The following is a 265,502-nucleotide window of genomic DNA, read 5'->3' as shown; positions in this document are numbered from 1 at the left end:
AGTTTTTGTTTTTTTTCAAGAGTCCGCGCCAAACAAAGCCACTCCGCCACCGCCCAACCGTATTACCACCAGTCATTACAATTGGGGAATTTCTCATCATGGTTTTGAAAGTCATAGCCAGCGTTGGTCATAAGGAGCGTAAGAAATCATGGAACGGTCGTGTATGTGTAGGCCATCGAAAGTAGAGTTGGTCACTTTCGGTTCTTCTTTTCTTTTTCCTGTTCGGAAAAGGCTGGCTCGTGGGGGTGCTTAGAAAAGAGCCATCAGACCAAACATACCAGCAAGCAGAGCAACTGCTGGCTTGTTCTGCGAGTCGGCACCAGCGGTCACCACCGTTGGGGAAGAGCTCGAGGTGACCGTCCCGGCAGTGGTCGTCCGCGTGGTAGGAATGAGTGATGTCGTCGGCTGCAGCGACGTGGTTAAGTAGGCGGTGCCATTCTGTGTCACCACATAGGTAGTGTAGGCAGACACGGTCTGGCCCGAGCCTACAGTGACCTCGACAGTCGTGTCAACTGCCTTGGTGCTAGTCACTGGGTAGACTTCGGTTGTCGCGTAGACTTTGGTCACGGAGACGTAATGAGTCTGAGTCACCTCAACCACCGTCGTGGATCCTTGCGCCACAGTAGTGTACGAAGTGACGGGGTAGGTCTCAGTCACATAGGTTTCAGTCGTCTCATAGGCAGTCGTCGCGGATGTGGTGTAGACTGTGCTGGCTATAGCCGTAGGGACCTTGGTCACAATCGTCTCGGTGCTAGTCAGGGTTTGCGTATAGGTCTGGCCACCTTCGGTAATTGTTGTGTAGTAAGGACACAGGGAAGTAATAGTGGTGTACGCAGTGGCCGCAGCTGTCTCAGTGTAGCCTGGAAGGGACTCTGTGGTATAAATTTTTGTGGGCACTTCGGTGACGATTGTCTGGCAGCGGTGTTAGTGAATCAAGGACTTATTTTTGGTTTCTTCTTTTTTGCTTCTTCTTTTTGCTTCTTCTTTTCTTGAGAGTGTATGTAATTACCTCGGTGGAAGTCCAGGTAACAGTCACAACCTCACCACTGAGTGTTTTGGTCTCGGTGACTGGGCAGAGAGATGTCAAAGTAGTATAGTCGACGACGCCCGTCTAAATCACGTTTAAGAAGGTCAGCATGGACACGGAATGGACGAGGAACTGAAGCTTCGCACTAAAGACATACCGTAGCATAAGATGTTGGCCCTGGAATGGTCGTATAGTACGTGGAAGGCACAAGTGTCTATTTGCAAGGTCAGAATATAAGACAGCCGTCATGAAGCCCTAGATGCGGTATGGAACTCACCTTGCAGACAGAAGTGGTCGTGTACGTTTGGGTGTAGGTGGTGCCGGGCCCGGTCACGGTCTCAGTGACAGGACACGTTGTAGTGTACGTGCTGCGCAAAGTTAGAGGACTGACTAATGGAGTATCTGGACCACCTGAGGGGCAACTTACTATTCGACATCCGTGGTGGTTGTATATGCCGTTGGGCCCGGAACGGTCACGCCGCCGCCGCCGCCACAGTCACCTCCAGGGCAACTAGTGACCACGATAGTGGACGTCGTGTAGTCAGTCCACACCTTAGTTGTCCCCTGCTCCGTAGTAGTCTGTGTGATAGGGCAGACCGTGGCTGTGACTTTTATCAGCTTCTTGCTTTTGGCGCGACAGGTAAAAATTTGTTTGGCCAACTCATAGAGAGCAGACTTCCAGAATCGGAGCAGGGGGTCCATTCTAGCCCTGACAATAGACTGCTGCGTTGGAGGATATTCCACGCCCTGAAAGAAAAAATCCAGGTCACATACTTGTAGTGTAAATGATATCGGTCGTGGTGGACTTGTCACCCCATCCACCGCCGCCGCCGCCACCACCACCGCCTCCGCGAGGCTGAACATCCTCGGCCAGCGCCGGAGCAACAACGGCCACCAGAAGCGAGAGATATGCCTTCATATTCACAGTGATTTCCACTCAAGATAGGTGGTGTTCAGAGTGTGAGATGGGGTGTAAAAGCTTTGAACACGTTGAGACAGCAAAGATCTCAAGGGTAGACTGGGGTAGCGAGGGTATATGGGTGACCTGATATATAAGATGACTTGATAGAAACCTAATAGCGAGAGGCAAAATATTGAGAAACGACAGGTAGCGTGCACTGGAGGAGAATAAAACGAAAAACAGGAGGCTGGCTGGAGTCTTATACACGGACAGCTCACACCTTATATATACTTGACCAATACTTGGGAGGGAGGAGGGGGAGTGGGGAGGGGGGGGGGTAGGGTGATAGAGAAGGAAGAAGAACGTGCAAAGGCCGATGAGTCGGCTGTAGTCCAAGATCGTCATCCTCTGCAGAAGCAGCACCTCTGTCGCTTCACCCTAGGTTGTTTGTCCCGCCCTGGGGGGGGGGGGGCATCAAGCAAGTGCATCATGTACCTTCCCGTGCAGGCGGTGGTGCAGTGGAACAATAGTGACATGTTCTGGATGGATGGTGCCCTGGAGCGGCTTGGCCTGGGAACACCCCAGGATGGACGAGGTTGGCAGCGGACTTTGGCGGCCACGACAACCACGTCGAGGATAGCCCAACGGTGCCGGCCCTCCCCCAAGGCTCAGCTCCATGGTTACGACAACGAGAATACCCCTGCTAGACAGGCGGTAACCTTAATTGCCATGCGAGGGATTTGTGACCGGCCTGTAGAGCGTGCCGCACTTTGCCTGGATCTCGGTGATGCGCAGGGTTTTCTCTCTCTCTCTCTCTCTCTCTCTCCAGGACCGCTGTCTGCACAAGCTTGCATGACGAGAGCACTATGTGCCCAACATATGGCTGGGGACGTAATGCAGCAGCTACACCCCGGCTGCGTTGTCATGCAGCACAAGCGAATGAGAAAAGTTGTGTTGGCTGGTTTGCTGCAACCGAGGACATTGGTGTGGCAGCCGAGGGGAACCCCTGTTGACTTAGCATCGAGGCTGACATCCAGTCGTTTCCCATGACGACAGGCCTCTTCTTGACAGGACATTTCGAATCGACAGGATAATGCGTTCAAGGCTGCCAGGGTGACAACAACCACTTCTTCTTCTTCTTTTTCTTCTTCTTCTTCTTCTTCTTTCTTCCCTGTCTTGTGCGCTGGCAACCACTCTTCTCCTCCTTCGTAAATACCACCCCCCCAATAGCACTCACTGCTAATACGAGCAGGATAGTTGTGGGTTAGTTTGTAGCAGGGAATGGACGGGTCACACACTAGAGCGCTGCGTGTCTCTGAGTTGCGTCTGAGACTATGATAGTTTCTCCTCTCCAGTTCGGCAACTTTGGTAATGGACTTTCGGTGAGATACCTCGAGGTGCGTGCAGACCTCAACGTCCTCCTATAGGGATGGGGAGAGGCTGCAAAGGACGTCAGCGGTGACCGCGCTGACAAGCTTATGCAGGTCATCATCCAGCCAAGCAATTAGCTCCAGCGACGGCTCTGCGGGGTGTGGTGTGGAGGATCGTAAAATGGCACAGGGTTGGTCAACGTTGAGAACTTCGTGTTGAGCCAGACTAGGCTCGTTCGATTCGCAGATTCTAACAAAGCCTATATGGTTAGCGTCTTGACAACCAGGGGTACGCGATAGTGAGCGCTGCTTTTGCATGCTTGAAGCCTGCAGGGGAGAGACCGATTCGTGCGTGATCTTTGGGTACTTTCTTGGAAGTCAGTCACTCAGTCATACTTGCGCATATTGTTCGAAAGCGCTAGCTACCCTCGTCAACTCGGGCTACGGGTCAAGAAAGGACATCTCCAAGCTTTATCACGCAGTCCATTGAAATCCTCCGAACTACTGTGGGGGCCAGGGCGGCCCTATTCTCGTGTTTCCCTCTGGTTGCGCCGCTCGAGGAAAACAAGGCAACGTGACCAGGAAAGCAGACTGCTGCATGGCGCTGGCTTATTGGGGCTTCGAAGGTGATATGTTACGCTTGTGACCGAGCGGCACGCCGTTGCACGAAAGTGATCCCTTTGCCCAGGCAACATTCAGGCTCGGCCGGCGCAAGAGGAAACCGAGCATGTTCCCAGCCATGCTCCTAGCCTGGTGGCTGGTCTTCAAGGTAGTGCATCTGGTAGTCCTCAGTCAGCACCACCGCTGACATATGACACATGATTATCATTATTATGTTGGCAGGACGAGTCCGCGCTATCGGTACCCGACATGGTTCCATCCGATTGCCTGGACCGTAAAGCCACACAGTGAGTCTTTTGTATGCCACAGCAGCCTTGTGGGAATCCGCCAGATGCTGGAGGCGGAAGCTTTCGAGTGTCCGCAACACCAGAGCGGCACATGCTTTCATGCTTGTGGCGCCCTTACTTTTGGAGGAGGCAATACCAGCCTACGCCACGACGCAACAATTTGTGCCCTGATGCGGGGTCGTTCCGAGAGTGCGAAACCAGCCAGCTTTCCGAGTTCCACCATACTCGTGCGTGAAGGTCCCGGATGGCTGCCTACTATATGCCCTGTCCGCCACAGCTACCGTCCCAAGGCTGCCCAAGCGACTGTGGTGCTGTGGCCTTATCAAAGACGACAGACAGGTCAGCTCTGTATCTAGGGAAACTTGGTACTCAAGGTTGTGTTGACGGGTTGTCCGTCGTACCAGCAAGCTCTATCACATGCAAGAGCAGCGCCAGTGACGCCATGTTGGAATGATATGTCCATACCAGAGATGATCCCAGCAGTGATTAGCTCAAGTATCGTATGATATCAACCAACGGCGAACGCCATCAGAGCTGGTAATATGTCGCACAAGAGCGGAGGCTAAAGCGTTGACTGTAGATCCCATGGTTGAGGTAGGACAGGAGAAGCGGAAGTGCTTATGCGTGAGTGAACGCGGAAAAGGTGGGCTGGAAAAGGACCGGGCGAATAACGGGACATTTAACGCAGCGGGAGGAGAAAGGAGAAAGGTCTGCCTTCCGAGGTATGGGCCACGCCTTTTGAGCCCCTCCTCGCCTTCTCCTTCCCTCCTTCCACCAAATGGTCGACAGAACCGGCTGATTCTCAGTGATCGTCAGTGCTTGCCATACAACCAAAAACAGGCTGACCTCTTCGTCCGTGACCTACGAAGCCTCCCTAACTGCACAAGATACGAGATTGGGAGCTTGTAGGCTTTCTCGCCTTGGCATATTACCTGAGTTCTAGGCTCTGGCGCATGTTGTGTGTGGCATTGGTCAGGCACTCGAGAGTATTCTTGTAAAGTGAAAGCAAGATGTGCATTCGGCAATCGAGCCTCGGATTTGACAAGTAACTGAGGAGCAGCTATCATGACTGAAAATCTCCACACCGAGAAACGTTCGTGACAATAGCCATCGTTTGTTATGACCTTGGTCATCTGAAGAACGGCACCGTGTTGTTCAGAACGTGGTCGATTTTCACCCCACTAACACGCGGAAGTGGCTTCGCCTAGGGCAAGCATCCCATTCACAGCAGGCGTTGTGAGCCAGGCGCTTGGGGTTCTCGAACGCTCGTTCCATGAAAGAGGAAACAAGACGACAAGCGTTCTCCATTTGAGCAGATGGGAGCATGCCCAGAGGCCGCCTTCGCCGGTGAGTACGTCGTACTCTGCGCCTTGTACTATCCGGTAACTGGGCATGAGCGTGTCGAAACATCGGGCTCACAAACCGTCCACAAAGATTCTGCAAAGGGAAGTGAAAAGTGCCAACAGTGATCGATGGTTTCCTCTACCCCTAAGCAATCCACGATTCAAATTTTTTTGGTTCCTCCAACCTGAACGCCATCGCTAATGCATCCTGCGACTCTCGTGAGAGTGACGCGCCGTGAGGCCACACAAGAACTAAGCTCTCATGGTGTATGTTTGTAAGTCTGCCGGCTCACGTTCACTGAAGCAGTTCCTCGCAAGTCCAATCCTCGTAGCTACGGAGGTCAGCACAATCCAGCGGCCGAGGGGATGTATATATTGCGACGTACTATCCATCAGGCATATATCGGCGAACGATCAGAGGGATCTTCTTCTCCCGCAGCTCCTTGATGGCGATCTGCAGCGGGTCGGTTTCTCCTTCGAGATCGACGAGGACGGGAGCGTTCATGCTATGACACAGTTGTATTAGCAACAACCCTCTTGCCGTGTCCGGCCGTACTGCCCTTTCTGCCCAGTCGTACCTGATTTGAAGAGCCCGAGTGCCCAGGATGCGTGCCTTCTCGTATTTGGTCATGTAGGGTGTGGTGATGCGCTGGTCATTGGGAATCTTCTTGTCCTTGTGTGATTTGACGTTCTCCTTGGCCGCGGCAGAGGGATCGCCCGAGATGATCACGTTGTCGCCCTCATCGTCGCCGTTCTGGAGCTGCTCTTCCCCTTCTGCCGGTTCCGGCTCGTACTCCTCTGGAATCTCCTCGTCCTCGTAGTAGGGTACCTCACTGTAGGCCTTCCTTCAGCATTCGCTGGCCACGAGGGCGCACAAAGGTCCATTGGTTGGCCGACGATCCACTTACCCTTCACCACCGCCGACTTCATTGCCAAAGTCGTCCTCACCGCCGTAGTCAGACATCTTGGTCGATCCTTTACTTTGCTTCTTCTTCTTCTTCTTCGTCCACGGGAGAAATGGATGCTGTCGGAAATGTTGGATCAAGGACGTTTCGTGCGATGAACAGGCAACGGAAGCTGTCCTTCGCGCGCGAAAGTTCCATAGTTAAAAAGAGTCGTAAAAACTTGAGGTACTGCGGCCGGCAACGTAAGCAGGGGTGCCTCAGGTCTAGCCAATCAGAGCATAGACCTGGGAGAGATGCTGCAGTCCACACTCGCTACGGACCCACAGAAAAGTTCGAGCGACTGCAGTACGTCGTACCTGACCGCCCGAGACTTGCACTTATTGCTTGATGCTCTTCGACCTCAGAGCAATACAATTCCTGCATTATTCGCTCTCTTGCTGAAGCCAAACCCTGGCGCTCGCAATATGAAGCGCAAAGCAACTGATGAGACCTTTGAAGCCCCAGACAAACGTCTTATGGCGGCAATGGCGGAGAACACCAGCACAGGTACGAACGACACCCCTAATCCTCAAGACGCCGAGATGGCCCTCTTCCAAGATCTGGTTCGCCTCGTCCTCGGCGTTAAAAAGAGTTCCAGCTGACCATTCTCCAGCCGAAGAGAGCAGTTCCCAGATCAGTCACGATGACAGTAGCACTATCCAGCCCTCGGCCGACGCCCAGACTCCTGCTACTATCGTAACGGATGCCTCGACCACCGCTTCCGGCCGTCGCAAGTTTCCCTCTCAACATAAGACCATCCCCTGCACCATCGCAGGCTGCACCAAGAAGTTCAACAGGCCAGCGCGCCTCGTGGCGCACATGCGGTCGCATAACAATGAGCGGCCCTACAAGTGCACCTACGAAGGCTGTGACAAGGCCTACAGCGACAACAAGCACCTGAAGGTTCACATCGTTTCCGCCCATACCAAGGAGACCAAGTTCGTCTGCCCGCAGTGCGACAAGGGCTTCGCAACAAGTCAGCGGCTCAAGGCGCACGCCCTCGCCCACCAGGGCAAGGAGCGCTTCCGGTGCCGCGGCTACCCACCCTGCGACCAGTCCTTCCGAAAGCACCAGACCCTCCAGCGACACGTCCTGAAGGACCACCTCGGCCAGAAGCCCTACCCATGTACCCACGAGGGCTGCACCGAGTCCTACGACACGGCCAACTCCCTCAAAGCACACGTGACGCGCGAGCACGGCGAGTTGCGTTTCTGGTGCGACGAGTGTTCACAGGCGGCAGCGGGGGACGGCGACGAGAAGAAGCCCGTAGGCTTCACGACGCAGTTCCTGCTGGAGCGTCACATCCGTTCGGAACATGTTAACTGCATTTTCTGCGACGGACTGAAGTTCAACGGGCAGTACTTGCTGGAGCAGCACATGGAGATCTACCACTCCGGGCTGACGGTGAAGGACCGCAAGACGGTGCCGTGCGACTTCGACGGCTGCGACAAGAGCTTCACAAAGAAGAGTAATATGAAGGTACACTATCGCGCGGCGCACGAGGGTCTGCGGTATGTCTGCGGCAAGTTGGATACGAGCGACAGCCTCGGCCTGCAGGACTGGAACTGGGCTGAGGAGGGCTGCGGAGAGACCTTCACGACCAAGGTCGGGTTGGAGATGCACGTCACCTATGTACATCTGGGCAAGCAGCGACCCTTGTACGAGAGCCCAAGCTATGCAGAATACGATGCCGCTCCCGGTTCCCACAGCAAAATGGCCACCCTGGACGACATTTCGGGAGTGGCAGAGTACGAGCGTCGACAGATTCCCTGTGCGGTCCCTGGGTGCATCGCCCGGTTCATCCGTTACGCCGAGCTGAGCGGACACATGCAGGCTGCGCACCCTGACCTGGCCACCTTCAGCCAGCCTGCTGTTCCGCATGTGTCTAAGCTGGACCTCGTCGCCAAAACTGGATTCGACGGACAGCCAGGAGACTGGGACCAGGAGGACGCAAATGTCATGCAACTCCTCAACTTGGACGGCGCTCTTGACCCTGAGTTGTTCGTTTAGGCTTGTACGCACCACCATACATGGATGGCGTTCGGGTCTCTAGAGGTACAGGCCAACAACAATGCCTTTTACTTACAGGCGAGAAGGAAGCGGTTAGCTTTTCTCCTCTGGTTTTCCATCTTTTCTTTTCTTCCAAAGACCATTTTATAACCAGCATCTTACTTTTTTTTTTTTTTTTTTTTTTTTTGCGACATATGATACCCCATCATGATTTGGCACGGCGTACTGGGCACAGGGAAGGAGACATAGAAAAGAGCGACATAGATAGGAAATTCCCAAAATGGCAAAGGATGTTCCAGAGGTTTTACTTTGTACACATTCATGAGGGGCGACGATAGACCTACGTGGAGAGATTTTCGCATCCAGAATGCAGACGTATGTTAAAAGAACAAAGTGTACTAGGGCCCGGAGCACAAGCGCCAGAGAAGTCGAGGTTTGTATAATGGATGTGAGGTTTCCTCTCATCTACCCTGCGTTAGTTATCTATGATCGTCTAAGACGAGCGTACGGATAGCGTCGTAGTCCATCGACCAGGTCCAAATTTGTCCTGTGGCCACTCTTCAATGCATCTTTCCCCCTCCCCTCCGTATCCGATGACCACCTTTTTCTCTCTTTTCTTTTCTTTCTTTGCACCTAAAGCCAGAAACAATATCCACCCTAATGTCCGAAGTCGCCATATAGTAGTAGTCAAGGGTCCAGTCCGGCAATACGCCCAGGAAGAAAGGAAAATCCAAGCCAGCCGACCATAAGAGACCGACCTCATTATAAACCAAATACAGAAGTCATCCAGTCCATGTCTTTGGTTAATGCCATCAAACACATACTTCCAAGCCATTCGTTACTCGAAGATACTCCGTGCCATGCCAAGCCGTGTTATACCAGCCATACAATTATCAAAGTAAAGATCAAATCAGTGCGAATGCCCCGCGACGGCATTGCTCACCCCCAGTAACACCATGCCCAAGAATGCAAAGGCGATACTCAGATTTCGGTTGTGGTTGAGGCCCAGACTCTCCACAAACAGCTGCAACGCGACGCTGGTCATGATGCCCGCGGTAGCGGCAAACAGCGCCGCGTAAGCGGTATTGTCAATTCCAATGGTACCTGACGGGTGTTCTGCATGGTTGCCAACTAGCTTGAATACCAGCCATGCGATAGCTGCACCCAGCGGCTGGCTGAACCCACCAAGCAGACTCGACCATGCGATCGCCTTGAAGCGAGAGCCCAGCGCCATGTACAAGGGCAGTGCCATCGAGAAGCCCTCGGCAATGTTGTGCACGAAGAGTGCCATGAACACGTTGAAGCCCAGCTGGGGGTTGGCGTGGTTGGTGGCATACGTGATGAAACCCTCTGGGAACTTGTGCAGTGCGATAGCGATGACCGTCTGCAGGCCGATGGACAGGAAGGCGTTGGTGGGGACATGATGGTGGTGGGCAGCGTCCTGGGCCTCAAGGTCTAGAGACATCTGATCGCACTCGGGCTCCTCGGATGCGTGCTCGTGGCTGTGCTCATACTCATGGTCGTGCTCATGGTGGCCATGTGCATGCGGTGAATGGTGCGTATGCACATCACTGGCTCTGGTATGGCTGAGGGCAGGACTCAGCGGCGATCGTGTACCGGAATCGACCTCACTCTCAGTTTCGGGAACTGCTGCAAAAAGCGGTGCCGTGGGTGAAAAGGGCGAAGTCCGCGTCTGCGAAACGCCAAAGGAGCCCCGCCGCGCAATGGAAGACCGCGAGCTGAGGTGCTTGAAGCATCCCTGACCGCAGGGGTCACTGTAGCCAAAACAAGGGCCGCCTTCGTCACAGGTAGACTTTGTGTCCTTGACGAAGGACATGACCCTCTTGCGCATCTCCATCATCGATGGGCGGCGGCCGAGTCCCAGCCTAGGGGCGTTGAGAGCGTCACTCGCAGCAGCCGACACTGCGCTCTGACGAGGCTCAGCAGATGACCGTCCGTTGGCTTGAGACCCAAGAAGTGGTGAGGCTTCTGTAGAAGCCCCGTGATGCGTGTGACTGTTCGATACCCGCCTGCCCATCCGCAGTTTAGGCCTACCGACCCGCGAATGTTGACGACCCTCCGCATGAGAATGTTTATGATCCTCCTCGTCAGGGTCGTCGTGGGCATGGGAGTGATCACAATCGACGACGTGGGAAGGCATGATTTGGTGCAGCAGTCTTGAGATGGCCTGAATGCCGATAAATCCGGCGACAAAACAGGCCATCATAATCAGACCGGCATTGGACTCGGACCAGTCATCCTTCTTGAGATAGTCCTTTGACTCGGGCAACATACTAAACAGGGCCGAGAAAATCTGTGCGTGGTGGCATCATTGGGTCAGTCCATCGAGGCAAAACCACCACCACCACCACGACCCAACAACAACAACCGGAGACGCAACCAAAACTCACCATGACACCGAAGCTCAAGCTCAGCGAGCATGCCAGGAAGGGATTGTTGTCTTGTATGCTGAAAGTCTCCTTTCCTGGTATGTGGCGGATCAATAAATCGACACATATCACACATGCACCGATGATGCAGGCTGTAGGAGAGCAGAAGTCAGTCAGTGCGTGAGTGTACATCACAAGAATACGGTGTTAGATGCACACGAGGCAGAATCTCAGCCTCGCGTGTCAGGATTGGAGCGTCGAAAAGACGGAGGAGAGAGGTCGGTCACCTACCTAAGCCGCTCACGATGCACATGATCCACCCACGAGTGTCATTGCTCACACCTGCCGCCTCCATGGTGGATGGCCTTCAGCCCTGTGGCCCTCTCCTGATGGTATGATTAGATCTGGTGCCTGCAGTAGCGGGTCAAGTAGAGTATGAAGTCTGCAAGAGAAGAGTGTGTGAGGAAGAGAATCGAGATGAGGGTGTATGTCGGTGATAGATGATGGAATGACAAGTCAAGAATCGCAAAATTTGGGGGTTGAAGTCCCAAGAAGGAGGGTGCGGGACGGATGGTTTGGTACTGTAGCAGTAGTGGCAGTGACGCTAGTAGATTATTTGCGTTGGTGTCCGCTGCCGAGTCCCTCCTCTTGTAAGGCTGGATGCCCTTGTCCCTTATTTAGTGGAGATTGAGGCTCCAGTTGATGGACTGAGGATGACAGCCCACAATGCCTTGAGGAGGGCACAACACACCAAGACGGGTACAAAGAGCGTTGTGCAGGAAGCTTTGTGAGGCTGCAGGTGTCCAAAGGTAGGCAGTGCTGCAAAATGCAGGTGAGTGAGATCGGCTTGGAGGGAGAAGGGTAGCTAGGGAGTTCTGCAGGGCTGAAGAGGTGATTGACTTATGGTCGAAAAACGAGCCTCAAGGTCTGTTGTTCAGCCAGCCAGCCAGCCAGCCAGCCAGGATAAGATATCGATGTCATACTTGCCGTTCAAATATCCTGGTTGGACCGGTGGTCCTAAGCCCTCTTTTGGGAGGTGACGTCTGTGCTTGTGTACCGCCTGGGTGTTGATGGGGACGCTCCAAGCTTCTGTGGGCGAGAGCAAGCCACTGACAAATGGCAGTGGCCCCTTTACTCAGGCAGTCAGGCAGGCTTAAGGCCCAGTGGGCCCACCCCTGGTCATCAACCATCAAGGTCCTCAGCCTTAAGTTGATCACTAATGCCTGTAGCCGCAAGGCAGTTGGTGCATACAAGGAAATGGTCACCACCACAATCATAGCATAGGAGAACACCCGTGACCCAACACAAGAGAGAAGAGACACTCCAGACCTGATTCTTTACATAAACCAAACCTGGCATGAAAGGACGATCACCAATGTTTCTCTCCATAGGCTCCACGCGAGGACAAGAGCTGAAAGGATTGGTGAGACGAGGCTGTCTTGGCATACTTCCACTTGTGACAGCACGTACAATAAGACTTGGGTCAACAGATCTGTGCTAGTGACCTCGTCCAAGGTTCCGTAACGGCTGCTGCAGTAGTGAGGTACCACGCTTGCTATGGTACTTACACACCGGTACTAGCACAGTTGCATTCTGTCCAGCTGGCCGCCCGCCGAAGCTGCACGTGCTAACCAAACAGGGTAGTGATCATTCGGTAGAGCTCACCCTTGCAAGTGCCCCCCGCCCACGCCAGAAGCTTGACGACCCGGGACCCTGCCTGCCAGCAGACGTCTTTTCTCTCGCCGTCTAAAATTTTCCAGCTTCGATTCCTCAATATAGCTTCTCGATCCGCTCGAGACAGGGCGATACGAGGCCCCAAACACACGAGAACTCACGAGGCTGTCTCTCCCAGGCTGCTAGCCGCGTGGACAAGGGCATTTGCTCACCTCGGCTCCTCGCCTGACATTGTCATTGTTCACCTTCTCTTCCACCTTGTGTTTTTCTTTTGGGTGACCGTATAAAAAAGGCTTTTATCTGGCGCAGGGTCTCCCTTCATTTCCCCCTCTACGCCCACTCAAGATGTCGAAAGCTACTTTTGCCATAATCGCAGCTGTGAGCGCAGGTACGGGCGCCGCCGTCACTGCAGCCATGATGCGATCAGACAAGAAAGACGTACCGCCCCAGACCATAACGACGACCACTACCACCGTACAATCAGGAACCCGTACCTCTCCCCCTCCTGCCGTCCCCGTCCCAGCCTCCCAGGTATTTGTACCACAGCCCACCACAGCTACGCAGGCAGCGGCCCTCACAGCACCCGTCAACCCTGCTGGGCTTTTTGAATATGGCTTTCCCGGCCCTGTCTCCGACCTGGCCGCCCGCTCCGCCCTTGTCTCCTCCTACGACCGGCGCCTGCGCAACCCCCACTGGGTTGTTGAGCACATCACCCCTGCCTCCCTCGCCCAGCGCGAGGGCGACCGCAAGCACAGCAACTTTGCCGAGGACAGCTCCGTGCCCGAAAAGTTCCGTGCCAAGCTGAAAGACTACTTCCGGTCAGGCTACGACAGGGGCCATCAGGTGCCCGCCGCCGACTGCAAGTGGAGCCAGCAGGCCATGGATGACACCTTCTACCTGTCCAACATGTGCCCTCAGGTCGGCGACGGCTTCAACAGGGACTACTGGGCCCACTTTGAGGACTTCTGCCGCCGCCTGACCGACCGCTACCCGAGCGTGCGCATCGTTACTGGTCCCCTCTATCTACCCAAGCGCGATCCGGCGGACGGGAAGTGGTACACAAAGTACGAGATGATTGGCAACCCGCCGAGCGTCGCTGTGCCCACACACTTCTATAAGGTCATCTTTGCCGAGGACGGAAAGGTCGGCGGCAATGTCGCCCTGGGCGCCTTTGTGCTGCCCAACACCGTCATCCCTAACAACAAGCCCATCACCGACTTCGAGGTGCCCCTCGAGGCCGTCGAGCGCGCCAGTGGCCTGGAGTTTGCAGAGAAGCTGCCTGCTGCAAGGAGGCGGAGGTTGTGTGCCGACTACACGTGCGCGCTGGTGATCAAGGAGTATGCGGAGCGGCAGAAGGCTTTTGGAAAGGAGCCCGCGAAGCCGGTCCCTGTCCCGCAGAGGTGAAAAACCAAGGGACAAAAGAAGGATAGAATGGCGACGGGTGTGGGAGGTCATATGATGTGTGCAAAGGAGCGGGACGTGTCACCCAGTTTGGGATCTCGTGCTGCCCACTTCCACACACACACACACACACAGACACACACACCTCTCTCTTTTGGAATGAATGACAGGATTTTTTTGCCTGGAATCCTCTCTATTCACTCCTCAATGTATCTTGCTCTTTTTTATGGGAACAATTACCAAAGCAAAACAACAAATGATGCGAAGGACGGTGAGGCGGACTGAAGCTTTTGTAGCATATCACCATAGCATTTCTGGAGAAAGGGAGGAACGGGCACCGAGCCCGAAAATCATGGTACGGGCGCAGCGTGTGTGCATTCTTGAGTTGATTGCCTTGACATTCAGCATGGCACTAGACAGATCGACAAACCCAATAACAGTCAAACATACTTATACATACGAGGCCTTAAAGCCCTACAGACGGATGCTCTGCGATTTTTGCGTCCAGTGGAAATATCACAGGAGAGATCTGGTCAGCCGAGCGACCTTGGTGAGTGCTGAACCCGCGTTTATTTTAGAAGGGGCCCACTTTCTGCCGCACGCTCGGGCCAAAGTAGGCACTTGGGCAATATAATACTACAAATTGTAGCCTTGAAGAAGCCTTCGGGGTGGAAAAGAATTGACCACGCTGTGTAACCCAAATGCGCCTGCTGTGATTACCACGTACCTCCATCTCATGCCATTGTTCGACCCTCCCATCGCACAGAGTTAGAATTGCTACGAAATCGCTCCAAGATCATGGATCACCATTCGATGCAAGATAATGGTATTTCGCTCTCGGCAGCCAATGCGATGCCCATATTGCCAGACTGCTCGAAAGCCAGTCGCCAAGCCAACACTCCTCCTACCCAAGAAGGACTTGCATGCTGTGAAGCGCACGCGTCAGCCACCATGTATGTGTCTTGACGCATACCCAGATATGGTTTCTCATACGGTTGCGTCAAAAGCTCTTCGAGTAATAGTATACGGGAGCCTTCGATAGATCGGTCCACGCTCCATCGAAGCCCTGTGCGTGTGAGGTTTCCGTCTGTCGGACTGTTTGCAAAATGAAGCGCCGGACCTTTCGAGGTCTGAGAAGTAGGCTACTCCAATCGAGTCCTCTTTTCAAGGCGTAGCAGGATGTGAAGCAGGAGCACATCCCAGCTCCTCAGTCCCATTTGTACCTACGCCTTCGTCATCCCATTGGCAATCAGCGACCCATCCTGATGATGCTGAACAAAGCATTTGTCCTCCCAAGACTATCAGGCCGTTGGTATCCATCGGGATGCATTCCGACTCCCTTGGATTTCTAATGGTAAGCTCTTGCCCTCCGTCGATTGCTCTTTTTTCGCGACGCCTGCTGATTCATCGTCTGGAATCCACCGCCTTTGCGTGCCGCCTTCTAGTGAGCCCGGGTGTAATGGCCCTTCCGCTGCTCCATCTTGAGACTCTCCTCCTGGCTTGGCAACGGCGCTCGTCTCCGCGCTGCGATACTGGCTGCATCATTTCCCATATGCGCCCCAGCGTCCATTCCAGGGATCGGTATTGGCGGAGGCACAAAACCGGCAGGAAGTTGCCCATTCGGTAGAGGGGGGATAAGACCAGGCGGAAGAAGACCAGGGGGTGGGGGGGCGATTCCATTCCCAGGGGGTGGGGGGATTGGTATGCCGGCTCTTTGCATCATCTCTGCAATCTTGGCCATGTCGGGTGGGTTGCCCGGATCAAATCCTGGAATGGGTGGAGGCGGTATCTGTCCATTCAAGCCTGGAGGAGGAATCGGAAAAGGAAGGTTTGGCGGCATTGGCGCGGACCCCGAGGCCAGGCCAACTCCTGGAATAGCCGAAGGCGGTACACCACCACTTCCTGGCAAGGGCAGGCCCGGAATACCAGGGAAGGCGGAAGCTGACTTCATAGGCATCTTTTGATCCTCCAGGCCGTCCATCTCATCCTCGGCCTCCTGTGCCTCTTCCTCCTGCCTCTGTCTGCGATTCTTGGACCCCACAAAGGTATTGTTTGCCATAGCCGCGGCCTCACCAATATGATACTGGTCTTTGAGGTACGACGTATCACCGGGTCTTGCACGGGTCCAAAACCGTGTGAGACGGTCATTTGATCCAGAAGCGAGGATGTGGCCGAGAGGATGCCAGTCCAGCGACCAGATGGCCATGTCATGGGCGAATGGAAGCCTATGTGCCGGATAGATTGTCTGAAGCGGGGCTGACTCGGGATCGGGGCTGTCGTAGACGGCTTTTGCCGCCGCCTGACCTTCGGGGGCATTGGGCTCGTCTAGAAGGTAGTGATGAAGAGCGCCATCACCGCCTCCCGTACTGAGGAGATTGGTGTGGATTGGGTGCCAAGTGAAGGTGGTGACGTCCTTTTCGTGTCCTCGGATCAGGCAGATGTCTCGCATCATTCGCAAATCAAAAATCCGGGCGGTGTTATCGCGACCTCCTGTAGCCAGGCACATGCCATTGATCCTCTCAAACATGACCTTGGTGACAGTGTTCTTATGCCCGTGTAGTGTTGTGAGGCAGCGACCTGAGCGGGGATCCCAGAGTTTGATCAGATGATCCTTTGACCCGGAGGCGATGAGGCCCTTGGTGGGATGCCAGTCGCAAGTCTTGGCATCCCAACCGTGACCTGACAGAGTCATCTCTGCCACCCCGCCAGCAAAATCAAACACCTTAAGGGTGGAGTCATCGGAAGCCGTGACGAATTTGAGATCGGTGGGGGAGATGGCAAGGTCTCGGATAGGGTCGTGATGGCCGCGTATGCTCTCAACGTTGTTGAAGTTGGGCTGCCAGTACTTGATGATACCGTCGTGGTCTGCAGAGATCAGCCAGTCGTCGGAGTGGGAGTATTCGAGGGCTCGGATGGCAGAATCATGTGCCTGCATGATAGTCTCGAAATTAAAAGCAGTGCCGTTCCATAGCGTAAATTCTCCACTGCTCGAGGCCGTCAGGAGACGGCGGCCTTCGGGAGTCCATCGGACCACATTAACGGGATGTTTGACCTTGTTGAGAGACTGATGCACCCAACGACCTGGTATGGAATCTGCTGCATTGGTGGTCCGGGCAGCAGGCGGAATCATCTGCAAGCACTGTAAGTAGGGAAGAACCCGGACGCTGTCTGAAATTCATACAACTCACATCGATCAGGTAGCTGGGGCTTGGCCGTTCAAGTTCACCTGTGTAGGCCCCTCTGTACTTGGTGTTCCGGTGGCGCATCCAGTGAGTGATAGTAGCTCCATAGTCTGTGACAGGGCCTGCAATGTTTCCAAGTGTTAGAAAGGGAAAGACAAAAAGGAGTCAAGATGTACGTACGTCTGCCCTTGGCCTTCGCAAAGCCATCATAACCTCCATCCTCTCCTCCTCCCCCTCCGCCAGCACCACCACCTCCTCCTCTGCCACCCTTGTCGAAATCCCGCCTGGGGATGTAGGACATGTTTGTTAAGTGGAGCTCATGAAGTAGCGAACAAACACCATCAGAGAATGAGGTCAATACAACAACAAGAAGACAAGAGCTGATGTAAGATGGAAAAATGCAGCTAGCTGTTATGGTGAGGCATCCGGTGTCAAGAGTAGACCAGAGGTTGAGAGATGAGCTTGGGTGTTGAAGTTGTTGAAAGGAAGCTGATGTGCATTGTTCCAAGGATGTCAATTTACTCAGTTGGTTACTGAACAGCCTAAGGGGCAGCAAGTCCCACTGAAAACATTATTGAACCAATCAAGATGTGGTATTGATTAGTCGCCAGCCTGCCGCCAGATGTACCCCTGGCACCTTGTCGTGCCTGGTACTTCCTTCCATGCCTGCCTCACTTCAAGAAGCCACCCCCCCCCCTCCCCACCATGATCTTTTCAATTCCTTCAACCTTTGTAAGACTTTTATGTGTTGCCATCACTTTTCAAGGCCGCTTTTGCCCTCTGAGATCTCAATGTGAAAGAGAGGCAGCTATGCATATGCATCGGGCATGTTCAGCCTGCCGATTATTCCCGGTCCCCTGGTCCTCCCAATTGAAATCCGAGCTGGATGCCTTGCAGCAGGTAGAGAGCCTCCACGACTAGGTTCCTCTCACTGCGAAGCAACAACGCACAACCTATGGGCATCTGCAGGCCTTGGAAAATCAATTTCTGGGCTACACCTTATACAGTCAAATCATTGAGGCTCGGTAGCAGCGGTGACTACATCACTAGTATCCCTTTTAGCCGCCTCTAAAACGAAAGGACATCACCACCATTGCCAGGTCTGCGCTCATGGCTCCAATGTCTTGCATTCCGGATCATCCCGCTAGGGACATAAGATCGAAAATTCACAGCCAAAGGGCCTCTTTCTTTCTCCCCCCACATTCCCAAAAGACGAATGATTTCCCCAGCAATGTCGCCTTACAACAAGTCTCCATACCAAAGCTGTCTATTTTGTCATAAAGGGTGACTTGGCACCTTTTGTGCATCGAGTGGGTAATTCAAGGGACTACTGGCCCCGCAAACTCTCAAGGGCAAGCAAGCGAACCTTAAATTCCAGTCTAGTCCGGACCGTCATTTTCAACCACTGCGTCAACAGGTAATAAAAAGAAGGGCAGTCAAGTCCATCCCATCCCAATCACAACCTCACCGCCACGTCTATCTTCTTCATACTGTTCAATGCAATTGGCTTCATTCCGGCTCAACAACCTCAGTTGCATTCTGTCAGGCAAGCACTGCACCATTATCAATCAGAGAGGCTGGTCCACTCGCCCGCAGAGCCAATTCAGGCTCACGGCGCCGGTATTTATATCACAGACCATGGACCGAGCAGCCTCGTCAACAGGCGTCCAGACCACCACTACCAGCGATGTCTTCCGCCGTGGTCATCCTGACCAGCAGTCTCACCCCCAGGCCAAGCTGGATGACGTACCTCGGGACACCAAGGCACTGAAGAGGGCTCTCACGAGTAGAAAATACCGTCACATAGCCGCAGTGCATCTGGCCTCGAGACCCTCCACTCTAAGCCACGACGCCACAGCCACGCCCAGCTTCCTCGGTTTCAGGAACTTGGGGCTCATCGTGCTCATCGCAGGGAACTTGCGCCTGCTGATCGAGAACATCCAGAAGTACGGTGTGCTCATCTGCGTCCGATGCCACGATTTCAGGAAGCAGGATCTTCAGGTTGGCTTCGTTCTGTACACCCTCGTGCCGTGCTGCCTCCTGATCGCATATCTCATCGAGCTCTTTGCTGGGTTCGAGGCACGGACACAGCGGCTGCGCATGTATAACAGGCGCAGGCGTGGTGATGCTGGAAAGGAACCACAAGAGGGCCGGGGCAGTGATACCATGAATAAGGAGGATGAGGGTGTGAAGGAGGAGAAGGAGGAGGAGGGGGATAATGATGATGGCAGCATGTCGCCCACCGAGGACCAGCAGGCCCGCTTCCGCATGACCTGGTACATCATTGCCGCGCTGCACGCCTGCAACATCTCGCTCGGGCTGGTCATTACATCCTGGGCCGTCTATTACTACATCAACCACCCGCTCATTGGGACGATCGTTGAGATGCACGCCATCATTGTCTGGCTCAAGACGGCCAGCTACGCCCTTACCAATCGCGACCTACGCCATGCCTACCTGCATCCCCGGACCGGCGAGTTCGAGGCTATCCCCGACTTGTACCGTTCGTGCCCGTACCCCGAGAACGTCACCTTCGGGAATCTGTGTTACTTCTGGTGGGCGCCCACCCTCATCTACCAGCCCGTGTACCCCCGAACGGACAGGATCCGCTGGGTCTTTGTCGCCAAGAGGCTGCTTGAGGTTGCCGGCCTGTGCGTGGTCATGTGGTTGCTCAGTGCCCAATACGCGGCGCCGACCCTGCAAAACTCGCTACGTGCCTGGAGGGAGTGGGATGTCGCCGCCATGGTGGAGAGGGTGCTGAAGCTGTCGACCATCTCTCTCGTGATCTGGCTGGCGGGATTCTTTGCGCTGTTTCAATCCTTCCTGAATGCCTTGGCAGAAGTTATGAAATTTGCCGATCGGTCCTTCTATGATGACTGTAAGTCTATTGGGCCACGACCTCTAGCAAATGTTCTTGGTGCTGATTGACTGACTGGGCGCTTTCTTTTGCAAACTAGGGTGGAACAGTGACAGTCTCGGGACGTATTGGCGCACATGGAACAAGCCTGTGTCGAATTACTTCCGGCGCCACGTCTTCTCACCGCTGATGGGGCGCGGGTACTCGTTTCAATTCGCAGCGTTCATGGTGTTTTCTTTATCAGCTTTCCTCCACGAATTGGCTGTGGGGATTCCCACACATAATCTCATCGGTGAGTGACTGACTGGTTCAACATGACGTTGCCCTCGCCCGATGCCACATAAACAGCAATTTACTGATACCTTCTTTCTTTTTTCTTTTGCTCCGCCCAGGCGTCGCTTTCATAGGCATGCTCATCCAGCTGCCCCTCATCGCCTTCACCAAGCGTTTTGAAAAGGCCAACTCCCCAACCAAGAAGATGATTGGCAATTGTATCTTCTGGGTCACGTTCACGACGTTTGGTCAGCCGTTTGCTGCGTTGTGTTACTTTTATGCCTGGCAGATCAAATTCGGCAGCATCAGCGAGAAGTGGAACTCCTCACAAGGGAACAGCTTCCCGATATCTCAACAATAATTCTGGATGTGAGTATGGCCTGACATAAGGAGGACAGAAAGGGGGCAGGGGGCGCAAGCAAGAGAGATATCTGGCCCCGTCGCTTCAGCCTTCGGTTGAGGATCTCGGGCGTCGGATTGTTGTTCGTCTGTCAGACACCGAAGGCATTTTTGCTCAAACTGGACAGCTTGGATTGTAGATTGCTATGATGCCAAGACTCCCTCTCCTCCGTCTCTATCTTTAGGTGTTGTGATCTAGTTGCTTGTACAGTGTTTCTTTGCCAACTATAACATACCCACACACAGCATCCCAACGCCTACCCATACATCAGCAGCATCAAAAAGCTTATCTAACTCATGTATGTTCAACGTGACGTTTATGTTTACCCTCCAACCTCTCTTTTCAACCCTGCACTGGTGCCCCAGAAGTCCTCCTCCACCTCTCTTCGTGATTTTGTTATTCCATACATACATGCATACATACATACATACATACACGGCCCTCTCAAGGCACGAATGGAATCTTGGTTCCCACCCTTCGCCTGTAGCTCACATATTCCTCCCCAAAGAACTTGACTAAGAAACCCTCCTCGACTTTGATTCTTGCTGAAAAGAATTTGCCCAGCACCGCAGCGTAGGCGACAAAGCACACCACATTTCCCATGACGAGCTGTGTGCCCAGCCCCCACCAGAAGAAGCCGAAATAGCTCGGATGGCGCAGAGTCCCGTAGATGCCCGTGGTGACGAGTGTGTGCTCGCGGCGCTGCGTGTGCTGGACGATGTGATTGAAGCTAGGGCCAGCCTGGACCATGGCTGCGGACCGCACGGCCTGCCCAACAACGACGCAGGCCAGGCCGAGTAGCAGGCCCACGGCGCCGAGTGGGGCGGGGGCCCAGTGGCGGTGGGGAAAAAACACGCCGGTGAGGAGGCACTCTACCGAGGCGGCGGCGTGGGCGATGGCGTAGGCGGGCCAGTTGGCAGTTAGCAGGAAGGACGAAACGTCGGCCTCGCGGGTGTTGTAGGCGGCTGTGGTCCAGAACTCGAGGAAGTGGAAAGTAGACAACGCGGTCAGGAAGAAGGGGAGGCGCCAGAGCGGGCTATCTGTGAGTGCGAGCACGGTGGCAGTGCCGACCAGGCCGGCGGTCAGGGCAATGCCCAAGCAGAAGGCTCGCAGTGCGATGCCAGAGAGCGACTTGGGCTGGCCTGGGAGGTAGGGCTTGTCCGGGCTGTAGGCATCGAAGCGCGACTCCGCGAAGGGGCTGAGCGTGGGCAGGGTGTCAGCAAGGGTGGACGACACAGAGCTGGAGCGCGAGTGGGCGCGCAGGCTGGCTTGGTGGGACGTCTGGACCTGGGACTGGATGTCCAGCAGGGCGACGTGGCCAAGGGAGCGTCGCCTGTTGCGCGTGAGGCTGCTATCACGACCTGGGGTGCGCAGGGAGGAGGAAGAGGAGGAGAACTTCCGAGGACCGTCGTCTCCGTTGAGGCGAGGACTGGCCTGAGGGAACACGGGGAATACTGTAGTGGTAGTGGAGGCAGGAGAAGACATTTTGATTTCTTTTTCTCCCTCTCTTCTTGTTTTGTTGATTATGTGCAAAACAGAAGAACAACAAGTCGCGTACGTGAGGACAAAAGACGGGTTGGGCAATTATATCAAGTGCTGATCGATTGCCTGTTTGGGGAACGAGTCGAGGGAGAAGAAGTATTACTTTCGGTAGTGAGACAAGAAAATCCTCACCTCGCGCGGCTCTGTGTTCCAGGAATACTGGCGTTTTCCATGACGTCTGGTTCGCGTGCCTGACGTGCTTATCTCAGTGAGTCTAGGTCGAGAGGAGAGGCGACTTAATCGCAAACTTGTGAATGAGAGTGAGCCTGAATAGGATTTGAATAGGAGAGAACCTGTGTGAACGCTGGCGGTGACAAAGGAGGAGGATCAGGTTTGGCGTTTCTTTCTCAGCTCATGCCATTGGGCCAGTGCGGGTGAGCCCGTTGAATATCTAGGGAGCCTTCATATATACAAGTACGCCTGAGGTCAATGAACAAACCGATAAAAGAAAGAAAAAAACCGTCCAGAACAATAGGAAGTGTTGGTGATATTGTCCCATGTACTTGCGTAGGTGCAGCTCAAGGGGTCTTGACAACAGGGCATCAAATCTCGAACTTGCTGTGCCGGAACCGACGTTAGTACTGTGGCAGGACCCACAGGGCAGCTGTCTTAACTGGGCAAGTGGGCCCCGCTACTTCCCACACAGTATTTAGGAACAAGCTGCTAGGGTCTGGCTGAGGACACAAGGGCTTTACGTGTTCATCAACATCATTAATGGAACTACTATGACTACCTATGTATTATCTATCCATTTTGCAAGTGGTTGTGATCACACCCTCAAACTACAATAATAGATATACATACTATTACGCAAAGCTCTGCTACTATTGTAAAGGATGATTCTCAAACATAAACAAGAAGAACAAAGAGCACACAGCTAGGTTCCAGGACCCCGTCTCAAACCAACTTGACTTCCATTTCCTCAACGTCTACAAACAGCCAGATTGCACTCTTGATCCAGCAATGCTTCAGCAACCTCTGTCATAGATCACGAAGTCATCAATCTGCACGAGTCGGCGTTCGGAAGTCATTGGAGCATCTCGCGCTACCTGCTTGCGCACATTACCTGCAAACACTACCTTCACATACTACCCGGGAACATACCTGCGAAGTAGGGAAGATGAAAGACTCACCATGGACACAAATCCTCGAACCCGGCAGCTTGCATTGTATGAATCTGCAAAGTTCAGTTTCATCTCCACGCCATTCATCTTGCGACCCGCAGAGATCAGATGCCTAAGGACCTGCCCTCCCTCCCTAGATTTCCTACTTCTCCCTCTTCGTTCATCCTTTCAGTTCTTGGTGTTGTTCTTGACAATTTTTGTTTCCAGCGCATATAGAGCCAGGGGGGTCGGGTCAAGGTGAGGCAGCGGAGCTCTCATCCATCAAAGTTTCAGCTAGCGGGTCCTTTCCCTATAGCTGCCATATGCAGTATACCAATATGTGTTGAATTATCAAGAAATGAACAAATAGACAAATTGCCATAGAATTCTTAACCCATAGGCATTCTGAGTCTCTTGTCGCTCTTTTGTATTCTATATTGTACCCGCCTTCCTCCCAATACCCCATAAAAAAATCCACCGAATCTTGAGATAATTAGTTGAACAAAGAAGTGGGGAAAATATACCTAAATCCAGTGCTTTGCAGCTGTTCCGTCAGCTCCATTCACAGTGAAGGTGAAGAGTCAGTGGGGGCTGACGTAGCAGCAGCAGCCTAGCCTAGGCCTACTATGGGTACACCGGTACAACGCATGACACGATACTGGACACTTATACACTGCGCCCCCCCCCCCTTCCCAACAATACATGCGGTGTGTCTAGATTCTGCGTGAGGATGGAGCTTCTGACTACCAGACCCAGGTGTATAAAAGTCGTGTCTTGACTGACATTTCAAAGACCAGTTTCTTGTAGCCTCTGCTAAATTTCTGCTTTTGGTTGAAAAAGAAAACACGACAACGCTCCCGATTTCATTTTGGTCTCTCTTCGCTTTGACCAATCCGTCCCCCTTAACTTCACCATGGCTGCACCAGCGGTTGACGCGGAGGAGAATAAGCGCAAGATGCAGGCCGGCGAGCTCTACTATGCATTTACCCCCAAGCTCTTAGAGGAGAGGAACCGGTGCAAGATGGCACAGGTTTTGTACAACAAGTCGGACGGTGTAGGTCGTCGAGAGCAGATTGAACTCTATCAGGAGTAAGGCGGCGCCTAGAATTTTGCCCTTCTTGTTGTCCCGAAGCCCCACGACTGTAGCGACACATCAGTGTGGCTGGCTACTTTAGTCTTGTCAAGTTGGCTAACGCAGCGTATGTATGTCTGTATGTGTGTAGCCTCACGAGCGACGAAACGCCTCTGCCCAAGAAGCACCACACATCTTCCCAAGAAGAAGATGAGGCCCAGCTCGAAGACTTCCCAGTTCTGATCCCACCTGTCATCATGGACTACGGATATAACGTCAAGTATGTGTAAATCCCCCCACCCCCCAAACACACGCAAACATCCCATTTGTGTAGTCAAAGTACACGTCGTCAGTCTAGGAGTTTTGGAGAGCTCAAACGTGCGTTCGTCAACAGACTCGGGGCCAATGTCTTTGTAAACACCAACTCGACCTGGATCGACACCTGTCCGATCACCATCGGGGCACGCACCTTGTGCGGCCCAAACTGCTCCTTTTACAGCGCCGCGCATCCTCTGGACCCAACCGTCCGCAATGGTACCCGCGGCCCTGAATCTGGGAAGCCCATCAACATCGGCGAGGACTGCTGGCTCGGCGGCAACGTCATCGTCCTGCCCGGTGTTACCATCGGCAAGGGAAGCACCGTCGGGGCCGGCAGTGTTGTGACCAAGGACGTGGATGCGTACACCTGCGTGGCTGGCAATCCGGCGAGGGTGATCCGCAAGATCGAGGTTGCAGGGAGCCTTGAAGAGGCTGCCAAGACGGGTGGTGTTGAGGTTCTGGCCGGGGAGGACGCCCCAAAGGTCAATGTATAGTGTAGCAGATGACACATATGACGCCTGTACTGGTGGAGCTGTTCATAAACCGCCCGAGATAGAGAACGAAGAAACGACCAGTACAAAGACGTTGGCCCAGCCCCAGATGAACGGGATCCACGTCGTCATATACCATCCGCCAGCTATGTAAATAGCACCGACCCTATTGTTTTGTTTAGAAAATCCGCGTGAGCAAGATGACGTCTGTGATGAAGGAAGTGAGTATACGAACATTGCACCCGTTACGCTGCCCGCGATCAGCGCCTCAAATGCCGCTATCACAGAGTAGATGATAGGAACTGTCCACAAGTACTTCCAATTCGTCCGCCGCTTGCCGATCTGCACGAACAGAGCGATCCCAACGGCAGCCCAGTGAAAGGCAGCATACATGACAAGCGTCCAGAACACCGTGAACCGCACCATGTCACCGAGGCGGTACAGGACGTAGCGGTCCTCCAGCGGAGGCCAGAAAAGGGACGGCCATCCAGGAGGACTGTAGTCCGCTGGTGGGTAGACCACTCGATGGCTAACCCCTCATATATTGGTCAGCTATGATGATATAGACAAATATCGATTTTAATATACATTGTTGTGACTTACGTTGAGTCAGGCATTGAGAATGTCGAAATCGATGTTGTCTCCTTTTCATGTGGTAGTTGGGGCGGGAGATTGGCGATCGCGAACACATGGGAATGAGGTCAGGGCTCGAGCGTGTCAGCGCTATGCCTCGGCAATTTATGCTTTGAGCACAAGGGTAGGTACGCTGTGGTACAAGCGCTTTAGCACTCCGATCCACAGGGTGACCAAACTTCAACATTTAACATCTCGACAGCACAGCGCATGCATACTTTTGCAGGTTCATTTCACATGCCGCATGTAGGAAGATGCTATGATTTACAGATCTGAGCAGCACATTCAGATGACATAGCAAAATCTCCTTTCTACGCCGCCCCACGATGCCGGCCGACCGTCTCCTCAACCAAGTCCTCGCCGACTACCAGTCCATTCGCGATGAGCGCCATACCGACCGTCTCTTCGGCACGACCCTCACCCTCCTCACCGAGCTGACCAACCCTCTCAACCTGACCCTCCTGACATCCCAGTTCCTCACCGCGCCCGCGATATGGCACCATCCTCCCTCTCCGCACGCCGACCCCCTCCGCGAGACCTGCCTGCGCGTGCTCTCCGTGTTCAACACGGCCGCGATCCACGTGCGGCACAACGAGCTCGATAACGCGGATAAGCGCACTGCACTAGGGTTCGGCATCACGTCGAGCCCGCCTGTGGGCGGCGGGCTGACCAGCGAGGCGTGGGCCAGAGCGGTGGTCAAGGGTGCAGATGAGAGGAGCAGCCGGTGGCAGCACCTGCTGGTACTGGTGGGGATACTGATGGGCTTCGAGGGGAACGACAGGCGGAGCTTGTCGGGATCTATGAGGAGGACTCTTGAAGGTGCTGTTGTCACCGCCGCGAATCTTTCCCTGCGGAGTTTGGACAGAGAACCGCCTGTCGCGAGACCAGCGGTTGTGTTGGCTCTGAATTGGGCCTTCCCGTTGATGTCAGAACAGGCCAGGTTGGATGTCGATTGCGATGCGCTTCTGCCTGTGGCTCTCCAAGCTCTGGTCGGAAGAGACGGGTTTCAAGGAGGAATGTTTCTTGGGGTGATTGGAACAGATATCAGGCAGATTGGCTCAAGGCTCGAGTGGCCTGAGACGTCTGGCTCGTTCATGGCGTTACAAAGGCTCACGTCGAAGCCCCTGGTGGAGACAGCCGGTCCTTTGTCCCAATTGATTGCGTTTGCTGTCGAGAAAGCGAGGGACCATCGCCTGGTCTTACAGGCCCAGGACGACCTCGTGAGCTTCACTGCGACGTTACTCGACCAGTGGCGACACACGAGACTCGCCGAGATCGAGGCCTCTGACGAGGAGGCGTTGTGTCTCATGGAGGCCACTTTTCAAGTTCCCTGGCCGGCTATATGGCGATTTCTCACAAACATCCTCTTCGCAGCCGTGGCCATCTTGCGAGGCGTGACAGCCAGGGGTCTTCTGGACCCTCACCTGAGACACGATGCCATGGCTCCTGTCGTGGCAGCAAAGACGCTGCACATCTACCGAAACCTCTACTTCATCTCTTCAAGAGGGAACGACAGCTTCCAGGTGTATACCTTCTCATATCTCACGTCTATTGACATTCTTGCGAGGTATGCGGCTCCCGCGGTCGCCTTCCTGAGGGAGACAGTGCCCATGATAAGCACAGGTCCCATACCGACACATGCCCTCCAGAGAACGTTGGACCTCTTCTACCTGAACACGGCCGAACACCTCCCTCTCAACATATCACCAGAGGCCTGCGAGAGCCTCATCGTTCAGCCGGCCACAGCATACCTCTCCCGCACGGCAATACAGTCACAGCGCATGACCGAGCTCTTTGAAGCAGCCCATGCCGCCATCCTCTCTGTCCTCTCATGTCCTCAGAACGGGCCCATCGCCGTCAAGATGGCCCCGTTTTACGCCGAAGCCCTCCTTGAGTCCTTCCCGTCACACATCTCCCCCCGTCAGTTTCGACTCGCCTTTAGCACCCTCATGCAGATCCTTTCGCCTCCATTCCCTGTGTCAGGAACGAGGCCAGAACTCGGCGAGACACTATTAGAAATGGTCCGGTTTCGCATCCCATCCGCCGGCCAGGGGTTGCTATCACCGGCGACACATGATCACAGCCATGCCGCACCTCAACCAATGTCTGAACAGGGTGCACTGGTCCTTACACTGATCGATGCGCTCCCTTTCCTGCCGCCACCCATTGTGGAGGAATGGATGAACGCCATCGGTAGGGCACTACATGAGATCTCGGATCCATCCATGCGAGAGGCTGCCAAACATAGATTCTGGGAGATATTGGGAAACGGGGAGATGGATGTGGAGAGGGCTGCCATCAGCGTGGCTTGGTGGGGCACTAAGGGCGGTCGGGAGCTGGTGCTCTTCGGCCCTGAAGAAAGGAGAACGGCGCAGCAGGATATGTTCATGATGAGCGGCGCCCTTGGTGACGGGGGCGGCTCGAGCAAGTTGTGAGACGCGCAAGAGCATCTCCAACGGGGGCTAGTAATCTACCTCCTTCTCACGGAATAACGAGAAGCGGGAATATCAAATCTTGGCTGCTGTACGACGGCCAAGCCATTCGTGTCGCTCTGATTTGCCCGGTACCGACAACCTTTGCTTTTTTGGTGCGAACCACGCCAATGAGACACATTCCGCCGCAGGCCATGCTTTGATTCGTGCCCCAAGCTCGAATGACGTGTGTGGCCTAATACCAGAGCCAGGTTTCAGCAAAACCCCCCTAAGAAGCTCATCGTCGTTCCTTTAATCTCGAAGGCGCCATTGACGAAATCGTGGCGAGACGCGGGCACGCGGGGTACAATGGGCAACGTCTTGAAAAGTGGCCGTAATGCCAAAAGGCACCACCAGCGCCAACGGCCGAGCTAGCGCCCCCAAACCACTATTGGAGGCTGCTGACAGCACTAAAAGCAGCACTGCAACACTACTATGAACAAACTACATTCGGCAGCACCTGGAAAACTTGGCAAGGGAGAGCTTAGCAGGAAAGAGAGAGGCGTGAGCAGGGGTAGCCTAGCACGTGCTCACCCTAAGCCGTCATGGAACATGTGCAAAAGCTGGCCAAGGCTGGCCCAGAACATCAATCAATGCTCTACACTGGCGGCAGCTATGCTATGCAGTCAACCACTACCTCGGGAGGAAGCCAATTCTTGGAGAGCTCTGCCAACCGACCATTCCATCTCGATCTTTGACATGTCCAATGACGCCATGTCCTTCCTTCCGGACTCTTATGTGGTGCCGTGCGCCGCTGACTTCCACTATGAGACGACGCCTGTTCCGTTTGGGGAAAAGTTGGCTACGATCTGGATGGCGATAGTCTTTGTGTGATGTTGCGGCTAGTGGTGTTGCCTTTTTGTGGCCCGACGTACTGGGGTGGAGGAGGAGCCTTGTTCCTCTCTGATCCTATATACCTGTTTTTGGTTCCTTTGTTCCTATACATTCCAGATACATACACCCTGCAACGCAACACACAACACATGACATGACGAAATGTACCGACGCACGCAAAGCACAGCCTGGATTTACGGGGACGAGGACACTTGAACAGGTACTACGTACCAGACGGCCTTGGATCGGACCATCAAATCACACACCAGCCTCCTTGCCCGTGCACCACAAGAAGCAAGGCTATAGTTCGCTGCCGGCATCCCTTAGGCTGAAGAAACAGGCTTCAAACCTCTCCTAGCTTAGTGCACGTCTGCATCCCACATATGTTGACGAGATGTTACTACTCTAGTAGAAAGGAGGGGGCCTCCGGTGACGTAGCTCTCATGGAGAGGGGGTCGAAGGGAGAAAGGGCACGATGCAATGTGTAGTGTTGTATATATATATATATATATATATATATATATATATACATTCGACGCTTGCCTTGATGCCGAAGAGTGAGTCTGGTTTGTGTGCCTCAACTACTTCTACTCTCCACCACATTCATATCAACATCCCCCCCCCAAAAAAAAAAAACACCCCCTACCACAAATCTGTTACCATGTCTTTCGGTGGCAACGACGATGTAAGCATCCACCCCTATCAATTGTTGTTCTCTTCATCCCCCATAGCCATACTGACTTCATGACAGTCTAACTACGGCGGCAACGACTCGAGCCTTGTAAGGATGATATCCTTCATCACCTTTCTCTCTACTACTACCTGACCTTGTCGTCCGCGGCCAGTGCAACCCAATCATGCTGACCTTCCTTCTTCTTCTTTCAGGGCTCGGGCCGCCGCGGTGACAACTTTGGATCAGGCAACGATAGCTACGAGCAGGGATCCACGGGCAACAACCTCGGCAGCGACTCGCTGTCCTCAGGCCGTGACAACTACGGCTCCGGCGGCCAGGGTGCGGGCGACTTCAGCTCTGGCGGTGCAGGGGGCGGCAACTTTGCCTCTGGCGGCGAGGTCGGCAGCAACATCGGCTCGACCGGGCGCGAGAAGTTTGGCAGCTCCGGCGGGCGCGGAGATGAGTTCGGCTCCGGCAACACTGGTGGTGACACCTTTGGCAGCTCGGGCCGCTCCCAGGGTGGCTTAGGTGGCGACGACTTTGGCAGCTCCGGGGGTCGCACCCAGGGGGGCGTAGGTGGTGACGACTTTGGCAGCTCCGGAGGCCGCACCGGTGGCGGTCTGGGCGGCTCTGACAGCTATGGCACCTCTAACCAGGGAGGTCTCGGTTCTGACTCGTACGGCAGCAGTGGCAACCAGAGTGGTGGCTACGGCTCCGGCAACACCGGCAGCGACAATTACGGCAGTGGCGGCGCCGGTGGCGCTACGGGCGGCGGCAGTGGTGGCAAGGACAGCACGCTGGGCAAGCTGATGGAGAAGGTTGGCGACAAGCTGAACAACCAGGGCCTGGAGCACAAGGGCCGCGAGAAGCGGGAGGAGGCTTCCGGCTTGGGCTCGTCGGATAACAACTACTAATTGTCTTGTCTTCTCTTTTGACTACTAGGGCTCCCGACTAACGCAAGTGGCTTGCTGCTATTATTTATAGTAATTTAGTCAATGAATGAACTCACGAATTAAACGGTCTATTGATGCGCCTAATGTTTGTTTCGTTTTGGAATTCTTATAGATGTCTTATAGATGAAATGTTGAAAGACGATATCGTTATGATGTCAGGAGGGGATGGTGAGAGTTCACGAGATGTCATCTTCCAGTCTGTAGTTGGCCTCTACCTTTGGGATATGGATAAAGTGATAAGAACTCTTGTCATTGGTCCTGTGGCCTAATGGTAAGGCGTCAGATTTCGGTTGTAGCAGGCCACCTCTGAAGATTGCGAGTTCGAATCTTGTCGGGATCGCGTTGGTTTCTTCTTTTGCTATTTGGATCTATTCAGTTACAGCAGCCTTTTCTACTTCTCCAACAAGGAATTTCTCTTTTCGTCTTATTTTGTTTTCTTCATTCCCCTCTTGGAAATGTGTGTATGTTTTAGCTCTAGCCCTTGACTATTTCATGCATGCCGTTTCGGAAAATGAACAGACATGAATTCTCTCCCCCCCCCCCCCTTTTTGTAGCCCTCTCTTCTTTTCCACCCGTGACTTCAGTAAGTTGAATGAACTGTAAACAGTGAGAAGAGAAATTACAGACAAGTCTGGACACATGTCAGCCGACAATAATGTCGGAAGCCCGAGCGCCAAAGTGTGACCCCTGGCGCCTGTGCCATGGCAGTTCCCTCCCCCCCCCCCACGACGAAAGGGTAGGCATCCGAGACACGACCTGTGGTTCTCGAACTGGAAGGGAAGTGGGCGAGTCATCCGCTGCCATACCTCAATAGGCTGCGCGGCATGCGATCAAATCACTTTAGACGTTTGGTGCCTGGCCGGCCAACCAGGTGGTTTGGCATCGAGTCAGACGGGCCGCGGCGGCTGACCACCGTACCTGATGGTCACGATGCGCCATACGCCTCACGAGGTTCGAGGCCTTCATCGCCAGAAATGGGCTCACACGGTATATGGCACCTGTTTGAAAGATGCCACGAGATAATTAAACAAAGTATAAAGATATGTTCTCGCTAAGTTTCTCTCTTTTTTTTTTTTTTTGGCAGGCTTTTCTCAGCAGTACCAAATCTCCAAAGTTGTTTTCAAGTTTCCAAAGAAAACCCCAGCGTCAGCGCCAAATAATTAATTACCTCTTCAATCGAACGCAGCACTGAATTTCAATTCATCACCACCATTGGAGTCGGTCAAGTCTTGTAGTAGACTATTCGAATTTCCTTTCTTTCTCTTTCCCTCTTCAAATCCTCTCACACGATACAACATGTCTATGTGGACGAATATATTACATCTGTCGTCTGACTCGACGCCCCTCTTACAACACAACGGGTCCAGCAATAGTCATGACATCAACCGACCAAGTATGAGCAGCACAGACTCCAAAGAGGACCATGCTGCTGGACCCGAGAGGACCAACTCCGGTCTGAGCTACGGGGCACTCTGGTCTGATCCGCTGGGCGGCCCAGCACGCGGCAACAACGACGAGCACCTCCTCATGTTTCGTCGGGCGGTGGGCATCAACAGCGAGGCCTCCTCGGCGGAGGACCACAGCACCCTCGAGCAGGGCCGGGCAAGGACAGCCACGGGCATCTACCGCACCGTCGTCCGGGAGCAGCGGCGGAGACAGCTCCTGCACCATACCGTCAGCGGGCTGGTCTGGGGCTGCCACGGTATGCAGATCGTGGTGGGCGCCACGCTGACGTGCCTTGGGCTGCGGGAGGACGACTTCTACAAGACGGTCACCGTGCTGGGAGCGGTGAACACGGCCATTGCTGGTGTGTTGACGCTCATCAAGGGCAAGGCGTTGCCGGAAAATCTGGGCAAGAGTGAGGCCGACTTCCGCCAGCTCAAGGCGTGGATCGAGGAGACGGAGTCCTTGCTGGCTCTGGGGGTGATTGGGCGGGATAGGAAGGAGGTTGGGCTGTTGATCGAGACAGCCTTCAGGCGGTACAACGCTTGTTTTGGACGGTCTTATGAAATCGGGGCGCATTTGGATCGGGATTTGGATAGTGTGGACTCGGGGGATGATGAGGCAAGTAGTATAGCGAGTGGTAGGCATCGGTTTGATTAGTAGTCATTATAGGTAATTGATGGATCTGCTGCATATATTCAGACCTTAACATCTATAACAAAAGGCCAATGTATAAATGTTTGGATTAATTAATTTTAATATCGAACTTCACTTTGACATATTTCTCCTGCCCAACATTGCTTTGTGAAAACAAATTTATGAAGACATTGTCTCATTATCATTTTTCGTAATAAAAAATATCCTTAAAAGTATCGGTAATTGAAAATGACAACTTGGTTGACATATCTGTTGTCTTATGAGAGAAAAGAGAGAGAGAGAGAAAGTCACATTATAAAGATATAAGCTTGAAGCCAGACAAAGGTGGGTCAGACTGCCTGTAGTGTGCGGCGTGGTGACAAGGTTTACAATAAGTGCTAAATCCAACGGATTGTAATTAATCTCTTTCTTACCATCAAACATCGCGGCCGGTTCTGTGTCGTTGTACTTTAATTGTACGTTGGAAAGAGGAGCTCACGCTAAACCTTAAGTACATAAACGACCTCGGCGACCCATACATAAGTAGATAGGGCCATCACGACTCCCGCAAAAAAGACAGTGGGTCCCTCATTTACTCTTTCCTTTCCTCTTCCCTTCTCCAACTCGTGTTTCTATCGAGTGGCCGCTGCGTTGAGTACCTGTTTGCAGCGTGGAAAAGGAAAGAACCTCGGCCATGTTCTCCTTCCTGTCCTCTTATCCCGAGGTGGATGCTGCAAAGCTGGATGGGAACACGTACGACTACATCGTCGTCGGAGGTGAGTTTTTTTATTCTATTTTTAATTTTCCATAACCCCAACAGGAAAAACCATACACTTGGGCGTGTCTCTCGAAATCTACCTCTCCTCTCGCTAACAAACAAACCTTCTTCAACATCAACACAGGCGGCACAGGAGGATGTGTGGTAGCATCCCGCCTCTCAGAAGACCCCAGCGTCTCGGTGTTGGTTGTCGAGAGGGGCCGAGTGGGCGACATCCTTCTCTCGCGCATTCCGCTCCCCAGCCAGGCGATCTTGGATGGCCAGAGCAGACAGGTCGTGGACGACCACTTCACTGAGCCCATCCCCAACGCCAACGACTACAGGGCGAGGCTCTGGACCGCTCGTGGGCTCGGTGGTGCCTCGCGCCTCAACGCCATGATCCTGACCCGCGGGCCGCCTGCTGACTATACCTCCTGGGCCGACGAGGGGCTCGACGAGTGGTCATGGGAGCATGTGGAGCCGTATTTTCGAAAGATCGAGAACGCTGTTGCACACCCGAACTCGAAGGCCAGAGGGCATGAAGGTGAGTAGCTCTGTGTTTGGGGCATGAAGAGACTCAGGGAAGGAAGAAGAAGATTGGAAGACTGATGACAGGTCATTACAATGTCCACAGGCCCGATCGAGTGCAGGCAGTTTGATGTGCAATTCGAATGGGGAAAATAGTAAGTTTTGTTTTGCGCACATACCCCATCTTCGTTCGTTATCCCCTTGCTTACTTTTCACATTCGTAAAGTCTCGAGAAAGCTGCACAGGCTGTGGGGCTGCCCCTGGTAAACGACGTCAATGACCCCTCAGCACCCGCCATGGGCTTCTACCGCGCCGATCTGGCGATAGACAGTGCTGCGCGCAGGAGGACCGCCTACCATGCCTATCTCAATAAGAAGATCGCCCTTGAGCGACGTGGCCACCTGACCGTCTGCACAGGGACGGTGGCCTCGCGCCTAGATGTGGACGGCGACGCAGGTGTCGTCCGGGGCGTCTACCTGCGCCCTGTGAAGAGAGCAGGTCCAGGGAGAGGTGGAGGAACCAAGAGCGGAGACGTCTATGTGAAGGCAAGACGCGAGGTGATCGTCTGCTGTGGTGGGCTTATCACGCCACAGGTGCTGATGCTCAGCGGTCTGGGCCCGAAACAGCAGCTCGAGCAGCACAGCATCCCCGTGGTCCGGGACCTGCCCCAGGTCGGCGCATCCCTGGCTGACCACTACGCCATCCCCGTGCAGCTCGACGTGCCCCTCAAGGAATCCGTCCACCTGTTGACAACGGCGCTCTACGGCCTGTGGCACATGCTGCTCTGGCTCCTCCTTGGCGTAGGTCTCCTGCGTCACGGCTCCAACGTCAACACCATCTTCGTGCGCAGTGGCGCCCTCGACAACGCGACCATGACGGTGACAGCGCGTGATCCGGACTCCAACGAGGACAACATGGATGTCACCGCGGTGCGCAACGTTCCGGACATCGAGATCATGATCATGCCCTGCAATTGCTTCAAGCGGCCCATTTATGAGCCCTTCCTCACCTTCTACGCCTGCCTCGTCCAGCCCTTCTCCAAGGGCCGCGTCGAGCTCGCTGACGCTGACCCGCTGACGCTGCCCAAAGTCACTCACCCCATGCTGCGTGACGAGCGGGATTTCCCACTCGTCCGTAAAGCTGTCCGCTTCGCCATGCGCCTGGCCGAGGCGTTTCAGAACTCGGGATACCCATATCCTACGCCGCTGGCCTTTGCGCCGGGGAACAGACCAGACCGTCTTGCCGAGTTCGAGCTGACGAGGAATGACCCAGAGTGGACGCTCCCCCCGCAGATGCACAGGGTTCCCATCGCCGAGAGCCTCACCAGCGGCGCGTCTGCAGCCGAGAAGATGCCTCTTCTCGACAATGATGATTCCCCCAGCTCAGTGACGGCGGCCACAACTAAGACCGACGGCCGCACGTGGGCGACAGTCACAGACGACGAGATCGACGACTACATCCGTACAGTAGCCACCACAAGCCTTCATACATCCTGTACCTGCGCCATCTCGCAAGACGCGCAGTCGGGCGTTGTCGACCAGCACCTGCGCGTGCACGGGGTGCGCAACCTGCGCGTAGCTGACACGAGCGTGTTTCCGCGCATGCCCAGCTCGCACACAATGTTGCCTACCATCATGGTCGGGGAGAGGTGTGCGGATTTCATCAAGGAGGAGTGGGGGCCTGGTGGGAAGAGCAAGAAGACGGTGTAGGAAGTCTGGTGGCTTCGGCTGACCAATAATGTTTGGACTTGCTCAAACGTCTGCCGCTTACCTACAACGGTGGGGGGTGGATCCGAGGACGCTTATACGGTTGGGTAATGACAACAGTGCAGGGCGCAGTACTGATTAGACTGTACAAAACATAAAAGCGCATGTATAGATATACATAGGTAAATGTTTTGTGGACATAGGTAGAGAACGGCTCATCATTTGTGTAGGAAGTAGATAGACCAGAAGACAAGCGGGACCCAAGAGACATCGGTATCGAAATTGGCGTCAACGTATCATAAAAGATGCGCCTCGTGTTTCTGTGTGTCCGTTTCAATTCTAATCAACATGCAGATCTAGATATGCCTAGATATGCCGAAGGGTTGATTTTTTTCTTCGTTCTTATTTTATTTTATAATGAGTTTCTAACACTTATGTGCACTTCCGCAGTGCGCTTCGCAGTGTCCCTTTCCAGCCCTTCCTCGCACTATGTACGTAATAAAGGTCTCTGATCAAAAACCCCCTAGACTCCATTGTCGCCAAATCCCCTGCTTCAGTCCTCCGGCTCTGTGTCGGTATTAGTAGCGCTTGTATCATCCTCTTCCTCCTCCGTGCCGCTCTCTTCTTCCGAGTCATCTTTCTTTGCAGGAGCCTGCTTTCTCTTGGGCGGTGGTGGTGCGTTGCCCTTGGCTGCGTTCATAATGCCGGCTATCGAATCTGTATCGAGTTAGTTTCCCCAGCTTCATCATGTGACATACGCTAGTATTGAAGAATAACAATCAAACAGAACTTACCCTCGTCAGGCTCGCTAATTTCATCCTCCTCCTGCATCTTAGCCGCTTTAGCAGCGTCCTCCACTACCAGGGTGACCTCCATCTTGGTATCAAAGCCAACATAGCTATCGCACACGACGTGCATGACAAAGGTGTAGTGACCGGGGCTGGGCGGCGCGGCGAACTGTGCCTTGAACATGACCATGTTGTACGTGGGCGTCTTGCCGTCTTCCTCAAAGATGGGCTGGTCGAATGTGTGAAACGTGAATGGCGGCACAGCCATCTTGCCTTGCTTCGAGTCGGACAGGAACACGTGCCACCGAGGAGAGTGCTCGCGGCCAAAGTAAGGGGCGAAGGCGAGCGGAGGCAAGATGGGCTTATCATCTCCGACTGTGACCGGCTTGCCGTCGTCTCCCTTGATGGTCCGCGTCTTGCGTCCAAGGATGGCGTCCAGGTCGTCTTCAGCGGGATCCACATCGACGAGGTCGAGCGCATTTACCTCGGGCACATTCTCAGAACCAGGCGGGATGATACGACCTTTGACGACGAGCTGGACCAGAGACGAGGGGATAATGAAGCGCTCGCCCTGCACCTTGAAGAAGGCCTTTGCGACACGGAAGTAAGGAAGCTGCTTCGCCACGCTGACCGCTGCCTGGTACTGCTCCTCGGTGAGGAGATCTTTCCCGACAGCAAGCCTTCGCCGCTGCGCATCTGGCTGGTCCATGAGCTTCTGCACCGTGGTGGGCACCTTGGAGTCACCATCGATAGCCTTGGCTATAGCCGGAGTGAGGTACGGGAGCTGGAGCAGAGGAGACGCCTGGGGAGACAAGGCCTGGATGATCCGCTGGCCGGCGTGGAAGGAGGCGAGGATAGGAGCAGTGATCTGGTACGCGGTTGTGATGGCGTTAAAAGACTTGATCAGGGACTCAGCGATGGGAGCAACCTCAAACTTCTGCTTCTCCAGCGTCGCATCGTCCAGCTCAACGCGGCCGAGGTAGGCCCATAGCAGGGCGAGCGTCTTCCTCCGCACGCCATTGTCGAGGTCCTCCAGCTTCTCCTTGTCCTTGACCGAGAGGCCGCCAGCGAAAGGCTGCACCTCACCGGGCGCTAGTATACGCGACTCGAGCTTCGACAGTCCCGCATCGGCCTTGTCGCCCTTGAGCACCTCGGCGAACTCCTTGCCAGTGCTAAGCGCCGTGATGACGCCGCCGACGTCGGCGTCCTGCTTGTACTCCTTGAACAGGCTGTTGGCGCTCTCCACCAAGACACCCTCCTTGGAGCGAGCCTGGGTACCGTACCACCACGAACCGACCAGGTAGGGCAGCAGAACACCGAACAGCAGGAAGTAAACGAGCACGACATATTTGCCGTTGCCGTCCGAGATCATGAGCTTGGGCAAGGCGATGCCGATCTGCGTACCCTGACGTCCGTCTGGGTGACCGTAGAGGAGATAGTTGTTGCGCACCTCCTCGTCCGTCAACGCCTGATAGGCCTTGGAGATGTCCACGTAGCGGTCGTTTAGCGACTCGATTGTCTCGTTCTTGGATGCGTCGGGCCTGATCTTGTCGGGGTGGAACTTGAGCGACAGCTTCTTGTAGGTGCGCTTGATGACTTTCTCGGTAGCGGACTAAACACGGCGGCAGCGGCAGCAGCAGCAGCCACGGGTCAGCATTCAGTTGGGAAAATCAGGTGGGAGCAGTCAGAAATTCCCCATAAGAAAGTAGGCGGCGCGTACCTCAGAGATGCCCAGTATATCATACGGGTTCCAGATCCGCTTCTCCACCGGCACCTCCACGTAGTAAATCAGGTACGCCGTGTACACCATGATAGCCCAGCCCAGGATCACAAAGAGAGTCAGAACCGGGCGTCGGCTCTGCTTCCGGTCCCTGGAGCGTTGTACATCAACGAGGTCGGCATGTTTGGGCCTGTAGTCGGACTGGATCCTTGTGAACTGTTTGGACGGATCGCTGAACCAGCTGTTGGTCAGGACGTAGGTCAGAGGGAGCGTCGCGATCGTCGTGACTGTGAATGCAAAGAAAGGCCAGAGGTTGCCCTCGGCGTCTTCAAAATATGGAAACTTGGTCAGCAACAGAACTGAGTGCCCTCCTCCTCTCCAAAGCGCTCGCTGGTCGAGCCATTGGGGGGGGGGGGGGGTTTACGCACCGTATGTGTAGTCGGAACTCATGATGAGCAGGAGGACATGTGGCGATAATGCAGGCTATTGCCAAGGTTTCGAGGGAGAAAAAGAGAAGGTAAAGGGAATCAACAAAGTCGTAAGGAGGGTTCAGGTCGTCTGTCTGGTCGATACCAAAGAGGAACCAAAAAAAATGAGCGACGTTTCTGCGAGACCGGGCGGCGCGCGGCGGAACACGCAAGGAGACAGAAACAAAATCGGCGACCTGCGTCCTCGGGATGTCGGCTAGGACTTGGTCCTATGGGAAATACTAGATAACGGTGAGGTTCACCCAGGAGAGAAGGGTTTGGCTGAGCCTTTGACGCTGAACTCGAGGACGACAACAACGGCGATATGCAAGGGCCAGTTTAAGCTTCCTAGAGGTTGTTGAACCGGATGCCAGGTGGCCTGGAAATTTTGGGCAGGGGTCAGTCATCCCAAGCACTAAGCCACAAGTACCAGTTGCGACCCCGGAAGTGAACACATGGGCCACTTTCCCGCTAAGGAACAACCCAGAAAAGGTCTGGGGCCCAAAAGAGCCGCCGCCGTCCTTCTCCCCACTAATATAGGCACCCCTCCCCAGTTGTGCTGACCCCCGGCTGCGTCACTAATTTAGGACTGGAATGTCTAATAGTCAGCCTCATCCTCACTGCACCTTTGGTAAGGACAATGGCAAGATCAACACTAGGCTCCCTACAGGTCGAAATAGGGAGAAAAAAATATTGGTGTTGGTGGCGGGGTGATCCAAGGGGAGGGAAAGAATGAACAAAGAGTATTGATTTTCGTTTTCTTATCACCATCAAAAGACACACGTGTACAAGTAACAGACTTTTTTTTCTTCCCTTTTCACTTGGTATTGAGCTCAGGGGCTCTCTTCTATCTGTATGGCCCCAACACAAATAGCCACATGGTAGAGTAGCTAAACAGGTCTGAACAAGTAGATGCAAATGAGAACACGAGCAAGCGGAGGAGGAACAAAAGAGACACTGGCCGTCCCTTGTCCTTGGCGGTCTCTGAATATCTTCATGCTCCATGAGTGAAACACCGCTCTTCGTCCCCAGCAGTTTTCTCCTGACGCCAGAGCCCCTTCCCCATGCAATGTTCAAGAAACAAAAAAAAAAAAATAAAGGAGAAATGATACCAAACCCGTCTATACCTGGTGGACAGTAGACCCAGGCCAGAGCATGGCTCCTCCTGTCTCCTGCTGCCCCGTTGTCTCTTTGGAAAAATGCTCCCGCTTTTGTTCTTTTCTATGCTGGATAAACATCATCAGGTTGCCCTATATCTTTGCATGATACACCTCAACGGATACGCCGCGCCGAGGACCAACAGTAGCGGTACCAATGTCTGCAAGGGAAGGAGGACGATGGAGGCGAGGACGGCCATGCCGATCTGGCGAAGCTGTTGGAGCTGCCTGTCGCGCGCTTTGACAGATGCGTCCACCTGGGCATGCCACCACGATGCCGCATTTCGACAGTATCCGCCGTCTTGTTCTTCATCTTGATCTTTCTCACATCTACTGCTCTGTTGCTGACCCTGCTCCTCGTCGTCGGAGCAGGCTGATCCACTCTCATCGTCGCCATCGTCGCCATCGTCGCCATCGTCCTCGTCCCCATGTCAAGAGAAATGGAAACCGCCTTGTGCTCCACCAAAGCCGCCTGGGTAGCCCCGTGATCGACCGCCGCCCTGGGGGAAGGAGAAGCCACCACCGGGAAAGCCGCCGCCGCCACCGAAGCCTCCGCCACCGCCACCAAAGCCGCCGGACTGGCCGAAGAGCTGGGAAAGGATCTCTGGGTCGAGAGGCACGCCCTGAGCGCCGCCGAATCCGCCTCCACCTCCGCCTCCAAACATGTCGGACATATCAATGTCATCACCAGCGTCGTATCGAGCGCGTTTCCTGCGTCGGCTGTTAGCTAGTGATCAAACCAATGGGAGAGACTTGTACTGCCGGGCTGGCAAAACTTACTGAGGGTCACTCAACGTCTCGTAGGCCTCGCTAATGTCCTTGAACTTGGCTTCCGCCTCGGCGTTGCCGGGATTCTTGTCGGGGTGGTGCTGGATGGCCATCTTCCTGTATGCCTTCTTGATTGTGGCGTCATCAGCATCCTTGGAGACGCCGAGAATCTTGTAGTAGTCCTTGCGCTGACTCTTCTTGTGCTCCAGTTCGGCCTTGCGGGCCTCCCTCTGGGCTGCAGTATCGGATGGGTCGGCCTCGACAATCGCCTTCCACTCCCGCACCGCATCCTCCCACCTTTCGGCACCGCCCAGGGCGTTCGCCTTGGTCTTGCGGGCCTTGGAATAGGCGGGGTCCAACCGGAGCGCCTCGTCACAGTCCCCAATAGCCTTTTCGTAGTCCTTGAGCTTGTTGTAGCAGAGGGCACGGTTCTGCAGGATCTTGGAGTTGGTTGACTTGTTTGCGGGATCCACGGCGAGGGCCTCCGTGTACTTGTCGATGGCCTCTTGCCACCGTCCGGACTTGTAGTTGGTGTTGCCCTCCTCCTTCAGCTTGTTCAGGTTCCTGATCACCTTCAGCCACTTGATGGCGTCTCTGAAGTCAGGGTCACAGTCGATAGCCATACGGAGCACCTGCATGGCCTTGTCGTTGTCGCCCTGCCCATAGAGCCCACGGGCCCTCAGCACCAGGGCCTCGGGGTCCTGGCTGTTTGTCCTCAATAGCTGCGTGGCAACATTCTGGGCCTCGCCGAGATTATTCTCGCCGCCCATCTTCAGATAGGCCTCGCCGCGCATCAACTGCCACTTTCGCGGTTTCCGCGCCCCAGGACCGAGCAGCCTCTCGGCCATGTCCAGGGCGTGCAGCACCATAGAGGGGCCAGATCCCTGTTGCAGACCCTGCCGGGCCGACTCAATGTACTGCAGCATATCCTTAGCTTGCTGCATGTCCTTGGCCGAAGGAGCGGGCTGGATGCGCTGGAAGGTGACCATGGCCTCCTCGGGCTGGCCAAGATTCGTGTAGATTCGTGCGAGGCGCAGCAAGATCTTGGCGTTGGTGGAATCCAGATCGACAGCTCTCTTGCAATCGTCGAGAGCGGCCTCGTAGCGACCATCAGCCATATATGCTGCAGCCCTGTTGCCCAGGTAAGTGGCCGAATCCGGCTGGAGTTCGACGGCTGCAAATGTCTTTGTGTTAGCTTATCAATGAAAAGAGAGGAGGGGAAGCACCCCTGCCGTGGGCCTTTTGTTGCGTACCTCGAGTGTACTCTTCAATGGCCCGCTTGTAGTTCTTCTCCTTGAAAAATTTGTTGCCCAGGGTCTTGAAGACCTCAGCCTCGTCAGCCGGCGTGGGAGGGGGGCTGTTTGGGTCGCTTGTGTGGGGTGGTGGTGCGGGAGCGTCCTCTTTCTTGGGCGACGATGCTCCATTGGTGGCCGGAGGAGGTGTCTGCGCAGGCGACCGCTCTGCTGCTGGTGGCGAGGGTTTTCTCTGGGAGGGAGAGGCCGGCGCTGAGCCGGCGCTGGGAGGATCAACGTCCATCCTGTCGACGGAGTCACGCGCGCTCATGGCTGATAAGGCAGAGAGCCTCCTAATCTCGTCGGGTGGGAGGTTGAGGGGGTGAGTGTCGGGGTCGACCTTATTCCGCCGGCTAGAGGAGGAAGATTTGCCCAGGTCGGAAGATACTCTGGAGAAGCGTCGGGAGGAGCGTTTTGACTCGGCAGCGGCCGCGGCGGCTGTGGCGGTGGAGGAAGAGGAATAGGCAAGGTTGGGAGAAGCCGGCGAGGCGGCTCTAACGGACTTTTTTGTGGGCGAGGCAGAGGCCGACTTTGACTTGTGCAGGGACTTCAAGGGCGATTTGGTCGAGGGAGTCGACTCGGAATGCGAATGATAATGCAGGTCGTCGTCGTCGTCCCGGCTGCGGTCGCGGCGCAGGTTGTGGTCCTGAAGCTTTGATTCCTCCGGGTGGGACTTTTTGGTTTGCCTCTTGCTGCTGCTGAAGAACTTCATTGAGTCGAATTTGGGTGGGCAAACAGGCGCTAGTGTAATCCGTAGTAATGTACAGACGGTGCTGGCCAGCGGGGAATCCTTCTCTTTTTTTTTCCCCCGAAAAAAAAAAAAAAAAGATAGCACTGAGCTGTGAAGGATTGACCTTGACCTTGACTGACTCGAAATGGTACACCCGACGAACCAACAATCAGTGAGTGAATGAGTCGACCAAACACTGCGCACTATTGAGGTTGCTGGACGCGACAAAGGGCTGCTCGACACTTGGTATATCTTGTTGTCGTCGACTCTTGATTCTGAATTTGTGGTTGGCAGGTGTCTTGTTGGCAGTGAGGGGTCAACCTTTTTCTTTTTTTCTTCTCCCCCCCCCCTTCTTTTTCTTGTTGCCACTTAGGAGATATGTAGCCCGGTCGACAGGGTACAGCTTGGTAAGCCACAATTCAGGCCTGTTTGTGTGAGAACGTAAATAAAAGGTCCCCTCAGCAGCGCGTAGCAATGCTCTAATCTTCGCCTCGTTTTCCCTCTCTTCTCTCTTTCTTTTTTGGGGGGTGAAACAGGCTGAATTCTGTCCCGGTGTGAGAAACGTGATGCTCGTATGAGTACTTCGTTTTGTGAGCACACACAGGGGTACAAACACACAAACAAATAAGTAAAATAAACAAATTCGTTTGTGAGGTGTTGAAGTATTAAAAAGACACGCGTCGTTGTTGGAGGGGCAAAAGAGGTGTTCAGTAAAATGTGGTAGTCGGTTATTTGGAGGAGGTTGCAGTAATGGCAGGTATAGATGCAATATGCAAAGGTTGTTGTAGACCACTCACTCCAGGCCGAGTTCCGTTAAAGTTCAACGGTCCACCGTCCTCACATTCAGCCTTCCCTCACTCACACACTCTTTTTCGCCGACTTTTTGGCGATTGTGGGCGCTGAGAAGAGGCCGGGGGGGGGGGGGGGGCAGCGCAGCTGGGCAGCTGAACGTTGAGATTGAGGCGCAATAGCTTCTCCCCTGTCTCTGTTCCCGCAGGCCGCAGGGCTGGGCTGCGGCTGTCTTGTCAGATCTGTCACAAATATCTTGGTGACTGACTCTTTTTCGGCCGTCCGTGAGTACTGCTTGCTGTTGATGGTGGCCACACAGGGTATGCGCTGGTCGGGGTGGAGGCTTTCCGCAGTGGACGACAAGCAAACGAAAGCTGGTACGGCAGTGGACACAGCAGGAAATATTGTGGATGTCGGCAGCAATAACAACAACAAAAGCACGGCCCCAGGACAGACTTAAGGATTATCGATCGCCACTGCTACTGGGCGAACAGCTCCGAGGTCGTATCAATGGCACTACACAGAGCGAGCGAGCGAGTAAGTAAAGAGAGGGGGAGGCGAGCTGTCCCTTCTGACTTGCGCCCTGTGAAGAGAGAAGCCAGAGTAACATGTAGAAGAACCTAAGGTAAGCAGCAACGCCTTGATACGCGCCTATCACTCCGAGCCCCCCTGCTCTATTGGTTTCTTCCAGTGCATTCTATGCGTTCTTGTTGCCAGATGGTGCAACCATCCGAGTGGCCCACTGGGTTAAACACGCTGTTCATCACCGCAGTTTTTCAACCACCTCCATTTCGATCGGCGCCAATAGAGGCCCCATGTCAACAAGAAAATCTCCACTGCCTAGCATCTGGGGGCTGTGCTTGCATCTGTGATGATGCGCAGACCACGTTGTGGTCATAGTAATTGATTTGGGTCCCTATCTTGTTTTCAATCGATTACTACCGACTTGAAAAAAAAAAAGTGTCTCCCACCATGTATCCTCAACATTGATCACTTTAGCATCGACAATATCATATCAACAAAGTTTCTGCCCAAACCAACCCCTCCCCTCACCCCTACAAACGGAAAAGTTAAAAGGAAGAGCGCGGCCGGGACCGAAGCGCCCATGCAGGGGACATAGCACACACGGCATGGATTCCCGTTGGTTGTTTCGTGGGTCCGGGGAGATCCCAGAAATGGTAACATTCCGTTGAAAGATCTAGGGTATGTATAGAATATGAAGAGCCTTTTGGCAGAGATACTATAACTACTGCAGTACTATTTATCGATCCTTCTGGAGGACATGTTGAGGGGACGAAGACGAAATGCTGTGAGGAAAGAAGATCGAAACTCTTTTACAATATACCGTCTGTTCGAGGACATCGAATTCATGACACTTCACAATGGGACCGTTCGAAAAACCTAGTCTCGAGAGATATAGCAGCATGCTTGTCTTGTTCTTCCTCACCTGCTCGGCCTGGCACAGGCTCTGTTCAGGACGCATAGGCTCAGCTACAGAAGACTCTCCACGCTCCTTGAATATTTATGCTCATGCTCGCCAAATATCAGTTACAATCATAAACTATGGTATCGTTTTCTTCCCTTCTTCTTTCTTTTCCCTTCCCGCACGTCTCCTTATTCCTCCGTCTCTTCGTCCCCATCCTCGCCCGGGGCGTTCCCATTACTCCCACCGGCAATCGAGGTCACGAACTCCTGGTATCTAAAAACCTCTCCCCTCTTGCCAAAACCGCCCGCGCCTGCTCCCTTCGCTTTGCCGCCAAATGCCCTTTTCCCAGAGAATCCAGACATGACCTGGTCTATCTCCGCAGCTGTGAGCGTCCTCTCGCCGGGCTCCGGCGCCGTATGCAACAAAGCGTCGCGCAGTTCAGCCAAGTCCACCTGACCGCTGTCATCATTGTCAAAGGCCGAGAATGCAGACAGCAGTTCCGAGCTTGGGGACAGAGAGGCCAGGCTCGTGGCGATGGTGTTGAGGAACGTGGCGAGCGTGATGGTCTGCGGGGCGGAGGGAGGGAAGAATGAGGAGACATCTGATGCCGTGGAGGGTAGTCCTGTCGTAAGAATGTTAGCGGCGGTCTGCTGGAGGTGTTATGTTGGTGCGGTGGCGCGGGGCTGCATACCAAGCTGGTTCAGCATGTCGGCGACATCCTCCCTGTTCACGGACCCATCACTGTCCCGGTCCAGTATCTGGTAACCCTCACGCAGAGTCCGCACCTGCGCAGGCTGCAGCTGCGACAGGGCATTCCCGTGCCCCATCGTAGAAGCCGCTGATGCATTTGACACAAGAGGAGGGCGCTGCTGGCCCCTTGGTGACCCGTACATTTCTTCTGAAGACTGCCGCGCCGCTTGGCCTCGTGGAGTAAGGCTATCTGCGGTTCCGCTCGGCGTCGACGAGCTGCCGCCGGAGGCGAACCTCGAGTGGCTGTTCACCTGACTTGCTTTCGGCGTGGACTGTCGCAGAGGAGAGGGCGAGGCGGGTGATTCTGGTCGGCGGAAGGGTGAGCTGCGTGGGGAGGAGCCAAGACTTGCTCCTCCTCCTCCGAAGGAAGAGGTCTTGATATGACCAGCGGGCATAGCCTGTTTATATTGAAATTGTTCTTTTAGCCTTACACTCTTGGCTATGTCGTAGTGTGTGGAGCAAGACTCCATCACGAATCATGGATTACACGTACCATCATGCGGTCAGGGCTAGTCGTCAACGTCCAATAAATCGTTGGGCTTTCAGGTCAATCATTAAGGTAACTTGATAAAGGGCCCGTGATTATTCGGGAAATGCAAAGTACTGTTGTTTGTTCTTCTTGGTGTCTGTGTAGATCAGATGTAGAATTCGGAAACTTTGGTTGTGTGGCTGGGAGTGGGAGCGATGATCTGGGATACCGACTCCAGTCACGGCGTGGTGCGTAAACAAGCTAGGCGGGCTAACCCAGCAACACCGGCTACAACCGACCCCACAGGGCACAGGTGGGAGTCCTTGTCCCTAGGCGGGAAGCTTGGGCAATGCGCTGCAAGCAACTCCTTTCACAGGATGGGCCGTCTCATGGGGAGGGGTGGCTTAATGAAGGGGGGCTCATGTCAGGGGTCAGGCTTGTACCTCTACAGGCCATTAAAGACCTCACTGCTCCAACCCACCCTTCCCAAACCCCCCAGCATCCCCTACAATACAGAGAACCTAGGCAACTCGCTGGCTTGATTCGACGCTTAATCGGCATCCTTGTCAGGGGGAAGGAGTGGAGTGGCAGATCGATAAGGGTCCGTCCCTCTTTTTTGCGAAACTGTCCCAGTGTGAGGGGGAAATAGAGCACTCTCTCCTCCCTGCGGTGGATCATGAACAATGTTGTACTGTAAGAGTGGAAGTGGGAGTGGAAGACGTTCAGCAATCTGATCTATCTATTCACCCATCCCATCCGTCTTTTTCGAATTCGGGCTCTTCTCTCTCTTCGAGTTGCAGATCATGTCTCGGTTTGTTAGCTTCCAACGCATTGACTCGAACCCAATGTCGTGACCGTTACTGTCCTCAGTGCGCAACGTCCAGACCATCCAGACCGTTCAGCGGATCTTTCGACGACTTCGACAGCCCTATTCTATGGGTTTATCATTCTGTTTCTGTTTTCGTTTCCAATCTTGACACCCAGTGCAACGTCGAGTTTTGGCCCCCGCGCAGACAACCCGTTGACAATTGCTCTTCGATTCGGCTGTTGGCCCTCCGAGCCCTGATTCTAAAACGCCACGGATGGTGAACTCGGCTCGTCTGAAGTCTTGTTTCCTTCTCGACAAACTTGGGCTCTCAACCGTCTGCCTCGCCGCCCTGACGAAGCGAATCGCATCAATTCTAATCCTACTTCGGACCAGCTACCCCTCAGACCAGCAAACCACACCAGCGATCTCAGGACAATCCTGTTTGCGCTCGACCGGCGCAGGAATCGCGACTATTGATACCCTCGACTCCTTCGCGCCGAGGAGTTCACGACTTTTATCAGGATTGTTTCGTCTTGGCTACATTGTCCCCTTCTCGTCCCGTCCGACTGCTCGGAGCCAAAGTGATATTACCAGGAGGACTGTGCGAACCAGAATTCGTTCAGAGCATCTCACGTCGAGAATTGAGTTTTCAGACTACACTTCCGCCCCCCTGCCTCATAAAAGGAAACGAGGGTTCCGATACCCCCCAGAAACACAACCTCGCCCGGTCATCTACTAGCCGACCCCAGTCCTCGAACCCACGAGCAGCTGCGTTGTGCCCCGGCCGACTGCAAAGAAAGAGAGAACAGAGATGGCCACGGCGCAGACGGCGCAGCCTTACCATACACAGAGATCTGGTCAGGCAAATGGGAGCTCCTCGACACTGGAGCACACGCGAAGGACATCGCTGGCCTCCATTATTCCCTCTTCACGCTCCGCATCTCAAATGTCGCATCACTCCTCGAGACCATCGCGGTCGCCCATACCGCCGGTCGTCTTCGCGGAAGGCATGACCTCCGAACCCGACCGAACCTCGGATCCAAGTTCCAAGTCCAAGACGCCTTCGACGGGCACGGGCATCTCGTCGCAGCATTCCTCGCTCTCAGGCAGCAGCATGGTGCACATGCCACGCTATAATTCGGAAAAGCACTCTCGGCGCAAGTTAAAATCACAATACCCACGCGGGTCGACGGAGAACCATGTCGAGTATATCTTGGTTGCGTCCTTTGATATTGACCGGGGGCCGGTCATGGAGCACCAGTACCCAGTGGCTATAACGGGCGATGAACACATGTTGGCAGAGCTTATGTTGCCCGACCAGGCGCACATGAGGAACCAGGATTGGACAATATTTTTCCTGCACAAGGACACAAGCCAAGAGGAGGAAGATCAAGAGAAGCGCGCAAAAGAAGAGAGGAGACGAAGGCGGCAGAGGAGGAGGGACAGAGCTGCGGGCATCATCCCTGAGGGGGCTGGGGACGACGGCGAAGACAGTGAGGGGGACGACGATGACGACGACCTTGACGACGACGATGAGTCTACAGACAACGAGGCCGAGGGTGGCGAGGGACCGCCCTTGGTTTATGTTTTGAACCTGGTCAACACGAAACAGGACAAGACGGTGAAAAGAGGAGCAATAGTGAAGGCAATGGCCATCTGCACGAGACATCCTTTCCTTCACATTTACAAGGTGAGTGGCAATTTGGGGTGTTTTCGGGAAAGATGTCCCGCATGCTCTTGGAGATCTATCTCCCGCACATCATCGCCCTTCTCATTTTATGGAACCAGCACTGACATGCCGCACAGCCCCTCTTATTATTAGCTTTGGAAGAGTACTTCAAGTCACCGGTGCCGGAAACGCTGGCTATGCTCTACGATGCGGTCAACGCCATGGACCTTTCCCTGATGCCCAGGTTGAGCTATCTGGAAAGACAGCTCTTGCAATCAAGTGAAAACAAGGATCTCTTTGTTGAGAAATTTGAGAAGATGGTGCAGATGAGGATAGAAGAGAATAAGGACACGGGAGGAGCCGGCAGGGCAGAGCAGTCTGTGGATAGCAGTCGTGACGCGCTGAAACGACCGCAGATATCTCGCGCTGGGACGAAGGCCCATCTCGAAGGAACGGGCCAGTACTCTGTGCCCAGGGACACGCACGAGTTCGAGACCAAGGTCATGTACAAGGGCATACCGATACCGATCAAGGTGCCTGTGGCTGTCATGCCCGAGTCTGTGGGCGACTTCTCCCTCATCAAGCTCATCCAAAACTTCTCAGACCCGCACACCAAGCAACCACAACCATTTCCGCCACACGCACACCTGACCACCAACGGCCCATCTACCCACCCGATCATCGTTCTCGCCAACGCACTCCTGACGCAGAAGAGAGTCATCTTCCTTGGCCACAACATGCCCTCTGGCGAAGTTGCTGAAGCTGTCCTGGGCGCATGTGCCTTGGCATCCGGCGGCGTGCTCAAGGGCTTCACGCGATATGCCTTCCCGTACACGGACCTGACCAAAATCGATGACCTCCTCAAAGTACCTGGATTTATTGCTGGCGTCACGAACCCAACGTTCGAGATGCACCCCGAGTGGTGGGATGTGCTCTGCGACCTGCCGTCTGGACGTGTGAAGATCAGCAGCAAGGTCGAGCCCGCACCTATCACCGAAGGGCAGATGTATTTCCAACAGCAAAGCCCAGGGCAAGCGTCTCTCGTCAACGTGCCCCTCTCGACATCCTCATCCGCTCCGGATCTGACAGGCGACCAGGCCTTTATCGGAGACGTCTTGAAGAGCATTGCCGCTCGTCACGGCGAGCGAGTGGTACGGGCCAAATGGCGAGACTGGGTTGCCAAGTTTACCCGTGTGGCGGCCGCGTTTGAGGAGAGTGTGTATGGCGCAAGCGCTCTGTACATTGGAGGCGATGACGGCGTAGAAGAAACCCCTGGAACCGGGCCGACCAAGTTCGGGACGAACGGGATCCTGAGCGGGCACGGGTATGTCTGGCCGGATGAGCTATCGAAGCAGAAGGAGCTGGCTGGCAACGTGACGAGGATAGAAGGCTGGAGAAACACTAGGAGTTATTACAGCTTCATCCAGGTAAGGCCTTCCCTAGGCTTTGTTAACGAACAGGGAGGATGGGACAGGTTGGCTAACAGAATACAGGACATGGCCAAGCTCTACACCATCCGCCCACTCAAGGGTCTGGACCTGCACCACCTGCACGATCGTCTCCGTATGCAGCGCATGACAGCCTCGCAGACGCGTGAGATCTACCTCTCCTTCTCGCGGTTTGTCAACAGCTACGACGAAATCTGCCTCTTCCTGTCGGTGGCACCCGAGTCCCACGCGGGGCTCTTTTACCTAGCCCTGGGCCTCTTTCACAAGGACAGGGAGGTGCGGATCAAGACAGCGGAGCTGCTGGACCGCATTGGCGAACATGAGGCGGGCCAGCACTGGTGGAGAGGCATGTCGCGGTTCGAGAAGCTGGCATATATGCGTATCAAGAGGGAAGCAGACGCCGAGGCAAAGACTAAATCGAACGGAGAGGTGCTTGTTCCTGAGGAGAGGAGAGCCAGCTGAGGAGAGATAAAGCCTTTCTGACACAGAGGGTGAGAGAGAGACTCGGAAGGTCTTTGGGGCTGTTACTTGGAGTTCAGGTCTCCTCTGGCTGCAGGAAGGAGTCTCGGGAGCGCTTAGGACATTTTTTTTGGGGGGACATTCGCTGCTATGTTGCTATCTTTTGTTCTCTGCATATGAACATTGGGGTTGGGGTTCATTCTTTTGAGCTATCTGGTTTGGACTACTGCGGACGTCTTGCTTGATTTTTTTTTTTTTTGTTTTTTTGTGCATGTATGTGTGTGTGTTGTTCCGCTCCAACCCTAAATATACCACTCTCGCTCGTTGCTTTCAGCGCTGAATGTTTCAACCTTGCAGAAAGGAACACCACGCAATCCGTTCCTCATGTGCACCTAGTTCGCAAATCTTGATGCCCTCTCCGTTCCCCCCCCCCCCTCTTCTTTTCCTCTCCAATCGGCTCAGACGGCCAAGAATTTGGCGGCATGCGCAACATGGTCATCGCTAAAGCTGGCCATGAAGAAATACGAGTGGTCATACCCCTCCTGGAACCTGAGCGTGAACCCTTCCAGGCCGGCCTCCTTGACGGCCGCCTCGAGGTTCTCAGGCAGCAGCTGCTTCTGCTTGTAAAAATTATCGCCGGTGCCGACGTCGACCAGCATATTAAGCGGGCCGTTCTTCCAGCCCTTGACCAGCTCGGTGGCGTCGTGTTTCTTCCAGGCGTCCTTGTCGGCGTCGCCCAGGTAGCCGGCAAATGCCTTTTGGCCCCAGGGGCAGTTGACGGGGTTGGCGATGGGGGCAAAGGCGGAGACGGACTTGTAGGCGGCCGGGTACTTGAGGTACAGGGTCAGGGCGCCGTGGCCGCCCATGGAGTGGCCGGTGATGGAGACGCGGTCGCGGTCGAGCTGGTCGGCGTAGGCGGCGAAGACGAGGTCCGGCAGCTCGCGGGTCAGGTACGACTCCATCTTGTAGTGGGCGTCGAAGGGCGCCTGCGTGGCGTCGAGGTAGAAGGAGGCGGCCTCGCCAAAGTCCCAGCTGTCGCGCTCGCCGGGGAGGTCGAGGCCGCGAGGGGAGGTGTCTGGGTAGAGGACGGCGAGGCCGTGCTTGCTGGCGGCGTGCTGGAAGAAGCCCTTCTCGGTGCAGTTGTCCGGCGTGCAGGTCAGGCCGGAGAGGTAGATGAGGAGGGGCACTTTCTTTCCGTCGCGGGTGGCGGCGGGCGGGAGGTAGAGGTTGAGGTTCATTGGGGTCCCCGTCGTGCTGGACTGGTGGCTGAGCTTGAGGAGGGTTCCGCCGAAGGAGGCGATGGTGGCCTTGGTCTCGAACGTCATTGTGAATGGTTGTTGTGGTGGTGGTGATGATGATGATGACGACGGGGAGGAGATGAGGTGCCTAGAGAGTTGGAAGAGTCTCGAGGAGGAGAAGAAGGTGGGTGTGTGTCGTTGGATGATGTTGTTGTTGAGAAATCTCATGAGCTCAAAAGAAGGGAGGGAGAAGAGAGAGACGAGGTTGAGGGGTATCATGTATGTATTTGACTTATCGTGAGTAACTTTAAAAAAGTAGATAGATATCCGTTACTGTTTCTGTTTGTGGTTCTTTTTTTCCCTTTTCTGTTTCTTTTTATCTCTCCTCCACTTAGCCAGAGATTAGAGAAGCTCATCCCGTATAAAAGTGAACCCCAATTGCCCATCCAATTCCGTATCTGCGATATCGATGACTGGATGCCGAGTAAAGTCCATGAGCGCTGTATAGTGCTGTGGTGGTAGTGAGGTAGAGCTTCCCCTCTTCCCCCTGCCCCCTCCCCCCCCTCCAAAACCCCGCCATTCAGCACCGGTCGAGGGCCGACCCCACTCCACACAGAGGCCCGGCAGCTGGCAGACAAAATAAAAACATGGGTCCCTAACGTCATTGAGGACAGGGATCCCGCTGCGACAGAGAGAGAAGTGCTTGGACGGGTTCCCCCCCCCTGCAACCCTCCTCTATCCCAAACGGTCGAGTCGCCATCCAATCTCATCCTCCCCCTTCTGCATACACTCTTTTCTCTTCCACCCTGTGCATTGCATTGCATTGCTGCATACCACACTCAATTTCACTCGCAACTCTCTCTGTCACTCACACACACACACACACACACACACACACACACACACACACACACACACACACACACACACATACATGACAAGGGGAAAGGGGGGGGTGGGGTGTGTGGCCGCGCCTCCATCGACGAGAAGAAAACCCCCCTCTACCTCAGATCTCAGGCGTCGCACCGCTGTAGCAAGTAAACGACTCGATGAGGTTGTTCCAGCCGCCGGCCGTGAAGTTGGTCTTGGCTGTTGTGTTGTAGGAGACGGCGCCGTAGGTGCAGCCTTCAGGGGACTTGCAGATGCCGCCGCAAGAGAACAGGTACGGGTAGCAGTAGAACTCCTCGCCGTCGGGTGCAAAGGTCGAGGTGTTTTGGTAGTAGGGGGCTGTGAGGTTCGTGCACTGGCCTACCTCTGCCACGAGGTGGGTGCACTCGCCTGTTGCGTTTATGCCGTTGCAGATGAGGACCTGGTTCGAATGCAGATGTGAGTACTAAATAGGATGTTGCAGCGGCGAGAAGTGCTGTGTTTGTGTGTGTGTGTGTGTGTGTGTGTGTGTGTGCGAAGGGAGAAAGAGGGGGGGGGGGGGAGACTTACACCGCCGACTTGACGCTTGAGGATGGGGGTGGCTACGGAGAGCACAGCGGTCATGAGGACCGTCATGTAGGCGAAGAAGTGCATGTTGACTTTTTGGTAGGAGACAGTAGAAGTAGCAGGCTTGGGAAACAGAAGTAGCCGCAGGAGATTTTGGGACGAGAGAAGAATTGGTGAGACAGGGCGGGACCGACTTCAAATATATAAACTCCGTGTCCCGAAGGTGCGAGCTGTGCAAATGGGGAAAAGAAACTAATGTAATCCGTAGCCCAGGTTTCTTTCAAGGTTACTCACACACACGCACAATGCGCACACAGACAACAAAAAGATAAAGATGGGACGAAGTGGGTATCGTAAGACACGCAGGATCGTGAGGCGAACAGGAGAGAAACAAGGGCCTGATGGGATCGTGCATATATCCGGAGGCTGGCTGCAGATAGGTTATTTGTGGGAAGACGCTTGCAACGCACCTATGGCATCCAACGACAGGACCTTTTTTTCTTTTCTTTCCTTTCCTTTCCTTCCTTCCCATCTTTTTTTATACGAGAAAAAGAAAGATGGAGGGAGAGTACTACATGAATCTACTACAGTATGTACTCACTAGCATGCACAAACACGATCAATGATCACCAATTCTATTCAGAATCAGGATAGTAACATCATAAACGCGTGAGGATAGCATACTAGTAAGGACCCTTGCTCCCTTTTCTCCCCCACGAAACCCCCCTTTCTTTGCTCGTCTGTTCTTTTTCTTTTCGTTTGTGTGACGTGACTACTCGGCTACTCAAGTATTGTGTACTGTACTAGGAATCCCTCGTCAATCATCTTCCCAGCTAAGGAGATGGGGGACCGGGGTGGCCACACACAAGAAAACGGCTGGGCCGCCAGACTATGCTCGTTGAACCCGGTGAAGATCGGAATTTAAAAGGGTACTGCGCTGAACAAAATCCAACGAGAAAGGAAAAAAAGGGGGGGCTCGATGGATGGGACAGACGTCACCGACCCATCAACCCTTTCCTTTTGGTGTTTGTCCAGTCACGGAAACCTTAAAGATCGACAAGCCAAGGGGGGGGGGGGGGCCGGTCCCCTTTTTTTTTTTTTTTTTTTGCAGGTCCCTCACTTTGTCGCAATCCGAGAGGACAACAAAACAGCCCACGCCCATGATAAGAGACCAGGGAGGACCAAACACATTTCTGGACGCGGGACGAGAATTGCAGAAAACAGGCGCTTTTCTCTCGTACTGCAACACAGCAGTAGTAAAAAATTGATGCAGGTCAGCCTTAGCTTGGCGCAGATACGGGATACGAAGAGGGCTGATCAATCCTCTTCCGCCCCTCCCTCCCCCCTTGGCCAACGTGCCCGAGGAACAAGGAGTCACACGTCATGACAGCGGCCAACTCTCTCTCTCTCTCTCTCTTACGTTGGCATGTTGGTTCTGCTATTATACAATGTAGTCACTCCTTGTTACCTCTGTTTCCACCACTTTCTTCCTTGTAGTAGCCCGTGATTGTTCCTTCGTCAAGGATGACCAGGCTCGTCTCTGTCATTCGCACCTTGTAACCGGGTTTCTTTTGATCTCTCGTTTCTACTATAGTACCTTGCTACTACCTTTTGCTGCCAGAACGACGGACTGGGGGAGGGGGATCCTCGCAGCTTTTTTTCTTTTGTCAGATTGCAGGATCGCAGCCCTGGCATGCGCGGACGTCAGTTTGTCTCTCGAGAAACCGGTGAAACGGTGTCTCAGGGTTTCGTTAGGTATAGCACAAAAAAGTTCCGTTGAAGCTTACAGCGCACGGCACACACGCAAACCCCCTTCTCTTGGCGCCTCTTCAGTTTTTTGGGAATGCACGGCAGTGATACAGTGGTAAAAGAAGAGGTGCTAACGAAACGATGATGTCGATTGCAACCCCACTAGGCAGCGAGAGGTTGTCCGTTGGACCGACCCGGCGTACCCCTCTCCTCTTGATTCACCCTGCTTTGGAAGATCCACAGTCGATCTATTGAATACATATATAATAGTACTTCTGCTATTGCTCGGATGCCCCCTTCGTTGGACCATTCATGGCCGTCTAGGCCAGGGCATGTGCCGCTGGCGTGGGCATCGTCCGAGCTTGTCTCAAGAACCAAGGGCCGTTTGATGTTGCTTCGGCTCGTATCCAACACACCCACACACACACATCGATGAATTATTAGTTAGACTCTCTCCTGCTAGTCTCCAAGCCATGATCAGATCCGGTAAGAAGCTGCCTCTTGTCTTTCGCCCGTGCCATTTCTCTCAGTCAAACGCGCCGTAAAAACGAAATGCGTCTTTGTCTATCGAGGGGTATCAAGATGCTAGGAGCTTCTCTTTCTTTTACTCCCTCCTGTCTTTCGCAGCTATGCAACGGGTCCGGCATGTGATAATCTCCTCTCTCTTCATGCTCCTGTAATCGTCTGTTATTGTCCGGGTAATGCGTCTAGGTCATCTTTGAATATAGGTACTCTCGGCTGGTCTCGTTGCTGACCGAGATCTAGTTTAGATGTGATCTTGCCGTCAGTGAGGGGATCTTCAAGATGGCAAGAACTGAAAACCCGTGCTGTCTGGTAGGTGTGCGCCTCTGTTAGGCTGTCGCTGTGGTCGGCATTCCTCATTGCTTCAGGTCGACACCACTAGCTTTCGCTGTCGATGCTGGTATGGGTGCCTCCTGACCACGGGCTTTATATGTGAGGTTGATAATCTCCTTCAGCATCAGCTCCCGCGTCCTCGTACAGAGTGCATCGACATCCGCTGTGGTCAGACCGGTGGTCTGAATAGGCTCGAGAACTACACACAAGGCAAAAATAAGGTCAGCTTCGCCGCGCCATGCATTCTGATGGCGTCTTTCGCCTTTACCTCGGGATAAAACCTACCTTTGCAGGGGATCCGGCCCGATTCGAAGACATAATCCTTGGGGTGCAGCACGTGGCTATAGTTGGCGGCCACAACAGGCACGATCGGGACCTGCGCCTGGACGGCCAGGTGGAAAGCACCCTTCTTGAAGGGCAGCAGCATGGGCTCCTTGGCATAGCTCCGGGTACCCTCGGGGAACATGTACACGCTCTGCTTCATCTTGGTCATCTGGTCCGCAGCGCCCTTCATGGCCTCGCGCGCGTCCTTGCTGTTCTTGCGGTCGATGAAGATGGACCCGCTCAGCGTCATGAACCAGCCCAGGAACGGCGTCTTCTTCAGGCTGCTCTTGGCCGTCACGCTGCAGTACTTGGGGAACATGCACCCCAGCATGAGCACGTCGAGCTCTGTCTGGTGGTTGCCGAGGAAGACGGCCGGGCGCGTCTTGTCCAGGTAGCCGTTGGGGTCGATCACCTCAAAGGTGACGCCCGTGGTCGCGGCCATGATGTACTTGAAGCAGCGCGCCGTGGCCCATTGCGATATCTGCCTCTGGCCCAGGATGCCGAGGACGATAGAGGCGGCAACGCCGTACAGCGTACAAAAGACGAGCGAGATGTAAGAGGCCAGACAGCGGGCGGCGAAGCCTGCCTTGGAGAACATCGGGGAGAGTGCGTAGAGGACTATCGTGAGAGCAGTGTAGCCTCCCAGGAAGTATCCCAGGTAGGTCAGGAAGGACATTGCTCAAAGTGGTAGAGATAGGAAGCAGTGGGTCGGTCGTCTTCGGAGAGGAGGATTTGCTAGGGGTTCTTGGAGTACCGCCCACAGGTCAGTTATATAAGGCCAAAACTCTGGGTTCTGATTCGGCACATGACCCCCTCCAATTAGTGCAGGGGAGACGGGGGAGAAGCATGTGAAATCTGTAAAATACCTTGTCTGTCGAACGGCTCTGGTGGGAACACCGGTTGGCGGTGGTGGTCAACTTGGTGTGGGCCCTGATCAGGGAAGCACAAACAGGTTGTCTGATTGAAGCCAAGTTCGTTTGTTAGCTGGCCTGTCGCTCTCAGCTTGGGGCAAGCTCAGGTCAGGTGCGAAAAGAGAGTTGTGGGTGTGTATGTGTGTGCGTGCGTGCGTGCGTGCGTAATGGCGAGGGATGCGTCAAGTCGGTCAGCTGGCACATTTGGCGCAGGTGGTGCACTTTGAGGACTCGATGGAGAAGATCATCAAATGACCCCACCAAAAAGTTGTCATGGCTGGGGCTGGCACAGCAGTAACTGGCCGAGGTGTCTACTCCCACGGTTTAGCGCTGCCGGTTTGTTGGGGTAGTGGGCAGCACCCCTGTATAGTACAGTACCCTTAGCAGCTCTCTCACCTTTCCCCTGGCTCACCTGGAAAGGCCCTAAGGGACCCGTGACAGTCCAAGCCTAAACGATACATTCGAGGAGAAAGGGGGGGGGGCTTTATCATAGTTTTGAGTCTCGATGCCTCTTACAATATGTACACAGCAGAACATAATTGTAGGTATGTTGAAGCATTTTCTTTCACCAATTCATATTTGCCAGAATCAAAAAGATTATGAATTCTTTTCTTGAACATGCAAAATGTTTTGTATGAGACTTGAACATGGGTAAAAACTTCGGAATCTGTATAGTAGACCCCTCGCTTGAAATCGGGACTGGCTTGGGGTTTGACGTGGGGAGCAAGTAAGCCCATAGTTCGCAGCGTTCTGTGGTAGTGGTGGCCTGACACCAAACCTTATCTGGACGTCACTTCATCCTCGAGGATGAGAGATACTGCTGCACTCTTAAAACCCCTGGTCTCGCAGGAATTACATTGTAACTCTGAATTGTTCTGAACACATTTCTATCTCTCTTGACGACGACAACGACGAATGACAAGGACTTTGTTGTATACTTCTTAAGATCCAACGATTCGCGCTGTGACATCGATTCTGCGACGTCTCTGGCCTGGGTGACGCGACCGCGCAGGCCCTCTCTCTTCTTTAAGATGATCCCATTGCGATAATCGAGATTCGAGACTCGAGACTCGAGACCGCCACCCTTCTTCTCAAACATCGGCCACCCACAATCTTCCAATCGCTCTTTCACATACGCAGCCATGGCAGCACCTCGAAGAGGGCCGCAAGCCCAGTCATCCTCGCACTACAACACCCTTCCCGACCTGCCCTCCATCTCAGCGCTGTTCCTCATCGACTTCGATGTCAAGGCCGGGTACACAATCATATGGAAGCAGTCGATCCCGGGCCTCGAGCTCGAGGGCGTGGTGGAATACAAGAGCCTCCCCTCTGGCCTGCACACCGTCTCCGAGGACCTGATCTACTTTGTCCATGAGGATGGCTACGCCGGCCTGAGCGCCTTTGTCAACGCCCCCACCGACGAGGAGGAATCCCGTCATGCCCGCATGATCGCCGTCGGCGTACTCGTGCCCCTCAGCTATGGGCGACTGGGCAGGGCATGGCGGCATGCGGATGCCCTCAAGGATCTGGCCGCTAAGCTGGCCGTCGACCGCAAGCAGACGTGGGCGCTGGACGAGTACTGGGACTTGTGCAGGACACGGGACCCAAACCATCTGCCTGAGCCCATCAGGGACTCGCCAATGGCATCGCCGGCGCTGGGCAAGAGGGCTCTTCCCAAGGGACACGTGAGGGACAGGTCTGCGTCCGAGGGAGGCGCGCTGATGCAACCTGGGCACAGGCTGTCGCCCTTTCATCCAGCCTGGAGTCTGAACAATCTGCTGGACACTTTTGGACCATTAATCTTCCCCATACAACGAGCAGCTTTGTTACGGAAGCGCATCTTGATCTCTACCCACACGCCCGTCAACGAGGCGTGTAATTTTGGTATGTTTTGTCTTCTCCTGCTTTCCTTCCCAACTATTTATTTCATTGTGGCGCGCCTGCTGACCATGCTCGGAAAGTGTACAATATTTCCGTCCTCGCCAACATACCATTTTCAGTATTCGACCTCTTAGATCCCTCCGCCCCAGCCCAGAGGCTTCGGCCCCTCTTCACGATCGGCGTTCATGATATTCCCTTCCTCATGGCCGACAGCGCCCAAAGGCCAGGCCCGACGCCCGAGCAGCCATCGAACCCACTCGGCAGCGCCAGCTCCGGCTGGGTCGCCTGTACGACCGACAGCATCCTCGCCATGAAAGACGACCTGTGGGACGTCCTCATCACCATGCCCCAGACACAGCCCACCAACACAAAGGAGAAGGTCTGGCCTACCGTCGAGTCCCCCAAAGGCATACCAGTCAAAGCCACCCAGCGCGACCTGCGGCGCTTCCGCACCCTCAAGGCCGGTCTGCGCCGTGTCGCCGCCGCCGCCGCCACAAGCACCGCCGTAGTCGACGAGGACGACGAGCCCACCACAACGAACGGAACCGAAGAAAGATCACCATCATCCGCCGCCCTATACCAACAGCGCCAGCCCCGCCTCTCTACCTCCTCTGTCAAGACAACCTCGTTCCTGCACAACGGTGAGGATTCCCACACCCTCGCCGACGCCGCCGACAAGATCGTCGAGCCTGTGACGTGGGCGGCCCTCGCGTACAGCGGGTTCATATGGTGGGCGTCTGCAGGCGAGCAGAGGCGGTCCGACGAGGCCGAGGAGGCAGCGCACGACAACGGGCTGCTGGCGGATCTGATACCAGGCCCTTCCCCCGGCAACCCGACTCCCCAGCAGAGACGGCCCAGCGGCAGCTTCAACGTTACGGGCATGAGCGGCGGGCTGGGCGAGAGCACAACTTCACTCACCGCGCGACGGGCCACCACCACAGCAGACGGGTCCGCGTCAGCAGGTGGCGCTGGCGCTGGCGCTGGCGCCAGTGTTGATGGCGCAGAGGCAGAAGAGGACCGCGCCAGGGTTGAGCTGGGCATCATCACCTACTTCCACCGCTTCACGGCCACCGTGCTCGGGACGCTGGCCGAGATCGTCGCCGCGACCGACGAGGAGGAGGAGGAGGAGGAGTACAACGACGACTACACAGATCTCGACACCTCGCGGACCCAGTCCGAGGTGGACGAGGGTGAAGAGTCAGAGCGTCTCCTGCCACTACAGGCGGCTCAAGACCGTGTCGCCGCCACTCCCACCGCCGAGGTCCGGGTAGACAGCGATGCGCTCGCGGCCATGGGTCTCGATGTCTGGAGTCACGCGGACGCTGCCTTTGTAAAGGAGATTGTCGCCATGTATTTCGACCGGCAGGCGAGGGTGGAGGGCAAGGGTGTTGAGGTGTGCGGATTGAGGGTCTGTTGAATTGGATGTGATGGATGAGGTTTCTTTTTCCCTTGTCATCTTCTCTACTGTAGTTGTATAGATGTGGGCGCCAGTAGAAAAAGGGTTGGGAGGGGGTGGTTAAGAGCATGGTGAAAGTTGCTTTCGACGAGGCAGCCAGAAAGAAGTTGGAGTAGGAGGCGTACTATGTGAAGAGTACAAGGACATGTAGATGTATAGCCAGCCACCCAATGGCGTCTTTTCCTTCTGCTTCCCCTTCTTTCTGACCAGACAACACACTCTCTTTCTCTCTCTCTTTTTGTGACATCAGCCTTCAACTCGAAGCGTTCTGCCATCATATCATACCACAGCCAATATCTCAAAGATACAACGCATCTGACAAATACCGGCTGAGATTAGTCAAAGTCTAGCTAAGACCTAACAATCATAGGCACACAAAAAAGTTTCCGTTCATGATTCCATCTCCCTGGGACCCCCCCCCCCCTTCAAAAAAAAACTGCTGCACGGGGCCATTCAAGTTTGATTTCACCTTGCCCGTACGTAGCCCAGCCCAGACCTGCTCACCCATAGAGTGTGCTATCTGAAGCTGAGAAAAGGGGCAAAACCCTCATCCGTTATGACCAGGAGCAGGAGCACAACGCGTGCTTGATCAAGAGTTTCCCCGTCCATTGCACACCGTCCTGGCATTTCATCCACCCTCAACCAATGTTTTTTTCTTCCTTTCTGATTCTTCTATACCACATCCGTCAGTGAGAATCCTCCCATCACATAGGTGGACCGACTCCGGACATTCAACAATGCCTCTCCCTTCCAGATCCTGCGTGATACGAGGTAGACTGCTGTGTCTCGAACAAGCAAGGCCTTGCAGTACCATCAACAAGAGCCCCACGGGCTCATGATATCATCAGCTCTGGGGTGACAAGATCGTAGCTCCACCGCTCTCCCACACATGCACGCACCTAACGTGCAACCTCGTCGATTGTACACCGATGCCATCGGCCCACGGTCCACAACCCAAGCCATCAGGGTCAGAAGCAGACCATAGCTGCAGCTTCTCAGCTTATGGAAACCTCTCATCGTGTATATGGTCCAAACGGTTGTCTTTTATCTGGGCGAGGCGGGGGGGGGGGTACCGGAGTAGACCCCCTTGCCAGACAAGCATTAACGGCTCTGGTAAGCAGCGCCCTCGGTGAGGTGCTTCGGGTCCGAGCAGTCATACTGCCAGACAATGGTGTCCATCCACTTACCGCCGTCGCCGTAGCCAATCTTGCGGGCCCTGTCGGTAGTGGAGACGCATGTGAAGGCTTCACTATCCAGGAACTCGGCGTACCACTTGGTGTCGGGATCTGTCTTGCCTTTCGAAGCAGTCTCCAGGAACAGGCGGGAGTACTTTCGAGAATTGAATGGGGCGACATCGCAAGCCTTGTTCTTAGTCGGGTCGTACCAGTCGTATTCGCCCATGGAGATCATCATGGTGGAGCAGCACTTGGTGAGACGGCAGAGGAGAGCTCGTCCGAGACCGTTGCGGCGACTATCGTGGGCCACATAAAGGTACAGACGGCCTTGGAAGCGACCAACGTTGTGGTGGACATCACCAGCGAGGCCCGCGTCAGGGATCGTGATGAATCCGAAGGCCAGAACTTTATCTTGTTCGCGCTTCTCTGGCTGATCTTGGTGGGAATTTCGCTGCATGTATGGCTGCATTCCTTGAGGGCGTGCAGGAACCTCCTTTCGGGCAACAGCCTCCTCAGCTGTTCCGGCAATGACGACAATGAAGGGAGTCTCGGAAACCTTGCACCGCTGAAAGATTCTGCGGATGTCCTGGACCACAAGGGGCTTGGTATCCATGGCTTGAGTGCCGTGGGCCACCTCCCAGTTGTAGATGGTCAGGACCTGTTCAAGGTCTCCGTGCTCAGCCGGGCGCAGGAAGCAGGGGATCTTGACGTAGGTCTGCTCGTAGTCGTCCAAGTTCGCGGATGCCATTGGCACAGAGGGTCCAGCCTGCACTTGCTGGCCCATCTGGCCACCTCTAGGCGCCTGAGCACTGTTGGCCGCCACGAGCTGGGCCTGCGGCTGGGCCTGCGCGGGGACCTGCGCGGGCTGGGGGTTGGCAACGAGCTCGCCGTGCATCTCCTCTGCGTTGTCAAGGCGGCGCTTGTTCTTGGTGTAGTTTGTTGCGCTCTTCAGGCTCGAAGAGTAGGTGAGTCGGCGCTTGGTCTCCTGCGGCTTGATCTCGTCCAGTGGATTCATACACGTCTCGGGGTAGTCCACAGGAGCATTCAGCCAGCCGTTGAAGGTATTCACGTCACAATGTTCGTGACGCTCGATGTTGGAGGTGAGGAACCAGACCGAGGGAAGCTCGTACTTGTTCGTGTTGTCAAGCCACGACTCGACAGACTCGGCAAACCAGGCCTTGCTGGGGCCCCAGGAGTCGTCATCGCTGGCGAACTCCTTGAACTGGCTCTGGTCATACCAACCTTGGCCATCGCCGGTGGGAGCAAGGTTAGACTCGTCGGCGATCTGGCCTCGAATGTCCTTTGTAGGCACATCGCCGGCATCACTACCAGTAAAGTAAGCGACGGGCTCGTCGTCGTCGAAATGCACGGACGAGACGGTATCCGGCAGTGACTGCGACTCGAGGTCATAGTCATGCTTGGGACGCCACTTCTGCTTCACAGGCTGGGGCAGGTGCTCGACCTGTGACACCTTTGTCTGGTGATTGCCCGAGGGCTGGCGATGAGCTTGCTGAGGGATGGGCGCAGGCTGAACGACGCGAGTAGGCTGAACGTTAGCAGGCTTCTTCTGGCCATTGTTGGGTTCCTGCACGTGCATGGCGGTCTCCTGCTGTGTGTTCTTGGGAGAATCGACACGATAAGTGCTCGCAGACAGTCGGGCTCCGTTGTCATGGTGAGGGCTGGCGGTAGTCTGCATCTGAAGCTCAGCCTCGGCCCATCGAGAGGTCTTCATACCCTTTGGTGCAGGACTATTGCCGCTGCGGTCGTTGGTAGGAATGAATTCGACGTCGTGTTGCATATCGTTTGTATAAGACGGGGTGGGCGGGAACTCGCGTTGAGGCGCGCCTTTGTTGTTTGGATAGACTGCGTGCTTTGGAGAGGGTTCGGGGTAGGCACGAGCTGGAGCCGCTGGTGGATGAGAGCTGGATGGCTGTTGATGAGTCGACCGGTTCATGCCAGCGGGGACGACAAGACTAGATGCAGGAGCAACAGGAAAGGAGTCATTGCAGGGGCGACGACTGACAACCTGCACAGCAGCTCCCGAGTGATGCTCCTCAGGCTGGTGGTCGTACGGGTGCTGGGGCGTCTGGGTTTGGGGTCGAGACTCGCCAGGAAACACAGTTTTGAAGCCATAGAAGTTGGAAGCTCGCTCCTCGAGGTACGAGTGGAGACGTTGCTCTTGGGGCTTGGAGACGCTCGCAGGAGCCGTGGTCGATACTTGCGTGTTCAAAAGACCAGTGGCGGGGGTTCCGACTGAACGCTCATCGTCTTGACGGAGCAAGTGGCGAGGTAAACCAGCATTAAGACCAGGCTCAGCTTTACCATGTCCCTTGTTTTTTCTGGCTATGGCATGGTCCTTGAGTTTCTCGAGAAACAGTGCTGTTCCATGGTCGAGATGCCGTTGCCCGTTCCATCCCGGCTGCTCAGGTCCGTCGTCACCATGGGAAGGCTTGCAGAACCGGTGGAAAGGCGCCATGATGATCCTTGTCAGGGAACGAAGGGTATCTGATTTTCCTGGCCTCAGAAACAGACGATTTTATCAGCTCAACTGTTCCAGAAATTGGGAATATCGGAGGCCTACCTGACTGAAGACTGTGGTTGGGTTGAGTGACTCACGAGAGTTACCCAGTCGCCCAGGGCTGATGGTCTATAACAAACTCGACCAGAGAAATTCGTTGCGAACCACAAGGAAGAACTCCTTGGTGACACCCTAATCAAATAGTCAAATAATGTCAGTCTCTGCCAAATTACAGCTTCGGATCACGCCTTTCCCAGCTTCAAGATTCATGAGAAACCTGAGGATCATGGCAGATCTGATCATAGAGAAGGAGGAGAGATAGAAGATGTGCGAATGTCTGATGGGTGAGGACTCACAGGGGAGTAAAAAGAACAGCTGCAAAAGGACAGACCTGGTCACAACAGAGAGAACTGGTATCTGTCAGTACCAGTCAGTAATCAGCTTCATTAGCTGGACTGACTTGAGGACAACCGAGGGGCAAGGGAGCTGCGTAGCAAACAAGAGATACATGACAGTTAGGTAGTTAGGTGCTGAATCTTGTTTAAAGAGGGAGGAATAGATAGATGAGTAGGACGTGTCATGGAATAATTCCATTCGAATCTCGTATGTTTTCTCCACAAGGCTGCTGGGATGTAAAGTGAATGTTTTGTGTGCCTGTTTCTAAAGGAATGAAGCTGGCTTGCTTGAAGGTTCTGGACAGTACACAGGAGTAGAGTAAAGAAGTTCTTATTGCCTTCTTAAGGAGTGTAATAGAGGAGGGGTTGGTAAAATGAACACGTTAAGGTGATGGGTGCTGGGCAATGGTGATGATGGGAACGTGTTGGTGCTGGGTGGTCAACAATGCAAGTGATGAAATCCAGAGATCAGATTGATACATACCAAGGGGGGAAACAGTACTTGATGCTGAAATTGATCAGAAGAAGATGAGGATATCTCAGGAGGACTTTAGTGAGAGAGAAGGGTTGGTGATGCTTGCTGTGCTGCTGAAAAAGAGGAAAGAAGAGAAGGAAGGATGGAGGGTGAAGAAGAGGAAGAAAGAAGTTGTAGGTTCAGACAGACAACAGCAAATTGAAGAAGACCCTGAAATAATTTTCGAGATCCCCGCCTCTTATGTCGCTATGCTGTGAAACTTTCCAGATTTGTTGATTTCGATTTGTGGGAGCTAGGGTGGTCGTCGTCGTGAGGGCTCATCATGGTGTTGGTAGGGCAGACAGCCGTGGTGTTCTGCTGCGAGGATACCCCGCGAGGAAAGAGGTCACCTGAGATTACTCGCGCAAGCTATGCAAGTCCCTTCCCTGGAGGAAATGCTGACGAGCATCGCAGAGTAGTTCTTGAAGTCATTTCAAAGGAGGCCAGGTCTAGAGGAGTTCAAAATTCCATCACTTTGAAGTAAATATTGCGCCCTCCAGACTTGCCAATCTGGAGATGAGCTGGATTTAGGAATTTGAGAGATGTTGTCCATTGCTTCTGGAGTACTTGAGAGTCAAGGCATCCTGGAACTGCTCTTTGATGGCCTGATGTCTAGAATGTCTTTCCGAGGCTCCAATGATCTGCTTTGCAGGCCAGTTCAGCCTCATAATCTGCCTATGTGCTGGTGAAGGCAGCAGGGAGGATTGTCTCCTAAGGGGAATGCCTCGACTATTTGTTGCCTTGATTGACCCTTTTCTATGATTTTGTCAGTCAAGGCATAGCAAGAATCACTTTTACTTCATTCTTTCTTCTTCCTTTTTTGTCTGTGGAGGTTGTGTGCAGGCATACCTGAGCCCATGATGTGTTGAAGTTGCCTATGCAAAATGCCGTCATTGGCGGGCAGCAGGGGAAGCTCTCTATGTGGATCACAGGCATGTGTGTGTGTTGCCCCGAACCCTGAAGGCTAAGGGTGCCCCCTCAGCAAATCACCTGTCCCATCGTTGCCTTCTACCAATCTGCAAACCTGCCTCGCTCAAGACTGCAGCCCTGCTGGCCTGGACAATATGCTTTCAATTTTGAGGAAGGCCAGATTGAAGGACAAAGAACTCAGGATATTGATGCTGTAAGGCAACCACCTGCCCTGTTGTCCAGCCGACAGCCTTTCCCCCTTCCTCCCAAATCGGTCAGCGAGGATGCTGACTATCCCGCCAAGAGGTCTCGATAATGCGGGCAAGACCACCATCGTCAAGAAGATTATGGGCGAGGACGTCAACACCGTTAGCCCGACCCTCGGGTTCATCATCAAAACCATAGACTACGAGGGGTGAGTATGGCGACGACTGCTCCTCCCTTCTCTGAAGTCTTGGGAGAAAAGCGGGCTGACCTTCTGCGCAGGTACAAGTTAAACATCTGTCAGTCTCCGAATGGCCAAAGCTCATCATTATGGGGTAGATACACGGCCTGACCACTCAAGAGAGACTGTAGGGGACGTCGGAGGGCAAAAGACGCTACGGTCATATTGGAGAAACTATTTTGAGAAGACAGATGTGCTGATCTGGGTGGTCGATGCTACGGACCGACTGAGGATTGAGGACTGCAGGGCCGAACTACACGGCCTGCTGCAGGAAGAGGTATGCTGCCGTCTAAATGCCGCAACCCAGCACTCAGGATGACATACATATTACGACAAGGCTGACTCCCAGATGAACAACAGAGGCTAGCCGGTGCTAGCCTCTTGGTCTTTGCCAACAAGACCGACGTTGAAGGGTGCATGACGGGAGATGAGATACTGGAGACGCTGAAATTAAAGCACATCCGAACTCACCAGTGGCACGTCCTGCGGTGCAGCGCCATGACGGGCGAAAACCTCGACGAAGGGCTGGCCTGGGTTGTCCAAGATGCAAAGGCAAGGCTGTTTTTGTATTGAAGCTTGACAGGCGCCGGTGTTCAATTCAACAGGTTCAGAGGAATTGATACCATCGATTGTTTCTCAGGGAGGGTTTTCTTGGGTCCAGACAGCCCTACTGCTGCTGCTCATGCAGGTGCGAAAGTCAGACACCACCACACCTGACGGAGGAATGGTTTCATCCCGCACTGAAACCATGAGTGAGAACGAAACAAGCCGGACAGTGTATGGTACAGTAATTTTGATGTTAGCGTATTTATAGCGGGTCACGCGGCTGAGGGGCGTGCTGGCCCCCCCCTGGCAGGCCCTCTGTGGATCCCCCAACTTCATAAGGCGGACGGTTGTTGCTACACACTTAGGGTCATTTTCAATTGGAACCCTCCCCCCCGGTCCCCCTCATCGCCCTAAGAAGTACGTACAGTGGGCACCTTTAGGAATTTGGATCCAACTCCTAGAGGCCCAAAGTTGGAACACACGGCGCCCAACTTTCGGATCCTTGGCTTGGACGCAACCTGACCTGCATTTGTGCCTCTTGATCAGGCACTGTCATTGGGCTGGTACGTGAACGCTAATGTAAGGTTCGACCGCTCGGTTTTTCTTCTTCCAAACACCAGACTAGAACCTGCAGAAAGAAGATCGTGAGAATTTTCCGTTTTTTCCCTTTCTGGATCTGCGCAAACCTTCAGAGACAATCTATCTGAGCGCGCACCGCCTAAACTGCCCCCGTCACCGCCACTACTGCGCGGCCCATCGGCTCTAGCGTACAGCACATCACAGCAACGTACATAACAAAACATAACACACACACACACGCGGACACGGACACGGACACGGTTGCACGGCTACTACTTTCGTCGTCAGCTGCACTAAGTACTGTTGTTATCGTTGTTGCGTCTTGTTGTATGCGTGTCAATCTCGTGTCACGCCAGTCTCAAGCTCCACAGATCCGATGTCTCTATTGGCAGCCGGAACTATCAGCCGACCCGTCACTACTGCCGCCGCTGCTGCTGTCACTGTCACTGTCACGTTGGATCCGATTGTTCCTCGAAGTCAACAATCCCAGCCACCTGTGCCTGCTGCGCCTGCACCTGCACCCGCATCCTCGCGCCGCCTCCCACGCCCCCTCCTAAGCCCCACGACGCCTCCCGACAATGTCAGACGAGGTCTCGAGCTTCCTTCGATCGGTCGAACAGCTGAACCAGGGACGTGACGAGAATGAGGAGGCCCGCTCCAGGGAGCTTGAGGAAAAGATCCTACAGCAGAGAAGAGAACGCCAGGCACGTCGCGCAGGTACGTTGTGTTGTATGTTGGGAAGAAAAAGAAATGTGACGACTCAGAGACACACACCTCGCCGAGCCGCAATTCGGTCAGGTCTTGGTCGGGTCTTTGTTTTTGTTCGGCCCCCTTCAACTCCCCCCCCCCCCCTTTGACGAGCATCTTTATCCTCTACACCGGGCACGATGGTCCGGGCTTGGACACCGCTTGCTGGAAACCATCCACACCCACCTCGGCCAGGCCGGTGCTGGGTCTTATCGTGCTTGCTTTTCCCACCCATAGTGCTACTACTTCTGCTACTGCTTCTTCTTCTTCTCTTCTCGATCGGTTGCTGACGAGCTGCGCCATGTCATACATGCAGAACGCGCCAGGTCTATATCCCCCCAGAAGTCCTCGCCTGCCAACACCCCACCACCGTCGGCCCGTCGCAAGGACTCAACACCACACGTCGCAGACGCACCACCGGCCTTAGCCTCGTCCCCTATTCCTGATCTCTCTGCTGCCCTGCAGAGCTATACGATTCCGTCTCCGTCAGCCGATCCGATGGACCTGTCGACAGCTCGCTCTCCCACCAAGGAGGCCGAGATGTCCCTCGATCTTGACCTGAAGCGTTCGAGCGCCAGCTACGCATCTCCACCACCCAGCGCCGGCCTGGCGCGGACGCCCACCCTCTCTTGGCAGAGACGACCGACTTCTCAGGGCCCTGGCCCGAGGTCACGACCACTCTCCATGGTCGCGGCCGAGAATGCTGCTGCCCGATCGTCTACTACGCCGCCTGCAGAGAGCACCTCCCCGGACCGAACCCCTACTCGAGACCAGATCTCGCAGGCGCTCGCTTCCAAGGACCCTACATGGTTCCGACAGACGGCAGACCGAGGCGCGAACTCGGCTGCCTACCGAAAGAACCAGGTGGAGGACTCTGACACCGTTGATGTGTCGTCTGGCCGCGCCCAGTTAGCTGGCATGTCGCGACCGACATCTATTGAACAGGAGAGTGATGCGGGCGGCAGAGACCGTCAGGATTCTCGAAGGAACTCGAGAATTGGCCCTTCTCTGCTGCTCATGAGCGAGGCGCAGAAGCTTGGTCCCCCGGCCGATATCCAGTCTGGCAACGATGCATCTGCGCCTACGTCAGGAAGTGCGTCGCCTACTCGACCTGCGTCGCCCACGAAAGGCATGGGCGGGTTCGTCCAAAGCGCCATGATGAAGCGGACAGACAGTGTCAAGAGGTGGAGCGTGACAACTCCTGGCCTGCATCGACATCCGACCGGGGATCGGAGCAGCTACGACAACAAGAGCGGTGCCAACAGTCCAGGACGTGAAACGACCTCGCGTCCTGTCAGCAGATCCAAGGAGAGCACGTCTAGGCCTACATCCAGACCTACATCCAGTCATGCGAAGGATGCACCTTCTTCTTTCTCCACCACCACCACTGACACAACCGCCCCAGTCAAGGAGAGCGTGGCGGCATCGCCCAAGCCAGAGTTGACAGTACCGGAGCCTGAGCCCGAGCAGACCATCCCGACGAGCCCGTCAAGGACAATGGACCCGCGAAGATGGAGTCCGACCAAGAGTTCCTGGCTCGACGCGGCCCTCAAACAGCCTGAGTCGCCCAAGCCCAAGCCAGCCGCCATGAGCAATCAGCCGGCTTGGATGGTCGAGCTGAACAAGGCCAAGGCTGCAAAAGCAAAGACCGGTAGTGCTGATATCGATCGAACGGGCACTTCTACTGTCAAGAAGCACGAGGTCAAGACGGGTGGTCTCGTGCGGCCCGCACCGCTAGGCACAACTGTTAAACAACCAGGTCTTAGCGGCATTACATCACCGTCCATTGGCAGCGACAAGCCCACAACACCAGGCCTGCGCAGTGGTGGTGGGTTCAGCAAGAGCCCCGCTATTGGCACCTCAAGCCCAACCACCGAGAAGCCCTTGACACCGACCCTCCGCAATGGTGGGTTCGAAAAGAGCACGGCGGCTGCCAGCCCAGGTCCGACCACCACTGAGAAACCGTTGACACCAAGCCTCCGCAGTAGTGAATTCAACAAAAGCCCAGCTCTTGGAAAATTGAGTCCTCCTACTGCAGAGCCTGATAGGAGGGGTTCTGTCGCTGGACACGAGCTTGGCAAGGAGAAGCCGGATGCGCCTCCGAAGAAGGACTTCAGAGCGGGTCTGCGCCAGCGAGGAACAACGCTCGGAAATGCTGACAAGGGTGACTCTACCAATGAATTGGCAAACGTTTTTGGCAAATTGCGCAAGACAACAACTCAGAATTACGTCGCTCCCGACGAGCTCAAGGACAACATCTTGAGGGGCAAGTCAGGGCTCAACATTACAGGCGGACCTAGGCCATATACAAAGAAGGACGAGTTCAAGGATGCGATATTGGCGAGGAAGGCAGATTTCAAACAAGCAAAGGAGGAGGGACGGGGTGTCGCAACGAATGCAAAGCCCCCTCAGGAGCAGGTGATCCCGGAGGGTATCGCAAGGAGGGCTACGATCAGTCGGTCCAAATCCATCTCCCACTCAAGAGGCCCCTCTGTTGTGGGATTAGCGCCCGAGGAGCCTGCAAGAGTGCTGGAGCCGTCTAAACCCGTCGAGCCCGCTCAGCCAATGTTTCGGGCTGTCCCTGACGAGGAACCAGCATTGAAAGCAAAGCAGAAGACGGATCCGGTGCCCTTTCCAGCACTATCCAAAGAGAAGAGCATCCCGGGGAAGCTACCGAACAAAATAGGCGGTAACGCTTTGGCAAATCGTTTCAATCCGGCCCTCGCTGGCTTGCTGGCACGTGGGCCGCCCGGAATGGGCGGTACGACAAATGATGTTCCTGGTACCTCTTCAAGAGCAACAAGAAGCACGTCAGATACGGGAAACGAACCGGGCCAAGGTCCCCAACTGACACACATGACCAAGAATCGTGCCCGTGGTCCTCGAAGAAAGGCTCCTGCGGCAAGTAAATCGCCTGCTTCAGGTGCCGGAGAGCCCGCTGCTGCAGACTTGGCTCCCAAAGATGAAGCGGCTGTGGCGAAGGAGTCTGAAGAAAAAGACCCATCGCCACCAGTGCCGCCAGCAGAATCAGCTGCCGTTCAGGATCAGTCAACAGCCTCGGCACCGGTCGTATCGCCAAAGCCTTTGGTAGAATCTCCCATAAAGTCCCCCATTGAGCAAGCTCCAGTCGCGGCAGCGGACAAGCCGCGCGGCAGTGGCATCAACTCACTGGTGGATTCCTCAAAGAGGAGATCCGAGGAGCAACGACCGGTGTCCTCTGGATCGAGGAGCGCGTTGAACATGGACTCCACGAAACCAAAGGCCGGGCCAGGTTCCCCTAACAAGATCTTTGAGCAAGTTGCTGCTATTGCTGCGAAGACACAACCCGTGGAGGAAAAGAAAGCCGACGAGCCAACTTCGAGAAGTCCCTCTCCCCGGAAGTTGGACGCGAGGAGGATGTCAAGGTTCTTGGACGAGTCAAGTCTGCCATCTCCAAAGAACGAGCCCGAGCCTACGAAGCCTATATCTCCTGTGAGGAAATCCTTCGGAGGCCCTCCATCACCGGCAAAAGTGTCAAGTATGGAGAAGGTCGATTCGCAGCCGACCATGTCTGTGAAGAATGGTGCAGCCGTCTTCGATCGATCGATCACATCCCCTAAGCCTCAGGAGCTGGAGGAGAAGAAGCCTGCACCGCCTCCCAAACCTGCTTTAGAACCACTAAATCTGCCTCCAACATCCCCTTCCAAGACGATTCCGGCAAAAACCGTACCGATCGAGCCCGTTGCAGCTGCGAGCCCGTCCCCATTGACATCGCCCACACGCTCTCCTTCCAAGAGCGGCTCAGATGTTTCTGCCATGCTAAAGGATTTCTTCGGCAATGAGCGACCCAGGCGAGAGTATCGCGCAGACGCTGCCGAGATCTTGATGAACCGACCCAGGAGCGGATCCACCGTACAAACGCAGAAGGCGCAGCTCTACCAGATCACGGAGCAAGGCAAACGAGTTCCCGTGCCGAACCACCATGAGCGCGTGCTTTTTGAGCGTGAGATGTATCTCTGCTCACACACTTTCACCAATGCTGCGCGCAAGAAGGTTCAGGAGGTATACTTCTGGGCAGGCGACGAGGTTCCGTTGTCGGTGATCGAGGACGCACAAGTCTTTGTGAACCGTGAAGCGAGGTCACTGGGCGGGACACTGATCAAGATGTCCCAGGGCAAAGAGACGGCCGAGTTCATCCAGGCACTCGGTGGTATTATCACCATTCGCCGCGGCTCTAGCAACAAGTACGACTCACTCGCACCAAACATGCTCTGCGGACGTTCATTTCTGGGCCAGATCGTCTTCGATGAGGTGGACTTTGCGCCGTTGACGCTGTGCTCTGGTTTTCCCTACATCGTGACCCAGTCGGGCAAGTGCTACTTGTGGAAGGGCAAAGGGTCTGGCATTGACGAGCTCAGCTGCGCAAGGCTGATAGGCATGGACTCTGCGCTGATGGGCGAATTGATCGAGGTCGAGGAGGGCAAGGAGCCAGAGGAGTTCTGGGGCTTGTTCGACGGCAAGAAGAAGATGAGCTCTGCAGATCACTGGAGACTGAAGCCGAGTTACGATAAGTACTGCGGACGGCTGTTCTGCTCCGATGCAGCCGATCCCAAACAGGTACGTAATTTTTCTTCTTTCTTTTTTCCTTTTGACATCTATCTGCATGCCCACCATACTGACTTGCACTCCAGATCAACGAAATCAACCCCTTCAGCCAATCCGATCTCTCATCAAGCAAGGTTTATGTCCTCGACGCCTTCTTTGAGATGTACATTATCGTCGGCAAGAACGCGCAGTCTGAATATGCCTCATTCCACAACGCACTCGACTTCGCGCAGGAGTACGCCATCCTTGCCGCCGGTATGGAGGACCGCCCGTTTGTGCCGGTTTCGACTGTGGTCCTAGAAGGCATCCCGCGGGATATGAGGAGCTGCTTCCGCAAGTGGCGGGACGACTTGAGTCCTACCCGGACGGCGCCGAGCAGCACTTCGAATGCTGCTGGCCAAGGTGTTGGAGGGCGGCCATCTGCCTTGAAGCGGACGAGGAGTTTGAAGATTGTGTCACTCGGACAGGCGTTGCAGGTGCTGGGCAACTCGTGATAGAAACTCCATTACTTGAGAGCGATGATAGGACGGTATGGGGAGCTCTTTGAAAGAGATGATAGAGGCGCGGCGAATGTTTTTTTTCTTTTGAAGCGTTCACAGCTCGAATACCCGCCCGTACTCGATCACAACAGCGAGGAGGGCGAGCTCGAGCTGGATGTTACAACTTTTCGCATGCATGGCGGGCGCGCATACAGATTAAAGCGAAGTATAACGGCGATGGTGCATCAAGGCGTACTGTATCTATGTACAAGTGGCTTTATCTTTGTTCGTCACGGTCACATCTTTGGCGGCGGTGGATTGGAGGGCAAGTGTTTCGTTGGGGTGGCTTGCTTGTGCTACTTCGTCATATACCTACTTGCATTGGCGGGGAAGGGAGGCAATGATGTGCGACATAGGGAGCGACGAATAGATAATTCAATAAAGGAACACTATTTGATATTTGATAGCTTTCAATGGGGGCCGACACCTCGAGGTTCCTTTTATGGGTTATTCTTAGAGGACCTACTCGTGGCCGCGTCCTGACGGTCACAATGTCTTCCCCGATCTCTGTCTTGGTTGTCTCGCCTCGTGTGGGCGGAACAGGGTATCACTTCTACTCCCAACTCCTTGAACTTTACTAAAATTGCAATCGAAGAAGGGCAGGGACTCGGTTCCTCTGATCTGAGTAACCATGCCGTGCTGTACGGCCACCGACTTCATGCTCCGAAGGCGTGGTCACTTTGTCCCCGGTGCTAATTGCCACCCTCTTTTTTTTTTCCTTCTCTCCAGGCGGAGTCCACAGCAGTGGACCGAGAGTCGTTTGATGGCAACCAGAGCGACCTCTCTGACCCCTCCTCGTCTTGCGTAGTTGCTGTGAGGGGAAATGTCGACTGCGTGTAATCCTAACAGCGATCAACGAATCGCCGCCCGTGGATGTAACAAGCTGGCGTGGACATGCCCCTCCCGTGGTATCACCACCTGCCGTGAAGTGAGTGCGCGCCCATGGCATGGTCTTCCGAGAAAAGATGAGCCTGTGTAGGCCAACCGCATGCCTGGCCTCAAAAAGACATACATACGGGATGGCAACCGTCAGTCGGAAGGTTGGCAAGAATCCCACGACTCGGCACACGCACGAGACATTGTCCCTTCTCCATCACCCATCCATTTTAACGGAACATAGCCTGCAGAGAAGTGATGTGCTCTGGAAGGATAGAGCCAAACCCGTCCTCCTCCTCTTCACTGCGGACCCTCCGCCTTAGGAGGCCACTCCCCTCCCGTCCCCACCACGACCCGAGCCACATCCTCCCGCAGCTCCGGGTTCGCAGTCGCAATCTCGCGTGCCAAGATGTCGCGGAACGAACCAAAGGCCCCCATCTTGCCCTTCATGAGCTGGTTCTTGCGGCGCACCAGCTCGACGAACTCGCGCGTGTAGATGTCCGGGTTGCGCCCGCCGTCGACGTAGGTGATGAGCTCGCGCGGCACCTCGGACAGCGAGCCGGCGGCTCCGGCCTCGGCGGCTAGGGTGTGGACGGCCTGTAGTGCGGAGGAGAGGTGGGTGAGCTGGGCGGCGAGGACCTCGCGCGTCGGTGGCGTGGTGTTGGTGGTGGAGGAGGAGGACGAGGAGGGGCCGCTGCTGGTGGTTGGGGGGAGGCGCGAGGGGGTTGCGTTGCCGTTGGTGGCGGTGGTGGTGGAGGGCCCCGTGTTGGCGTCATAGGTGGCGACCTGGATCATGGTCTCGTAGAGGATCTGCAGGATCATTTTGAGCTGGCCTGGGGAAGGGGCAGCCTTGGTGAGCATGTGAGGAAGAGGAGGCGAGGGGAGGGTGACTTACGCTCGACGGCGTTGTGGTCCGGCTCTATGGGCGCCATTGTTGCGTCTTGTGTGTTCTGAGGAAGCTAAGAGAGTACGACGTATCTCCAGGCTCGACAGCTGTAATAGGAGATAATTCTCAGTGGAAAGATGGAGAGGATTAGATTGGGAAGTCTGGTTGATGCTGTATTACTTTGTAGGGTTGAAAGTGGTTGTTAGCTGCAAAGGCATTGTACCAATAGTACTACAAGAACGGGTTGTGTGGAGTTGCATGCAAGGAGCTGGGGTGGTGCACTACTTGTCGACAAGGATATCCCTGCTGCCCTAAAACCCCTATAAGACCTCTTGACGTCTGTATTTATTTGCATGTGTTTTGTAAGAGGCCTTGGACTTTACCGTCTAGAGCTTTGGTGGTGTAAGTTTTGAAGGCCTTTGAGATGTAAAAGGTATCAAACTTGGGTTTTAGAAAGTTGAAAATATGGGGAGGAAAGAGATGGGAGAAGGAGAAAGTAATGGAAATAAGGAAAAAAGGAGACGCGGGAAGGGGTCTTCTTCATACGAGCCAATGTGCTGCCATATCATGTGCCCTGGAGAACGACGTCAACTTTACAGCCGTTGATTATTCGTTCTTAAATTGACTTGCTGAACGTAGTAATTCGTTCACTTTCCTGAAGACAACCAAGTAACTGTTGATTGTTTTCTCTGTGAGCCAGGGGGCTCGCTCCGTCCTCCTGTTGTAATTAATAGCTATCAGGTACACTTCTCTGTTGCAGTCCGAGCTGCGACGGAATTTGAGGATATAACTCGGACCACACGAGACATATCCCGAAACGACGATACTTGAATTGTTTTTGTTTTTTTTTTCTCTTTGCAAGGGCTCACGCGCCTTTCATACTATTATAATATTAAATAAACGATACTCACAACGATTATGAAACAATACGAGGTCAATAGAATCCAAAAACCCTCTTCAACTGGTCTTGAAACGTCGGTGGCCTCCTCCGTGAGTTCTCACCCGGCCCATCTGCACCAGCACGCCAGTTGCTGCTGGAAGACTTCACATAGTTGACAGGATCTCCCGAACCCTTGTCTGCATGGCTGTGAGACCTTGTGTGGCCGAGTGCTTGCTTTTGAGTGGCCGAAATTGCTTCGGCAGCACTGTGCTGGGGCAGCGTCGAGAATGGTAAGCGTTCCTCGTCATCGATCTCGTCGGCGCTTTTTCGGCTACTGTCCAAAGAGGCATTTGATAACAGTGGATGGTTGTCGACGCGTCTAAGGAAAGGCGAGAGGACTCTTGCATGGTGTTCATTCGCCTCTCCCGGTGGCGAGCGGATGGGCGCGGCAGACGATCTGACGTTTCTTGGAATGGAAACGTTGTATTCATCTAGATACTCAGCCGACTCGGATGGCGACTGGGCCGTGTTTCTGAGGAGTGATATAGGCGATAACGAGCCTCGTGAATTGCTGCCGAACCGGACATGCTTGGCCTGACCTGCACCAAACCTGGTGTACGACGGTCGCTGAACAGGTTCTTCGGCGATCAGGGTAAAGGGACGGGACTTCTGAGCAGGTGTGAGAGGAGGTGAATAGTTGAGAGCATTCGGACGTACAGGAACAATGTGCGGAGGAACTGGTGGCGGCAATGAGTCCTGTTCGTCGGTATCTAAGCTGACGGACTTGAGATTGGGTTTGGAGAGGAGACTGTCAAACACAGATGCAGGGTGCTCGAAGCGAGCCTGTTCACTCCGCCTATAGCTGGGGAGATACTGCATCCATTTTGGAATGGGTTTCGCCGCGCTGGCCCGGAAAGCAGGCTCGCCAAGGGGATCGTGCGAGGAAACGTAGATGGGAGATGGCGTGCGTCGAATATTTCCAGCAACCCGCTGAGGTGAATTGCAATGGCCAGCGGCCGTTGTCCGCTGATCTTTGTGCCTCGCCTCCCATCTCCGCCTCGAGAGCCCGCCGTCGAATCCCTCAATCCTGTCCAGGGCCAGAGGGATCAAATGTTCGTCGTCACTCGAGCCAATCCCAACATCCTCGACACACTGAGCACAAAGTGGGATCTCTTCAATCTCCTTACCTTTACTCTTTCCAAACATGTTTCCATCTCCCTGCCTTTCATCATCGGCAAGGAGATCCTCAACCTTCACGCCTTCCAAAATCTTTTTATCCCCACACATCAAACACCCATAGCATGCCTTATGCCAGAAACACCAGCCTAAGCTCACGCACTCATCGCCGCGGAACACAATCTCTCCGCATACCCAACACACAGCGAGATCGAGTAGCGCGCTGTAACAAGTCTGACAAGCGAGGCGTGCACGACGGCCGACGACCCTGCTGGGCGTGGTGGCGGATTGATGTGGGCGCCAGCAGAATGTGCAAAGAAAGGTATTTGGGTGCGCGGGAGGTGAAGATGATGGAAACTCGGGAGGTGGAGAGACTGGAGACTCCTGGTGACGCCAGTGCGCCTCGCCATTCGTGTTGTCGTGCTGAGGGAGGCGTGCGTCCGTTTCCTTACAAGTCCGAGATGCAGACGGTATGAATGGATCGAAGCGAGGATCGAGTCTGATAGTGCTCCTGTCTGGAGCATCGTGATCTGTATCAGGGCGATGGTATCGTGGTGGCACGTCAGCCATAGTAAGGGAGTCTGGCCACGAGCGATAGGTTGGTGCTGTGGAGAGTCTAAGCGAATGTGTAATGAAATCATAAACGACTGTTGAGGACCGCAAGACCAAATTCATGATATTGGTCCCTTCGTGGAGTGAGTGGCCTCTGCCGGTGCAGAGAAAGGACCATATCCGCGGAGGTCGTCTCCAGTAGCGGAAAAGAATTGCGGCCCATCAGCAGTCGTACCTGCCACAGCATACCACATTTGAAAAGCAGAACGAAGGACATGAGAAGGAGGCAGCCTGCCTCGGAGGCTCTGTTGGGCGCATCCATCGCAAAGCCTCAAATGAGCTGAAATAAATATGAACAATAAGCCTGAAGCACCAAATGTCGCCTTCATGATTTCGGTTCTGTGTTTACGATCCTACATAGGCCATGGCGGTCTTGTGTGGTCCTCCTCGATCTAATCAAGCATAAGAAGCTATCATCAACACCGGACCATCTGCCTTTTCTCCTAAGACTCCTTTGGCGTCCTGGTGACATCACGACAAAACTCCCATGTTAATTGCCAAATCCATCCTGAATCCTGTCCAAACGCCTCAAACGATCATCAGCATGCCGAAATGCAACCCGTAGCCCTGTATCTGAAGAGGTGCAATGCAGAGCAAGACGAGTGTGGTGGGGGGCAAGAAGACCACTCGTCCGCAGCTCTTGCCAAGCCTCCTAACTTCCAACACGTTGCATATGCCACACCCTAATAATCACTCCTAAGAAGTACACAGCCATGAGACTCGCAAACGCCGTGATATAATGCCCAAAGGTTTCCGGCACAATCAAGAAATGGGTTGTGCGAGCCCGAAGCAAATCGACCTCGTCGATCGAAGCCTTGTCAGTCAACGAAACAAAGTTCATCACAGCAAAGATGGCGTCTCTAGAGCTCGGCCCTTTCCAGGCCTGCCGCAGTGTTTCTGCTTCACTTACGCAGCTTCGGCTGCGCCAGATAAGCCAAACGGCTCATACTGATACCCGTCGTCTTTCGCGCACTACCGGGAGTAGCGGGAGCGGCGGGGGTCCGCGATTTGATGGGCGACTTCTTCAGAGTTTTGCTGGGGCTTCTGAAAGGGCTGCTTCTCTGTACCCCGGCCAACCGAGGTGCCATCAGAGCTTCGCCCTCAGGGACAGCGGCATTCTTCTGCTTCTTGGCGGCCCGCTCCGCAGCCTCTCGCTCTGCCTCCTGCTCGTCATCCTCGACGCGATATCGCTTCTTGCTCGACACGCCGTGGGAGAAGGCCTTCGGGTCGAAAGACCGCTGCATGTAGGGCGGCACATTCTCCTTGCCGTAGGAGCCACTCGTCTTGGCAATGTCAGCTGTGGGGAAAGCACCAGGCATAGGAGGCATGATGGAGGAGCGGACATGACGAACACTGGCCTGCCCATACTTGGCTCCGAACCCCTTAGGTGACTCGCCATCGAAGCTGATAGTATGATCACTGCGAAATGAGAAGGTACCAGGCACAGCGACAGGAGCCTGCACTGAGCTGCCGGACGAGGCCTCAACAACCATCGAAGTAGGCTCTGTCGGGGTGGCCGATTCCGACAGAGGACGAATCCCAGACAGGTTAGGGTATGAGACAGCATCACCTGCAGTGCCCTCCATGACCGTGTCCAGAGATGGATAGTTGACCACATCGGCGCTTACCTTGGACCGGGGAATGCCAGTCTTGACCGGGGACGGTGAGTTCTGCGCCAAGGCTGCGTGCTTGGGTGCAGGAGTAAAATCACCACGCTGCGTCATCCTCTTCCCTGGAGTCGTGAAGGGGGCAGCGGGAAGCTCGTTCTGCGCACGAACAGGAGCAGGCGTTAGAGAAGCCCCCACGGTCGACTTGAGAATACCGCGTTTCGAGGTGACCGGAGACCTGTGCTTAGTCAAGAAGGACCTGACTTTAGCAGACAGACTTGCGCTTCGCACTTTGGCTGGGGCATCCTCCGTTTGAACGTTCGTCGCATCGCCAGGATTCATGTCGGCGATGGTAACAGACTTCTTGATAGGACTAAAAGAGACCTTGGAAGGTGTTCTGAGTGCAGATCGCAGAGCCGTAGATTTTGCGGGGGCGGTACGGGCGAGGGACGACTGGGTGGGTGACATCAAGTGCGCGAGCGTCTTAGGACGAGGAATACCCCGAGAGTCCTTGCCGGGCGTCTTTGGTCGAGGGATGTTACTGCCATCTCGAGACACAGGGCGGTTGGTGGAAGCATCGTCTTCGAGGTGCTGTTTCGCTCTCTTGGCGGGCGAGTCTGTGTCCTTGCCTGGAGTATGAACCTTCTTGGACGATTTGGACGAGGAGGTCTTGGCTGGAGTTCTGATCTGGGGGGCCTCCTCGTCGTCCAGGTTGGCTTTGGATTGGGAGCGCTTGATGCCCTTGCTATTGGTAGCGGCCAGGGTAGCGCGACCTGGCGTGGCACGGAATGCAGAAGGGTGATTTGCAATAGAATCCATCTTCTTGAACTCGGCCATGTGAATCTCGGAGTATCGACCAGCTTTACCCTTTGGCTGGGCAATCTTGCGTGTGTTAGCCTGCTCATCCTCCAGACGCTCCTGATCACGCTTGGCAGCGAGCTCAGCCTTGATCTTGGCTGCCTCCACGCGTATATCATTCATCATGCGCTGGGCCTCGGGGCCGAGAGTTGAGTCGGCAGTCCTGATATTGTCGCGGTTGAACTGAAAGCTGAAGGGGGATGATGGCATGTTTGACTTGGAAGGGGTAGACTGGTGGGGACCAATGCCTGGCGCTGAGGGGTCCTTAGGCTTGATGTCGGTGAAGCCGAGGCGCAGAGCAGAAGAAGGAGCTGCCATTGTGCCAGTGTGGGCTTTGGAGGGGTGCATCTCGGACATGGGCGGTTTGATCAGGGTGGCGGTCCGGGGAGTATGAGGAGGCTGGTTTGGGAAGGAGACGATGGGAGGGTCGGGATTCTGGACGGTATTGTCGACTGCGTTGTTCTCTCGCTCGGCAACAGGCTCGAGTCCAACAGCGGGAGTCTTCTTAGACGTCTGTCACGCGTTGCGATGGCCGTGAGCGACGTGGCCACGGCGTCAAACTCTCAAAGGGGCTTTTGTTTACTTACCTTGGCACCCCCGGCCAGTCGAGCAGATCGACGACGAGCCATGACGGCTGGTAGTTTGGGTGTATTTGATGATTTGAGAGTAAGTGATTTTCAAGGGGAAATTAAGCACTCAAAGCGATTGTTGACTTTTGCAGGAATGATGTGGGCGGCTGAGGCCTGGAGCGAGTGGTATGACGTTGATGTTGATAGTGGGAAGAATGAAAGCGCGATCTGGAGGCGGTTGCGCAGCGGGAAATGTAAACAAAAACAGATGGCCCAAGCTTCGGGGGGTCCATAAATAGGGTAAGCCTAGATCCTAATTTGTGGGGCAAGTGTTGCTTACTAAGGCTTCTACGGATGAGCAACAGCCCTGCAAGCCAAACCTTGACGTCGTTTCTCGACTGTATGAAGATGAAGGTGACCGCATGCCTTGATTTGATGCCACTCACTTGGGTCTTTTTGAATGAAGGGCTTACCGGTAACTGGCCCATATATGATGAACAATTTCACATGATTGTATCTGCCCTGTCTGCTTTGCCCACCTTGTCAACTGACCCCCGTTCCTACCATGCCTCTTCCTCTTGCCGTAAGGCATGTTCTAGATGTTCTCTGAGGTGATTATCATATGTGTCTTTCTAGTGTGAGTCCACAGAGATGGTTTTTTGTTGGATTTCATGCGTTCGAATCACGCTCTCAAAAAAGGCGAGTCCTGTCAGAATTAGCGTCTCCCAATGGCAATCCTCGGCAGACGCGGAGGTGATTGATTGCAGAATGCTGCAGTCTAGAGCCAGCACTTTACTATGCGCCCGAGCGGGAATTTGGGAAGGTAACCATCTTGTACTTCATTCTCTCATGGGTCTCATGTCATGCTTTGATCTTCATGTTGGGGAAAAGGATGCTACCTGGGTTCAGGAGTCCATGATTGGTCCACGCCACTTCGTTCATCATTGCCAATGATGCTAACAAGGAGATTGAATCGATGACAGAAAGATGGTCGCCACAGAAAATCTCCCCCTAGACATTAAAATGGCAGCTAATTTTCGAGCTCGTTATCGAAGAGGCTTGTTTAGTCAATCGATTGGCCGTAGTTGAGTTAGCATGAAGCAGTCATCTGTAGTAAGGAAGGGGATATAACACAGTCGATGATGCGCTTGAAGCTGTCTTGGGTGCTCAAAGCATATTGGACTCGACCAGCAGCACTGAGTATTTTAAAGTGTATCGAACCTAGCACTTGGCACCGCTTGCTAATATGTGGCCCCCAAAGAGTTTGATATGAAGTTGACAAATTCAAGGTGTGTTTCAACAGAATATTGAACATTTAGAGATGAATCACAAGAAAAGAAGAGAAGCAAAAGAGTTCGGTCGTGAGACACGAGCTCACGACCTACGTCTCTCTCTGTTGTTGTTGTTAGTACATCGGTGGGGGTTGTTTGGAAGTTTGCCCCATCTTCCGTCGTCGAGTACCCAGTTTCTATTCCATCATTTGGTGGGTTGTTTGGAAGTTTGCCCCCAGCTCCCGTCGTCGAGTCCCCAAATTTCTCTCCATCAATTCGTTGTTATAGCGGGGTTGGTTGGGAGTTTGCCCCAGCTCCCGTCGTCGAGATTTCGTCCGATGGTTCGTAGCGAGGGGTTGGTTGGGAGTTAGCCCCAGCTCCCGTCGTCGAGAAATTTCTAAAATTCGTGTATTGCGGCGTGATTCGAACCCAGGGCTGGTCAGGTTGATTTTGTTGAAATGGAAGTCCACGTGAATGACCGTTGAGCTGCCCAGTCGATGGGTGACTATTTCGAATCGCAATTGGGACTATAACCCCTACGCCCCAACAGTGCACGCCTTGGGCGTATAATTTGCTGGCCACCACACACAGGTCTGATTACTATTGTGGCTGTTCACTGTCACCCTTAAAGAGCACCATCGCCATCCATTCCTTCTCGAGGACTTGTCATCCTGCCTGAGGCACCGCCACCCACCAGCTCGACTGTGATGATCGCCACCAGCAGAGCAGCTCATGATCCATCTTCAATCATTGTGGTAGCTGATCAATATGATTTAGCATAAGTCGTCATACCATTTCGAACATCATATCTGCCTAATTATGTCTCGTCTCAATATCATCGTCGGCCTTCTTCCCGAAGAACCGTCAACCAGCTCTTCACTGACATCTCTATCCTCACGAATAATTTCATGATTGTCCAGCTGATTACTTTTATTGGAGAGCTTTTCATTGCTCATAGCACATGTTGTTGCCATTGTTTCTTCTCATTACTCTTGTGAACGTGTTTCAACCGTCTCGCGTCCCTATGTCTCTATGCTAACTATGCGAGTGACGGGAAAGCAACACCAAGATACAGGAAAACACATTGATTCGAATTCTACCATCAACTTGACGATAAAGATAATTTGAAGAGCTGAAGGGCAAGCAAAAACCCGTACCTTCGAGAGAACGAGACTGAGTCAACAAGACAGCTGACCCGTTTTGAGGTATTGACGACACGATGCACTTCGAATTGCGAACGTCAAAACAACACGATGAATCATAACTCCATAATGCCAGTGATGCGCAGAACAATACTTCTCATTGTCACTGGCGTATTCTGCGGGCTCGGCAATAGCCTGTCAACAAGAAGCTGCTGTTGCAAATGTTTGACTGGATGTATGTCTGGGCGAGTCAAGCCTGATCACCGAGATACTTTCTTACCAGGCTCTCCGCAAGAGGAGCCATGACATTGCTGTTCATCTGATCAAGATATATGACGACGGATACAAAGTCAAGAACGACCGAGCGTCTGCATGGCAGAGCATGTTGGACCATTTCGGACACAGGGTCGGCCATCTAGGCAGATGGCACGGCGGAACAAAGACTGAGTTATTATAAGGTTGACGAGCATTTTGAAGATTTCCTCGCTAAATCTCGATCCATAATTAGGTCGATGGTTGGGCAATAGAGTAGAATAAGGCTTCAACACATAGTACTTGAAGGTGACCATCTCCAAGTCGACTGCTGCTTCCTAACAATACACTCTATCAACAGACACAGACACAGCCAGCCCGTGTCCCACAGAACGATCCGTTTTGCCCCTCAAAATATGACAGCTGAGTGGCGATCGTGTATATTGGGTAGATGGTGCTGATTGTACCACACTTCGTAGGGTAGATGTGAAAGATGGCTGCGCTAGACGTCTTCTAGAACACAATAATGTATCGCCACAGCCGCCTCCTCTTGACCCCTCCCGACTCTCGGTATGTCCAAGCTGATCTGCTCATACTGCTAGTCTGCTCCGGGACCGGCGAAGCAAGGGGATAAAAGAGTAGTTGCTCTGCAGCTGTTGGTGCTCCCCGGTCGGTATCCTGTGGCGCATGTCACGCACCACCAGTCCTGACTTTTGGTAGGCGGGCGATCTTGTCTCCGTACTGCGTACTGCATAATAGTACGACACAATAATGGGTCAGGGGGGCCGTAGTCATGCGGCTCGGGCTGCAGGCAGTGCGGGGCCTGCTGCACGGCTAGCTACGTTTTAACGCATGGCAGATCTGGGGGAGAGTGACGACGGAGTAAGTCCCTGCCTCTAGATCTACCGATGACTTGGCTGTATGTCTTGGTGGAAGGCTGTTGAAGACGCGGGGTACCCGTCTTTTGTCGACAAGGCGCACGCAGTTGATGCCACTTGGAACTTCCCATGGCACTCTGTACATGGTCCAGGACCTTTGGGATGTTGAAATTAGGCAAGCTCGAGGGGTCCAGAGCGATGGATCTCGCGCCAATTGGTCGAGGCTGGACTTGCCGGAGGGGGTATAGCCCAGAGCGCTAGCATCGATCACCCATCTAGCTACTGCCGTAGTGTGCTACAGGACCTGTGAGGACCTGAGGGTGCGCCCCACCTGTACTGGTCCCGAGGGGCCAGCCCCCCTGAGAACTTACTCTCTATGAAGACGCCACCCCTGAAGAAAACCCCGCCCTGGCCTCCGAGGAAATGCACCTCCCGCAGCAGTATGGCGGAGTGAGGAGGAGAACACACACCTTTTCAAGAGGTGGGCAGTTCGGGCTTTGCTCATAGCAAGCAAAACCAGCTCATCAACCAAGCGGAGCGCGGCACTTGCACAGATTCAGTCACCGAGGAGCACAGCCCATCCAGCGGCTGGAGGCGGGTAAGGCAATGAAACGTGCATCTCCAGGACTCGACAGCCTCTGAGCACCTGTAAGAGGACGGTCTAGCCTGGCATCTACCCCAAGAGCCCAGGCCACACACATGATGTGTGTTGGAAGCCAGCTACTGGACGACACCCCAGTAAGGATGATACATTGAGTAGTGACCTTCTCCTTCTAGGGACCGCATCGCGGCGTTGGCTCTGAGGGGGAAGAAGGGGGAGGGGCGGCGGGCAGGTCACGGGCCACGGCTCACCAACCACTTCCAGCTGGCGACTGGATCATGGCCATGACCAAGGATGGACAGACCGCTCCGTCGACAGCTCTGGGTAGCTCATCAAGCTGGGCCGGGGGCCGAGGGACCAACTCAACGGGTTGAGGCCAGCACGTTATGCATGCAACACTGGAGTTACAGCACTGTTTGTGACATCTTGGTCTACATGAACCTCGACGATGGCGTCTCGACAGGCACACCACAAATGGCGCGAGGCTTGTGGAGGACCCCCTGGGCAGATATAGATTTCGGGTAATTCTCTAGTAAAACAATGTTCGTCACATCCCACAAAACGGAGACGGACCGACTGATCAGCATGCCAGCATGCAAACGCCAGCCATGCCTGCTCCAGGATGGGTTGTTGCGGTCCTTGGCCGGGTCACGTACTTCTGCGACGACGGTGAGATACCTGGCCCGCATGTATCTCTCTCTGGGCGCAGACCCTTTTCATCTTGGACACACCCCTTGGCACGGCTTGCACACTGTCAAAAAAATCTTTTTGGAGCCCTGATTCCTTCTAGCGCACGCCTGATGAGAGAAAGAGAGCTGGCCGCTTGCGGAATCCTCCTTCTTGGACCGTGGCTGAGCGAAACACCCCACCGATATCGCTGTTCAGACCCACTCCGGGTCTGGGATTACTGCTTCGATCTTTTTCAAGACTGCCCCTTTCAATCTCGCAATGACGAATAAGACTATTTCGCAGACGACATAACCAGAAATAAATTTCTTCTTTTTTCCTTCTTGTTTTTATGCAATGAAGACTCGCATTGGATATCTATTGATCGCAAGAAAACCACAGAGTTCATCAGCCCGGTGGAATGCAAAGGTCGACGTGATTTTGGACAAATGCCATGGGCAATACAAGCTGTGACCAGGGCGCCTGCAACTTTGCGATGACGGACCTTCCTTCGCCGTTTATCGGCGAGCTCCGATTTATACCATAGTACCACCACAGCTCATTGTAACCTGCCATTCTGACGAACGACCCTGGGCAGTCTGGTTCCGGATTGAGCACACTGCAGAGTTCGTTCCTCTCAGTCACACAAACCGTATACGTACAGCACCGCTGAACTCAGATCACCCAGCAATCACAATGACGTCAAATCGCCCTAAGACAACAGACGAGCTTTTGCTTGTTGGACGATGGCCGAGGCTCATTGGACGCGACTTGCGGGTCGGGCACCCCATCAAATACCGAAGATCGAGAACCACAGATGGAGATGAGTTCCTGAGATGAGAGACGGAGGGACATGGTGCTGAGCCCTTTGGACAACGTCACGCCCAGGCGGACACTCATTTGTCTTGACCTGTGTGGATGAGAACATATACTATAGTACGTGATCAACCTCATCAATGTCCAGAGCAGAAGGGAAGCCCCCCTCCCCTTTGCATAACCACGCAGAATCCACAGCCCCGTATTCTCTCCAGCCAAGAGATCGCTTCCCATCCACTGTACTAGGCTGCCACACGCCCCCCTCCCCGCTTTCCACTTCAATGGCGGGCTTCATCGACTGCAGCCCTGGAAGAACTGGGCCCTCAATTCAGGGGAGTGCATCGACTCCTCGTCTCTTGAGAACTGGTTCCTGCTGGCACCTACTGCTGTTGCTCGACGTTAGTGCAGCATGATACGAAATAGAGACCGCGAGACCCGAGGAATTGGCCTGCATCCTTTGTGACAAGACGCACCGATGTCTTGATGGATGTGACGGCGATGATCGCGTGGGATGACAAGAGGCCAAAGTATGATGAAAAGCACAAACAGCCAGTCTCGATACCAGTCGCGTCCTGCAGCCAAGCCCTGCTCCAAAGGACCAGGATATACCCGTTTGAAAGCAAGAGTAGAATCGTAGACGGAACGATCGGTAAACCAACGAACGATGTAAACTGCCATTTCTCGCTTGGGATGTCATGCAGCCGTGATATAGTCTTTGAGGAGACTATAGGAAGGGGAGGACTATGTATATTGACAGCATTAGGGTGGTGCGACCTAGGGAGGGGGCAGGCAGGTCTGCAGCAATACGGATGTCGTCGCTGCAAGAGACTTGCACCGCAAGTACCGACTCGAGCGCGAGGAAAAATCCGCCCGCCCCAAATTTTTGCAGACTCCGCTCGCAAGGCCTTCGTCCTGAATAGTCCTCCGTGCCTTATTGGCAAGTCTCGCGTGGTCTCTTTGACAAAAATTTTCGCTCGTGTTGGATCTTTTTCTTGAATCTTGCTCTCGTCCATGAACAAAACAGCCTGCAGGTCGTTCCAGAAGACAAAAGCACGCAAACATCACAGAAAAAGTTGAGACATCCCGCCACCAAACGAGTCTCAACAGACACAGCGAAGCCGCCTCGACATACACCCCTTCAGGACGTTTGAGCGGCCAGTTCCTGCGGCCAAGGTCTGCTTCAGCCAACGATTCATCGTCTGCCAAGTCAGTGCTCTCAGATCGACTACTGTCGTGGAGGCGGGACCAGCCACCCCCATAGCGAGGCACTGGACTGCAGGATCACGAGTAGTCATAAAGAGACTCTTTTCCGGCGAATCTTGTGTGAGAGGTCATTCAAAGGGGGAGAGGGGAGAGAGAGAGAGAGAGAAAGAAAGAAAGAAAGAAAGAGAGAGAACAGAGAGAGAGGCATCGAAGTTCGGAGGGGCGAAAAGTCATTTTCTTTTCTTGCGACGGACTGACTACCTTGGGTCTCTGGTCACATCTCAGCTTTCGTCGACACCACCTGGCAGACTGGACATAGCACGGCTCAAGTTCTCAACTTTGTTTGAACCAGTTGTTCAACGGGTCAGCAGGGCTCAAGGCGACTTTTATACCCGACGACCAACTTATTCCGCTCGACTCAGCACTCAGTGGACCGTTGCAAAGATTTGGTCAACGTTACCTAAAAAGAAGTCCACTCCGCAATCAGCAAGTCGAGACCTGTCTAGCAGGTGACGGGCAATCACGCGCTGTGAGGGGACCCCTACAGGAGAAGGCGCACCCCACTAGCAGACGCTGCGCCGGCTGCAAAGTTGGTGTCCAGGCCCTTTTTTTTCTTCTTTTTTCTTTTTTTCCCTTTCTTTCCTTGCCTGCGACGTTAGCCCTGACAGGCATTGCGTTCCGACCTCGTTCCCCCACTACGATTGTCCCGACGATCCATTTCAATTACGTATAAACCGGCGGCCGTCTGCCTTTTCTTTACACACACAAACTCTGCGCCCTGTCACCGTCAATTTGCTTATCTCTAGGCCATCCAAGATTGACCTCGACAATCTATCACCCACGACCACGCTCTGATCCTGCAGCCGCCTGATCTTCCTACCCTCCCCGGTAAGGACCCGCCTATTCTGTATGTCAATCAGGGACGAGTGCCACTGCGAGGCCCAAACTGCCGGGTATGCAGCTGCCCTGCGGCAAGGCCTGGTGCCCTGATTGGCGCCACCCCCAGATTGTCCCTGAAACTTCCCCGGACCGTATCACTGATCGGGCATTTTACCCCCAGCTTTTCCGGGACGTTGACACCGCTACGAGCCTATCTACAATTCTCAGCCCTATCTCGTTCCCTCAGAGATAACGGCGCGCCTCGCTGTAGGCTACGCAACCAGTAACGGTTTCTGGTCACTGACAGGCCTGTCAATTGGGCACCCCCCAGTCGTCCCAGACAGCCGGTAGACAGGCTCTCGGTTAGATCCGGCGCGCGCGCCCCTCCCAGAGGAAGAAGAAAAGAAGAAGGGCTTAGCAGTTGCAGTCAACGTACTTGCCGTTGGTAATTATCTGGTGTGCCTATCGGCCGCCTCTGCGCTGCCAGCTCGGGTGGACGAGGAGGTTTCTTACTATACCGTAGGAAAGGAATTGTGTGGCGCTTTGTCGCCCCTTCTGCGGCAAACGGCTCCACCACCTCTACTCAAAGGGTAATGGCATCAGACAAGCTTCCTTCAGATGAAAAGAGAGATCCTATCAAGCAGGATAGCGAAGAGTCCCCACTAGGCTCGAGCCTCGACGGCGACGGCGATGGAGAGCCAGGTGACGGCCAGGCCAACCCGACACCGGAGCAGGCGCCCAAGAGGAAGGGAGGCCGCAAGCCGGTATGTTGCAAGCCTTTATGTGTTTTTCTTGTCTCTCTTTACCTGGTCGTGCCAATCATGGTTTTCGTTCTTGGATAGGATCTAACAGGAGTAGATTTATGCTACCACAGAGGAGAGAAAGCAGCGGAACCGACAGGCTCAGGCTGCCTTCCGAGAGCGGCGTACAGAGTATATCAAGCAGCTCGAGCAGACCATCAGCGTGCAGGAGCAGACGTTGGCCAACCTCAATGCGGCTCACCGCACGGCGGCGGATGAGTGTCTCATGCTGAGATACAAAAACTCCCTGCTGGAACGCATACTTCTTGAAAAAGGTATACGACAAGCTGCGCCTCTTATAATGGCTCTGACAGTCGTCAGTGCCCTCTTTCAACACCATACTGACGTGTCTATCCAGGGATCGATGTGCAGGCCGAACTTCAGGCCAAACATGGCAGCCCTAACTTTGGCCCTACCCACATGCCAGCAATGATACAACCGCCTCCAATATCGAGGACACTGCTTAACAGGCACCATAACCGACGATCGACATCCAGCATTGCCCCCAAGGTCGAGCCCGGGTTTAGCACCCTTCCTCCTATCCACGCCGGCAATCTACCCGCATCATCACCCAAGTCGCGGACCATGGCGTCTTCTCATGCGGCCTCACCGGCCACGACTGAGGGATTCGGAGTCTCACCAGCATCCTCAGAGAACACGTCGGGCTCGATGCGACCGGGGATGGCGTCTACTGGGATGAAGCCGCCGGCAAACCCGATGGGCCCTATGCCAGGCCCCTCTAGGATGATGCCGCCGATGCAAGGGGGCTTGGGCCAGCCATCTGGCCATGTCCCGCCCGCGGCCAGAATGGGAAATGCCAGCGGCGCGCCCTTTTACCAGACACCAGCATATCAAAACCATCTTGAGCAGCTAGGTAAAGCAATCTTCCACCTGGTCGACTCTACAGGCCGTGTCTATAGCCCATAATTATTTCTCAGGAGACTGACAACCTCGCAGAACAAGAATACGATGCAGCCGCAGATATGATGGAGGAGGGAACCGAGAACGAAGATGCTGTTTCGGGACCAGGTCCGTATCCAGGGACTAGTTATGCCGCTCACGCTGCCCAGCAGCAGATGAGTCCGACGACTGGTGGGCCCATGGAACCAAATGCCGTGACAGGACAGCAACAGCAGCAGCAGCAGCAACAACAACAACAGCAAGGCATGTCGATGACACATCTCCTAGACCCTTCGATGGACTGGGATCCTTTCGGTCTCAGCGCGAGCATGGCGTTCCCGTCCTCCTTCTCGTTTGACACGAGTAATATGAGATGATGATTCCATTTCAAAGGCGGCGCTGGTCTACTTTTTGGTATAACAAGCGTCGGCCAGGTCTTTTTGATATTATTAGTAGGTCTTCGCGGCGGCGCATAGAAAAGATGGGGGAACATGGAGTTACAGACTGGCCCAACGAATTCTGCGCGCAGCCTTCAGAATGATCATAGGGAGGACCACCAAAAAAAGTTTCTTGTTTTTCTTTTTTCATATCCTTTTCATATTTTTTTGTTTCAAATATTCGATACCCCCGGGAAACGCAACTGAGCTGCATCAATACGGCGGGAAGGAATATTTTTCACCGGGAAAAGCATCATGGACGAGAACGGCCAGAGACAAAGTGAAGAAAAGCCTTTTCGGGCACGCGCTGTAACGCCGTTTGAATGACGTTGGGTCTTGTGCGTTCTTGGAACAAGCCAACGCCCACTGCGGCGGCATGGATCTCTACTGGCTATAGCATACTGTGTACATAACACACCCCTTCTGTTGCATTTGAGGGCGTCAAGAAGGGGAGGGGCACCAAAAAAAAAAAATTTCAAAATCAAACCAATGGATCCGCCGGCTACTAAGAGGCCGAAACTGGTCGGTGGGCGGTGGACTGCTATCCATAAAAAGCTGAGGGAGTAACCTCAACTTCGACATATTTTTTGGATAATTATACAAAATAAAAGACAATTTTGCCTTGAAATCCTTTCGTTCTCCGTGTAATGTGAATACCGAGACCGATCGCATGCTCTCTTTCCTCTGGGTGACGCGAGGGCCGGACCTAGAGGCACATTCTTCCAAGGACACCTCGAGACAAGATAGGGGCTGGCTCTAAGTAAAGTACTCAGCAAGTTTGGTTGATTTGAAAAGGCTGCTTTGGTCTACGAGGCTGGAGCATCTGGGCTCAGCACTGAAGGAAGGGGGCTCGACAGACAGAGTTCCTCCTGCCGTCTTAAATATCGAATCTCATCTCACCCAGCCAACGTTTTATATACAAGCTGTTTCTGAGTGACAACAGCGACTTAAGAATTGGTGCGCACGAGAGTCCCCAGTCCTCAAGTTGATGCTGACCAGATGATGGTCAGAGATGGTGAAGACGACGAGAGTATTCATGGAGCATGGCAAAATACTGGCTTATGTATTTTGAACCGAAGGTTGAGTTACAATGCATCGTTCCACGGAGTATATGTCTGAGTGAGGGGCTTGTCAGGGACGTGTGCTGATGCTTGGTCGTGTGTTGCGACCCCGGAAGGAGGTACTTGCTACTTTGTGTGCCTTCCCAGATACTATGGTACGCAGAAAGTGTATACCTAAAATTGATTACATCAGCATAAGTACAGTACAAAGGTACTTCCGATAAGATAAGAAATTTTCTGGGCAAATGCTTGTGCAGTACACCTCCCTGTATGTAGTCAAGTCATTCGGCGAGGCTGCCTGTACTCGCCCAAAGACAAACCTCGCAGTCCACGTTTTGGGACACAAAAGAGGCGCTGAGGAGGAAGGGAAATGAAAGCTGTCGCGCATCTTCCCAGAATACGAGGAACCGCGGCGATCACCACACTGCGATACTCACCACCGCAGCAACGGCGAGCGAACCATACCCTGCCGACCCGGCTCAGCTTCGCCAGGGTTGAACCCGAGGAGAACGACTCCTCTGCAGCCACGCCGGCACCAGATTCCCTCGCGTTGAGCCTCTCCGACAGATTGCGTCCCCCTCCGACCCAGATCCACAAGCTTCCTCCCGGCATCTGGCGGAAAAACGCCCACTCGCTCCTCCTCTACCGCAAGCACGGCCTCGAGCCACCGTCGCCCATCGAGTGCCTTGTCGACGTCCCAGGTGCTGGCTTCCAAAGCCCGATGCTCCAGTACGTCCAGATCATCTCCGTCCCGACGGCGGACTCGCCGGGGCCGTGCGTGCTGCTGCACTTTGACTCCCGCCGCTATGTCTTTGGGCACATGTCCGAGGGCATGCAGCGCATCATGGCGCAGCGGCGGGTCGCCCTGTCCAAGCTCGACGAGGTCTTCCTCTCCGGCCCCACCACGTGGAAGAACGTCGGCGGGCTGTTGGGCATGATCCTCACCATTGCCGATGTCGTCGCCACCCAGAAGCTGCCTGACGAGAGCAACAAGAAGAAGAAAAAAAAGGCCGAAGGGAACCTGTCCACGATCGCAAGCCTGAAGATCTATGGCGCCGAAAACATCGCACACATGGTTGCTACCTCGCGGCGGTTCATCTTCCGCAAAGGGTTGCCTCTGAGGTTACATGAGATACCGCATGAGTCTGCCAGGGACCACCAGCAGGGTAGGAAACCTGACTTTGAGGATGCGAATGTACGGGTGTGGTATGTGTCTCTGAAGCCTGCTGCCGAGACCACCAAACCCCACGGCCGCAAGAGGAGCCACGACGATATGGTCGCCGAGGGTACACAAGGCCAAGGTCAGGTGAGCCCGATGCAGGATGCGGAGAAGAAGCAGGCTGCCCGAGAGCTGGTCAAGTCTGTGGTGGACAATATGTTCGACTCGGAATGGGAATTAGACGCTCTGGAGGAGAGCACGCTGTACCAGGTCAAGCTGCCGGCGGCAATCTTCGTCAAGGGCGAGGACGGCCAGATGAAGAAATACGAGGGTCCCATGCCTGGCGACGACGAAGCAGTCCCTGACATACAGGTTTTCACCCGGAGACCCTGGCCGGCAGTAAGGATTGCGGAACTCCCTCGTACCTCGCCCTCAACACAATCCCTCTGTTACATTGTCAAAGGACAGGCCAGGCGAGGAAAGTTCGATGTTCAGGCAGCTGAGAGGCTCGGTGTGCAGAGGTGGGACTATAAATTACTCACCAGTGGCAAGACGGTCAAGGGCAAGGACGACATGGACGTGACACCTGATATGGTCCTTGCGCCGGCTGTTGAAGGCCGCGGATTTGCTTTTATCGATCTCCCTGACGCATCGTACATCAGCGAGTTCTTGGCACGTCCTGAATGGAGCGACGACTCGCTCATGGGGACGCTCGACGTTATGTACTGGAATCTGGGACGCGGTGTTCAGCACGACGAACGAATCAAAGAGTTTATGGAAGCGCGCGGGGACATGACGCACACAGTCTTTTCGCCAGACACGAACCCCAACGGTATTGCCATGCACGGCGCCGCCAACAGCATGGTCAGGATGCACAGGATAGATCCTGATCGGTTTGGTCTGCCTGTCTTTGACAACAAACCCAAGGGCCCCGCCACTAAAGCCCTTCAAGTGGCTCAGGTCGGAGCCAAGCTGATACAATCACCGCGTGTGGAAGTCAAGGACGACGAGATCCTTCAACCCATGGACTTATTAGGGGCCGTGCAAAGTATCGACCCCAAGGTCATCGAGATGGCAGACAAAGCCAAGGCTAAGTCGGAAGACCCAGCTCTGCTAGCTGAAATCGAAGCAGCCGAAAAGGACATTCCAAACCGCGACCTCGAGGTTATTGCGCTTGGCACAGGCTCCGCACTGCCCTCGAAATACCGCAACGTGTCAGCCACCCTCATCCGCGTTCCAGGCTACGGCTCCTATCTCTTTGACTGCGGCGAGAACACGCTCGGCCAGCTTCGCCGCATGTACGGCTACGACAAGGCCGACGAGATCCTCGGCGACCTCAAGGTGATCTGGATCAGCCACCTCCACGCAGACCACCACCTCGGCACTGCGAGCGTCATCAGAGCCTGGAATGAAGTGACCACCACCAACATGACTCAGAATATCACCGCCGAGCCCACCCCCCGCCTGACCGTCGTTTCCACCCCGTACATGCTCGACTGGCTGCGCGAGTATGCCGACGTCGAGGACTTTGGCTTCGACCGCCTCCGCCTGATCAGCATCCGAGGACCCCAACAGCGCGAGGCTATCCAGGACCCCGTCATCTTCGACGCAACCTCGTTGGCCGGCAGGGACACGGGCTTGGCGCGGATCGACGCCTGCCGCGTAGACCACTGTTACGGCGCGCTGGCGTGCGTCTTCACCTGGCCTTCAGGGCTCAAGGTGGCATACTCGGGCGACTGCCGCCCGTCAGATGGGCTTGTGCGGATCGGGCGTGGCTGCACGCTGCTGCTGCACGAGAGCACGCTAGACGACGAGCTGCGGGACGACGCGTACGCCAAGAAGCACTGCACCATGAGCGAGGCGCTGGACGTGGCGCGGCGCATGCAGGCCAGGCGGGTACTGCTCACGCACTTTTCGCAGCGCTATCCCAAGATTGGGAACTCGTTCACCGCAGACGGGCGGAGCAAGCGCAACCGCCCTACTGACCAGGTGGTGCTCATGGCGTTTGATATGATGCGTGTCAAGCTGGGTGATTTCAGGAAGGCGGAGCTGTTTCTGCCTGCGCTGAGGAAGATGCTGGTGGAGAGCGACGAGGATGCAGATTGATGCGTAGTCATCCAATTAGTGAGTGGCATCAGCAGCCGATGTAATCCTCTTTTGGCTATTCGTTTGAATCACACGCGTGAGCTCTTGACTTCAATAGAATATCTGGAAACGTGGCATGCAAAGCAAATGTGTGGGAAGAGTCTTTGATAAGACGCATTAGTGTCGGCCTCTTTGTTAAGAGAGGAGATAAATAAACCACCGAAATTACTTTAAGCTATGGAAAAAAATGAAAAGAAATGATTCTTTGTTCAGTTGAGGTATGGAAAGTGGCCTCCACGCTGTGGACAAAGGAAAAACAAAAATGCAAGACATTTGTCGAGGTAATGAATGTGGTATGAGAAGTGACTATTGCCTATTTTTAATGCCCTCAAGGCTATCGATCAATTGGTATAGCCGAGGCCAGCAGGAACAGACGCATTTCAAGGCAAGTAACGATGAGGCCTCTCCTCGCAATCTTCCACAGCGCTTGACAAATCGCAATACGGCCCCTTACTCCTCCCCACCAAACATAGCCCTGGCCCGCTCCAGCTCTCCATTCTGCAAAGCCCAAACATACTCCCGATTCCCAATATTCGAGGCAGACTCTCCTGGCAAGACGGTGCCCTCGGGGATGTCTCCCTCAAACACAAAGAAGCCGGCGTGGGAGTAGGACCTGTTGTTGTCTGAGGAGGAGGAGGAAAACCTGTTGATGCTGGTGAGGGCGGTCCGGAACTCTTGGGGGGTAAGTGGCTGGGGGCCGTCTATGGTTGCGGTGGACTTGTTGTTCTGCTTGGACGACGACTTGTCTACGGTTTTTGTGGTCGAGACTTGGCGGTGTTGGTGTTGGTGATGATGACGGCTGTTGCCTCTTCTTCTTTTCGGCCTGTCAGTGGTGATTTGTTCGGCGCGAGGATACGCAGGCCAGGCCGTGATTCTCGACGACTTGGACTCGGAGCTGTGCTCGGCGACAACCTGCGATGCCAGACGAGGAGCACAAGGAGCCACCCCGGGGCTCATGAAGTTACTGCTGTTGTCCGCCCTGCTCGGCATCGCAGCCCGAACGTTGGATTGGACCACAGCCCGCGCGGGGGTTGGATGAGGCCGTACCGTCCAGTCGTTGCTGTAGACGCTGGAGGCCATGACTGCCCTAGGGTACCAAGCTGCACTCTGTCTCTGGTCATCAACGTCGTCGTCTTCATCGTCATCATCATCATCATCATCATCATCACCACCCAAGAGCGGGAAACGATGTTGTGGCGGGATCGTGGGCACATGTGGTGGTGGTTTCTCGGTCCTCCTCGTCTTCGTTGTTGTCGCGAGCGGCGGCGTGGCGGTTGTGTGCACAGAGATGTCTGTCCACTGGGTAGGGTCAAACACCTCCTCACCTCCATCGCCCTCTCTGTTCACGTCCAGCGGCGAGGGCACCGCCGACGCGGCAACCTGGCTCCTGAAAGCAGGATGCTGCTGCTCACCCACATCACTAAAGGCCTCCCACCACCTCTGCGAGGCTCGGGCGGCCTCCAGGCCCGCCACTTCGGACCTCTCGAGACAGTCGTCGTCGTTTTGGTCGTGATCGTTGTCGTCGCTCTCCTCTTCGATGTGGTAGCAATCTATAAGTTGCTCGATGGTGTCAGCGTACGACAAGGCGGTGTGAGCACGCGCGGCGGAGCGATGATGGGATGAAGGAGCAGTAGAAGGGTGGTGCTGCTGGATATGACGACCAGTGCGGTGAGGATGAGAGGTGGTGTCTTTACCACTGTTGTGACTATGGCTACGATGGCGACCACGAGGCCCGGATGGTGCGATTGTAGTAGTTGACGCAGAGAGAGTTTTGGAAGGTGAAGAAAGCTGCTTTTGCTTACCGGTGCTGAGGGCGCCAGATCCTTTGGGCTCGCTCGGCCAAGCGGCCTCGGAAAATGCACCCTCGTGAACACGGTCCCTCGAGCGCTGAACATCGAGTGACAGCTCGCCCCTGCTGGCACCAGAGCCATGTTCACCTGAAATCATGCCGCCGTGGCGCGATCCAGACCGATGACCACCCCGCGTCCAACCCTCAACGGCACGCCGGTGTTTCTTCTTGCACACAAGACGCCGAACCCTCTTTATCGTCCTCGCCAGCCTCTCGCTTTGCCGCATGACTTTTTCCTTCGTCATCTCCTCCTCCCTCCCAACCTCGTCATTCTCCCGAGGGAGGTTCGAGATCCACGCCTGCACCAGCCTCAACAGCGCCGGCTCCCCTTTTCTATGCGACCGCCCACACAAACCTGCCTGCAAGTCACAGAGCGCGCCCGCGCTGGCGCCTATGACAGCCACCACACAGGCCTCGCACCCGCCCTGAATCCTCGGGAGCACCCTCGCCCCGTCAGGACACCCGACCCTGTCCAGGACCTCGGAGCCCGTCGACAGGTTCAGCAGCGCATGCATGCGGTCGACAAAGTCCCTGATCTCGGCCACCGTGTCACTATCCAGCCGCTTCTTGCTGCTGTTGCTGTTACTGTGATCCTTGTCGTTGTTATACCGCCCAGGCCGCACAAGGTACTTCTCCAGCGAGACAAGCCCCGAAGTGACCTCCTCCGTGACAAGCAAAAACACCTGCCGCACCACCCAGGGGTTGAGGTCGTGGTGCGCAGGGCAGAGCACCGCGCACTCCGGGATCACGTCCTCGAGCGTGAGGTGGAGGTGTCTGTTGGCGGACATGTACAAGCGCGAGAGGAGGTTGTGGGGCCGGAGGAGGGGTTTGGGGAGGTTGGTGGTGATGTTGCGGGCTTGGCTGGCCAGCCAGAGGTCGCTGGGGACACCGGTGGTTGGATCTAGGAGGCGGACGGGGAGGGACAGGAGGCTTGCGAGGGCGGTTACCTCTTTTGAGGAGAGAGAAGAGAGGCGACGGTGGTGATAGACCATCTTGACAGCTTGATCGACGAGATGTCCTCTCGGGTAGTGGGAAAATGAAGAGTTGTTCCTCCTTTTTTCCTTCCTTTTTCTTCTTTCGTGCAGGCACAGAATGTGATGTCGTGGTAAGGTGTTGTTGTTGGTTCAGTTTACCCTGCCTTGTTGTGTATACTTGAGTCTGGTCCGTTAGCAGGATCAAGTCGAGGGCTCAACAGGCAATAGATGTTGCGACCGGACAAGAGAGAGACAGAGAGAGAGATGGGACAATATATCGATTCCCCCTGGGAACAAACGCCAGCGTCATGATGTTCTATGCCTAGGAGTCTCAAACAATGCCTTCAAGACAGAACAATTGACAACTCGGAATATTAGACAAGTAGAGACTTGTTCTCACTTTGATTTCCTTTGACAAGACTGTCAATCTCGTGCTGTTGTCTTATTCCCCCTCTTCCCTAGGCAAAGCATGAACCTTGGTCTTTGTCCTTCCTGATGCTCCTTAGACAATAAGGCTAGCATCTATGTGCTTTCACTTCTCAACAAGGGCATTGTCTACAAAACCGTCGCAGGATCCTGAATACCATTGTGAAAATGATCCGTCACTCCCTTTGGACGAAATGCTGGTTTCAGTGGACTCCGACGCCACTGCCGGCCGAAAAGATCCCTCTGATGGCTCAATTTCCATCGGTGGCTCTGGTGCTTTGGTTTCGAATAGATCATTCTGAATAGGACGAGAGCCTTTCATGAACAAAAAAAAAAAAAAAAAAAAAATAATTGCTGTATGCTAATGAGGAGAAGTGTGTCGTTGCCCTGCACCTCTCAACAAGGGCAAAGAAGGTTCGATGGTTCGATCGGTGTCGAGCGTCGCCGGTGCCACACGCTGTGACAAGCATATGAATGAATGTGGATCGTTGGCAGGGCCCTTGAAGACACACCCTGCTCTACTCATTTCAGTCGTAGTCGGCCGCCAGAGAGAGGGAGACGGTGGATGGTGCAGAAGGCTAGATAGATTTGAGGTTCGCCGTGTCAATGTATGCCCGTGCATGCATGCTTGCGTTCGCTCAGCTGGTAATAATAGTAATCCGTTTGGTGCCCATATCCTTCCCAATCCCATAAGAGAAATCGCAATCTGTCGAACAGGACGATGTAGATGGGATCTCAAAATGCGCCGACCGTTCCGAGCACCTAGCCACTAGCCTAGTCATCCCGATGTAATCCCAGATTAAGTATGTTTGAATGCCTCGATGCTGTTCCCCTTCAGCCATGTGCGCTGCGAGCTGCGTGCACCCCTTGAGTCCGCATCCTCTCCATTTTTATTTTGGCAGCCTCGGTGCCGTCATCAGGGTGGGCCGTCTCCTTGAACCAGGGGTGCTGTAAGGCTTGCTTCGCTGTGATACGATGTTGTGGATCGTAGACGAAGATCTTCTTGAGAAGATCCTTGAAGTTCTTCAAAAAAGCCGTATTGCTAGGAATAATGTCCTGCAGAGAGACGTTCAGTCAGCAACCCGTTGCTTCCTGGTTGAACAAGAGAAAGAAACAAAGGAGCTGCCTATCAACTTACATCCAACTTCTTCATAGCCTTGACGAATCGTCGCGACGCTCTGGTGGTCTCTTGTTGTGGATAGTCCAGCTTGCCTCTCTTGAAATATCTGATTGCATGTCAGCTAAAGCCTTGATTACACCCGAGAAGAGGAAAGGAGAGACATAAAGAAAGAAAAAAGGGAAAGAAAGGAACAGTGAGGGCATGACGTACTTCGAGGCTGGATTGCCACCGTTCCTGGTCATCCTGTTGACTCGGGTAACGAGGTACGAATCAATCCGGGTACCAACGACGTTCTCCATCATGGCCAGGTGTTCCAGATTTTCATGCGTCTGGAAAAGCGCATCACCTGTGAAGAACTCGACGAGGATACATCCGATACTCCAAATGTCACAAGGGAACGACCATCCAAGGCCGAGGATGATCTCAGGCGCTCGATAGTGCCGAGTCGATACCACGGACGAGTGGTACTCATCCTGGAAGGTTGCGGATCCAAAGTCGATGAGCCGGATTTCCGTGTCCAGAAGGACACGCCGTTGTGTGGCGTTCCTGTTGACCGAGGTCGAGGACGATGGAATCTTGCGGTTGTATGTGAATGTCTGATATGCACTGTCGTACAACAGGATGTTCTCGGGCTTGAGATCCGTATGTATAAGGTTCAGGTCGTGGAGGACTAAATATGATCAGAACACATCACGAGGAAAAGGGCGAGCGGCCCGGTGCAACTTACAAGCCACGCTTGTGAGGAGCTGACGAGCAAAACTCTGTATCTGGCTGTTGGGGAACGGGACGAAGGAATTGCCCTTGAGAAAATCAAAGACACTCTGCCCCAGCAGGTCCATCACGATGCAGATGTGACCTCGGTAGTCAAAACAATCGCGAAGGTGTATGCACCGGTTGCGATTGTCTGGGTCGTTGGCCTTCAGGGTCGCCAGAACTCGCAGCTCGATCCTCGACGCATCTCTATACTTTTGGACGGAGCGAATGATCTTCACGGCAACCAGCTCGTTGCGCCTTTGGTCGCGAGCCTGAACAACCTTACCGAAGGTGCCTTGACCAAGCATCTTCATCATTTGGTCTACAGTGGAGAGCGGGGTCAGTAAGTAAGACACGGTCGTGCAGAACGGAGCGCAGGAAACAAGAAGGCAGCTTACAGTTATCAGTCAACGGCGCGTCGGGAACGACGATATAGTGGCCGTCGTTGTCGTCGACATTTCCACTCTTGTACGACTATGAAAGATGAAGTCCATGATCAGCGGGGCTGTTCTTTACCCAGATGTTCCGGAGGGGAAATCGATTACTTACGTCTGGAATGACTCGGACGTTCACCTCGCCAGCCTTCTTGGGTGGGTACGGTGGAGGTTGGTAGCTGGGGAAGTTGTGGCCGACGATGGCGTTCTCCCTACGTTTGACCTCATTGGCAACCTGCTGTCGAGTCCGCTTCCTCTTCTGACCTGGCTGACCATCATAGTCATATTGACCATTTGATGACAGAGACCCGAGCGAGGTGGCAGCGGTGGTGTGAATGGCCGAGTCAGTGCGGCCGCTGGAGGAAATGGTCGAACCTGAAGGGGTCCCGTTTTGCTGCCGAGGGGTTGTGGCCGAACCGTTGAGCTTGCTGTGGTGGACAGGATCATAACGGGTGCCCAAGGTCGTGGGGACATCATCGTCTCGCTTCCGCCGTTTGGGGGCATGCCGAGCAGCAGATGTATTGGCACTCACGGGGGCGCCGCCATTGGTGGTGGTGGTGGAGTTGGTGGCGCCGTTTGCGTAGGCGTAGGGTGCTGTTGTCATTGCACTGACATTGAGCAGCGTCTGTTGTGAGTTGGAGACGGTAGAGACCGTGGCACTGTCGGGTTCGGGGGTGTCGTCAATGACGATGATCTCTTTGGGCGGCTGGCCGCCATAGAACTTCTTCCAGTCGACAGGGCTGTCTCGTCTCCTCTTCTTGTTGGACGAGGACTGTGCCTGAGAAGACGCAGCAGTAGTCGAGGGGGCCATGGCAGTGTAGTCTTGCTCGACGATGGCCCGCAGGTCGCCTAACTCTTGCCGCTGGGAACGGGCCAAGGAGGAGGAGTTGCTGGAGAATGAAGACCCATTAATGGTGCCGGAGGAGGCCTGTGTACTCGACGAGGGAGCGTAGTTCGAAGTCAACGCCGATGTGGGATACGACGAGGCACCGAGCCGGCTGGGGGTGGGGAGGAGCTGGGTAGCGGTCGATCGGAAGGCAGTGGAGGAGGTGTTCGTCGGGTAGTAGGGGAAGTGGTGTGAATGCGACGGGTGGTGGTAATGTGAATGCGGAATTGTAGCAGTCGCAGTTGTGGGAGTCGACATGTTTCTGACTTGATCTGCTATTGACCCGTTTGAGGAGAGGAGGAGGACAGGCCCTCGAGTGTCTTGTGTTGTGTGCTTGAGGTCAGGCCAAGTTCATCGATCCAGGTCGGGGAAACTTGGATTTCTGTGGTTGGGTGTTGTTGCAGCAGCAGTCCTTAGTTCCCCGTCTCAGCGTTACTGCGTTGGTAGCAGTAGTCGATTGGTCCCTCCTCTCTTGTTGGCTAACGGGAATCGAGTGGTTTCGATTAGGAAAACGGGTCTGTGGGGGTGAAGAAGAGAGGGCAGCACAAAGAAACTGCAGGGAAAGAAGCCGTGGTATGCAATGCAATGCAGGACAGGATGGGCCAGCACAGGAGAGGCAGGCCTTTGGTTGCAGCAGCAAGAGTGTGTGATGTGTTGCAGTGCAGTGCAGTTGAAGTGCGAGGGAAGAGGAGGCGGAGAAATTGCTGACAGGGAGCCCTCAACGGACGCCTGGCTGGCTGCTCAGTACCACTGCCGCCGGGGAGACCAAGGCGAAACAATAGCGATGCAATGGCAGTAGCAGTCTTGATATTACTCGCCGTGTAGGTGACTTTTCCTCCCTTCCTCGGAAAAGAGAAGAAACAGCGACTGCCTTCTCTGGGGGACGAGACAAAAAGCCAGTCGTGCGTGGGATCTGGTGAGGCTCCTCTGGCCAGGGCAACAGGGCAGGGTACGTCAGGCTTGCTCGCTCGCGCGCTTGTTCCGCTCGCCTCCTTGTGGCTGGCTGCTGCTTCTTGAGGGGGGGTGGGAGACTATTGGTACTGATTCGGTTCTCAAGTCCAGATCGGTCGCTCAACGAGACACACGCACACGTCTCAGACTGAGGCGGCGGTTTTTTTCTTCTTCTGGCGAGTATTGCGATGGGGAGAGAGAGGTTCGGATTGGAAAGTCGAACGACCTTCCCTCAATCGTGGTTGTGATGGGGGTCGTGATCGAAAGAATGGAGAATGACGATCGGATTGGGGACAGCGTGAGATTGGCCCCGACCAGTGTGTCTCCCAGCGGCCAATGCGCCCATCAATGTGCCGCTGTGGTTGTTCCTCTCGGCAAGCCGGGGGGCGTGGCAGGGGGGGGGATAACAAACTTGGTGGTATGCTATGCGACGCGGGTTGCAAAGGAGACAAGATGACGAAGAGTGGTCTCTCAGTGAGGTCAGTCGTGTTTTTGGGGGGGGGGGGCGGGGGGCAGCGCTCCAACCGAACCCAACTCCCCACAAAACGTCCAGTCACAGACACAGGGCACGCACAGGCGTGTGAATGACGCCAAGCTAGCGGTCCACCCACTGTAACCCGCCTAAAGGCTGTTGAGCTTCGGGGCTTGTCTTAGGTGGGCACCCGCCTGTCAGAAATGAGTGCACGTTGCCGGGTCTTCCCTCTTCGTACTCGCAACCGGGCACATAAATTGGATTTTGGCTGACGTCTTTGAGAAGCCGGAAGTCCAAGGCCTTGGAATATTCCGGGCACTTTTTACCATTGTTTTTTAAGAGAGAGGGGGAGAGTGCGAGGAGAGCTACTATTGTGATATCCATCCCAGCTTAACGATCAAAGCGTCCACACTGAATGATCGATACCTTCACTTGCTACCAAACAGGAGGAGATAGACCTTGAGGCGGGCAGTCAGTCACCGAGTCACTCACTGGCTTGACAATAAATGTGAGCGACAAGGAAGGGTGGGACTGGAGGCTTCTTTGAAGGAGGAACCTCGCCACCCGTCTGGCCCGAAACGGCCATTCGAGAAAAGTCCCGTCTTCCTGGAAGAACATTCATAAACCAAAAACCAAAACACCCTCCTCGCCCCTCGGGACTGATTAAGGATGAGCGGTGTCCAAGATTACGATCCAAGAGAGCAAGATAAAAGACCCCAAGATCTCGTTTCAAGAAATAAAATCAAAGGACAAAATTATTTTATCGTCTATGCTCGCCTGGCCCCCTGGTAAGGTAATCTTGTCCGAGGCATGGTTTTGTGTCGAAATCTCCCGTCCTTCCCCAGTCAGTCATCACTCACGGATACAGCACGATTCCATTATTATTTAAACTTTAGGCCCCAGCGTCTTGGGCCTGCAAATACACCTGCTACGATGGCAGTGTACGGGCAGACGTGTAGGCTTCGGTACTTTTTGGCCGGTGCTTTTACTTACTCCGTATGGATCAAATTGGCAACTATGAAGGGCAAGAAAAAAAGAAGAAAAAAGGGTCCCCTTGTCCCTTCTCTCAAGGAACACACATGTTACCTGAACGAAGAACGCGTGCATTGGTTAGCTGACAAGACAGATGACTGCTGTCTCTGTGTGAATGATTGGTGATTTCAGCGTGAATGCCTACCGTGGGTAATTCAGACAAAGATAAAACAAAATAAATAAGAAAGAAACAACTATACATTGCTAATTATTTGTTGACGTGCACAGAGTCATAATATTTCTTCATGATGGACCCGCGGTCCATTCCCGTTCCATCGCCTGTTCCTTCGTGGCTTAATGTTGGGACTGTACCCCGCTCTCCTGCTGATTTCCAAGTTGAGGAATGGGAAATTTGGCCGTGCAGGCGCTCATCAGTTCAAGGGCCAGACAGATGACAAACCAGACAAGAAGACAGACCAGATTTCTCATTGTCGAGGGAATTTCCTCAGGCCATCTTCAGGGCCCTTCCCTCCCTCCTTCATCCCCCAAGTTACCATACATAAGCGGACAGCGTCACACACCATCCCCCAAATGGAACTGGCCTAGCTTCCGATCGTTCCTATCAGACCCTGACGCAGGATAAACAAGTAGATCGAACAGCGTCTAAATCCTTGGCACACACAAAAATGCTCACACAGGCTTGGTAGGGATTCCTTCACTGCCGTCATTGGGAAACGTTGTTCTCTTGGAGCACACACTTGTGGACATGTTTTACCAACCAGCCTCGGCTTCTCACGATTCTCACAAAAAAATGGCAGTTGGCATAGTCTCTCGCTCCTTCTTTTCCTCCCTCTCTCTTTCTGTCTCTTTCTTTCAGAACGCGACGGAAGATCCGCAGTCCCACACCCATCAATCAGCCTTGCAGCACCCCCGCCGGGAAAGTTCATTCACAGGGGCCAGGGGTTGTTATGGGGAGAAAAGAGACCCATCGTATCGAACCCTGGGGTCAAAGGGCAACCGGCCCCCCAGGAAGGATCCAGAGGGGAGACTACTGCAACCACTATTCTCTCCTTCCCCCTTCCAGCCTCTCAGACTGCCAAGGTATCCTTTTCCTTTCTATTGCCACCTACCTTGGCCCAGTGCCCGGATCCTCAAAGAACAGGAACCGAAGCCGACAAACATGTGGGACACCCCCTCTTTGCCTCTCTCTCGGATCTCTTTTGTCCCTCCAAGACAAGCCTGAACGAGGAAAAGAAACACCGGAATTCCGAGTCATGCTGGACAGACTTCGCGTCGCATTTTGTCTCGCCCTGGGGACTGAATTGTAGGAGGAGGGGGGGGGGGGGCAGTGCTATAATAGCCTTCAGTTCATACGTTACTATGGTACAGTACATACTATTTAGTGCCAGCCAGGAAAGCAGGCTGGCAGGTCAGCTCCCCCTTCCCCACAACACAGCAGACGCCCTCCCGTGCTCGGGTTGCCATTCTTAGCTGCTCGTGGCGTTCCCTGATGCAACAAAGGGTGATGGTTTCGTTGCTCAGCCATGTGGTGGGCAAAAGACCAATCTGTTCGGCTGCGCACCCAGTCGAAACGTTCCCTCCTCTTCTCGGCAACTTTCATTTGCCTAATTCACAAGATCAGCGGGTTGGTTTGGTCTGCTCTGTTGGACCAGACGCGACTCTAGCTGAGACGAGGCGTACCGTTTCGTAAGCGATGCACCCCCGCCCCCTTCCAGCACCGGACCCCCCGCCCGGGCCGCGGCAGGGCACCCTCGAACCAAAACAAAATAAAATAAAAATGAGAAGGCTACAGGCGAAGATACTCTTTTCCGAGCTGGTCCTCTGGAATCCCCACTGGGCGCCAGCGACATGGTACTGCAGGTAACAAGCGCTGTGACCCGCTGACCCAGCAACAATACATGAGTACCACTAGGGCCAGGTGGGAATTTAGTGATTACCACGTGGGAAAGAGACAAGGTGATTTCCCCTCCGCAGTCCACAACAATCAAATGCTCCATTCCTCAGATTTTTCAAGTAGGTATGGTATCTACTACTGTACTATAGTATACAGTCTGTGTATTACATATACCTGTATGGAGTATGCAGTGAAGAAGAAGAGAAAGAAAATAGGCAGATCAATCGTCGCTGGCACATGGCACGGGGGGGGGGGGCTTCTTGCAATCTCGGACCATGCGTTGGCGGGCGTGGTCCCTTGATGTCGACATCACCATCATGACACCATGATCAGGTGAGTGTGACTTGAAGGATGTCTGTCCCTCCATGGCCTTTCCATACATTGGTATGAATTGAAGATTGTTATGTGATGGTAGATGTATATGAAAGCGGATTGGCGAGCTCTTCTATACTTGATCAAACTATACTTACCCTAGGCCAGGACGGAGGAGTTGTTAAATTCCCCTAGATTTTCTCACCTCTGGATCTTTTCAACTGAAGACAGAGTTTCTGCTCAGCCTGGTACGTTCGCAAGTGGCATGCACATGTAGTTCTTCATTCGGTTCGATACAACACCTCCGTCCTGGCACATGACGTGCCCAAATTGCACACCGACCCATGCCACCACCACAAAATCCAAACTCCATCTAACTCAGCAGCATACTACTACTTCCTAACCTTCTGCAACACTAATTCCCACCGAGGAGGAGGCTACTCCGCCATCATTATCATCGGCCCCCTCACGCACCCTGGTTGCTCTATTATTGTTTCGCCCATCAGTCCGCTCGCAATGGCTCCGGGTCGTTAATCAACCTGAAGGACAAGGGACACCCCTTGTGAAACACCAGTATCCCGGCGCTGGCCTCGTGGTGGTAGGGGTTTTGCCTTGAACTCTACTACGACTGCGTTGCTGGTCGTTTGTTAGGGCCGGCGATCATGCGTCTGAATACGGTCATGGTCACGGTGGTGCTATGACACTGGGATCTGCGAGATCTACACAGAGACGAGAGGATGCCAAGTTGCGCAGGTAGTATGCAAGATAGGGGGAAGGAGAAATACAAGAGGCCTGTTTGGACGACCTTTGTAGGTCAATTTTTGTGCTGGCCATCTCGGCTGGCACGTCTGTTGGGCTATGGCAGCTTTTGGCTCGTCAGCACACGACGGGACATTTTTATATTGGGAAATGCAGTACTTGTGATATTTGTGAAGCCTCTGTGATATTTTGCGCCCCTCCCACCCCTCACCTACCAAAAAAGCCCTTTCCCAGCGCCTTTCAAATGATGGCCAGCTTTCCTGGGCCCTTTGCCGCGCAACTTAGATGCCACGGTTAAACACGACCAAACCGCCCTCCCCTCCCCTGCCGTGGAACTCCTCCTCTAGACTCGCCGCATTCACCCTCTGCCTCTGCGGGAACGCCGCCAGCGCCAATGGTAGGGCCAAGTAGCTTGTGGCTAGAATGAGCCCCAGGTTTACAGGTGTGGTTAACCGCGGGTTGCGCTTCAACCACTCCGTCTTCTGCAGCCGCACCAATATTAAGGGCGGGAGCACCATAATTGGACTGCTATTCAGCACCCTCGACAGTGCCGTCTCGCCCACCGCCAGTGTCGCAGCCTTCTTACTCTTGCCCAGGCTGGGGACGTCGTTCTCCGCCTTGCCTTCGGCCGCGAGCCTCTGCTTGTCCGTCTCTGACAGGACGGGGTAGACATCGATACCGGTGCGCATCTCCTCGCCGCGCATGAGGAACACATTCAGCGCGCCGGCGGAGGCAACGGCCGCGAAGGGAACCAGGCGGCCAAGAATAAGGCGGGTCTGGGGTTGGAGGCGAGAGAGGCGGGGGACGATACTGTTCAGGCCCACGGCGACGGAGCACGAGGCGCCGACGGCCAGGAAATAGGACTGAGCGATCATGGACCAGGAGAGGGGGGTAGATTTGTTTGCGTTTGCGTTGTTGATGGCAACGTTGAGAGATTGATTGGTTATCTGCCAGAGTATGGTACCGGTGTTCTGCCGTGGGAGGATTCAGTCAGTTGACAGTGATTCGACAGTACCGGAAACGAGGAGCGAGCAAGGCTGTATATACCTTGAGTCCGGGTGTGAGCATGCCCGCTGTCACCACTAGGTTGGAGAGAACAAAGCAGGACATGCGGAAAGGTAGCAAGACTGGTTCGCCGGTGTCTGCAGATCCTCAAATAAGTCGATGCTCTCCGCCAGAGCCTACACCTTATAGGACCACCATACCAGGATGTAATGTCGAATCGACAATCTTTTTGGCCTGCCATAGCTCCGGAGTCATCTCCTTCGTCTGCCCCGTCTTGTACGATGTGATTGCCTGTTTGGCCTGCTCGAGTCCCTTCTTACCCACGAAGAGCGTCCTGGGGAACACCACAATAGTTAGCCAGAGATGCACAATGAGAACCTGCCCCTGTTCTTCCTCCTCCTTAGTATTCGCGGTTTGGGAATTCCTTGGTGAACGATTATGGCTGCTTACTGCTAAGATGCAGGTACCACACCATTTCCACTCTCTCGATGCGTGCTTGTCAATGCTCTCACCTCGGATCCACTATGCCAGCAGTCTGCCTCACGCGGCCCCAGTACGTGCTGAGGTCGTACTGCGAGTCGGGCAGCTCCCGATTGCCTGGTAAAGAGGCGGACATCTTTGAGGGCGTCGTGTGCGTTCTCGTGGTCTCGTAGCAAGGGTTGTAAGTTGCGATGAAGGGCGGAAGAGCTGACGAGCCAAGAGGACCTGGCTGCGTCAGTCGAGCAGCCAATTCGTTGGCCTGTTGTGCTCGCGTGTGAACTGAGTTAAAGGAGAGGGCGGGGAGGGAGTTTTGACGAGACTGACCCGTCGCAAACCGTTGACGAGTTATTAGCTCCTTGAGTTCGCAGACACCACCTCAGTTAGCGCTGTAGGATGCAGATAGAGACAGGTGGGAGATAGCTCTCGCCGAGCTCGGCTCCAGGTGCCGAAGAAAGGAGGGGCAGCAAGGCCTGGCAGGGATCGGTCCAGTGAGAGGTTGCCAGGTCATGGCGCGCAGGTGGTACTATGGCATGTATGTTTATGTCATCCTCGCCTCGTCATTGCTCAACCAACCACTGGCCTGGCGTGTTATTTCCCCTGCGCTGGTACAGGGCATCGACATATTTTTTGGGGGAGAGCATCCATAGGTTGCATGGTTTAGGCTATCGAATTAAGACGCTTGATAAAGAGCAGGGCGAGATAAAAAAACGGATGCTGCTTGACCAGATCATCCCAACGGGTCGTCAGGCTCTCAATTAGGCTTCAATCATCTGTCCGAACCTCCTCCCTCGGGACTCTTTCCTGTGTTTCTCCCTTGTTTCTACTTATTGCTGCATTTTGTCGCGCGCATGTGAAAGCTCGAGCTCGTCCTCCTCAGACAATTGTTGTCTCGGTATCGACTGACTCCAGCCCTGGTCCGCAAACGAGCGACAACAAATTCACAACATGGCGCGCAACATCTTGATGCGCCATCTGCCCTTCTCGGAGTCCACAACCACGGCGCAGGCTATTAGCTACCTTCTCGGGGTTGCGCTCTTCTCTATATCCTTCCTGGTCTTCCTAAACAGCAGTATTTCTTTTGTCATCACCGATCTGATAGGTGTTCATGATGGCGTGGGCGATATTGTCGGCACTCTCGGGTTCGTCGACGAGCTGGTGGCCTTGATCGCCTGTCCTCTCTGGGGCTTGATCTCGGATCGCCTTGGTGTTCGCTTCGTGGCTATGGTCGGATATGCCGTCATCGGCCTCTCTCTGTTTCTCTTCGTCCAGGCGTCGAATGTTTACCCCCAGCTGCTCCTGGCGAGGATTCTCTTTGCCATTGGCGCCACTGCTACGTGAGTACTATCCTCCCTCGTTCATGAGCTGGCCGAACTGACAGGACAATGTTCTCAAGGGCCACGATGGTCACGGCGACCCTTCCCTGCCTGACCGACGACTCTGATTCCTCGGACCCCGAAACGGAACAGCCCACTCTCGTCCCTGGCCACAATGTCCGGGACAGCGTCGCCCTTTCCGTCGAGTCGGAACTCACCATCACCCCAGAACGTTATCGTTCCAACGGATCAGACCTGCAGGGTAGCGATGACGCACGGGAAAAGCCTTCCATCCTCGCCGGCTATGTTGGCCTCTTCACCGGCCTCGGCGCCCTCGTCTCTCTGGTCGTCTTCCTGCCTCTGCCCAGCCAGTTCAGCAAGATCGAGGGTGTCGAGATCGGCGAAGCCGTCCAGTATTCTTACTACGTCGTCGGCGCGGTCGCGATTCTTGTTGCGTCCTTTGTGTACATCGGGCTGCGGAAGCTCAAGGGCGAGGAAGGCAAAGGTTTCCGGACGTTGTTCGGTCTGAAGAAGAGACGGCTGGCTGACGGGTCTGAGGCGCCGAGGCGGAGCTTCCTGCCGTACCGACAGCTCCTCCGTGACGCTATCGTGCTCGGGGTGACAGACTCCCAGATCGGTCTCGGCTACCTGGGTGGTTTTGTCGCCCGTGCCTCGACTGTTGCCATCTCGGCGTTTATCCCTCTATTTGTCAAGATCTACTTCCTCGACCATATCTCTGACGGGGACCAGCGGAAGGCGTATGTCTTGGCTTCCATTCTGACCGGTGTGGCACAACTGTTTGCGCTGATCTTTGCGCCTATCTTCGGGTACCTGTCGAGACGCCGGGGACGCTTCGATTACCCGGTCATTGTGGCCACAATCTTTGGCATCGTTGGCTATATCATTTTCCCACACCTGGCCAGTCCCGAGGTCAAAAACGTTGATGGCCGTGGCGGCTCACCGACTGTGTTTGTTCTTGTTGCGCTGATCGGGATCAGCCAGATCGGTGCCATTGTCTGCAGCCTGGGCTCTCTTGGCAAAGGCGTCTTGGCCGCCGACCCTCACAAGAAGGCCCAGCCTCCAGCAGACGATCAGGTTGTTGACGGCGTGGAGGCCAACGAGGACACTTCCCTCCTCAACGATGGGACCAAGCCGCAACCGAGGTGCACCCGGGTGCTGCTCAAGGGCACCATCGCAGGGGTCTACTCGTGGTGCGGCGGTGCGGCGATCTTGTTGCTGACAAAGTTGGGTGGATTCCTCTTTGACACGTGGTCGCATGGGGCGCCGTTCTACATGATGGCTCTGTTCAATGCCATCCTGCTCGTGGCCACGCTGGGAGTGAGTGTCGTGCGGCTGGCGAGGGAGCACAGGCACAAGCACACTTGAGGATGGTCGGCATAACATGGATGTACGAAGAAGATTGGCTAGATTGTAAGCGTTGGTGTGGAGTCTCTACTATTTGCACCCTTCTTCAGGTTTTTTGGGATCTCATTGTACATTTATTATGAAAAGGGCGGCTGCAGTCATTCAAAGTTGGGCAGGCGATGGAAACGTTCTTTAAGCTGGAACGCATAGATGGATGTTTAGTTCCTTGAAGAGAGCTCTCTTTTCTTGGTAACCCACAAAGGCGTTTTGGTAGGCGAGGTATCGACTGTGTCAACATCGAGAAAAACGTACAACTGGATCCCTTTTACTGATCTGGACGGTACATCTGAACAGTGAGGGAAGTCTTGTATGGCGAGTAAGTTGTGTGACAAGCCTTGCTGCATACCAAGTCAACAACGGGTGGCTGGTAGGTGGTGCAGCTCATGCGAGTTGAAAAGAGATCATCAAAGACTTCCCCTTCACAGAACTTCAGAGAAGTACACAGAATACACAAAGTTCCTGAGATCATTTTGGAGGAGCCTGGTTCCCAATCGAGGACGAACATCTAGCCTCCATACTCGGGATAATAAAACATGCAGTCATCAAAGAAGTATCAATTAACCAGGTGTCAGCCTGATGGAGCGTCGATCATGTACCGTTGTTCCATAAGTTTTTAGAAGAAAAATGAGAATGAATCATTGCTTTTTGTTTTGGTGGACAAGAACGATCAGATCCCAGACATTGGACGACCCCAGACCCAGTTGACCCATAAGAGGGGACAAAAACCCTGCCAAGATCGATTTAACTACAAGCCGATCGCACCCTGCAGCCACTCATGTCGTTTGATGTCCATTTTTTCTCTCTCTTTGTTTGTGCAATTTTGATAGATTAGACAAAGCGTTTCGAAACTCGAGACGGCAAGTCTGTGATCGTTGTGTGGTTGGGGGTCTGGAAGATCCCATTTTAACCCAGGCTGGGGAAGTCGGCAGCGCTGCTTAGGTTGGGGGCGGAAGCACCGCCACGACCACCACGAGGAGCACCGCCGCGAGGACCACCGCGGGGGAAGCTGCCACGGGGAGCACCATCGCCACGACCGCCACGGGGACCACCGCGGCCACCACGGGGACCATCGCCCCGAGAGCCACGGTCACCACGTGGGCCGCCGCCACGGCCTCCGCGGGTGTTGTCCCGCTCCTCACGGCCAGAGTCCTCCCAGAGGAGAGTCTCCTTGACCTTCTTGTTCTTGGACTTCTTGGACTTGCCACCGGTAGCGGCAAAGTAATCCTCCTGCTCCTCCTTCTGCACCTGGACACCATCAGGAACGTTGGACACCTTGCGGATGTTGAGGCCCTCGTTCAGGGCGTTGGCATCGCGCTCAGCATAGTAAGCATCGAGGGTAACCTGCTTGGGCTCGGGCTCCTTAGCCTCGGCCTCAGCATCTTCGTTCTCAGCCTCCTGCTTCTCGGTCTCGGCGATGGCCTCGCCGGCCTGCTCGTCCTTCAGCTCGGCATCGCCGTCGTTGGCGCCCCATGACTGGGCAGCCTGCTTCTCGGAGCCGCTGTGTAGTCTGTTAGATCACCGGCGGGAAGGAAGAAGAAACTGTGTTGTCAGGCATGAAAGACGTACGGAGCAATGTTCTTAGTATGCCGGTCGTCAGCATTGCGGTGGCGAGTAGCACCAGCGCCTACGAAAATGGAGGTCAGCATACAAATTCTCGTCTTCCCTTTTAAAGACCTCTTTGGTGTGAGGGTCTGAGCTGTGACCTACCTCCACGACCACGGGCACCACGGCCTCCTCGGGGTCGATCAGCAGTACGCTCCTCAGTGGATCTGGTCTGGTTGGCAGCACGGCCGACACCCTTGTCACGGAATTCTGCGCGTAGAGAATCAAGTTAATCGCAATGGACACTAAAAACGGATGGCCAATACCTTGGGCAGGATTTCACATACCCAGCTGGGTACGGCTGAACCCAGCACGGTTCTGCTGGCTGGGCTTGGTGCCGTCGGTGTTGGCCTTGGCAGTGGAGACGGTCGACTTGGTGACGGTCTTCACAGGCGCCTTGGGGGTCTCGGAGCCCTCGTCATCGTTCCCTGGAGGTTGGAAGCCGAAATGTCAATATACCGGTCTGGTCTCAATTGGAATAACAGTTCTGATGCGGATCGGGCCAGATATACCGAGAAGGTCGAAGAGGTTCTAGAACAGGTCAAGGTCAGCGACATGTCGTCGTCGTCAAGAAGGTCACTCCCGGATCGCAAGCTAGGCAGATAGAAAGAGTATATGGTACGGAGAAGAAGCTCAACGCGACACAGTCGTCATGCGCTTTTGGGCAGTGACGCTGGTGTCAATCATTGGCATTGAGGGGCACAGGGACACCGACGAACACAGCAGCCAACATGGGGAGGAAGCAGCAAAAGAGGCAAAAAATAACATCGAACCGAGGTGTGATGGAAGGTGAAGCGAACTCTGACTGACCTTTGAGGCGACCGACATCTTGTCGCCTGGCTTTGCGCCTTTCAGCAAGGCGTAAAATCAACGACGACAAAATCAAGTAGAGGAGGATTGAGGATTGAGGGTAGGTAGGAAGGTCCTAAATAGACATGTCCCAACCTAGTTCGTGGTGCGAAGTTTGGAGGAGAAGGGAGGACGTGGTGAGCTCTTTGCCTGGGGGGTTTTGGGCAACGCAATTTTTGCGGCAGACTAGGACCAGTTTTTGGCGGGTGCGGGCGTGGGCGTGGGTTTGAGGGAGGGGCACGGTCCACCCTGCAGCGCCCTCACTTACAGCTGGATCAAGCTCTAACACCAACTGAAGACGGCACGAAAGTACGATTTCGGTAGGTGTGGAAGATTATGTAATATGTACCAGATCAACCTGCCGCGCGAAGACCTTGGCCGAACCCCTTGCCTACAGGGGCGGTTTTTGGCTGGTACGACCCAATTTTGCGCCTTTACAGGGCAATTTCAATTTGGTGGCATTGATTCTCGGACCAGTTAGGGCTGTTACTTCACATACATAACCTTGGAATCCTTTCCCAAGCCAATCAGAATATGTTTCCCACAGACCGACTTGGTCCCATTTAATCAAGTATCTATTCAACACAATCAGGTTTTTTTTTTTTTTGTAACACCCAAAATGAGAGGAGAATTTCATGAAAAAGGAGGAGAAGAAGAAGGAAGAAAATCGCAGATGACTAGGTACAATAAAATCCAGAGTGTTGCTGACTGGAGACGGATCTTGAGCAGCCCTCGTGACAAGCTCGATCTGTTGATGCAATCGTCCCGCCTGGACCCCCTAACCTTGTCCATCTCCCTCACGGGGTACGTACCTCTCTCTCTACGAACTAAGAGTAGTCTCTAGTACTACACGTTATGTACTGCTACTATAGTATAGCGCCCTAGCAGTAAGGTACAGTCGTGCCTTCTGTGCGTATGATAATGCACCTGCACCTAGCACACCACCACCACCTCAGTAAACCGCACAGCGACATGTCAGCTCCCAGCTCCCCAAACCACCACATGCCGTCTTTCTCTCACATCCAGATTTGTCCAATACATCAAGTACTATTCTTTTGTCGGAAAGGCATTCAGTCACACGTGCAAATGACGTTATGCACGCACTACTAGCTCACTTGTCTGGTCTGATGGCCTGCACGGAAACGCGTGCGCAAGGCTGACTGCACCTTTCAACCACTGCTTATTTACCTCTGAGATTTATTGATACAGGAAATAACAGACGCTATATTCTATGAAGAATTTGTCTCTCCAGCCATTTCAAACAATCCGAGCGGCGGCTGCACGCCCGTCAAGTTCACCATGACCCGCTGAGCCCATTCATGCGGATGATTATTCTGCACCTCGCATATGTTGCCAATCAATTCGAGAGGAAGCACCCAGAACCCTACCGCATTCATGGTCCTTGCACGCTCCAGGCTATTCTCTGTATCGGGGTTCAAATGTCCGAACTCTTGGTAGACCCCGCCTTGTTTGAAGTTCCGCTCCCACGCAGCCTCCTCTGTTGCTCGAAAGCGGCACGCGTCCTCTCTGCTGGCGATGTCGTGCGGGTCGGGACTCGCGATTGGCGGTGCAGCGGCGAGTATGCGCATTCTCGATGCTGGGACTGGCGAGACGGCGAACGCAACCTCCATAGCCCGCCAGGCGCACACTAGCATACGGGGATCGTAGCCGAGGCATACCTTCTCGACATCTTGGTCGATAGGCCGCGGATCGGACGGCAGTATAGAGAAGGAGGACGCAGTTGACCACACTGGCATAGAGCGGTTGAAGCGTACATCGCTGTAAAGCAGGGATGAGAACATGCGGCGACTCTCACCCCTCGAGATATGAAGAAGGCTGATGCTGTGCAAGTTGCCCAGCGTACGAGAGACTGCAGCCTGCGCACAAGCATAGAGGGAGGAAGGGTCTAGGGATAGCGCATTGTTTAGTCATTGGCTCAAGCTTTTGACTGATCTATTCCCCGCTTCCAGATAGGACCTACCAAGAGGCAACCGGATCTCCTCAGGCACAAGGTGGCCCCCAATAGCCATGTGCAGGATCCCAACGCCTAGGGGGTCGTACGCTGATGCGTCATGAACAACATCAGCAAAGTACGCATTCTGGCCGTGGTCCTCGATTTGGAGATGGATCGTATCTGTCTTGGGGCAGAAACGCAAGCACGGCGTGCCGCCGCCGCCGCCGCCACCACCACCACCTAGCCCTAGCCCTCGCCCGTTGATAGGCATGCACACGCGATAGAATCTACAGACAGCCATGTTTGCGTCACGGTTCACGCGCAGCAATGGAGTGACAGATCCTGTTGAGCGCATACGCAAGCTATAGTTAGCACCGCTAACCACGTTTCCGAGAGCATTGAGCGCCTGATAAGTAGCCGGGGTGCTCTCCTGCCGCACGGGACCTGAGGCGGGGTCGGCGGCGACGATGTCCAGGGTGAGAAGTCGCTGGCGCGGTAGGGCAAGCTCCCAGATCTTCAGACGCAGCTCGATCGGAAGGTCTGGAAAGCGTGCGAAGCGGGCCTCGAGGCAGGGCCCTGGGCTGATTTTGTTAGTAGATGGATGAAAGTGCTCGTCGTTCAGGAAGCTGAACTCCATTGTGCACTCAGTCAAGGAGGGTCTGCGACGCCTTGCCCAAGGTAGAGGTTGATTGTCTGTCTCCGAGGACTGCATTGTGGCAGGTTGAATGGGTTGGTAGTTGTGAGATGCGCTGAAGAGATGGAAGTTCAGGGGTGGGCGGGTGCCCGTGCCTTGACTTAAACCTGGTCGCACACGTGAGCGAGATCCATCGCTGGTGGTTGGGAAAGAATATTCCACTTCAGATTAATTTAAGTAAATTATACTGTTGAAAAGCTTTGACTGAATACGGCTAAATCAGTGGTTCAAGCAGAGGATTCTAGTATTTCTTTGCTTTACTAGAAGATCCTGTGGATTCGGACATCCCAAGGGGGGTTACATGATTGAAACAAGTTCCTTAGGCCGTGCTGTACTCGCACGCCATTGTGATGCCAGTATCGACCGCTTCTCCAAAGCGGTCTGCCAAATCCTATATCGGGACTTCAGGCTCAGGAGTTGCCGTGCTGCTGGCCGACCAACTTATCCGCAGAGGTGAGTCTGCCATGTTGGGCCAAGGTCTCACTTTCACCCACTCCACGAAGCCAGGGACGACAGCACCCGGCCGGACCAAAAAGCAGACCTTTCTATACTCGTAGACTTGCCCGTCGCTCTCAACTCTGTTCTCCACCTCGTCTGTGAGATCGGCAAGCCGGATGCGTACATCGTCGGGCGGCCTCGGTTCTGCAGAAGGGTTGGGGTGGTCGGGCCGTGCTGGGTCGAGCAATATCCCGTGTTCCACCTCGATACAGCGGATCACGGCGCTGTACATGGCCCGTGTCTTGAAGAAGCTTTCCCTCTCGCACGCCAGCTCCAGCGTGTGGCGGAGGGCGGCGAGGCGCAGGTCGAGGCGGCGGCAGCTCTTGGCGACGAAGTAGAGCAGCGGCATAAAGCCCATCTCGAAGATGAACTTGGGTCTGGAATCAGCGGCCGTGCGTCTTGCGTCGATGATCTGCTCGGAGAGCTGCAGGATCTCCTCAAACTGTTCGTCGTACTCGTCGTATAGCATCTGGCTGTAGCTGATGCAACAGGCGGCCCAGACCCGGCCGACAATACAGTGCATCTCGTGCCAGAGCTGGGTCTCGAATGCCTCAGAACCAGGCAGCAGACCAGCCCTCTGTGCCTTGAACCGCTGGCACCATTTCGACAAGGCCTTGAGGACATATTGCTGCTCTTGAAGGAGGGAGTCCGGGACGACCTCGTTGATCAACGTCTGGTGACTGTAGACGGCGCCCCTTCGGATGAGAAGAACAGCTCGATGAACCAGCGCTTCCCACGCTGAGTTCTTGACCGCAGCATCACCGTCTCCTTCCTCCAAATCAGGCATCAGCCCGACCGGTTCAGGAAATTCTCCAACCTCCGTGCCAAAGAAATATGGCACCGTGGCCAGGCGGAGAAAGATGGACCGCAGCTCATCCTTGGCCCACCCTCCAGCCTCCGCCGGCAGGGCATTGCAGAGGTTGATCCCGTGACGACAGTGCTGCAGGCCCATGTCGGAATTGTCCAGTATGGTCTCGATCGTGATGAAGAGCAGGCACACGAAGAGGACAATATTCTGGTCGACCCTCGGCGCGGCCACCAGGCTCAGCGCCTTGTTGTACTGCGTCAGGGCGAACTTCTCCCGCGAGGTCCTGAGGAAGCCGGAGCTGGTGTCGCTCAGCCCCTCGTACAGCGAGCTGATGCATGCCAGGGCGTGCCGCACAGCTGGCTCCTGCTGCCCGACCTGACACGCCAGCTGCTTCCAGACGCCGCCGGAGGAGTGTCTGCTGAGCACGGGGGCGACCTGCAGCCGGAAGAACTCCAGGGCCCGCCTTTCTGTCTGGTCCGCTCCGTACAGCCCGATCGGTGTGCGCCGCTTGAGGGTCATCGCGGTCGACACCCCCAGCGTGAGGAGTTCGTCCCACGAGTACGCTGCCTGGCCTGTCGGTGGGGGCGGATAAGCACACGGGCGGCCCGTTGTTGAACATCTCCGGCAATGTGGCTTGGCCTCATCACATTTGACTTTTCGTGCCCTAGAATATCGTGTTCTAAAGTTGAGCCTCTCAAAAGGTCCTTCTAATCTGGCGCCGCCGCCGCCCGTTGGGGGGGGGGGTATTCGAGGTACGGGACTCACTTGCAAGTGAAACATCCAGTCTTGGTTTTTATGCTGCCTTTCCTCGGCATATTTTAATTCTTCCTTTCTTTCCCTAGGATATATTCTGCAGATGTGATGGAATAAGAAGCATGTGACCCGAAAAAAAAACCTGATAATTATTTGACAACACAACACGTACGGAGTGGATATTCATGGTCACAGAATTGCTTTGGATCCTGGATGAGAGTTTAGGAGAACATCGGCTGAAATATGGATCAGGGGGTCGACATGCTAGGCGCCCTTAACGCGGTCGTTTAAGTAACCCGGGGTGGGGGGGGGGAGATATGATGTGCCCAAGGAGTTAGTGCTGATGGCTCAGCCTCCCCCTAGTACTCGCTTAAATCGCTGCCTTAACTGCCTATAAGTAGGAACCCATGCATAATAGTGGTCATCAAGCTGAGAATTAAGACACTGTTCAAATTGTCGTGAAGGTTGCAGCGGTCAGAAAAACAAGGGTCCTCATCACATAATATAATTACTTTGAAATCAAGACTCTTTAGTCGCATGCATAAGCTCGCTGTTCTGGGAATGATTGATGTTGGTAAGCAGCGGGCTTCACGACGACTGTACTCCCCCCCCCAAGTACGAGATGACAGGATTACAGCCAAGGTAAAAAGCCAGGGGGCGTAGCATTCAAGATAGAAAAATCTAAAAGAGGCAGGGTGTTTGTCGCGACGAAAGGGAAATGAAATGAGGCTTTCCGGCAGGAAAGTAGGCTGATAGATGCGCATGAGCTGAGAGATAAACAAACTTGTGAATCACGGGCTTTGGGTAGAAAATTCAACATCCTTTCTGGATTTTTTTTCCCAAGACTTATTCGTATTCATAAAATGACGGACTTACTGATAATTCCCACTGTGGTATTTTGTCCTCGAACATGCCCGATGCCTTTCAAGTGAAGTAGTGCAGAGAGAAACAGAATGCAGCAATGCTATTTGATTGACAGGCTGAGTGACTCCTTAGGTGGATTGTCCTCATCCTCAATGTGCAGTCAGTATCAAAGATGATAAAATACTATCTATGTGACTACACAATTAGATTGACGATATACAAATGCTTGGTGCATTTGACTTGCGGGAGAGAGTGGACCTGCAAGTAAACGATAGAACGCCAAGAAGAATAAAAGGTCAAGTAGCGGAACAAAGAATTCGCGTTATTAATCAATTAGGACAGAAATTCTTTGCACACGTTTGGTCCTAAGGTTGCTTCATTACTTCTCAACCTAGGGTAGTCGTGCTTTGAATCTCATGATGAGTGCCCAGTTTCGTCCCGGTTTCTGTTCTGATGAGAGTTTTGAGTTGAACCTCTTGCTCAGTAGAGTCTTACCTACTAGTATGGCGGATGGATGCCAGTGAATGACATGGTTTAAATTCACAGGAGCCATGGTATCAAAGTGTCAATAATTGTCTGGGCGACCAGTTGGACCTTGACTTTATCCAGATGCCGAGGATCATTGAGAAAGCCAGGCCATTTCCCCTCACTCCAAAATTATAATTAATCCGACTCTCCCACTCTCTGAAAACTCACACGGTAGTTTTCGTCGATTCTAACCTGGCACATACGGAAATAATCAGTATGAACAAAGAATACAAAGACGGCGTCAGTTTGTAGACAACATGGCTTCGAACGCAGCATTTGGTAGGGTAACCACCGGCACTGAAGCTGCCGAGGCTCTCAAAGATACGATCAAGGGCAGAGTTGGTGTGTAAGACCCTCAAACCATTCATACCGTCAGGAAGTGTGGTTATGAGACACAGATCACATCCTAACGCCGTTCTGCAATTCATAGTGATCATCACTGGTATCAGTCCGAATTCTCTAGGTGAATCGATGGCACTGGCTGTAGCATCCCAGCAGCCCAGCGCTCTCATTCTGGCATCTCGCACGGCTTCCAAGGTCGACGCCGTGGCAGCGGATATCGAGCAGAAACATCCATCCGTGACAGTCCACAAGGTTCCTCTCGACCTGACCTCACTGGACTCAATCCGAGCGGCGGCCGCGACGATAGATTATCTGGTAGATCGCGTCGACGTCCTGATCAACAATGCCGGTCTCTGCACATTCAGCCGAGACGCCATCCAGACTCCTGGAGACACATTCGTCGACATGCAGTTCTTTGTCAACCATCTGGGCCCCTTCCTCCTCACGTCCCTCCTCCTCCCCAAGCTTCGTGCGGCGGCGAGGTCGCGTGGTGCCGGCCAAGGCTCATCACGGATCGTGAACGTGACCAGCCACGGTCACCGGCTCTCGCCGGTTCGTTTCCATGACTACCAGATCTATCATTACGTTTACGACGGCGTGCCAGAGAGCCAGAAGCCCCCCAGAGATCTTCCGGAGCGCTGGCTGAAGCTTGGCAAGGACTCGTACCCGGGCTTCATCGGCTACGGTCAGAGCAAGACTGCGAACGTCCTGTATGCTACGGAGCTCTCGCGCCGGCTCAAGAAGAATGGAGACAACATCCTGGCCCTGTCCGTCCACCCGGGCTCCGTAGACACAGGGCTATCCCGAGACATGGACGCAGAGGCCTTTGGCGTGATTCAGAGCACTCTTCCGGAGAAAGAGTGGCAGACCCTGGACCAAGGAGCTGCGACGACAATCGTGGCTGCATTTGATCCTAAGCTGGACGAGCTCGATGTCGGCGGCGAGGTGTTTGGCTATATGGCTGACTGTCAGCTTGCTGACCACTTCATTGCCGACCACGCGAAGGATGCCGAGAACGCTCAGATGCTGTATCATGAGAGTGAGCGCATGCTTGGCATGAGAACCGGCCTGTGACTATGCCCAAGCTGCAGCAATGTAGCGCGTAAGGATGACGATGGATGTATTTAGCCTTACTAAACTTGGAATCGCAACATTGAAGTTCACCGATTACGATACAAGCTCAGTTAGTGCTCTGATGACTGTCACTTTACCATCTTGCAGGACAAATCAGGTCAGACGGCTCAGTGATTATCATACCACTAGAAAGCATCGACAATTTTCTTTGAAGGGAAATGTGGAACCAGAATATGAAGTTCGATGTCGAGCTCACAGCGGCGGCTGTTTCACGGCAGACAGTTGGCCGGCTATTATACATTGTAGAGGCAAAGGAAGGAACATTATGGGCCGAATAGTCGCGAAACCAGTTTGCAATGAACTAGGTAGGAATTTCAGACGTCTAAGCTACTCGGCGTCCACGAACAAGTTTTGTAATGACTCCACAATGTCATCCCAAGAGTCTCGTCTTCGAAATTGCTCCATCATGAGCGACTGGCTACCGTGCCTGTCAAAGTCAAGCATCCACTTCATCGCCAGTCTGTCCCTCCTGTCTCCTTTCGATGTGCTGGATATGGCATCTGAGCTGACCCACTCCCAACCCTCGCGCAGTGTGATGCTTCAAGCCCTTGTATTAGCACCTTGACCTGGCTGAGTAATTCTAGGCAGTTCCTGTCATCGGAGCTGGAGTTCGGGGATCCAGCAAAGCTTTTGTTCACTTACAACGCAGTGAGTTCAAAATAGCCCCAGCCCAATGATGACTTGGTGAAGGGAGGCTTACGCAGCGTGACGAAGCGTGCATTTCGGAAAGTTCCATGTAGAATGATATCGACAGACTCAATTACTTGTGGTTGGGAGCTGACGAGAAAAAACGTCCAGTAATGAGTACGGACCATTCCAGACAACGGCGAGATGGTAGGCGGGACGGTTTTGTGCTTGTTCCCGATCTGAATTACCATGTCATTGATGGCACCACCATTATCTTCCATAGTACGCTTTTGGTATGCGGCAGGATACCTTTGTTGTAGCTGGCATCGTCTTGTCGTGTCTGGAAATGCTTTTGTCTCAGCTCTGCAAAGGGTGCATGTAAGGCTCAGCCCATCGATGGTTGGCTTGGCTGGTATCTGGAAGGACTGCTCGATGCGTTGTGGGCCATCATTTGCAAATGATATCCACGTCAAGAGACAGACTCTGCAGGTTGAGTGACCACAAGAAGTTTTGACTGGATCCTGGAGAAGATTGTGACAAATTGGGCATACATCTTCATCATCGTAGTCTGCAGTCATCCTGAAAGCCTAGCTAGACAAGTTTGGTAGTAGCCGGAACTGATGTTCTCATCCCATTCGAGTCAAGAAACAGTGTTTGTCATGAGAAAAAACAGGATGAAGTAGCAGAAGAAGTAGCAGACGAAGAAGCAAACGGAGGAGGGGAGCGATGGCTGTGGTGCTTGCTGTTGCCTTGCATGACCCCACTTTCAGAGGGTGTGTGTTGAGGCTGAGATCACAGCACATTGATAAACTGATGAATGCAGTCTGTGCCCCACTTGATGATATGAACAAATAGGTAGAGAAATCACAGTCACCAGGTATCAGAAAACATGGCTAGCGACTGCTTTCAATGATTGAAACCACAGCATTGCTGTGTGTCTTTTGCATTCAAGCTTGTTTATACAGAGCGATCATGAGGTAGAACGTAATAAAAGTCACGCGGGTATGATGTACGGCTGTGTTCTAAAAGTCCTGCTAGACACACCTGGTCTCTTTCAGCTAGACGCTGATGATCTATCGCAGTGCAATATATAAATTATCGTGAATATGTGCACATGAACAAATCCTGCCTCGTCCATTTTCCATGTGCTCCTCCTAGCAATGAAAGTCGTGCCATCATCATAAGAAATACAATCCAGCAAAACGCACAGAAACTGACGAGCCAACCCCTTGGTGCTGTGCTACTCTAACCGCGTCGAACGCAGATGCGGGATGCGAGCAATGTAACGAGATAATTAAGTCAAAAGAGAAAGAAGACAGAGTCAGCTCCACCGATGGGCGTTAGAGCGCGTTCCAACAAAACTGTGAGGAGAAACAAAAAGAGGAAAAGGAAAAATACTGCTACATCCACCGACCTCGAGCCTTCACGGTCTGAGAGGATGCCACACCTAGTAGCCCCTGCCTATATCATTTCGATCGACGAGATTCATTCCGGCGATGGCATCAGCGGCCCAGTCTTCGTCATTCTGTATCGATGAATTGCGGGCGTGGCCGCCTGCGCCGTCCTGTGAAACAGGGTGGCCCCGCCAATCAACCATCTGCCCGCTTTCCTGGAATTCGGCCAGCCTGATCTCGGGGGTCTGCTGGGTCGGCTTGGGACCAACACCTGGCGGTACATCGGTTGAGTCGAATTGGTTGAAATCGGGAAGGTCGAAAGCATGAGAATCCTGAGAGGCGCGTGGCCCTGTCGGTGTCATCTCGTCACGGCCGTTCGTGTGAGAATCACTGCCATGAGCAAGTCCAGTTCTCATTTCCTCAGGTGGAAGGGCACCCATGTGCTCGAGCTGTTGCTCCAGCTCTCTCTGCTCAAGTATCTGAGGGGCCGGTTCGACGTTGCGCAACGTACTGCCCACCGCCGCCAGGCCGATCTGTGCGCCACTACTGCTTCTGAAGCTGCCGTAGCTTGCCCTATGCCCGTCTGGGGCACCTTCAGCTTCGCCAGCCCCCAAGTTGGTGGAGGTGTCGCGGATGGCGAACTGTGCTATCGTCCTCATCTTGCGGGAAACCCAACCAGCCAGGATTTTGCCTCTCTGCTTCTCACCCAGGCGAGAGCGGGGAAAATCGCCCCTGTGGACAAAAGCAACAATATCGACGACCACCTGATGCTCGTTGAGGATGGCATTGACAATTACAGGGACAATGGATGCGAGATAAGCCTTGCGGCCTACTTCGACGATGACCACGACGAGGCCACCGGCTTGAAACACAGCGCTGTCGACATTTCTCGTTAGTCCACTTGTCACTCAATCGAATCTCACTGGGTGGGGCTTTGCTTACCAGCCGCCAGTCATGATATTCCGATGACTTCGTTCTACAGAAGCCTCGATATCCATGGGGAAATGGCTAAGCCCATTGATCTCGAATGTCTCGCCGATGCTGCCCAGCACAAATAGCACCTGCATATCCACCTGAGCACCGCCTGGGCCGATGGGTCTGCTGACGTTGTGAAGAAACCCGAGGTCTCCAGTACGGACATAGCTAATGTTCGGATCGCCGTCGATCGTCCGGCCATCGAACCGTTCGGCATCAAATATGTCTTTCGAGCCATAGAAGCCCTTGACACAGGCCTCCGAGTCGACCCATACCTCACCGTACTCGCCGTCTCCGCAGAGAAGTCGGCTCTCGGGGTTGACGATTGCTATCTGTGTTGATACAGGAACCATGCCGGAATCTTGTACGAGCAATGCCTTGGGATCGGTATCGACGTCGGTGGGTATGACAAGACCTCTTCGGAGGGCCTTGGTGTCCAGCCACAACTCGATTGGCTCTATGCACATGTATGAACGCGATGCAATCATCGGGTTCAGCACATGAGAGTAGACCGTGTTGATCGCTGTGCGGTCGAGTCCAGTTGCTGCGAAATGCAGTCGAACCTTCTGGAAGATGTCGATACGTGGGCGGCCCTCCGCGGTGATCATCATGTTCTTCAGCTCATGCAGGGTGAACCCCTTTCCGGGCATCAGAGCCATCGCGTGGTCGAGCATCTGAGGCGTCGCGTACGTGTCTTTGATCTTATACCGGGAGAGGATCATGAATAGCGACATGGGATTCTGTGCGAACTCCACCGGCGATAATATGTAGGTGGGCGTGCCAATATAGATGCCCATCAGGCAGGTGTGGATGAAGCCTAGGCCTGTGGTACTCCGAACACAGCCCAAGACAGGCCTGGAGCTAGTCATCTGACACGTCTCCTTCTGGACCTTGCACATGCCCAAGATCGTCTCGTGGCTCAGCTGTACAGCGAGTCTTCGCTGATCGGGAGTCCAGTACGTCCAAATGACGACCGGGTAGCCGGGCTGGACCCATGAAGGGTCCACCGTAATACCCAGATCTCTTAGTCCATTGTTCTGCTTCGGTGGCTTGGTGGTGTTGTAAACAGGCGGCACACCTATCTTCAGGATGGACGCAGACTGCTTGACATGCTGAGCTACCGGCTTCATCTTCAGAAGATGGTCAACGTCCTGGTTGACTAGTACAGCCCTGACATTGTAGTCGCCGACAAGATGGAGGAAAGCCGGCACATCTTCGGGCAGACGATTTTGATCCATCGGAGCGCAGGGAATGACGATAGCGCCAAGGTTGATGCATGCATGTACCGCGAAGACAAATTCCTCCGAGTGGGTGTACATGAGAATGATATGATCTCGAGGCCGGATCTTAACCTTATTCTTGAGATACATGGCAACTGCTGCCACCCTGGTATCGAATTTCTTCCAGGTAATGCCCTTGCCCTCTTTGCCCTTGCCGTCGATCGTGCAGTATGACAACTCTTCAGGTTGCCTGGCTACTCTCCACTGGATGAGGTCGGTAATGCTCTTGAAATTGTTGAGAGGAGTCGAAGTACGGTCGTCGATGACAACTTCTCGACGGTCAATGCCAGAATACTGTCTCTCGACAGGGCCTAGCACGTCGGCCCGTGACTCTGAAGCAAGGAGGGACCAGATACCACCCATTGGGTCGACACCAACAGGCAGATTCTGTACGGCATGTTCCACACCAAACTTGACGTGAACCGCAGGCAGGTTACCAAGGTCAAATTCCTTGCGGCAGAGCATGTTCCCGATCTCCCTACGGCCGTTCTTCTGGACTCTGGGCAGCGAGTTTGGTGCGGTGATCAATACGCAGTAAACACGCAAATGGTGTTCTTGCATTAAAATCTCCATGCACCTCTCCGATAGGGAGTCGAGAAGAGCCGTATCCAGCTGTCGTGGTGGGCCGCCGGAAGTTGCAGGTGCCGTCGACGCTGCTGTCGACTCGAGCACCACGACGGGCAGATGCTCTTCGTTGACAAATATGTCGAATGCTGAGCAGTCGAAAATCTTGGGGATGTTACGCATGATGCTGACAACGATGTGCTGAACAAAGAAGTACCGGTACTCTGCAATTTCGTGTCCATGCTCGACCCACTCCACCTTTTGTCTGATGCGGTCCTCGTATAGCCCCAGAACAAAGATTTTGCCCTCGATGACAGTGCCGAGAAGACCGGTTCGAAGGAACTCAGGCTCGACAGCAGTCGGTGTGGGGTTGCCTGGTTCAAACTTGAAAGGCCTGGCATGGAAGATCTGCTCTGTATGCTTAGGCAAAGCCCAAAATCCACCCGATAGAGAGGGAGAATCCACCCAGATCTCACCGATCGAATGCGGCGAGGAAAGCAGACCTGTCTCTGGATCGACAACGGCCAGTGTGGCGTCAGGTATCGGGTATCCGAAGGCTCCAACGCGGACCGTACTCGGGTCGTTGGCCTTCTTTCGGGCCTCGTCACCTATGGCAACGACCAGAACCTCGTTGGACTTCAATGCTTCCCTGTCGAGCAGTACCTCGCTCAGCTCGTTCTTGGCGCGCTCTTCTGTGACATTGGTCGGGCCGCCACTGAGGAGACTTCCAAAGCCATTGGACGGCTTTTCCTTCTCCTCCTGGACCTTCTCCTCCTCAGAATCTTCATCGTCGTCTACGTCCAGCTTGAGGGGGCATCCCATGCGCTCCTCACCCCCCAACCAGTCACGTACGCTGATGACCATGCCTCCATGTTCAGGAAGGCACAGCATGGGAGCCACAACTTCTCGCGCTCTCGGATTTCGCAGCGGCCGCAGCCATCGATCTGCCAAGACCTCATGAAACTCGCTGTCAACGGTGACGGTATCTATCAGACATAGCTTGACCGACTGGAAATTCGGTTCGGTTCCCTTCTTAAAGTTCCGAGTCGTCATTGGATCCTGCTGGTAGTTGTAGGCGGCCCGCTTGAGCCCAGGATAGTCGGCCACCATAAGTGTAGCCTTGTATTTGGTGATGAGATGCGCGTAGAGACCCGGCACCTCGACGGCCTTATTCTCGACCCAGACGGTAGTATGTCCGCCGTATACAGTGAGAAGGACCCCGAGAATCATGCCTATGCCCTGACGGGGATCCAAATACGAGAGCAGGATCTCGCTGCCTGCGCTACCGCCAATCAGCCGTCCGTTCTTGTCGCGCAGAGATTGACTGAAGGTATCTCCGGGAGAGTTGCCAGGTACTTGGGATACAATGGCGCTCAGGCAAGCCATCTGGTGCATGATGGTCCGGTGGCTCAGAACCACGCCTCTCAGGTCGCCGGTTGGGGCTCTGGAAAACTCGACATAGGCCAGGTCTGGCACGGACAGTGCCGGGGTATCGTCCTTCTTCTTGGGATGATAGCTGCCGAACTCGTTTGTCTTCCACCACTCGACGCCCTTGGGCCACGTGAGCTTCTGTACGGTGATGTCTCGCTGGAATGCCTTCAAGTTGTTGTCGGTCGTCAAGGCAAGGTGTGCTTGTGTGGAGGTCAGGATCAGGTTCAGTTTCTGGTAGTCTTGAAGCTCGTTGATGGGCACAGCCACGACGCCGGCGATAAAACACCCAAGCAAGGCGATGGCGAAGTCGATGACCTCAGTGTCGCGATATATCAGGGCGACCCGGTCCCCACGGTACAAAGAACTCTTGTCTCTTATGACCTGAGCCACCTTCTCCGCCCTAGAAGCAAGCTTATCCCAGGTTATAGATGCAGTCTCTTTCCCGCGGCTGTCGAGCACCCAGTACGCAGGGAGCTTGGCTGATGTGCGACCCCGATGGCGCAGCACGGCAGCTATGTTGTCGAACTGAGACATCTGGACGTGCGAATTGTGCGGGTCGGATATGGCAAAGGGGACCTCGCGAGGCTCTAGGGGCATTAGAAACTCGAGAATCTCGTCGGTGGGAAGGTCGTTCGTCGAGAGCATTGGAGGAGCCATTGCGGCTGTCGGGGAAAAGGCATCGCTGGCAGAGTAGCGCTGGGGTCCGCCATACTGCTCCGAGGGCATCTGATCGTAAGCCTGTTGGCCAGCGAAGTCGGAGAAGTAGCCTTGTGAGTCGAGCAAGGTGCCCGTCCTGCTGTCGTACGTATTGCGCCGCTCGGGTCCTCCGTAGTCGCCATGGCGTTCAGGGTTGAAAGCATAGTCGGCTGACGCCATCGTGGGCGACCGCGTATGGTCATCGCTCGCCTGGTCGAGGCCCGGCATGAGGAAGAGCGAATTGCGCTGTCGCATATCCGGGCGCGAGTCGGCGAAGGAGCCGCCAGGGGCTAACAAGTTGGCCGGGTGTTGTTCGGGAGGGATGGAATAAGGGCTCTGAGCCCGCTGCGAAAAGGGCGATGGCGCTCGGCCGCCGACAGGGGAGGTGAGGTCGGTGGTTGGTGTCAATGGACTGACAGGGCTTGGAGAGTTCGCACTCAGAGCGGCCAGAGCACCTGCTCTCGTGCCATCGTTGGAAGGATGCGAAGAGCTGTCGGCAGAGTGTATGCGCAGGCCGGATTGAGACTCTGTCGGAAGGGCACCGTACTGAGAGAGCAGTTGTGTTCTCCGCTTGTGATATCTGGAAGGCGAGGAGGTTCAAGACGGTCAGCGGTGAACACGCGTTGCAGAAGGGTTGTGATTACGAATGCGTTTGCGAGCTCGCGCCCAAGAGTCCTCGGCGGTAGAGAGGCAAGCGGGTGGAGATGGAGGGGGGGGGGGGCGAGAGGAAATGACATACCCCTTCTCAGTAATATCGCCTTCCTGCGTGGCAGAGCATATTGGTTAGCTAGCTTGTCCTGTCTCGCGAGAAGAGCGCTGGAATGCAGAATCTAAGGCGGCGGGCGGGATCGACATTCCCGTCGAGGTCCAGTCCGGACGTGAGAGTCGGGCGCGGGCGGCGGCAGTGACCAGGAACCCGCCGTGACGAACGTGATGGCATCCAAAGCGAGAGCCTGGAACTCACCTCCAATTCTTTCTCTAGCTCGTCCAACCTCTCCTGCAGGTCTGGAGCCAGCTCTGCCGCCATGGTGGGCTATGTTGTGGGAGCCAGGTCGGGAGCGAGAGTGTAGTGTAAAGAGCGGTTTGCTGGGAGCAGGGTTGACAAGCCAAGCTGGCAGTGCATGGGTGTGCGCGCCTGTGGTGATCGAGGTTGATTGGGGTTTGAGCAAGGAGGACAAAACAAAGTCGGTGGTGGTGGTGTGCGGTTGGAGATGGGAAATGTTCAGGTGGAGGTCGAGGTGCAGGCCGAGTAAAGAAAGACTACTGTCGGCCGACTGCCCTTGTCCCCAGACTTCGGAGACCCTGCAGTGGCGGCAGGACAGGGCAACAGGTATCAAAGATCAAGCTGAGAGCCTGCTGGACTGTGTACGTTGTGCAGAACCTGGCAGGTCTTGTTTTGCGTATGTGTTTGTGTTTGTGAACCTGTCGGTGGTTGGGACTGCAGTTCAAACCTCACCTCAAATGTGCTTGCTTGATCGCCCATTTGAGTGGGGTCCAGTGAGTGTGTGGGCTCAGAAGGTGGCTCAGTTCTCCTCAGGGCCCGTCACCAGGGAAATAGTCCTTATACAAAGCCCTCGAGTCCGGGGTTGTATCTTTCAGGGAATTTGAAGAGGTGTCAAAAGTAAAAGCCAGAGTTGATGGCTGTCTCGTGACGTAAGTGTTGTGCCCCCCCCCTCTCAGCGCCAATTCCCTGACCTCAATGCAAGGTCTCTCTCGGCTTAACTGTTCAGGGGCAGTTGAAGGATTGAGCCCAACTCAGGTTAGACGGTGCGGCTTGGCCCACCAAATTGGGGTCTTTCTCGGGTGACCGGGCTGATTTAAGAGAAGGAAGTGTATGCGCGCAGGTATTTGGACAGTAGCGCTCTAAATAAAGCAACACAACAGTACCATAGTAGTTTGTATACGTGAGAAGAAGTGTATAGAGAGCTTCGAGCTCTGAAAACCTGGAGGTTCGGAGATGGTGAAAGTGGCATGGCCACTCGGATTACCATAGTACATCGTACCTGCATACTTAAGTACTTACCGAAGTGCTCCGTGCTACAACGGGGCATTCGGTCCGTGCTATGGGATTTTCCACAGAGCCCAAACTGCTTTGTATTTATGATACTAACGCCCGATCCAGTTAGATCAACCCCAGACACGAGCCCCACCCACCTGGTTAAATCGTGGTGCGATTTTCTAGGTCCAGCTCGAGCATTCCTCACGCAAGTCAAAGCTGTTCATTTCCACGAAAGAAGTTTTCTGCAGACTTTGGTCACGATGACTACCATCAGCTCATGGCCCCAACAACGGATACTACTAATGCTTTGATTAGCACATCTGACGGCACTAGCAAAGACAGGTGTGGCTTTGCAATGTGGCTTTGCAATGTCTTGTCCCCGAAAGAACAATGCTGTGATACACTATCATGGCTAACGGGGGGCACGTGAGATGCCTCCAAGACAGCAACCGCGTCTCATCATGGTCAGTACATCACCTCCCTCCCTATCTGAACATACCCCGTATGATGAGAAATTTCGCATTCACAGACCTGTTCTGAATACTGCCCTGTTGATAAAATGCATTGAGCTCTCTTCTCTGACACCTTGCTTCATCAATCTAATTTCTATCCATCCGTCAGCTATATCTTTGGCAACACTGCTGATGTTGATGATAGGCAAAAACATGAGGAGCACTCTCTTTTCCCGTTTCCTTTTCTTCCCTGGCTTTTCTTCTTCTTCTTTTTCCTTTCCTTTGAGGATGACATGATTGGATCTGGACAGCCCCCTCTGGTATCGTCCCAGATACTTACTATTTCTTTACAGCTTCATATCTCTCAATGAGATGCTCCAGCCCGCGCCTTTGACGATCAAAAGATTTCGCTTCAACAATACCGTTGTGCATCTGGGCTATTTATGGCACAAGGCTTTGGAAACAACTTCTTTCTTGGTTTCTCGCACATAATAGCAACTTTACTGTTGCTATGAATGTGTGTTCTTTGTCCTCGGCCCTATAACAACCAGATTGTTCCTCATGTCCGGCTGGAGCTCTTTCGACGTTTAAATTTTCGTGTCATTCCATACTTCCATCCTTCCAAAAAAAAAAAAAAAAAAAAAAAAAAAAGGTTCCATGCCCACTCAACTTTCGACCCCAGCGACTCAGCAATCATGTCACAAGATCGGCAGCCTAACCTCCCGGATGAGGTGGTCTTTCCTGATCTGCAAATCACTGCGGATGGTCTCGAGGGTGTGGACTTCAACGCCATACCTGACCCCGATATCCCTCAGTGGTTAAAAGATGTTCTTGAGGCCAACACCCTCCTCGATGCTGGCCAGCCATTCACTCAGCCGTCACCACCCACAGACCAGCCACGAAGCAATGCTTCTGTAATAACAATTCGCCGTAGCTCCGGCGCTGGCTCAAACCAGTCCAGGCTTTCCATCACTGTCCAGGACAAGAATGGCAGAAAGAGTTCCAAGGAGATCATTTGGGACTCTGCCTGGGATGTTCTCCTCCAGGACTTCAATGCCGAGAGCGCAGCGAACCAGCAAGCCGCTGCCTTGCCGCTGCCGGCCCAAGGACCTGTCGCTCCTCTAGATGCCCTGCCACCTGCTACACTTCCGACTCCTAAGGACACTCCGCAGCTTCAAGGCATATCGACTCTGTCGGACCTTCTTGAACATCAGACACTCCCACCTGGCCTCAATGGTCTGGCATTACCATCCTGGTCTGATAACCTTAAGGAATTCCAGCCATACCTCACACCTGTTGCTGCTGCGCCGTCCTCACCACCTCTGCTGAACCTTCTTGAGCACCAGCCACTCCGGCAGCTTCCACAATCACATGCTCCTCCTGTTCCTGTGGACCCTATGCTTTATCAGACCCCGCCTGCGCCGGGCGCTCAGCAATATGGGACGCCAGCCGCTCCACAGGCCCTATCTTCTACTAACGCCTACATGGGATCAGGTGCACAGAATCTTCAGCGGCCCCGATCCCGAACGACGGCTTCACCGGCCAGGCAAGCCCCCCCGACGGCGAGAGCGAATGCTCCGCCCAAGGGCGCAGGCCCTCGCTCAGACAATTCTGGCCGCCCACCGCTACCATCAACTATCGCACCTTTTGTTAACCCGCATCACATTCCCCGGAACCACGGCCGCGTACCAGACAAGCGCGGGATGAAGGATACGACAATTGCAAATGATTTCTATTACTCCATCAGTCATCTTCCTGCGCTCACTTTGCCATACAGCGGAAAAGTAGTCAACTACAGCGGGGTCGAGTTTGAGCCGAATCTGCGATTCACGGCCAACGAGTTCCTGGAGTACCTTGAGTATGCGGCACAGCGGCCTGACAAGACCCGTCGTCCTATCCTGCGCATCCAGATCCAACCCTCCCAGGCCAACCATCGGTATATTCGAGGTGGCCAGAGCTTCAAGTGTCGTTTTCAAGGCTGCCCTGACAAACGCGGGACAATTCTGAAAGGCCAGGTGCGCATCTGCATCCAGGAGTTTGAGGATGAGAGCGGAGACTGGCTGAACCCTTACCACAATGCAGGTTACATGCACCTCTACTGCCTCGAGCAGCAGGTCAACCTAATTGAGCTCTTCCGCGACCCTCAAGTAGTTGTCGTCCCTGAAGATCGCAAGTTTGGCCACGAGCCTCCTGCTACCACGAATCCGAAGGCCAACAACCCGATGGCCCTGAACGACCTGGAGCAGGGTGTTATAGAGGCATGGGTTGAGGAGATCGGTTCTAGGTGGCATGCCTTCACGGCAACGTATCCGGACCCTGTGACGCGCCCGCCTTTCGTGCTCGACGACAAGGATCACTTGTTCCATCGTCTCACAGCGGCTCATCTCGAGAACCCCTCTACAAAGATTATTCAGCGAAAGAGGAAGCTCAAAGCTGGCGGTAAGTTGACCAACCATCTGGACCAGTTCGTGGGTGATGTCAGTAAGCAGGTCGAGACACATAAGCGGATGCGGGCCCAGCGAGAGCAAGGTCAGAACGCGCCGGCTGCTGTGCCTGAGCCTGATCCCGCGCCCGAGTCGCCCCGCAAGAGAATACGCACACATGGTCCCACACGTGCTCAGCCTTTGCAGGCCCAGCCGTCCGCGGCACAGCCTGCATATCCGTTAAACCTCCTTGACGGCTATGCTGATGACCATGCTATATACAAGGACAACTACGTGCCGCAGCAGCACAATCATGCGCTGCAGCGGGGCGACAACATGCCGGTAGGTTCCTACATAGACTATCCCTTGGGTCCTTTGGTTGAAGCTGAGCTTGCTGAACTGCCCATGCCGCCTCTCCCCCCCGTCGACCAATTTCTTGTTGCTGTAGACCCTAAGCTGGGGGATGATACACAGGTGAGCATCCCTCGCGCTGGCAGTCATCCCGGCAGGCGGGGCGCGGGCGCTTCACAAACGCAGGAGGCCGAGACCCCTAGACATCGGGCGGCGCAGGCTGGCGTTCGGAAGTCACCTAGGCGTCGGTCGCCGAGAATTCGGGCTGGTAAGATCTCAGACAACGGTTCCCAGACACGAAGAAGCTCTGCCAATGATGCTGGCCGGGGCCCTTCCAGACGAGCCTCAGCGGTGTCGGAGACGAGCGAGAACAGCCTAGATGCTCTCCTTCTTGACGCTCTTCGCCAGGATGGCGCCGCTGATTGAGTGACCTGCCGGTCAACTCGGGTCTTTCCCATACTCCATCTATGCCCATTGTTTATGTACCAGTGTACTCACGCCTTTCTCTCTCGTCTTTTTTACCAGAGAGAAAAGGGAAAAAAAGACAACCATCCTTTTGATGTCCCAAAAAGATAGAGCATTGTTTTAAAACTTCTTTGGTGCATGCGGCTGGCACGGTCTGGTAGGTAGCGAGTAGCCTTTATTTGTTGACGATACACCCTAAATGATACGATAATTCACACCCAAATCAGCTGGACATAAGCAAATAGCCTCAGTGAATCTTATCGTGCGCATGAAATGTGAGTAACACAATGATCAACCAATCAAGCAAGCCGCGTCTCGGCGGTGCCGACTGGAAGTTGGTCTTGTGATGCCAGTCCTCGAGATGTATGTAACCGGTACAGCCGATGAAGGGGGACGACTGGCAGTTTGTCCTGACCCAGCACGTGCGCAAATATGAAGTAAAGAATCTCATGACGTGATTTGATATTCGACTACGTGCGTACACGCGCGCAAACCAAGTAGGATTGTCACGTCCGATCAGGTACCTGTTAAAACCTCAGTGTCGTAACTTTATGCACGTCAGACGGGATCAATGCACGTCTTCTCCTCATTTGATTCATTTGCAGCTGATGGCGCGCGAGGGAGAGACAGACGTCACTGGAGCTTCAGCCAGGATGATCCCACCAGCCACCTGCTTGCAGTTCAGGGCCCCACCAAAATATTGGTCTGGATCCTGCCACCAACAGCCACCTTCCCCCCCCCCCCCTCCACATTTTGGTGCTGCATACGCACCGGGCAGGCCGAGGGGGCCAACCCTCCTTGGCCTTGCGGTTATTCATGCGCATGCGGCGTTCCAACAGGCTGTGGAACACTACTAGATCCAAGTACATGCGTACATAATACACTATAGTACATTGTAGCAAACTCTCCTCCCAGAATACAAACAAATCCTTTTCCATAGATTTTGGCTATTGCTGTTCTTGACTACAGCTAAGCAGGAAGGGACGAAGAAGAAAAGAGTCAAGATCAACAAGTGGATTAATGGAGGAGGGTCCTCCGACATGGGTCCAGGGCATTAAGGTTCATTGCCCCAGAGGCAGAAAAGGCACCTATTGCAGGTATCAATGAATTTATTTACATTTCCTCTGTCCCTCTCCTTCTTGGTGTCTCAACCACTATCCCCTCTAGAGCCTGATCCGCGCGGGGCTTCTATACACGGACATTTTGTTTCTTATTTCGACGATCAGTACCAACCCCTCCCCCCCACACCCTCTTAACGCTTCCGTGGTGGGTGGGTGTGTCAGTTCTAAAGGTTGAACGTCACCAGCCCGCATGCGGCACGCCCGTCTGACTTTGGACCCGAACCTCGGACCGCGCCTCTGTCTCGTGTGGGATTGGAAGAAGGGGAGAGGGTGTCCCCAGCTGGGTGCCATCATCAGCGACAACAAGTCGTATAAAGGAAAGACAAGGACTCGAGTCTTTTTTGTCCCTCTGCAGCTTTCTTGTCCGGTCGGCAGAGACTCGTTATTGTTTTCTTTGATCTCTGCCCCCGGATAAAGACACAACGCCACGTGCAAGCCAGGATCTCTCAAGCCCAGGGCCTTTTCTCTCTCTGCACCTCCCTCTCTCATTTTTATTTGCGACAAGCCATTAAAATTGCATCAAAGACAAACAACACCCACTCGACATCAGTCATGTGTTGCGGCAATGCCCCGAATAAACCAATCTTGTAACCCCTCTCCCCCCCCCCCACAAAACTTCCGAGACACTGAACTCGATTACTCAAACGCCCGCCAACATCATATAATTCAAGAGCGGCAGAATCAGCATTTCTGTGTGTTTTTGTAGACCAGAGCCTACGGATAAAAGATCACCTTGTCCTCGGAAGGGGAAGGCAGGGGGGAATGACCGTAAGGCTAGACGAAACCTCGATACACGACACTTGCTGAACGCTGCTGGCTGGTTATATGCGCGACATCATTCACCCCTCGCCCAGCCTTTTCACTCATCAGATACCTTCATGCGTCTCTACCTTCCTTTCTTCTATCTTACAAACAAGGGCCCTTGGTATTGCCGTCCTGCCGTGAGTCCGGCTCTCAATTCCTTTGTAACTTTGATGCTTGCGTGCTTTTTGTATCCTGACAAGGACAGAGGGAAGGAAAGAGCAGAGAGGTAAAGAAAGAACTCGAGGGAAGGGAGGGAATCCCTGGGGAGCATCTTGGGAAAGGAGGCTAGGCTCACAGGCGGCATTATCAGCGCTAGCATCATTCCCGGCCTTTGACTGGCGTGGGTTTTCCCCCCTTCCTTCTTTTCTTCTTTCGGGGTCTTGTACTTTTCTTTTTTTCAACTTTTTCTTTTCTGTAAGGTGTGTGTGTATGTGTGTATGTGTGTGCACATTGGTGGTTTGCTGTGTAATTGTGGCTTTGCACTTGATGTGTGGTTCCTGGATTTTCTCTAACAATCTTCAAGACGAGGAACTTGGCACCGCGCACATATCTTTGCCTCTCGTCATCCTCGCCCGCCCTAACTTGCCCTTCGCTTCCAAGATTTACAAGTATACCTTCCACTTTCAGATCCCATACTATCCATCCCCATCTCCCTCTCTCTGTCTCTGTTTTCCTCCTCCTCATCCACCCTTTTCGTCGCCTCCCTTTCCAATACCCAGTCAAAATCACGGTTGCGCATTGTCGCTGGACAACAAACAGCCCACACAAAACACACCCGAGGGGCTCAGCCTTAGCTTGGCAGATCGTCAGGTTACGTCCCTGAACAACCAATCCGCAGTATTACAGGGCAGAGTCGCGGCTGGTTGGGTCTCACAGAACCAGATCTCCTGCGTCTCGACGGGGTCGATAAGACAAGGCAGCAGCAGCCAAGTGGAGCACAACTCACACAGTACACTCCAACACTCCAACACACGCGAGCGCGCCCCCCCCCCCCAAGCAAGTCCTTCAGGCCCGTTAGTGGTTCCAGCCCTATAGACCCGGAAACCCGCCCGTTGCCCTCGAAAATCGACGGGCAAAACGACTCACCCACCCAGACACCCACACCCACACCCACACACCCTACTTTGGATCGCCCTCACGCGCATGCATGCGCCTCTCCATTGGCATCTATAAAGACGAGATCTACGGCCCTCACCCGCCACGGCGTGTCGTCGCTGCTGCTGCGAATCGAGGGACGCCCGTGGCGACGATGGCAGGCGAGGCGAGAGGAGGGCCGGTAATCGCCGACGACGGGTTGACAGGCTCGGTGCAGGCGCATGCGCATGCGCATGCACATGCACATACGCGTGCAGCACCCGTCGCTGCAACAGCTCCTGAAGCTGCGCTGCAGATCATTATACTGGTCAGTTACAATGTTCTTTCTTTCTTCAAGTGCCTCTGCTCTATATTTGTGTCCTTCCACCTGCAGTCTTGTCTATGTCAGACATTCCGATCCCCACTCCCCCCATTCCTCTTCTTTTTACTCTTTCCCTTCCTCTTTTCCTATTCCCAATGCGCGCCCAATTGCCTTCTACAATATCCTCCCTTCTGTCAACGCTCGAGCCGCATGAGAGAGCCTTCTTCTCTTCTTGGTCTGAATAAGGAGGTCGAGGAGCATACCAACTTGATTGGCTCTGTTTCGGCGCCTGTTTAAGCCAAAACCGCCAGCCCACGGGTAGATTCATCTTCTAGAAGCTTTCTTGGACCCGGACTTTTGACGCTTCACCCCCCCCCCCCCCAAAACTTTCCAATTCTTGTCCTATCATGTCAGGGTCAGGTTGGAGATTCCGGTCTCGGCTCCCTGCTTGATTAGTGTTCTTCAGAAACATTATCAATCACCATCTGTCATCTTTGAGGCTCAACCATGACCAGCCAATCGTTCGCGAAGTTTGGGCTGCTTTTCTCTCTGAGTTTCCAGCCGCCCACAGTAATGCCTCTGAGAGAGGGAAAGAGAGGTCCCCGGCTTCCGCCACCTAATCAAGTAATGGCTCCGCTCGCATCATGATGGGTCATTCTGAGGGAAACAAAGGCACGGTGCTCCTGTGGGCTTGCATGCTGGTTGCAGATACTTGGAAGACCTGCGCTCGGTGGACAAAGGCCAGGGCTACACAGACCCAGGAATCTGGGCGGGTGTGGATCACCATAGCTCTTCCTCTCTCTCTCTGCGTGTGTGTGTCTGTCTCTCTTTCAGAAGACCCTCCGTCCCGCCAAACGCCCCTGCCAGCAGCCCATGCGCAGGCCAAGCAGGCCCACACACTCTCTCTTTCCCCGAGATCCGTCACCAGATCGGAACTCCACAGTTTCAGCCTCATCCAATATGGTCAAGACGCCGACTGCTCACTTGAAGTGGAGTGATTGTAACGGTCAAAGTTGACTGGTCACTATACTATTCTTCAACGGTGCCAAACTAGTAGCACATTGGTTGCGCACGCACCGCACCGGTTCACACTGCTGACATGTCACACAACAGGGCTCGCAGGGAGGACCGCTGGAGTCCAACTGCACTGCTTTTCTCGTGCGGTCGCTAGCCTCGGGATGGAGAAAGGGCTCTTTGATGGCCGTCGACGCCGGCGTGCACTTAGGCGCCATCACCCGCATCCTCGAGGAGACACAACCACCGGATCTTGGCAAGACGGAGGAGTTTGCGCTGCCATTCGTGTTACAGACTGGTCCCTTTGCTGGGCTGAAGGTGCACTCTGCCTCGGCGAAAACAAACGCCGCGAGGATACAGGGCGACCTGGTGGACACATATCTCATCACACATCCTCATCTCGACCACATATCCGGATTCGTCATCAACACGGCAGGGCTAGCAGGCCCGCGGCGAAAGAAGCTCGCCGGCCTGCCTGCGACGATACAGGCCCTCAAGACGCACATATTCAACAACGTGATCTGGCCCAATCTGTCAGACGAAGACCACGGCGCCGGGCTCTTCACCTACCTGCGGCTGAACGAGGGCGGGTCGCCAGCCATGGGCAACCTTGACGGCTACCTCGAGTTTAACGAAGGCCTCGCGGTCAAGACGTGGAGCGTGAGCCATGGCCATCTCATAGAAAGGCAGCCCCACCGTGGCAGCGGTAGCAACACCCGCTATGGGAGCCTAGATGCATCGTCGGGACCTCTGGCCTTTGGCACAGGGATGCTCAGCCCCAGATCGATAGCACACCACACCTCCAGCCCGGGGCTCGCCAACTACTTTCAGCAGCACCAGCTGAGCCTCGCCCACGAGCGCGCCCAGTCCATCCTTCCAGGGTCTGGAGCCCCGTCGGGAGGACGTGGACCCGCCGGGTTGAGCCTGAGTGGCGGGCACAGTCCGACCGAGATACCGTGCGTGTACGACAGCAGCTCTTTCTTTATACGTGACGTGGAGACTGGCGCCGAGGTCCTCATTTTTGGCGACGTTGAGGCCGACAGCATATCGATGCACCCCCGGAACCTGCTCATCTGGCAGGAAGCTGCGCCTAAGATCGCGGCGGGCAAGCTGAAGGCCATCCTCATCGAGTGCAGCTACGACGACAGCCGGCCCACCGACAGGCTGTTCGGCCACCTGACGCCCTCCTTCTTGATCCAAGAGATGACGGCTCTTGCCGAGGAGGTGAGGGCCTTCAAGACCCGACAGGCCACGGAGCCCAAGGAGCCAGAGGACCTCCGGCGCGGGGGCAAGCGCAAACGTGACATGATGGACGACCTCACCATTGCGGGGCGTCGCAGGGCGACGAAGGTGGTGACGCGTGATTGGGGCAACATGAGCACCACGAGCGAGGAGCCGGTCAGCCCGAGAACCATCAAGGCCTCTTGGCTGAGCGGCCAGCCACCGCACGGGCGGATGGAGGCCAAGACCGCGTCCGAGTCGCCCCCGCCCTCATCGGCGCCCGCAGTGCAGCTCTCTGTCGGGAACCTGGCCAGACACCATACGACGACCTCGAGCCCAAGTCCCGGGACGACTTCAGCGTCGCAAGCACCCCTCCGCCCCGTTCTCGCGGCCCGAGATCACCCTGCGCAGCTGTCAGGCGTCAAAGTTGTCGTTATACATATGAAGGACACGCTGGACGATGATCCGCCCATAGGGGACACGATCCTCGAGGAGCTGAGGGAGCATGAGTCATTCATGGAGACACCGCTGGGGTGTGAGTGGGTGATCTCGGAGAGTGGGCAAAGCCTGCTGCTGTGATTGTCTCGTCTTCTTTTCAACAGCTAAGAAGAGGCGCACCTCATCTATGTGGCCTTGACATCTCGCTTGTTGGTGTCTTGGATCCTCAAAAAGCAAGGAGTATGTCGGTTTTTCTGGTTTCGGGGATGGAAAGCACTCTTCTATTTGTTCCTGCTGTCTTGATATGTGCAAAGGGCTGCGGGTTATGTGTCAAATCACCTGGGAGTGGTTTGTACAGGCAGAAGGGGAGCAATACTGTACTGTACTTATGTAACTGTAAGAGCCTCGAGGTGTGTTCTAAAGTGTAAAGGATATATAGAGATACCATGGGGGAATTGCAACGAAAATAATTCTTAAAAAAAAAAATTTAATTCAGATGCGCATTGTTTAGCATTTGACATTGGTGAGGATGGGCATTCTTATCACAATGTACTACGGTATATAGTCTATCTGGTGGGGGCAATGGTACAGTACGTACTATGTACAGTTGGCCACAGCAGGTGGGGGCAACGGCGGGGTGATTAGTACCTAGTACTGCGCTATTCAGATGGTGGTGAGGGGTCGGGCCACCAATCTACTAATCATCGACAGGGGGAAAAGAGTGCATGACCTCACTGGAAACAATTTACGGATTGAGCTTCCCGATAGAGGGGTTTTGTATTTCAAATGCCCTCTCTGGCCCTCTCCAACAAGTAAATTCTCTTAGTCAAGACATCTCCCCTTTCCCCCTCTTTTCTCTCTAGATATATGACCACCACAACATCCAATCCTTGATGCTTCCACAGAAATACTTGCCGAGACCCTTCAACCTCCTAGCAAGACTTCCCCTCCCCTCCTGTCGAACCTCCTCCTCCTTCAATCCCACCTCTGCCTTGACCTCTCGACCCTTCCACACGACGACCGCCGCCCTCAAGATGAAAGAATCCGAGATCAAGCGCAACCCGCACCCCGATTTCAAGGCCGTCGAAGCCTCTCGCCCACCCTGGGACCGCGACGCCACCTTCAAGTACACCCAGACGCCGGCCCCCTCGTGGTCTTTTGGCAGCGGCGCCAACGACCTCGCGCCCGCCGCAGAAGGGCCCGGGGCCAAGACGGCCAAACACATCACAATCGACCCGTACGCCGAGGGCCGCGCGCCTGTGCACAACTACAAGCTCCTGATCAGCGCCGTAGTCCCCCGCCCCATCGCCTTCGTGTCGACCGTCTCGGCAGACGGCAACACCACCAACCTGGCGCCCTTCTCGTACTTCCAAGTCATCAACCACGACCCGCCGCTGTTCATCATCGGGTTCGCCAGCTCGCTGGAACGCGCCGCGCAGGCCAAGCACACCCTGCACAACCTCAACGCCACGGGCGAGTGCACGATCAACATCATCTCGGAGCACTACGTCGAGGCGGCCAACAGCACGAGCGTGGATGCGCCATATGGGGCCAGCGAGTGGGCTGTGAGTGGGCTGACGCCCGGGTACGACTGCGAGACGGTGAAGCCTGCGCGGGTGAAGGAGGCCATCTTTAGCATCGAGGCCAAGCTGGAGAGCGTGCGAGAGTTTGCGAGCCGGAGCCGGCCGGGGGAGATGAGCGGCACGATGGCTGTCTTGGAGGGCACGCGGTTCTGGGTGCGGGAGGATGCTATCAATGAGGAGAGGAATATCATTGACCCTGCGGTATGTCGATTACATGAACTGCCTTTCTTTGTTTGGGCAAAGACGTGAAATGAACAAATTATTTATATGGCTGGCTGACGACGTGCTAAATCATCTATCTTGACAGGTCCTCCGGCCGGTGAGCAGATTGGGCGGCATTACCTACGGCCGCACCGTCGAGGGCATCGAGCTACTCCGTCCGGTCTTTGAGAAGGACGTGGGTGGGACGGAAGCCTATAAGAAGTTGGAGGCTGAGAGTGTCGGTAAGAAGAGCGAGAGCGTGAAAGCTGCGGATGGGAAGATATGAGCTAGCCACATGCATCCGGCGATTTAAAGCATACAGCGTAGAGTGAAGGGCTACAGAGGGGGATAGACACACGACAAGACTTGTTTTAGATGCTATTCTTTTCAGCTCCTTTTTGTATAGATTTAATGTGTACAAAATCTACTTAGTGGAGCGAGACCTGATAATCATTCAAACGAGCTGTGAAGAGCTTCATTGTTTGCCTTCCCTACTAATTTCCCCTCTAGTCCCTGCACCGCTTGTCTCTCTCTTCTCTTTCTTTCCCTCTCTCTCTTGTCCGCCAAAACTCTAAATAGGACCAATCAATGTAAGTGTCGCAGATAAATTCCTGTTTTGGAAGTTTTCTCGTAAGAACCTTGTCTCAAGACTTGTTTCTCACATGCAGAGCTAGGCACATCAGCAACTTGATAGGCAATGAAGGGCTGCGCAAGAAACGGCCGTGTGGCTGATGGTCGTGTGCATGCGATGCATGTGACTGTCACTAGAATGGTCGAGCCTGGAATGGGTTGTGGTGCTAAATAGATTGTTGATATCGTGTTCACATAATCGGGTGCTTATATCTCATTGTGGGAGGGTGGAGGGATATGTATGTACAAGAGACCACTGATAGATACGTCAGCGGGACCGCACGCCGCTGAGCATGTGCCGGGGAGTCTTACAATGATGCCCTCTATTTACTTGATTTGTAGAGAGAATAGAGGGCCAGAAAGCTTACAATAGAGCCTCTTCTATCTTATCTTCTCTCCAAGGATTATTTCACCTCTCAAGGTATTCCTTGGCTGTCTTTCTTCAGGTAGGAGAGTTGGGGAGCGCAGAGTTTAAATAAGAAATTCTTCTGTCTTATCTTTCCCCCCCAGGAACCATTCTGCTTCTCCTAACGGGAAACCTTAGTATTTATGTGGGGGGTTGGCTGTCCTGCGCGCACAGATAGAGGTGGATCCATGTACAGATACAGTATGTTTGGTACGGGATATACTCGAGATGCCGATCTACTGAACAAGTCTTGAATCCTGTAATTTGTTCCTGAACGTAGAGGGCGTTGAGAAAAAACTGAAAATGTATTTCTCTCCTGTTCACCTTGTTACCCAAAGTCGTGTACCACCCTCTTGAGATTTTAAACTATGCCGGTCTGAAATTTTTCAGAGCTCTGACGGTATGTACTAGTTATGGTACTATGGTACCACTACCTAACGGCAATCCTTCCGCCCTCGCCAAAATGCGAGCTGCAGCCACGCTAGATAGCTGTATGATGATCATCCGGTCCGGAGAGGAGGGAGGGGGTCACTGCGTCGCTCTTGATAAGCTGCCATAACTCAGACGACGTCGGCGGCTTATCTTCGGTATAGGGTATCCGGATATAAAGGCGACGATCAGGAAGCTTCGCTACGGACGGTCGGTTGGGCTCTCCTCTTCTACTCGAAGCAGGTTCGACAACCTTTCTCTCAATAAATGCCTGATACGACCGTGTGGCTGACGTGCACATCGAGAAGTGCAGTCAACAAAAGAAGCTCTCTGGTATCCAACAGGTAGCATTAAAAATATTAGGAAGAGAGAAAAAAAAAAAAAAAGCCGTCATGCCGTTAGCACCAGACCTCGGGGTCCACAGCCTGGGCGACATTGACGAGTCCCAGGTCCCGGGCACCATCCAGCTGGTCGACCTCGACGAACACCTCGCGACCCGCCATGCCAAGGGACACAAGGATATCATCCTCGTGCCTACCCCGTCGAGCGACCCTGATGACCCTCTGAACTGGTCGCCCGGCAGAAAACGCCTTGCCCTTGCAAGTGTCCTGGCGTGAGTCTCTCCTTGAGCCGACATACCAAAGTCTTTTGTATTTACTACATACTGGAAGGACTGAAGCTCATTGGTGGCCAGGTATACTTGGTTCAACGGCATGGCCCTGTCTGTGGTATACTCTGTGGAGACTTCACTGTCTGTTGCTCTTGATGTTAGCGGTAAGGTTCTTCATCCCGAATGGTTCGATCAGTGGGGTTGGTTCATTTAAAATTGACATTAACGTAGTGTCGAACCTCAACGCCGGCACTGGCTATTTCTTCCTCTTGTGTGGGTGGGGTCTTCTATTCTGGCAGCCTTTTGCATTGCAGTACGGAAAGCGCATAACATACCTTGTGTCACTTGTTGCTCTCTGCGTAAGTAGTTACGGAAGGCCACACGGTCATCTTGATTCTCTTATCCTCGTTCTTGCGCTCACCTCTGTACAGGCTATCAGTGTCTGGAGCCCTTATGCCAAGGGCGAGGGCCAGTGGATTGCAAGAAACATTGTCATTGGCTTCTTCGCCGCGCCGATTGAGGCATTGCCCGAGACGACCATAACGGATCTATACTTTGCACACGAAAGGGGGACTTATATGGGTTGGTATGCGTGGTTCCTCGCCTCGTCCAACTTCTTTGCGCCGGTATGTAAAGCCTTAGGACTGGAAGAATGTTCTCGACTTGCAAAAGACACCTTTTGAGCAGCTTGTTAAATATCAAACACAGGTTATCACGGGATTTATCAATGATGGTATTGGTTACAAATGGTGCTTCTTCATACAGGCGATCTTTTGGTATGTTTCCTTTTTCCTAGTTATATACTACAAAGATGAAAAACAAAAAAGAGAAAAAGGGGAAATTGGCTTATACAATGCTGACGCAAGACTCTTCTCAGTGGCGTCGTGTCAATATTCTTATTCTTCTGTTTAGAGGAGACAAACTACGACAGGAAGACGGTGGGTGTAGTTGAAGACAGCCAGTGGCCGTCGCAACCTGAAGCTGAAGCTGTGGACGAAACCAGCGATGCGAAAGCAGTCCCAGAGAAGACTGCCACGAACCCTGCCACAAACACCTCGCCAACCCCCGTCGAGGGTACGAGCACCCCATACAAGCGCAAGACGTACGTGGAAAAACTCGCCTTGTGGGACAAGCCACGCCCCTTCGTCATGCACTGGCGAGCCTGGCAGATCCTCAAGCTCCTATCCTGGCCGGTCATCTTCTATGCCGGGTTCTCGTACGGAACATATCTGGTTTGGTTCAACATCCTCAATGCCACGGCATCGATCATCCTCGGCGGGGCACCTTACAATTTTTCGGCGGCAATCGTCGGCCTGTCCTACCTCTCGTGTATCATCGGCGTTACTATTGCCTCCATTTTCACAGGCGTGTTCTCAGACTGGTTCGTGATCCGCATGGCAAGACGCAACAAGGGCGTCTTTGAGCCAGAGCAACGTCTGTGGCTGTTCGCCGCCGCCACTATTATCCTCCCCGCAGGCTCTATCCTCTGGGGTGTCGGCGCCGCACATGGCGTGCACTGGTTCGGCCTGCTCTTCGCCATGTTCCTGATCTCTCTGTGCAACGCGTGCGGTGTGACGCTTTCGCTGGCTTACCTGGTGGACTCGTACCGAGAAATCGCAGGCGACGCGCTGGCTTCCTGTATCATCGTTCGCAACACCATGAGCTTTGCGATTGGCTATGGGATCACCCCATGGCTCGACACGCTGGGTTATCAGAACTGCTTCATCAGCGTGGCCTTTGTGGGACTGGCGGTGTGTTCGGTGTTCTTGGTCATGATCAGGTTCGGGAAGAAGTTCAGGGAGGCGTCGAGAGTGAAATACTGGAACGAGGTCAGGTTGAGGATGGAGAAGGGGCTGGTGCATTGAGTTATGCATATCCCTCTCATTGATGGGCGCCAGGGATTCATAACGATTTAATCCTGATGGCGCAAGAAGTAACTTCTCCCAGCTGTAGGGACAATTTTGGTTTATCAATTTCAACATAGACTATTAATTACGACGCTTTGCCAGTGATTATGTCTACCAGCCTTAATTTCATGAGAACCTAGCCACCCTGTCGCAGTCTATTTCATTATACACAGAAACTCCTGATGCCATGCCATTTGACAACCATGGTTCATTGTAATTATTAGTCACGAGTTCTCCAAAGTCCTGGCTGTAGCAACTCGGCACAATACAGGAGACTTGAAACGAAATCACTACTTTTGTTTTCCCCTCCTATTGCCGTGACCTACTTGTATGAACACTTACCTTCATATACTGACGAGACCGGGCGAACATCACTTGTGAGTCTAGCGTCTCCACCCATGGTGATTATTGCAACGCTACGGAGTAGCCATTTGGACTTACTTGTTCCGGGGATTTTTGCTGCGCGGAATATCGACTCTAGTGAACGCCATCCAGCCCACCACCCACTTGGACTTGATCTTCCCGCCTCGGCAATGCTTGTTTTGACTATGTCCAGCCCATGCCGCCCTTCAAGGGTTGGAAAGAATGGCGAATGGTCTAGATCATAACCTTCTCCTCCGAGCTTAAAGTCTGTATGAACCTTGGTGCCATCTACTGATGAATGAACGATGAATGAACGACGAATGATTCTATGTCCCAATATTTCTATACTGCAAGTCTGATATCTTGAGCCTTATCACTGCATACCATCCACTTCGCTTTTGTGCTCTCGGGTCTCATACCTTCTATTGGTACTTCGTGGCAACTGACTCGGGTTTTTTTTCACCAAACAAAGCGTCACTCAGCATTGTGACCGACCGAAGTCCTGCCTCCCGCGATCTACTTGATACTAAGTCACTAGGCCCCACTCCTGGTATTCGCCATGAAGAAATGCTAGTATATTGTCCTGATCCTAGTCAAAGAAATCGCAGCAAGTTGAGCCTCATGTAGTGTTGTTACCCCTGAGCCTACGCCGGCGCCTAAATCGAGAAACGTTGTCCGGGGCTCCGCCTCTTAAACCCCTTTAGCCTCTGTAGCTCGTTTATGTGGCACGTGTGGCTGTTATGCAGATCTGACAGAAGTGCTATTGTGGGACAGACCGGGCTGCCCCTGGCCTGTTGCCGCGGATTGATTGCAAGATAGGGGAGGTTCCCGTTGTTTTGTGTGAACAGGAGGAGAATCCATCGCTGCTCCTCCCAACGCGCGGCCACAAAAATACATGGAAACATGAGGAATAAACACAGCCTCGGTTCAGCCATGACCACTACGTGGAAACGGGACGAAACATTCTAAAAGTACGCGTCACTACCAAGGCTCTTGGCGGCTTTATGCTGCGTATATTGTTTCCTTGTATACGCCGTCACGTTTGGTATAAAAATGTTTTTGCATTAAAGCCTTGATGACTCTCAAAGTACAGGGGAAAACCCTGAGAAACGAATGGATTGTGATTCGTTATCCACCAGCCACATTTGCGAGCGTGGCAAAGGACTTTGTCAAAGAAAATATTGAAGTTAGTCTAAGCACCTTCTTGAAGACAAGGGAGGAAGGGCAATATATTTTCTCTGACCTGATTGGACTGACGCTGAGGCACCCTTGCACTTGGAATGAGGCGCCATGAACCATATCCACATGGCCTGGAATACCTACTTGTGGGGGTTGGGTGTGACTAGCGCTCGCATCCACCACCATGTGAGCACTTATGAAGAAGCATCTTCACTTTGGCACTCTCGAAAAAAGTATATATATAATCAGTCCTTAATGCTTAATTTTCCTTCTTGCACAATGCTTTGCTACAGTACAATTCCCTACTCTCCATTTTAGACTTCCTTTCTTACTTGCCTATTTACGTTATACCCATTTTTTTTTTCTTCCCTTCCACATCCCGTCTTCCTTCTTCTACCAAATCACAATAATAGACATGAAGACCATTTCTATCCTGCTGTTCGCCGAGGCTGTCCTGGGAGCTCGCCTCACCCAACACCGTCGCCAGAACCACGCAAAGCGCGCTCTCTCCCGCACATCTGGACCAAGGAGAGTGGACGGCCTTACCAACACGACGAACACCGCGTACTCGGACAACTGGGCTGGAGCCGTCATCACCACCACAGATGTCTCTGAAGTCACGGCTATCATCACAGTGCCCAGCGTCTCGGCCCCTTCCGGCAGCAGCAGTTCAGAGTATTGGTATGTTCTCGATATTCCCTTTGGAACTAGGGATTAAGGATTATGGTCTTCTGACAGCGAAACAGCGCATCTGCTTGGGTGGGCATCGACGGCAATTCCTGTGAGACTGCCATTCTCCAGACTGGAGTCGATTTCTGTTACGAGCACGGTAGCCCGTCATATGATGCCTGGTATGAGTGGTATCCTGGTGAGTCAAGACTGAACACCTCCTCAAATTTACCGCCAAGTTGTCGTCGACCTATGCTGACTGGCCTCAGACTACTCTTACGACTTTGACTTAACCGTGTCCGAGGGCGATGTTCTCAAGTTGAGCGTCACTGCAACCTCGGACACATCTGGCACTGCGGTCATCGAGAACCAGACCACCGGAAAGTCTGTTACCAAGACTTTCAGCGGCAATGTGCAGGGAGACCTTTGCAGGACTGACGCCGAGTGGATCGTTGAAGATGTAAGCGCGACTTCAAAGTATCTAAAACCGAAGAATGAGATAAATTCATGCTAACGCTCCCGGTCAGTTCGAAGAGGGCAGCTCTCTGGTGGCCTTTGCTGATTTCGGCACTGTTGCCTTCTCCAGCGCGACCGCTACAGCAGGCGGCGGCACACTCAGCCCAGACTCCGGCTCTACCATTGATATCAGGCAAAACAACCAGGTTCTCACCTCGTGCTCCACCTCCAATGACGCGGTGACCTGCACGTACGAGTAGGGACAGGGACACGGACTGCGGTTGCCTGTGACTGCGAGATAGTTGTGGTTATACGGCAGACGTAGTTGGGTGAAACTGCGTTCTAGGTACATATTCACCTTTGGGAAGTTTGTGCTGTATATATATAATAAAAACTTCTTCCCTACATGTTGGGCCTCTTGTATGTTCATACCTGACTGTGAGGACTGGACGTGTGAGTTTGTGTACATGAATCAAGTTCACCGTTGGACAACATCTTGATGCTCATTAGGCCCAGCCTTCACGAACCAACTTTATGTTAGCAGTGGCTTGAGTAGCCACTATACGCCATGTCCACCGCTCCCTCCCTCGTTATTTCCCATAGGACGATTTTTGAGCCTTTGAGTGGCATCTGCGCTGAACATATAGGCAATCTGGTACACCTGCTTGTATCGTTGAAAGTCTACTGGATCCGTCGTTGAGCTGCTGATATCGAAGGATTCCACCTGGCGTGACGCATTTGTTGATAGCATGTAATAGGCCTGGGTGTCCGGGATGTCCTTGGCAAAAATGGCCATCGCCAGCAGCGCTTGAATTGAAAGCAGGCTCGGCTGTTGGAGGATGAGCTCCTGAATGACCGAGATTGCATTCCGATAGAAAGCATTGGCCACTACAGACAGCTCAGCCTCGGCGCCTGGAGCTATCTTGGAACGCAGAGCTGTTGCAAGAACGGCATTGACGAGCCCCCATCGGGCTGGCTGTCCGGCTGGGCCGGCTGCGCTGGCGGCATACTGCGCATCCAGGAGTGCCAAGAAGCTGGGCATGGCTAAGAGCTGGTACTCGGCCATGATTTCGTCAAAGGAGTGGTGAATTAGTCGATTTGATATATTGTAGGGTATGAGCGCTGTGAAATTGCCATGGATTTTGGCGTCGTCGATGTTTGTGTTGACTCGCTTCATGTTTTCCTCAAATGGGCCTGAGTGCAGAAAGTCGGGGAATATTGTTGCGCGGCTGGCCAAGGTGCTTCGACTTTGAAAGGAGCTCACAGAAGAAGTGTATTGTGGCGCATCCGAGCTATCCACACAGGCTATCTCTCGTGGGTGTGGATTAATAGCTTCTACTGATGATGACCTTGAGTCGGAGGGCTGAGGTATTATTGGGTTGTATTGGCTGCTGTTGTGGTCAATACCGAGTGATTCTCCGGTCAAGGAGTGTTCTCGTCCCTCGATGGCACTTTTACTAAAGCCCATGTCAGATGCTTTTCAATGGACCATGTCCTCAAGGGAGGACTAATGTAAATACATCTTACCTTTTCGCAGGCCCTCTGTAGTTCCGGACAACGGCGTAGATACACTCTGTAGACCGTGTGACACAGTGGCCACACTTTGGCTTACCGCCGTCGCAACGTATTTTACGGGCTTTACAACGAGAGCATGCCTGTGCGATGGAGATCAGATTCTGGAGATTCTATGCAATCCAACCGCTGAACTCACGATAAGGATCCTTCGGGGCCCTGCAGGCAACGCCTGTGTCGTCTTAGCTGCATCCATACTGCTCGAGGAATTGTTTATCATGAGAGATATTTTGCATCCGCTAGGTATCTAGCACAAAATACGAAAAAAAGAAGCGGAAGTAAAGAAGGCGGCTTCTAATACTTGGTCGTGCTGTGCCACTTGCATGCTGACTCATTGTGCGGAAGCAAAAGTTGCGATCCGTCGGTGCATGTCAGCTTGATTTGCATCCGCTGTGAGATGCATCAGGAACCTCTATTGGCCAGAGCAGTAAAGTAAGGGTGCGCGCCTGATTCCGTATTATTAAAAATTTATCATCCCATAGACAATTCATCATCAATCTTGTGCAGGGATGCGTGCTTAAGTACTTGGCGAACGGATTTCATACTATTTTGCTTCCGCTGTCGTGGAAATGGTTTTAGACAGATGTTTCAGGCTCGGATACTGATGGAGGAGGAATAAATAATGGATATCTTCTACAGATTGATTGATGTGGCTTAAGTTTCATTGTTATAAGAGAGATATTTCCGCTCAAACTACTCTGTGTTAATATCATCTGCCTTGAGCAACATTGCTACTTTCATCACCCAAGAAATCGCACGAACATGAACTTTTGGTGACTTGCTCGCATTCCTTGTCAGATTGCAAACATAGTTTGTCCCAACTTTCCTGCCAATTTCCTTCACCTTCAAAAGTTATCTTGGCTCTTTGGGAGCGCGGAACCACGATGGCCTTGTCATCTCGAGGAGGCGATGCGCTCAGTATCAGTCCTCCGACTGGAGTGGACGATGCCCTGTCTCGAGCTGGGTCTGACTGGCTTTGGGCGGTGACGGCCATCTATATCATGTCTTTTGTAGGTCATGCACCCGTTCCCAGACTACACGAGCCTTTATATCTCTCCGTCAATGAATCACTGACAATGGTGCTTTCACGTTCGATATATAGCTCGGTCTTGTCGTCTTCTGCTTCACCACTCGTGAAAGTGACAGAGTTTTCCATTACCTCTTCACATGCGCCCTTCTCGCCGGCTCCGTCTCCTATTACGCCCAGGCTTCTGATCTTGGCTGGAGCGCCGTTGAGCAGGTTGGACACGCCACAACCCATCAGGTTTTTTACGCAAAGTACATAAACTGGGCTGTCGCATTCCCAACAGTCTCCCTAGCGCTTGGAATGCTATCCGACGTATCCTGGACGACCATCTTCACCAACATCTTCATGTCCATATTTTGGGTCATCACATACCTTGTGGCCGCATACACCACCACCACTTACAAGTGGGGGTTCTTCGCCTTTGGGACGTTGGTGTGGGCCATTCTCGCCATGAGCACGCTCAATGAGAGCTATGAGGCCGCGTCACGCATGGGCGTCGGGCGCCACTACATCATGCTGTCGGGATGGGCCAACCTGTTGTGGTTGCTATATCCTGTTGCGTTCGGCTTGAGCGACGGTAGCAACCACATCAGTGTCACCAGTGGATTCATCTTCTTTGGCATTCTAGACGTGCTTCTGATTCCGGTGTGGATCTTTGCGTTCATACTCCTCGCACGAAAGTGGAGCTACTCGAAGTTGAAGCTTGACTTCAGCGAGTCTCGAAGCGGGCAACACGGCGGTATTGTGTCTAATAAAGGGGCTGCGGTCGATTCTCCCGTGCCAGGGGATGGAACCGTTGCTAGTCAGAATGCTTCTGTGGTGTGAATAAGTCGAAAAAGATTGTATGCCCCGAAAAGACGAAGTTGAGGAACGGACGCCGTCATCACAAGACATGCTGTCTTCGGTTGTTGGACAAGATTGTATTTTTATTTTATTTTCATGTACATCCACTCCAGTGTCACTATTCCTTTTCTTTGTAACCTTTTCTCCAAAGTTCTTCATCTTCTCCATTCACAGGGAGCTGTGATATGATCTCTGCCACTGGTGTATTTTCCCCATCCAGGATTCTTGGCTGTTCGCATCAGATGAACCCGTCGTCGACCTGTAGACTGTACGTTAATGATATTGACCACCACGACCAATTGTAGAGACAAATCGCAAAATAAAACTCTTGAACCAAGAATTTGATCGCGTGAAGAGCACATAAACTTTCTAACTATCGCTTCCCGATTACGAGAGTTACAATCCAGAGATGGGCAACCAGAATATTGCAACCCTCTTTTAGATCAAGAAGCATGCATGGTAGACGCAATTCTCGTCTGTCCCGAGACGCACGCATTTGAATTCCGCACATCATCTTGAAGCCATAACTTGACAACGCTGCCCGCTGATCGCTGATCGCTTGAGACTTGTGCCGAGGTAATGATTTGATCCGCATAAGGCCTCCTCACGCTCCCCTCTTGCTGTAGTCTTTCCCCCGCTATAGAGATCTCCGCACTTGCGCGGCTGGGATTTTTCATACGGATATAATTACTGTCAAAGAATAAGTGAACCCACGTCTGACACATTCTGAAGAAAAAAAAACCACGGCACTTCTCGTCTTGTTCTTTTGCATCTCAAGTTTGGTAGACTCTTCTTGCCTACTATTCACTCACCGGCCACCAAAAGCAATAGCAGTACGCATTGAAAAAGCGTGATAATTTAACATGACCCTTTGGAGATCACCGCATCCCGACCTTGAGAGTCAGTGACGAATCACACCCACAGCCCTCCCCCGCCCCCCGGCTAAGATGTGCATACACGGTGACTGACTTGCTCCTCGGCAGTCCCTACGGACGTGACAACATGGGAATGGCTTTTCGAGACTGAGCAATACATTCCCTTTAGCACAGGTTCCAGAGGGGTACTTGGAACATACCAAAATGCCGTCACCAGCGAGAGTCTGGACCTGGCGCAGGTGAGAGAACAGGCCGTGGCCCTGAGCACGGCTTTGGCAAGAGACTATGGTCTGCAGCCGGGCCAGACGGTCTCGATTTTCAGTACCAACACGATCTGGTATGCTGTTGCTTTGTGGGCGACGATTCGTGTGGGTAAGTGAAGAGTGATGTGATATGCCATCTGAAGCATTTTGGCTGGAAATCCCGCCTTTGCAATGGTCATCTTTGGAGAAATTCTTCAGCTGCACCGCGTTCCGTTGGTTCAAATAGCTCTCATCACAGAACAACACAAAAGCTGACAATATACAGGAGGCAGAGTGAACGGCGCCTCACCGGCATATAACGCCGAGGAGATGGCGCACGCTCTGAAAACAGCCAACACCAAAATCCTCTTTACCCTCCCCAGCTCCCTCGAAGTCGCCGCCGCCGCCGCACAAGAAGCAGGCATACCACGCTCCCTCATCTTCCTCCTCGAGGGCACAGCGCCGGGCTTCCAAAGCCAGCAGGACCTCATCCGCCGCGGCTCCCGCCTCTCCACCGTGCCCCACTACACCATCCCCAGGCCCAGGACGAACAAGGACGAGTGCGGGTACCTGAACTTCTCCTCGGGCACGACGGGCTTCCCCAAGGCCGTGATGCTCTCCCACCACAACGTCATCGCGCAGTGCCTGCAGCTGCGCCAGCTGCAGCTCCTCCCGTCCGACGGGCGGTGGCGCACGCTGGCGGTGATGCCGCTGTTCCACATCACGGGCCTGGTGCGGTTCATCACGTACCCGGCGTTTGTGAACGGACACTGCTACATGCTGCCTGCGTTCAAGATGGACGTCATGCTGGAGGCCATCATCCGGTACAGGATCGAGGAGCTGATCTTTGTCCCGCCCATCCTGATCAGGATGGTGAGGGACCCTGTGGTGGACAAGTATCTGGACCAGCTCAGGGCGGTGGTCAAGCGGTTCGCTACAGGGGCGGCGCCGATGAGTCCCGAGGTGGTGAGGCTGCTGCAGAACAAGTTCCCTGCCACGGGGTTCCGGCAGGGGTACGGTGCGACGGAGAGCACGGCGTGTATCTCGTGTCACCCGCCGACGCACTTTGACTACAAGTATGCAAATAGTGGTGGGATCCTTGTGGCCAACACTGTCGCCAAGGTCATTGACTTGACAGACCCAAGGAAGATGCTGGGACCGAGAGAGACGGGGGAGATCTGTGCTCGAGGACCGCAGATCGCCATGGGGTATCTGGGAAACCAAGAGGCCACGGCGGAGTCGTTTGATGAGGAGGGCTTCCTCCACACGGGGGATGTAGGATATATTGACGAGGAGGGATTCATTCATATCGAGGACCGGATCAAGGAGATGATCAAGGTGAAAGGGATACAGGTGCCACCGGCAGAGCTGGAAGATCTGTTGATGGGCCACGAGCTGGTAGAGGACTGTGCGGTCCTAGGAATCCCGGACGAGTATGCGGGCGAGAGACCCAAGGCTTTCGTTGTGCTGAAGCAGGGCGTGCCTGTGAGTGAGACGGTGGGACGAAGGTTGCTGCAATACGTACGGGAGAAGAAGGTGAAGTACAAATGGCTCGTGGAGATCGAGTTCACAGAGAGCATTCCCAAAGGTCCCAGTGGCAAATTGCTGCGCAGGGTCTTGAAATTGCAGGACAAAGATAACACGCGCAAGAAGGAGTTATTCGTTGAAGACGAGACGAGAAAGGCTAAACTGTAGATGGGAATTAGAACCTTGATAGAGGAGTGGATCTCTGATATGTAATGTTGGTCTTGGGACTGGCGTGCAATAGATCCTCTCCTATCGCACATCTTTTGGTAGGATGATGATCTTTCATGACGCAGCCCGAATTGTAGACGCCTTTGGATTGAGAGGTAATGCTGTTTGTTCAGGAGAAAAGAAAATTGTCCACAACGCCGCGCCGTCTAGACGTGATGATAAGATCCCGCCATCTAAGCAAGTAAAATGTCATAGCCATCCTTGTTGATCCTCACCGGTTCCCCGCCGAGCCCATACTTCCGTCGGACCAGCTCAAATATAACCAGTCCGGCGCTGGTGCTCGGAACCTGCCGGATAGTGCTCCACCAGAATCCACGGTACAGCCATCTCCTCATGGCATTAGGTCCACTGCCCTCCTGCACTTTAGCCTGTGCCACGCATTGTGCCCACGTCTCCCTGTACGCATGGTAGTAGGCATGTATCATCTTCCACTGCCACTTGGACTTGGGCGCGTTGGCCTGGGTGTACTTGCGAATCTTTCGAGCCTGCGCGTCGAGGTATTCGAGATGCTCCCAGTGTTCAACCTGAACGTGGCCTAAGGGGTGAAGGACTACCTGCTGAGCGAATGAGGCACTGATTCCAGCAAGCATCAGGAAGGCGGGTTCGATGGAGTAATGAGGCTGGATCGTCTTGGCGTGGTGGGCGCTTTTGTCCTGGCCAGGCTGTCTTCGCGACAGAATATTGACCACATCCTCACTGAGATCGCCATAGTACCAGGCAATGAAACTATAGTAGCTCTGGGCCTTGACATACTCAAAGCTGCTGAAGAATACGGCACTTCCGAGGCTGTCCTTGGCCAGAGACAGAGACCAGCCAGCAAAGATGCCCCGCATCCCGATCTCTCGAAGCTTGGCATAGCTGAACGACCACATGCTCTGAGGCCGGCCACTGCCATTTATGAGCTCTGGCCCCTGGCCGCCTCGATCGAAACGAGCCTGGATCGCATCTAGCGGTGCGGCGATCACACTCTGCAGGGCACCAGCGAGCAGACCAGCCGTGAACGTCTCACTTGGCCGTGGCGGCGGGTACACCCTCTTCGTTGCCTTGCCACTATCTTCATGAAGCTGGCCGAGAATTTGTAGATAGCTTGTGTACAGCACGGCTCCCACGCTGACGTTGGCGATTAAAGGCGGCAGAACCTGATCTGGAATCACGCGCCATCCAGAGTGCCGCACCGCCGAGACGAGCACACCAGGCGTCGTCCGGCTCACAACAGACCGACACCACTGCCACCATGTCTGCCTCGCAACCTGTCCGTTGCCTTTCCCGTTGCCGTTGGTGGCGGTGCCAGGGAGGTTGTTGACCATGTAGCTGTGGTTCTGCTGCTGCAGATTTCGCGCATAAGCCAGGTAGTCCACGCGCATCCTGAAGAAGGCCTTGGCCGGCGCACGAAAGTAGAAGGCAATGGCCTGCGCTGTGAAGGCGCGCACGCCGGCTGCGGTGGCTGCAGTGGCGGCATTGTTGCGTGGCTGCCTGTCGGAGGACTCTGGTGGAATTACAGGAAGCACGCCGACAAGCGATGGATCGAGGACGTCGTCACCGGCCCTGCGTCCCGGGTCGCTTGGGTTCATCGTCGACCTAGCATCGCAGCTGGGTGGTTTTTCAAATTTTGAGATGACGCCCGGATGAGGTGTCGATTTGTGGTGCTGCAAGGGCGATCGAGAAGTGGCTGAAGTCGTCTGAAAAGGAAAGCGCTCATCAGCCGGCAAAAACCGGTTCTGGGACTGGCTGAGGTCAATGCCAGCTGGCAGGTGGGGCTGTCTCCCTACTGTGCCAGCTGGCCAAGTCAGACTGCGAGCCAGCACCTACGAGAGGAGTCACAACATTGAATCTCAACAGAAAATTAGGCATGGAAATAATACCAAAATGGCCATTTATAGAGAGCAAGGTATACAGGCCTCGTATACTTCAAGAACAGCTTGCGCGCGTCAAGACCATGGTAGGAGCTACTATAAGGACGGAAAGACGGAAGAAAAGGAAGACTAATGAAACAGGATCGGGTCTTTTCTTCATTCTTCAATGCTTTGGAATCGGAACAATCACATCCAGACAAGCTTTGACCATAATGTAAATGGATCCTCGGAGCCAAGTTAGACATGCTAATGACTGTAGCTCAATTCCTCCTTGCCTACAATTGCCAAAGTGCACGAGAAGTAATGGCAGAAATTTGAGAGTTTTGTCTTCGGGCAATTAATTGCAGAAGTGTGACAACACTCAAGCATAAAACAAACCTTGTGCTGGATCTGTCTTTCAATGGGCTGAATTTGAATGTGACACGCGTCCAGCGGAATACGGCAGTGTCAACAACCACGTTGCATGATCTTGGGGGCGATGGACAGGCTTTCCGCTGCAGACGAGCAAGTAGGATGAGGTCTGTGTGGTTCGTATAATTTTCAAAGTGCTGAAGACGGCAGAGTCTTGTCGACAGTCTCGCTTCGAGGAGAGATAATGAAATAAAATTGGGGCTTCCATGAGACCACTGAGGTTGTCAGACCACTCCTCGTGTTGATTGTTGCAGATTAACCTGTCAAACCTCGTAGCCGAAGGTTCGGGTGTAATCCAGAACGTGAAGTGACAAAGAACGCCTCGTGGGATCGTAAGCATGGATACACAGCCACCGAGAGTGTGTGTCTTGGAACTGCGTGCTACTCCGTCCGTCGCAAGAACTCGCTTGTTGGTGCCTTGGGATGGAACGAGCATCGCCAGGACTCTTTGCTCCGGATAAGTGATCGTTCGAATGATTGAGACTCGCATTGGAGATGTTGCGCACTTCATCATAGAGTACAGTACTTCTTGACATGTACACAGAAATCGTTGTTGACTTCATATCACAGCAACACGTCGGAGCATCGGCCGAACCGGTGATGCCGGAGCCTGAGTGGATGGAGTAAAAGACAGGGATAACATGCTGGTAGAACCCCATCTGAGTGGCGCGCTACAGGGTCTTGAGGCGTCATCGAAACCCAACTGCTCCCTTGTGGGGTGGCTTTGAAAGATGGGGCCGCACTTGGGACGGGTTCTAGGGCTCCCGGTGCCGAAGCCGATCATCCGCGGAGCGCAATGTTCGACCGCTGTTGTCGCCTGCCTGTGCGAGGGAAAACAGTATTCGTTTCGGAAGTCTTCTTCTTCTTCTTCTTCTTCTCTTGTTCATCGTATTCCCTCATTATTCGCAAAACTGCTCTCGCTGCAATTTCTTGCTTTTTGCAAGCAACATGTTATCTTTCGCAACTTCTCCTCGATAACAGTTTTCGAGACATCTCCGGCTGCTCCGACGTCACAGCCTAATTCATTTATTTAGGGTTCGCCCGCCGTTTAGAGCTTTCCAGGGAGCCGGAATTCCCACAACGCCCGTCTGGTCGCACAGGCGGTGTGACACAGCGCCCCGATGGCGCTCTTTCGCCAGGCATGGACTCTGACCAAGAAGAACTTGTTGGTGGTCTTTGTAAGGCACTGGTTCTTCACGACCATCCGAGCATTTCTGGCCCCGATCGTATTTGTAGGTATTTCTCTGGTTTCGAGACGACCCGATGAGGGCCATGGAAGAACCGGTACTTTCGAAGTCGCTCATGGCTAACTATCTCGGTCCCCCGAAAACCTAACAGATGTTTATAATTTCCTATGCTAAGAACTTTTTCGTCCCTCCCTCCCAATACGGTATCGGCTCACCCACTTCTATACGAAGTCTCTCCGATGCCCTCGCCGCGTCGACTGGCAATCACAACAAAGTAGTCTTTGTAAACAACGGCTTCACCGGTGGAGAAATCGAGAGCGTTATAAGCAACATCTCTGCGCAGGTCCAGGCGGCCGGAAAGACTGTGGAAGTAGTCCAGGAGGAAGACGACCTGCTCACGAGCTGTGCCAGCTCCTTGCGAGGCGCCACAACCTGCTATGGTGCCGTGGTATTCAACTCGTCGCCGAATGAAGGGACTCAAGGGGTCTGGAACTATACACTCCGGGCCGATGGGGCTTTTGGCGAGAAGATCTATGTCGACAAGACGGACAATGATGTTGAGATCTATATTCTCCCTCTGCAGCGGGCGGTCGACTCGGCCATTGGGTTCGTCTCCGGCAATGGTTCGTCGTCCGCTTTGTCGCAAATGGGGACCATCGACGAGTACCCCTTTACAGATTTGACATCGAAACAACGAGATGCCCTCATCCGCCGACTGTACATGGGGGCCCTCATCAATATTCTGGCTGTGGCTTATTTTATTGGTATATGTGGAGTCACTTATCAGCTCACGGGGCAGATGGCCTCCGAGAGGGAACTTGGGATCTCGCAGCTGGTGGAGGCTATGACGCCCTCGACAAGGCGCTGGCATACCCAAGCAGCACGTCTGCTCTCAAACCACCTCGCGTTCGACATCATCTACATTCCTGGATGGATCATCATGGGTGCCATCCTGAGGGCCCTGTCGTTCATCCATACGAGCTGGGGAATCCTTATCATCTACCACATCCTGGCGGGACTGGCGCTCTCCAGCTTCTCCATCCTTGGTGCCAGCCTCTTTAATAAGGCACAGCTTTCCGGCATCACCGTGACTATGGTGTGTGTCATTCTCGCCATCATCGCCCAGGTCTCTGGACCTTTCGCCACAGGAGCCACAGCCGTCCTCAGCCTCATCTTTCCTTCGATGAATTATGTCTTCTTTATCATCTACCTAGCCCGGTTCGAGAAGATCTCGACTGCTGCCAATCTTGCAAAGGGTGCACCGAGTGGTCCTTCTACTCTGCCTGGAATTGTCTTCTGGGTTTTGTTGATAATACAGATCATCGTCTACCCGTTTCTCGGCGCGCTTGTTGAGAGATGGTTGTATGGTACGGTGTCCAAAGAGAGGAAAACCACCACATCGTCTCTAGACCATGCCATCGTCCTTTCCAACTTTTCAAAGCACTGGGTGCCGAGTTGGTTCCGGAGAAAAGTGCTCGCAAAATTCGGCCTCACAGTACCTGAAACCGTCTACGCAGTCAACGACCTCAACCTCAAGGCTCGACGCGGGCAAATCCTGGTGCTTCTCGGGGCCAACGGCAGTGGCAAGAGCACGACGCTCGACGCCATCTCTGGTCTAAACACGATTACCAGCGGCTCTATCGAGATCGACGGAACTGGAGGGCTCGGGCTGTGTCCTCAAAAGAATGTCCTGTGGGACGAGCTCACCGTGTTTGAGCATATCAAGATCTTCAACCAGTTAAAGTCATCATCAAAAGGCGGGAGAGACCAGAGAGATCAGATCGAACAACTCATACGGGCGTGCGATTTGGGTCACAAGATCAAGGCGAAATCCAAGACGCTCTCTGGTGGCCAGAAGAGAAAGCTTCAGCTGGCTATGATGTTCACTGGTGGCAGCAAGGTCTGTTGCGTCGATGAGGTCTCGTCGGGCCTGGATCCCTTGTCTAGGCGAAAGATCTGGGATATCTTACTGGCTGAGCGTGGCGAGAGGACCTTTCTTCTCACTACACACTTCCTTGACGAGGCTGATGTTTTGTCTGATTACGTTGCCATCATGTCAAAGGGTTACCTTAAGACAAAAGGCACCGCAGTCCAGCTGAAGCACGAGGTGGATGTTGGCTATCGCATTTCGGTACCAAAAGCACAGGGGTTCACTGCCGACGACTCGGTTCTCCACGACGAGACGGAAGACAAGGTGGTGTATTGGCTTCCCAACTCAGCCGAGGTGTCAAAATTCATCAGCAGACTTAGTTCCAGTCAAGTGCAGGATTACGATATTCTGGGACCGACTCTGGAGGACGTCTTCCTAACCTTGGCAGATGAGATCCGCGAGAGCGGACTGGAAGACGAGTTGTCACCAGGTGTTCGTCTCACAAACAAAGCACAACCAGTCGACAAGCCATCAGCCCATTCTGAGACCTCCTCGACAAAAGACGAGGGCATGCGGATGACCCAAGGACAGGGCACAAGCATCCCAAGACAGACTTTGATTCTCATCCGAAAAAGATTCACGATTTTGCGACGCAACTATCTACCATACCTGGCTGCGTTTCTTGTGCCAGTCATCACGAGTGGATTGGTCACTCTATTCTTGCGGGACTTTTCAGCAGTTGGGTGCAATCCTGGTGACCAGGCCAGCAACCCAACCTCATATGATCTCAGTTCTCTCGACATAACTCCCTTGGTTCCTCTGGGACCCTCGAGCCTGTTAAGCATCGATACCCTCACTAACCGCACTGGGCTCAACGCCACCGCTTTTCACCTCGTCGATACACTCGATGAGTTTAACGACTACATTGCTACAAATTTCCAAAACGTCACACCTGGCGGATTCTTCCTGCAGCCGAATCAGAACCCCGAGGCCGTCATGGCGTATATTGGTAACGGCGATGTCAGCTTTGGCCTCGTCACCCTTAATGCCCTCTCCAACGTTGTCGAGGGGGTTCCCATCACGACGTCATTCCAGTCCTTCGCCGTCCCTTTTGCCCCGAGCGCGGGCAAGACGTTGCAGCTCATCCTGTATTTCGGGCTAGCAATGTCTGTATACCCGGCCTTCTTCGCGTTGTATCCCTGCGTGGAACGTTTGAGGAACGTTCGAGCATTACATTACAGCAACGGCATCCGAGCTGGGCCTTTGTGGCTGGCCTATCTGATATTCGATTTTCTGTTTGTACTGGTCATCAGCGCCGTCGTTACTGGAATTTTTGTCGGAGCCTCAAGCGTGTGGTACGCGCCTGGATATCTCTTCGTGGTCTTCTTTTTGTACGGCATGGCTTCGATCCTGTTGTGCTACGTGATTTCTCTTTTCACGCCTTCGCAACTCGCCTGCTTTGCCACCGCTGCAGGTGGCCAGGCTGTCCTGTTCCTCTTGTACTTCATCATGTACATGAGCATCATCACATACACGCCTGCCTACCGCATCACCTCGGACCTGACGACAGCTCACTTTGCCTATTCCATCATCACGCCCGCAGGAAGCTTGTTGCGATCTCTCCTCCTGACACTCAACGAATTCTCACTCCTCTGTGACGGCACATCGATCGCCTCATATCCTGGACAGCTCACAATCTACGGTGGTCCCATCCTCTATCTTCTCGTCCAGTCTTTGGTACTCTTCACCATCCTCGTCTGGTTCGACAGCGGATACAAGCCATCCATCCTCACCACCCTCTCCCGGCGTCTTCGCCGAGACCACAGCGATCACCCTCCTCACACAAAGAATCTCGACACCGAGAACGAAGCAGCCCTATCCGATTCCTCCTCCTCCATCAATGACCCCGCCGTAGCTCTCGAGACAAAGCGCATAGAAGCCCAAACCCCTCCAGACACTGACAGCCTCCGCGTCCGACACCTGAATAAGTTCTTTGGCCGTGCTAATCACGCAGTCCAAGACATGACCTTTGGTGTCCCGCGAGGAGAGGTATTTGCCCTCCTGGGGCCCAACGGCGCAGGCAAGTCGACCACCATCTCCCTCATCCGCGGCGACATCCGACCCTCCTCCTCCGCAGGCGGATTACTTCTAGCCGGTGGTGGCCTTCCCCCAGGCGACGTCCTAGTCTCGGACCTGTCCATCTCTGCACAGCGCGCCGCAGCCCGTCAGCACCTCGGCGTGTGTCCCCAGTTCGACGCCATGGACAGCATGACGGTGCGAGAACATCTCTTCTTCTACGCCTCGGCAAGGGGTGTTCCTGACGTCCAGGCCAATGTTGAGGCTGTCCTGGCCGCCACAGGGCTGGGCCGCTTCTCGGAACGGCTCGCGCACAAGCTGTCGGGCGGGAACAAGCGGAAGTTGTCGCTGGGAATCGCGCTCATGGGGAACCCTGCTGTGCTGTTGCTGGACGAGCCCAGCAGCGGGATGGATGCTGCGGCCAAGAGGGCCATGTGGCGGACCTTGCTGGGGGTTGCAGCTCCTGGACGGGCGCTGCTGATTACTACGCACTCTATGGAGGAGGCGGACAGGCTTGCTACGCGGGTTGGCATCATGAAGAGGCGCATGTTGGCGCTTGGCACGGGAAAAGAGCTGGGCCAGCGGTGGGGAGAGGGAGTGGTGGTGCAGGTTGTGCTGAAGAGCGCCCCGAGCACTACGGAGGAAGAGATGGACCGGGTGAAGTCGTGGTTGGCAAGGAGAGTGGCGGGGTGTGAGTTTGAGAAATGGGGTGCTGGGGGCGGTGCGCATGGGTTGTTGAGATTTAGGGTGAGGAACGAGGGTGTGGCTGACAGGGAGAAGAAGAATGAGAAAGCTGGCGTCGATATGGGACAGAGGGATGCTGACGGCTCGGTGGGAGACAAAGATACGGGCAGCACAGGTGGATCGGTGGATGATGTGGTTGGAAAGACAGAGGCTGCTGCTGCTCCAGGGACAGCCGAGAGGTTGGATACACCTGGACTCATCCAACTGTTCGAAGCTCATAGGGACGAGCTGAACATTGAGTACTACAGTGTCAGTCCCACAACCTTGGACGAAGTTTTTCTTAGGGTTGTTGGGCGGGAGGAGGAGGATGACCGCGAAACTTCGACACGAAAGCGGTTCTGGCACTGGCGTTGAGGAATGGTCTGCAGGAATTGTGCATAATTAATGACATACGATACCTTTTTATATCCATATATATCTACATATATTCTATATAGAGTCATACAAACAAGACTGAAATAGCCTTCACGCTACATAAGAAGCAGAATGTGCCGAGCAGGTCGTGGCGGGGGGGGGGGGGGACCAGGGGGCTCGCACTAATTATAGGAAAACGCAGTTTCTGTCAAGATGCTACTACATCGATATCGACTATTAATTATAGTGATCACGATGCAGATTGTCGTAAGTAGTATTCATGTCACGGTAACGCAGCGTCGGTCGAGCTTACGAGGAAGAAATTGTACCTAGGCATCATTCGTATTTATTTACCTACCATGATATAATCTTGTTGCCTAAAAAGAAAGGAAAACAGAGAGAACAAAAAGACTTGAGAGGTATCTCGAAACACAAGCATTACTTTAATCAAAACCAACTCCCAGATTTTAATCGACAACACGCAACATACTGTACGCTTTATGACGAACAGCCTTGTTGAGGACACTCATTGGGTCCAGCTTCCGCTTCTTCGCCTTGTCAATAATCACTTCACCATCATCGCCAATCTTTTCAACAATCTCCTCCTCTTCTTCCTCATCCTCAAATGTGCCGTTGTCCAAGAAAACTTTCAGCATACCCTGGGAATAGCCACTGACAAGCGCAGTACCGGTCTGTTCCGCTGTGACCGGCTTCGGGGCAGTCGGGTCCCCTTGAGAGCCCCAATGGCCGCCCATGTAACCAGCACGACCCCCGGCCAAGTTCCAGAACACCAGCTCCGGCATATCATAGCCTGCATCGCGGAAGCGTTTCTCGATGCGCTCGTAGGACGTGGCCCAGGGAGATGCGGTTCTATCAACCGCGTTGTTGAAGTGCATATCGGAGAAGACAAAAATGCGCTTCACCATGTCCTCGGGCTTCAGCTTGTCCCGGATCGCCATGGGCAGGATCAGCTTCTCGAAGACGGCTTCAAAATCTGTGCTCATGCCCCACTCGGCTCGCTTGAGCTGTAGGTACTTATCCTGGAACGTCTGGGCGAGATCGACTTCCTCCACCTTGGGATTCGTGCTGAAGGTGATGAACGCGCCGCCAAATGGCGGCTTGCACACCTCGGCGATGAGGAGAGACAGGCCGATGGCTGAGTCCATGGGACAGGTCCTGTCAGGGAAGGCTGGGGATTCCATGGAACCCGACACATCGGCCACAGCAATGCAGTTCTGCAGCGTCCCCGAGTCCTTGGTGCGCTGCACAAGCGTATTCCACTGGCCGTCGAGGCTCTTGGCGGTTATCTCATCCATTTTGGCCTGGACCAGGTCCTTTGCCCCCTTGTGCTTGCGATCGCCGGCCAGCTGGCTGAACGATCTCTTCCGCGTGCGCAGTGATTCTCGTACCATCTTGACCAGGGTGCTCGGGAGTAGAGTGGCCCCCGAGATCCGTGCCTTGCCTGTGGCCACCTGGTCGACATACTGCTCGAAGCGGTCCGTGTCTTTTCTGGCAAACAACGCGGCGTAGTTGTTCATTGCAATCGAAGGGACACGCTCGTACTTGATGTTCTTGTACGTGTTGGCAGTGATGTCTCGCTCTACGCACCCCAGGTGCTTGCGAAGGGCTGCGAGGTCTTTGCGGTAGGCTTCGCGGGCATGGCGCAGGTACAGCGTACGCTGGTCGATATTTTCCGGATCATACGTATCGAAGCCAGTGAACTCGGGCAGCGGATGGAGAATCTCGGCGATCGACGTGGCGACGGAGGTGTGCTTGTCGTGGAAGCGCTCAAGAGACGGAGCCCACTTGCCACAGAGCGAGATATTGCGTCTCGCCCTAGCATCGTCTCCTTTGAGGAGGTTTAGATCGGCCTTGAGCTGTGTGGCAAAGAGGCGCGCCACGGCCAGGTGCAGAGCGCGGTAGATGGAATCATTGTTGAAGTGCTTGATAGCGGCGTCGTGCCGTGCGTTCCTCTTTTCGTGGCGAATAATGTTGGCATCATCTTGGGTCTTGGGCCAGAGACGTTTGTCCTCTTCTCGCTCTATGTTCAAGATATCCCGTGGGTTGGACAGGACGTCGAGTTTGTCATTGACGTGCAAGGCCAGAATGTTGAGCAGATCTTTCCAGTACCCATGGGCCACGCCGTTCTTGACGTCGAAGCGGGCAGGGTCATTGTCGTCCAAGTCCTCCTCGACAATGACCAACTCGTCGTCATAGTCATCGTCAGTCTTCCTCTTGTCATCTTTTTTCTCGGCTTTCTTCTGGATAAGTGGGCGATTGAGCCAGGGCAGGTTGGTAATCAGCGTCCGAGGGTGCTTCTTAGCCAACCAGCCGGCACATCTGTAGAAGGTATGTCGAGAAGCCTTGCCCAGGTGGATCGATCGTGAATTGAAGATGATCTTTAGAGTCACCACGGGATCGACTCGCCAAGCTCTCTCCAGGAGCTCGAGCAGGCGAGGACCAGAGACCACATCCTCCAGCTCGGTGAACAGGTCCACAAGCGGTTCAGTTGTGGAGCGGTAGGCGATATCAGCGTTCTCAGTGAGCATTTTGTTCTGCATGTCGGATGGTGCCTCAGCCGGTGCGGGGTGATTATGAGAATAAGACACGAGGCCCTTCATGAAAGGGTTGACGTGAGGGGTGAATACATCGTCCTTCGAATCAGAATCATCGACGTCGATATTTATGTCATCCAAGATTTCTCGGACATCTGCCGTTGTCGATACATCCGACACGACGACCGCCTCCGAGTCTTCGCTGGATTCTGTCTTCTCAGAAAGCTGGTATGCTTCATTGCTTTCACTGGTACCCTCCATTGACTTGAGGTCTTTCTGAAGGAATATTTCGAATTCATCCTCGGGTAGAACTAGGGCAGAGTGAGCGGGGAGAAAGACAGGGTGAGTAGACCTGAGAAACCAAGGATCTGGCGGCATTTGCGCCTCTGCTTGCTCCGAGACAGACATTGTGATACCACGAGTTGACTCGCCTTCGTGAATCTGAAAGATCAACTCCGCCTAAAGGATTCAAGCTGCTGGAAGCTGAATGTAAGAAAGGGATCTTGTCACTGATAGTGAGAAGTGCGGGCCATATTTAAGCCCTTTCAAAATCCAACACTGAGTATTTGGCGATCCAATGAGGCCAATAAATGCATGACTCAAGTTGCGAAAGAGGCATGGCTGCCTTGTTAGTATGCTGACATCTACATGCAGGCCGGTTGACTCATCCTTTAGACGTGGGCGGTCTGAGGCCAACATGTAATGTCTTGATGTCTTCATACAGAAGACGAGAATATGGCTACGGCATAAGGCCAACAAGGGAAAAAAAATTCATGTGTAGTCGACGAGGGTAGGGACTCATGCGGCCCTCATCGAGATATTACATCGAGATATTGATACATGGGCTTCGAAGAATCACAGGGATAAGACTACCCTAAACCCTTTCTGGTCGTTTAGAAGAAAGTTGGGGAGAAAAATACGGGCTCACCACTCAAGTAATGAATAGAAGAATTTTAAGCATATGAAGATGCTTATGCTGCCGTGGACGTACCTCGGAAGTTCTTACTGGTCCTCAATGTTTTGTCCCGGGTCTGTAAGATACATAAGTAGGCGAGGAAGACCTGCACTATTCCCTCTCTCAGGTGCTAAGCCTTATACGCGATCCTCCTTTTTTTCCTTCTTTTTTCTTTCTTGAATAGTATAAGCAGTGAACATTAGCAAACTTTGAAGCGGTCGTAGCGAATGTCTCCTCCCCAACTTACTCGCATCTTCGAGACAATGGTCAGGTTTGGCTTTCTACTAAAGTACAGAGCCTTCCACGACATGAATTTGTACCATAAAACTTTCGTGAGATCATTTGTGATAAGAACCTTGGTATTCAATCTATCCTGTATATGGGTATCGACATGCACCTCTTGAATTCTCATGTTTCAGCCACCTAAAATCAAAGAAAAACCCTCATCTACACCAAATTCCCCCCCCCCCCCCAAAAAAAAAGGCCGCCCCACAAAGGGATTCAGCATTTAAGAGATCCTTTATAGGAAGGTGACCACCCGAGATGAAGATCAAGCCAGACAGCAGTGGCAAGTATCAAGGTTCTAGTGGCCTCGTCCAGCACCTTCGCGCTCGTCTCTTCAGGGTTGCGCGAGGTTGATGTAACCGGCTCATAGTAAGTATCTTTGATCTGCAGACTGGACGAGTCCAGCGTAGCCAGCACAGCATGACGCCGCATTGACGGGTCGATAAGGCTGAAATTGAAGGAGGGAAAGGTATCATCTGAATCCAAAGGGAAGCGGGCGGTCATGGGCGTCCGAGGCTGACTCGCGCCTCCTGTCGATGAGCGGTTGTTCTTCGAGGGCACCCATCTCGCGACATCCAAGCCGCCGTGCGCATTCACGTGAGAGAATTCGAAAGACCCGTTTGTCCGTTTTGATACCACCCAGGCCCGTCCGTCTTCTGTCACAATCCTATTCTTTGTGCGCAGGACGGCAGCCACTTTCCGATCCGTCAGATCCTCAAAGCGTGAGAGGACCCTTTCGATCCCTGTATTGCGCACATTGCCGAATCTGGATGTATCTTCTGCCGTGCAGACCAGGAGAACATCACGTTTGTCGAAATGAAGATGTCGCTCGTGCGTCTTCAGCTTCTTGACGTACTTTTTCACCATGGACGCTAGGCGTCGTGGGTCCTTTGGTGGTGCCAAAGACACCACATCCACGAAAGGCTCGTAATGTAGTCCATCTGCGGAGCGTCGCTGCAGCTGAAGATAGAGTCTGGGCCGTAGGTGCTTGATGAATATCGTCTTGTCTGTGAAAACTGGTGCAGGATATGCCAGCGCGTAGACGGTGCGGTTGGCAGCTTGCGAATTGGTGGATCTGCGTTTCCTCAAGAAAGGGGGCACCTCAGAGGAGGGTGTTCGGGAAGAATATGTGCTGCTTGACATGATTTAATCGTTCGTGTGCTCGCCTGTCTCTACTGAGCATGAGGCGCCGGGCTCCCTAGATCTGAGACGATGGTGGCCGAGCTCGCGGACTCGAAACAGTAATTTGGTCATAAAAAGTCCTGGGTTTAATGTGCACAAGATGTGCATTCTATGGAAGAGGTTCAGCTCATGGGGCCTGAATGCACACAACAAAATTGACTCTTGTGTGATAAATATTTTGACTCGGCTCCATCGGAATCGAGGTTGAACGGAGAGGCTAGGTATTGCTTACAGTCCGAGGTCCGCGGTGGAGTGGTCTTAGGCCAAGCAGAGATCGCATAAATAGGTCGGGTCCGAAGTTCAGGTGACAGCACAAGGTCGGATGATCCGGGATCAGCATACCAGTGCTCTTGGTTGATAATCGTCAGAATTTTGTTCTGTGCACTGTGGCGTTTGCGTTTCGTCGCCGCGTTAGGAATAAACTCGTCTCCGTGGAACCTCGGCGTTTGCCGGGTGCGCTTGTGAACTATGTGCGTTAGCTTTTTCAAGGCCAAAGCGGGATTAGAAAAGAAGAAGAAAACAGAGGGGGAGGGAAAAAAAGAAAGAAAGAAAAGAGGCTGAATATACACCCTGCTTACTTTTTGGTCCTAGAATATTCCTTCAGCGGGATGACTTCCCATTGTCTGACTGAAGATCCTGCTCCGAAACTCCCTTCACTATGACTTTGATATTTGGATTTGCGTCGCAAAGAACAGGCATCAGAACGGGTCGCATTCGCTTTGAGTCGTTATCGCATCATCACCAGCCAGCCCTACTGCCTCGCAACGGATTTCGCGTCAACCTATAAATCCTGCTCCAGGCCATGATCAAAACTTTACTACCAAGGGAGGATTTCAATTCAGTAATTAGCTTCCTCTCCACGCCCGGGCTTTTGTACTTGCCACAAAACTAACCTAGAATCTGCAGCTGGTTTGAATTTTCTGTGTCAATTTTCTCCCCTGCTGGATCAGATGTGAATCCTGCGATCTCTAGGAGGAAAGGTACGGTACTTTGTACCTAAGGACCCCTAGATAGCGGAGCCAGATATTTTGCTCCACTATAGCTGTACCTCGGGCCGTGAAGCATATGATCATTCTTTCAACAGGAACATGACAATCATTGTCACCAACCTTGCAGCCTGGACCCACAGCACGAAATCACAACAGAGATAGCAGACCTTCTGCGGATACTATCGAGTATGCCAAAAGGGCGTAAAGAATCCAGTAAGAAGTCAGACATGTGCGTCAACTGTTTATAAGATAGACCCGCTTACAGTCTTACGTCACAGCATGGTAGGCAGCCTCGACACTCCTTCATGACGCCGAAGGGATCCGTTCTGAGGGTAATAATGATCTTGCAGTAATACATGTCGGCGGCGGAAATTGAAATGTATGATACCTGCAGGCTGAGGTCGATTCTGCCTTCTCTGACGTTGGCGCAGGCGATGGAAGTCAGCCAGTATGCAACAGGTGTATGAAGTCCAAGGCATACTGCGACCGCTCTGTGAGGACCACCGCCTCGATCCAGGCATGGCGGCCGCCAAGCCATGATCAAGTTGAGATCAGCCGTAAGCTGCCAAGCGTCCCCCCCCCCCCCCCCCCAAAAAAAAAAGAAACATAGAATGCCCTAAACACGGTATCATTCTTTGAGATTCTGAGAGTTATACAACTTAAGAGGATCCAAACGCTTCCTTCCCGACCCCTGATTCACCCCGTAAAGCACTTGAAACCTCTCGGATTGCACAATACTTCCAGCACTACATCAAGACCATTGCACCATGGTACGACTTGAGCGATCAGCTATGTACCTTCGCCACTGAGGTCCCCAGCAAGGCCCTAGATGAACCGTTATTGTTCGGTGCCATCATCGCACTGTCCGCTGTGCACCTGAGCAAGACAACGGCGCCCAAGGCACGAACAGCGGCTGACTTCTATCACGGATACTGTGTGAGGACATTGATCGAGTTGGAGCCAGGCGATAGGCGTGTAAAGTCGGGTGTTGCTCTAGCTTCGACGTGCCTCCTGCGCTCCTACGAGATTCTAGCTGGTGAGACGACTCAAATCTTTTTTTTCTTTGGGGGGGGGGAGGGGGGGAGGCGGACCAGGCTGTGATCGATGTACAGATGCTTACAACACTCTTCACAGAGGAGCAAGACCCCAATCGTCACCTTCATGGAGCCTACTCGCTGGCATCGGAGCGAAGTCTCTGCGCTGACAGTCTTTGTTGGAATGCAGGGTTCTGGAACTACCTGAGGGAGGATATCACCTTCAGCCTCTTCACCGGCTCCAAGTTAAAGACCGACCTGAAACACACACCTGATCATGTCTTGATCACACAGCCAGACTATCTCAATCAGATGTCCATACTTCTTGGGAATGTCGTCAATGCCTGTTTTGGTGATGTGGTGTCAGACGATGAATGGGATCATAATTTAGCGACGCTGCGCCAGCAGAGTATGGCGCTACCAACCAGCTTTCAAGCCTTCTCGCGAGCACTGGGTAGTGGATTATCATCTGTTGACTGTATTCCTTCAGTCTGGATGGTGCAGGCTTGTCATGGTAAGTGAGTCTCAGTGACGAGTCAACTCCCTAAGCAACGAAGCTCATATCTATGGCAGCCTCGACTATGCATTATTTTCTCATCGCTGTGATCATTCTCATAGCAAAAATGCCACGGCCCGGGAAACTCAACGACGTATCGAAATTGCCTAACCTGCCCTCATCATTGAATGAGAGTATGTCGATACAAGATCGGCTTGAAGTTCTGGCTCTTGAGGTTTGCGGGATCGCCTTTACCAACGATAGCCCGGCTGTTCTGGTCAACGCGTTCGGCCCTATACATTATTGTGAGCGACACTGAAATGCGGACGGACTACCTTCGGCTGACGTTGTATTGCAGGTGGAAAGTTCATTAGGAACGAAGCATGCCAGCAGGAATTGATTAGACGGCTTTATGGGAGCAGAGCGATGACAGGATGGCCGGTGCAGAGGACCATTGATAGCCTCCAACAGGACTGGGGAAAGAGCCAAAAGTCTAGCATATAGCAGGGCAAGGACCTGTACTATATTGTTCGGCGAGGAGCAAGAAAGCCTCTTGAAGTGCATCATGGGGTGCCGGTGGGTGCTGCCATCGTGTTTGGCTGTGGTGTCCTCTGAGGCCATTCCTAAGCTAGCGATTTATACCGAGCTCGGGATTCAAGCATTGATGTGGGAAACGACTAGGTCGAGACTCATGACTATAAAACAGCAGGATTCGCTCGACAAAGACATGCTAGAAACATAACTTTGCAAACTTCAGACGTAATACCTGCAATCATGTTTAGCAGAGCACTGGCTTCTCGCTCAGGAGTTTCGGCCTGCAGGTTGGGCATAGGCGCCCGCCGTTCCCTTGCCTCACTCACCAGCCCATCGCAGCCACTCCCTACTACGCCCTTTGCAGTTCGTCCTTCTATCCAGGAGGTTAAATCTCAGAAACTAGACCCGAGGAACCTTGAGGCGGCCGTACGACATATTCATCAGGACGGCCTGGTAGTAGTCGAGGACGTCGTCCCCCACCAGCACCTCGACTTTCTCAACGAGAAGATGGTGCAGGACGCCCGCACTCTACAAGCACGCGGAAAGGATGGACCGTTCAACTATAATCAGGGGAACCTCCAGCAAGATGCTCCACCTGTGGCTGAATACTTCCAGTCGTCCATCTTCATCAGTACGTCAGGCATTGCTCTCCTCGTCGCCTGATGCCCACCCCAGTCAATATTGCCTGATGATACTCATTAACCATGCCCCAACAGACCTCATCGCCACGCAAATCACTTCCGCCATCCTCGGCCCCAAGCCTAGATGGACCTTTTGCTCCGCCAACTCCGCCATGCCCCCTCTCCTCGGCTCCGCCCCTCAGCGACAGCCTGTACACTCCGACGCAGACTTCGCCCACCCAGACCACCCTTTTGCGCTGGTCATTAACATCCCGCTCGTCACGATGACGCCCGATAACGGCTCCACCGAGCTGTGGCTGGGCACGCACCATTTCGGCGTCGACGTGCAGGAGGGCGCACACGGCGAGCGGGCGAGCGGGCGGATCAAGCCAGCCCTGTTGGCAGAGCGGGAGAAGGGGAGCAGAGGGCCGAGTCAGCCTGTGGTGAAGAAAGGTAGCATCGTCATTCGGGACTTAAGGCTGTGGCATGCTGGGATGCCGAATAGGAGTGATCAGGTCCGAATTATGCTGGCCATGATTCACTTTGCTCCGTGGTACCGGAATAAGATGAGATTGACCTTGGGCGAGGATATCAAGCCTGTTTTTGAAAGGCTCGAGGCAGAGGGAAACTTAGGGCTTGATGTAAGTGCCGTTGACTGGCGTTCGACTGAAAAGATTTTGGGCAAGGGTGGCTATCTGGATCGTGGATTCGGGAACAGTTATGACTTCGATCAAGAGCCGTGAAGGAGAAGATGTCTCCAACTTCGTTATTAAATCAAATTGCAACTGTTCTTTCCTTCTAAGTTTGATTCGCGCTAGTCATACAATTCAGCTGCCTGAGGATACATCATCTGCCAATTAGATGTGTGATGTGCTGCATCCGAACGTGCGAGATGCCTAGTTATGTAGTTCCGACAAGGCGCCCACAGAAGCCACTAAAAGTAGGTTCCCATCGTTGTCTAGGCTGCTCTCAAACGCCAGGAAAATCGAAGAAACATGGGGTGCCATGTTGCCTCGGTTTGGGCGGCAACGTAACGATATACAACCCTAGGAGCGACTCTTGGCGAGCTCACTCTGAGCCGTAGAGGTGGGGCCACCCTTAACACGTTCACCACCAGTCACCTTCTTCTCGCCTTCGGTGATGTCGTGAAGGTTCTGGGAGTTGATGGTCTCGCCAGTGTGCTTCTGCGCCTGAGCGGTAGGGCCGCCCTTCACCGGCTCGGTCTGACCCGTAAGCTCAGACTCCGCATGCGTAATGCGAGAGATGGTCTGTGAGTCGAGAACGCCCGATTTTACATCCTGCTGAGTAGATGAGGTGGTCTGAGCCTGTTACAAGAGCAATTAGTGTCAAGGTTCCCCCACAGCAAAAATGGTTGGACCTACTTGGTTACCGACAGCTTTGGCAGCCACGCTCTCGGCGAAGGCAGCAGGTCCTCCAGCGATGATGTCACCCATTTGGGTGACCTTGGCCTCACCCTTGGTGATATCCGAGACGACACCACCGTCGACATTTTCGCCGACGTGCTTCTGGGCCTGAGCGGTGGGCCCACCCTTGACCGGGTCGGGCTGGCCGGTGAGCTCGTTTTCTTTCTTTGTCACCTCGTGGATGAACTGCGAGTCGACCTTGGATTGGGCCATCTTGGAGGTGGATGTATGAATTGAGGATTGGAATTGGAGAGAAGAACTCGTCTGTGAAGATTTCTTGGGACTGGTGATGTGCAAAGCAATCGGTCTTGCACTCCTGGAAGTTGTGTAGAAGGAATTGAGCAGAGCTCGGGAAGACTGTCGAACGGACGACATTATGTTGACGAAATCGATGTTCCTTCCTACAAGATTGATTGTGCCTTCCTTTGGCTGTCGCGTGTTTTTTTTTATTGAGGAAACCACGTCTTCTTGTTCTGCGTGTCATGCGCAGTCGCGACTTCGTCTAAATATACCGTTAATGGTGCTTGATGACGTCTAAGAACGGGACGTCACCTGGGGCGATCGGTGACTTCACCGTTACTCCACCGCCGAGGAAAGCACTTTGGCGGATTGTAGCTTCTGGAGGATGAATTCCACAGCCTAATCCCTTCCTAAACACTTTGTAAAATACTCTACGTACTTGCTAATGACACAATCGATTACAGACTCTTCAGTAGCTTAATTTACTTGCATACCGCAAACAAGCGACATGACGGCTGCTGCCCTCACTGTGATGAATTTGCTGCTCGTGTCGCACTACCAGCTGTCACGGCAGACCCTGCGCAGACTTTTCAGTAACAGCTTCGGGCATCTGATCTTCAAAAAGGGGAGCACACGATTTTTTTTATAAAGAAATACATCAGGCAGTCAGCTATTGCAACCTCGATCATATTAACTTGAATCCATCATCTGTTCGAAATCTCCATTAAGGCCCTTGACAGAACCCAAAATCCGTGTCTTCCATCAATCTCCTGTTATCATCTTAGATGTCCTTGCCCATCTCTATATCAATACCATTGATGGTGAAGGTCTGAATGATCAGCCCATCCTTCTCGTCAAGGCTCAGGCCATCAGATTCTTCGTTGCCAGCCGCCAGGTGCTTATCGAGGATGAGGCGCCGGTGAAGCACATTTTCGTACGTCATGCGCCTCTTTTCATCATCCATATTGTGCGCCTGCAGCAGCAGAATCAGCAAGAAGCCCTCGACAATCATGGTCGGCGTATTGCAGAGAAGTTGGCCAGTCTCGGTCCACTGCATCGCCGTTGCGACGATGAGGAGGGCGATGACAGTGAAGATGGCGAGGTAGCTGGCCAGACAGCTGCCGCATGCGCGACCGATGGCGGCGCTGAGGCGCTGGTTGAGAGACAATTTCTTCATCTGGGTATCCAATGGCATCTGAATTCCGATGGCCGAGAAGATCATTGCGTCCTGGTCGAGGAGCTCACGGAAGTGTTTCTCTGCCAACTGAGCCTCGCGCGAGTCAACATTTTTGAGGATGAAACCGTCGATGAAACCAATTAGACCAGTATAGGTGCCAATAATAAGGAACCAATTGTCGTCGAAGTTCATCGGCTCACCAACCGCAATCCACAAGGTCAGAACAATGGCAGAAATTGTAAGGCCGATCGAGCCACCAATGATAAAGGCATAAATGTCGATAGCCCTTACCCATCCAGACAGTGGAGGAGAGGTGCTGGCAACGGTCGGGTTCGGAGTTATGTCTCCAGTCATGCGGCGGAGCTGCATCTCGAGCTCCCTATCAAGAAGATCAATGCTCTTGACCGTCTTTTCCATGTGTATCTCGTGCTGCCTGCGGATGTTTTGCAAGAACATGGTTACAAAGGTGATTTCCAAAGCTGTTCCAGTGTTGACCCAAAGCTGCCATGTATCTGAGAACTGCGAGGGAATGCCGAGGAAAACCCAAGCGATAATGGCCGCAGTGTATATACCAAGAGAGATCAGGTGGCCGACGATTTTAGCGACCCTGTTTGAGAACCTATCAAAGGCATCCTCCTTGGTGTGTAGCCCCTCGAGAACGTCTTCCCTGATCTTGTGTGTCGAGGTCGCAAGTGTCCTTCTCTCTGCTGTGGTGAGGGATCGGATCATCCGTTCATTGGACTTGCTTCGGGAGATCAAGCCGCAGATACGACTTAGCAGACCGCGGGTATTGTTGTTCTGTTGACGCATGAGGAGGGTTGCGGAGAAATAGGCCTGGAGGGACGAGACGTCCTGCAGAACCACCTGCCAGGTATCTGTCGCGTTGATGATGATGCCCCAGATACCCCATGCAACTAATAGAAGCAAGACGAAGCCAAGAGACCATCTCGAACCAGCCGCGTTCACAATGGTATTAAGAAGGCCGCCGTCATTTTTCTTGGTCTTCAAAGGGCGCGGTGGGAGCTCATCGTTGTCGAATGTACTGTGGGAGAAGTCTTTCCCTAGTGTGGCGCTGCGCTCGAGGTAGAAAACCTTCTCGGGAACCACCAGGGTCTGCTGGCTGGGAAATTGAGTCTCGGCGGTAGTCGAGGTGACATACTGGGCCTCGGGGGCATTGCGAATGTCATGGAAAAAGTTCCTTGCGCCTCGGATGGGGTTCCAGCCCATATTGATAAAAGTGCAATAGACGACCAAGGTACAGGTACAGATATTATGAAGATGCAAGTTAAAGTTCAACTGAAAAGCCTCAGACGCCCAGCGTAGAGGCAAGAAGGAGAGACAAAAATCAAAGAAGAAAACATGCAGATACTCAAGTCAATCAAGAAAGAAAAAAAGCACTGAAAAAAAGAAGACAATGGTGAAGAATACGAATGCCATGAGATCCAAACAGCTGAAGCACACTGTTTTAAAGAACAATTCTGAGCCTTCGAACAATTGAAGGCTTCACACTTCTAACAGTGCACTCTTCTACAACAACAAACCCGAAACACAGCTCGCGTTGCCAAGGAATTGCAAAGCTGTGATCTTCGCAGACGGACCTGACAGCCGTGTTTCTCGAACACAACCTCGAACAGGATGTTGTGATGGGCACAAGACAGGCCAAAAATACAATATTCCATGATGTACACGATTATGCTAACAGCTTTGTTTGGACGTGCGGATTGGCTACTACGATGTGCTTGGCAGTGGTGGGCCCGGTACACGCATTCAACTCCACAAGTTTCAACGGAGGCCCCGCTTCCCGGGACGACCTCGCGGACATTTTACATCAAAGTGTGTCCTGCTCGCTGCGACGGGGTCTGTTTCGTCTCGGCATTTGTACTTTGGACCCTCCATCCCGCATTTGCGCACCGTCCTATGCCTTGTCCCGCCACGCTAAGTCCCCAGTTTTCAACTCCCATTCTTTCTCAGGTATCGTACGTGTGCTGACAATTCCTGGGTTCTTGTATGGTAATCAATTGTTGATGTGAGACAGCTATGATCGTCAGCTACTCTGGACATCAGAGAAAACCGCCTCCATCATCCGGCTCCCGAAAGTGGGGACTGTCACAACTTCAAGACGATCATTTTTAAAAGGCAGTACGAGCCATCATGCGGATGCATTGACCGCAGAGGTATACACACCTCGAGAATGGAAAAGGGATAAGGAGAGGTCTCGATGCAGTCCTTTGATATACTCGCCAGGTCATACACGCGCTGACGGCCGGTATCACATGTTGAGTACTTGTATGAAGCAAGTTTCCTTTGGTGAAATTATACAGTCCACATATATTGCTGGGGTGGGTGAAGGAGTATTTTGTCGGATTGTGCCGACGACAAAAAATGGTAATCAAAGAGCGGACGGGGAAGAGACTCATTATGCATAATAACGGCCCGCATGGAAGGGGGGGGGTTACTTTTGGCGAATAGGGGATTTTCTAGCCTTGTCAGATTGAGTTTCCTGCTTGGGGCCGACCAGGAACACCCCAGCCTACTCCACTACGGTAACACCAGGAGAACAAGCAGTGCGGACGAAATGAATTGTAGATCTTAAATGCTCTGTAAGCGACGAGACGGAACATTGGAATGCGAGACTATCTCGATTGTAGATCCCGCGCATATGCCAAGAGACCACCTGATTCAGGTTGTTAATCCTCAGTGCACATTATCGAGCCACCGCCCTGGATGAAACGTTGCTCAGATCAGACTACTTCCAACCAGACTGGCAGACGAATATAGATAGCATGACGGACTGCGTTCCGAGTTTCTACTTCACCCACACCGACTGCATGACAAACGCATTATGATTGGAAATTGCCACATTCGGCGACAGTCAGGATTTCAATAAATAAGACCGTTAATGTCAAAACGAGAAAACATGCCAACGGACTTTCCATTCCCGTGCCCAGTTTTTACTGATCATGCCGGGCCACGTTGTAACAGATATCTAGGGGGCAAGCATACAAAAATGAGTGTCGGTTCGCATACTGAAAAGGCATGTACCCTAGATCAAACCAGAAATTTCTCCTGCAGTCCATCAGGTTTGAATTGCTGTAGTGCTATTCATCTTCGGTCCGGTTTGTGTGGCCTTGATAGACGTCGAGGCCTGCAGGCTCACAGCGGAGCTTGTCGACTTCAAAGCACTCGTAGTCTTCATAGTGCTGGACAGAAGAGCCGTGCTCTGCGTTGCAATAGATGACAACTGCGTACTACCAACAGAGCTCGATGTTGCCGTTGTCGAGGTGATCGATAACGACAAGGTGAGGACACCCTTGTCGGCGCAATGGCCATCAGATGTGCACTTTTGCGACGAGGAGCAGCTAAAACCATTCGGGCAACATACGCGTCCAGCGATCATGCACCTGGGACCACGTTAGCACTGAACTGCTCGCAAGAATATTGCGCTTGAACCAAGGTTTCTGCTCACCCGTGGCCGCACGGCTCTTCGCCGGCAGGGCATGGTTTTGGCGAACCGACACACAACTCCCCAATCTATTTATTTGGAAGACTGCGCGTCAGGAAAGAAGTCTCTCATTTGAAAGAGGGCGCTTGGGTCTGGCTTGGATCCAACTTACAGGACAGCATCCGTTGTCTAGGCAGGTGTATCCCTTAAGGCAATAGCCTGGGCTGTCGTTAAGAGTATCATATTAGTTTCAGACAGATCAACATGCAATATTCTTTACATGGGTCACTCTCCACACAATCATCCTGTGAGATCAACATACTTGATGATGCCGCAGCAAACGTCTCCCAAAGGCATACATCCATCCCCACATGGAGTATCTCCAAAGTCACACCAGAAAAGCTGTCGAGGGCTCAGAGCACTAGATTCACCAAGTGAGCCGCCGTTGAGAGCAAACCACTTCTGATAAGTACCGACTACCCCTCTCTCCAATGCGAGGCCGGCCGCCACGGCTACTAGAGACCACAGTGCCAAGCCAAGGAGCTTTGAGAACATTTTTGCTTGAAAACACGTCGAAAGCTGAGTACTTAAGTAAGTAAAAGTATGGACGAGGCAACATGTGCCAAGCTATAAGTATATTGAATGGAGTAGTATCGTGTCATTCATCTGGTAATGGTAAGAGACTTACGAAGAGCCTTCCTATTTATCAAAACCTCCTGGGGTATGATGACCGTAAGTCCTAGACTCTAGGCTTCTTCTCTACTGCCCACATTGTTCAGCCGGCCGACGGGTTGCTTTCGGTTTCAGCCATGGCGTCCCGCCCTTACAGACCGTGGCTTTGACGCCATGGCACTTATCGAGAGCATACTCGTAGACACGAGGTTCAGACTAGCACTAGAATTGCTCGTGAAGAAGCAGGGTGTTATACAAGTTTAAGTCCTCCTGGAGGGTCTGAACAAGCAATCATTCTTCAGCTCTTCCATGATCTGACCAAAGTGCAACTTAGATAGCCAGCCTGGATCTCACCGTGATGACACTGGCTTTCCCAAAGAAGCGTTCAATTCAGTCACACCGATGTGCGTGACTTCGTACAAGGGCATTATCACACTCATTGGAGGTGTATACAGGAGGTGATTCGTTACAACGCTAGCTGCCTTTGCTCGCCTTTACCTGTTTTCGAAAGGTCTTCTTGTGCGGCTGAGAAGAGAGAGGGCGTGACAGGGACGCCTCGTACATAGTTCGGCTTGGCGAAAGTTTTGATCCGTCTTGAGTTGCTCACGAGATGTATTTTGAAGAGACCATACCGAGCAGAGTTCGAATTGAGTGTGCCTGGATAACGGCCTATTACTGACTTATGTACTCATGATCCCAGTGCCCCTATTATTCACACATGCACTCTCCGAGTCTTCCGTTCCTCGTACGGGCTGCCCAGCCGTTTGTTACATGACAAAGCCTATTCCCACAACTCCACAGATTTCTGCCTTAATAGACCTGCGTTCTGGCGGGCAGCGTCGATGATCTGGGGGGAAGACGATTGTTAGATGGTGCTTGCTGACTTGTAGGTCTAGACACGCTGCAAAACTTACTTTCTCAGGATCCTGGCCGAGGGTTTCGGCCAGGGTTTTGAACGCCTGAAGTACAATGCTGGTATCTTTTTTTATGCGTAAGCTCCTCGGCCAGGTCCTGTTTGAGCTGTGAGATCTCGATGGCTAGGGCATTGTTTGCTGCTTGGAGATTGTTGATGCTCGTCTCCTGGTCTTTGATGATTGTGTGTACATGTTTGATGCTCGCCTGCTGGTCTTTGATGCTTGCGTCGAGGCGTCTGACGGTTCCCTCTCCACAGTCCAGTCGGTCCTCTGTATCCTAGACACGGTCCGCAGTGACTTTGGAAATGGCTTGGAGGGTTCCGATATCCTTGAAATTCTCTCGGGCGAGCGTCTCAGTGCGCACGATACTGGCAGCCGTCAGAGTCATGTAATCCGCTGGGTCGTCAGAACGCTCAATCGCAGATGAAGCGGTGCCTGCAGCAGTCAACTCTCCAGTGTAGTCTTCAGCCCATGAGTTGACTTCGGCGTGGCTATTGAAGGACAAGAAGTTTGTGATGGTTGGGTCTTGAGTGATGTTGAGGTCGGTCCAGATGGTTGAGGGCATGTTCTTGTCGTCTGTGCCATGTGGTGTGGCGGCCGATGGCTGAGAGGGATTGTCGTTGTTGTCGGCGGGCATCTGCGGCATCTGCATCCAGTCAGCGGTCAATGCCACCGGTAAGAACCCTATGAAGATCATCAAGAAGAATTGATTGCCCGACCGCGCATCTCGAGTCAACAAGACCCTCCAGGAACGGCCGCCTGGGGCCCCAGGATATAAAACCACACCGCCCCCAAACGACAACGAACCACCCTGGATGATCAGGCCAACAATCGCCATCAGTGCCCCTCTAATGGTGAACCACCCCTTGTTGAAAGAGGTGGCAAAGTTATCACTTGTCATCCCACGGGGAGTTTGATCAGTTCTCCCCATTGGTTAGGCTGACAGCTCAGAGATCCACTCCAGGGATGGAAACTCACGCCAAGGCGAGAGAGGTTATGAGGTTGCTTCAAGGAATGGCTCACTCCTTTCTCAGACTGGCAATTATGAAGTCCAAATGAGAATTGACAGAAGGCATTTGCACACCCCTTGTGATCGCGACCCCAAGGTTTTAGACCATGTAGAGTGTGTGTTGGCAGCAGCGGCATTGTGCAATTATACAGTGAATAGAAGGGAAATGAAAAGGGGAAAAGAAGATTCATGATTGAGAGATAGAAGAGGAACCGAGAGGGGGGAGGAGAGAAGGGAAAGATGTCACATAGGCTGGATGCAGTAAGTTTGCGAACTTACCCTGATACCTTGGGCTTGGGCTTAGGCTTGGGCCTCTGCCTGCGCAGCTGCCAGGCAGCGACGAGCCCTCTCTCTCTTGTCTGGACGTGCCATATTGGATGACTGTTTGTTAAAAGGTAGGAGGGAGAAAAGGTTCTGGGTCCTGCTGCGGTTTGGAAGCACTATTATATACTGACAGCCGCGTGCGCACGGTCCACTGCGCACAGCATTGACCGCCCAAGGCGACCAATTAAATAATTTAGCCAGTACCCACTATCAGCAGTATCCACCTTTCTATTGTCTCCCCAGCTTATTGTTCTATTGTCCTTTATTTCTTGGGTTATTTTTCATCCCATGTCGCGAGCACAGAGCGCGACAGCAAATGTTGATCGGGCAACTAGCTCTCGCGCCCGTGTTGATTACTCCCAATATTGTGGATACCTGCATCGTTTGCGGAACCAAAGCCGTCGAGACGTTATATCTGCCCAGCGAGACTGGCCAACGAATCCTGCCTTCTATACAATTACATGAGGTGACCAAGACCTCTTGAACAACGCTGCAATCTATCCAAAATCGTAGGGCTGGTTTCAAAGGCTCTGATGTGAACTGCTTTGAGTCTTCTGAGAACCTATGCAGTGGCCAATTAATGTGCAGCAATGAACAAAAGATGGTATACATGCACAAGGCCAACGAGAGCCTCGTCTTCTGAGTAGATACAGAAACTATGAGGGGATGTTACGGGATACGGCTATATAGGCCATTTATCTGGCTGATCAAAGAAGCACGAACTCAAAGTCCTCAAACCCGTCTCAAGCCCCCGAGTCGGATTATGTTCTCATGATTGCTCCCAATATATCGGTGGATGCACCATTCCCCCTGCCAGCAGCTAGCACATGACCTACGAAGGATTCAGAGCCCTAGAGTGGAAGTGGACATACCAGTAGTCATTCTCCATGGGGTATTATTACGCGAATCCATTTTGGGGTAATGCGTACATGCGGCGTTGCTGCTTATGCCTGCACATTGAGGGGGTTTATTGCGTGTTGCGCCGAAGAACCACCGTCTCACTACTGAATACATCGTAGTACGCCATCTTTGTGAGGTCATATCAAGAACAGGATTTTTTTTTCACCAGGAAATATAGATTCGTCGATTCCAAGTAAAGCTTGAATGGATGCCTACTACTTTAAAAGCATCCCCACCGTGTTCAGTACGCTGTGTTACTTTATGATATATGTACACGGTTGAATACTCGAATAATCATTGACCAAAGAATACTCGGAAGTGACTAAAATCCTCAATGAAATACGACTACGTAATTGCCGGCGGCGGCACATCCGGCCTCCTCCTCGCCAACCGCCTCTCCAGCCATGCCAACACCACCGTCGCCATCATCGACCCAGGCCAAGACGTGCGCGCCAACCACAATGTGACCGATCCATCGCTCTGGCTCCAGAACTTCAACACCCCCATCGACTGGGCCTACCCAACAGTCGCTCAGGCGGGGGCCGCAGGCCGCACATTCCAGATGCACGCGGGCAGGGCCGTCGGAGGCACAAGCACCATTAACGGGATGACATACATACGAGCAGACGCGGCGGAGATTGATGCGTGGGAAGTGCTGGGAAGCCCAGGGTGGAACTGGAATGCGCTGCTGCCGTATTACGAGAGGGTGGAGCGGTTCACGGCGCCGACGGAGGCGCAGGCAAGGGTGGGGGCGAGCTTTGAGCCTCAGTATCATGGCGAGGAGGGCTGGGTGCATGTGGGGTTCCGGTATGCGCTGCCGAATGGGTCATTTGAGGGGATCGTGCAGGATACATGGCAGGCTCTGGGGTATGGGTTCAATGAGGATGTGAATAGTGGGGATACTCGTGGGTTTGATGTCTGGCCGCAGACCATCGATAGGGACACAGATCTTCGCTGGGATGCGGCGAGGGCATTCTACTATCCGATCGAGGGTCGCTCCAATCTGCACCTTTTGAATGGTACGGTGGTACGATTGTTGTGGGAGGAGCAGGGCGGCGAAACGAACAGGACAGCGGTTGGAGTGGCGTATCTGGATGTCAACAACAACACGAATACCGTCGAGGCTGGAAGAGAGGTGATCTTATCATCTGGGTCGCTCAGGTCACCTCTCATTTTGGAAGCATCAGGAGTCGGAAACCCACAGTGAGATCACCGTTATATTCAAAATGCCTATAAAGTCGCATTGTGCACTGACGACAAGTTACTAGAGTCCTCTCAACCCTCGGAATTGACACCATTATCGACCTCCCTGGTGTTGGAGAGAACCTCCAAGACCAGCCCAACACCGATATTCTCTACCTTGGAAACCTAAGTGTCACAGGAAACGCAACATACGCGACCTTCGGCACAGCAGACGACGTGTTCGGCCCAGACAAGTCGACCTGGGCGACTTCCACGAGCGCCAACCTGTCGCAATACGCCCAGATAATAGCCTCGGCGTCCAACGACGCGTTGAACACGACAGCGCTGGAGTTGTTACTGGCAGTCCAACACGACCTGATGTTTGCTAAGAATGTAACCATTGCCGAGTCACTTGTGACTTACAGTGAGGGATACTTCCTGACGGCATTCTGGCTTCTGCTGCCGTTCTCAAGGGGCAGCGTACATCTTGGCGGGGTGGGCGCAATCGAAAGGCCGGTGATTGATGTGCGGTACTTTTTGATCGATTTCGACATGGTCCAGGAGGTCGCCATTGGAAAGCAGGCGCAGTCGTTCTGGCATACAAGTCCGATGCAAGGCTACATCACCGCTAACGTGACGGATGAGTCGTCAACAGACGAACAATGGACTGAATTTATTACGAATTCTTGTACGTGAAACTCTCTACCGCTGACAATGTTTGAGATATCCAGGTTAACGATGTCTCTTATAGTCGGCCCGAACTACCATCCAATCGGCACGGCGGCCATGATGTCCAGGGAACTCGGAGGAGTGGTCGACAACGAGCTGAGGGTTTACGGCACGAGTAATGTGCGAGTGGTGGACGCCTCGGTGTTGCCTCTACAAGTCAGTGGACATCTTACGGCGACGTTATACGCTGTAGCGGAGAGGGCGTCAGATATGATAAACGGGTGGTCTTCATGAGCGACATGTCTGATGTCGAACATGTTGTACATGATGATACTTGTCAGAAACAGCATGCGAGTTGATGTACACAAATACAAGCTTAGAATAAAGTCCGATTTTATGAATATGTGGTTTGCCGTATCTGGCTCGGCTGTTTCGAGGCTGGGTATGTATGTAAAATCCAGACGAGATGACAGCCAAACTCAGCGCAGACTCCAAGCTTTTTGCCACCGATATCTCGTGAGACTGTTCTCGGTGCTTGACGCCGGGGTGACTTTGGTTGGAGTCTGTCGTAGTCCAGTGGCACATGTATGCGAGGAGATAAGCCCGGGATAGTCAGTCATGATCCCAGTGGTCATGTCTGGTCCAAACACGTTCCTCTCCCTATGAGCGCAGATGATTGATAGATCTTCACGCCGTCAGCCATATCAATCAGCAGAGTCAAAGTGGGTGGCGACATGGTGCGAAACAGCAGCCGCGTCGCCCTCAAAAGCCCCACATACAGGACAGGTGACCGTCTCCAGTGCAGAAGGAGGAGACGCATCTTGTCCCTCCTCCTCGTCTGACGCAGTCATCTGTGAAACTCCCTTGCCCTTCCTACGTTTTGGTTTTGCCTGCTTGACGTACGCATCCAGCCCAACCTGTTGCGTAGGTAGGCTCTCATCTTCACCGCCTTCTTCAAACCCTCCCTGTCGTCGCCTCCTTCCCCTCCGCTCCGACATCCCCCCTCTGGAGCCAGACGCATTCTCCCCAGTAGCGACATCATCCACAATGCTTGCGCCCTGCATCCCACCAACAAAACCTTCAACAGTCTCCCCACCGGATGGGCCCGAAGATGATCCAGCCGAGGCCATGCTCTGCACCCTTCCGACGCGGCCATCTGCCAGCCGCACCTTGATGCCGCGCGGGTGGTCGCCGCGAGTCAGTACATCGCGCACAATGCCTGATACGGTGCGGCCGGTGGGCTGGTCTGCCTTGAGGACGATGTTTACGGCTGCCCCAGGGCGGACGGCCGTGGTTTTTGGGACTGGGGGGTGGCGAGGACGGCGGTTGTTCATCTTTAGGTTGGTTGTGGCGAGAGGTTTGGTTTTGGTTTATTTGAAGTGGGGAACACGATAGGTTGAGTGTGCTGACTAATTGAAAAGGAGTTTTAGATTGTGTGTATTTGCAAATCTACTGTAAAATTGCTTGATCTGATTCGCTGTCTGTACTTGGTAGTGACTTTGTATGTGTGTGGTGAAGTTGTTCCATTACTCGGTTGTGCCAGGATCTGTCCCAGGCGACAAAAAGATGGTGATGAAACACGGAGAAAAGTGGATGCTTGTGTGCCGTGAGTGGATTTGGCCGGCGCTCGGAACGGGCTCAACGGCCGTTGGGAACCTTGGCCCTTTTTCCTCTCTTTTCCGTGTTCTTTTTCCTTTTCAATGATTAACAACAAAAATATTATTCTGGTACCTGCAGAGAATAAGTACTGACTCTTTTTCTATTGTACTTAGTCTCGAAGACATCTCAAGAGTGTATCCAGATCTCACAACTGTTCACGGCTCGAGTTGAATTGCGACCGAGTGTCTGAGAATCATTTTCCCGCCCCGACATCGGGACCTGTGCCCACTTCCAGCATACACTAATTCTTTACATACAAGTAGTGTGTATAGCACTATGTCAGTAGTTGAGTGGATCCCCAGTTGAGGTGGTTTCTTGCCTCCTGAGGTCATATTCGATGGGGGATGGAAGGCCGGACAGTTTGATGTACACGAACGGACAATAAATACAGTCTAAAAATAAATGACGACACGAACCGGCAAGTTCTTTAAGGCGAGGAGATGCAATGCAAGTATGAACGTATTTCTTCAAATCAAAGAAACTATGACAATAGTCAGCAGATCAGTCAGTATTCCAGAACACATGGGCCAAATGGTAAGCATTGATCCAGGACGGCGTGGCCCACCCCCAACTTGCCAACCCCAGAAAATACATGAAAAAGATGGGGCCTAAAGAGAGATACACTTGCCACGCCCCACGGCTCCCCCACATAGAAGAAGGGTTGATGGATGCAGGAAAAGGATGGATGGGAATACCATTCCTTAGCCAGTAAAGAAGGGTAACATTGTGTATTATGTACTCTCTCATTTCATCACTATTCCCCGCAGCCGGCCTGAGGCGGGCCCGACTTGTATTCCCGAGATCCACAAGATGAGGGCTTAAGAAATATCCAAGACGTACTCATTTATATGTGAACTTCTCCCGCCCTCATTCCTCTCCCTCAAAGTTCATAGAGTCTCTCTCTGTCTCTCTCAGGACCAGTAACTGTTTGAGTAGAAGTATTCCCCTCTAAGACCTCCGTCTTTATCTCGTTATCACTCGAGACGATGGCCTCTCAAGCATCATCACTTCTCCAAGAAGACTGGGATGTCCTCGTCATCGGAGGAGGCAATGCTGGCTTCAGCGCCGCCACCTCCGCTGCCGAAACTCTCCTCGCCCAGCATGACAACGACAATAACACCACCAACCCGCGCGTCCTCCTCATCGACAAGTGCCCCGAGTCCTGGGCAGGAGGCAACAGCTACTTCACAGCAGGTGCCATGCGCTGCGTGCACGCAGGTCTCTCCGACGTGCTTCCACTCGTCAACAACGTCGACGCTGAGCTGGCCACGCGCATCGACCTGGCCCCTTACACACCCGACGACTTCCTCGGCGACCTGCATCGCGTGACAGATGGGCGCTACAACCGCGCCCTGGGCCGCAGGCTGGTTGATGACAGCCGTGAGACGGTGGGCTGGCTCGCGGCGCACGGCGTGCGCTTCCAGCTGAGTTTCAACCGCCAGGCGTACCAGATCGGCGACAGGTTCAAGTTCTGGGGTGGCATGTGTCTCAAGACAGAGGATGGTGGCAAAGGTCTTATTGAGGACCACAAGAGGGCTGCTGCCAAAGCAGGCGTCACTGTGGTGTATGAGACAGCTGCCAAGAGGATCGTCACGGATCCTGCGACGGGCAAGTTTGAGGCGCTGGAGGTGGTCCGCTCTGACGGCACGACGACAACGATCAGGGCAAAGGCTGTGATTCTCGCCGCAGGCGGGTTCGAGTCGAATCCTCGCATGCGTGCGCAGTATCTGGGCCACGGCTGGGACCTGGGCCACGTGCGTGGCACTCCTTACAACACAGGCGAGGTTCTCGAGATGGCAATTCGTGACCTGGGCGCCAAGCAGGCCGGCCACTGGAGCGGGTGCCACAGCGTCGCCTGGGACGCCGACAGCCCTGCCGACACAGGCAGCCGCGAGACATCCAACGAGTTCACCAAGAGCGGATATCCTCTGGGCATTACGCTCAACAGAACCGGCGAGAGGTTCTTTGATGAAGGATCTGATATTCGCAACTATACATATGCCAAGTTCGGCAAGGCGATCCTGGGCCAGCCTGGGGGTGTGGCCTTTCAGGTCTGGGACGGGCAGGGCATTCCGTGGCTGCGCAGCGAGGAATATCGTGATGAGGTGGTGCGTAAGGTCTATGGGGACACCATTGAGGAGCTGGCTGCCAAGTTGGAGAAAAGTGAAGGTTTGGAGAGCGCACAGAAGTTTGTCGACACGGTCAAGGAGTATAATGAGGCTGTTTCGAGCCACAGACAGGAGAACCAAGGACTGAAGTGGGATCCGTCCGTCAAGGATGGGCTTTCCACGCAGTCCTCCACGAAATCACTGCGCATACCCAAGTCCAACTGGGCCCTGCCGCTGACGCAGGGTCCATTTATGGCGATCAAGGTCTGCTGTGGCGTGACCTTTACCTTTGGCGGTCTGGCTGTTGATCCTGAAACGTCAGCAGTAATATCAAGCGCTACGGGGGCAGCCATGCCAGGTGTCTTTTGCTGCGGCGAAATGTTAGGAGGGCTGTTCTATGAAAATTACCCTGGAGGTAGTGGTTTGACGTCTGGTGCTACGTTCGGCAGAAGAGCTGGTCTTCAAGCGGCTGCTCTGGTCAGGAAATAAATGACCTGTTGATCGCTGATACATGTATAAACAAGTTGCCTTCCAAAGAAAGTTGCAGACGGGTATCTAAGTAATTCAAGTAATCACTTAGTATACATCGATTGGGTTCCAACTACGATTCAGAATTCTGGTTCAATCCGTGTGCTAAGTTTGCGAACCCTAAAACCTCCCTCACTCACTCAGATGCTTCACCCAAACAACAGCCTGCCCAAAAAATCACACAAATGTCCACTTGCAACTGGAATGTCACACTGTACATAGTACAAGCATAATGAGACTGCAAACCACCTTGCACCAATAGGTTCTTATTATGTAAGACACTCGGAGCCGCAGAATACCACATAATTTAAATCAGCTGCTGTTTGAGTCCAACGCTGATGACAACGACCTGCAGCTCTCCCTGTTCGATCTTTCTTCTGCCTATGAAATCAATCCACAACCCCGCTGTCACAAGGAGTTTCTGCGAGGATTACATTCCGCCTCCTGAGCCGATTTTCTCTGTTTTCCTCTTCGTTCTCTTTGTCCTACACCTTGAAAACAAAAGACCATGTCTCTTGTAAGATCATCCTTCGTTGGAAACATGCTTGGCCAAACGCTCTGCATCATACACCTCAAAAGAACAAATATTCCATGCTTTCATATGTACGACTAACCCTCAAGTATTAGGACAAACGGCACGGCACAACCTTGTCAAAGGTGCAAACGACTCCAGGAATGGCTGCTGGTGGCGGTTTCTACCTCCCACCCGAAATTACAGAGCAGATCTGTGATTACCTCAAGGTTGACCAACGATGGCACGATGAGCCCATCAGCCATTCCACACAGTCCAACTGTCACGCCCTCCGTGACCTTTGTCTGACCTGCACCTGGTTCCGCTCCACCGCCACCCCGCGCCTCTACGAGTTCATCATCTTCAGACAGCCCTTGAACAAATCACGGAGAGGCGAGGACCTCCTGTTATTTCTGCGAACCATGCTCGAGGCACCCTATCTTCGCCCCTTGGTCAAGAAGATGGCATGTCTGATCAACCTGCGCTCCTTTCGCCCTGTGCACTACCCAGAGACCCATCACATCGTCAACATCCTTCAGCATTATAGGTTTGAGGATGCCATCAGGTGTCCAGAGACCAGCCCAGAGACGCATCGCCTTCTCGTCATCGCTGGTTTAAGTTGCCGTCGTGATGGCACGAGCAGCTGCGCTTTTACGACACCCACAGCGGACTCCGACTGGACCGCCCCGAGGCTGAGAACAGGTGCCGTCCCAGTCGTGCATCTGACAGAGAGGCTTCTCCCTGTTGTCATGTGCCTCGTCCCAGCCCTGTCCTCCATCACCTTCCGAGCACTGGTCGGAGAGGACAAGACACCACTCTACCACCGCATGAACAGCGTCATTGACCAGGTCCTGGATGACCAGGTCCTCGCTCGCATAGCCCTTCGTAATGTCATCTCAGCACAGATTATCTACACAGACCTCTACTCGCCCCAGTGTTACCTCAAGAGCTCCCACGCAGCCTGGCACGTCGACCTCGAGCTCCTCGCCATAGCCTGCCCCAGCCTCCTCCGCCTGCAGAACCTGAAACGAATAGGCATCTGGGACGGCCACGAAGGCGCAGCACGCTTCGTCAGACCGACGGCGATCGAAGTTACTCCAGACACTGTCGATCTCGCCGTCCGCGTGCCTCTCGACTCTCAAATCCTCCGCGAGGTGTGCAGGATGTCTTGGATCACGACCCTCAAGATACAGGGCTTCCAGGAGGCACAGAGGAGGTTCAACTGTACCGAAATCAGCAGGATCCTGGTCAAGTACATGCCGAACCTGGAGCGTCTTGACTTTCGCACTATGCAGGAGTGGCCGACCACCCTTGTACAGGGGCGCCTGGAGGGGCTGGAGAGGCTGTCCAAGCTCAGGATCCTCGAGACGGAAGCGCAGCTCCTCACGAGTGGCGGCGACCAGGAGGAGTTCCCTCAGGGGTACGAGATCCAAAACGCCCTCCCCACGAGTCTGGCGTATGTCAAGATCTTTGACTACTGGGAGACGGGCTACATGAACTACGGCTTCCTCTGCCACGAGCTGTGCGGCCTTTCCTTTAACTACAGGTCTCGTCTTGAGAACCTGCGCAGGGTCACGTACATCCCTGACAGGCTGCCGCGGTACTACGAGGAGGAGGCGCATGGGGTTATGGGTCTGGTCGCTGATGCCTTTTTGAATGCTGGGGTTGTGTTTACGGTGCGGAAACGTGGGTACAGGCTGATTAGGGACCGGCTGCACTGGTCGGGCAACCACTCACGGCACAACAAGGCGCTGAGACAGCCTTCGCCTTCTCCATCCTGTGGGTACTGTGAGGAAGAATGAGACCTGAAAGTGCCTGCAAGAGAACAGCAGATTGAGTGATCATTTCTCTTTTATTCCTGACTTAGTTGTTTCCTAGTCACTCGAAACGTCAGGCTGGACTGGCTTTGATCTGACCGCTTGTTAATAAATATTGAAGCACAAGGCAGAATGGGAAGATGTTCCTTCGAGGACTTGTACCTGCAACCATGACCAATGAGAATTGCTATCCTACTGCGGCCACAGGATACAGCCTAAATGCAGGATCCCGTATACATGTACAGCATTGGCTTACTGCAAGAGTTGGTAAGATGTCACCCCAATTGTCAGGGATTTTGATCATCAATTCCTTGACGTCGGGCGGCCAGCCGTCGCGATGCAAAAACAAGAGTCGCAGCATCGCACTCTAGACAGTAAGGGTCAACTGGTATGCTATATAACGCCAGCACTCCTTCTTCGCTGGTAAGTGGTGACGTGTCTGAGCTCGACCGACGCGCTCAATCTCGAAATGAAGGGAATTTCTTTGTCCGTTGCAGAGCCCTGGTCAACATTGAATATTTATATGGCTACAATACCAAAAAAAAAAAACATGCATCCATATTGCACATTTAACAGCCGTTGGTCTATCTATTTGGGTTCATGAACAAGGCGTATTCTCACGAGAGAGAATGTATTGTGAACAATATGAAAAGAACAATAGAGTCTAATCGGCCGAGATCCCAAACCCACCACAGAAGTCCAGATCAATTTATTGCCTCGATTCTTTGTTGCAAGATGCGCGTTTGCAAAGCTATAATAATCACAGTTGCGACAATTTATTTTCAAAAGTGCTCTAATTCAATACTTGATATTTTATCCATGTCGTGGTCCGTTGATGGTGTTCACGCAACGTCCGTCGAAACGGTATGAATGAGGATGTTCAACCCACTACTCTACAATTGCATTTTATCTGGACTTCTGGAAGCCTCGGAAGCCAAATATGTCCGTGCTGATTTGCAAAAGCGACTGACTGAATCAGCACCTGGCAGAACCCCACAGACAACGATGTCTTCGACGAATATCGCTATCGCACGAAGCACCCAAAGCCTCCCTCGTCATGGAGCCTTGAAGGACCACGTCACCAGAGAACAGGCTAGCGACAATGGAAGGAACCCTTCAGTCGTAAACTTAATCGGCACATCCTACATCGCTCAAGTCACCGTGGGCACACAAACCGTTCCTCTCCTGGTCGACACCGGGTCCTCCGATCTCTGGGTTGCACCGAGCAGCTTTCAATGCTTGGATGAGAGTGGAAAAGCGACGAATCAGTCCGCCTGTGACTTTCCCGCTTTCTACGAGGGGTCCTTCTCTGGCGGCGTCGTACCGGACGAGTATTTTTCGATTATCTATGGCAATGGGCAGTACCTGTATGGCCCGTATGGGTTAGAGTCTGTTTCTTTCGGCGGTGTTACGGTGCACAACCAGCAGATTGCATTACCATCGGAGGGTTACTTCCACGCCTCGACAGGTGATTTCGCTGGTCTTCTGGGGCTGGCCTACCCAGCCATGGTTCCGGCGAGAAAGGGGCAAGCTCCGAAGCCTGCGCTGAATAACAGTGACGAGTTTGGTGAGCATGACACATGGTTCTTCAATGCTGTCAGGCAGAACTTGACGGAGCCCATATTCAGTATGGCTCTGGATGTTGATGGTGATGGTCTTCTCGGCATTGGTGAAATTGTGGATGTTCCCCTCGTGGGGAATTTCACGTCGACTCCAATCTTGGTGGTAAGTTCCCCATTGGCCAGAAGATTCCCTTTGGTGAGTCGAAGATGCTAATGACGTCCAGACGAACCTTGTCAACGAGACCCGAGCTGCAACAAACTTCACCTACTACACGATCATCGCTGACGACTATATCATCGACGGCAAGCCCTTCTCCAAGCTTTCAGAAGAGAACAACGACATACCAGCCAGCCAAGGCTTCCCAGTAGTTGTGGACAGCGGCTGGTCAGCAAACGTTCTGCCTCCGTCCCTCGTGACGCACTTCTACGACACCTTTGCCGATCCTCCCAAGCTCGTGGACATTGGTGGCGGCAATACTATGTTCACTGCGCCCTGTGATGCTACCGTACCTGAATTTGGCGTGCAGATAGGCACAGAAGTCTTCACGATGGCACGTGAAACGATCCTCGTCTCGAGATTGAATACTACCTTGAACGGCACGATGGTTTGCGGACTGGGTATACAGCCTGGCGTGGAATTTGCCGGGGTACTGGGGGATACGTTCTTGAGCAATGTGGTTGCTGTGTTCGATGTGGGTGCTTCGGAGATGCGTTTTGGTCAGCGTGTCCTGGGAGGTTCGGTGCTTGCAGATGAAGTCAATGGTCGAGACAACCTTGGGAGCAAAGATGAACTATGAAGAAGACTTGGCGTCAAGGGGATGCTGTTGGCAAGCGTATACGAAGTCATTATCACATATAAGAACCATATCCCATTCAATCACGATGATCATCACTTGTCCTAACTGACACATTCAAGGCTGTTACATGCACACAGGGACACAGATTTTTGGTATAAGCCGCTGTATTCTAGTTATTTCGTGATAAAGCAGTAGAGATTCTCATCGTTCGCAGATGGCGATGCCTTATCAAGTTCCAGAATAATCGGACACTCAGGCGGATGATGTTTCCAAGAACGGCATGAAGCCTGTCTCCCATCACGAGCTCAGGAGGACACCAACGTCAAGATCGATGCCCCAACTATCCTGAACACTCCAGTCATATCCACCAGAAGATCCAGGAGACCAAGTACAATCATCACCATCATACTGCTCCGCGAACAGTCCGCAATACGTACCCCAAGCCACACCATCTCGCACAATCAGCGCCGCATTCAGGAATGTCGCCGTAACATTAACATTGGCGGCAAGGTTGACCTCGCTTTGGGCCACGGCCAGGTCGATACAGACATCCACATCAAAAGCCCCAGAGAAGAAACCCTCGTTGATGAGCGTCTCCGGGTGCACATGTGTCTTGCCCCAGCAGCTGTGCGGCTGGCTGCTTCCAGAAGGCAGACACGGCTCGGACCCACCGTCGCTCGTCTCTATACTGTCGGTCGTCGTGTTGCTCACCATGTAGCCGTTCGAGGCCGTGATGACGACCTCGAACTGATCGCGGTACTGCCCGGCGTTGGTTGCTGCTGAGGCATACACGCCGCCTGCGAAGATGCTGCATTTGAAATTGTACGTCGACACGGGGCTGGAGCAGGAGCACTGGTCGGGGTTCCAGCCGGGGTCGCGCTCGATGTAGATGTTGAAGCCGGTGCAGAGGTCAGTCTCGTCGCAGAAGGCGGCACATGCCGCAGTGTCATAGCTGCTCAGGGTCTCGTAGCCGAGGTAGGTATTGCCCACCACCGCCGCGTCGAGATCGGTGAATGTTGAGACGTAGCCTGAGGGTACAGCGGCGTTTGAGGCGAGGGATTGGTAGGCCTCGTCTGCCAGGAAGGCGGCCGCGGTATCGGCTGTTGGGCTGGGAGCAGCACCTAAAATCACTGTTAGATTTCTTTTCGCAGTTTATCAACAACTTGAAATGCGGGATTGAAATACCACGTACCGGCCAGCTGAGAAGCGCAAGGGTCAAGCGGGTTGATGAATCCACAGTAGGTTCCTACCTCAATGGCTGTCGGGCATGCTGAAGTGCTCGTGTACGAGTTGGTGTTATTCCAATTGACAGGAGTGCAGGTTGTCGGAACCGAAACGTAGGAAGTAGTTGAACTGGTGGTGGGCGCCGTGGTAGTAGTCGTGGTAGTGGTAATAGTCTGGACAGTGCTCGTCTTGGTCTTGCAGCTTCCATACGAAGAGGACGTTGTCTTCTGGGTGGTGGTCTTTTTCCCCTTGGTCGTAGTGGTAGGCTGGTGCCCATCTGCAGACTGAGCGATGGGTGTAGCAAGCCCAGTGACCACAGAGGAGACCGCGGCTGAAAGAGTGCCAGCATCAACACTGACGACCTCGGACGAGTTCCCAATCACAGGAGCAGAGTTTGGTGTTGCTGCTGCCGTCGCAGTCCCGACAAGGGAGTAAAAGGCACCCGTGTCAGCCGCAGAGCTGGCCGCCACGTCTGTAGGCGTTGGGGCGCCTACCACGAGCACGGCCATGGCTAGGAACACAGTACACTTCATCTTGAATGATTGATTGAAAATTATGATTGTGTGAGGTAGACCGATTGATACACACCAGATGTTGTCGTCAAGAGAAAGGAATGTGTGACCCGGGGCCTCGAGATACTCGATCAAGCACGACAGGATCAGTTATTTATACACAAAAGATCATGAGGCTTTCATGTTGTAATGCAATAACGTGCACAATAGTTTGATATGCCACATCATGCCATTTATCCAGCACTTCACCTATCTTAGCAACTCAGAGGCTATACAGCGTCGGAGCAGCTACCCACCCTGCTTGGCAGCATGATTTATTTTACATGCTTTTCCTATCTCAGTCGAGATACCATGCCTACTTCGATCATTATTGTCATGTCTCGTGGCTGAAATCAAACGACTTCTTCTCAGCGCTTGCAAAATGTAACATTGGTCCTTCGTAGGCATATATTGTTTATTCCTGCTGCGAGTCTGACATGGTCAAGGAGATAAGCACGAGAATTCTTCCGACCGTGCATGTGAGTCTTTCCCTTTCGAGTTCGCCTGCCACGCAGAATTCCGTAGCAGGAAGGCATTGCAACGGCCTGCATGCTTAATCTGGGATCTCGTGGCACCTTTCACGGCCACTTCTGGATTATCCGTCCCGACATCGCAATAGTGTCCTATCCCCTTGCAGATACTTCAGCTGGGATCCTGATTGAGGTGTAGATTGCACGGGGCGATGGGTTGACCTGCATGAGCTTTTGTTGACGTTCCGCACACTATGGACGTGAGTTTCCGTGTTCTGGTCTGGCCAGACTGCTGCGATGACAACCTGGACTGCAGTAGGGTCGTATCAACAGCCATGAATGGGAAAGGCCTTCAATAAGCACATGCCATGTGGTCAACTTGGCTAGTCTTCTTCGAGATTTCCAGTTGAACAATTGTATTACATGCATATCTGTTTGTAAATAGAGCGAAAACAGTTCCCTCGCTGCAAGTTGGGATCTCATTAAACACAACAAGCCACTTTTCCAATAGCTGCGAAATATTGGGTTGGTGCTCTTCCGATCCCAATAATCAACTTCGATGGGCGGTATCAACATCCCTTTGTCAGCCAAAACTGGGTTCCCTTGTGAACACCACCTTCCATATCTTGTTTGCGCATGACTTTGAGATGGTCAGTCAATCTGCTGACTGCTAAGCCAAAAAGTCCAAATTAAAAAATCAAGATTGAGAACAAAAAATTGAAGACGCTCAGGCGGGTGTAGTGGCTCAATACTCGAGATGCACATAATTATTGTATGTTTGATGGCCAGGTTGGAATCTCGTAAGCTTCATCGTCTGCTAGGTAATTAATGTACTTAGACTTACGCCGTGAGTCAGTCATGATAAGCTGTCCTTTACGCTACACAATCTGCGATTGATGCGTACTTAGACTCTACAGCAAGTCAACAATTGAGCTTAACTCCGTGTTGTCCGACAACGCCATTTGTCATACGTCATTTGTCAGCTCTGGAATGATTCGCACATTTATGCGGAGTTTGCATGTCTTCACTATATCAGAGCAAGGGGGGGTTCCTATTTCAACATTGTTTTGCCAAATTTCGTGCTCTGTTGAATAGTTAAGGTGACGAATCAAAGTCTTGCTTGCTTCTGTCAACAATTTAACATGGCTAGCGTCGTAGCGAAGACAGTCGTCGCTACCGGTGCCTCCTCCGGCCTGGCAGGTTTCCCCTCATCATCCAGATCATTCTACAAGCACCTCGCTAACAGCATCGCAGGGCTTTGAGTTGGTCAAGCAGCTGCTTGCTCAGAGTAACCCCTACAAGTTCGTTCTCGGAGCGAGAGACACCGAAGGAACCAAGAAAGCCTACGACGCGTTGAAGTTCGACAATGCAAAGCACAGCCTCACCGTGCTACCACTGGAGCTGTCTAGCTTGGAGAACGTCAAGTCGTTTGCTCAAAAGGCATTGGAAAAATTGGGAAAAGATAAACTCGATTATCTCCTGCTGAATGCTGCGATCAACAAGCCTGCTAATGAACCTGGCCCTCATGGTTCCAAGTGGTGTGAGGCATACGTTGTCAATCATCTGGGTAAGTCTGTTCCGATCTCAAGGATTTATCATATGGACTCCTTCTTAATCAAAGATGGCAGCTCAACATTATTTGACGCATTTACTGCGAGAGAAACTCGTCGAATCCAAATCGCGTGTGGTCGTTGTATCCTCTGGGGCCATACGGCGCGTGACAGATCCTTGTGAGTAGCCTCGATGGCTCCTCGTCAGAGACTACAAATACTATTACTAATACATGACATTCAGCCGTGCTTGATGAGCACCTACTTGCCAATTCAGGAGAGGATGGTTCGAATATCTACTCCGAGACCAAGTTTGTGCAGCTGCTCGGAGCACACTGGTGGCGCCGTCAGCTTCAAGGCCAGTGTGACGTCGTGGCCGTGTCCCCTGGGCTTATCCCCGGTACTGGCATTGGGCGTCACACCAACATGACTTTGTCAATGGCGATGCCGGATGCGAAGCCTATTCCTACAGGTAAGTGTTGGGATTGCTGGCTTCCTTGCACGCGGCGATTGGAGTGTCTACAAAGGTCCTTTTTTGGGACACATGTTAACGATTCACAGGCGCTGAAAGCATCTTCCGGGCGTTCACGCGGAGCGACTTCCCGTCAGATCCCGACCAGATTTTCCTCACCTCTTGGGGCGAGTGGTGGTCCAAGGATGTCATTGAGAAGTCACTCGATAAGAAATTGCAGGACAAATGGTCCCCCAGCAGAGAGCAGGTCGAGGACGAAGAGGGCATTTCGTCTTGATTGACGAGGATGAGAGGATAGCTGGCTTTCATGGTAGCGTTCGGGGGGGGGGGGGTGGGCGAATACAGCTGCAGCCAGTTTCGAGAGATCGGCGATCGTCTTTTTTCTCGATGGGTAGAAGTCAAAATGATATGAGCAAACGACATGAGGCATGTGCCGAACATCCAAAGTGAAGTGAATTTTGTGTTTCACCAGTATAGGCATATCATCACAAACTATTTAACAATACCTAATTACTGAAAAAATGGCGGAGTAGGACACAGCACCATATGTATGTATACGAACGAGGATCAAAAGGGGAATACGACGGCAGCTCAAGTAGGTGGAAGAAGAGAGCATTGAAATGGTCACGTGAGAACGCCCTCCCTTCCAACACGTTGATATTGGCCGTGGATAGCCTTATTGCCACAATTAGGCGGAGGTCGGAATAAGGCGCTTACAAGTGGTCCGAACCAAGCGGCCTTGACCTCAAACTATTTCCACTGCTAAGACCTTATTGGTTTCCCAAACAATGACCAAATGCAAGATGCATGCAGTCACTGTAGCAGTAACAGAAAAGAGGGAAAAAAATGAAGAAACCATGGAATCATGCGACAGGCTACTGCAGGGCGCAGCTGCCTCTGTGCCGCCCTGAATGTGCTTGTCGCATGGCCCATGTTGTTTGGCAGGGCGGATCGTGTGCCCAACGCCGCCTGATTTGTGAACATGTGCACGCCGAAAGTCATGAGGCTCTGGGAAGTCAATCACCATTGCCTAGAGAATCATGCATGGCATATAGTACTTTATTCATCTTGCCACCTGCACCAATATTTTGACTCCCAAAGGCTTTCATACTTTTTTTCCCTCTCACTTCTTTCTTCCTGTCGCTCCTCCACGTTCCTTTGAACTCTGGTCAACAATCACCCTTGTCTTGAGATTGCGATTCACAGCACCACTCGCTGTTTGCCACTTACTGGGCACTCGCGTATAAAATGGAGGCTCAATTCGCAGGCCTCCCTCAGCTTTCGAAATGGCGAAACACAAATATCGCGGCAAGACACCCTCAAATTTCGGCTCCACCGCACGGACAGCCATTCAAGCGCAATCTCTCGACTCTACCGCTGCAAAAGACTCCTCAGATTCCGGTTCGCCTGGTAGCGAAACCTCAACCGCACTCACTAGATCTTCAGGTAGCGATATCTCGAGAGCGCCGACGAGCTCTCTAAGTCTATTACGCAGGGTCTTGCGATTACCTTCCCAAGCCGCTACACGCGCAGCAGTGAGGCAGTCAACTTTACCAGGAGCAAATATCACAGCCAACGAGCAGCAAAGTCGTCCACAAGTCGTCACTTCAGTAAACAGCTCTTCCCTTAGACGGGCCAGCGTCTTCACACAACGAAACCACCCGGCTTGGAACGAAACGGGAAGAACCATGGGTTCCGAATTCCCAGATGGTGGGATTTGCACGCTCAGCTGTGTGAAGGTCCATGCAGATTTGATCTACAGATCGCTTCTTGCCAAGGAATATACAACACTGGACAGCTATGCAGACCTCGAACAACTCGAGTTGTACGAAGGGCAGAGCCTTGGACTTTTAGGCAACAGCGTCAAACAACGACTCCTGAGAATGCTTCAGGGAGAGATGGAGCCAGTCACGGAGGTTGGTGTGTTATTTCGTGAGCGATATCCAGATCTAGCTTCTGTCATGAAGATCGACGGTCTCTGTCTCGGAAGCATGGCCAATTGTGTCAGTCTCTGGTCCCTGCATAACAGTCTACAGAGGACACACGACAAGGACTTTGCCATCCTCACAATTCATCCTGATGACTGGGTTGCTGGCCAGGAAGCGGTGGAACCAGATGCGAGCTGGATGAAACATGGGAAACTGGCATGGAACTCGATACCTATCACAAATCTCGAGGACAGAGAGCACGGCCTCAAGGAAGCATTGATAGGCCTTCCACACAAGACTTGTTTCATAAGGGCACCCTCTGTTGTCAACGGGATCCTATCGCCGGTGGTAGACCACTACGTGATAGAGCTGGAGGACTCTACTGCAGCCCCTCTGCTGAAGTTCTTTCCTAATGCGTGTCAGTTTTTAGCCACGCATCTAGCTGCTCCAAGACGCAAGGCCATGGCGCACTGCAAGGCTGGTAAATCGCGTGGGCCTGCATTCACACTCGCCTTCATGATTTATAGATACTATCACACCGTCATCGAGAACAACCCCCAATACCCATCAATCACACCCTCGCAAAAGGCAAAGGTTGTTGATCGCCTAGATGCTGTGATCAACGACTTTATGGGATTTCTCATGGAGATCCGCCCCTGTATCAGTGCAGATAACAAGTTCAGGACGCAGCTGCGTCTTTGGGCCTGGCAGCTCGTGCACAAGACCAGACCTGCAATAAATCCCGAAAGGCCGAGACCTGGCGGGGGAGATATGAGGGATGCGGCTATCATAGAGTTCTATATTCGAGAGCAGAGGCCGTTTCGGAACTTGGTCGAACACTGGCTCAAGAGGCGGTTCTCAGGTGAGACAAGATGGCGGGCTGCGGAGATGGAGAAGGCTCGTATGGAGGGCACAGCCAAGGGGCAAGACCCGAAGGTCAAAATGGAAGAATATATTCATTACTGGAAGAGAGTGATGCAAACAGAGGCGGAGGAGTAATTTCGGGGGCGCATTTGCGGCTTGGGGTCGATACTCGTCCAACGTACCCTTTATAGAGATCTTGGCGACATTTTAGAGAACCATGAATTTTATCTGTATTTGTCTCGTTATGATGTTTCCTTCTCATTAATTTAACCCACTGTTCATACAAGTTTCTCATATTATGTTCAGATCTTTAGTGGCCTCTTACTCAACATGTCATCTTTGAGATCTGAGGTCCACTACATGAGGGTTAGGGGTACCGTCAGCGTACCTTCTGGTGGGGTCGCCACTGCCACAAGCCCGCAAGTCTCCCTCGCTCTCTGCTCATCTCGTTTCTCAACTCAACTAGGACGACAATGACATTCACACCCACAACTCGCGACTGAGAATCCCCCGGTCTACTACTTCCTCTTCTTATTCCTGGATGATAAAAGTCTCGTGAACCCTCGGACAGTAGCCTTCATCCTTACCTACTCTCATGGCTTCCTCTCGCCCGGGCGCGCGAGAAGAAGCGTCCTCTTCAATCGAGGCGCAGTCGGCATACAACGACCTCAAGCGCCTGATACCATCATTGGCTGCTGAACTTGAACTCTTACGAACGTCTCTTCGAGAACACAGTCTCTGGCTTCTTCGATATGGCCACGGCACCAGCGTACCGGGCAATCCGCCTGACGGGCGACGGGGCGTGGCTCCAAGCCCACAACCACAAGGCTCAGGACGCAACATGGTGACGACTGCCAGCCAAGATGAGGCTGGCGCAGCAGCTTCTCACGAGCAAAGTCCAACAACAGGGCCATCATCATCCTCACCCGGAGGCGCTGCTTCGTCACAGCCGCCACCCTCCTCAGCCCCGTCCGAGCCGCCGCCCGCCTTTTCCGAGTCCGAACCCCCGGCCTATTCCGCCTCCGACGTCCCGCCGTACACAGGTGGCTTCAGCACCGTCTCGGCATCGACGCGCGAGGAGGTCCAGGCCCGGCGCGACCAGCTGACCGAGTGGCTGCGCGAGGGTGAGGATGTCCTGCGGGAGTACAGCGCCCGGTACGCGCAGCTGGCCGAGGAGCTCGGGTTGCCGCAGGAGGACCTGCTGGGCACTTGGCATGAGGCTCACCCGGACAATGCCCTCCCTGGGTATCAGCAGGTCGAGAGGAACGAGGAGCTCATGGTTGGTGGGGTCGGAGAGGTCCCGCCGCCTTACCTTGGTGGAAGGCCACAGGGGATTGGATCCAGAGGAAGAAGTCAGGAGCCTGCTGCTGCGGGTTCATCGTCCAAGGCCGCGGAATGATTACTAGCGAGCGAGGAAGCATCTCTCGATATGTGCAGGGCGCGCGTCGAGACTGCATGGAATCTGACGGACCATCTTAAGTCGTTAGCTTCTGAATACGTACTTGGAGCATCCTCATTCCCAACACTGTGCCGTAGGTTGCCAATGTCTGTCGTGCCCTGCATTGCTACGACCGTGAGCAATTAGCAAAGTGGATGCGATCTATTGGGCGACTTCTTTTGGGGATGACAAACTGTTCACAACTTTTGCTACGGGGTTACGAAGATTTGTGAGATGATGCGGCGCAGATGTTGCCTGCATCTGGCTTGGTCCTTCTCAAACCCCTGTCCATCTTGACTGTGATCGCTGTGCGATACTAATGCTCAAGGGTTTTCTTTTGAGGTGTTCGCTTCTTCTTTTTTAATCGCCCCCCCCCCCCCCCCCGCCCCCGGCTCCATACGTCACGCACACCTGGAGCAACCCAACTTCAGGCCTTGACATTCACATAATCAGCAGGATTCTACATGCAAGATTCATGGAATACAAGGGCTGAGGTCAACGTGGAAACTAATAAACCTGGTCTGGGTCCCATGTGTTTGGGAACATGCGGCTCTACCCGCCCCAACTCCCCTTAATCTCCCACCACGCGCTCTCCGACGATGCCCTCATTCCCGCCAATGGCGACCGCACCCTCGGCCCCTGCACGGCTCAGTTTGGCCAAAAAAGGATCGCAGGGTCTGTCCTGGCTCGGTTGGCTTGCCGAGGGATGCCCACATCGTCACTCTCGATGAAACATGACCGCTCTCACTTGATCAATCCCCTTTTCCCTTTCTCTCTCTCTCTCTTAAGATCGAGTGGATTTGTTTCGTTTCTGTTCTTTCTCTGGGTCCTTGTTCTGTTCTGTTTCCTCACTTTGTTCATCCATTCCCACAGCGCAGCAGTGTCTGTCGACGTTCTTTGCCCTCCATTCTTTGCAGGTTTTTGTTCTACGAGCCGGCCGGTCCCTCATTCGTTTCAATTTCATTCATTCAAGATTCATTCATCTATTCAATTCCCAAACAGACAACATGTTTGCTCCGAAGCAGCTCCTGGCCCTAGCAGCGGCTCTCTCCTCCGTCAACGCTGCCTGCGTCCGGAAGAGTCAGAGTTCGAGCGTTGACGTTCCGGCGTCCTCGTCCACTGCCGTCGCTTCTTCTGCTCTCGCAGTCCTCACCAGCTCCTCAGCCGAGCCGACTTCGACAGTTCCCACCTCGTCTGTCGCAGCAGTATCCAGTACTTCCGTGGCACAGGAGGTCGCCACCTCTTCGAGCTCAGTTCAAGAGGTTGCCACCTCGGCTACCTCTGTCAAGGCCGTGGTCACTTCATCAAGCTCAGTGCAGGCATATACGACGACGTCGTCCTCGTCAACAGCAAATCCGACAACCGTTGCCGCCGCCGCATCTGCTACAAGCTCGGCTACTACCAGCACTTCATCTTCGTCCGCCTCCAGTGGAGACACCAAGTACCTGGTTGTCTTGTAAGTGTCTGAAATATCGACTCATCCATCAACCTGCAGATATGCTGATATTCATCACCAGTGGCGATTCTTACTCGTCGACTGGCTTCTACATTGAGGGCGATAAGCCCTCGGCTTCGGACCCGTTCGGCAGTCCCGCCTTGCCAGGTACCACAACCACTGGCGGACTCAACGTGAGTGCCTGAAACTCAACGAGCTGGTACAGTCAATATACTGACCAAACCCTCTAGTGGGTGGGCTACGTGACAAGCGTGTACAACACCTCAACGATTCTGACCTACGACTGGGCTTACTACGGCGCAGACGTGTCCAACGACATCATCAACACTGGAGTCACCACGGACGTCATCGCCCAGGTTGGAGACTTTGAGGACAACCTGGTGCCCGCTCCCTCATATGCCGAATGGACTGCCGACGACCTGCTCGTCGCCGTCTGGATCGGCATTAACGATATTGGCGAGTGCTTCTGGGAGGTGGAGGAGTATGCGACGTGCCCCATCGACGAGGTCATGACGGAGTACTTTACCCTCATGCAGAACCTGTACGATGACGGCGTCAGGAACTTTGTGCTGAACATGGTGCCTCGTAAGTTCACACCATCCACGCATCTACCTATTGCCCCCGCCGCCCCCCCCCCCCCCACCTTTCTCTCCTTTCATACTGCCATGATATAAAGTCGACTGACCGGATGTCATGTCCTTGCCACCCTATAGCCTTCTACAAAGCACCCGCCTTCGACTCAGAGACGGATCTGTCAGGCCTCATCGCCAACCTCGAATCGTACAACTCCCTTCTCGTGAGCAACATGGAGGAGTTCAAGACCAACAACTCGGACATCACCCTCGGCCAGGTCTTCAACACGACGTCGTACTTCTGGGAGGTCCTCGATAACCCTACCTCGTACGGCCTCGACAGCGACATCACCTGCGCGAACTCTGATGGCACCACCTGTGTGTGGTACGATAGCTACCACCCTGGTCAGGCTATCCACAAGCTTGTTGCGGAGGGCTTTGTCCGTGCCCTGACGGGGTCTTTCTTCTAAGCGACGGGCCCTTGTGGATGTATAGAGGTTGTGCGTTAGTGTATGATGGATGGGCGAACTGATAGAGCTTGGTCATTGTTGTCTTCATGCTGTACATATATATCTTCTCGGAGTATATACATTCTGTAGCAAGCTCAAATGCGCTGTGAGAAGGCGTGGCTAAGATTCTAAGAAAGTCATATAACCAAACAGTATCACCTAAAAGAAATACGCCACACGCAGGATTACAGGTATTTCGACGATCTGGTTCATGAGACGCCAACGAAGCGAGGGTATGGGTCTGCTTGGGCCCCGCAAATGTAACTTCTGCTGTTTGGTTCAAGTATGGCATCAGTGCTGGGTGGGACACTCGCATAATGTCGTATTTGATCTCAGCACATTATGCTGGTTGACAACCATATCGGGTTTGGACTGCAGATTTGCTGTGAGATTTGTCCACACATAATGTCTACAGGGGACGTCGGGCTATGAGAAGAACACCGCAAGTAACGCGTTGAGCAATCTTGATCATTGACACCAGTAGGGTGAGTGAAGACTTTTGACTCGCCGTTGCTCGACAGTTACCAAAGAAAGAAAGAGGCTCTAATCTGGAGGCATGTGTGGTTTCTCACCGTCCAGCGCCCTCAAAGATTGCAGACTTGAACCATGAACAAAGCGAGGAGGGTAATTGATGGGGACGGTCAACCAGCCGCGGTGCGCACTTCAGGGGTCCCACGGCGATCTGCAGTGGCTACTTAGTACGTACTGTACATTGTTAGTGTGCAAGGCCGTTGAGACACCTCTTTACAATGACCTCATTCATCGGCATGAAATCAACGGATCATCACGGCCTGCTGGCGTCATGCTTTCAGACCACCAACCGAGCATAAATCTATTGTGGAAGCTGGACAGGTATTTATTTCCAACCTCAGGCTTGATTCACACATTTCATACACTATTTTTATCTTGCGTATTTCTCTCTTGTTGCACTGCAAAACCTCGTACCCCAGTCAACACGCCCCGCACACAACCCAGTCTTCATCATAAGCCCACAGCCACAATGTCTGAGAACTACAACGTCAAGCCCCACGGTTCGGGTGGCATGTCCGGCCAAACACAGACACCTGCCAACAGCAACATTGGCCATGACGCGCCCAAGGCATTTGACGCCGACGGATCCATTGGCAAGCAATTCACCGGTAAGTTCAACCTTCCCCAGGGGCTCAACTGCATCATCTGGTTTGAACTGCGGTTCCCCAGGCGCATCCATGACTAACGTCGTTGCGCAGAGGCCGGTGCTATTGGTGGTACAGCACAGAAGGTGGGCGGACCTTTTGATAAAGAGGGTGCTATTGGGAAACAATTCACGGCCGAGGGGGGCATTGGTGGGATGGTGCAGGATAAGATGGGCGGGCAGACGAAGAAGAGTAATTGATTCTTTTGAATATTGACACGGTAATCTCTACTGTGATTCGTGAATATCATGTGTTTCCACTCTTTTATTCAATAGAAGCTTGTTGTCGAAGAGGTGAGTAACATCTGACATGATTGGTGAATGAACCCTCTTATATACGGTCATCATACTAAAGTTATCCCCGTCTTGTTTTTTTGTCATTGCAGTCCAATGTTGGTATACCACAAATTCGGAAGGTGAAAAACATAGTTCTGGTGTTGAATACAGATGGAATATAATGTCGCTCTTCATGCTGATTGAACAGTCCGTATGGGTGTGACAATCGTGTCCGACGCTCATCGTATGGATGCTCTCTACAAGTAGGCATCAAACAAAGCTTGATACAAAGGCAAAAGTTTGACCTTCGTCAACTTGATAAAACCCTGTTGAAGAGTCAAAGCATGAATCGACAGACCTAGTCCTAGGATGGGTATGAAATCCACGCATTCAGCCGCGTCGCGTAATGATTGCGTCGCAGATAACTTAGGTCGAAATTTGGAATCAGTCTCGTAATTGGTCTATGTCCAGATGTAACACAAAACGACTTACACCGGAATCCAACCTACCACAGTATACTGAAGTATCTTTCAAATTACTCTGAGGACTCAGGGATCGGTGTCATTCGTCAGAAACAAGCCCAAGGATAAATTAGGACGTAAGCAGCTCGAGCAGTAGGGTAAGGTTTCCACTGAGCCCGCGCGGAGCTTGGACCTCCAGGACAGACATGGTCGATTAAGAAAGATCAAAGTCTTTCACCCTGAATTAAGGCTGACATATGGGCCAATGTAAGTTGTATAGACATGGGCGCAGTTATGCAGTTGATATATGCCTACAATGGATGAGGCGGTCACCTAGCACATCGAACATAACTGCTGATAGCACCAATGATATTCGTATACTCTTAGCAATATTTGTCTACCACCTCCACGAGGGACTGTGTCCTGGAACTTCATGTGCCTATTTCTGGTGGTCGAACTGAGCCCCAACACCCAGGAGGTCGTTGCTAACCCGGTCTTCCTTGCTTATGCCACCAGAAGCAACCCTGTAATCTCGGCGAGGAGGAGGGTGAGTTCGTGTCCCGGAAGATCCACTCTGAGCAGTCATGCTTGCGCGGCTGTCGTTGAAAGATGTCTGGCTGGTAGCACTAAAACAATTCCAAGTGTTAATAGATGTGTCAAGCCTGAAGGCAAGTAACGAGAAACTCTTACTCCTGGGATACTGAAGCAGGAGCCGGACTAGACATGTAAGGCATGGTTCGTGGAGGAGGAGATGATGTTATCGAAGTTTTCAGTGAAAGTTTGAGGGTCTATGATAGTCTGTGTGTCGGAGACAGAACGATAATATGGTCGAAGGAGATCACAGGCACAAACGTCACAGATCTTTCGGGTGAATGATGGGTAAGAGTTGGGGGTAGAAGGGTAGCTATGGCCAGACGATTGAGAGGTAACGAGGACTGAAATGATAGATATAGCGGTGTTTCTCTGAGATGCTCGCTGAATGAATTGTCAGTAGATCTTGGCCGGGCTGCAAGGCATATTTATATTCGTAAGGTCAGACTGACAAAGCCCGGAGAATGCGCGCCTGGCTGAATTGTGTTGCAGACATTCCTCACCTACACCACAAGTCGGGGGCTCCAGCCCACCCTGAGCCATGGCATGTACCTGCTGGGCGTATATGGAGCCTCCAAGATTGTTGTTCATTGGATGGTCTCCTTGTGTGATGCTAGAGCAGTCATGCCTCAGGAAAATACGAAACCCCGGGTATGGGTTCATGAATCGAGAACATGCCATTGGATAGTCTCGTTTTGTGAAATTCTGGAGCATATACACCCAGCGATCTGTGGGTCTGGTTGTGAAAGTAAAGAACATGTCATTGGATAGTCTCTATTTGTGCTGAGATTTGTATATTGCACAGAAGGTACAATAGAAGGTGACAAAAGCAACTTCAAATCAACTAGGATCTCAGGCCGTTCCATCGGATCCACTTGGGAGCCGGTCATAGGCTGCTCTCTTTTTGTCGTCCAGGGTTTGGACCATCAAGTCAAGCCACGTCCGTAAAATATTATTACCAGGATGTATAGGGGGGTTGCAGCAGCCTTTGAATGGTTGTTCTCTTTTGGTGACGCGGCCATAAGTGTTGCACTTTGTGGGGTGGTCGGTCAGCGTCTCATTTTGGTTCGCCAAAGTCCTCGTGGTCCGCCTAGGCGTGTCTACAAAATACAAATACGGCTCTCACCCCAGGCTCAGCTGTCTTGCCTTGACTTGCTTTCTATTCACAGCCTTATCCTGCATGCTCATTGATATCCCCCAACCCCGACATTTCTAAACTTATTGTTTCTGCCGACATCATGGATCCTGTCGATCGCCACCTAGACGTCCCATATCAGCAGAGATGGGAATTGCTGAAACCAGACATCACCAGGATCTATATGGAGGAAGGTGCCAGACTCCAGCAGGTCTCACAGCGCATGGAAAACAGTACAGTTTCAAGGCAGAGTGAGTAACATTGACCTGTCGAGAAAGCATACGCACTCTACTCGTACTTCACGCACAATTGCTGATTGAAGACGGCCGTCGACACAACCTTAGGGTTCACCAGTACCGTTACCAACTCAAGAAATGGGGCATCAAGAAACGCATCACAACTACTGAGAAAGAAGCCGTGATCAGCGTCCTGGGGAAGAGACGCGCAGAGCGCGAAACAGACCTGTCCGACATCCAGCTCGACCAAGGCGGCTTCATGAAGACCGTCGACAAAAAACAAATAAAGCGATATATCAATGACTCTATCCGAAAGTCCACATCCATTCCTCTTCGCCCTGGCCTGTAAGTCATTCCCCACATGCATTACGGAGGCCACGCCCTCGCTATTCATCAACTTATGTAACTCTTCAGATTTCTCAATTGGGATCTTCCATACGCTGCATTGGTTCGACGGCTAGGGGGTCACGTTCAAGATCATCCATCACCCTTCAGCCCTGGGCCTCCGACTCCAGACTACATCGCTGTGGGCCTTCATGACCACCCTAGTCCCGATCCACGCGAGGCAATGTCGCCGACCGCTCAGCTGGTGGACAAGAAGGTGCTCATTGACAGAGCACACCTTCTCTTGAGCGGAAGAGACCGCGAATTAATGAAGCAATTGACTAGGGATGAGAGAAGGTGAGGACTCAGGCACCATTTTCAGACAACCCAAAAGATAGCAGTGCTAAAGTATGTATGGACAAACAGGACCGCTGCCACCTGGCTTCATGACGGCTGGATGTTCTCGTTCATGACGACGAAGTACTGGGGCAAAGGACCTCGGCACTGGAACCCGTCGTTAATTCATTTCAAGACATTTGCCGGTGTCATCGAATCTTCATTTGAAGACAACTCGGGTGACTCGATGGGAGCAGTCGTGGTGCAGTCTCCTTCCACGATCCCTCCGGTGGTCGATCCTCCTACACAATTGTGCAGATGGTCAATACACTACAAGGCAACCATCAAGTACGATCCAATCCCTGAACAGGACACCGACATTGAGGCCCATAGTGCCGATCAATTTGACGTGGAAGATGAGTCTACCTGGCCAAAATGGGAACCCTATCAGGATTTGAGCAAAACCTTGGCTGAAGCGAGCCGGGATAATTCGTTCACCACCATAAAGTGTCAGGACTTGCCATTGGCAGCTGATAAACTTGTCAACACTGCCGCTGAGTGTGAAAGCGACACCGAGGTTGAAGCCATCGGCTTCGCTATCATGTCTCGCAACACAGACGTTCTGCTAGATCTTTTAGACGCAGTACGGTACAACGACCGAGCCCTTCGAGATATTTCACCCTTTCATCTTGCGGCCAGATTTCTAGACGGAGCTAAGGCATGTTGCAACGTGATGTCACTTCTTGTGCGGTCGTTGGATGACGATTGTTCAATTGGAGTCAACTACACAGACAAATCCGGCCTGACCGTCTTGGACACATTATTCATCTCCATATTGCGCTCGCACAGTTCTATCACCCCTGATATGTTAGGAGGCAGCTTCGCATCGGACAAATCGCATTTCGACGGAGGCGACGTTGATGTCTGTGGGAGATGGGATGCGGATTCGCCATGCATCCGTCATCTCCACGTAACTGGAGAGGCGACGATACCTACCGGGTGGAAGCACATGTTCTGCCATACTTCTGTCCAGGCAGTCTACCATTGCATTACCACCATCTTCGTGGTTGATTGGCGTCCTGACATCAATACGGTCAGCGGCTTGTTTCGAAGACGCTGTAAAGGATGTGGTTTAGAGCTCGCACTTGGACCCATCCATGCTCTTGTTTTCATTTCCTATCATCTGGCTAACTCTGGCCTCCCGGGGGAAACTCTCTTTGGAATGCTTGCTTGTTTAGTATGTCTCATAACATTTAGGGCAGATCCATCTCTAAGCCTTGAGATTTCCATCCCAGCGATTCTGGGGATTGAGGAGGCTGCTGAGTGCCAGCATCGAGCCTTCAATGCAGCTGAGCTTGCTGCAGCTGTCCCAGAATATATCATCAGCGCATGGACATCCGAAGTGCAGCTTGGGTGGAGTGCCATCGTACAACTTCTAAGACACCAAGTCAAGCATGCTCAAGGATCAACCAGCACTGCGACCAAGACATCAAAAGACCATTCACAGGCTTCATTCAACAAATCATGGGACGCTAGCAAGGGGATTGGTGGCTACTGTCACCATAATATCCACAGTTATGAGCTCCTCTCTCACAGAAAATATGTCAAATGTGGTGACAAGCAAGTTGGGATGATTTGGGCTGCCATTCAAGTGGAGCTGTTGACATACAGGCGGCTCAAAGAGGATGATCCATGGCTGTCCCCTTTCTTCAACATGCAGGATGTACTAAAGGGGCTGCAAGACCATGATGGGCAGGGCCTGCAACTTTTAGTGAATAGTCGTGGAGAGGATATGTTCACCCCATTTTCTCGTTGCGGTTTGTTCTTATGGTCAGATCATCCCGGTTGTGTCCGGGGAGAAGAGGCCTGCAGTTCATATTGTGGCAATCTCGACGATTGGAAACGGACAAGTTTCATTGAATCCAGATCGTGGAAATTTTAGGGACTAGTGGTTTAGTAAATAATGAGGTATGCAGACCATTATTTGCTTCGCAGTGGGGCGCTGGGGGGGACAGGTTGCGACTAATATTGAGGCACTACTGGTATATAAATCATCATGATTTTGACTATCCAGGCTGCATGACATTCGAGATAGTCTCAATCCAAACATGAAGATTATATCAAACTTTCATATTGGTCATTAGTATTACTCGCTCTACACTCTTCGTGGCCCAATTTTTCGAGACTCAGTGAGTACTGGCCCCCACTATCACCAGGCACCCACTGCCTTAAAGTAGACAGCCTCATCTACCCAGCTGTTTTTCTTTTTCTCTCTCCGTTTTCTTTCCTCCTCTTTACTTCTGTAGTGTATCAATTCATTCATTTCTGTGCATTTTCCTTGCTACATAAGCTTCAATGCTACCTACTTCCTAAATGCAAACTCAGAAATCTTGTTACCATTGGGATTTTCAACTTTCTCTCTTTGATTGCTTCTTTTCATCAATGTATGCTTAGTTGTTGAGCAATATTGAAGTGCTTAAGATTTGCTGTCTTCGCCTGCATGTCATTTGTTTCTTCCTGATCAATCTGTGTAACGAGTGTTAGACACTTTGGGGTTTTTGATGCCACGACTTGACTCGAGGCACTAGGAGTCAAAATCTTGGCCATGAAGCTCAACAGAGTTCCTCAGCCGCAATAGTGAATTCTCTGAAGCTATGCCAAGACAACAACTGAAGCCTCTGAAGGGCTTGACCGGATGAACACTGGTCTTAGGTAATGCCTTGTGAAATCAAAAGTATTTAATAGATATGTATATTGAAAGTTGTATTAATTTCTCAGTTCATAGTGACTAGCTTCTGACGAACTTGGAAGGTCTGCTGTGAAGTTGAGCCTGTGGGTCAAGTTTAGGAGATGCAGGGATGCTTACTTGGTCAGTACTTACACAGCTACTTAATTACGTAAGCTACCCACAGCCTCATCCAGCCCAAGGGCTCCTTCCTTGCATACACACACCCCAAACCTTCTGTTTCTTCCAAACGCGTCTCCCACATCTCTCTGGTATTTTATTTCTTCTGAGGCCACCCAGACTTCTCACCACTGCACAATACAAAAGGCTTTTGGGTGACAAGCAGCTTCCCACTTCACTAGAACCATCCTCCACCATTGCGACAACAAAACCCCTCTGTGCATCACTAAGGATGTCGACAGAGTCTGAGACGACAAAGCGCTATTCACAGCGCAAGCGCGTCACCATATCATATACAGAGGACCATGAATCTGAGGAGCTGGGTGGAAACAATGATGCTCTCAGCCAAGAAGATGGCAACAGCGACGATGACTTGAAACAGAGTGCCAGCAAGGACGTCCAGGTAACCATGACCCTGACAAATATGTGGCCTTGAGCAACCAGTCTATGTTCCAGTACTGATGGGCGCTATGACCACAGAACCTCCCAGAGAAAGCTCAGGTCTTCGAACAGCAACCGCCAGCCTTCCGCTTCATGTGCGCCCACCTGTCTATAAATATACTCCCTCTATGAGACACACATCCAGGCTAACCTTCGTCAGGTATCTGCCGGGCGAGATTCGCAACATGATCTACAAGCTCGTCGTCCTAAACAAGAGCAGTCAAGTCAGCCTCGAGTCTGTGTCGTTGGTCAACATCAGTATCCGTCGCAGGCTTGCCGAGCGCACCTGCTTTATTAATTCTCTTAGGAACCTCAGACTTCTCCGGGTCTCCAAGATCGTTTACCAGGAGGCTTCCAGTCTAATGTATGGCCAGAAGTTCTTTTTCAACCGGCTCGTGGCTCTGCAGACCTTCCTTCTCCACCTACGCCCACAGTCTATGGTTTTCATACGCGCGGTGGGGGTGGGCACCACGTCTTCCGAGTGGCAGCTCCTGCCTGGGGTCTCGGCACAGGTGGCCCAGCTGAAATACCTAGAGAGTCTGTCTATTTCTGGCCTCGACTATACCATTAGCGAGAAGAGCTTCGATCGGTATCTCAGGCAGACCAATAGACCTATCAGCGGCTGGCAGACCTCCATCGAGTCCATGGACAAGTATATCGGAACGAAGCTCGCGCGAGACACGTTCCCGTACATATTCCCATTCTACGAGCAGGTTATCCACGAACGAGGTGTTGATGCGCTGGTCCAAATCCTGAGCTTTCCTGCCTGGCAGCACGAGATCTTCAAGGAGGGAGGCCGACGCCTCGGCAAGTTTGAGAGACTTAGGGATGTGCCTGATTCCGACGAGCGGAAGTCGAGAAGGGCCAAGATTTTCGGCGACGAAGTTGTCTTTCTTCTGAGCCAGGACGTCTGATGATGCTTGGGATCTGTATGGGGGCACGTCGATTCGGTCCAACGCCGACGGCAATGGGGGAAGATGAACGGGCTGGCACAGGTCATCTGCACCCTGAGGGTGGATGTCGTCGTCTCTAAAGCATGGATGCATGTTTGCTAAACCATTTCGGAGATGTAAGAGGTTCTTGAGGGGACATGTTGCCAAGTATAATGAGCAAAGACGGAGTCAAGATGACAATTGTATTTGAGAGTCTCAGCAAACACCAACTCATGGGCAACCTGATGGGTCATGGTTGGCAGCTAGCTATGGTCCTCTTGACACCTCTTGAGAGCTACTGCAGATAATGGGCACTCTGCTACTCAAATACATAAGTTATACATCATGATGAGGGGCTATTGAAATTTCAGTCAGTTGTCCCTATAATTGATCAGCTGGGCAACTTTGGTGATTGACCATGAATAAGTACTCCGATGCCCCGAGTCCCCTATGGAAACAGTCGCAAAATGACCAATCCCCTTTTGAGCCACATTCCAATAGCATGCCATGACCATCAACAGATGTTATGGTGTTTTGAGGGTGCTTAGTAACGTGTTTGGTTCGCGAGGACCCGTGACTCAGTTGGCCCGTGCCTACCTGGCAATCACCTTCCTGGATAGCTTCAGCCACTGCAGCCTGGCTTGACCTCCTCCCATCCCTGTCCCCTGCCCTATCGCGTCCTCCTCAATCGAGCCTGTGGAGAGGCTGGCATTTCGACAGCTATAAAGACATTCTTGCATTCCCGGCTGTCACACAAGAGGCTTCTCCCATCATCTAAGCACCCATGTACTAAATAAACACTCCACAAAGTCCTAGGTTGGCCTGGTTCTCGACATGAGCCCACTTTGTGTGACTGCATCAAAGTCTGATCTAAAGTGAAAGACTCTGATAAGAATAAGATAATCTTATGCCTTCAACGAGGAAAGGAAAAGAAAAGCGAAGGATGTGTGACTGGAGGTGACGAGAAAGTAGACCGTTACATCGGCTCCATGAGGAGACCAGTCAGATGAGGGATACTGGACACTACCCGATCGGTCGATCATTTGGAGCCTAACTTCAATGCAGTAGATTCATATTTCTCTTTTATCTGAACTCTCATAAGAATACTGATCCTCAACGCTCTCAGGGCCTTCTACACAAGCAAAACCGTTCTATCTACGCGTGGCTAGCAGACAGATGCCCTCGCGATCGTTCTTTCTAATCGACAAGCCCCCAGCCAGTGTTCTCGCATGGGCAGACTTCACACAAGGGGAAGAAAGTGGCCGCTCACAGCTTGGCAGTCTCCTTCCAGCCAGCGTCGGCGGCGATCATCTCGGCCGCCTTCTCAGCCACACCCAGCACGGTCAGCATGGGGTTGATGGTAGGGATGGTAGGGAAGACGCCGGCGTCCGCAATGCGCAGCTTCTTGAGGCCGCGGACCTTGAGCTGGGGGTCGACGACGGCCAGGTCGTCGGTCTCGACATCGCCCATGCGGGTGGTGCCGGCCGGGTGGTAGACGGTGTGGGCGGCCCTGCGGGCGTACAGGCTGATCTCCTCGTCGGTCTGGACCTTGGGGCCTGGGGCGACCTCGCGCTTGATCCAGTCCTTGAAGGGGGCGGTCTCGGCGATCTTGCGCGAGGCCTTGATGCCGTAGACGAGGGTGGCGGCGTCGTAGCCCTCGGGGTCGGTGAAGTAGCGGAAGTCGAGGGCGGGCTTGACGTTGGGGTCGGCCGAGGTGAGGTACAGGCGGCCGCGGGAGCGGGGGCGCGGGATGTTGGGGGTCATGCAGAAGGCGTACTCGTCCGAGATCCTGTCGTAGCCCAGGCGGGCGGTGTTGTAGTCGAAGGCGACGGTGTAGCTGTGCAGCATGACGTCGGCGATGTCGCCGTCGGGCAGGGCGAGCGGGTTGGCCGGGTGCTTGTAGGCGGCGGCGTTGGGGGGCTCGCGGCGGAGGAAGAGGCCTGCGTCCGAGTCCATGGTGGTCTGGCCGCGCGGGAGGGGCGTCTTGAGCTCGAACATGATGATGCTCTCGGGGTGGTCCTGCAGGTTCTCGCCCACGCCTGGGATGTCCTTGATGACGGGGATGTGCAGGCTCTGGAGCTGCTCCTTGGGGCCCAGGCCCGACAGGAGCATGAGGCGGGGGGTGTCGACGGCGCCCGCGGTCAGGATGGTCTCTGCGCGGGCGTTGATGGTGCGGGTCGAGCCGTCGCGCAGGGTGACGTTGACGCCGCGGACCGTGTCGTTGTGGACGTTGACGCGCGAGACCCAGGCGTTGGTGAGGATGGTCAGGTTGGGCCGGGGCTCCTCGCCGCGCAGGATCGGGTGCACGTAGGCCACCGAGGCCGACGAGCGGTTGTGGTCGTCTGGGTTGTAGGCGACGTTGAAGAAGCCGACGCCCTGTTTCAGAGAGCCCGTCTTGGTGATCTCCTCGTTGTAGTTAGGGATCACGGGGATGTTCATGGCGTCGCTGCAGGCCAGCACCCAGTCCTTGACCAGCTGGTTGCGGTGGCGGGCGTGCACCGGCTGCACTGTGTTGCGCAGGTTGTCCATGAGGCGCATAAAGTCCTTGAAGTTCCAGCCCTTGGCGCCCAGCGACTCCCAGATCTTCAGATCGTACTCGAAGGGCCGGAACGAGATGAGCGTGTTGTGCGATGAGCAGCCTCCCAGCACCTTGGCACGAGAGTGTCGGATGTGTGAGTTACCTAGAGGGAAGAAGGAAAAAAAGAAAGAAAATTCCCAATAATAAGCCTCATGATTCTCACATTATTCTTGGGACGTTGGGACTGGTTTTGGGTTTTGGAATTTGGTTGAGCTTCGGTGTGTTCGTATCACACGTCGTCTAATACTTTTTTCAACCAGGTTCATCAATTGGACACACGCCTGGCTCAGTTTTCACTTACCCATTGGTTGCTCGGTTGTGGGATAGTCATAGTCGAGCTCACCACCGAGGAGGGCCAGCCACTGCCGCAGGTCGAGCACTCTGTTGTCCATGAAATCACTGGGCCCGGCCTCGATCATGAGAATCCTCTTGTGAGGGAGGTACTCGGCCAGGCGGGCGCCGATAACGCAGCCTGCCGTGCCACCGCCGACGACGACATAGTCAAAGCGGTCAGCATCCGCTGGGGAGATGTACGTGGTTGTCATAATGCCTGGTGGTGATGCTGATGAGAGGAGGATAACAATAAGAAAGGGCTGCAAGAGAAGGAGGTACAGCAGGAGGAGGAGAAGCTGACAGGTGAAGTCATGTGGTCAAGTAAGATAAGTGATGAGATTTGATAGTCGACAAGAACGTCTTTAAAAAAAGATTAATTACCCACGGGCCACTAGGAGCGGCGATGATTAAGCTTTATCTATGTATCACACACTCTCTCACACTCAACTCACCCATGAGTCGGCACAGAGTTTCGAATGGGGGAAAAAAAAAAGCCTTATCTGGGATGAGCTGTCCTTGCTTGGTCTTCGCGTGCAGGCGGGTGGCTTGTGGATCAAGCAAGCCCCTGAAAAAGTAATTCGTGCCGGGACCTCAAGACGGAGAGAAATGGAAGGGTGAACGTGCGGTGCGGTGCGGTGCGGTGCGGCCTTTTGCGGTGTCGATAACTTTTTTTGGGGCCAAGAAAGACGGACGTCCAGGGATGTTTTTTCTTTCTATGACAAAGGAGGGTACGTTTCCCCTGTAGATGGTCTGAGCCGCGCATGAAAAAATAGTCGTGGTCGTGGGGGGGAGGGGATTTCTTTTCTCATTGGAACATGGAGAGTCAGTGGGTCCCGTTTCTGTTTGGTGAAGGATGCTGTGTGGTTCCCTCGCTACTATAGTACTGTATAATAAGTACTTCGCTGCAGACCCTCTCCATGCAGGGTTCTCTCCTGTCACACCCTCGTTGCTCTTGTCGATGCAGGGAAGAGGGGAGGAAGGCGAGCAGGAAAAGGAGGCTAAAAAGTCGTCTGTCATAGACACTTGCTCGCGTCAGCAAACTTCCACTATGGCATGGTACGATACTTGGCAAAGGACCGTTTTAGGCGCGCCTCGGCATCGAATGAAGGGGCGGACTGGGAAACATGGCAGACACAGCATAGACTTTAGGCCATCCTGATCTTGGATGATAGGCCTCTAAACCTAGAGTTCCTCTGCTAACCTGCTATAGGTCATAGTGCAGAGATGCCCGCAACCAGCAGCCAGCCGTGCCAGATAAACTAAAACCCAAACAGCTTATCTTCTGGCGCAACATTTCCTACTATGATGGTATGGTACGATAGTCTGTACGTTGATGAAAATTCTATCAAGGCGTTCGTTCCCTCTCACTGCCGGATGGGTATTTGCAGGGCTGCAGATTCAGCATCTTCCTGCACTGCAACTCTCTCCCCAGGTGGACTCCACTGGAGAGATCCCCACTAGATCCTCCATTCTTTTTGAGGGGCTTGACGTCATTGCTAGGATAGCAAGGGGCCCCACCGTTTTTTTTTTCTCTTTCTTTTTTCCTTCCTTCCTCTTTTTCCTCTTTGGCCTGTGTCAGCCTTGGTGCATGGCGTGTTTGGCTCGACAAGCTGGGCTCCATCGTGGCGGTGGCTGACTCGCGGTGGTGTTTGTCAAGGATTGAAAGTGAATGAAAGTACATAGCAGAAGGCTGGCAAACTTTCAGTCGCGTGCCACTCAAGATGAAGATCCAAACCAGGCCAGAGGGTTTCCTGAGTTTAAAAAAAAAAAAATATATTAATCGGAGGTCGCCGTTGTGCAGGAAGAACGCGGGACACTCAAACAATTCCAGGCAGTGCAACAGTGGATGACAAGGTCTTGTACTGTTAAAGACACACAGTATCACAGTATATTTTCAGTGAAAGAAAGAGCTACTGCACAGTGGGGTTTAATCAGCGAGTCGTGGGTGAGTCGTGAGGGGCTCTTTTCAATTGCCCGTATGAAACGTACTGTGTGCTGCACACGCAACAATCTACAACACTTCTCTGTCTTATCCCCAAACCGACTCAATCTTGACTGCCGCCATCCAGATAACTGAAAATTGAGAGAAAGGGAGACGAGGACGAAGAGATACACCAATCCTTGCAATTGATTTCCCCACACACACCCACACGACTGGCGCTAGTCGGCAGACTGATACTCGCCTCGCTCAACTAACGAACCAACCAATCGTTCATTCATTCACTCATTCTCACTCACCACCACGCCTCTCACTCATTACTATCCTCATCGCGCCATCATCGTCGGCATCTCTCATTCTGTCGTCCACTGGCCAGCGGCGAATCATCACCACCACCACCATGGGCTCCCTCTCAGCACCGACCTTCAACGGCAACCCTCAGGAACAAGACCGTCACACCTTTTACGGTGGTAGAATTCAACCAACATCATCATCAGCTTCCTTCCAGACCGTCAATCCCTCCACAGCGAAACCCATCGCCACCATTCACACTTCCACCCCCGACTCCGTCAATGCAGCCATCGCCAGCGCAGCAGCAGCCTTCCCCTCGTGGGCCGCCACACCCCCGATCGAGCGTTCCCGCGTCCTGCACCGCGCCGTAGCCCTCCTCCGCGCCCGCAACGACGAGCTCGCCCGCATCGAGACCCTCGACACAGGCAAGCCCTTATCCGAGACTGCTGCCGTCGATATCGTCACCGGTGCCGACGTGCTCGAGTACTACGCCTCCCTGGTCGCGTCGGGCGGTCTCAATGGCGAGTCCTTCCGCCTGAGGCCCGACGCAGCTGTATATACCGCCAAGGAACCCCTGGGTGTGTGTGCTGCCATCGGGGCATGGAACTACCCCATCCAGATCGCCCTGTGGAAGTCAGCACCTTGCCTAGCCGCGGGAAATGCGCTGGTCTACAAGCCTAGCGAGTACACTCCGCTGCACGCACAGTATCTCGCTGAGATCTACCGCGAGGCAGGCCTGCCCGACGGTGTGTTCAATGTGGTCTACGGCGCAGGTGATGTCGGCGCCCTGCTGTCTTCTCACCCGCAGATCGCCAAGGTCAGCTTCACTGGCCAGGTCTCCACGGGCAAGAAGGTTGCTGGTGCCGCGGCGGGAGGCATGAAGTACGTCACTATGGAGCTGGGCGGGAAGAGCCCGCTGGTGGTGCTGCCGGACTGCGAGCTTGAGAGCGCCGTGAACGGGGCTATGATGGCAAACTTCTACAGCACGGGCCAGGTGTGCACCAACGGCACAAGGGTGTTTGTGCCGCGGGCGATCAAGGCGGAGTTTGAAAAGGTTCTACTGCAGAAAATGCAGTTTGTCCGTGCGGGTGATTTGTTCGATATGAACACCAACCTAGGCCCGCTGAGCAGCAAGGCACACCATGCCAAAGTGGTCAGCTACATACAGCATGGTGTCGAGAAGGACAAGGCGAGGGTGCTGTACGGCGGGGACACGTCGGCTGGGGCCGTCAAAGTGCCGTCGGCTCTGAAAGAAGGGTTCTGGATTCAGCCGACCGTGTTTACAGATTGCACGGATGACATGAAGATCGTGCAGGAGGAGATCTTTGGACCGGTCATGTGTATTCTCGCATATGACACAATAGAGGAGGCAGTCAAGAGGGCCAACGCGACGGACCTGGGCCTGGCTGCGGGCGTTTTTGGCAAGGACATCAACCAGTGCCACAAGGTCATTGCACAACTCGACGCGGGCATCACCTGGGTGAACACCTGGGGCGAGTCGCCTGCCGAGATGGCTGTGGGCGGCTGGAAGTCTAGTGGCCTGGGCGTGGAGAACGGTCACAAGGGCCTCGAGGCATGGATAAGGAATAAGAGCACACTGGTCGAGATGGGCGGTGTCATGCCTACTGTTTATGCCAAGCTATAGCATGAGCCGTCTCGGTATTCAGTTTATATAATCCGATCTCAAGGTGAGAGCACTGTATTGATGGGAGAATGTCCGCCACCAAAATAAGCTCAATCGCCCGCTATTTTAATGACACTTTACGATACCTGACATTTCAAGGAAAATGTGGCCGTGTCAATATGACTCGATTTTTCAGCAATTTTGTAATGTGTTTTAGAATTGTCTCTTTACCCTACACTTTTTCTAGTCAGCAACATGCGCATTGACGCGGGTGTATGTCGTGTGCTGTGACCCAGCCATCGTCAGCTGCTCATGATATTGGGTGTGGGCCGCCTGACAAGGCTGTCGAGGCAGTTGCGTACAGTCACGGGCTTCGGGATCTCGGAAAGCTAATGGGCAAGTGGTCGTTTGCTATTGGGCTATCAGAGCAGATTCCATCCCAGACGGAAAGATAAAGAAAAGGTGGACCGTGTCAGGAGATGCCGAATGAGGTTCACGCAAGACCTCACTATCAAAAGACATTCTTCGAACCGCACTGTTCCACCCTTCGCCGATATTCCTGCGGTTTATGGACCCATGAACGAAACGGCGATATATCGGGAAACTGTTTCTCTACTTGTGGCATTGAATACGCCGGCTAACGTGCTGCCGACTGCGTGTGTGTCTGCAGATACTATCAGCTAGAGGCTAATTACTGCATCCTGATAAGCGTGTCCATAGAAAGAGGGCCGACTACGGAGCTCGTGTTCTGTGCATGCGACGGTGTTTACCAGATCTTCTGAGGTGACTGGTCAAATAGAGGTATCACGCTGCGAACTGTGGCTGAAAACTACATGGCGCTTGTCTCTTTATCTACTTTGGAGAACTGTGAAGCGCTGCAGGACGGGAGATGGTTTGGGTCCTTGGCATAATATCTGGCCCTAGGAATTATTCAGATAATGCTCCTAGGTTTGGACACTGAGCAGCCATTGAGCAGCTCTGACATACTCCATATTTGCATTCGGAAATAGAGAAGCGGCTTAAGAAATTTGACCTGCATCTGTACCATGCTGCTTTAGTTTTAGGTATGCATAGAACATGGATTTCAAGCTACTAATGCGATCGAAACGCAATATCGCATTTTCAATGTCCCAAATATTTTGAGATACTTGGACTTCAACGTGATAATCTTGATCTGGTCATCTCTAGGAAGATAGTTCGATGGTATGGCCTCATAAAAATCACTAGCTGGACACCTGGGACATCCTGGATTCTAATAGGGCCGCAGCACAACTCGCTTGTTGGTCGCAAGTATAGACCTTTTGTCACATGTCACATGCAAGAACGGAATGATATAACAAGCCGAAAGTAACGGATTCAGGGCACATGTGTGATTCAAGCCGGTATAGATATCAGTCGTCTTTTTATCCAAACACGTCGGTTAACTTGGCCTCTCGCGCTCGCACTCTCTTATCCCGAATCACACCCAGCAAACTTTTCTTTGTTCCCGTGGCCAATTGCGAGTACAACTGTGCCTTCTTCACTCAATATCTAGAAACTTTTCCGTACTCTCAAGGTCTAGAATCTTTCTCGTGCCCTCAAGATTTAGAAACTTTTTCGTAGGATTCCCCAATGGACACAAGCAGTTTTCATGTTCCTGGTAGTGACATGATCTGATGGCACCCGTGACCCTGTCCACTAGTCACCCCCCACTCGAAAATGCACTGGTTCCAGAGTTTTCCCGGAGCGCCTTTCTCCGCTGGAAAGGGATGCAAGCGAGGATAATGAAGTAAGCCAAGTGACTCTGTGGTATTTATAGCTCCATAGTGTGCGATGCGCTTCGGCTAAGCGACGTTGCTGCGATTGATGCAAAATTACAGTCCTGGCTTTTTCCGTCCAATTCACTTGTAAAGCGAATTGCCCCTTCCCTTCTCTCCTGCTTCTTGCTCCAGCGAAACCCGCATTCCTCTTTTTGGCAAAACGGTTCTTTCCCTACCGGAGAGCCAATTACTTTGCTTGCAGGATGCCGGCGCATGCCGCGCTACACCACGCCTCTTTCTTATAAGGATATAGGATCTTCCACGAATCTTTCTGTTGGTTGCCTCCTCTTGTACCAAACTTGGAGGGCTGGACAGACCATATACACACCCTTGTCTGGCTGAGCTGCGGCGGTCGTGATCATGATGTGTATCTCCAGCTTGTGAACATCGAATGCACTTCAGCCTTGGCATCGAGGGGAATATTGGCAAGTTGGAGCGGAAGATCCTCCTGACCTGCCGGAAATGGACTCTTGGCAGGAGATGTGAAAACGAGGGCAAGCCTTGTCGAGAGACTGAGAGGTGTTGAGAATGTGATATAAACAGCCTTGAGGTCAGCCTAGCGGATTGTTGTCAGGAGGAGGGAAGAGAGCAGCCCGGGCTTTCGAGACGACAAGACCATCTACTTTAGCTGTACAACATACAAAAACCTTTTCAAGATTATAAGATCTTTTCCCACTACCCTTAGCAGAAAAAGTTGATTATTGTCAAAGTTTTGGTCTCCGGTATCATCATGCATTCCAGTGTTGCCCTCTTCCTAGCCGTCTGGGCCAAGGTCGCTATGGCGGCGCCTGCCCCCGAGGCCGCCCCTGCGCCGACGCCTGCTCCTAGCCCTCACGAGGTTGAACGGGCCATCGAGGACCGGGCCATTGAAGCCCGTGCGGCTACCTGCAAGTTCACCGGCAGCCTTGGCTACTCCTCGGCCTCCGTGTCCAAGTCGTCTTGCTCCACCATTATCCTGGACACCCTCACCGTCCCTGGTGGAGTCACTCTTGATCTGACGGATCTGCCTGACAACACGGTTGTTATCTTCGAGGGCGAGACCTCTTTCGAATACGAGGAGTGGGAGGGTCCGCTGTTTGCTGTCTCTGGCACTGGTATCACCGTGGCTGGTGAGGCGTCTGGTGGCTCGATCCTGAACGGCAATGGTGCAGTAAGTTATGGGAGCGACATGAAGGGGAATAACAATAATAACAAGACAAGGTCATACAAAAGAAGTTAGAGATACTAATCATTGTCGCAGAGCTACTGGGATGGCGAAGGTTCCGACGGCGGAGTGACCAAGCCCAAGTTCTTCCAGGCCCACGACCTGACAGACTCGCTCATCGAGACTCTCACCATCCTGAACCCGCCTGTCCAGGTCTTCAGTGTCAATGGTGTCTCCAACCTCGAGCTCGCATACATCACCATCGACGCCTCTGCCGGAGACAGTCTTGGTGCCAACACCGACGGCTTCGATATTGGTTCTTCTGATACGGTCACCATTGAGTACGCGACGGTCTACAACCAGGATGATTGCGTCGCCATCAACTCTGGCACGGTAAGTGGCTCCAGACTGGCTTCCAGGCCTGACAGGGAGTTATTCGTTGACTAAAGTTGCTCTCACAGAACATCATCTTTAGGAATGGCTACTGCTCCGGTGGTCATGGTCTGTCTGTCGGTTCCGTCGGTGGGCGAACCGAAAACACCGTGGACGGAGTTCAATTCCTGACCTCCACTGTTACCAACTCTGTGAATGGTAAGATCCAAAGAAAGTCGGGTCTCGCAGTTGTGTCTGGATAGAGCGCTCACAAGGAAACTACAGGAATCCGTATCAAGGCCACTGAGGGAGACACCGGTACCATTACTGATGTCGAGTACGACGACATCACTCTTTCGGACATCTCCAAGTATGAATCATAACGCCCCTCTCCCTTCAGGCCCAGTAAACAGTATTGCTTACAATATTTCACAGATATGGTATTCTCATTGAGCAGAACTACGACGGCGGAGACCTCAAGGGTTCTCCCACGAGCGGCATTCCCATCACTGACCTCACGGTCAAGAACATCGTCGGCTCTGGCGCCGTCTCGAGCTCTGGATACGATGTTGTGGTTGTCTGCGGCTCGGGAGCTTGCTCCGGCTGGACCTGGTCCGATGTTGTTGTGACTGGTGGTAAGACGTACAGCTCTTGCGAGAACGTTCCCAGCGGCATCGCGTGCTCTTGAATGGAGACACTCAAGACGGGGCTGGTCTCTCCGCCTCGGCCATAATAGTCTTTGCTTTCGATCTGATCAGTCACTCTCTTGGATAATCAATGAAATCCTATTCCCTGTTTCGAAATGGAGAGTCCATATCCAAGCAGGCAATCCAGTGACGGGCGTGAGTCGTAAGCCGCTATAGCCCTGTCCTCCAATATTTATCCAGGACGTCTTGTGTGACTTCAAACGCCCAATGATGACACGTCTGATGCATAACTGGGCTAACCTCCGGGGCATCTTCATCCTCCCCGTCGTCCCATACTGTTCTGACGTCTGACGCCACATACTTCTTCAACAGCATCCGCCGCCACCTTCCCGTAGATCCTACGCATTTCTTCCAGCGGCTGACCTGCCTTTCATCGTCCTCGCATCTCCTACCTGCAAAGAAGCGACAGTACCACTGGAACCAGCCCCTGACGTCAAACTGGTGATTGATCCATCCGTTCGCCTCCCACTCTTCTATGCTCTGCCCGCAGGCTACTTTGAACTTGTTCGCTTCGGGGTCGTATGTTGGCGAAGTGAGATAATAGGGTATGTTGAGGCCTTCGGTCCATGACGGGGGGAGTTCAAGATAATCGTCGTAAACTGTGATGCCCAGCTTCTTGGACCGTAAGGGCCGGAAGTAGGAGCCGCCGAAGGCACCTTCGCGAAGCACCTCAGCGGGTGACTTGTTGGGGGTGAAGTCTGGGTGGGACTCGAAGTGGAAAACGCCGCTTTCATCACGAATGGGAGCAGGCTCGGTCGGGGTCCAAGAGGACCAGGATGCGCGAAGCTCTTCGAGGTCAACATCAGGCTCGGGTCTGCTGCTCTCATCCAATTCCGCCCTTTCTGCTGTAACCAGGGCGCCCGCTGGTTTTCTCTTCATCTTCGAGGACTTCCCCTTCTTGTTAAGAGATGACACGGAGCCCTCAACTAGGCCAGCGCCATCATCGTTATAGATCGGTCTTGTCGGCGCTGCTGCCAAGCGAGCAGAAGTCCTCGTGGGTACGGCATCTACTCGTGGCTTCGCTATGCGAGGCTTCTTTGCAATTCTTCCTTGCTCAGCACCACTGGACCTTGCTGCTGCTGTCGCCGACTGTCGGATGGCCTGCGCCTGCGCTACAGCCCCGAGCTCTTCCAGCAGTGCTTTGTTGCGATTGATGTTCTCCTGCCTCCTGGTAGAGAAAGTGCTGGTTGCCATGGCTGTCGCTTAAAAAGGGGATCGAGTTCTCATCAGCGAGCTCGAATACCCTTGGAGACACTGCAGCTTGTTAAGCCATCTATGAAAACAGGTAAGAAGTCTGTGTCCTTTACTGCATGTTTCCTCAGGAGAGGCCGTGAATATCAAGGTGATGTCATGGACATTGTGCTGGCAGCATGGAGAGGCAAGGCTAGTGTGCTGAAGGCGGGGCAGGGCTGGGTAGACAGGAGGATCCCTGTAAACTTCCCTGTCATCTCCCCCACTACTCCACAAGGCACAACGCCCCATTCCTCTGATCTTTCCACCAAACATTTGCACAGGGACAAGGCTGTCGAAACCTAGCAAACTTGTGTTCCTCTGATGTCGAGGTGGCAGGTGCTCAGTCAAGCTGAAAACTTTCATGCACAAACATTGTGATCCCAAAAGTTTCTTGGTATCGGAATTATTGCTTGTGGCGGGAGGCCTGCCGATAAGTGGTGCAAAGAAGTGATTGGACGATAAAAGGCTGCCAAGTCTTTGCACAAGCTGTGTTAAATAGCATGCATGCAGAGCTCATTGGTTGAGGATGCAGGTGGCTTGAGATCCCTGTGCGCTGCTCTGGCATAAGCAGGTGCACTGGGTTTCGGGCCTGGGAACATCACATTTTGCCCTCAATCTAGACAGTGCCTGTATGGTATTGGAATGGATCGTCGACTGGGCTCATGCTCTCTAACCACATTTTGATTATTGTGTATTTATATATTTACTTTGAAGTCCCATAGAGGTGAACTGCATAGTCTCCCCTCTTCCTTCCCTCTTCTATAGCTTTTAATCTGTGAGTAAACAAATGAAACATTCCTTCATCAGAATCTTGCCAGCATTCAATTCAGGCTATTGTATTATGGGCAACCAAAAGCACATAGGCAAACCTCATTATCAACCTGGCCATGCCTCAATCATCTTCCCCTCAAAACTTTTGATCTAGACCAACCTAGCTCAGCATCTTGTATATATGGGAAGCTACAACTGTCATGTCCTCATGCATAGCTCTTCCTGGTCAGTCATCTTCAAATGTTTTGTCCCAAGGGAAAATACTATGCTGAGCCTTAACAACATGAGCTGTATGCTCTCATTCCACATTGATTTCATCATTTTTCTCTTGTTCTATGTTTAATATTAAAGCTTCTATGACAAATGTCAAGGTTTGTCACAAAGTTTTTGAACTTGATCCTCTGTTCGGCTTGCAAATGTTATTGGGTTTGAGAACTGGGAGGTTTGCAGATATGGATCTGGACTGGGTTGATGAAGACTTCTGGCTGCTGGATGGTCAACTTGAGGAGATTGAGGGACCTGGGGCAGAACTGAGGCATCAAGCAAGCTTGGTTGCAAGCCTAGTTGCACGCACCCCTGAGCTCTGATAGCCAGCCTTGGAGGTCACCAGGCTCCTGCCATGAAGCCTCAAGAACAGCTACTAATGCATCAAACAAAGCATCTCTTGCTGCCCCGCTGTCTACCTATCTCTCCTACCCCATGTCGCCTGCTGCCCTCAACCCCACCTACTCCTTGAGCCCCACTACCACTACTGATACTCCTCTGACAGCAATTATATCTTATATTTTTCAGTTGTCGACCCCACAACTGCCAACATCAACCCACAACCACCACCACCACTACCATCACCACCACGACGTTACCACCACCATCACCACCACCACCCAAGCTGTGATAATAACCGCCGCCTTGTACTCCCAGCCCATCCTGCACTTATCGAGACCAGGACAGAGCAGGTCCACCAGGAGCACAATGAAGGTATGAATCACTGCTCTCTCTAAGAAGGCCATTCAGCCCTTACTCCCTTTTGCTTATTTCACACCCTCCTCAATCTATTTGCCCCTTCAATCATCATCCAACCTATTCCCCTTCTTGCCTCCAGCAGCCCACTCAATTTGCTGTTTTGAACGCGTCTTTGAACGCGTTTCAAGCAGATCTTGGCTTTGTTGAATCTATAAGCCTTCTGCTACCTATCTTCACCCTTAAACATAACTGAACCGCTTTTCTTGCAAATGCACAACCTTACACTGCTCCTCTTCCATCATCAAGAAGCAAGCTAACTCAAAAAAGCTGCTGTTCCAACTTCTTCAGGCGCTGGTGGCCCTCCTCCTCCTCCTAGGAGTCTTGGGAGGCACAGGTTGTCATGCCCAAGGGAGCCTCGTCGTTGGTAGTGCTGCCACTGACTATTCTCGTAACAAACCACCACCGACAAGCACTGCAAGCCTGTGCTCCTTTGGCTCCGAATATCTTGTCAATAATGATGAGGCGGTTCACCAGGCTGGCGAGAGAGATGTTCACCTAGAGACAAAGACTGAGAAGATGCGCACAGTCCAGCCATCTTTCAAGTCTTCTCTGGTTAGCCTCAGTGCTCCTACTGCTGAAGTTCTAGACCTGACTTCTAGCACTGTCGGTTCTAAAGCCTCTATTGAGCACCCTGTCGACAGCCAGCCTCAGCATGATGACGAAAAGAGCCACAGCGCCATCACTTCTGGAAGCAGCAGCACCATCGCTCTCATTGCGGCTGTTGTTACAAGTTTTGGACCATTTGCTTCGGCAGACAACCTGAAGGACTATGGAACCACCTTGAAATTCCAGCCATCCACCATTACACTTACGGGCCTTCCGGCTCCTGATGTCAGCACTACAAGCTCATGCAATGTCATCTGTCCCCACAACGAGCTCCAAGACAAGTGCAACAATCCACCCTACTCAGCCTCTTGTCTCTATCAGTCAGCCGGATGCCACGTCACAATGGATACACCTTATGCTCCGTGCCTCACCATGTGCAAATGCGTTGTCAGTAGAGACATCCCTGCTGATGCACAGCCAGGGCTCACCCACAAAGAAGATGACGAATTTGCCGGTTTGGACTAGGACTCCGAAGCCATGGACACACGTCAAGATTCTGGTGAACAGGACACCTTGGTGCCAACCATGTTGGATGCAGACCGAAGAAATAACAACACTGTCAATTTGTCTGCATTCATGGACTCAGACCTGATCAAGCCAGCAGGGCACTTCCATGCAGGCTATACAAGATCTTCTGACGGCAATGATATGCCTAAGCGTCACCGAGCAAAGCGGAATGAGAGGTCATCATCAGACCCTTACTTCGAACTGAAGACTGCCAACTTCACAGTCAAGATTCAATGTGATGGACTAGGCTTCTTGGCATTCTGGCGTAGAGCACTGAATCTCAACAAGCCAAAGCAAGAGCTTGGAGTGTATGATGCGCTGTACCAGATCAAGGATCCGTCCCCTCCACCCTCCTCCAGACAGGATCGACTGGGAGTTCCAAACGACAGCAATGATGCCAAGTTTGGATACTAGCGCTACAACAGGCCTGCTGTGTCTGCGATGTATGCATGGGCAGCTTTTAAGGAAGCTGGGCAGACGTGACCTCGGGGAAGCACATACCTCGCTTTTCCCCCTACCCGACACGCGCAACCATATACGCCTCATGTATGCAAGACTTCAGCAACTTATTGGTTGGTCTGGTCGACTGATCCAATACTTTGGACGCATTCACATACCTTTCGAAAGCTGCACACATCTGCCTGGGCCACATCAGAGTTGGCCTCATTTGGAATTTCGACAAGGATTGAATGGATGATGAACTGCATAGATGGGTGCATGACTGCTTAGTTCAACAAGGCTCTCTCGGAATGGCGTCGAGGAGTTCTTTTTCCCCTTTTCATTTTTCCTTTTCCTTTCTGGTTTCAAGATTGTTGACTATGAGGTGGAACAACATGAACAGCCTTGGGAGCTTGCCAATTGATGATATGGGCAACATGGGCAATGATGGATGAATAGACCTCAGTTCTCTACATTTGATGAGCAATTGACCAAGCATTTAACCATGTTGCTGCTCTTTTGCTGAGCTGTGCAGACTTGACCACAGTCAAATGTGTGTCGTGTTCAAGTGGATGATGCATTATTGGTATGCTGCTTGACTATCTAGTCTGAGACACATCAACCTGCCATCAATGCTCAGGGCCACCATACCCCATCCCATCAAAAAGCCTCACACAGAACACAGCAGCCAGTGCTGCCATGCTGCCCAACATGACCATTTGTGTGCCCTCCCATGAGCTCCTCCGCACATCTGCCCACCTCCAGCCCAGCCTGCCCAGCCCCTTATCCTTGACCCAAACCTCCTCTCTCTGCTTGTGCATGTGCAGCACAAAGTCCTTGATGAACCCAAAGGAGAAGAGAGCGATAATGCAGACAATGAAGCTCCATAGCAGGCCGTCCCCGACATGTTTGACAATGAAGTAGGGAAAGAGAGGCAGGCTGCCGCCAATAAGGTAACCTAGTGCCACAGACATGCCAGACATGATAGGCTGAGGGCCGGCATCCTGCTCTTCGTCCTCTTTATCCTCCTCCTCTTGTACGGCCAGCTTTCTCTCTATTGCTGTCGCCACGTCATGCCTGCTGTGCACATGCTGCCTAACCAGGTCAAGTAGTTCTCGAGGCAGATCGAGTGGTGCAAGATAGCTGTCCACAGCCAAGCCAGCCTTCTCATCCATACACCTCTCCCCAGCCTCTTCATCATCATCCTCATGGCTGGGATCGGTGTCTTTCCCAGGGAGGCTAGCCCTAGCCTCCCCCTTGGCGCTCAGATACCCGCCAATCCCCATAGATATGCTCCCAGCACAGATCTCCGCCATGCCGGCGTAGATCACCGTGTCTGTCTGTCCGAGGCTCGACAGGCCCGCCGTTAGGGCGAATGGCACTGTGAGGCCGTCCGCAAAGCCGAGGGTGAAATCAGCGAGGAAGCGTGAGAGGGAGGGCCGGCTCAGCCATAGCTGGGAGGAGGCGGCATGGCGCTGGGCGGCCTTGAGAGAGCCCTGGCTGCCTGAGAGGGGAAGGTCGTCTATCGAATCGGATACGATGCCGGCGGAGGAGGAGGACTCGAAAGTGTCGGCGGCGAGGGGCGAGTAGAGGGGTAGGCTCGAAGAGACAGTGGAGGGCTCCTCTGAGCCATTGCGCAGGGCGCGTCTCAGGGAGTCGAACATGATGACTGCGGCGGCGAGGGAGGAGGTCGGCGGATCTCTTCGCACAGCGAGCTCGGCGAAGATGTTCGACTTGGGGCAGGCGTGCTGCTCCGCCGTGAAGAGTCTCGGGGGATTCAGGTCGGCACCCTCCAGCAACGCAACATAATACCACCGGCAGACGAGTCCAAGCTGTAGAGCAAGGAGAAGGAAGGACGAGAAGGAAGCCTTCGTCCCTCTGTTTTTCTTATGCTCCAGAAACCCCTGAGGGAGACGTCCTATCCTCCTTGGTAACAGAAAGAACGCATCCCTCTTTTCCTTCCCTCCATGCAGGTGGCATTAAGCTGCCGCGTGCCACCTCCCATAATGCGTGGCCAACCTTGTGTGTGTGTGTAGTATTTTGTCCCGTAGCCTGGGGTTCCTTTCCAGCTCGGCAACCCGGCACCTGAGCGCCTTCCCCGTGCAGGCCTCACCGAACGGTCAGCATGCTCATATGCGTGCAGGCCATTGGTTGGTGCCTTGGTCAATGATCGCCCTGGTCTTCCCAAAGAGGGAGGTGGCATTTGGGGTCTGGTCGCGATCTGCGGGGACTTCGTTGATATGCATACTACTATTGTATGTAGTGCTATGCAAGCTGGGGCACGCTGGGGCAGGGCTATCAGGGGCCCCCCTCTAGTGTGGTGGGCCCCTGCTAGCCCAGCACTGAGAGGGGGCCTGAAGGTCAGCATAGGGGGGCTTCGCAACAATGATGATTGGGCCGCTAGGGGTGATCACTGACTGCTGTGGCAGGGTTAATAGCGGGTTTAGCAGGCCCGGCAGGTCATTCCAATTATCGGGGACAGAGGCGAGCACGTGTACCAAAGTATGGCCTCACATCCACCCACAGAGGCGTCGTCAGAGCATAATCTAGCACGTGTCTGGCCATAAGAAAGGGCTTACTACCTGCAATCCTGCATTGCAGAAGAGAACCTACTCTGACAGAAAGGCATCAACGAGTTTATGCTCTCAAGAAGTGTCAGGGGCCATTTCACATTTGGCAGAAGAGGCTCGTCAAGATGGAGGATAAGCGTAGTTCATGCATGAACTGCAGACGTCACTGTTACTACGACTCAGACCTTTCCTAACACCATACCTTCCAGCACTGGACTGGTCTTCTCCCTGCGGCACTCCAGCTTTGATTACATCTTGACTGCATAAATCTTGTACGACCCTTTTTTGAAGTCAGCAATGGCTCGTCAAAATTACGCCAGCACAGAGGGAGCACCCGCAACTTACCCGCCCAATCATTCAGGTCCTCGCCTTCCAGATCTGCCAGATCTTTCTCGTCGAAAGCACACGGCTGATCTGTCGAGGCACTCCCACCACAACAAGACGATGATGACGCCGATGCTGCTGCTGCATCTGCTGCCGCTGCCGCTGCGTCTGTTCCCTTGTCCTGCGGCTTGCAGCACGAGGATGTGGAAGCAGCAGGAGCAGCAGCAGCAGCAGCAAGCTTAGCACTACCGTTGGAGCAACAGGACGAGGAGACGGCTGGCTGAGCTGGTGCACTCTCGATCCTTGGGTTGCAGCACAGGTTGCCCCCCTTTCCCCCAGCCGTCCGTGATCCATCTGGGTTTGTCTCCAAGTAAACATTCAGATCCGCTTCGTCGTTTTTGATGAATACGCTCTCCGCCGCGAAGCCCGCCTCCTGCAGGTACTGCTGATATTGCTCGACCAGGCTGGCGCCCGCCACGCACCCGACGTACAGGGCCATGTTGGCGCGCAGTCTCTCCGGAAGCGGCTTCTTGGCCAGAATGTCGGAGATGGCGACTCGTCCGCCGGGCTTGAGCAGCCGGTGCATCTCCTTGAAGACGAGGTGCTTCTCCTCCTCTGGGACGAGGTTGATGACACAGTTCGAGATGATGACGTTGGCGGTGTCGGAGGGAAGCGCGGATACGTTGGTAATTTGGGACTCAACGAAGTCAACATTGGTCTTTTGGTGCTTGAGCTTAATCTCGTTGGCTCGTCTGAGCATGTCCTGAGTTTGGCCGAGTCAGTTATGTGAGTTTATTTTTCACCGGTCATGCGGCTTGGCTCACCTTGTTCATGTCGACACCGATGACCTTGCCAGTTGGTCCGACCTTATTGGCAGCCAAGAAAGCATCGAAACCGGCACCGCTTCCTAGGTCAATAACTGTCTCGCCCTACAGGCTTGGTCAGCTTCAGCCACGATCCATAGTACAGCAGATATTGCGTGTTTCCTCAGATGTGAACCAGTAGGCAGAAAAGAGGGGCATAAGATTCCCTGTCTCTGGAGCAGCTTACCTCACGGATAGTAGCCACTGCCAATGGATTCCCACAACTTAGCCCCAGGTTGGACTCCTTTGGGATCCCCTCGAGCTCCTGGTCTGTATATCCAAAAGCTTTAGCAACAGCATGACCGTACTCGGCCGCGGTGCCCTTCGATGCGGCACTGTAACGCTCGCTAACGTGGTTGTAAATTTGTTGTGCCTCCATCTTGGTTTGTAGTAGGTTCTGTACCAAACAAAATACGTCAAAATATATTATTGACACTCAGAGTTGTTGGCCTTTCTTTTTCTATCCAGGATCATACTGTTCGAGAACCAGTGCTTTATATGATGGACGATACACATCGCCTCTCCCTGCTAACCCGTTTTGGGAGAAATATCGATATGTCACCGACTGCGACTAAACCCAAAACGGGAAGAATTCGCTCTGTCACCAGAAAATTTCCCTGTTTCGCCTCACTGCTGCACACCGATTGATCTCCTTCACATCGTCTCATTATTACCCAACAAAAACAGCTCACTCAGGTTTACATCAGTGGCGATGAAGCATGCCAAAGCTCAGTCGACACTCATGGACAAATGGTCTCTAAAACCAACCGACCACAACACCATCCGCACGCGCAACAACCAGCGCCGACACCGAGCCCGTGTCAAGTCCCGGCTTGAGGATCTAGAGAAGCGGCTGGAGGAGGCCGACGCGAGACTGGAGGCTGCTTTATCGACCATCTCGGTCCTGACGGCCGAGCTTGAGGACCTACGCGCTCGCGGAACTCAGACGCTACACCGGCAGTCTCTATTCCCTCGTTGCGCCGGGCCGTCGCCCCCTGTTCCTGCGACTGCACCGGTGGTGATACCAGACACCCACTACGAAAAGGACCCTCAGAAAGTCTCAGATCCTTCCGAGCCATCAGTATTACAGCATAACGTCCCAGTTACATCTATTTCATCAGACCCTGCCGGCCAGGCAACCGCCAGAACTGTCACCCCAACGCCAGACGAGATCATTGACGATGACGACGGCTCGAACTGCAACTGCCAGACCCTGCCGCCCTCTGGCCCCGGTGAGTCCACGATAGCCTGCACTTCGGCCTTCCAGATCGTCGAGCAGCAGAACCTCAGCGGTGCTGTGGAGGTGGCCATGGTCAGGGCGTGGCTCGGGCCTGGGTTTCGAAGGGCGTTGCGGCCTGGGGAGGCGTGTCGGGTCGAGACGAATCGACTCTTTGAGCTCCTTGATCATATTACATCCTCGTCATAATGGACGGATCTCTCAAACAAGGTGTTTCATTTAAGTTCAAGCGGATCCTACACCTGCCGAAGCCTCCTTCATATCTCTGAATTTCCTTCCAGACGGCAGCAATAATATAGAATGTTGAAGAAACTTGCTGCATTTCTTCCCATACATGCAACCTCATTGAGAAAGAAAACCACTCGGCCTTAGTGGCCAGGTTCTAGTAGTCGAAATTAAAGGTCGGCTTGCGGTTATCTACCTTCCACAAAAGTTGCAGGCCTCGTCACTGCTTCTGATGCCAAAACAACTCAAGAACAGCCCTGCCTAGCCAACAAGTTGGATACTGTCAAGACAAAACACACTGGATCGTCCTGACCCACTATTGATATCAGAGATTTTGCCATAACCACAGCCTGTTTGAGACCTCACATAAGTTGGAAGCTTGTGCTGATCTGTCAGGAAACAAGCCTTCCCTCGTGAGTGGCCCATGGCAAGGGACATCCATGCCTGCGGCGTTATAAAATCCCAAGTACCCCGACGCCTCATCATACGCCTTCTAGGTCTTGTCATTTGCGCTACATCGCGGCCTTATCTGGTCCTTTCAGCCTCGCAGGCCTCGGTAAACTCATTCAAAAGCTCCTGTGCCGATCTTCAGCGAAATCTGCGCTGGATTGACACTGTCTTATGAGGTCATAAGTGCGGAAACATACCTGAAGATCGTCGTCTACCATCGATGCCCAAGCTTTGGTCGTTTGCAATCTTAGATCCCTCACGCGAGGGCTCATAATGCCAAACACGACACATGCCAGAAGCCACGGGTTGTCGCGCTGTGGACAGTCGGCCAGGGCCTGCTCAACCAGTCCTCGATCTAGAAGCCGCTGCTCTTCGGCTGGAAGCTCTACCGCCTCGCCTATCTCGCAGATGGTGCAATGCCCACATGATACTTTACCGTCAGGTAGACTCATGTCAAAGTGCTGGATCAAGGCCTGGGCAAGACAGCTTTGCTTGTAACACGACTTCCTGGGTACAGTGGAGCGCGTTCTTCTCCTTTTGTTTTAGGTCTGTTTATATCTCCTCAGCGATCTCGTCGAATTCTTGCTTGGTCTTGGTAAAAGTTTGGATGACACTGAGCTTGGGTGCAGGCATCCTGTTTTATGCATGATATTGTTCATATTGAAATTCATATACTCGGTTTTCCGCTCAGCATAATTAGAAACAGCCGGCGCTTCGGGACCACCAGTCCTCCACCTGTCTACAGCTGTTTCGTTGGATCCTAGTGACATGATATCATACGAATACAAGTTGAACTCGGGCGTAATGGCTCTTAAGAGGCTGAAGCGGAGCTCAAGCATGGCATAGTTCACGCCTAGCAGACTCGGCTGGAGAGAGATAGCTCAGCGATATACAGTCGCTCGCGTTGGTGGAGTGGTGGTCGGGCAGCTGGAAAGCACAGACAGAAAATGGGTGGGGTCGCGAAGATGAGATCTCAGCCCTTGGATGTGTAGAGAAGGCTGAGTTCCTGAGCAATCGACTTGCAGCATCGCAGGGCCAGGCTTGTCTTCCCATGAGCCACATCCATGAAGCAGGGGAATCGTCTTCTGTGTGGGTGTGGAAAGCAGCATGATTAGGCTTAAACACCATCTGTTCTGCGGAGAATCATCTCATCGATGCTAGATGATGACCAGGAATACAAGTTCGAGAAAGAAGAAGAAAAGAAAGTGAGAAAAAAAAACAGCGCAAACGGCCTTTTGACCATAATCTGACTCCGTCGGATTCAAGTTCGGCCGTTGTTCCTCAACAGTCCGAGGCCCACGGTTGATATTTGCTTATGCGACAACACTAATTCGTTGATGTCTCGTCTGATTTCAATGTGATCAGCGTAAGCCTGTGGGTAAATTTCGGTAAGGCTCGGACTCGCGTAGGCTTCGGCGCCCCAGCATTTCTGACTACATCAATGGACACGCTCCCAAGACGGACTATCATATTGAAAATTGATCTCAAAAATTTATCAAAATCGAGCCCTGATAGTTGAACCGAGCACCTCAGCCCTCTCTCTCCAAGAAATATGGCATCCGGACTCTTCGTCGACCCAGCCACCCTCCTCCGGCTGACGCCCCTCATCAGCTCAACATGCACGCTCTGGTTCGCCTGGGACCAGCGCGTCATGTACGGCACCTTTGCCCACCGTGACCTCGAAGAACAGTCCAAGGCCATCTTGCCCCTCTGGTGGAAGAAAGTCCTTGAGATCCATGACATCGAACGCGTCCTGTTCCCGCTCACCGTCACGAGCGTCACATCTATCATCAACATACGCAAGTACGGCAGCCTGCTGCGGGCCAAGGGCAGCTGGGCGTGGTATGCGGCGGGTGCGGCTCTCGCAGTGGGGCACCTCGCCTTTGTGCCAGGGGTCGTGTACAAGATCAAGGCTATGATCGACGATAATGGGAAGGGCGAGGCGGTTGAGCAGCAGAGAAGGTGGCTTACGGTGCATACTCTGAGGACGCTGACGGTAGACCTGGGTGCTTGGGTTGCCTGTGTGATTGCTGTGGCGAGAACCGTCTCTGATTAAGCAGCTGAGCCCTTTATGAACAGCCGTCGAATTTGGCATGGGAGTAGCATCGAAATCTAAGATGTGTCCACTGAGAACACAATGTCTGCGTCTGCCATCTTCATAAAAGAGCGCCAAGTCCTCATACAATGTGTAGTTAGAAGTATAGCTGGGTCTTCTATAAATAGTTGGAGTCTTGATTGACCTATTTGTGATTCACAGTGTCTCCCAGATCAAATTGCAATCACGCTAGGAACAACTCTCTCACGAAATGCTTCAAATCATGGCATTAATGAGACTCGGGCGACGCACCCACGGAATCTTGAACTGTCACTTGTTTTAGCCCCCATTCCCCGCGGGGAAATAGGATGCTTCCAAGCATAGTTTAGTGGGCGAGGTGCAGCGTCAATACGTCACACGTCCAGACATTTATCAATCCTCATCTCTGCCGTTTCTCGATATTGTCTTGCTTATTCACGTCTCTCATGGGCGCCATGGCGGCTTACAATTTCGTCAACGTCTCGGTCATCCAGCCTCCGTCTTCAGGTTTCGGTCTGCAGTCTGCCATCAAGCCGCCTTATTCGACACTCGGGAATAGCGTTGCAATTGATCTATACCAGGGCGGCTGCGGAATTGGCGACAAGGACAGTGTCAATTGCTCCTTGGCTTGCCAGGACTCCCAATATCTATTCAAGTCCACTTACACCATCGCAAATTGCCTCACGCTCGCCTATGCAGCCAATCTCGTGCCAAATGCATCACTCATTACGGGTCACAATTCCGCCGTCGAAGCCCTAGGTGCTTTCGTTGGGCTGGAGCACATGTCCCAGTTCGACTTCAACACTACCATCGACAATTTTCTCTACTGCACCGCTGCGGCCTGTACAAATGACTCTCTCATTACCTGTGGCAGCCAGGTGCAGAAAATCATTGCCGACAGCCCAATGAATACATCTTCTACCAAGTTACTAACGACCATAGAGGCTGTGGCAAGTCTTTGTGACGATGGTCAGTATGAGACGAACAATATACTTGCCGGACCAGGCGTATGTCCCCAGCTGTAAGGCCTTTCTCCCCTCAAGCCAGGGCTCTGACAAAACAGCGAGTCTAGGTCACCATGGTGTACATGTTACAGGCAGGACTTCTCGTGGTGTTTTATGCTCTGTCGTTATGGGCTTGTGACGTACCACATTTCATCTCGAAATCTTGGTCCGTCCGTGAGAAGCGGAAAGTCGTCGATGTACAGCCCGGTTGGAGGGTAAGTGCTTTCTGACGCTCAACGTTGTCTGAAATCTAGCTTCCAAGAACACGTCTGGGCCCTTCCCAGCCCAGGCTCGCTAACAGAGCCTTTCCAAAGCCGGTAAACTCCACAAAACGCTGGTCAGATACTTTAAAGGAACGGACAGGAGCCTTGATACATTCCACCATGGTCGACTTCCAGGAAGCCCAAATCTACTTTGCATTGGCCCTCGCAACAGGGACTTTCATGGCAGCCAAGGATCCAGGTGCGTCAGGGGAGACTCATTACGAAGCGGTGTATGTCGACCACATGGTCAAGAAGTGGTTTCTGGTTCTGGCCCTCTCGACGCTCTCAATCTCCCAGCTCATGGTATTTATGACCTCACAACGATCGTGGTACAAGACAGCGATCTCCATAATCACTGTAGTGCTCTCTACTGTCTTTTATGTGTTGCTGCCGCCTATCCAGAACGCCGACGACTACCCGACAATCACGCATAATCCAGACTGGGCTTTATCGGAATGTGGAGGACACGCCTCTCCTGTGGTGCGATGCAGCAATACGTTTTGGTCATCGTTCGACAAGTCGTTCAAGCTCACCAATACTACCACGGTCTTGGCTGTGCCTTATCTCGCCTTTTCCTGGCGTCTCGCCTATCAATTCGTCCTCTCCCCCAAGAGTTCCTCAACTGCTCCAGACTCGCAACGCCGAGTGATGCACCTGGCGACTCCCTTGGCCAGGACAATAGTGCTTGGTTTCACTCACGCGTTCATCCTGGCTTATTGCTACATCGTCATGATAAACATCCTGATCGCCTTTTTGGCCAACTCTTCCTGGGACTGGTCGCCAGACAAGATCTGGCCTCTGGCTATTCTGTGGTTCTCGGTCGCGATCAAATCTGCTTATCTTGTTCTGGGTAAGTTATCAAACCCGCTCACGTTGCTCTTCTAGACAGCTCATCTTTTGGCTAATAACACATGTCCTCAGCGGGATTCGCAAAGATATTTGGCATGCGTCTTCCCAAGCCATATATATTCTGAAGGCGGACCAGGCGGACATAGTTTGCAATATTTTGGTTGCCTCAAGTAGGGACTACGCAGGAGATCCTGTTGCGAATGCGAACAAATTTCAGCAAGGTAACATGTCTGTAGCAGTCCTCAGGGATGATGGAGACGTGGCGCTGCATTAAGATATGGCAAAGTACGGCGTGATGTGCACCAGAGAAGGCTGTTACGTGTTATCTTAATACTAGCATTGCTTCATCATCGCTGGAGAGAGATTAAACCCATAATAGCAGGATGTCTCGTTCACTTATCAGATAACAATAAGCAAGTCGATCGCGATATCCGCTGCAACGTCTTTCAATATCTGATCAGACCGCAAAGAACTGTTTTTTGCCTTGATATTCTCTTCTTTCCTTCTCCACAGTAAGGCAGTCTTGAAGCCGATAAACCAGGCTCAAATGTTTGCATCGAGGAGTGCATTTATTAAGAGACCTTGACAGTTCCAAATGTCCAAGTCTGTTCTGGTCATCCCCAAATGAGATAGGACACTCGAGTTGTGTTCTGCTTCTGTTGGGGCTCGAAATCATTTATGGAATGACAAGCTATAATTTAGTCTCGGCATATACCTGCCGTAAATGCCGTATAATCTTATTCCAGTCTTTCCTCTATACACTCCGGCATTTCTGTACCGGCTGTAGCCACAAACTGACCATCATGTGCGCACTCTGCAACTGATATTATACCCACTAACTAGTTCAGGCTACTGTATTATAGATACGCGTAACCTATAGCAGAACGGCTAAGCTCCACGGTCGCAGTTGGGTTCATAGCCAAGTGTACTACCCATGAATATTCATGAGTAAAATCATGCGCAGTGAAGGTAGTGTGAAAATAGGGGGAAAGATGAAGAAGGAGAGAAAAGTTTTGGGGGGAGGAGGGTCCGAATGGAAAGTTTTGCATACGATCAAATCTTAGAATCGAACGCATTGTCAACAAGCACATGCGCGTTTGACGAACAGGAGTGGAAGGGATATTTCGGTTTGTGGGGTATGGCCTGCAGGGACCGCCTGCTCGGATAGGTAGACTGGGGTGCATAAAGTGAATTTGAAAATCCGCCAATAGAGAAAGCTCACGATGTCCACTTTGGAGTCGCATTCCATTTCCGTCACTGACCACCCCGGAGCTCCTCGTGGCTCCACCGACCATTCTGGACTTCTTTTCCAATAGTACAGAATCTCATCGGACAAGACCGTTGGGGGATTGGTGGACCTCGTGAGTCTGCAATGCGGAAAGGTCGTCAGCAAAAGCTTGAAAGGCTTCGTAGCGCCGGCTGTGAGCTGCCGAAGTTGGCGCATGAGATCATATGCTCCATGGCGAAATGGTTGCAGTCCAAAGTGAGGACGGTCAATTCTCCTGTTCCTAATTTTATATAAGGATGAGAGATTCCTTAGCAAGTCACAGGACAAGACTACTCGATTCTTCTCCCAGACCCACGCCACTCCTTGCCACCGAGGTTCTCAATATACCCTGCACAGTATATCTGGATCATTTGTATTATTAATCACCATCTCGAAACACCATGAAGTTCGCTGCAGGCCTTCTCCCTCTTGCCCTGGCGGGTGCCGCCTCAGCGAAGACTACCCGTCCTGGCCACAAAGTGAAGACACAGCAGTCCGAGAAGCCAACCCCATCGCTGAAGGAACGCTCGACCGAGACCTGTGATCAGTGGGGCGAGATCGAGACTGGTTCTTACATTGTCTACAATGATCTGTGGGGCGAGGCCGATGCCACCAGCGGCTCTCAGTGCACGACAGTCACGGCCGTCACCAACGGTATCATTGAGTGGTCGACATCCTGGACATGGGCTGGCGGCTCGTCCGACGTCAAGTCATTCGCCGACGTCTCGCTGGTCTTCACCCCTACGGAGCTGTCTGCTCTCTCGGACATCCAGGCTGTCTGGGAGTGGAGGTGAGTTTTCTTGGTCTACATAGCGAACATTGCGCCGGTGTGGATGCTAACAGCGTGACAGCTACTCTGGCACATCCATCGACGCCGATGTGGCCTTTGACACGTTCCTGTCGTCTAGCTGCAGCTCGACAACCGACGAGTACGAGGTCATGATCTGGCTGGCCGCCCTTGGTGGTGCTGGACCCATCTCGTCGACCGGCGCCACGATTGCCACGCCGTCCATCGATGGGTATACTTGGAACCTGTGGTATGGCCTGAACGGCGCCACAAAGGTGTACAGCTTTGTTGCCCCCAGCGAGATCACATCCTTCGATGGCAACCTTCTGTCGTTCTTTGATTACCTCGTCGATTATGAGGGTGTCTCGTCCAGCTCGTGCCTCATCGACATCCAGGCCGGCACTGAGCCGTTCACAGGAACCTCGGCCACCCTGAAGAGCAACTACTACGTGACCATCTAGAGTGCAAGCCTGATGTTTCTGGAACTGTATATATAAATTTTTAAATACAAAAATTACAGACACTTGGTCCAGCAGCTCATGACCAAAGATATCACAGTATATGATTAGTTGGTGACATTATATTGTATGTGTGCGAGGGACAGTGACTCACTGGCCCAGGGCCGTGCACGGCCCCAGCCAGCCAACAGCCAGACCTGTTGATAGCCTCAGATAGCTGGCCTCGTGGCGTTTCTCTTCCTTTCTCTTTTCTCTTCAGCGCACAGCAATGCAAGCCTTTTTGCCCTCACACAGTATGTATCCCGAGACCTCAAGTCTTGTATGTGCTGTATACTGGGACCTTGATGGGGTATTTATCATGAGCTTCCAGATTGCCTGTTCCGAAGTTGACAGGAGAAATGTTTGTATATCGCCAACTTCTAAAGGTGTCACATGTGATAGCAATGCCAACCTTCCTGATTTGTACACGTTATGTCGTGGTGTGCCATACATGACTATGTCCTTGTGAGTGGAAAAAAAAAAAAAAAAGCTAAATAAATGAAGAGTGTAAAATGGTCTTCCTTATGTTACAGTCCCAACATATCGAAAGACCAGACATATTGTGTTTGGTGAATCTATACTTTCATAAAGTTCTTAGGAATAGATACAAACCTAAGATTGTTTGAATATTGTTGGCTTACGGTCTGTAAAAGGCCTCCAGGATAAGTTAGTATGGTCGAGTTGAGTTGGGCACCCCGAAACAGTCGAATCTGCACCACGGTATCTGTGAGCATATCATCATCGTTCCAGGGACATGACCTTCTGCTCCATCACAACATCTACAGAGCTCAAGACAGTTTTAGCTGTTTAGAGAAGCTAGGTTATTGTCTTATTGATAAACTTATGAGAAATCCTGCAGCTTGGTCAACGCTCAAAAGCGTGTGCTGTATTTGGCTGGCCATTATCAAACGAGGACTACGCTCTTTCCTATGATGGCTATCATCAGCCTTCGGGTCTGATGTCTGTAAAGCCGACATGATCTGTCAAGGCCCCCAGGTATCAATGATTCTGGAGCCGTGGTTATTGTGTGAAGGCTGGCTTATTGAACAGGCGAACGAATCATGGAAGCACTCAAAATCATGAATGCTCTGGAACCTACGATCCGCACTACCTCATTCACTGCATGCTACACACAACTTGCATGTCTATTTGAGTAGTTACGAACATACCAATGTTCATCCAAAGACAAAATTGGCCCTAATTCTCATAGAATACGGACTGTCGCTACTTTGCAACTAGATGTTGCTCTGTCAATTCGGTCGACGCATCAGGGAGTTCAAGTGACGAAACATGCGGCCCCACTCAACGCGTTGTTCTTCTCAATGCTTGCGATCATACTGTGTAAGTACACATACAAGACTAGCTCATAGTAGTAAACCTTATAGCAAAGCAGTAGCATCGAGACGTATTACAGTTCAGGAGAAGCCCAAGCTCTGTGTGAAGCGCGCCATGATAGTCCTCGGGATTCAAGATCGGTGTTCGGGGAATATGGCTGTGGATCTCAATAAACCAACACTCACCACAGGCCCCATATTTGAGGTGAGATATCAACAGGAGAGCAATGCAGTGAAGAGCCACCAGAAATAAATCTGAAACTTTGGAAATATCCTCCTGCCCTTTTGGAATAGCCTTATCGACTCTTGTATGCCACGCGTCGCGTTCTACAGCGCGCACACTTAAGCATAACCAAATCTGAAACTTGGCGCCCAACTCGCTGCAATCGCAATTGGCTGGCCTCTCCTGAAAACTAAAAGGCTAACAAAATGTCTCCTTGCCTTTGCACTCAAGTACTTGGTCTTGGTGACGGGGCTGTTACCCATCCAAGGCCACACTATCTAGACGCGGGCTATTCATGGGTGGGTGTCTGTCCACCATATTTCTAGAGCCAGTCGATTTGTATTTTCTCTCTCTCCCACCACCTTTACCTTCTGCCTGCAGCAACGATCGACTGATCGTCCGTACATGCTGTAGGTTTGGCAGACGTGCCCCTGATCGGCAGAGACCGCTATTGTAATGGGTAGGTCGGTGTGGTCGGAGGTGAATATGCCTTCAGAACAGCTGACAATTTGTTCTGTCGTCCAGGTATCAGTGAGCGTGCATCTGAGCCGGATGACGTGTCGGTCCACAATTACAACCGGCATTGACCTGCGAGGCTGGCACGGCATCGTAGCCTGGGCATATGAAGGTTGTTAAGAGGAAGAATGGAGGGGGAGAGGGAAGGGAGGGCACGAGCTCAACAACAGCGAAAACGCCAAAGAGCCTCCAGTGAATAGATGTTCCCCGGCCGTCGGCATGTGATGTGCTTCTTCGCCGACATATGCTCACCATTGTAGTTAAGAAAGACGAGCATAAATAAGACGACACAGCACCGTGCTGGAATGATCAACTTTTAGAAGATCTCATCATCCCCAGTCCAATCTTTCAAATCATCCCTCCCTCTCTCCTCACTGAAGACTCTTCGTCTCCTCTCCTCCGTAGCAGCCATGTCTCGCAGTACGCTCCTTGTCATTGCTGCTCTGGTAGCGCAAGAATGTTCGGCGGTACCAGTGGTGTTGCCCACCTCGCTTTTCCCCAGCTTCACCGCGACTGGTATCGCCATCCCCTCTGGGGCTCACCTTGATATCCCCAAGAGGGACGAGGATCTGCCTCACCTGCCTCTGCCTACTGGACTGCCTGGCATCCCAAGAGACAATGAGAAGAGAGATGAGGATTTTCCTCATCTGCCTCTGCCTACTGGGCTGCCTGGCATCCCAAGGAATGAGAACTTTCCTCACCTCCCTCTGCCCACAGGTCTGCCTGGTATTCCAAGAGATGAGGATCTTCCTCACCTTCCTCTGCCCACAGGCCTGCCTGGTATCCCACGGGACAACGAGAAGAGAGATGAGGATTTCCCTCACCTGCCTCTGCCCACTGGGCTGCCTGGCATCCCAAGAGATGAGAACTTTCCTCACCTCCCTCTTCCAACAGGCCTCCCTGGCATCCCAAGGGATAATGACAACAACAAGCGGGCTGAAGACTTCCCTCACTTGCCTCTACCCACTGGCCTCCCTGGCATCCCACGGGAAAACGAGAAGCGAGACGAGGATCTCCCTCATCTGCCTCTGCCTACTGGGCTGCCTGGCATTCCAAGAGATGAGGATTTCCCTCACCTCCCTCTGCCCACTGGCCTCCCTGGTATCCCACGCAGCAAAAACGACGAGAAGAGAGACGAAGACCTCCCGCCTTTCCTCCCCAGCCTGTCTCTTCCATTCCCTCTCCCAACAGGCGCTGCGAAGGAGGCCAGGGCGGACGACGAGCTGCCTCATCTTCCCCTGCCCACTGGTCTCCCCGGAATCCCAAGAGACAGCGAGAAAAGGGACGAGGACCTGCCTCACCTCCCCCTCCCAACCGGTCTGCCAGGCATTCCACGAAGCAACAACGACGAGAAGCGCGACGAAGACCTGCCTCCTTTCCTCCCAAGCCTCTCCCTCCCCTTCCCCCTCCCGACCGGCGCCGCGGCCGCCAACAAGCGAGACGAAGACCTGCCCCCCTTGCCACCTCTGCCCACCGGCCTCCCCGGCATCCCGCGTAACAATAACAATAACGACAAGAGGCAAGAGTTCTCGACCTCCATTCCGGCTTCGATCGCGACCCTCTCCGAGCCCACGGGCTCGTCTCTGATTCCCAAGAGGGAGATTCCTACCTTTACCGCCCCGACGGGCCCCGTGCCTACTGGTCCGGTTCCCACTGGGCCTGTGCCTAGTGGGCCTGTGCCAACCGGTCCTCTGCCTAGCGGGCTGCCGACGGGCTTGCCTGGGGGTCTGGCTCCTCCTGCTTCTCCCGGTGGATTGATCGTCCCTGACAGGGTCTGAGAGATCGTGTAGATCTTTTAGAGGCGATAGAGAGAAAGAGGAGGGACTCGAGTGGGTCGGGTGTCCAGAGAATGACACGAAGCAAGTGTAAGACAAACGGAGAGGGGGGTTTGTCTCCATGGAGACAAGGGGTGTGAGGGCCATCAGGGGCCAGACACCCTGGATTCCCAGTCAGATAGGCTCATTCACACAGCCTTTTGAACATTGTATGTTTCAGTTCTTCGTTGTAGACTCGCCTCCTGTCTCTGAGGCTTGAGGAGGTAGAGGTGATGTTCCGTTGGCTTTTCTCTTCCATTCCTTTCCAATCTTGACAGCTTTTAGTCAGAACGTTTGAATGGATAATAGAACGATCTCTTTTATTTACGTACCATTTCTACCGATGATGTGTGATGATTTTTTTATTATTAGAAAAAGCAATGGTTCAGTGTGATAGTCAGAGTTCGCACATTCAGGAATGTGAGGGTGTGAACGAACCTGCTTCATTGGGTGCCCCATTGTAGTGGGTGTGCCTATGTGTCTGTGTCATAAGTAAAACCAAATAACACCATAGCCTGTCTTCCCAAAGATTTGACGACCTCCCAAAAGAAAAAAAGATGAAGAAAATTGCATAGCTCAAACAATAGAAGAGAACGAAAGGCGTCCCTTGCGCCCAGCCGAGTCTTTCCAGTTTCCAAACGCCAAATGAATCCCATATGCCCAAGTAAATAACACCAACCACCAGAAAACCCCGCTCTCGTTTCTCGCCGCTTGCGCGCCCTTATTGAATCTGTGCCCTCACAACATCATCTAGAAGCCATCATGGTGCTGTGGTACCCTCAGCCTCATCCTGCCCTTGCATGTACTCCGCAATCTTGTCGTCTTCTGGCGAGGCTGAGCTCTCGTCGACTTGGGCGCGGACGACCTCCCACTTGCGCAGAGGGCCACTCATTCCTACCCACAAGTCGGTTGGGATGTAGTCTCCCACCTCAGACCGGAAAGTTTCGCGGTCTTTCCAGTCGGTTTCGACCAGCTTGTCGACGGCCTCCTTGGCCTTACGCCAGATGCCCTGGATCTTGGTCTCGACCGCCCGCCTCCTCTTGACCTCAAGAATGAGGCTGTCGTAGGCGTTCGCGTAGCCGTCGTAAAAGTAGCGCAGGTTCTCCATCTCCTCTAGGCGGGCGAAGATGCTATCCTTCTCGACCTCCCACCGGTTGATAAACTCCACCTCTGCCGCGATGTATCCCTGTAGGCGAGAGCCAATGTCATCCATGATGTGGAAGGCCTGCATGATGGCCGTGTGGGCCGACTGGATCTGGTCCGTCTGGTGTTTGAGCAGACTGAAGTCGACATCGACCTGGTGCATCTCTGCGTTCAGATCTGCCACGACCTCGTCCACCTCTGGGGAGTCCTGCATTACAACCTGCACAATCTCAGACTTCGCAGCTGGGTCGAGATCATCAATGTTGGTCTCCTGCTGATCGATCACTCCTGATATTGACACCGGATCCGCCTCGCCGCTGTCCTCGGCCGCCTTCCGCCGCGCCAGGGCTGCACCACCCTCGGTGATGCGCACGGCAGTGACACACATATCGAAATGACGGTTGAGCGAGACCAGGTGTGTGGCCATGGAGTGAGACTGCTCCGTGAGCGATCGGAGGAGGTCATGGATGGGCGGTAGGTTCGGGCGCTGACGGCCGGAGTCACCTGGTGAACCTGGCGATGGCGGCGAGGCGGACGATTCGAGGGCCTGCTTGAGGGTGCGCATATCGTTCTCGAGGCGGAGGAGGTCGCCATCAAAGGAGGTCAGTGTGGCCTGGAGAACAGAGACTTAGCTTAGCCTCGTGACGTCTTCTCGACGAAGATACTGGTGACAGTAGAAAGGGGCCGTCTGCTAGCGGACATACCTGTAATTCTACGAGGCTGGCCTTCAGAGCGTTGACAATACCGTCGACCTGGGTCTCGTCGACAAAGTCGAGCAGGTTCTTGGGATCCTCACCCTCGGGCCTGAAGACGGGGTCCACGGCCGTGCCCCTCAGCATGTCCATGGTATCCTTCAGTTTGTCGTTTGCTGTGTCAAGCGTCTTGATCAGGCTGTTGAATTCCCTCCTGCTAGCCTTGTACGTCTTGTTCATGCTGCCCGTGACTCTGGCGAGCAGCTTTATCTGCTCGCCAACACCCGTCCTGAGGAAGGCAGTCTGAGCACCCAGTATGACTGATTCCTCGTGGAGCTGCCGTGCATGGGTGGTCAGGTCGTTTGCACGAAGCACGAGCCTGACCGAGGCCAGCGACCGCTTGGCGGCGAGGAGGTGCTCGACGAGGGTCTCGACGGAGACGGAGGCTGCAATGTCATCATCATCGTGCTCGAGGCGGGGTGCGTCATCGCCGACGTAGGGTGGCTCGTCGTGACGAGAGTGAACAGCCGACGAGGCTGGGCTCGGTGAGGTCGCCATGCCGGTCGCGTGACGAGGACGAAGGATGGAAGCTACTCTGGTTTGTTGAAAACGGTGCACGGCTCTGAAGCTGTCCTGCGAGTAGCAATCACATCTTGGGTGAGTGAAGGGGCCTGCAGAGAAGGAAAAAAGTAGCTTGAGCTGCTGGAGGAGCTGTTGCGAACAGAGAGCAGGGGGAGAAGGAGGACGAGGCAGAAAAGCAGTGAGATGACAGGACAGTGATGTCAACTTAAGCTTTAAGACAGGGGACCCGACCCGCTACACCGTCAGCACCATGTCACCATCTTTCCCCTGTTGGCCCCTCCCTGGTGGCCCCTGCCTGCATGCCACAGGGCTTGCGTAGGCTGCACGCTAAAGGCCTGTCAAGTGAGACAGGGCTCTCTTAATTGCTACTTCTCTTCTACATCTCCTCCTCCTACTAACAGTCACAGCGCTATGCAATGGTATACTATAGTAGTTTATGTATCAATTATCCTTGATTATTTTCAGTTGCAAGTTACCAAGCGTTCAAATCGTTTCTGTATGCTTTTATTCAAGTCTCTATACTTCATAAATTTATTGTAGTATAATGACTTCCTTTGTCTTGGTGGAATACTTCTTGCGAGCCTAGTCATTTGAATATCTTTGAAATAGAAACACAATGTCCAAGTGTTGCAAACAAGGTCAGTTATGTAAACTCGTTGACATAACATAGGAAAGTTATCAAGTCCACACATGGGAAAGAACGTCCTTCCATTAGGCAAAGCTTTTATTCTAAGTTCTGATCAACACCTCTCTTGATTTGCCTGCGAGACCAACCGGATTGCCGCGAATTCTTACCTTCACATCCACTCCTTGAAAGTTTCTGGCCATCACCTCCAAAGAAGAAAGGAAGAAACAGAAGATCGTACCTCACTTGTCTATTTCTTCTGATACGTATAGTTGGGGGTTGATGACCCTGAGTTATTCTCATGGGTGCTACAAGTCCCTACCATACAAGCCCGCCGAGCATAATCATCCCTCCCAAACTGCGGTTCCGTATGCGGTGGATCGTTCAGCGGTGTTGATCTCGGGGCCGAGGGATCTATCTGATTCTGTCCTGTGGGCTTGTTGTCGGATTTCTTGCCCCAGGATCCTGAACCGGACGGTCGATCTGGCGGCGGTGGTCCTGAGAAAGACATTCCAGCTTGTTTTCTTAAACTTTTGTACTGTCTTACCTGCTTGAGTGATGTGTTTGTCTGTCGACGATGCTCCACGTTGTTATTCTTGTGTTGTTCGAATTGTGGTCAGTCTGTGCAGAAGCCCTCCTGCCCTGAGCCACCCCGGCCTTTTTAAATACATCCTCTCGCGTGATATTTTCCCATCGTGATTCGAGAGAAGAGGTGAGCTTGGGTTTCACAGGGGAGTTGGTCTCTAACATTGAGCCACGGCAGTCAGTGTTGTAGACTCACTCCTCCTGCATTGGGGTGGCGGCGCGTGAGCGAGCGGAAGTACAAGATCCTCATAACAATTCGGTGCAACGGTTGGAAATGTTGTTCACTCTCAACAGGCTGAGATTCACGTCTCTAGCCAACGCAGAGTGGTAACTCGACATATGACTTTCGCCTCCTCGACGACAAAATGTAAGTCACTGCGATTCACGGCATAGATTGCACTTGATGGATCCCAAGGCACTCAACCATGAACTGAGTAAATTCCTGAAGAGCCCCCCTTTCTTCAAAAAGTCGACCCAATCTCCCCATAGCGTATCTTCTCAAACTTGACCTGCACGCCAGGGTAGTACTCCTCGATCAGCGCCGGGTTCCCCTCCGTGGCATTACATGGCCCCGCGCTGCCTTCGTCCAGCCAGTTCATGTAGCCCCCCGTATCATCCCAGATACTAAAGATGAGGACCATCCCCCGCCCCAGCGCATCTCCCATGCCAGCCAGTCCGCCCCTCTCCTGTGTCCACGACGCCGTCGCATTGCAGTACGCATCGTCCATGACACTGCCCGTGAAGCCGTCCCCCGTGGAGACGACGGCGTTCTTGAGAATCCGCCCGTCCTGACCCCACAGCCGCCGGATCTCGATGAGCGTCCCATCAGGCGTGCCGTCGTCCGTGATGAACTGCGTGGTGACGGTGAACACGCGCTTCGTGTCGATGGTGTCGTTGGCCGCAGGGCCGTAGAAGTCCGTGACGTTATACACGTACGGGTTCCACCCGCACCCCCACTCGTCGCACACGCCGTCCGCCTGTCCGCACTCGTCGTCCGAGGTGCAGAGGTATACGCCGCTGGTGTTACACGGGTGCGGCGTCATGGCCTGCGCGAGGGCGTTGGCCTCGAGGAGGTCCATCTCATTGCAGCAGGAACCGTGGGTCTCATTCACGTTTGCCTTTTATTGTGTCAGTCAGGGAAAGACAGCAGAAGAACAAAAGAAAGAACGGAATGAAGAAGAGAGAAAAACAGAGAAGGAGGCGTTGTTATGCATGAGCTCATGAAAGAGGATATGACTTACCACTCCGTTGATCCAGGCCAACCTCGAGCATTGCGCATCACAGTAGCCCGTCCCGTACGAGGCGCCCGCCGGGTTCAGGGCGCTTCGGCCACCGCTGGCTTCCATCTCGGTCAAGTACAGCGCGCCGTTCATGCCGCAGACGAGCTTGGAAAGGTCCACATCAAAGCTGATCTCCATATCCAGCATCTGGAACAACTCATAGTCCTCCTCTCCGATGTCGAGCAGATACACCCGCGGTCCGACACTGTCGTATGTGCCATTAGGCAGCTTGATAAATTGATTCATGATGATTGCATCCCCGTCCGTCTGCACCCCGTTGGCGGCATAGTCGATCCCTTCTAGGGCGCAGTTCTCAGCACATGCTTCGGCTGTGGGGCAGAGCGTCGTATTCAGCGCTGCGTAGGTTCCGCAGCTGATGGCCGTGTTATTCACATCGTGTATATTGCGATAGAATTCGTCCAGCACAATGGTGGTGTCGCGCTGAACACAGCCGCCTTGGTTGGTACAGCGGTAAGTTGGCAGCTTCGGATGGACTTCCGGGACTGCTGTACCGATCTGCTGGCATGCTGCCAGAGCTGGTAGTAGAGCAGCGGGGAGAAGCTGCTTGAAAAGCGTCATCTTGCTGAGCCGAGTCACGATCTGGTCGCCTCCAGTGCTCAGCAACAGGTAGAGAGACTTGTGTCCATGTTCCTGCCGTGAGGATGTGGGAGGCAGGATCTAAATGTCTTCTCGATATGCGCATTTTATCGCCCCAACGTGCAAACGCCTCACGAGGCCTTCCCTCGATATGATTGAAGGAAAGACTCTGTGGCCTTGCACAGCTGTTCGTGCTAGAGATGCATTAGGATCCTGTAAAAGGCACGGATAAATTGGAGTTGCGCTAGACCTTGGTGGAGTGAATCGTCGATTGGTCAATTGAGACGAGAAAAGCCGAGGCTTGCTAACTCGGGAGTGGACTGCAGCGGCACCGCGGCCCTGAATCCGCGACGTAGAGATTTGTCGAAGGGGGGATATGATTTTGTCCTGCTGCTGCTGCTGCTGCTGCTACGACCGGCCGCATCTGACCGTTCCTAGCTCTCCATCTGATCTGCTCTGGGGATGAACCGAGCCTTTACGCCCGTCAACATGGCCATAAAGTAGTAGGATATCTCTTCCTCTGGGGGCATAACGATCTCAACCTCGAAATGCTTGAACAGCGTCGGCACGATCTTGGAGACCAGCATTTCGGCAAGATGTCTTCCTGGACAGGTGCGGGCACCGCCACCATAGATGAGGTTGTACCGGTCCATATCCTTCTTCTTGTTCTGGTCCGCCTTCAGCCAGCGATCTGGGCGATATGTTTCAGCATCGGCACCAAAGATGTCTGGGTTGCGATGGAGAGAGACGGGATTGCAGCCAACCACGGTTCCTGGCGGAAAGGAAAGCCCGTGAATCTTTGCATCTCCTCCTGGCGAGACCTTCCTGGGTAGAGACATCCCAATGACAGGGTGGAGACGTTGAGACTCCTTGATACTCGCTTGCGTGATTGGCAGCTGAATTGCATTGTCATAAGAGACAGTATGCGAAGCCGACTGAACTTCCTCTGCGACCTGTCTCTGAACCTCACTATGTGAGCCTATCATGGATAGAGCAGAGATGAGGGTCGAGGTCAGTGTCTCATGTCCTGCGCCAAAGTTGGTGATGGCCATCCGTCGGAGATATTGCTCGCTGAACTCGGACCGATCCCTGTGAAGCTGGATTAGATCGGCCACAATGTCCTTGCGCTCGTCCTTCTGTGGTCGGCCGTGCAAGGCCACCTTCACTCGTTGTGAGATCTTCTTTTGGACAGCAGGAAAGAATGGCCTGAATCCTTCCTTCGGGGTGTGGTAGGTCACGCGCCAGAAGGTGGCAAATGCCCGACCAAAAGATTTTGAGAGGGACTCCAGGATGACAGCAGCAGGGAAAAGCCCGAAGACGCTCTTTCGTCTCCAGCCCATGTACGCGTGCTTGCCCGAGGCACCATCTGACCTGTCTTTGAGATACCCAGGCGACCATGACAGGCTGACGGCCCCGAGACATTCGACAACGATAATGTGCATCCACTCCTTGAGGTCCACCTGAGTCCCCTGGAGAGCATGCAGCTGCGCAATGACTCGTTCCATCACGGCATCAACAGCGCGCTCGTATTGTTTGACGTTATTGATATGGTAGATGGGCCCGATGAGTCTCCTCTGTAGACGATAGCGCTTCATATCACGCTCGGCCAGAAGATCCAGCGTATCAGCAGACTGGAGACGGAAGTCCCTCCCAAGCTTTGGTTTGAGCAGAGCCGTGGCCACTGCATGACGGCCCAATTCGTCTGAAATCAGCCCCTGCATCATCCAGGGTACGCACACGTGGGATGGGATGGGATGAGTTGCGCGCACATACAATAGAAGTCGGACTTGTCATAGCCATTTGTGGGGCCTGCATGATGATCATGAGTTTTGGGAATAATGGAGAAAGTATAATCCGATAATAAGGAATATCAGATGGCTCACTATAAATCATCTGGAAGGCCTCCTTGGTGACGAACCACACCTCGTTGGGAGCGACTCGCACGACAGGACCATAACGGCGGTGCATTGACCTGCCCAGGGGGAGCATGCGTCCATTGCGCACATGGTAGGCATACCAACAAGACGAGATGGCAGCGAGTCGTGGTCCTGGGATCCGAGAGAGAGGATGGAGTGTGAGGCGATAGGTTGCAACGAAGAGCGCCCACAGCACGAGTAAGACGAAAGCTTTGAGTGTGGATACGAGGCTGTACCTGGCCCAGTCGAGGAGCAGCCAGATGCCGCCGGCCTCCCACATTCCTTCGTCAATATTGAAGCTTATCTCGGAAGGAGGAAGTCAATTCCTTTGCCACACTGGATGGTTGAGATTGCGTTGAAGAGGGCAGATGCTCTCGGGATGAGTGGGACAAAGTCGGGATCCTCCACAACGAGTCCTCCCTTTGGACCCATTGCCCGTCTCCTCCCAAGATCCTGTGCGCGGATCCTCAGAGCCTCCACTTCTGGCTCTGGTTGAGCACGGTTCGTAATGTTCTAACGTCGCAATGCCGTAAACTTAGAGTGTCGCAATATGACAACGGGGTGGTCCATATATGGTACTACCATAATATGCATAGCAGCACCTGAGTCGAGCTTCTTTTTTTTGCGTCTTTTCTTTCTTCTTCTTCTCCTTTTGATGATGCTTTTTTCTTTCTTTGTGCAGGGGTCTTGATTTGCTCCTTTATCAGTTGAAGCCGCCCCCACGTGGTCGCTAGTGACAGGGCATCAAGATTTGTTTCAGATGATAATTTGGGGAGGTTACAGGCGCTGAGGACGCTTTTGTGGCAGCGGGGTTCATCCACTATCCATCCTATCGATAACCATCATAGTACAATTGTAGTGATCGGTACTCAATTGAGTATGGAAGTCGCCAAGGGAAGCTGTGACTCGGCAAGTCTGACTCAGCAATTCTAACCGAGCTGCCCGCAAGGAATTGAGCTCTGAACCACGTCCTCGACCCTTCTTCCCCAACAATCCCACTGATCCACTGCAATCTTCGCCAACTCTCCTTTTCCCTCTCCCTTCTCTCTCCTCACCTCATCAGACTACCATGGACCAGGCCAGAACAGTCTGTTTTGTCCCGCAAAGGTTGCTTTATGTCGTTCACTTCTCCGACAGCGAGTGGCCGTCCAGACTCGGCTGACCCGGCAAATGTGTGAGACGGTCAACGCAAGGCTCAGGAAATGCAGTATTGCTTTCAGAATCCATGCCCGCTACTACGTCTCATGTTCGTATTCATGTCCCAGACCTGCAACTTGGTTCTAAACATCAACAAGTCGGTACTATGTACAGCCTTGATAGGTCCGTGGGCCGAGGGGGCGACCCACCGTTGGTGGATCACGCATCGGAGCACGTGCGGATGTATTTCGGTTCGACTGCCGGATCACCATCCCCAGTCACGGTCTAAACCTCGAGCGGACATGAAGGAGAGAAGGCCTTGGTTCCGACATGCTGGCCGTGGGCTACAGGATACGAGCACCCTGTCCATCACACGTGTGGTGGACCCTGTTACAGAGGCCCCAACTGCCTCTGCTCGATCCACTCTAATGACGGACGCTCTGGCCTGGCCTGGTTTGGTTCTGGCTTGGAATTGTTTGATGGAGGGACGGCGTGGCCCACAGCCGCACATTACTCAATCCTGTTTCGCAAGATAGCCATATTGTGCATGTGCCTTGCCCAACTCGGATGTGGCTGGCGTTCTCTATATGGACAGGGCTCATCTGCAAATTTCTTTTTCTTGCGGGCGTCACCACTTCAACTTGCATCGTGCATCGCTCTGGATCCCCAGCTTGGCATAGTCTCCCTACCGGACCCTGCAGGTGCTGACCCAAAGTATCAACACGGTGGACTCAGATCTGCAGCATGCACCAGGGTAGACCACACGCGGGCTCTCTTCCATGGACGTGGAGCTGCCATGAAAATCCTCCGGCGCCCATGAAGCTGCTCAGGAGTTAAGGAGATCACCTCGGAGCTGCACTACTGTGTAATTATCCTGGTCGTCTCCAACGAGGGAAAAACGTGGCTCTGGGCCCTCCTCTTCCTCAGCCGCGTGCTTTTCATCTCTCTCGGTCTTGCTTAATTCTTCTTGTTTCTCCCTTTCCATCTGAAATCTCATGCGCCCTATAGCCAGCTCCTGTCTTGCAGCATGCCTCTTGCCGCAGGACAGTAGCGTGGGATGGGAGCCTTTCAGCTTCCTGACAGCGTCCTGGGCGATGCTGTCGGCTGCTTGATCTATTCGTTTTTTTGTCTGATTGTGAACTGTGTCTTGCTTTGGCTGATCTGGATTCACCGTGAGAGGACTGGCTGTGAGTTGGGTTTTCTTTGGGAAACATTCGTCCTGCTGTTGCAGCGCATGGCTAACCACATGGCCCCTTTTGTCAGATGTGGCCTTCATTGCCTACTTCACCCTCCTGGCCACGGTCTCGAGCTTGGTACAACAGCTATACGATTATATACTGTGGCGAGATATCATGACATGGCAATTTCATTACGGCAAAGCCCATGAGACCGATGCGGAAGTCCAGTATCAGAACGAGATCTTCGGTTTGAAACTGGCGCTGGCCTATCTTCGTGCGTATCTTTACACCATTCTTGGACGTTCTTGTGAACTGACTTGACCGTATGCGTAGGTTCTTTCGCCTTCATGGTAGAGGCATCCCTTGTCTTCTTCTTGTAGGTTCCAGCCTCCCGATGCGAACCCCGTCCGAATCTTGCCGCGGCTTACATGCCATCCCAGTTCGTTATCTTTAGCTTCGACCGTCTACGGGTGGTGGGCAAAGAATCCCCGAATCCAACGAACAATGTCCATTGTTGGACGAGTCGTACCTATCGTCCTGGGTGTGATATCCATTATTTTACTCCAACTAGACTTTACTCACCGAAGCTTTACCGTCTATGGGGTCATTGCGAATGCACAACGTACGCCCAGATCCCCTATGTCGAGGTCCAGCCGGACGCGCTGACGAGAAATGCAGTTGTCACCAGCTTGTTTGGATCTTGCATCTTCCTTCTCATGATTCTCGTCAAATACCTGCAAAGTCGGTGGCAGTTGAAAACGTGGCAAACTTTGCAGTATGGCCAAGCTGCACAATCGACGTCCACGACAAGAAAGTCTACCCTCAACAGCCGCCGCAGTCGAGCCTTTTCCGATTCCAGACCTGGGAGCGCAACCTTTGACAGGTGGCTCGTAGTGAGGCTCAGCATAGCCTTTGCCACGCTATGGTATGCATCTTGTTGATTTCCTTCACACGGCCCCCTCTTGCAGACTTAGACGATACTAGTCTCGGGTTTCTTTGAGACATTTCAAATGGTTGACTCCAGGATTCTTATGGCTGACCATCACAGTGTCTTTGAATGGACCAATATCAATCCTCACTTGTCTGCCAAAGACCGTGTCGTCGAGGCGGCCAACGAGAGCGCTCCCGATCTATCCACAACGCGGGCCATGAAGACCGTCACGGGCTACCTCTCTGGTGTATCTCCCAGCCTCTTGGCTTTCGTCGTCTTTGGCACAACGAAAACCTTCCAGCGCAAGATGTACCAGACCTTTGTTCCGAAGTTCCTGCGCCCAAAGAGAAATCGAAAGGGCAACAGCAGGCTTGCGAGCCACCATCAATCTCAGCTGCCCTTCTCCACAACAAAAAACAGCAGCGTCACACACACATCCATCTCTGGCCTTACGGCGCCTGGGACCCCGCAGCGACCACGGTCTCTTTCTATGCAGCTGTCTCACTCCTCGATCCGAAAGCCCGAGACCAGCCTCGGGCCCATCTACGAACCCGGATGTCTTTGGCTTCCCGACGACGACACGCCGAGGAGCAGTCTGCGCCCCAGCCAGGTCGGCGTCGCGGTTGGCACGCCTCGACGCTCTGCACGGGAGACATTCTTGATATCGGAAGCTGACGACGAGTCCGTGGAGGATATGACATCCATACCGATGAGCCGTTTCAACAATACCCACACCAGACACCTAAGCGGGTCGAGTTCGCACACGACTCGGATCTGGAGCGAGGGCCGGCGGGAGAGTGTGAGCTCGTCCAGACGTGGCAGCAGCAGACAGCGACATAATTCAGAGAGCGTACCGAGACGAGGTAGTGCGTACTAGATTATCACAATCAATGGGCGGTGTTTTGGGTTTCTTCTAGCACGTCTAGCTTTTATGAAGAGTGATGTTTATATTGTATGTAATGCTACACACCATCACCCGTCCGTCTAAGACTTTCTACGCCCCGTCGGTCAACATTGGTACCAACTTGTTCTCGACCCAGAAGTCCCCAAACGACTCGAGAAGACCGCCGCGTCCCAACACCCCTGCTGCAGTGACCTCGGGATCCCACTGATCTTTCTTAATGATGGCTCCTCTGTCTGCGCCTCCGGTGACCAACAGACATCTCAAGATCGAAGTCCACCTTTCGGTGCCAGCCGGGTCTGTCTCAAAAGGTTCAATCCACCCTCTCCGCTTAGCATCTCTGACGTGCCGGAGGGCCATGATCCAAGGCGTGACATCTTTCCTCTTGAGGAGCGTCGAGCTGAAGGCCTGGTTCGGACTTCCGATGAGCGGCGTAAGAAGATTGTGTGACGGGTACTTGTGCGAGTACTCTAGGAGCCCGCGCACCAAGGAGAGAGTGGACAGAGGGTAGATGGTCTTCTGCCGGGAGCATAGGAACTCTAGGGCTCGGTGCAACAACGGAGTTCCCTCCACCTGACCACCATCCTGGCCGATTTGGTCTATCCTTGGATCGGGCTCAGTCTCACTTTGCGTCTCCAGGTGGGATTCAGGAGGGAGTTCGGCCAGTGTATCGAGCGACTCGAGCACATATCGTTGCAGCCCAAACTTGGTGCAGAGAGTCAAAAAGGGATAGGGGATCACAAGCTTGCGTCCCAGCCGCTCCTCGTACGTGCCGAAACAGTTGCGGGCCCAGTGGTCGTTGAATCCCGTGCCCTTCGACCGCCAGTACCACGAGATGGTTTTTTCCAGCTCGTTGATGAATCTCGTCTCCAAGCACCCAGGATCGTGCATAACATAACGCGCGTGCGACAAGGCGAGTGCAATGCCGGGATACCACTCGTCCAGACGTCGGTGCTGCTCGGGCTCCTCCACAGGGTGCTTCATTTGGAGGACGTACGATCGAAGCAGGCGGAGATGAGGATCGAACGGGTCCGCCGCCTGCCCATTGTCTGCACTCTCCAGCCGGGTCCAGACGCAATTATCGGCGGAGAGAATGAGCCAGTCGCGGACAGTTCGGTGGAGATATGTGACCCGGTGTTGTGTGAACTCCTCGGCCTCAGGCGCCTCCTTGTCCTGTGCGAATCGCGGCCGAGCAAAGGCATTCCCACCTCTGGGCAGCGCCTGCACGTCAAGAAGACCAACTGAGCGGCGCAGGGCCCAGTCGCGAGTGTCCACACAGCGTTGTGTCACGGCGTCCTTGGTTTCCTGCTGCACAGAGCGCCCCTCAAGGACGAGCGCATCATCTGTCTCGCCGTTGCGAGCAAATGCAAGCTCCCAGAGCGACAGGGAGGTGGCCGAGTCGTCTTTGATGAAATCGGCGACGAACTCCCTGGCGCGGACCAGCCGGAACAGCCTCGACGACTCGGCCAGCTGGGCTTCCGACTGGTTCTTGAACACAAGCACTTCAAACAGCTCGTCGAGATCGGTCGGCAGGCTAAGCACACAGTCGCGCATGTCTGCCACCCTGGCGTTGTCGTCATTGTCGAACCTGCGCAGGAGTTCTCGCACCGCCAGCCGCACCCAGAGGAAGACCCCACTTGCCTTCTCGACGGTGGTCTGAACGAGATGTCTCGCGAGGTCGGGGTCCTGGACCATCACCTGGCGCACCTTGTCATTCTGGCTTAGCCTGTCGATAGTGTAGCGCAGCATGTCCTGGGACGTCGAGGCCTGCAGTTTCAGGTTGGGCACCTTGTACTCGAAGGCGCGCTCAAAGACCTCCCAGGGTCGCGACGAGAGGCACAGCTTGACCCGCGACGCATGCCTCCCCTCGGCCACATCGCGAAAGAAGTGGATGATGGTCTCATGGTCTCCATCGAACTCGTCTAGCCCATCCACAAAGAGGCAGATCTTGGCGGCCTGTTCCACCTCGGCGTCGAGGAACGACCTGAATGCCTCGATTAGCTCAGGCGTCGTCCATTCGAGCGTGGTCGCGATCCTATCCTTGGTCGTCATCGCGCCCAGCTTCTGCCACTTTTCTGGGAACACCTTGGCTATCAGGCTGGGCTGTGAGGAGAGCAGTTGGTATAGCAGGGACCGCAGGAGGCCAGTCTGCGATCGCTGCTCTTCAGACCCGCTGGTCCAGAAATAGAAGCCTGCGACCATAAGCTCCGAGTCGCCCGCCCATGTACGGAGGTAGCGTATCGTGTTTGCGTGGATGGAGAGGTATCGCATGAGGGTTGATTTGCCCGAACCAGGCTTGCCAGTGACTTTTTTGATAGGGCGGAAGAAAGAAACCAAAGTCAGTTCGCTGCAGCAGCTCTCTTTCTCTCCCTCCAGGGGTGAAGATCAACCTTACTCCAGTAGATATTGCCCAGCTCAGACGTCGAGAGCCACTTTGGAAAGCTCAGGTTCTCCATCCCGCCCGCCGCTGCCGAGTGGCCCGCGACGCTGCTCTCGTTGAAGATCCACTCGAACGAGGACCCATGGGCCTGGGCGATGCCCTGCTCCCGGTAGTTCATGGACTTGAATTGCAGGCTCTCGAGGATGAAGTCCTGGAGCAGGCCCTGGCTCACTTTCGGCCTTGGTGCTCCCATCATGGCGGTGACGACGCTCTGCGGCCCACTTCGTGAGCTTGGTTTATCGTTGGCGTGCTCTTGTCCTGTGGTGTTGGGCCGGGCGTCTGCGACTTGGACATCCTGCAGCGCATGGGAGAGCTCTGCAGCGCTGATACTGTACCAAAAGAGAGGGGGGAGGTTTTTGTGTGTAAGCATCATATATCATACAAGAGGGTATAATGAATGGTTCAAATGTATATCGAGATGGGGGAAAGGATCTGGCTGTCGAGCAAAGAACCTACCTATCTGAATCACCAGCCTGCGTCGTCAAACCCACGCGTTCTCTGATATCGCGTAGCCGTCTCCCAAGCACTTGAATGTCTGTCTGCGTGAGGATAGCATCACTACCGTCCCTTCTTCCTCCTCGTCCCGTCGGAGGCTGTTGCTGCTCTTGGCGTCGCAGGCGGATCAGGATATCCTGTCCAATCTTCCAGCAGGCCCTCCTCGCCTCGTCCACCGAGGGGACCTCTCCTCCTCCTTCACCTCGTCGTCCATCCTTTTCATTTTGCGAGGATTGTGTGGTGAGCTGTTCCACTTGGTTTTCGAATTGCCTGGTCCATGGTATTATAAGGAGACCTCCTTCTTGTTGTTGTCCCTGTGGCGTGATCGTCTTGCCTTGTGCTAAGAGGGTGTGGATGAAGTCGCCTGTAAGGTTAAGAAAGTCGGTAACGACGGGATGGCTGGGACGTCCCATTGTAGCCTTGAAAATAGATCCTTTTCAAGGTGGGCTACAGACGGGATGCCAGAAGAACACGTGCATTCGGGTTCTGAAATGCCCGAAGATTATTGTGGTTGGGTTTGGTGAGGTTGGGAGGAAAGGGGGGGGGGGGGGAAGTTGGGCAGACTGTAGTACCGTATCACCACCGGACGATAAGTCATCAACCCTACCCGACGAAAACAACTCTTACCGAGGACACAAAGATTCAAGGACGCGTTCCGAGGAAGGAACCGTCACAACACAAATGGCTAGGCAACAGAAAATGGATAGACAGGCAGGCATGTTGCTGACAGACATTACGTGTCGGCTTTCCATACAGAGCTTAGTCTGCTTATTCCTGTCATCTTCTTCTTTCTCTTCCTCTTCCCTATGTGCTCCTGCAAGGATACTGGAGAGCTATGTGATAACATGTCCCCTTGGTGAAAGAATCATCTGCCCTCAATCTCGCTACGAGGTGGCCTCGACGGCCGGTAGTGATGGCAGTCAAGATCGCTTTTTTTTCTTGCCAGAGTCGACGATGCCGGTTCCATCCGTCTACCCTTTTTCCTTCTCCGGTGGGCTAGCAAGCCAAATATTCGACCGGGCAAAGTGGCCGAGCACATCCTCTCACACCACCAGGCATGAAATCATTGTCACTTAGCACACAAAAACAGGTTGGCTTATCTAGGATGGACAACGAACTCGACATCTCGGGACTGGACATGACACCGCGTCGCAGACCGAGAGTCTATGACTTGTTTGTCCTACATACGCATTGGACACCACCCTTCTTCGTGGAGCGTTTTATGTCTCGCGTACACGGGACTCAACTCACCTGTGAGACTGCTGAGACTATGTCCTACCTAGCCTCCCGTCTTCAATCATGATTTGATCCGGCTCGGTTTGATATGTTCAAATTGCAGTACCTGTGACGAGCCAAAGAAGAGTGACTAGACAAGTTCTTGGGATGAAATGAAATACGAGAGCAGTACGTTGTCACATATTCACCTGAGAAGTTATGAAGAGTTCTTGTAATTTTTAATTGTGCCATAAACTGTGCCATACTACACCCATTGCCTGTCCCTTCAGGCAACCAATTTCTGGATAAAACAAGAATAATGCCGGCCACACTGCCCTGCACCAGTACAGGAGCAACAACAACGCTAGCAAAGTCGAGAAGCCCGGATGCAGAGTAAAGTAGTAGAGAGTGAGCACAAGAGATGAAAACAAGTAGACCACCAGCGAGCCCTTATGGTATCAGACCACGAAAACGCCATTTTTGAGGATCAGTTGGATCCGACCGTTACACCGAATTTTCCCATCCGTATCCCTTTTTCAGCGCCCGCCATAGTCGTGTTTGTTTGGGCCTGAGTCCGATAATGCCGAGATAAAAATCACTCGCTTCATATCCCAAACGCCAATTGCCGAGATGCCGAGAAAAAGAAAGGGGAAAAAAAGAACCACAGCAAGTTGAAAATGCCGCCAATCCGGTCAAAAGATGAGAAGGCGTGGAAAAGTAAGACGCGCGCAGTCCATATTGTGTTTGTCGTCGAGGCCCTGGCGGAAGAACCATGCATGATGAGAATTATTGTTGCTGACATGAGTCGCTCAACATATACCGAGGGACAGCACCACCAGTGGATGGATGGTTGGGCCGCCGCATGTACAACGAGGATATGGCCCCAAGTCAACCGTTAATTGCCCCTAATAGCTGTGGCAGCATGAGCGTCGGCACCACCGAAGAACGGAAATCGATCATGCATGTTGTAACTCGCAAGCTCATGTGGCGACGTACCAGTGAAGGCTTGGAAGCCACCTACCATAGGCGCTGGCGAGGCCGAATGCCCAGAGGGCTGGCCCAGCACCGAGGTCGAAGCTCGCAGGTTACCAGAGGGGCTGCCCGGCCGGATGATAGTATTGCCAAGTGGAGAGACATTGGGTGAGGCTCCTACGGCCACCAGAGCAGCATTGTGCTGGAAGTATGGGTTGGACTCCGACGAACTCTGGCGCTGCTGAGGTCCATTGGCACGCTGGAGCGAGCCGAGGATAAAAGGGCTGCCATTCGGGCTGGGGCCGGAGCTGTGACCCGGGGCTCGGATTGTGAAGGCATCGTCCGAGCCATCGTATTTACCGCTCTGGATGGTGCCATCGTGAAGCTGCGGGCTGGACTGCTTGGATCCAAACTGCACAATCATGTGTTAGTACTCGTCACCGAATTTGCAACTTACGCGACCATTGCCGGCGCTGGGTTGTTGAGGGAGCGAGAGATCTCATCTTTAGGTACGTACAAAGCAGTATTTATTTACAATTTCCTCGTACGATGAAGACGCGATGCTCGCTGCTCCGGGGGACCCAGTACCAGGAACAGTTGCCAACGTGTTGAGGGTCGCTGCCGGGCTCTGATTCGCGACAGCAGGCTTGGCGTCCTTGGACAGTGGCTTGGCCTGGCCAGTGGTCATGATCGGTGCCATCTTGCGGCCCGGTCGTGACTCTGGCTTGACCATGGTGTCCTTGGCGGCCTGCATCGCGGCTGAGAGCGAGGCACCGAAGTCGTAGCGGTTGGCGAAGGCCTGACCACTGGGTGCTGACAAGCGAGTCGACAGATTGTCGCTGGGAACGCTCGGTGTCGACTTGTTGTTCTTCAGGCGGAGTGGGGGAGCAGATTCGCCAAGGTACTCGTGAATGGACTGGTCGAAGCTGACCTTTCCACTATCACCAAAGTCGTCGAAGCCGACGGGCATCGACTTAGGCCGCGGCACAGACGAGTTAGACCTGCGGTTGTGGCTCCGTGGCAAGCCATTGGCCGGTCTGTTGGCAGCACCGATGACGCCTCTCTTGCCGTTCTGCGGAAGCATCTTCTTGCGGAAATCGACCTGGAAATTGGTGCCACTGTTGTTGTCCCAGTGCTCCTGGCCGTTGACACTATACCGGATAGCAAAGTACAGCGTCTTGGTCTCCAGGTTGGCGAGGTCGGAGAGCTTGATGCTGAAGTTGAATCTGTCGTGACTCTGCTCAGAAATCCGGGGGGTGATCTCACACATGTACTCGGCGTTGACTTCGGATGTTGTCTTCCAATAGTCCAGAGTGAAGCGGCAGGTCACAGACTTGTTGAAGGCAAGGTTGGCCACGGCGACAGAACCAATCAGAAACTTGTGGTCATTAGAAAGCCATACCCGCTCCAGGCGAACAGGTTGAGCCTTGCGGGCAGGGGTGTCCACAGGGAAATTGTTGATGATGATTTCCCACTCAAAGGGTGGACCCCGGTTCGCGGGCCTATCATTCACGCCGAAGGGGTACTCGTTGTCACTATCATAGTTATCGACGGGCGAGGAGCCTGCACTGACAGCCAGGGGACGATCGACCTGGAGGAAATGGCGGACGTGTTCGAGGTGAGAATCAAAGTGGACTGCTTTCGAAAAGGTGGGAGTTCCGGGCATGCTGGAGGGTCGACGCCGCGAGGCAGGTCGCAATGCAGGCCGAACAAGCTCGCCTGACTTCTTCCGAACCATCTGAGGCTTCCGAGGAATATCTTCATCGTCTGAAGAGTTGACCTCTGATGCCTCTGCTGACTTGGACATTTGCACCTCCGACACGGATCTGTTATGCGATGCCCGCCATGCGGGTGCCAGATTGTCCAAAGAACCAGTGCTGAAACTGTGATGCATCGCCTCACCTATTTTCTGGATTTGGGCCAGGGGCATGACGATGACATCCTCAACTTCGGGCTCCTTTTGCGACTTTGGAGAGACCTCGCGGTGCTGAGGTATCTGACTGATGGCCTCCTGCAGCTCCTTCAGGTTGTCGATGCGCCGGCCACGAAGCTCGGGGAGATCGTCCTCGTCACTCGATGTGGATGACTCGGGTGGCGAGATAACGGCACCCTTTGGCAACGACTTGGCATCAGTGATGGGCGGCGGAGACTGCCGCACGCTGGTGTTGAACAGGCTCTTGAGGTCATCCGAGGTGGCCTCGGGTGAGGGCTGGTTTATTGGGCCATTGTGAGATCCCACCGCCGAAGGCGTTCTCCTGTGCCGGGTCAGATACGAGGCTGACCGAGGCAACGAAGGGCGATTGCTTCCTGTCGAACTCTGAAGTGATGATCGACGACTGGCTTCGGGCGAGGTGGGAGCTGACGAGGCAGGCGACTTGCTGGGGGGCGTGTAAGGCATTCCAGCGACTGAAGCTGACAATGAATGAAGGAGGGAGGAAGAGAAGGTTGAATAAGGCGAGTGCGAAACAACGCAAGCCAAAGGATGAGAGATTGTCGAGGGCGAGATCAACGAAGCATAAGCCTGAGTAGGTGCCGTTGATGAGGCTGGCCGTCGGAATAAAAGCGTGTCTATATTTTGAGGCCAAATTAGTCTCGTATCCTAAGAGCACAAGTGATATGTCGACCAAGTAGCCGAAGGGAGGATAGATGCCGTTGGAAGGGGACAGCCAAGTGGTATTTAGAGCGTGCAGATTATTGGGGAGAAGGTCCCGTCATTTGCAGCAGAGGGAAAAGTGACAGGGCCGGACTCGATGACTGGCCGGCCTTGAGGGTGGCAGCATTCACTACAACGGCAAGGTCGATCCGGGCAATAAGAAGTATTCCGGAAGGTACTCACCAGGTGGATGGGACGAGCAGCAAGACAAGGCGACAGGATTACCCAGGCAATATTCCAGCAACTGAGCAAAAGATCTAACCAAGTGCAAGAGCAAGGTCTGAGTGGCAACTCGTCTCGATCGTCGAGGTGACGAGAGTTCGAGTTGTTCTTGGGAGGGGAGATGGATCTGTCACAGAACGTGACGTTGAGGAGGTTGGGGTGATCGATTTCGACCAGAGTAGGACTTTTTGTAAGACCTTGGTTTCCTCTCTCGTGTTGCTTCACGACGAATAAGGATGCTCGACGAGTGGTGTGGTTCAAGAGGACTTCCACCGCTCTTTTTCCTAGGTGAAGAACAAGGAAACGTCCGACAGGCGACGTTCTTGGGTCCTGATGAGTTGTCGCGGCCGGGGGGTGCGGTGATGTACGCTGTTCGTTCGACAGATCAAGTCGTTCGATATCGGCAGGACGTAAAGTGGACCAGGAAGCAAAAACAGTGTGGATATATGACCTGGCTCGTCCTTCTTCTGCTTGGGGCTGGCCGGCTTCGTCTCGTCACTGTCGTCAGTCACTCGTAAAAGTAGCGGGTGGGAACTGAGACAATAGGGTAAGAATTCAAGACAGAGCGACAGCCGTGAGGTTCGATTGTCTTGTCGTCAAGGAAGAGGAGAAGAGAAAGAAGAAAATAGGACGGGATAGAGAATGCCAGTGAGGCAAGTTGAGGGTAGGGAGAGTAAAGAGAGGAACGGGAGGCTCTTTGGGTACGGGAGGTGCGGGAACGGCCTTGGTTTTGAATGGCAGGAATGTGTGCAGCCCACAGCCTAGGGGGAGAGGAGGTGTGGCCAGACAGAAGCGGTAGGGGTGTGCCTAGTTCAGTTGAGTTTGTTGCGCTGGGGTTATCTGGGGTACCACTCCTGCCAACGCTACAGGGCCAAGCGCTTGTCAACAACCAAAAAAAAATTAAGCAAAATGCGCAGTTTAAAAATCCTAGTTCCCACCCAGGCAGGACAACGCATGTTCCAAGAGGGCATGAATAGAATACTTCCTAATGGTACTTACATGGTCTACACGTTTTTCCTTGAGAAAGACAATGAGAAAGAATTTATCGCTTAAGTTGCCACAGGATGGGTACACAATCGCCAGTGTTTTGTTGTTGAGATGGAGGAAGTGCAGGATGGGGATGTGCTTGGATGGTTGGTAGGTATTGGTGGGGGGCTGCTATCTCAGTGCTAGGAGTAGACTGAGACTGGTTTGTTTGGGGGGCGCACAGGCCTGTGCAGAGGAAACCTACTAAAGAAGGGGTGGTGTGTGCTGCTAGATCATGTACTCTCCCACCACTGCATTTCGTACTTTCTGGTGGTACATAGTAGTTGCCTTGCCAAAGTTGCCAAGGAAGTCGCCAAGGAAGTCGAACTGGTGAGCCCAGAAGGGTACCCAGACAAGGAAGCAGGGCACAAGCAAGGTCCCTGGGACCTCCACTGACAGGGGGGCTTGCTAGTGGAGTCAAGTACTTGAACAGGGAATCTGATGGGGTTTGGACTTTTGAAGTTGGGGTAGGATCTGGGATCCCTAGCATGGACCAGGGTGTGGGCCAAAAACCAAGGAAAAAAAAGACAGACGGAAATAAAAATAAAATAAAAATCGAGAGGGAAAAAGAAAAGAAGTAAAGACAACGAAAAGAAAAGCCATGTTAAAATAGCACCGTTTCGCACTGTATCGCTCTTCCTCCCTCCCACAGGATTTCCGTGGTACCTGTCACTCACCATGGCATGTTGATCCAACACCACGAGCTCCATCACGTACCATTGCGCGAGCTTCTTTTCATCTTTTTGAGACTGCATCTTTTTGTTACGTTTCGTTCCCTCTTCTCAAGAGCTGCCGTGTTGGC

The 265,502-nt window shown here is 53.3% G+C and overlaps 85 protein-coding genes and 1 non-coding gene across 86 annotated transcripts; 46 read left to right on the top strand and 40 right to left on the bottom strand.

Annotated features, from left to right (window-relative positions):
* Positions 1-5,676: 5,676 nt before the first annotated feature.
* On the bottom strand, positions 5,677-6,592 carry M406DRAFT_354152 (RNA polymerase Rpb6). Its single transcript, XM_040922842.1, has 4 exons — positions 6,458-6,592; positions 6,128-6,382; positions 5,936-6,055; positions 5,677-5,881 (listed from the first exon to the last, which is right to left on the bottom strand). The coding sequence occupies exons 1-4, from the start codon at positions 6,511-6,513 to the stop codon at positions 5,845-5,847; spliced, it is 468 nt and encodes a 155-aa protein (XP_040780800.1). The 5' UTR covers positions 6,514-6,592; the 3' UTR covers positions 5,677-5,844.
* A 570-nt stretch (positions 6,593-7,162) lies between these two features.
* On the top strand, positions 7,163-8,335 carry M406DRAFT_23532 (uncharacterized protein; the record flags this gene model as incomplete). Its single annotated transcript, XM_040916018.1, has 1 exon — positions 7,163-8,335. A coding segment is annotated over one exon (1,173 nt), but the record flags the coding sequence as incomplete, so codon positions are not given.
* A 611-nt stretch (positions 8,336-8,946) lies between these two features.
* On the bottom strand, positions 8,947-11,248 carry M406DRAFT_348905 (Zinc/iron permease; the record flags this gene model as incomplete). The annotated part of the gene is made up of 3 exons (XM_040922432.1): positions 8,947-10,817; positions 10,915-11,045; positions 11,185-11,248. The coding sequence occupies 3 exons, from the start codon at positions 11,246-11,248 to the stop codon at positions 9,414-9,416; spliced, it is 1,599 nt and encodes a 532-aa protein (XP_040780798.1). The 3' UTR covers positions 8,947-9,413.
* Positions 11,249-12,912: 1,664 nt separating this feature from the next.
* On the top strand, positions 12,913-14,424 carry M406DRAFT_105089 (uncharacterized protein; the record flags this gene model as incomplete). Its single annotated transcript, XM_040915127.1, has 2 exons — positions 12,913-12,955; positions 13,052-14,424. The coding sequence occupies 2 exons, from the start codon at positions 12,913-12,915 to the stop codon at positions 13,969-13,971; spliced, it is 963 nt and encodes a 320-aa protein (XP_040780797.1). The 3' UTR covers positions 13,972-14,424.
* Positions 14,425-15,409: 985 nt separating this feature from the next.
* M406DRAFT_245097 (WD40 repeat-like protein) lies at positions 15,410-17,451 on the bottom strand (the record flags this gene model as incomplete). Its single annotated transcript, XM_040916307.1, has 3 exons — positions 15,410-17,098; positions 17,157-17,272; positions 17,364-17,451. 3 exons carry the CDS (start codon positions 17,449-17,451, stop codon positions 15,410-15,412), a joined length of 1,893 nt encoding a protein of 630 aa, XP_040780796.1.
* A 1,337-nt stretch (positions 17,452-18,788) lies between these two features.
* M406DRAFT_35284 (uncharacterized protein) lies at positions 18,789-20,641 on the top strand (the record flags this gene model as incomplete). Its single annotated transcript, XM_040922716.1, has 4 exons — positions 18,789-19,252; positions 19,382-20,028; positions 20,108-20,299; positions 20,400-20,641. The coding sequence occupies 4 exons, from the start codon at positions 18,789-18,791 to the stop codon at positions 20,639-20,641; spliced, it is 1,545 nt and encodes a 514-aa protein (XP_040780795.1).
* A 489-nt stretch (positions 20,642-21,130) lies between these two features.
* M406DRAFT_222606 (ICMT-domain-containing protein) lies at positions 21,131-21,847 on the bottom strand (the record flags this gene model as incomplete). Its single annotated transcript, XM_040915623.1, has 1 exon — positions 21,131-21,847. A coding segment is annotated over one exon (717 nt), but the record flags the coding sequence as incomplete, so codon positions are not given.
* Positions 21,848-24,238: 2,391 nt separating this feature from the next.
* M406DRAFT_325315 (uncharacterized protein) lies at positions 24,239-24,687 on the top strand (the record flags this gene model as incomplete). Its single annotated transcript, XM_040919970.1, has 2 exons — positions 24,239-24,414; positions 24,549-24,687. 2 exons carry the CDS (start codon positions 24,239-24,241, stop codon positions 24,685-24,687), a joined length of 315 nt encoding a protein of 104 aa, XP_040780793.1.
* A 564-nt stretch (positions 24,688-25,251) lies between these two features.
* On the bottom strand, positions 25,252-25,719 carry M406DRAFT_247058 (uncharacterized protein; the record flags this gene model as incomplete). The annotated part of the gene is made up of 2 exons (XM_040916444.1): positions 25,252-25,372; positions 25,442-25,719. Coding segments are annotated over 2 exons (399 nt in total), but the record flags the coding sequence as incomplete, so codon positions are not given.
* A 316-nt stretch (positions 25,720-26,035) lies between these two features.
* Positions 26,036-28,937, top strand: M406DRAFT_86641 (uncharacterized protein). Its single transcript, XM_040926083.1, has one exon. It carries the CDS (start codon positions 26,166-26,168, stop codon positions 28,272-28,274), a length of 2,109 nt encoding a protein of 702 aa, XP_040780791.1. The 5' UTR covers positions 26,036-26,165; the 3' UTR covers positions 28,275-28,937.
* A 2,087-nt stretch (positions 28,938-31,024) lies between these two features.
* Positions 31,025-31,110, top strand: M406DRAFT_t28. Its single transcript has one exon. It is a non-coding gene; the product is annotated as a tRNA-Arg (tRNA).
* A 1,133-nt stretch (positions 31,111-32,243) lies between these two features.
* Positions 32,244-32,759, top strand: M406DRAFT_241259 (uncharacterized protein; the record flags this gene model as incomplete). Its single annotated transcript, XM_040916144.1, has 1 exon — positions 32,244-32,759. A coding segment is annotated over one exon (516 nt), but the record flags the coding sequence as incomplete, so codon positions are not given.
* Positions 32,760-33,543: 784 nt separating this feature from the next.
* M406DRAFT_247587 (alcohol oxidase) lies at positions 33,544-35,843 on the top strand (the record flags this gene model as incomplete). The annotated part of the gene is made up of 5 exons (XM_040916470.1): positions 33,544-33,625; positions 33,752-34,150; positions 34,241-34,289; positions 34,361-35,407; positions 35,516-35,843. 5 exons carry the CDS (start codon positions 33,544-33,546, stop codon positions 35,841-35,843), a joined length of 1,905 nt encoding a protein of 634 aa, XP_040780789.1.
* Positions 35,844-36,393: 550 nt separating this feature from the next.
* On the bottom strand, positions 36,394-38,798 carry M406DRAFT_66289 (uncharacterized protein; the record flags this gene model as incomplete). The annotated part of the gene is made up of 4 exons (XM_040924989.1): positions 36,394-36,557; positions 36,635-38,240; positions 38,349-38,674; positions 38,777-38,798. 4 exons carry the CDS (start codon positions 38,796-38,798, stop codon positions 36,394-36,396), a joined length of 2,118 nt encoding a protein of 705 aa, XP_040780788.1.
* An 817-nt stretch (positions 38,799-39,615) lies between these two features.
* On the bottom strand, positions 39,616-42,678 carry M406DRAFT_270806 (uncharacterized protein). The gene is made up of 4 exons (XM_040918092.1): positions 42,532-42,678; positions 41,994-42,450; positions 40,753-41,914; positions 39,616-40,683 (listed from the first exon to the last, which is right to left on the bottom strand). Exons 2-4 carry the CDS (start codon positions 42,301-42,303, stop codon positions 40,404-40,406), a joined length of 1,752 nt encoding a protein of 583 aa, XP_040780787.1. The 5' UTR covers positions 42,304-42,450; positions 42,532-42,678; the 3' UTR covers positions 39,616-40,403.
* A 2,406-nt stretch (positions 42,679-45,084) lies between these two features.
* M406DRAFT_270803 (EF-hand) lies at positions 45,085-46,068 on the bottom strand. The gene is made up of 2 exons (XM_040918091.1): positions 45,669-46,068; positions 45,085-45,599 (listed from the first exon to the last, which is right to left on the bottom strand). Exons 1-2 carry the CDS (start codon positions 45,868-45,870, stop codon positions 45,166-45,168), a joined length of 636 nt encoding a protein of 211 aa, XP_040780786.1. The 5' UTR covers positions 45,871-46,068; the 3' UTR covers positions 45,085-45,165.
* A 1,747-nt stretch (positions 46,069-47,815) lies between these two features.
* Positions 47,816-50,583, top strand: M406DRAFT_335620 (spindle pole body interacting protein; the record flags this gene model as incomplete). The annotated part of the gene is made up of 3 exons (XM_040921064.1): positions 47,816-48,694; positions 48,811-50,100; positions 50,167-50,583. 3 exons carry the CDS (start codon positions 47,816-47,818, stop codon positions 50,581-50,583), a joined length of 2,586 nt encoding a protein of 861 aa, XP_040780785.1.
* A 455-nt stretch (positions 50,584-51,038) lies between these two features.
* Positions 51,039-51,905, bottom strand: M406DRAFT_325306 (family 1 carbohydrate esterase; the record flags this gene model as incomplete). The annotated part of the gene is made up of 1 exon (XM_040919969.1): positions 51,039-51,905. One exon carries the CDS (start codon positions 51,903-51,905, stop codon positions 51,039-51,041), a length of 867 nt encoding a protein of 288 aa, XP_040780784.1.
* Positions 51,906-52,588: 683 nt separating this feature from the next.
* On the bottom strand, positions 52,589-53,378 carry M406DRAFT_320071 (uncharacterized protein). Its single transcript, XM_040919342.1, has 2 exons — positions 53,256-53,378; positions 52,589-53,127 (listed from the first exon to the last, which is right to left on the bottom strand). Exons 1-2 carry the CDS (start codon positions 53,337-53,339, stop codon positions 52,825-52,827), a joined length of 387 nt encoding a protein of 128 aa, XP_040780783.1. The 5' UTR covers positions 53,340-53,378; the 3' UTR covers positions 52,589-52,824.
* Positions 53,379-55,879: 2,501 nt separating this feature from the next.
* Positions 55,880-56,856, bottom strand: M406DRAFT_248854 (1-acylglycerol-3-phosphate O; the record flags this gene model as incomplete). Its single annotated transcript, XM_040916566.1, has 2 exons — positions 55,880-56,055; positions 56,142-56,856. The coding sequence occupies 2 exons, from the start codon at positions 56,854-56,856 to the stop codon at positions 55,880-55,882; spliced, it is 891 nt and encodes a 296-aa protein (XP_040780782.1).
* A 1,075-nt stretch (positions 56,857-57,931) lies between these two features.
* M406DRAFT_86630 (uncharacterized protein) lies at positions 57,932-60,617 on the top strand. Its single transcript, XM_040926082.1, has 4 exons — positions 57,932-58,975; positions 59,053-59,477; positions 59,559-60,162; positions 60,205-60,617. Exons 1-4 carry the CDS (start codon positions 58,234-58,236, stop codon positions 60,387-60,389), a joined length of 1,956 nt encoding a protein of 651 aa, XP_040780781.1. The 5' UTR covers positions 57,932-58,233; the 3' UTR covers positions 60,390-60,617.
* Positions 60,618-61,529: 912 nt separating this feature from the next.
* Positions 61,530-65,092, bottom strand: M406DRAFT_348893 (uncharacterized protein; the record flags this gene model as incomplete). The annotated part of the gene is made up of 4 exons (XM_040922431.1): positions 65,001-65,092; positions 64,478-64,538; positions 64,185-64,313; positions 61,530-64,122 (listed from the first exon to the last, which is right to left on the bottom strand). Exon 4 carries the CDS (start codon positions 64,077-64,079, stop codon positions 61,530-61,532), a length of 2,550 nt encoding a protein of 849 aa, XP_040780780.1. The 5' UTR covers positions 64,080-64,122; positions 64,185-64,313; positions 64,478-64,538; positions 65,001-65,092.
* A 1,002-nt stretch (positions 65,093-66,094) lies between these two features.
* M406DRAFT_33554 (Putative ADP-ribosylation factor family protein) lies at positions 66,095-66,957 on the top strand (the record flags this gene model as incomplete). Its single annotated transcript, XM_040921055.1, has 5 exons — positions 66,095-66,153; positions 66,244-66,354; positions 66,426-66,442; positions 66,516-66,661; positions 66,745-66,957. 5 exons carry the CDS (start codon positions 66,095-66,097, stop codon positions 66,955-66,957), a joined length of 546 nt encoding a protein of 181 aa, XP_040780779.1.
* A 4,774-nt stretch (positions 66,958-71,731) lies between these two features.
* Positions 71,732-72,455, top strand: M406DRAFT_354147 (uncharacterized protein; the record flags this gene model as incomplete). Its single annotated transcript, XM_040922841.1, has 1 exon — positions 71,732-72,455. A coding segment is annotated over exon 1 (678 nt), but the record flags the coding sequence as incomplete, so codon positions are not given.
* A 2,100-nt stretch (positions 72,456-74,555) lies between these two features.
* On the bottom strand, positions 74,556-75,187 carry M406DRAFT_66279 (uncharacterized protein; the record flags this gene model as incomplete). The annotated part of the gene is made up of 2 exons (XM_040924988.1): positions 74,556-75,088; positions 75,151-75,187. The coding sequence occupies 2 exons, from the start codon at positions 75,185-75,187 to the stop codon at positions 74,556-74,558; spliced, it is 570 nt and encodes a 189-aa protein (XP_040780777.1).
* Positions 75,188-76,075: 888 nt separating this feature from the next.
* Positions 76,076-78,071, bottom strand: M406DRAFT_325298 (uncharacterized protein; the record flags this gene model as incomplete). The annotated part of the gene is made up of 3 exons (XM_040919968.1): positions 76,076-77,290; positions 77,650-77,802; positions 77,985-78,071. The coding sequence occupies 3 exons, from the start codon at positions 78,069-78,071 to the stop codon at positions 76,076-76,078; spliced, it is 1,455 nt and encodes a 484-aa protein (XP_040780776.1).
* Positions 78,072-89,144: 11,073 nt separating this feature from the next.
* M406DRAFT_248104 (uncharacterized protein) lies at positions 89,145-90,628 on the top strand (the record flags this gene model as incomplete). Its single annotated transcript, XM_040916508.1, has 4 exons — positions 89,145-89,315; positions 89,410-89,626; positions 89,710-90,245; positions 90,293-90,628. 4 exons carry the CDS (start codon positions 89,145-89,147, stop codon positions 90,626-90,628), a joined length of 1,260 nt encoding a protein of 419 aa, XP_040780775.1.
* Positions 90,629-92,470: 1,842 nt separating this feature from the next.
* On the top strand, positions 92,471-95,273 carry M406DRAFT_284266 (uncharacterized protein; the record flags this gene model as incomplete). Its single annotated transcript, XM_040918554.1, has 1 exon — positions 92,471-95,273. One exon carries the CDS (start codon positions 92,471-92,473, stop codon positions 95,012-95,014), a length of 2,544 nt encoding a protein of 847 aa, XP_040780774.1. The 3' UTR covers positions 95,015-95,273.
* A 230-nt stretch (positions 95,274-95,503) lies between these two features.
* On the bottom strand, positions 95,504-97,894 carry M406DRAFT_66274 (uncharacterized protein; the record flags this gene model as incomplete). Its single annotated transcript, XM_040924987.1, has 1 exon — positions 95,504-97,894. One exon carries the CDS (start codon positions 97,892-97,894, stop codon positions 95,504-95,506), a length of 2,391 nt encoding a protein of 796 aa, XP_040780773.1.
* A 975-nt stretch (positions 97,895-98,869) lies between these two features.
* LKH1 (protein kinase) lies at positions 98,870-101,753 on the bottom strand (the record flags this gene model as incomplete). Its single annotated transcript, XM_040926081.1, has 8 exons — positions 98,870-99,358; positions 99,441-99,528; positions 99,633-100,092; positions 100,150-100,497; positions 100,574-100,649; positions 100,725-101,203; positions 101,270-101,431; positions 101,546-101,753. The coding sequence occupies 8 exons, from the start codon at positions 101,751-101,753 to the stop codon at positions 99,137-99,139; spliced, it is 2,043 nt and encodes a 680-aa protein (XP_040780772.1). The 3' UTR covers positions 98,870-99,136.
* Positions 101,754-107,007: 5,254 nt separating this feature from the next.
* M406DRAFT_354145 (Tricarboxylate/iron carrier) lies at positions 107,008-108,621 on the bottom strand. Its single transcript, XM_040922840.1, has 4 exons — positions 108,332-108,621; positions 108,082-108,215; positions 107,924-108,018; positions 107,008-107,847 (listed from the first exon to the last, which is right to left on the bottom strand). The coding sequence occupies exons 2-4, from the start codon at positions 108,134-108,136 to the stop codon at positions 107,158-107,160; spliced, it is 840 nt and encodes a 279-aa protein (XP_040780771.1). The 5' UTR covers positions 108,137-108,215; positions 108,332-108,621; the 3' UTR covers positions 107,008-107,157.
* Positions 108,622-109,306: 685 nt separating this feature from the next.
* M406DRAFT_96544 (uncharacterized protein) lies at positions 109,307-111,339 on the top strand (the record flags this gene model as incomplete). The annotated part of the gene is made up of 3 exons (XM_040926331.1): positions 109,307-109,695; positions 109,755-109,851; positions 109,936-111,339. The coding sequence occupies 3 exons, from the start codon at positions 109,307-109,309 to the stop codon at positions 111,058-111,060; spliced, it is 1,611 nt and encodes a 536-aa protein (XP_040780770.1). The 3' UTR covers positions 111,061-111,339.
* A 3,440-nt stretch (positions 111,340-114,779) lies between these two features.
* M406DRAFT_246835 (uncharacterized protein) lies at positions 114,780-116,141 on the bottom strand (the record flags this gene model as incomplete). Its single annotated transcript, XM_040916428.1, has 2 exons — positions 114,780-115,456; positions 115,532-116,141. The coding sequence occupies 2 exons, from the start codon at positions 116,139-116,141 to the stop codon at positions 114,780-114,782; spliced, it is 1,287 nt and encodes a 428-aa protein (XP_040780769.1).
* A 221-nt stretch (positions 116,142-116,362) lies between these two features.
* On the bottom strand, positions 116,363-118,319 carry M406DRAFT_86615 (uncharacterized protein; the record flags this gene model as incomplete). The annotated part of the gene is made up of 2 exons (XM_040926080.1): positions 116,363-118,168; positions 118,270-118,319. 2 exons carry the CDS (start codon positions 118,317-118,319, stop codon positions 116,590-116,592), a joined length of 1,629 nt encoding a protein of 542 aa, XP_040780768.1. The 3' UTR covers positions 116,363-116,589.
* A 1,587-nt stretch (positions 118,320-119,906) lies between these two features.
* M406DRAFT_245013 (NAD(P)-binding protein) lies at positions 119,907-121,065 on the top strand (the record flags this gene model as incomplete). The annotated part of the gene is made up of 2 exons (XM_040916296.1): positions 119,907-119,991; positions 120,080-121,065. The coding sequence occupies 2 exons, from the start codon at positions 119,907-119,909 to the stop codon at positions 121,063-121,065; spliced, it is 1,071 nt and encodes a 356-aa protein (XP_040780767.1).
* A 339-nt stretch (positions 121,066-121,404) lies between these two features.
* M406DRAFT_354143 (uncharacterized protein) lies at positions 121,405-122,033 on the bottom strand (the record flags this gene model as incomplete). The annotated part of the gene is made up of 3 exons (XM_040922839.1): positions 121,405-121,663; positions 121,768-121,880; positions 121,938-122,033. 3 exons carry the CDS (start codon positions 122,031-122,033, stop codon positions 121,453-121,455), a joined length of 420 nt encoding a protein of 139 aa, XP_040780766.1. The 3' UTR covers positions 121,405-121,452.
* Positions 122,034-123,199: 1,166 nt separating this feature from the next.
* M406DRAFT_33949 (uncharacterized protein) lies at positions 123,200-128,272 on the bottom strand (the record flags this gene model as incomplete). Its single annotated transcript, XM_040921452.1, has 2 exons — positions 123,200-124,022; positions 124,089-128,272. The coding sequence occupies 2 exons, from the start codon at positions 128,270-128,272 to the stop codon at positions 123,200-123,202; spliced, it is 5,007 nt and encodes a 1,668-aa protein (XP_040780765.1).
* Positions 128,273-131,238: 2,966 nt separating this feature from the next.
* Positions 131,239-133,743, top strand: M406DRAFT_66265 (uncharacterized protein; the record flags this gene model as incomplete). The annotated part of the gene is made up of 2 exons (XM_040924986.1): positions 131,239-133,308; positions 133,441-133,743. The coding sequence occupies 2 exons, from the start codon at positions 131,239-131,241 to the stop codon at positions 133,741-133,743; spliced, it is 2,373 nt and encodes a 790-aa protein (XP_040780764.1).
* Positions 133,744-136,170: 2,427 nt separating this feature from the next.
* Positions 136,171-136,838, bottom strand: M406DRAFT_100586 (uncharacterized protein; the record flags this gene model as incomplete). Its single annotated transcript, XM_040914912.1, has 1 exon — positions 136,171-136,838. A coding segment is annotated over one exon (320 nt), but the record flags the coding sequence as incomplete, so codon positions are not given.
* A 232-nt stretch (positions 136,839-137,070) lies between these two features.
* M406DRAFT_237847 (uncharacterized protein) lies at positions 137,071-139,917 on the top strand (the record flags this gene model as incomplete). Its single annotated transcript, XM_040916068.1, has 2 exons — positions 137,071-137,109; positions 138,217-139,917. Coding segments are annotated over 2 exons (1,740 nt in total), but the record flags the coding sequence as incomplete, so codon positions are not given.
* Positions 139,918-140,810: 893 nt separating this feature from the next.
* M406DRAFT_335603 (uncharacterized protein) lies at positions 140,811-141,992 on the top strand (the record flags this gene model as incomplete). Its single annotated transcript, XM_040921063.1, has 3 exons — positions 140,811-141,560; positions 141,667-141,802; positions 141,967-141,992. The coding sequence occupies 3 exons, from the start codon at positions 140,811-140,813 to the stop codon at positions 141,990-141,992; spliced, it is 912 nt and encodes a 303-aa protein (XP_040780761.1).
* Positions 141,993-143,417: 1,425 nt separating this feature from the next.
* M406DRAFT_343857 (putative MFS transporter) lies at positions 143,418-145,646 on the top strand (the record flags this gene model as incomplete). Its single annotated transcript, XM_040921925.1, has 6 exons — positions 143,418-143,638; positions 143,720-143,799; positions 143,867-143,994; positions 144,067-144,261; positions 144,344-144,411; positions 144,513-145,646. 6 exons carry the CDS (start codon positions 143,418-143,420, stop codon positions 145,498-145,500), a joined length of 1,680 nt encoding a protein of 559 aa, XP_040780760.1. The 3' UTR covers positions 145,501-145,646.
* Positions 145,647-147,493: 1,847 nt separating this feature from the next.
* M406DRAFT_35581 (uncharacterized protein) lies at positions 147,494-148,469 on the top strand (the record flags this gene model as incomplete). The annotated part of the gene is made up of 4 exons (XM_040923264.1): positions 147,494-147,765; positions 147,831-147,952; positions 148,023-148,213; positions 148,281-148,469. Coding segments are annotated over 4 exons (774 nt in total), but the record flags the coding sequence as incomplete, so codon positions are not given.
* Positions 148,470-148,768: 299 nt separating this feature from the next.
* On the bottom strand, positions 148,769-149,275 carry M406DRAFT_325280 (uncharacterized protein; the record flags this gene model as incomplete). The annotated part of the gene is made up of 1 exon (XM_040919967.1): positions 148,769-149,275. The coding sequence occupies one exon, from the start codon at positions 149,273-149,275 to the stop codon at positions 148,769-148,771; it is 507 nt and encodes a 168-aa protein (XP_040780758.1).
* Positions 149,276-150,665: 1,390 nt separating this feature from the next.
* Positions 150,666-151,633, top strand: M406DRAFT_247484 (family A G protein-coupled receptor-like protein; the record flags this gene model as incomplete). Its single annotated transcript, XM_040916466.1, has 2 exons — positions 150,666-150,791; positions 150,884-151,633. The coding sequence occupies 2 exons, from the start codon at positions 150,666-150,668 to the stop codon at positions 151,631-151,633; spliced, it is 876 nt and encodes a 291-aa protein (XP_040780757.1).
* An 881-nt stretch (positions 151,634-152,514) lies between these two features.
* M406DRAFT_335599 (4-coumarate-CoA ligase 2) lies at positions 152,515-154,463 on the top strand (the record flags this gene model as incomplete). Its single annotated transcript, XM_040921062.1, has 3 exons — positions 152,515-152,551; positions 152,635-152,898; positions 153,055-154,463. 3 exons carry the CDS (start codon positions 152,515-152,517, stop codon positions 154,461-154,463), a joined length of 1,710 nt encoding a protein of 569 aa, XP_040780756.1.
* M406DRAFT_284241 (mitochondrial carrier) lies at positions 154,462-156,153 on the bottom strand. Its single transcript, XM_040918553.1, has one exon. The coding sequence runs from the start codon at positions 156,092-156,094 to the stop codon at positions 154,697-154,699; it is 1,398 nt and encodes a 465-aa protein (XP_040780755.1). The 5' UTR covers positions 156,095-156,153; the 3' UTR covers positions 154,462-154,696.
* A 1,755-nt stretch (positions 156,154-157,908) lies between these two features.
* Positions 157,909-163,018, top strand: M406DRAFT_245886 (P-loop containing nucleoside triphosphate hydrolase protein; the record flags this gene model as incomplete). The annotated part of the gene is made up of 4 exons (XM_040916366.1): positions 157,909-158,019; positions 158,126-161,651; positions 161,715-162,779; positions 162,837-163,018. 4 exons carry the CDS (start codon positions 157,909-157,911, stop codon positions 163,016-163,018), a joined length of 4,884 nt encoding a protein of 1,627 aa, XP_040780754.1.
* Positions 163,019-163,485: 467 nt separating this feature from the next.
* M406DRAFT_247767 (uncharacterized protein) lies at positions 163,486-165,951 on the bottom strand (the record flags this gene model as incomplete). The annotated part of the gene is made up of 2 exons (XM_040916484.1): positions 163,486-165,591; positions 165,667-165,951. 2 exons carry the CDS (start codon positions 165,949-165,951, stop codon positions 163,486-163,488), a joined length of 2,391 nt encoding a protein of 796 aa, XP_040780753.1.
* Positions 165,952-167,063: 1,112 nt separating this feature from the next.
* On the bottom strand, positions 167,064-167,680 carry M406DRAFT_320063 (uncharacterized protein; the record flags this gene model as incomplete). The annotated part of the gene is made up of 1 exon (XM_040919341.1): positions 167,064-167,680. A coding segment is annotated over one exon (617 nt), but the record flags the coding sequence as incomplete, so codon positions are not given.
* A 1,734-nt stretch (positions 167,681-169,414) lies between these two features.
* M406DRAFT_246706 (uncharacterized protein) lies at positions 169,415-171,018 on the top strand (the record flags this gene model as incomplete). The annotated part of the gene is made up of 4 exons (XM_040916420.1): positions 169,415-169,528; positions 169,651-170,020; positions 170,119-170,532; positions 170,873-171,018. Coding segments are annotated over 4 exons (1,044 nt in total), but the record flags the coding sequence as incomplete, so codon positions are not given.
* Positions 171,019-171,288: 270 nt separating this feature from the next.
* On the top strand, positions 171,289-172,411 carry M406DRAFT_58988 (uncharacterized protein; the record flags this gene model as incomplete). Its single annotated transcript, XM_040924622.1, has 3 exons — positions 171,289-171,335; positions 171,378-171,679; positions 171,765-172,411. The coding sequence occupies 3 exons, from the start codon at positions 171,289-171,291 to the stop codon at positions 172,409-172,411; spliced, it is 996 nt and encodes a 331-aa protein (XP_040780750.1).
* A 303-nt stretch (positions 172,412-172,714) lies between these two features.
* On the bottom strand, positions 172,715-173,305 carry M406DRAFT_66255 (uncharacterized protein; the record flags this gene model as incomplete). Its single annotated transcript, XM_040924985.1, has 2 exons — positions 172,715-172,993; positions 173,051-173,305. The coding sequence occupies 2 exons, from the start codon at positions 173,303-173,305 to the stop codon at positions 172,715-172,717; spliced, it is 534 nt and encodes a 177-aa protein (XP_040780749.1).
* A 970-nt stretch (positions 173,306-174,275) lies between these two features.
* Positions 174,276-175,487, bottom strand: M406DRAFT_219324 (Low affinity iron permease; the record flags this gene model as incomplete). The annotated part of the gene is made up of 1 exon (XM_040915542.1): positions 174,276-175,487. A coding segment is annotated over one exon (1,212 nt), but the record flags the coding sequence as incomplete, so codon positions are not given.
* A 2,120-nt stretch (positions 175,488-177,607) lies between these two features.
* M406DRAFT_325270 (uncharacterized protein) lies at positions 177,608-178,506 on the bottom strand (the record flags this gene model as incomplete). Its single annotated transcript, XM_040919966.1, has 4 exons — positions 177,608-177,729; positions 177,892-177,910; positions 178,124-178,175; positions 178,274-178,506. 4 exons carry the CDS (start codon positions 178,504-178,506, stop codon positions 177,608-177,610), a joined length of 426 nt encoding a protein of 141 aa, XP_040780747.1.
* A 1,308-nt stretch (positions 178,507-179,814) lies between these two features.
* On the bottom strand, positions 179,815-180,468 carry M406DRAFT_66253 (uncharacterized protein; the record flags this gene model as incomplete). Its single annotated transcript, XM_040924984.1, has 2 exons — positions 179,815-180,221; positions 180,345-180,468. 2 exons carry the CDS (start codon positions 180,466-180,468, stop codon positions 179,815-179,817), a joined length of 531 nt encoding a protein of 176 aa, XP_040780746.1.
* Positions 180,469-182,104: 1,636 nt separating this feature from the next.
* On the top strand, positions 182,105-184,001 carry M406DRAFT_343851 (GMC oxidoreductase; the record flags this gene model as incomplete). The annotated part of the gene is made up of 3 exons (XM_040921924.1): positions 182,105-182,973; positions 183,039-183,640; positions 183,704-184,001. The coding sequence occupies 3 exons, from the start codon at positions 182,105-182,107 to the stop codon at positions 183,913-183,915; spliced, it is 1,683 nt and encodes a 560-aa protein (XP_040780745.1). The 3' UTR covers positions 183,916-184,001.
* A 324-nt stretch (positions 184,002-184,325) lies between these two features.
* On the bottom strand, positions 184,326-184,955 carry M406DRAFT_244575 (uncharacterized protein; the record flags this gene model as incomplete). The annotated part of the gene is made up of 2 exons (XM_040916267.1): positions 184,326-184,643; positions 184,695-184,955. 2 exons carry the CDS (start codon positions 184,953-184,955, stop codon positions 184,326-184,328), a joined length of 579 nt encoding a protein of 192 aa, XP_040780744.1.
* A 1,311-nt stretch (positions 184,956-186,266) lies between these two features.
* On the top strand, positions 186,267-187,877 carry M406DRAFT_244767 (FAD/NAD(P)-binding domain-containing protein; the record flags this gene model as incomplete). The annotated part of the gene is made up of 1 exon (XM_040916280.1): positions 186,267-187,877. One exon carries the CDS (start codon positions 186,267-186,269, stop codon positions 187,875-187,877), a length of 1,611 nt encoding a protein of 536 aa, XP_040780743.1.
* Positions 187,878-188,394: 517 nt separating this feature from the next.
* On the top strand, positions 188,395-190,397 carry M406DRAFT_348877 (uncharacterized protein). Its single transcript, XM_040922430.1, has 2 exons — positions 188,395-188,433; positions 188,544-190,397. Exons 1-2 carry the CDS (start codon positions 188,425-188,427, stop codon positions 190,227-190,229), a joined length of 1,695 nt encoding a protein of 564 aa, XP_040780742.1. The 5' UTR covers positions 188,395-188,424; the 3' UTR covers positions 190,230-190,397.
* A 984-nt stretch (positions 190,398-191,381) lies between these two features.
* On the top strand, positions 191,382-192,534 carry M406DRAFT_220168 (acid protease; the record flags this gene model as incomplete). The annotated part of the gene is made up of 2 exons (XM_040915560.1): positions 191,382-191,973; positions 192,014-192,534. Coding segments are annotated over 2 exons (1,113 nt in total), but the record flags the coding sequence as incomplete, so codon positions are not given.
* Positions 192,535-195,890: 3,356 nt separating this feature from the next.
* M406DRAFT_354138 (NAD(P)-binding protein) lies at positions 195,891-196,717 on the top strand (the record flags this gene model as incomplete). The annotated part of the gene is made up of 4 exons (XM_040922838.1): positions 195,891-196,044; positions 196,103-196,415; positions 196,477-196,578; positions 196,643-196,717. Coding segments are annotated over exons 1-4 (543 nt in total), but the record flags the coding sequence as incomplete, so codon positions are not given.
* Positions 196,718-198,558: 1,841 nt separating this feature from the next.
* Positions 198,559-199,797, top strand: M406DRAFT_325261 (uncharacterized protein; the record flags this gene model as incomplete). The annotated part of the gene is made up of 3 exons (XM_040919965.1): positions 198,559-198,790; positions 198,824-198,873; positions 198,907-199,797. 3 exons carry the CDS (start codon positions 198,559-198,561, stop codon positions 199,795-199,797), a joined length of 1,173 nt encoding a protein of 390 aa, XP_040780739.1.
* A 339-nt stretch (positions 199,798-200,136) lies between these two features.
* Positions 200,137-201,061, top strand: M406DRAFT_348874 (uncharacterized protein; the record flags this gene model as incomplete). Its single annotated transcript, XM_040922429.1, has 1 exon — positions 200,137-201,061. Exon 1 carries the CDS (start codon positions 200,258-200,260, stop codon positions 201,059-201,061), a length of 804 nt encoding a protein of 267 aa, XP_040780738.1. The 5' UTR covers positions 200,137-200,257.
* A 1,536-nt stretch (positions 201,062-202,597) lies between these two features.
* Positions 202,598-203,598, top strand: M406DRAFT_36471 (family 16 carbohydrate esterase; the record flags this gene model as incomplete). Its single annotated transcript, XM_040923999.1, has 3 exons — positions 202,598-202,729; positions 202,787-203,141; positions 203,270-203,598. The coding sequence occupies 3 exons, from the start codon at positions 202,598-202,600 to the stop codon at positions 203,596-203,598; spliced, it is 816 nt and encodes a 271-aa protein (XP_040780737.1).
* Positions 203,599-204,661: 1,063 nt separating this feature from the next.
* M406DRAFT_270747 (uncharacterized protein) lies at positions 204,662-205,080 on the top strand. The gene is made up of 2 exons (XM_040918090.1): positions 204,662-204,776; positions 204,867-205,080. Exons 1-2 carry the CDS (start codon positions 204,680-204,682, stop codon positions 205,010-205,012), a joined length of 243 nt encoding a protein of 80 aa, XP_040780736.1. The 5' UTR covers positions 204,662-204,679; the 3' UTR covers positions 205,013-205,080.
* A 2,842-nt stretch (positions 205,081-207,922) lies between these two features.
* M406DRAFT_248280 (uncharacterized protein) lies at positions 207,923-210,112 on the top strand (the record flags this gene model as incomplete). Its single annotated transcript, XM_040916521.1, has 2 exons — positions 207,923-208,191; positions 208,261-210,112. Coding segments are annotated over 2 exons (2,121 nt in total), but the record flags the coding sequence as incomplete, so codon positions are not given.
* Positions 210,113-211,307: 1,195 nt separating this feature from the next.
* M406DRAFT_325257 (uncharacterized protein) lies at positions 211,308-212,430 on the top strand (the record flags this gene model as incomplete). Its single annotated transcript, XM_040919964.1, has 3 exons — positions 211,308-211,478; positions 211,556-211,611; positions 211,662-212,430. 3 exons carry the CDS (start codon positions 211,308-211,310, stop codon positions 212,428-212,430), a joined length of 996 nt encoding a protein of 331 aa, XP_040780734.1.
* Positions 212,431-213,714: 1,284 nt separating this feature from the next.
* On the bottom strand, positions 213,715-215,571 carry M406DRAFT_335584 (alcohol oxidase; the record flags this gene model as incomplete). The annotated part of the gene is made up of 2 exons (XM_040921061.1): positions 213,715-215,129; positions 215,328-215,571. 2 exons carry the CDS (start codon positions 215,569-215,571, stop codon positions 213,715-213,717), a joined length of 1,659 nt encoding a protein of 552 aa, XP_040780733.1.
* Positions 215,572-217,698: 2,127 nt separating this feature from the next.
* Positions 217,699-219,234, top strand: M406DRAFT_246916 (aldehyde dehydrogenase; the record flags this gene model as incomplete). The annotated part of the gene is made up of 1 exon (XM_040916433.1): positions 217,699-219,234. One exon carries the CDS (start codon positions 217,699-217,701, stop codon positions 219,232-219,234), a length of 1,536 nt encoding a protein of 511 aa, XP_040780732.1.
* A 2,556-nt stretch (positions 219,235-221,790) lies between these two features.
* On the top strand, positions 221,791-223,216 carry M406DRAFT_58981 (family 28 glycoside hydrolase; the record flags this gene model as incomplete). The annotated part of the gene is made up of 5 exons (XM_040924621.1): positions 221,791-222,162; positions 222,253-222,549; positions 222,618-222,747; positions 222,814-222,898; positions 222,964-223,216. The coding sequence occupies 5 exons, from the start codon at positions 221,791-221,793 to the stop codon at positions 223,214-223,216; spliced, it is 1,137 nt and encodes a 378-aa protein (XP_040780731.1).
* A 272-nt stretch (positions 223,217-223,488) lies between these two features.
* On the bottom strand, positions 223,489-224,429 carry M406DRAFT_325253 (uncharacterized protein; the record flags this gene model as incomplete). Its single annotated transcript, XM_040919963.1, has 2 exons — positions 223,489-223,598; positions 223,628-224,429. The coding sequence occupies 2 exons, from the start codon at positions 224,427-224,429 to the stop codon at positions 223,489-223,491; spliced, it is 912 nt and encodes a 303-aa protein (XP_040780730.1).
* Positions 224,430-225,938: 1,509 nt separating this feature from the next.
* Positions 225,939-227,333, top strand: M406DRAFT_66239 (uncharacterized protein; the record flags this gene model as incomplete). The annotated part of the gene is made up of 2 exons (XM_040924983.1): positions 225,939-226,217; positions 226,551-227,333. The coding sequence occupies 2 exons, from the start codon at positions 225,939-225,941 to the stop codon at positions 227,331-227,333; spliced, it is 1,062 nt and encodes a 353-aa protein (XP_040780729.1).
* A 1,039-nt stretch (positions 227,334-228,372) lies between these two features.
* Positions 228,373-229,807, bottom strand: M406DRAFT_354137 (uncharacterized protein). The gene has a single exon (XM_040922837.1). It carries the CDS (start codon positions 229,475-229,477, stop codon positions 228,443-228,445), a length of 1,035 nt encoding a protein of 344 aa, XP_040780728.1. The 5' UTR covers positions 229,478-229,807; the 3' UTR covers positions 228,373-228,442.
* Positions 229,808-230,631: 824 nt separating this feature from the next.
* On the bottom strand, positions 230,632-231,949 carry M406DRAFT_58979 (uncharacterized protein; the record flags this gene model as incomplete). Its single annotated transcript, XM_040924620.1, has 5 exons — positions 230,632-230,663; positions 230,729-230,869; positions 230,957-231,470; positions 231,532-231,636; positions 231,758-231,949. 5 exons carry the CDS (start codon positions 231,947-231,949, stop codon positions 230,632-230,634), a joined length of 984 nt encoding a protein of 327 aa, XP_040780727.1.
* Positions 231,950-232,312: 363 nt separating this feature from the next.
* Positions 232,313-232,996, top strand: M406DRAFT_66236 (uncharacterized protein; the record flags this gene model as incomplete). The annotated part of the gene is made up of 1 exon (XM_040924982.1): positions 232,313-232,996. One exon carries the CDS (start codon positions 232,313-232,315, stop codon positions 232,994-232,996), a length of 684 nt encoding a protein of 227 aa, XP_040780726.1.
* A 2,038-nt stretch (positions 232,997-235,034) lies between these two features.
* M406DRAFT_248376 (uncharacterized protein) lies at positions 235,035-235,538 on the top strand (the record flags this gene model as incomplete). The annotated part of the gene is made up of 1 exon (XM_040916526.1): positions 235,035-235,538. One exon carries the CDS (start codon positions 235,035-235,037, stop codon positions 235,536-235,538), a length of 504 nt encoding a protein of 167 aa, XP_040780725.1.
* Positions 235,539-236,011: 473 nt separating this feature from the next.
* M406DRAFT_325249 (uncharacterized protein) lies at positions 236,012-237,797 on the top strand (the record flags this gene model as incomplete). The annotated part of the gene is made up of 5 exons (XM_040919962.1): positions 236,012-236,525; positions 236,562-236,563; positions 236,653-236,775; positions 236,914-237,673; positions 237,745-237,797. 5 exons carry the CDS (start codon positions 236,012-236,014, stop codon positions 237,795-237,797), a joined length of 1,452 nt encoding a protein of 483 aa, XP_040780724.1.
* Positions 237,798-239,340: 1,543 nt separating this feature from the next.
* On the top strand, positions 239,341-240,187 carry M406DRAFT_58977 (family 12 glycoside hydrolase; the record flags this gene model as incomplete). The annotated part of the gene is made up of 3 exons (XM_040924619.1): positions 239,341-239,418; positions 239,461-239,729; positions 239,791-240,187. 3 exons carry the CDS (start codon positions 239,341-239,343, stop codon positions 240,185-240,187), a joined length of 744 nt encoding a protein of 247 aa, XP_040780723.1.
* A 2,519-nt stretch (positions 240,188-242,706) lies between these two features.
* Positions 242,707-244,074, top strand: M406DRAFT_66232 (uncharacterized protein; the record flags this gene model as incomplete). The annotated part of the gene is made up of 1 exon (XM_040924981.1): positions 242,707-244,074. The coding sequence occupies one exon, from the start codon at positions 242,707-242,709 to the stop codon at positions 244,072-244,074; it is 1,368 nt and encodes a 455-aa protein (XP_040780722.1).
* Positions 244,075-244,455: 381 nt separating this feature from the next.
* Positions 244,456-246,503, bottom strand: M406DRAFT_343847 (autophagy-related protein 17; the record flags this gene model as incomplete). Its single annotated transcript, XM_040921923.1, has 3 exons — positions 244,456-245,866; positions 245,958-246,391; positions 246,461-246,503. The coding sequence occupies 3 exons, from the start codon at positions 246,501-246,503 to the stop codon at positions 244,871-244,873; spliced, it is 1,473 nt and encodes a 490-aa protein (XP_040780721.1). The 3' UTR covers positions 244,456-244,870.
* A 1,695-nt stretch (positions 246,504-248,198) lies between these two features.
* Positions 248,199-249,596, bottom strand: M406DRAFT_58975 (family 7 glycoside hydrolase; the record flags this gene model as incomplete). The annotated part of the gene is made up of 2 exons (XM_040924618.1): positions 248,199-248,855; positions 248,979-249,596. 2 exons carry the CDS (start codon positions 249,594-249,596, stop codon positions 248,199-248,201), a joined length of 1,275 nt encoding a protein of 424 aa, XP_040780720.1.
* Positions 249,597-250,069: 473 nt separating this feature from the next.
* On the bottom strand, positions 250,070-251,759 carry M406DRAFT_218128 (cytochrome P450; the record flags this gene model as incomplete). The annotated part of the gene is made up of 2 exons (XM_040915521.1): positions 250,070-251,316; positions 251,498-251,759. Coding segments are annotated over 2 exons (1,509 nt in total), but the record flags the coding sequence as incomplete, so codon positions are not given.
* A 2,260-nt stretch (positions 251,760-254,019) lies between these two features.
* Positions 254,020-255,753, top strand: M406DRAFT_348869 (uncharacterized protein; the record flags this gene model as incomplete). The annotated part of the gene is made up of 4 exons (XM_040922428.1): positions 254,020-254,119; positions 254,179-254,221; positions 254,417-254,770; positions 254,894-255,753. 4 exons carry the CDS (start codon positions 254,020-254,022, stop codon positions 255,651-255,653), a joined length of 1,257 nt encoding a protein of 418 aa, XP_040780718.1. The 3' UTR covers positions 255,654-255,753.
* On the bottom strand, positions 255,708-258,368 carry M406DRAFT_284211 (uncharacterized protein). The gene is made up of 2 exons (XM_040918552.1): positions 258,073-258,368; positions 255,708-257,983 (listed from the first exon to the last, which is right to left on the bottom strand). Exons 1-2 carry the CDS (start codon positions 258,311-258,313, stop codon positions 255,771-255,773), a joined length of 2,454 nt encoding a protein of 817 aa, XP_040780717.1. The 5' UTR covers positions 258,314-258,368; the 3' UTR covers positions 255,708-255,770.
* A 1,678-nt stretch (positions 258,369-260,046) lies between these two features.
* M406DRAFT_76549 (uncharacterized protein) lies at positions 260,047-264,338 on the bottom strand. The gene is made up of 3 exons (XM_040925952.1): positions 263,636-264,338; positions 261,317-263,367; positions 260,047-261,211 (listed from the first exon to the last, which is right to left on the bottom strand). Exons 2-3 carry the CDS (start codon positions 263,195-263,197, stop codon positions 260,723-260,725), a joined length of 2,370 nt encoding a protein of 789 aa, XP_040780716.1. The 5' UTR covers positions 263,198-263,367; positions 263,636-264,338; the 3' UTR covers positions 260,047-260,722.
* Between the last annotated feature and the right edge of the window lie 1,164 nt (positions 264,339-265,502).

This window comes from Cryphonectria parasitica, assembly GCF_011745365.1.
Source record: "Cryphonectria parasitica EP155 unplaced genomic scaffold M406scaffold_1, whole genome shotgun sequence".
In the NCBI taxonomy this organism is placed as follows: domain Eukaryota; kingdom Fungi; phylum Ascomycota; class Sordariomycetes; order Diaporthales; family Cryphonectriaceae; genus Cryphonectria; species Cryphonectria parasitica.
The sequence above is the reverse complement of the archived record's forward strand: the minus strand, read 5'-3'. Positions and strand labels throughout refer to the sequence as shown.

Bases quoted from the DNA above. Each gene is read 5' to 3' on its own strand.
- M406DRAFT_354152 (XM_040922842.1), bottom strand. From the start codon at position 6,513: ATGTCTGACTACGGCGGTGAGGACGACTTTGGCAATGAAGTCGGCGGT. The intron at 6,056-6,127 runs GTACGACTGGGC...ACTGTGTCATAG, and splicing joins ACTCGGGCTCTTCAAATCAG to CATGAACGCTCCCGTCCTCG. The intron at 5,882-5,935 runs GTACGTCGCAAT...TGACCTCCGTAG, and splicing joins CGATATATGCCTGATGGATA to CTACGAGGATTGGACTTGCG.
- M406DRAFT_86641 (XM_040926083.1), top strand. From the start codon at position 26,166: ATGCCGGCCGACCGTCTCCTCAACCAAGTCCTCGCCGACTACCAGTCC.
- M406DRAFT_270806 (XM_040918092.1), bottom strand. From the start codon at position 42,303: ATGAGCGCGCGTGACTCCGTCGACAGGATGGACGTTGATCCTCCCAGC. The intron at 41,915-41,993 runs GTACGCAACAAA...AGACATTTGCAG, and splicing joins CATTGAAGAGTACACTCGAG to CCGTCGAACTCCAGCCGGAT. The intron at 40,684-40,752 runs GTAAGTTTTGCC...CAGCCGACGCAG, and splicing joins GAGACGTTGAGTGACCCTCA to GAAACGCGCTCGATACGACG.
- M406DRAFT_270803 (XM_040918091.1), bottom strand. From the start codon at position 45,870: ATGTACGGGTCACCAAGGGGCCAGCAGCGCCCTCCTCTTGTGTCAAAT. The intron at 45,600-45,668 runs GTATGCAGCCCC...TTCTTACGACAG, and splicing joins CGACATGCTGAACCAGCTTG to GACTACCCTCCACGGCATCA.
- M406DRAFT_320071 (XM_040919342.1), bottom strand. From the start codon at position 53,339: ATGCACTTCTTCGCCTACATGACGGTCCTCATGACCGCTGTGCTCTCC. The intron at 53,128-53,255 runs GTAAGTCTCCCC...CATTCGAACCAG, and splicing joins TCAAGCGTCAAGTCGGCGGT to GTCCTCATCTGCAACGGCAT.
- M406DRAFT_86630 (XM_040926082.1), top strand. From the start codon at position 58,234: ATGGCAGCACCTCGAAGAGGGCCGCAAGCCCAGTCATCCTCGCACTAC. The intron at 58,976-59,052 runs GTATGTTTTGTC...ATGCTCGGAAAG, and splicing joins CAACGAGGCGTGTAATTTTG to TGTACAATATTTCCGTCCTC. The intron at 59,478-59,558 runs GTAGTCGACGAG...CTATACCAACAG, and splicing joins CCGCCGCCACAAGCACCGCC to CGCCAGCCCCGCCTCTCTAC.
- M406DRAFT_354145 (XM_040922840.1), bottom strand. From the start codon at position 108,136: ATGACTCCGGAGCTATGGCAGGCCAAAAAGATTGTCGATTCGACATTA. The intron at 108,019-108,081 runs GTATGGTGGTCC...GAGGATCTGCAG, and splicing joins CGATTCGACATTACATCCTG to ACACCGGCGAACCAGTCTTG. The intron at 107,848-107,923 runs GTATATACAGCC...CTCCCACGGCAG, and splicing joins TGCTCACACCCGGACTCAAG to AACACCGGTACCATACTCTG.
- M406DRAFT_284241 (XM_040918553.1), bottom strand. From the start codon at position 156,094: ATGAACCCAAGCGACCCGGGACGCAGGGCCGGTGACGACGTCCTCGAT.
- M406DRAFT_270747 (XM_040918090.1), top strand. From the start codon at position 204,680: ATGTCCGGCCAAACACAGACACCTGCCAACAGCAACATTGGCCATGAC. The intron at 204,777-204,866 runs GTAAGTTCAACC...GTCGTTGCGCAG, and splicing joins CATTGGCAAGCAATTCACCG to AGGCCGGTGCTATTGGTGGT.
- M406DRAFT_354137 (XM_040922837.1), bottom strand. From the start codon at position 229,477: ATGTTCGACTCCCTGAGACGCGCCCTGCGCAATGGCTCAGAGGAGCCC.
- M406DRAFT_284211 (XM_040918552.1), bottom strand. From the start codon at position 258,313: ATGATGGGAGCACCAAGGCCGAAAGTGAGCCAGGGCCTGCTCCAGGAC. The intron at 257,984-258,072 runs GTAAGGTTGATC...CTATCAAAAAAG, and splicing joins GCTGGGCAATATCTACTGGA to TCACTGGCAAGCCTGGTTCG.
- M406DRAFT_76549 (XM_040925952.1), bottom strand. From the start codon at position 263,197: ATGCCTTACACGCCCCCCAGCAAGTCGCCTGCCTCGTCAGCTCCCACC. The intron at 261,212-261,316 runs GTACGTACCTAA...ATGATTGTGCAG, and splicing joins TTGTAAATAAATACTGCTTT to TTTGGATCCAAGCAGTCCAG.